The following is a 288358-nucleotide window of genomic DNA, read 5'->3' as shown; positions in this document are numbered from 1 at the left end:
GATTTCCTACGTAATGTTCTACCGATGTTACTACAAGATGTTTCACTGCATGACAAAATGGCGATGTACTTCCAGCATGATGGATGTCCGGCACATAGCTCGCGTGCGGTTGAAGCGGTATTGAATAGCATATTTCATGACAGGTGGATTGGTTGTCGAAGCACCATACCATGGCCCGCACGTTCAACGGATCTGACGTCCCCGGATTTCTTTCTGTGGGAAAAGTTGAAGGATATTTGCTATCGTGGTCCACCGACAACGCCTGACAACATGCATCAGCGCATTGTCAAAGCATGTACGAACATTACGGAAGGCGAACTACTCGCTGTTGAGAGGAATGTCATTACACTTATTGCCAAATGCATTGAGATTGACAGACATCATTTTGAGCATTTATTGCATTAATGTGGTATTTACAGGTAATCACGCTGTAACAGCATCCGTTCTCAGAAATGATAAGTTCACAAAGGTACATGTATCACATTGGAACAACCGAAATAAAATGTTCAAACGTACCTTCGTTCTGTATTTTAATTTAAAAAACCTACCTGTTACCAACTGTTCGTCTAAAATTGTGAGCCATATGTTTGTGACTATTACAGCGCCACCGATCACAAAGCGAAAAAAGTGTTAAAACATTCATATTTCTTTACGTACTACACGAATATGTAAACAAAATGGGGGTTCCTATTTTAAAAATTGCAGTTGATATCCGTTTGACCTATGCCAGCGCCATCTAGCGGGCCAACCATAGCACCTTCTGGTTTCCCCCTTCAAGCTAGACAAGTTTCGTTCTTTGTAGTTTTTTCGTTTGACACTTATTTCGTGAGATATTTGGCCCGGTCACGATCAATGGACCACCCTGTATATTGGGGTGTATATGTGCCACAGTGACGCCAATCCATGGCAACCTACACTGCTCACTTTGTCGTTCTGGCAGGATACTTGGATGACAAAATGGCACATGAGGAATGGTGCAGCGCGATGAGTTCACGTTTTCCTGCTCCTGTACAACGTGCACTCGTCAGGGCATTGTCGAGAGAATAGCTCCTCGGTATTTTAAGGTCCTTGGATGAGATCGAAGAGTAGGAGAATCAAAGGACAGCAAATGGACACGCAATTAGGACAGAAAATGGGACACCGCAAGGGTTTGTGCACTGCAACGACAGACAGAATTGGCACAATAACGGACGAAGGAGAGAAGACGGGAATATGCGAAAGCGAGATAGCCGTCATGGTCCACACCATGGAGAACAAGGCAGGAAAAAAGTGCCCAACCAACTGCGTGTAAGCGTCTCATTATGGGAGAGACAGTGAGAATAATGCAGGTTCACAACCTCTGACCCCACCTCAGGCAGAGGAGCGTGAGATCACGCAAATGACTGATAAGAGAAAATGAGATATTGCAGGGGACGCCACAGTAGAGAAAGGCCATCACATATGCAATGTGAGGTACTGGCAATAACAAATGCAAGACGACGTTGACCAGTACTGTGATGACCCAGAGCTGCCGGAAAAAGCGGACAATCGGTGTCCCCTCATTGAAATAACCGTGAAAGGAATTAAGACGAGAGCATGTCTGGATCCTGGGTCGGAAGTGACAGCACTTTCAACGTCTTTTTACTCAACGCTGGTAGAAAGTGGTAGTAAATTAGCAGAGATAGCCGTAAAAGGAATCTCACTAATTCCCGCTTTTGGGGCGAAAAGAAAGAAGGTAGAGAAACAGGTCTTGGTGTCGTTAAGCGAAGGAAGAATTACCTTCCAGGTGAATGCAGTTGTGACCTGTGGGTTGTCCCTCGATTTTATAATCAGGAATGGCATACTCCCGAGTAGAGCGGTGGTCATGGTTTGGACCACAAAAACCATGGTCAGTTTGTTCGAAGACCAAATCGCATAGGGTTCAGAGGGCACAAAAGGCACAGTTAATTTATATATAAAAAAAGTGAGGAAAACGAAGAAATTTTCATAGATAGGCCACGGTAGCTAAAAGGCGATTTATTAGAGGGAACAGGGGTTCCAGATGAAGTCAGTTTGCCATCCGCAAGTCGTGATGAGAATTACACGCACACAGCCGACGAAAGTGAATCTGACGGACATGATGCGACTGGTCGTGGGTTGGAGACCCTCGCACGTGTTTTATTAGGGCTTAGAGGGCCAGAGGCCGTAAACGAGTACGCTCCCGTGATACCGCAAGCTGCCCATGCGGTTACTGGCGACACGCTAAAAAAGGAACATGATAATATGCAGAGCGAAACCACAGTCAAATGCCGTGGCGACAAGCGCGCCGAGACAATGAAAAACGTTGAAGGTGAAGCCCCCACAGCAACAGAAAAGCTCATGTGGAGTATAAAATGCGAAAGAGAAGCATTGTGAAGTGCACCACAGAAGAATAAACGCCCACTCGCCAGAAGTAGAAGACACTCTTGTTCCCTCGACGGTCGCAATACGAGGTGCATTCAAGTTCTAAGGCCTCCGATTTTTTTTTCTCCAGACTGGAAAGAGATAGAAACATGCGCATTGTTTTAAAATGAGGCCGCGTTCATTGTCAATACGTCCCAGAGATGGCAGCACCTTACGGCAGATGGAATTTTACCGCCAGCGGCGAGAATGAGAACTGTTTTAAATACTTAAAATGGCGACGTTTTCCTTACTTGAACAGCGTGCAATCATTCGTTTTCTGAATCTGCGTGGTGTGAAACCAATTGAAATTCATCGACAGTTCAAGGAGACATGTGATGATGGAGTTATGGATGTGTCAAAAGTGCGTTCGTGGGTGCGACAGCTTAATGAAGGCAGAACATCGTGTGACAACAAGCCGAAACAACCTCGGGCTCGCACAAGCCGGTCTGACGACACGATCGAGAAAGTGGAGAGAATTGTTTTGGGGGCTCGCCGAATGACTGTTGAACAGATCGCCTCCAGAGTTGGCATTTCTGTGGGTTCTGTGCACACAATCCTGCATGACGACCTGAAAATGCGAAAAGTGTCATCCAGGTGGGTGCCACGAATGCTGACGGACGACCACACGGCTGCCCGTGTGGCATGTTGCCAAGCGATGTTGACGCGCAACGACAGCACGAATGGGACTTTCTTTTCGTCGGTTGTGACAATGGATGAGATGTGGATGCCATTTTTCAATCCAGAAACAAAGCGCCAGTCAGCTCAATGGAAGCACACAGATTCACCGCTACCAAAAAAATTTCGGGTAACCGCCAGTGCTGAAAAAATGATGGTGTCCATGTTCTGGGACAGCGAGGCCGTAATCCTTACCCATTGCGTTCCAAAGGGCACTACGGTAACAGGTGCATCCTACGAAAATGTTTTGAAGAACAAATTCCTTCCTGCACTGCAACAAAAACGTCCGGGAAGGGCTGCGCGTGTGCTGTTTCACTGAGACAACGCACCCGCACATCGAGCTAACGTTACGCAACAGTTTCTTCGTGATAACAACTTTGAAGTGATTCCTCATGCTCCCTACTCACCTGACCTGGCTCCTAGTGACTTTTGGCTTTTTCCAACAATGAAAGACACTCTCCGTGGCCGCACATTCACCAGCCGTGCTGCTATTGCCTCAGCGATTTTCCAGTGGTCAAAACAGACTCCTAAAGAAGTCTTCGCCGCTGCCATGGAATCATGGCGTCAGCGTTGTGAAAAATGTGTACGTCTTCAGGTCGATTACGTCGAGAAGTAACGCCAGTTTCATCGATTTCGGGTGAGTAGTTAATTAGAAAAAAAAATCGGAGGCCTTAGAACTTGAATGCACCTCGTATGTGCAAGTCAGAGGGTTTTCGGAGGACTGCAGCTGTTTTCATGCATCCATGTGGCGAGAAAAACTGACGTCTCGCTCGGAAGCAATGGAGGCTGCAGAAAACAACAATTTCTGATGTTATTTATGACGTTTGAGAGCGCAGCCTGAGAGCATACTCGTATGTTGGCACTGCCGAATAATATTGTTGATGACTGTTAATAACACGGCGTATTTTGTGAATAGACTTTCTGTTGTAATAATTAATACGTAGTTTCTGTGCTTAGATTGTCATTCTTTAGTGTGTTTGGACAGTGAGCCACTTGGTGTGAATGTCGAGAGATGATATGACGGTTGCATGTGTGTGTGCATGGGTTCCGTGCGCTGTCGCGACGTGCAGCGCAAGGCTGAGAGGAGCAGCTCGCAATCGACAGAATGGTGCTTCCCATAGGGCGGGATTATCATGCAGCTCAAGCAATCGCATTGCCATTTCCATGTCTTTCAATTTTTGTTTGTTGTGTATATTTAATTGTAATGCAGTGCAATGGATCCATGTTTTATTGTATTACCATGCGAGGTGTTCAGGGTAATGACTAGTGTGAAAGGTGAAAACCGGACACGCACAAATATTTGATGAGATTTCTGTTGCAGCCTACAGAGGCATAACAAAGCTACCCTGCAGTTGGCGCAGAAGACATTTTACCTTTGCAAAGTAGTGCATGAAAGGGTGATTGCAGCATGTTAGGATTAATCTGCATGTTAGAGTTTAAGGATTGGGAAAAATATCGAGAGTGTACAAAGTAAAGTACTCAAAACATTTGTTTTTGGATTATAGACAATCTAGGCGTCAGCACGGTTCGCACAGCTCACTCTATTGAACTTAACACTACTGGCCATTAAAATTGCTACACCACGAAGATGACGTGCTACAGACGCGAAATTTAACCCACAGGAAGAAGATGCTGTGATATGCAAATGATTAGCTTTTCAGAGCATTCACATAAGGCTGCCGCCGGTGGCGACACCTACAACGTGCTGTCATGAGGAAAGTTTCCAAGCAATTTCTCATACACAAACAGCAGTTGACCGGCGTTGCCTGGTGAAACGTTGTTGTGATGTCTCGTGTAAGGAGGAGAAATGCGTACCATCACGTTTCCGACTTTGATAAAGGTCGGCTTGTAGCCTATCGCGATTGCGATTTATCGTATCGCGGCATTGCTGCTCGCGTTGGTCGAGGTCCAATGACTGTTAGCAGAATATGGAACGGTGGGTTCAGTTGGGTAATACGGAACACCGTGCTGGAATCCAACGGCCTCGTATCACTGGCAGTCGAGATGACAGGCATCTTACCCGCATGGCTGTAACGGATCGTGCAGCCTCGTCTTGATCCCTGAGTCAACGGATGGGGACGTTTGCAAGACAACAACCATCTGCACGAACAGTTCGACGATGTTTGCAGCAGCATGGACTCTCAGCTTGGAGACCATGGCTGCGGTTACCCTTGACGCTGCACCACAGACAGGAGCGCCTGCGATGGTGTACTCAACGACGAACCTGGGTGCACGAATGGGAAAACGTCAGTTTTTCGGATGGATCCATGTTCTGTTTACAGCATCATGATGGTCGCATCCGTGTTTGGCGACATCGCGGTGAACGCACATTGGAAGCGTGTATTCGTCATCGCAATACTGGCGTATCACGCGGTGTGATGGTATGGGGTGCCATTGGTTACACGTCTCGGTCACCTCTTGTTCGCATTGACGGCACTTTGAACAGTGGACGTGGCTCTACCCTTCATTCGATCCCTGTGAAACCCTACATTTCAGCAGGATAATGCACGACCGCATGTTGCAGGTCCTGTACCGGCCTTTCTGGATACAGAAAATGTTCGACTGCTGCCCTGGCCAGCACATTCTCCAGATCTTTCACCAATTGAAAACATCTGGTCAATGATGGCCGAGCAAGTGGCTCGTCACAATACGCCAGTCACTACTGTTGATGGCCGGCCGAAGTGGCCGCGCGGTTCTGGCGCTGCAGTCTGGAACCGCGAGACCGCTACGGTCGCAGGTTCGAATCCTGCCTCGGGCGTGGATGTGTGTGTTGTCCTTAGGTTAGTTAGGTTTCACTAGTTCTAAGTTCTAGGGGACTAATGACCTCAGAAGTTGAGTCCCATAGTGCTCAGAGCCATTTGAACCATTTTTTTTTTTTGAACTACTGTTGATGAACTGTGGTATTGTGTTGAAGCTGCATGGGCAGCTGTACCTGTACACGCCATCCAAGCTTTGTTTGACTCAGTGCCCAGGTGTATGAAGGCCGTTATTACGGCCAGAGGTGGTTGTTCTGGGTATTGATTTCTCAGGATCTATGCACCCAAATTGCGTGAAAATGTAATCAGATGTCAGTTCTAGTATAATATATTTGTCCAATGAATACCAGTTTATCATCTGCATTTCTTCTTGGTGTAGCAATTTTAATGGCCAGTAGTGTAGTTAAGAAAATTGCATGCTTAAGTTAAGGAACTAGAAAGTTAAGTACATGAGCAATTTCTTTTTCTTGACATTTGAGTCAGTCCACGCGGCTGGCCTTGCTTGACACCATGCAACTTAGTAAATGAGAAGGAGACCTCCCAAAGATCAGTGAGGAGTACTTTATACATATTGATTGTGGGTTCTGTTGAAGAAGAAAAGTTACAAATCTGTACAAATTTGTACGTCCTGCAAGGTAGAAAAACATGTGCACAGTTGAAGAAAATGTGAAGGTGCTACCCGTCCCATCCTATCTATCATATCCTCATCAGTTCAACAAAGTGTGTCATCGGAAAATTTATTGTTTTGTGTCACCAGATGTTTGAACTGACATCTATTCTTTATCGATGTTATAGAGCTCTTCGATGAACAATGCCACTTAAGGCCAACTCTTATGTCACTTGCCTTAATTCTGTCTTGTGTAATTTCCATGTTGATGGCATTACTGACAAATAAGTCTGTTATAAACATTATTACTGTGTAAAGTGCACATTTGTTTCACGTGTCTTTAGACTATGTGTAGTCTAGATCACATCTTTGATGTGATAAACAGGATTATTGTGAGTAGTTTATTTTTGATTTACACTCGTCTTGAATATATGTTTATTTTGTATACATCTTGTGTACGTCTATGACGTTATCATCGCGTTCATTGTGTTCAATGTTATTTGTGTTACAAATTGTTTACTTGTTTTGATCTTCATATACTTGTGCCTGTCTTGTCTAATGTACATATATGACATTATCACATTCACTGTTTTCAATGTTATTTGCGTTCCTCATGTAATATTTACATATTTTGATCTTCATTTATTTGTGCATGTCTTGCGACGTTATCATCACGTTCAATGTAACGGTGTTCTTCATGAACATAAAGTTTATTAATGTGTACATGTCTTGTACGTCTTTACTAATGGCAGCCATATACGTAAATGGTCGACTGGGGGTAACACGCTAGGGCACAACTGAAAACGTAATAACCCCACGATACCCACATCAGTGACTGAAGTGCTACTGTAACTGTTAGGGAGTGAAGACTTCTGTTTTTCTTTGAAGTGTGTGTGCGATAGGCCAAGTGAACATAGATGTGCCACTTTGCCATGAATTTCAACCATCCGTATCAGAAGCTTAATAGTCATGACAAGGAGCTGTGTAATACATCGGACCACGGCAACTTTCGCCAACTCGCCGCGAGCGGCCGAGGAGAAGGGAGTCGGACACCCTGGGGTTAGACCCGAGGAGAGAACACTGCGGTCATTCTTGCAAGGACACAGCGGGAGACCGAGTGGATGCCCTCGCCTCGCTCATGGAGGGACACATTTCACATCCGACGGCAGAGAGAAGAATTCACAGTTCACTACATTTTGGCGCCCTGCATGCGGCGACCTGATTGGTAGTTTTCATGGTATCTGATGTCACAAAATACATTCTCGAATTCACTACAATAGGTTTTCGTTAAATTGGGACCCAAGTAAATGTAATGGACTATTAGATTGCTTAGGAAAGTCAATAGTTGCTGGCAAATCAAGACTGCGTCCAAATACTAGAACTCAAACTCTGGGAATTTTAAGCCAAACGTATCAGTCCAACTCAAAGTTTCAATATACCTGTGTCTCCTCTCCTACTTTCCAACTTCAAAGAGGCCCTCCTGAATTGTGGACATGAAAGGTGTTTGTAGTCACCAAAAGTATTGCATAATTCGTGAGCACTTAATCTGTTTAGTAATTACCTCTTGCAAAGACATTAAATAATTTTAACCATTAACGTTGCTGTAATAGTATTTTATTCAGCTGTTCTTATGGTTATGAGATCATTTCGACACCATGGTCATTTTGCAGCTATGTGCAAAACATATAAGATGTTGGTACATGATTTATTACATTTTCATTAGATATAAATTAAGATATAATTTTTATGCTACAATTAGGAAGTGCTTAAATCTTAGCACATCGCTATCTCTGCTGCTGTAGAAATTTGTTATAGGTCAATAAGTTGATGGAGTTTTAATAATCTGCATTTGCTGAGCACTCCTTTTAAAATGTTTGATTCGTTTTTAGGTTTGTCAGCTTTTCTCGACAGCTTGGTAACGCTGTACTATTAGCCCAGTCAAAGAAGGAAAATTAAGGGAAAAAATTCCTGTAGTCGCAAATTTTTGTGCAATGGTAGGTCGAAGTGTCATGATCAACATACTAAAAATGCTGACCTCTACGGTGTGAGCGTTGGGTGGGGGGCCTTTAAAGGGCGCTTTTTCACGTTTTCCTTGAATAACTAGAAAACCATGGCCTCAAGCGAAACTGTTTCCCAGTACAAAATTAAAGTACGTTGAATTTCCTATAAACAAAGTCCTATTAATTTTTTCTCTAGGACTAATAGTTTCCGCGTTACAAGGAGTGTAAATGCCACAATTGGTTTTTTTTAATTTTAATGTCATAAAATTAATGTTTAATGCCCGATGAACTTGTAAATAACAGAAAATATACATCGTTTATTATAAAGCAACATCTTATCTTAAATTTGTGCCTTTCAAGAATCAACAGCTGTATCATCATCATCGTCATCATCTTCCAGATCATACAACGGTGCACCATTTGTACACATACCATGGCACTTTCCGCAAACCATTGAACATATTATTCCTGCTTTTCGGCACCCACATCGTCCCCCACACCCAGTAGAACACCGGCAAAAGATGTCGTTCAGTATAGCTTCAGGTGCTATGCGACTTTGGTAGTCAGTAAATGGAGCGATCCGTCCTCCCTTCGCTTCCATCCCCATTCAGTCGGCAGTAGGGGGCTACTGAGCCACTGTTGTATCTTTAAGTAACCAAACATCAGTAAGTAACAAGAAATGGTATCGTAAAAATTATTATATAAAAACAGACAATTAACAAAATTAACTTACCTGTAAATAGACTATAAAAGAGTGCTGGTGTGCAGCTCCTATAGTTGGCAGTAGTGAGGCAAGGTCCGGTTTTGGCTTCGTTGACGCCTTTAAGAATGCTTCATATCGGGGCTTATTTAAATCTTGCTGATATTCATTTGCTTGATACATTTCAAGAAAAATCTTCTCACCAGCCTCTGTTGCAATATTTAATAATCAATAACGCGTTTCGTGCTCTTACCACACCATCACATAAACTGCAACAGGTGATGACGTAATTATTCCATGAACCTTTCGATTCGTGAACCTATCTAAACCATTAAATGGCAGAATAAATAAATGAGTGAGGCACAAACATACCTTATAAAGGTAGAGGGAACCACTCAACTCGCTCAACACTGAAGTTGTTTTGCCTACTTACATAACAGAACGGGACAGAAAATGCCGTGTGTAAATTGAAGAGCGAGCCGTTCTCATGGTGGAGGAAGAGCCCTTTCCCAGAAAAAAGCCACAAGAAACGTACAGTGTCTCCAGCAATCAGTTTCCAGCCTACCGGTGCAAGGTGGTGTGCAGAGATGTACGTAGAATCTGTTCGTATGTGTAGTTCTGTTAATAATTAATATCTGTATTCCCTTTGCGGTTAATACATTTGTGGAAAATAAAAAATTCTAACAAGTCCTCGTACAACGCATTTAGTGAAATATCAAAAATCTCCAGGTGTGTCTGCGCACTGCGTCGCCAGTGATTCACGAGATGCACTGTGGGAGGGTCGGTCTAGCTTGGTAAAACATCCTGTAGTTGCTTCTTGCAACGTAATGGGTTGGTGGAGTGAGGACTCACTAATTCGCTCATCGTTTTGCAGATGCAAAAATACAGGAAGTGCTCGACATCGTTCCACGTCATGCCTTCAATCATCTTCTACCCTCTAACGGCCCCCCCCCCTGCCACAAACCCCACCCTCCCCCGCTGCCACCTGTCGCATCCCCAGAAGAAAATTTATCCCTCAGTACTGTTCAACTGTACATAAATGAGTTATAGCCATTTAATATTTGGTCTTAGTGAACTTCATTTAACAATAAATATTAATTTTATAACATTAAAACATTGTTTTCATAAATTTGCTATTTTTCACTCCTTGTAACGTGAAAACTATTGGTTCTAGAGAAAGAATGAATAGGACCTCTTTTGTAGGAAATTCAGGGTACTTTAATTTTGTACTGGAAAACATTTTCTCTAGAAGCAACGTTTTCGAGTTATTCAAGAATAACGTAAAAAAGTGACCTTCAAAGGCTCCCCCACCCCAACGCTCACACCCTACAGGTCAGGATTTTTAGTGTGCTGTTCATGACACTCTCCGCTAACACTGTACAAAAATTTGCTACTACACGAATTTTTTTTCTAATCGCCATTTTTTGTCTTCGTTGACTGGGCACTGTAGTTCCATCTCTGGTTTATTAATCTGTGGATTTTTGTCTGATATTATTATCTTTCTATTGCTTGCTGATGGTATTATCTCACAGAGTAATTTATGGAGTGAACATTCATATGCACAGAACAAGAATTCGTCCATATCATCTCCTGCAGCTCAAGTCACGTGATTTTGGGATGGCGAATTTTAGCCCACATGGTGCTTAGCGTATTTTGAATGTTATTACTTCGCTGCTACAGACAGATCACCTTCAGAAATACCTTGAAATTTTGTATAAGCGTTTTACAGCCATCTTTACAATATGATACCAGGAACAGAAGTTGGCTGAAAGATGTGAAGAGTAATAGTATCGTGCTTTTTCGCCACAGAATTATAGATCAGATTCCACTACATTTACGTTTTTTTCAGTAAGGGGTAAGAAATGACAGCCTACAGTGTATCTTTAATTTTTCTATTGCACTTCTTCGTATTGTGTAATTTCCGTTCTAATTAATTACTTTACAATGACACTGTAGATGGAGCCAAAGTGTCACGAAAAAACAATGCGTTTGGAACCATGAAACTGTTACAGTAAATACAGTAAACGATTTCCACCACCTGCTTGTCCATTATAATTTAAAATTTTTCTTTGTTTCCTTTTCTGATTTTTATGGACAGTTAAAATATCTATAACATCTTTCCACCATCTCATCAGAAACGTAAAACCATATACTCTGCACAAAAACAGATCAATGTTCGAATCTTAGAGTAATAAAAGAAGAGACTGCCAACAATATTTTTTTAGGTTCTCTGTTTTTTGATTGTCTACACTGACTGACAGTTTACTGAAGCACACTTGCAAATTTGTCTAGCACTTGTCTCGTAAACACATGGCCACAACATCCAGATATTTGAAGCATAACTTGAAGAATGTCAGCTCTCTTTATGTATGAATTACTTTAAAGTATTTTTCTTGTGTGAATGTGCGCTCTTTTATTTAAGAAATATACCAAATTGTCTATGACAAATATAATAAAACTTGTGTGAATTGTAAATGCAGATTAATGATATCAGCCAGTGGCTGAAACGAATCGGAGGAATTGTATTTTCATATGCTTTAGAAAAGGAGAGGAGTGAAGCTTCTCTCAATAAACTGAATCTCCCCTCTTGTCTCCATCAAACTGAGCAGACGTATTTTGTAAAAGTATATAGGTAGTAGATATACATTGACACGCCAAAGAAACTGGTATAGGCGAGCATTTTCAAATACAGAGATATGCAAACAGGTAGAAGACGGCGCTGAGGTCTGCAGTAGTGGAAAAAATCGATTGTCACCCCACTCTCCATTGTTGCCAGGAGTAACCAAGATGGCGGCTGTGAACTCTTTAAGGTGGCGGAATTTGGCGGGAAGATAGGTCAACTGGGCTACCGCCGCTAACCTAACCCCCCTCCCCTCCCCTCCTCCAGAAAAATGGAGGGAAGTTCAAATTCAAAGAGGATAATGCGTCACACCTCTACTAAACTAAGAAAATCGCAGGAAGATAGATCACTTTGGTTAACCCCACTAAACTAAGTCATCCGACCGCCACCTCTTCCTAGGAACTGGCGCCAAGTTTAATTATTGGCGGTAAGAAAACTCAATTCGCATAGCTCTACTAAGCGAAGAAACCGTCACGAAAGAAACGACACTTGGACTAACATGAGTCACTCGACCGCCACCTCCTACAAGGAATTCGTGGGAAAAGGACACAGCCTGCACTAGACTGCTGATGAGAGGAAGGAGTGTACTTTAGTTACTTTTGGACAATTTATTTAGGGATGGAGTATATTTATAACAGTGATATAGAACATATGCTCTGACATGCCACACAGCATACAGACCTCCAAACTAATCCTAAAAAACTCATGTATAATGCTCTGTCAAAATAACACATTGTACAGTGTACAGACATGCAAACCACTCATAAATAATGCAATACATTTCCGTTAAGAGAGTCAAACAACTCGTAAATTGTCAAAATAATAATCCATCTAAAAGACTCTGCACACATTCTTGCTAATAATCAACTGTCAAAATCATGCACCAGTCTTTATATAAGCAAGTTGAGCCACTACCAGCATCCAGTGTGCCCACCACGAGGTCCAGAGCCCATCTGCCCTAGTACACAATACCACCACCAGAGGGCACTGTTGTCCATTCCATGACGTAATACAAGATGGCAGCCACGACGTCAGCTGATGATGCAACTACCATTATCTAAGATGGTGACAAATAGTGTGTTCACCACAAGGACCAGAGACAGCTGTCGTCTGTTCAGTGACGTAATCCAAGATGACGGGGGAAAATGGTGGGAAACAGTGACTTCACCAAGAGCTCTAGAGTCTAACTGACCTAGTACACAGTACTGCAACCAGAAGGCACTGTCGTCTGTTCCGTGACATACCCTAAGAGGGCGGTCTGGGGTTGGGGACAATGGTGGGAAAAGGAACCTGCCTGTGCTGGACATGAGTCTTTATTTTGCAAGCAGTGTCTCCACCACAAGATCTAGAGTATAACTGATCTAGTACACAGAACTGCCATTAGAGGGTGCTGCCATGCCTCCTGTGACATAATCCAAGATGGTGGCTCTGGAGGGAAGAAATGGCACGAAAATGACTTGGCCTGCACTGCACTGCTGGGAAGAGTAAGGAAGGAGTGTACTCTATGTATTTTGGAAAATTTTTTTTAGCAATGGAGTAAATTTATCAAGCTGATACAAAACACATGCTCTGACATTCTTGGGGTCACACCACAGAGCCCACAGATCTGTAAACTACTTCTAAATAATGCTCTGCAGACACGCAAATAATTCCTAATTTACCAAAATAATTTCAGTACAGACATGCAGACGTCTCCTAAACAATACAGTATACTGATGCGCAAACACAACATCGTAAACTGTCCAAATAGTTCATAGCGTAGCCTACAGACCTGCTCGCAAAATAATGTGACAGGCAGTCAATGTGTGCAAGCACCCTCTGCCACCCCCTGTCCACTGGACTGCACACAAGGCTTCAGGCAGCCCCAGTGAAGTGATGCAGCCGTCAGCTGTCATACCGTGCACAGCTGCCCCCCAAGCATGAGGCAGTGACATCCCTTTTATACTTGATACCTGAGAAATTCCTCTCGAAATACGTGTTCACCTAGTCACCATTGTTGACGTGAGCAGACGGGAGTGAAGACCTATTTCCAAAGTGCAGACGCTCCAAGGTGGGCCGCATATCCATGTGTTCACCACTGCTGGTGTGAACCTTCCCTCTACTTGCGGTCCGGCGAAGAACTAATTGCCAAGCGACGCTGCAGAAATCCATTCCAGAATAGCACAAGCTGCTTTCCCCCTAACAATTCTAAAGGACCATGCATGATGTGTGCCTGACACATCGCTGCACATAGCTATATAGCAGCGCAAGTGCATCTAACAATGTTCTAAATGTCATACTGATATCTCACGGCTATGTAAAATAAGAGCCAAGTCGAACTCTCAAAAATTGTATAGTGTCCCAGAAATAGTGAACGGTCGCTTTTGTAAGAGCTTTTCTGATGTCTCGTCTTGTATAGCTGCAAATTATTATTCAAACAAAACCTGTTTACAAAAATAGCACATAATAACCCAGTCCATCACGTGTTACCCTTCCTGCTCTCAACATACGCAAACGTTCACACCACTATGAAGAGCCTCCTATATGCCAGCACAAAGAATGTCTTGTGAATGAATCGATCATTATGATCCATCCACTTTTTCTTTCTTTCTGCAGACGGGACTTTCAGTGGTAAAATTATTTTGCCCAGATTGCTGAAGTGCATTGGCACTTAATCCCCCCAAGTTGTCTACAGAGCATCAAATACATACAAGACTCACAAGAAAATGGGAAGCCAGGAACATATTTGCCAGTGTAACTACAATTAAATATTACGATTGCTGCTACAGTCTGAAACCAATCGATGTACATGTAATGTCTCCTCTTGACGACTGTGCTTCTCGAACAAAACTCACTATCTATAGTGCACATAATTTTCCTCATAAAAAATCTCTTTCATACCCTCACAGTTATTGATGTGCTGAATCTATACATCCCTCTCGATAGGACACACAATCATCCTCTCTTGTCATGCCACAATACAAACCACAGTAACTTTACAATACAATGTATACACATTTTACACAACGTAAGCCACAGTAACTTCAAAAAATACAATATATACACATTTTACACAAACACAGTAGTCATCTTTTATATCTGTACAGGACCTGAAGTAATTATGTATGCATACACTCACACCATCTACATGTCACGATGCTCCTCAGTCCTAGGGTAGCACTGTTAGCCTTTTCTTCCTTCCTACAGACGTGACAGTCAGCGGCAATAAACTATTTTACACTGATCACCATATTGCACGGACAACTAAACCTCGCAAAGTGCCATACATATCATCAAATACAGAAAGACTCTTACTCAATTACACTGCTCTCCCAGTGAGGACAGGAGCTTGAATATTAGAGTGTGAAACCGATCTCCAACCCAGCAATATATCACTGCATACCATGTGGATGTAGTAAACATACAATTCGTGTCATCTGCCATACAAAATCATCCCTTTTACATCGGAAAGCCATCAATTGATCGAGCTCACTCTCAGAACTGTTGTGCAAAGACTGGCTCATTCTCGTCCACCCACTCCCCCTCCCCTTGTTCGGTACAAACGCATTACTGCTTCTGGTACGGACCTGCCAGCATACCCGCATTTCTACACCCATCTCCAGACTCTGGGATTACAAGAATATATCTAATTTTGTATGGTTCCCACACAGCAGTATCCTACCGATCGCTTACGCAACATAATTCCAAAGATATACTCGTAGACTGGGAATTATTTCTATGCAACCGAAAACTTGAGCTAGGTGGAGCATTCTCTAGACCACAGAGTAACTAGAAACAAACAGACGAAAAATGATATTTCCACACACGAATGCCGATCTCGGTGATGTAACAGATTCTAAATCATCCCTATAATTTACAAGGTCAACTAAGATGTTTATCATGCCCAGAGAACTGGCAAATGTGTATTCCACATGCTAAATGCACACTCCACAATCGATCTTCTCTCAACTAAATAAAGGTGCGAAATGTGCAGAAGCAGTCAACTGAACAATTTACATGGGAGGGAATAATAGTCCAGCACAAATGCACCACCACATTCATTCTCAAATTTCCACGTGATCACGAAAGCTATCCAACACATACTAAGTATTAGTTCGCTATTCTGTAGTCTAGAGGACAATACCTTAATTCATCTACATTCCTACACTCCAACGCCGGCTCGTGTGGCCAAGTGGTTCTAGGCACTACAGTCTGGAACCGCACGACAACTACCGTTGCAGGTTTGAACCCTGCCACGGGCATGGATGTGTGTGATGTCCTTAGGATAGTTAGGTTCAAGTAGTTCTAAGTTCTAGGGGACTGATGACCTCATAAGTTAAGTCCCATAGTGCGCAGAGCCATTTGAAGAGCCTACATTCCAACAGGCCTCTCCATTCTGAGAGCTCCTACCGTTAAAGGGAAACGTGAATCACCCCCTCACAGGTCACTGACACTGCAGGCCAAGCATGCTCAGGTAGAGTGAATCATCCTAAGAAATCGCTCAAATATATATTTCATCCCTGCACTTACAACTAAATGTTTTGATCGCAAGCTCAGCTGAACGACATTCGACAATGAGGGACGTATCAGAAATATACCCTGTTGATGGCTATGGCTCTGGAAATAGAAACATCAGTACCATTCTTACAACCTGACATACTCTTCCCTTTGTTGTCACAAGCGGTCTTGGTTCTACAGATGCATACAAGTATCAATGTTAAAAGCTATACCTGCTTTCCAAATCGAGGTACGACATTACCTCTGAATGGGGTGGTTTTTCCAGAAAAATACCGAGACGCTGATTGTAGGATTGTGTATTATCAGTCCAGCACTCCGGTTACAAGTAGCCCATGATGCAACCTCGTGATAAAATCACTGAATTTTGAAAGTGATTCAGCTAAGGAACGTGATATGTAAGCGGTATTTCCGACTACCTCATGCCACCCCAGCTTGATATTTCTATAGTACTTTTAACGTATTCTGACTCCATATCATGTCAGAGGTTCTGTGATATATCCACTGTGTTATAGGTACCTTCCAGGTATCGATCCTAGACTGCAGAACAATACTTTCGATTTGATATCATGGTTGATTTACATAAAAATGCGTCGAACTCCATTCGTCTGGAGCTCCATCGTGCATAAAAATCATTCCTTTATTGATCTTATTAACCATCTGCTATTTCATCGTGACACTTTGAAATCTGTTAATATACATCGATAAGGAGTGCTAAGCTTCTCGATATGGGCACACCTTGAGAAATCTCATGCACTTGGATGGGTGAGGACTCAGAAGGCTCCATTCATTCACGAGACGTGGAGCATAACGTTATACTTCTGTGGTGCTAGGTGCCTACGTGAACACGTATTTTGAGAGGAATTTCTCAGGTATCAAGTATGAAAGGGATGTTGCCACCTCACACTTGGGGGGCAGTTGTGCGTGGTTTGACAGCTGACGGCTGCGCCACTTCGCTGGGGTGCCTGAAACCTCATGTGGACAGGGCGTGGCAGAGGGTGCTTGTGCACGTTGATTGCCTGTCTGTTGCATTATTTTGCAAGCAGGTCTGTAGGCTATGCTATCCATTATTTGAACAGTTTACTATTTAGCGTTTGCAGATCAGTGTACTGCATTATTTAGAAGAAGTCTGCATACCTGTACTGAAATTATTTTGGTAAATTAGGAATTATTTAATTATCAGCAGAGCATTACTTGGAAGTAGTTTACAGATCTGTGGGCTGTGTGGCATAACCCCAAGCATGTCAGAGCATGTGTTTTGTATCACAGTGATAAATATACTCCATTGCTAAAAAATAATCCAAATTACATAGAGTACACTCCTTCCTTACTCTTCCCAGCAGCACAGTGCAGGCCAAGTCATTTTCACGCCATTTTTCCCCTCCAGACCACCATCTTAGATTATGTCACAGGAGGGATGACAGCACGCTCTGATGGCAGTTCTGTGTGATAGATTAGTTATACTCTAGATCTCGTGATGGAGACACTGCTTGCAAAATAAAGACTCATGTCCAGCACAGGCAGGTTCCTTTTCCCACCACTGTCCCCCACCCTAGACCGCCATCTTGTGGTATGTCACAGAACAGACGACAGTGCCTTCTGGTGGCACTACTGTGTACTAGGTCAGATGGACTCTAGATCTCTTGGTGAAGATACTGTTTCCCACCATTTTCCCCCATCATCTTAGATTACATCAGAGAACAGACGACAGCTGTCTCTGGTAGTTGTACATGGCTGCCATCTTGTATTATGTCACAGAATGGACAACAGCGCCCTCTGGTGGTGGTATTGTGTACTAGGTCAGTTGGGCTCTGGACCTCGTGGCAAGCACACTGGATGGTGGTTGTAGTTCAAATTGTTTAAATAAAGAATGGTGCATGATTTTGACAATTAGCGATTATCATGCATGTTTGCAGAGTTTTTTAGATGGATTTTTATTTTGATAATTTACGAGTTTTATGGCTCTCTGGATGTAAATGTATTGCATTATTAATGAGTGGTTTGCATGTCCGTATGCTGTGCAATACATTATTTTGACAGTTTAAAATTAGCAAGCGTGTGTGTAGAACATTATACATTAGTTCTTTAGCCATAGTTTGCAGGTCTGTATGCTGTGTGGCATGTCAGAGCATGTGTTCTGTATCACTGTGATAAATATACTCCATCCCTAAATAAATTGTGCCAAAGTAAATAAAGTACACTCCTTCCTCTCTCCAGCAGTCTAGTGCAGGCTGTGTCCTATTCCCACGAGTCCCTAGGAGGTGGTGGTGGTCGGGTGACTTATGTTAGTCCAAGTGTACTTTCTTTCACTGCATTATCTTAGATCAGTAGAGATACGCAAATTGACCTTTTTGAAATTCAAACTTGGCGCCAGTTCCTAGGAAGAGGTGGTGGTCAGATGACTCACGTTAGTTGAGGTGGCCCAAAGTAGTGGGACAACCTTCACATTAAGACACGCTGCATTGTTGCTAAATTTATTCAAGATGGCGGCATGTAGACTTGGCAACAGCGCATGATGTCATCTAAGATGGCAGCTTTTGGCGGGAAAATAGGCCAATTATGCTATGTCCTCTAACCTAACCTCCAGAAAAAATGGCGGGAATATTAAATTTTGGCGGTAAAATAGACCTGTTGGGCTACTTCCACTAACCTAACCCTCCAGAAGGAAAAATGGCGGGAAGTTTGAATTCCAACAGGATAATGCATGCAAAAACCGTACTTATCTTTATTATTATTATTATTATTGATTATCATTCATTATCATTTATTATTATTTATTATCATTTATTATTATTTATTATTATTGACCTGCCTCCACTAGAAAAATCCCTCCAAAATCAAATTCCAACACGATAATGGCTGCAAAACCTTACTTTTGTTTATTATTATTCATAATTATCCATTATCATTTATTAACATTCATTATCATTCATTGCCATTTATTTCCTTATCATTAATTAGCAATCATTATCATTTATTATTATTATTATTATTTATTATTATAGGCTAGTTCAAATCCTCGCCAACCCCTGGCTGGCACCCAGAGACACTGCCTACGCCTGCCACGTGAGGTGGCCGGCCACTAGCGCGGGGGGGGGAGGGGGGGGGGAAGCCCAGCGATCGCTCCCACGTTGTAAACATGTTTTTGCTGGACACGCTGGAAATTGCTGACTTTGACGTCACAGCGGCCCCTTGTCCACTCACCATGTGTATTCGTCGCCTCTGCACATTTTCCACCAAAATTGTCTGCCTCGGAGGTGAATCACACAATGGTCGACCGTTCGCTGCCAAAGTTTGTTTTCCTCGGCACGTTCAAACCTGTCGATGCCAACCGCTCACCGTCCACCACGTGTCCCTGTGTGAGTGAGGACGCAGTGCTACACTTTTGGCGGCAAAAGTTTGCTCGACAGTGTAATCCGCCATGACTATATAACAGCACGTTTGGACCGAACTTACGTCACACACCCTACATACAAGCAACGGACATAGCCTTCTGTTAATACCTGGAAAATGACTCTTTATTTCAGACATTACAGTCATGCAGGTGTGTCCCAACTGACTTCTCCATGCCCACACAGCGAAACTCCAGAGCGCAGCTGACGTACGCGCAGCCGGCTGAGCCCGCTCCATCGGCAGCTCCCTGGCCAGATGACATCAAGCGACCAGCAGTGCCCGCACACCCCCACGGCCAGCGCGCCAGGTAGGCGGCGAGCAGCGCCTCAGGGTCCACCCACAAACGATCAGCCGCGCTCGCCTCAGAGTCCGACTACGTAAACATATTTCCTCGCCCGTGAGCACTTAACGCTGGACAGGATGGAACCTGACGACTGCATGCCGGACAAAGGATACGTTTGGCGCCAGAGTTTGACCGACAGTGGAATCCACCGTGATCGTATAACAGCGCATTTGCTCGTCGCTAGAACGCTTGCTAATTCACTCTCACCACCCCGCTATATTAAATAATTGAATTTACAATTTCATGTACGTATGAAAACGTGTTCAACTCCCTAATTTCAACTACTTTTCGAGGACCAGACCGCCACCTCCACCTCCTAGGAACCAGCGCCAAGTTTGAAATCTGCCAGTGAACAAAGCTCACTTGCGCTTCCGCCACCAACCTAAGAAAATTGTTTCAAACTAAGGCACCAGCACTCAACCTCTTCCAACACGTTTCTGGTAAATGGACTCACCCTGCACTAGGTCCATGGATGGGGGAACGACTTTACTTAGCCGGCCGGTGTGGCCGTGCGGTTCTAGACGCTACAGTCTGGAACTGAGCGACCGCTGCGGTTGCAGGTTCGAATCCTGCCTCGGGCATGGATGTGTGTGATGTCCTTAGGTTAGACAGGTTTAATTAGTTCTAAGTTCTAGGCGACTGATGACCTCAGACGTTAAGTCGCATAGCCATTTCGAATTTACTTTATTTAGGAATGGCGTATGTGTATCACACCGACATGTCCCACATCATACAGACCTGCAAAACACTCCTACATAACTCATTTATAATGTTCTAGACACACGCTTGCTAACTGTAAACAGTTAAAAATAACTCATAGCACAGCCTACAGACATGCGAACCGCTCGAAAATAATGCAAAACATTTACGTCCAAATAGCCAAACAACAGCTAATTTTCCGCAATAATTTCAGTGCATAGGCTGATGGAAGTAGGAACGAGTGTACTTTATTTATTTGCGACATATCTTTATGAAACTTTCGCTTCTCATAGAATTCGATATGTAAGGCTGACATAATGCAGCTTCTGAACTTCAGTAGTGCACTACATGTGGCAACACAACCACAGCCACCAAGCTATTCATTCCAATCCAGACCTCTAACTCCTCTACAGATAAATTTGTCCATTTATTTGTTGACTCACTCACAGTCTGACCAGATTGCAGTTTTTGCGCAAAAACCACTCAGACAGCGCTGTGCTGCTCGTGGAAGTAAGGAAGGGCTGCACTCTATTTATCTGGAGCCCTTTTATTTAATCGTGGAGTATATTTGTCACAAAACACTCACACTGATCTGACTGTGGTCATCTGACACAGGCCGCAAACACGTAAACAACTCCTAATTTCACCACACAATAGCAAACAGCTCTTAAATAATGCAGTACACAATATCAGCAGACGAGCTCTGTACTCTTAAGTTCTCTTAATAATGCACCGCACAGTGCAAAGACATGCTCGCAAAATAGTGCAAAAGACGCGCCCAAACACCCGCAGCTGCCAAACCGACCGAAAGTCTCTGCTCAGCCTCCCCCAGACATGACCTCAACACAGTCGCATTTGCACCTAACACTGGAGAAATTGATATCGCCTATGCACCTTAGATTACGCTCCAAGGCAGATCTCGCACGCGTGCGGTCGGTGGGGAAGGGGGTTCCAGAGTCTCCAGCCAAGTTCAGCTTCCGAGCACTCGTGACAGCCGACACATGTGAAAGCTCAATTATTCTTGTCATGTATACCGCAGGCGTCTCAGGTCTGGACCTGCCTTCACGTCTATTGTCAGAATAGCTGATAGCTCGATGACACACACGATTAACGCGGCTGGGAAAATCACTTACTACTCGCATGCAACCGAGATGGTGACGGGAAACCAATCACTCTGATCTGCGCTGCAGACGCGTGTAATCATTGAGAACACTCAATTTATTTCGAACAACTTATTTAACCATACAGTGTATCTATCATGCTATCACAAAACACCAATCCCAGATGTGCCCTGGACCATGTTGCACAGCCCACAGACACGCACCCAATCATAATTTCAGTACACACTATAGCAAACTGCTACTAAATAATACATCACACAGATGTGTAGATACGCTCAGTACTCGTAAACTATCCTAAAACGCATAGCAGAGCCTGCAGATCCGCTCGCAAAATAACTCAGCAGACGTGCGCAGGTACCCTCACTCCGCACCCTGCCCAAAGGATCGTGAAGTCACCCATCCGTCTGATTTCAGACCTCGCACAGCCCCTGTTCGGCTTCCGCAAGCGTGAGTTGGCGCGGTCAACGCGCTCGTCAGCAGTCAAAGCACACACATACGTCCGTCCAGGACCGTGATCCCGAGCCGTGACCACCGAACGCTGGTGAAAGTCAACTTTATATCAACGTAGCATAATTATCAAAACACAGCCCCCATACGCTAGACACATCATAGCAGCAAATTTCTTGACCTCCTATGACACTGTAGCACACTGCGCATTGCTCCTCACACGACATTACACGGCCCTTTAACTAAACATAACTACACATCCCTGCTCCCGCCTCGTCGCGAGACCAGCCATCTAAAACCTCCTCAATATTTTTCTTACTTTACAACATTTAAAAAAAAAAATAAGATCTAATTTACACCTCCCACCGCACCTAACCTCACACCCGTCCCACCATCAACATACGCAAACGTCCTCAACCCTATCATAACACTCATATATCACCCCACAAACCATGCCCATCAATCAATTTACCATTCTCATCCCCTCTTTTCGAATTACAAACGTAGCCTCTATCTAAACACCAATCAACTCATCTTTCTCGCACTTTCAACAGTAAAATTAATTTTACACACACCCAGAAATATCAAACGCAATTAAAGAGTCAAACTTTTATACAGAGCATCAAGCACATACGACACTCACACCAATATTCAAAGCCGGGTCCATATTTACCACCTCCACCTTCAATTAAATATTATTACCATTGCCGCACAATCTGCCAGCGCTCGATTTGTACCAATTTTTCCGCTCTTAACTGTTGTCACTAGCGGTTGAATATCACTATCTATAGACTGCATAAATTTCCACATCAAAAAAATCTCGCCCCGCCGTTTAGAGACTCCTATATCCAAACACATAGCATCATTCAACTATCACTTGCTCTTATCTAATAACTCATCCATCAGGTCTGGGGGCAAGGTCATCTCTTTCTTTCTTTCTTTCTTTCTTTGTTCCAGCAGCAGACAGCTATTTTTTTTTTTTTTTTACAGTGGTAGCTAAACTGCGTCATCAACTTAACATCACCATTCGCGAAACATATCTTCAAATACATAAACACACTTACTCAATTACACAGTGGTCCCGCTGAGGACATGACCTTCAATATTACAGTTCTTAATCCAATAACCACCGAAACAAGTACTAAATGCTCAAACTAATCCCATAGCGCCTTACAAAGCGAATGTCCGAGCGCCGCCGCCGGCATGTCAAAGCCACATAGCTGACCATCTAAACAGCCGTCCACTCAGCCCCAGGACCAGAATGCTGAAGTGGGCTCTCCCTATACCTGCTCTCCAGCTATCGTCTAACGACATACAGTGCACAAATGGATTCCTGAATAGCTCAGATCTCTATCTCCCCCTTGCATCTCCAACAGGACATATAAACAGTGTTTCCCCTAGCCAGCGAACCCGACGTCATTCACCCTTCGCTCACAATTTCCACTCGCATATATAAAACCATATTCACTCCTGCCAAAACTCACTTAATAATATAAAAGCATTGTCCCTTTCTAAGCATAGATGAGTATGCATTTATCTTCACCCATCTCATGTCTAGAGTTTAAGTCAGAGAAAGACATATCTATTACCTTCTGCAACCTGTCTATAAACAAAACGATCCCAGTTACTACAACAGGACCTTGTTTTGACCATTCGCCAGAAATGCGCGCAATGTTGTACGCCTCAAACTAGGTACAAGTACAACAGATCCTCAACACCCTATCATCTTTATCCTCTACCATCAAACACTGAAAAAGTCATGAAGGCACCAATGCAATCCACCTCCAGAGCGGGCAAGCGGAATTCACAATACTCCCCCCCCCCCCCCCCCCGCCCCAAATAACTCAGAGTGCAACCATCCAAGAATTCCTAACAGCTCGCCAAATCCAACACCTCAAACTACAGATGCCTATATGAACAAGATCATATTAAATATACACACACACTGCGGAGACCCCTTTAAAGTTTGATCACCCATACTCTAAGCGAATGAGAAGCTGCCTCTGGCCCTTGTTCAAGTAGTGTTTTCTAACACGCATTTGCACACTGCCGAGCATTTCGTCTTTCTGCCGAGACTTCGAAGTCATTGTCTGATTCTAAACAGACATTAACACGGACTAATGCACGGCCTTTCACAGGAAACTATACCTTGCACCTTGTAAATCATATTCTTACAGTCGATAGCATAACACTGAATCATTTTAAATAAAGGACAGCCACAACACAAGGAAAATAGAAGATCCTGCTGGCGTGGTAGCGACTTCCCTCGAAAGCGATTGACCACCTCTACATTTAAACTCATATGTCACAGTGACCGAATAGTTTATAACTCTGCATTCCATTTCTAGTGATTGGACATTTTTGCACATCACCGTTTTCGGTGCTAGCAACCCCGGAAGTTGTGGTCCATCAACCAAAATTTGTCCCCCAACTCAAGCAAGCATTGTCAGTCAATCATTATGTCGTGCCCAATGCACAGATGCGATGGATAAGACACCACCGATCTACTGTAATATTATCCATCACAGCTGGTATCGAGAAAAATTTTACAGTAAGTCCAACACTGGTCAATCATGTGACAGCTTGTTTTCTTAATTTCAGTATCATAGCTAAACCATACATCCTCTACTTTGCAAGTATCATTGCGACCATTCATAGATGACTGTTCAGTACGTCCATTCGCACTTAATTCTCGAACACATAAAGACGATCAAATTATACCAGACAACGCTATACATATTTCCAAGACCTCGCACACAGTACTCGATCAATCCCTCTGCGTATGGCGCTCACAGAGCTATCTAGTCCTCTTACGTTAAAAGACCATCCTCACCTCGGCATTAACCTACCTACCCCGCAACATCACTACCCAACTATTCCTCAACTGAGCAGACGAATACAGCTACACTCCACCTCTCTTGACTGAATAGAGCTTTCCTAGTCCTAACCCATCCAAGTGCACCACATTTCTCGAAATGTAACCAAGTCTTGGAGCTTAGCACACCATATCGATCTATAGTAACAGATCTCAAAGTGCCTTAATTTAATAGCATACAGTTAAGAAGAAGAACAAGAACGGAGCGATATTTATGCACAACGTAGTTCGATAAATTTTTAAGCAAATCATCCAATCTATCATGTGTAAAGTATTGTTCTAGAGTCCACGATCGGTGCATCGAAGGTTCCGGTAGGAGAAAGAGAGAGAGAGAGGGAGAGAGAGAGAGAGAGAACATAAACACACACACACTCCTAAAACTAGAACGTTCAGCACTTAAAAACGGGCAATAACCTTAGATCGCTTACTTTTCCGTGCTGTCAGACATACATCCTTCTCCCTGGTCACCCTATGCTGAGCTATCTCTGCCCCAATGGTAAAACTATTCCTTTCTATGATACGAGTCCAATATAGCCCTGCGGACACGTCTAGTGCCCAGTGATCACACCAGATCACGAGTCGCAAATAATACTAGTACTCCATCAGGTCTATATAAAAAATGATAGTTATTAGCAGCCGGTACATCCTACAAGCAAACAGGGACGTATAACAGCAGCGACCAACATGTGAAAATTACAAGTAATCCCGTCAACAACACTGTAAACACCCGTCTGTCGTGTAAGTGTGTACACAATGATTACAGCCCCTCACAAATACCCACAGCTAACTTAGTTATGACGCTGAAGTCTCGATTTTGCACCAAGCATGCGACAGGGTGTGGATCTCGTAAATCAAAGTGCGTTTAGAGGAATGTGTCAACATTCATCACACATTAGATGGAAGTCCTCTGATGACCGATGGGTTCACCGTTAACGATCGCAAGTAGACAGCGCTTTAAACCACATACTGAATACGTAGCCGCATACGACTGGCTATATTACGTGACTAAAGCATCCAAATAGAATACTGGAAAAAAATCTACCTTCAGCAACTTGTCCTTCTCTAGAATAAATGAGTCAACGTTTGAATCGTACCTAGTTTGCAGCTCTGTCTCAATCGACCATCCCGTACACCCTATGTTATCATTTAACACAGATGTGAGTAAGGTTAGACGTGAATGTTTCTCTGTCCATCTTGAAAATCATTAAATACAGTGAAACTTCCTGGCAGATTAAAACTGTGTGCCCGACCGAGACTCGAACTCGGGACCTTTGCCTTTCGCGGGCAAGTGCTCTACCAACTGAGCTACCGAAGCACGACTCACGTCCGGTACTCACAGCTTTACTTCTGCCAGTACCTCGTCTCCTAATGGAAACCCATTAAATACAGTATTCAACTCGCGTGTATCACTACTACCTCAGTAGACATACACTATAATACGAACACAACGAGAAAAGATTGACTGCCTTCCTTTATGCCGCTCGTTTCCACGTCATCGTTTTCCTGCATTCCTCTTGTTGCCGCATACTTGACTCCATGTACAAATTTCCCCATGTGAACCAGAAGATAGGCAAGTACATTCTGATTTTCACCGCATTTCAGTGTATATTAGGTTAGTTTATAACTATGCGCTAATCAGAGATCAAATGGGTGAAGATAAATGCATACTCATCTATGCTTAGAAAGGGACAATCAGACATCTTGAATAAATAATAAATGATAATAATAAATAGAAGTACAGTTTTCAAGACATTATCGTGTTGGAATTTGAATTTGGCGCAATTTTCTAGCGGAGGTAGGCCTATAATAATAAATAATAATAATAATAAATGATAATGAATTATAATAAATGATAACAAATGATAATAAATGATAATGAATGATAATGAATGTTAATAACTGGTAATGAATAATAATGAATAATAAAAAACAGTAGTAAGGTTTTGGAGCCATTATCGTGTTGGAATTTGATTTTGGAGGGAATTTTCTAGTATAGGCAGGTCAATAATAATAAATAATAATAAATGATAATAAATGATAATGAATGTTAATGAATGATAGTCAGTAATAATAATAATAATAAAGATAAGTACGGTTTTTGCATGCATTATCCTGTTGGAATTCAAACAACCCGCCATTTTTCCTTCTGGAGGGCTAGGTTAGTGGATGTAGCCCAACTGGTCTATTTTCCCGCCAAAATTTTATATTCCCGCCATTTTTTCTGGAGGTTAGGTTAGTAGACATAGCACAATTGGCCTATTTTCCCGCCAAAAGCTGCCATCTTGGATGACGTCAGGTGCTGTTGCCACGTCTACATGCCGCCATCTTGAATAAATTTGGCAACAATGCAGCGTGTCTTGATGCGAAGGTTGTCCCACTACTTTGGGCTACCTCCACTAACGTGAGTCATCTGACCGCCACCTCTTCCTAGGAACTGGCGCCAAGTTTGAATTTCAAAGAGGTCAATTTGCGTATTTCTACTGAGCTAAGATAATGCAGTGAAAGAAAGTACACTTGGACTAACCTAAGTCACCTGACCACCACCTCCTCCTAGGGACTCGTGGGAATAGGACACAGCCTGCACTAGACTGCTGGAGAGAGGAAGGAGTGTACTTTATTTACTTTGGCACAATTTATTTAGGGATGGAGTATATTTATCACAGTGATATAGAACACACGCTCTGACATGCCACACAGCATACAGACCTGCAAACTATGGCTAAAGAACTAATGTATAATGTTCTACACACACGCTTGCTAATTTAAAACTGTCAAAATAATGTACTGCACATCATACGGACATACAAACCACTCATTAATAATGCAATACATTTTCGTCCAGAGAGTCAAACAACTCGTAAATTGTCAGAATAATAATCTGTCTGAAAAACTCTGCAAACATGCATGATAATCACTAATTGTCAAAATCATGCACCAGTCTTTATTTAAACAATTTGAACCATTACCACCATCAAGTGTGCTCGCCACGAAGTCCACGAGGTCCAGAGCCCAACTGACCTAGTACACAGTAGTGCCACCAGAAGGCACTGTCGTGTGTTCTGTGACATACCCCAAGATGGCGGTCTGGGGTGGGGGACAATGGTGGGAAAAGGAACCTGCCTGCGCTGGACATGAGTCTTTATTTTGCAAGCAGTGTCTCCATCACGAGATCTAGAGTATAACTAATCTATTACACAGAACTGCCATCTGAGGGTGCTGTCATCCCTCCTGTGACATAATCTAAGATGGTGGTCTAGAGGAGGAAAATGGCGTGAAAATGACTTGGCCTGCACTGTGCTGCTGGGAAGAGGAAGGAAGGAGTGTACTCTATGTAATTTGGAATTTTTTTTTAGCAATGGAGTATATTTATCACTCTGACATGCTTGGGGTCATGCCACACAGCCCACAGATCTGTAAACTACTTCTAAGTAATGCTCTGCAGATACGCAAATAATTCCTAATTTACCAAAATAATTTCAGTACAGACATGCAGACTTCTTCTAAATAATGCAGTACACTGATCGCTAAATCGTAAACTGTTCAAATAATGGATAGCATAGCCTACAGACCTGCTCACAATATAATGCAACAGACAGGCAATCAACGTCCACAAGCACCCTCCGCCAACCCCTGTCCACATGAGGCATTAGGCACCCCAGCGAAGTGGCGCAGCTGTCAGTTGTCAAACCACGCACAACTGCCCCCCACGTGTGAGGCGGCAACATCCCTTTCATACTTGATACCTGAGAAATTCCTCTCAAAATACGTGTTCACCTAGGCGCCTAGCACCACAGAAATGTAACGTTATGCTCCACGTCTCGTGAATGAATGGAGCCTTCCGAGTCCTCACCCATCCAAGTGCATGACATTTCTCGATATGTGCCCATATCGAGGAGCTTAGCACTCCTTATCGATGTATAGTAACAGATTTCAAAGTGTCATGATGAAATAGGAGATGGTTAATAAGATCAATAAAGGAATGATTTTTATGCGTGATGGAGCTCCAGACGAATGGAGTTCGACGCATTTTTACGTAAATCAACCATGATATCAAATCGAAAGTATTGCTCTGCAGTCTAGGATCGATATCTGGAAGGTACCTATAACACAGTGGATATATCACAGAACCTCTGACATGATATGGAGTCAGAATACGTTAAAAGTACTATAGAAATATCAAGCTGGGGCGGCATGAGGGAGTCGCAAATACCGCTTACATATCATGTTCCTTATCGGAATCACTTTCAAAATTCAGTGATTTTATCACGAGGTTGCACCATGGGCTACGTGTAATCGGAGTGCTGATCTGATAATACACATTCCTACAATCAGCGTCTCGGTATTTGTCTGGAAAAACCACCTCATTCAGAGGTAATGTCTGACCCCGATTTGGAAAGCAGGTATAGCTTTTAACATTGATACTTGTATGCATCTGTAGAACCAAGACCGCTTGTGACAACAAAGGGAAGAGTATCTCAAGTCGTAAGAATGGTACTGATGTTTCTATTTCAAGAGCCATAGCCATCAACAGGGTGTATTTCTGATACTTCGCTCATTGTCAAATGTCGTTCAGCTGAGCTTGCGATCAAAACATTTAGTTGTAAGTGCAGAGATGAAATATATATTTGACCGATTTCTTAGGATGATTGATTCTACCTGTGCATGCTCGGCCTGCAGTGTCAGTGACCTGTGAGGGGGTGATTCACGTTTCCCTTTAACGGTAGGAGCTCTCAGAATGGAGAGGCCTGTTGGAGTCTAGGCTCTTCAAATGGCTCTGCGCGCTATGGGACTTACCTTATGAGGTCATCAGTCCCCTAGAACTTAGAACTACTTGAACCTAACTATCCTAAGGACATCACACACATCCATGCCTGAGGCAGGGTTCGAACCTGCAACGGTAGTTGTCGTGCGGTTCCAGACTGTAGTGCCTAGAACCACTTGGCCACACCAGCCGCCGTTGGAGTGTAGGAATGTAGATGAATTAAGGTATTGTCCTCTAGACTACCGAATAGCGAACAAATGCTTAGTATGTGTTGCATAGCTTTCGTGATCACGTGGAAATTTTAGAATTAATGTGGTGGTGCATTTGTGCTGGACTATTATTCCCTCCCATGTAAATTGTTCAGTTGACTGCTTCTGCACATTTCGCACCTTTATTTAGTTGAGAGAAGATCGATTGTGGAGTGTGCATCTAGCATGTGGAATACACGTTTGCTGGTTCTCTGGGCATGATAAACATCTTAGTTGACCTTGCAAATTATAGGGATGATTTAGAATCTGTCACATGTCCGATATCGGCATTCATGGGTGGAAATATCATTTTTCCTCTATTTGTTTCTAGTTACTCTGTGGTCTAGAGCATGCTCCACCTAGCTCAAGTTTTGGGTTGTATAGAAATAATTCCCAGTCTACGAGTATATCTTTGGAATTATGTTGCGTGAGCGATTGGTGGGATACTGCTGTGTGTGAACCATACAAAATTAGATATATTCTTGTAATCCCAGAGTCTGGAGATGGGTGTAGAAACGCGGGCATGCTGGCAGGTCCGTACCAGAAACAGTAATGCGTTTGTACCGAACAAGGGAGGGGGGGGGCGGAAGTGGGTGGACGAGAATGAGCCAGTCTTTGCACAACAGTTCTGAGAGTGAGTTCGATCCATTGATGGCTTTCTGATGTAAAAGGGATGATTTTGCATGGCAGATGATACGAATTGTATGTTTACTACATCGACATGGTATGCAGTGATATATTGCTGGGTTGGAGATCTGTTTCACACTCTAATATTCAAGCTCCTGTCCTCACTGGGAGAGCAGTGTAATTGAGTAAGAGTCTTTCTGTATTTGATGATATGTATGGCACTTTGCGAGGTTTAGTTGTCCGTGCAATATGGTGATCAGTGTAAAATAGTTTATTGCCACTGACTGTCACGTCTGTAGGAAGGAAGAAAAGGCTAACAGTGCTACCCTAGGACTGAGGAGCATCGTGACATATAGATGGTGTGAGTGTAGGCATACCATAATTTTTTCAGGTGCTGTACAGATATAAAAGATGACTGCTGTGTTTGTGTAAAATGTGTATATATTCTATAGGAAAGTTACCGTGGCTTACATTGTGTAAAATGTGTATACATTGCATTGTAAAGTTACTGTGGTTTGTATTGTGGCATGACAAGAGAGGATGATTGTGTGTCCTATCGAGAGGGATGTATAGATTCAGCACATCAATAACTGTGAGGGTATGAAAGAGATTTTTTATGAGGAAAATTATGTGCGCTATAGATAGTCAGTTTCGTTCGAGAAGCACAGTCGTCAAGAGGAGACATTACATGTACATCGATTGGTTTCAGACTGTAGCAGCAATCGTAATATTTAATTGTAATTACACTGGCAAATATGTTCCTGGCTTCCCATATTCTTGTGAGTCTCGTATGTATTTGATGCTCTGTAGACAACTCGGGGGGATTAAGTGCCAATGTACTTTAGCAATCTGGGCAAAATAATTTTACCACTGAAAGTCCCGTCTGCAGAAAGAAAGAAAAAGTGGATGGATCATAATGCTCGATTCATTCACAAGACATTCTTTGTGCTGGCATATAGGAGTCTCTTCATAGTGGTGTGAACGTTTGCGTATGTTGAGAGCAGGAAGGGTAACACGTGATGGACTGGGTTATTATGTGCTATTTTTGTAAACAGGTTTTGTTAGAATAATAATTTGCAGCTATACAAGACGAGACATCAGAAAAGCTCTTACAAAAGGGACCGTTCACTATTTCTGGGACACTATACAATTTTCGAGAGTTCGACTTGGCTCTTATTTTACATAGCCGTGTGATATCAGTATGACATTTAGAACATTGTTAGATGCACTTGCGCTGCTATATAGCTATGTGCAGCGATGCGTCAGACACACATCATGCATGGTCCTTTAGAATTGTTAGGGGGAAAGCAGCTTGTGCTATTCTGGAACGGATTTCTGCAGCGTTGCTTGGCAATTAGTTCTTCGCCGGACCGCAAATAGAGGGAAGGTTCACACCAGCAGCGGCGAACACATGGACATGACCCACCTTCGTCTGCTCACGTCAACAATGGTGACTAGGTGAACACGTATTTCGAGAGGAATTTCTCAGGTATCAAGTATAAAAGGGATGTCGCTGCCTCATACTTGGGGGGCAGCTGTGCGCGGTATGACAGCTGACGGCTGCATCACTTCACTGGGGCTGCCTGAAGCCTCATGTGCGGTCTAGTGGACAGGGGGTGGCAGAGGGTGCTTGCACACGTTAATTGCCTGTCTGTTGCATTATTTTGCAAGCAGGCCTGTAGGCTATGCTATGAACTATCTGGACAGTTTACGATTTTGTGTTTGCGCATCAGTATACTGTATTGTTTAGGAGAAGTCTGCATGTCTGTACTGAAATTATTTTGGTAAATTAGGAATTATTTGCATGTCTGCAAAGCATTATTTAGAAGTAGTTTACAGATCTGTGGGCTGTGTGGTGTGACCCCAAGAATGTCAGAGCATGTGTTTTGTATCAGCTTGATAAATATACTCCATTGCTAAGAAAAAATTTCCAAAATATATAGAGTACACTCCTTCCTTACTCTTCCCAGCAGCACAGTGCAGGCCAAGTCATTTTTGTGCCATTTTCCCCTCCAGAGCCACCATCTTGGATTATGTCACAGGAGGGATGGCAGCACCCTCTAATGGCAGTTCTGTGTACTAGATCAGTTATACTCTAGATCTCGTGGTGGAGAGACTGCTTGCAAAATAAAGACTCATGTCCAGCACAGGCAGGTTCCTTTTCCCACCATTGTCCCCCACCCCAGACCGCCCGCCCTCTTAGAGTATGTCACAGAACAGACGACAGTGCCTTCTGGTGGCAGTACTGTGTACTAGGTCAGTTAGACTCTAGATCTCTTTGTGAAGACACTGTTTCCCGCCATTTTCCCCTATCGTCTTGGCTTACGTCACTGAACAGACGACAGTTGTCTCTGGTAGTCGTACTGTGTACTAGGTCTAGACCTTGTGGTGAACACACTATTTGTCACCATCTTAGATAATGGTAGTTGCATCATCAGCTGACATCATGGCTGCAATCTAGTATTACGTCACGGAATGGACAACAGCGCCCTCTGTTGGTGGTATTGTGTACTAGGGCAGTTGGGCTCTGGACCTTGTGGTGGGCACACTGGATGGTGGTAGTGGATCAAATTGTTTATATAAAGACTGGTGCATGATTCTGACTGTTGATGATTAGCAAGAATGTGTGCAGAGTCTTTGAGATGGATTATTATTTTGACAATTTACGAGTTGTTTGACTCTCTGGAGGGAAATGTATTGCATTATTTTATGAGTGGTTTGCATGTCTGTACACTGTGCAATGTGTTATTTTGACAGAGCATTATACATGAGTTTTTAGGAGTAGTTTGGAAGTCTGTATGCTGTGTGGCATGTCAGAGTGTATGTTCTGTATCACTGTGATAAATATACTCCATCCCTAAATAAATTGTCCAAAAGTAAATAAAGTACACTCCTTCCTCTCTCCAGCAGTCTAGTGTAGGCTGTGTCGTTTTTCCACGAATCCCTAGTAGCAGATGGCGGTCGAGTGACTTATGTTAGTCCAAGTGTCGTTTCTTTCGCGACGGTTTCTTAGCTTAGTAGATCTATGCGAATTGACTTTTCTTACTGCCAAAATTTAAATTTGGCGCCAGTTCCTGGGAAGAGGTGGCGGTCGGATGACTTAGGTTAGTGGTGGTAGCCCAAGTGACCTATCTTCCCGATATTTTCTTAGGTTAGTAGAGGTGTGATTCATTATCCTGTTGAAATTTGAACTTCACGCCATTTTTCTGGGGTATAGGAGGGGAGGGGGGTAAGGGTAGTAGAGGTAGCCCAATTGACCTATCTTCCCTCCAAAATCTGCTATCTTGGATGACGTTACAGCTGCCATCGTGGATTATGTCATGCACTGTTGCCAAGTCTATTTGCCGCCATCTTGGATGACGTCATCGCCACCATCTTGCATACATCTCTCAACAGTAGAGAGTGCAGTCATGACCGCTTTGTTTCACTACTGTCGGCAACAACTATATGAGACAAAAAGTGTCTGGCGCAGTTGTCGGATTGGTTACTGCTGCTACAGTGGCAGGTTTTTCAAGATATAAATGAGTTTTCATGTCGTGTTATAGTCGGCACACTAGTGATGGGACGCAGCATCACTTAGGTAGGATGAAGTGGAGAATTTCCCATACGACCAATTCATGAGTGTGCCATGAATATCAGGACACGGTAAAACGTCAAATCCTCATCATCGCTGCAGCTGGAGAAAGATCGTGCAAGAACGGACCATCGACGACTGAAGAGAATCATTCCACGTGGCAGAATTGCAATCCTTCAGCAAATTGCTGCTGATTTCAATGCTGGGTCATCAACAAGTGTCAGGGGAACCATTCGACAGAGCCTCATTGATATGGGTTTTCAGAGCCGAAATATGTTGCCTGGTCAGAAGAGTCTCGTTTCATATTGTATTGAGCAAATGGACGTGTACGGGTATGGAAACATCCTCATGAATTCATGTCTGCAGGGGACTGTTCAAGCTGGTGGCGGCTCTATAATGGTATGGGGCGTGTGCAGTTTGAGTGATATGGGACCCCTGATACATGTAGATATGATTCTGACAGGTGACATGCATATTAGCATCCTGTCTGATCAACTGAATCAGTTCATGTCCACTGTGCATTCCGACGGAGTTTGGGCAATTCCAGCAGGACAAGCGACACCCCACACATCCAGAATTGCTACAGAGTGACTCCAGGACACTCTTATGAGTTTAAACACATCTGCCACCAAACACCTCAAACATCAAAATTATTGAGCATATCTGGGATGCCTTGCAACGTGGTGTTCAGAATGATCTCCACCGCCTCGTACTCTTGCGGATTTATGGACAGCCCTGCAGGATTCATGGTGTCAGTTCTCTCCAGCACTACTTCAGAAAATAATCGAGTCCACGCCACGTCGTGTTGCGGCACTTCTGCGTGCTCGAGAAGGCCTTACACAATATTAGGCAGGTGTACCTGTTTCTTTGGCTCTTCAGAGAATATTTCATTGATAATTAAATATGTTAAAAACGGTTCAAATTCTTGTTATCATTTATAACTAAAAGCTATCCTCGCAATTATGAAGTTGTACACGAATTCCGATTCTGTAATAATTGTTTCGGTAAGGCTAGGTGGAACCACGAGCTCAGCATATCATGTCAAATAGATACAATGTACCGAATGCAATCCGCTCTCAGCCACTGATTTCATATGCAAAGCGTGTCCCTGAGATCATTTGTAGATAATTTAACAAAGACTTGCAATTATTTTGAGCTAGTGCAAATTATATATGGCCCGGCCACTGTCTTCCAACTGTGAATCTGCTGCTGATGGTGGTGTTAAATTACTATGGCTCGTAAATGGTAAAATTTCAGGAGCTAATTTTATTCTGAAATCATTGCGTTATTTTTAGATCCGTATGAGAGGCAATAAGAAGAATGGGTGCCACCAGCAATAATGACAGTTGCTCCTTTGCTTAATGACAAAAGAACTAACTCCGTTAAAGACCATTATTCTGGCGACCAACGTGGGACACGATACCAAAATTAGTATGTCTAATATACGTTGTATTTTCATTCTCGTGTATCCAAACTGTGGAAAGAAAAGTCAGATGTGAAGCTATTGTTGTCCAGATAAGAATCTTGATGTCAGATGGACACATAACTGAAAGGAAAATCTATTATTAGCCTGACAATAAACTGTAAAGAAAAGGTAAAGCACACTAGCACAGATAGCCCAACTTAGCGTGTTCGACAACTTCTCAAAATTCGCGTTATTAAGTACGGCTCAGTCTTTTAAAGTTTATGAACATCTATTTCTTATCTTTAAATAGTAACTTATACAACCCATCGTTAAAACTGCAGCTGTCCAACATGTGTTGAGAATGAAAACGTGATCGACTCTCTAATTTCGACCTTTGATCATTTTCAAGCACATATCTTTAATATTGGTGTCGGCTAATAGACGTAACCATGTGCAGTAGTATATTGTTTTTGTGCTACACATGGCAAATTATATGGACAGTAATAATAAAGAACAAAATAATAGAGCCTGCATGGATCATGTTTTCACTCTCAAAGCACGTTGAGGCCGTGAACTCGCACAACAGTGAAATTTTAAATTGTCCAACATGGCCGTATGAAGCAATACACCGATAAGATATACTGCTAGTCATTCTTCTAACTTTCAAATGAGGGTCTATTAAGTCATACTAGATTATGTAACAGTGTTGCGATGCATATGCATTTCAGTGTTCCATGGAGTCACTGATTAGCCTTTTTTTTAATTCGCAAAACAGTACTGAAATTCAGTGATCCATTTTTAATAATATGACGAAGCTCGGAAAACCGGTGAAAATGGAATTGAATCCAGACACACAAAAGCGAATTCCAGTCGGTGGTGACAGTACAGTCGAGCCGACTAAAGAAATGACAGATTCCGGTACTGAAGTGTCAGAATCTGGCGTCGTGAATGTAAGCGATTTGTTTGAAGAAGCGGGCATACAACCGCAAATTTGCGCGGAAGTTATGCCATCGACACAACCATTAACACCACTCGATGAGTTATTAGGCGAATAACTGCGAATTTTACTCGTATTCTAAAAGAACAGTCTGAGAAAATGGAAGACAGGTTAAGAGAACGATCAGATAAAATGAAAGAAAATTTTCCTCAAATTTACAAGCAGCAGTAAGATAAAATGAAAGAAAATTTGTTACGTCAGTTATCCAAGGTACAATTGGTAAGAACGGCTAACAAATTAAATACCATGGTAAAAGACATTAAAACACAGGAACTATGACATTAAATGAGGTCACAACAAAAATTTCCAATTTAACCGATACATATCGTAAAATAACAGGTATTGTTGGTTACGGAATGATGTGAAAAAGTTAAAAACCATACAAAATGAAATAGAATCTAACATATCAAATCTTACCCATCAAGTCAAAATATTGTCAGTCGAGCAAACTAAGAACTATCTCAGAGCCTGACAGCTTGAGGTGAAAAATTTGGTGAGACTTTTGACGAGTGGATTTCTAAGAAAAACACAGACAGTAAGAAAAGGGCGGAAAAAGAGATACATGCAGCGGTCCAGGCCGTTATTGCTGAACTAGTATCAGAACCAAGAACCAGAGGCGGAAATGTTCTCACAGAATTTGGTCAAATAAGACAGCTTTCATCAGGTGAATTACCAGAGTGGCGCATAGAGGTTGCCAACTAGGTAACAGACCTAAACCAACAGCTAAAACAAGTAAGTAACACACCGTGTAAAACAACATACACCCACACACACAAGACACAAACGTACGAAAATGTTCCACCGTACAATCAGTGCATTTCGATCGATTTAGGACCTAGGAGCCCATGTGCAAGATGTAGCTATGATTCTGCGGCAGCGACACCCACATTGGCAGCTGTACTTCTAAAACACAGTATTCTGAATCATCAGGAATTCTGTGTGTATATACCTGAAAAGAAATTTTCAATCTAGTTATTTTCATTCGCAGTTTTAAAAGGAATACTGGCTAAAAAGACCAATGATTCAATTAGCAGTCTCGTACATGCAAGACAAATCTGCGTCGTGTACAGTGGCTGCACCATAATCCTGTTCAACATTTGCATAATTTGAACAGGCACTCTTAAACAAGTGCGTTTGAGGAAAGAAGAGGCTAATAATGCAAAACAAAGGATTCTCAGGAAGTACTTTAAAATATATTTAGGAAAAACACGCAGCCTCATACATGCAAGGCAATTCCGCGTTTTGGGCAGTGGCTGCATCAGAATCCTGTTCAACATTTGAACAATTTGAACAGGCATTCTTAAACAAATACACTCCTGGAAATTGAAATAAGAACACCGTGAATTCATTGTCCCAGGAAGGGCAAACTTTATTGACACATTCCTGGGGTCAGATACATCACATGATCACACTGACAGAACCACAGGCACATAGACACAGGCAACAGAGCATGCACAATGTCGGCACTAGTACAGTGTATATCCACCTTTCGCAGCAATGCAGGCTGCTATTCTCCCATGGAGACGATCGTAGAGATGCTGGATGTAGTCCTGTGGAACGGCTTGCCATGCCAGTTCCACCTGGCGCCTCAGTTGGACCACCGTTCGTGCTGGACGTGCAGACCGCGTGAGACGACGCTTCATCCAGTCCCAAACATGCTCAATGGGGGACAGATCCCGAGATCTTGCTGGCCAGGGTAGTTGACTTACACCTTCTAGAGCACGTTGGGTGGCACGGGATACATGCGGACGTGCATTGTCCTGTTGGAACAGCAAGTTCCCTTGCCGGTCTAGGAATGGTAGAACGATGGGTTCGATGACAGTTTGGATGTACCGTGCACTATTCAGTGTCCCCTCGACGATCACCAGTGGTGTACGGCCAGTGTAGGAGATCGCTCCCCACACCATGATGCCGGGTGTTGGCCCTGTGTGCCTCGGTCGTATGCAGTCCTGATTGTGGCGCTCACCTGCACGGCGCCAAACACGCATACGACCATCATTGGCACCAAGGCAGAAGCGACTCTCATCGCTGAAGACGACACGTCTCCATTCGTCCCTCCATTCACGCCTGTCGCGACACCACTGCAGGCGGGCTGCACGATGTTGGGGCGTGAGCGGAAGACGGCCTAACGGTGTGCGGGACCGTAGCCCAGCTTCATGGAGACGGTTGCGAATGGTCCTCGCCGATACCCCAGGAGCAACAGTGTCCCTAATTTGCTGGGAAGTGGCGGTGCGGTCCCCTACGGCACTGCGTAGGATCCTACGGTCTTGGCGTGCATCCGTGCGTCGCTGCGGTCCGGTCCCAGGTCGACGGGCACGTGCACCTTCCGCCGACCACTGGCGACAACATCGATGTACTGTGGAGACCTTACGTCCCACGTGTTGAGCAATTCGGCGGTACGTCCACCCGGCCTCCCGCATGCCCACTATACGCCCTCGCTCAAAGTCCGTCAACTGCACATACGATTCCCGTCCACGCTGTCGCGGCATGCTACCAGTGTTAAAGACTGCAATGGAGCTCCGTCTGCCACGGCAAACTGGCTGACACTGACGGCGGCGGTGCACAAATGCTGCGCAGCTAGCGCCATTCGACGGCCAACACCGCGGTTCCTGGTGTGTCCACTGTGCCGTGCGTGTGATCATTGCTTGTACGGCCCCCTCGCAGTGTCCGGAGCAAGTATGGTGGGTCTGACACACCGGTGTCAATGTGTTCTTTTTTCCATTTCCAGGAGTGTATTTGTCGTCTCATATTCAAGTGCGTTTGAGGAGAGAAGTGTATAATCCTGGGGCGTATACTGCAATTTAGGGGAGTATCAGGATGTACTTCGAAATTTTTTTAGGAAATACACGCTATTGTGATAATCCAATAGTTCATAAGGATGTAATTGGAATACTAAAAAGCAAATTGCCTATTAGTATTCGAGAAAATCTCACCCACGCAACTCAAGAAACTGTGAAAGATTTTCTACCAGTTGTAGACTCTCTTGATTTAATTCAAGAAGACGCAAAACATTTGAATGGCAATGGTGGCGCGAACACATAGCATTCCACAAGTCAACAAAATAATGAACGGAATCATACTGGTAGCATACTGCAGATTACAGAACTGACAACGAGCAAAATCACCATCATAAGATTTCTGGTTGCAAAAATAATCATAACCGGAATCAGCTTGGGTATCAGAATAATAGACATACCTATAATCAACGATACTGAAGGCAACGACATAGGATACGGGATTCAGTCGCAACCAAATTTTTGGGGGCTACAATCGACAGACTATTTTCAACCACCTCTCGACTGGCAAAACCAGCAACAACATCACACTGAACCAGTACGTTTGATTGAGACAACGGAAGAGCGACCTCAACCCACGAATCAGGCCCTAAACTAGAGGTGGTCCTATCCCGCTGCGGAATGGAATGGAGGCGAAACAAATAATGCAGTGACCAACATGATTCGCTGCAAAAAAAAAAAAAAAAAAAAAAAAAAAAAAAAAAAAAAAAAAAAAGAGGAAGGGATGGACATAAGAGACGAATTATGTAACTACTCTTATGTCAACTGCAGAGTGTTATGAAGACAAGTGCAGGCATCAGTAAACGCTGTAGTGGGAGATATACTAACCATCATTGTTACTGACACAGTGGCTAAATTAAATGTTCTTGCCTCACATTTTTCAGTAAAGTATGTGAAGAAGGTTCCGACTTTGCATTGCAAAATTCTGTTGTCTCAGGAGCCACTTCTTTACAAACACACAAAGGGTTGAAAAGCAGGCACAAATTGACGTGTCGTTTGAAAGCGGAGGGATAGAATGAACATTTTTCATATTTAAGGATTCACCTGTGTCCTACATACTCGATATGCAGTTTCTACGAAGGAGCGCTGCATAAGTTGACCTCCAGAGTGGAACATGCCATTTGAATGTTCGGGGGAAAGAAATAATTTTGAATTTTATACGCACTAAGGCACAGCAAGGCAAATTTTGACTGAATGTAAAACTAAAGATAAACGCCAGCAAGGGGCTGTAGGCAGTCTGGTCTTGTTGAGTATGGAAATGGCGAATGCATGTCAACTGATGTAAATTCACGTTTATCTGATACACATGAAATTCTCACTAAGACACAAGAATTTCACTAAACTGCCTGAATTATTATTATTATTATTATTATTATTATTATTATTATTATTTGTAAACGTATTTTCCCATAGACTGGGAGTCATCAGAAGTTATGTATACAAAATGAATGTCATTCCCCATGAGACTTTTAGTTGACAAGCCTATTCCAGTCTGTGGGTGAAGGAGGAGGTATTGAAACAGGCAATACGCAATATGCTAGCTTGTAACATCATAGAAACTTTGATGTCATCGTACAGCAGTCCATTGTTAGCACTCACTAAATCTGGAGGACGTGTGTGTTTAGTTTTGGATGCTTGCAACATAAATAATACCATGATACCAGTTACTACCAGGCCAGGAGTGCTCAAAGAATAACTTCAGGGATTCCAAGGAGTAAAATACTTATGCACAATCGATCTGCGATTGTCATTTTTGCAGGTTGCATTATCGGAAGAATCATGAAAGAATGTTGCATTCATTTTTTCTGGACTTTTTATCGGTTCAAAGTACTACCTTTTGGATTAAATATTAGTCTTGGGGTGTTTATTGCAGCCCTTGACACCATTTTGGAGCATGATTTGTTACACAAATTCCCAGTGTAACTTGATGATTTACTGATCACTGTGCCTACATAGGAAGAGCATATTTTATTGTTCAAAGGAGAACTTATAAAACTTTCACAATCAGATGTCACTGCCAACCTTGACAAATCTAAATTTGCCACAGAAGAAATAAAATTCTTAGGCCATGCAATATCTTCTTCTGGTATCACACTTGATCCAGAAAGAATATGTGTGATAAAAACTTTCCTCCTACTACTACAAAAAAGACAATTAAAGGGATTTTATAGCCTCACATCATTATTCAGGAAATTTGTTCCTGATTAGCTGCTGAACAATCAGGAACTAATAAATTTGTTGAAGAAAAATGTTCCCTGGGAATGGTCAGAAAAATGCCAGCAAACTTTTGATAGCATCAAGAAGGTATTTTCCAAAATATTTCACCATCCAGACATGAGTAAGAACTTTTGTACTGTGTCAGATGCTTCCAGCTCAGAACTTGGCTCATGCCTCTTTCTAATAATAGAGAATGGATGGAAGACTGAGATACATATCACTTGCTTTGTGAACTGAGTGTTGTATGAGTGTGGAAGAGCTTACTCAGAAACAGAATTAGAGGCACTTGCTGCTGTGTGGTCATTTCATAAATTCAATTATTACATCAATGGTTATCACATAAAAGTTTTCTGTGATCACAAAGCATTGAGTTTTTTGCTAACATGTAATTTGGTTCATCAAAGCTTAAGTAGAGTGTGTCTCTTCTTCCAGGAATATGATTTTGAAATTGTTTATATTCAAGGTAGTGAAAATATCATAGCTGATGCACTTTCCAGGTTGCTCCAAGAGCTATCTGCATTTGCTGAACTAGTAGAAGACATAAATGATTGGAAAATGCACTTGATAAAAGCCACAGAACACCACAAGTAGTATTGTAAGATGTGCAAAAACATGAGTGCTTTCCAGAATGCGGACCCCAGATGGAAAAAGGTAATTCATCATTCAATATCAGCTCAACCACAAGAAGCAGAAACTTTATAGGTTATACAAGAATGTTTTGTTCCATCATATTAATGCCAAATCTGAATTTTGGCATGTTTGTATACCACAGGACATGAAGAACACCCCATTTGATACACGCTCTTGGTGTGGGGGGCATGTGCAAGTATAGAACAGTAAATAAAAAATTGCATTGTATTAATATCACTCAAATATACACAGACGTGTACACCAATTGTTGAGGCCCTGCTACATCTGTGAAAGAGCTAAGTCAATAAACACATCTACCAAGATACTGCTGCACCCCATTCTGACAACTAAACCTGGGGAAATAATGGCTATTGACACTGCTCGATCATACCCTCAATGTAGAGGACATATTAAGTATCTGATGGCGGTACACGATTTGCTCACGAAACATTTATGCTTATACACTACAAAACAAACAAAAGCAACACCTATTGTCAAAAGGTTGAAAGAAGACTGTTTCCAACGATTTCATGCGCCCAAGGCTGTTCTGTTTGACAATGCCTCAAATTTTACTGCTAAAACGTGACGAACTTTCCTAAACGAAAATGAAATTAAACAGATTTTAAATATCCGTCTTTTATTCAGAAACAAACCCGACTGAAAGGATTTTACAAAAATTTAACCAGTTTATACATACATATACACCTAATTGAGAAACCCAAAGGGTAGAATTTGTCACTCTCTTTGAACAGATCATGAATGGTTTGCCACACCCTTCCACAGACAAGCTTGTGTTGTGCAAAGAACAACGAAATGAATGGGTAGATGCGCTTCCTCAAATACAACCAATATCTTCTCAAGACAAGATACATCAAACAATAATTTCCTTAAACGCATGTGTGCGAAAAGGAAAAATGCTTATAACATATGGTTAGCCTGCATTGAAAAATACTGTGCAAGAGATTTGTTCTACTTGAAAGTCATCCCAAACTATACATGGATAAACTTAATAAGAAGAAATGGCAGTTACTGTACAACGATCCATTCAAGCTTGTTAAAATTCTTGTTAGCATATCCCAACTCTAACAAGATCAAAGACTTGTACCATCACTGAGATCTAAAAAGATATATCGAGTAAAGTGGTATCTTCCTAAAATAAAGAAACCTGTCAATGACAATTTATTTTGTAAATCTTACATATGTATGCAGGGTGAACATTAACAATACCGACGAACTGCATTTCGTGACTAGAAATGTAGGAGAAAAAGGTCAGATGAACATGTGTATCATTGCCACGACAGATGGTGCTGACGAATGAAAGTTCCTCTGACTGCGTGGCATATCTTCCTTGTATGTCGCAGGCTATGTGACTGATGCAGCATACTGTAAGCAGCAAAATGGCCCAGTATTCATGTCAGGAACAGCCAAGATGGTGTTTGTGCATGGCTAAGCAGATGGACCCAGTCGAGAGATAGTATGGCTATACCAAAACAAGTACCCTCACAGACACTAACGATTACACAACATTTCAAGCTCTTTGTGGGCGTTTGTTTGATCATGTGCGGAAGGCAAAGGTCCCGATTTCGAGTCTCGGTCCAGCACACAGTTTTAATCTGCCATGAAGTTTGATATCTGCGCACACTCCGCTGCAGAGTGAAAATTTCATTCTGGAAACATCTCCCAGGCTGTGGCAAAGCCATATCTCCGCAATATCCTTTCTTCCACGAGTGCTTGTTCTGCAAGGTTTGCAGAAGAGCTTATGTGAAGTTTGGAAGGCAGGAGACGAGGTACTGGTGGAATTGAAGCTGTGAGGACGGGTCGTGAGTAGTGCTTGGAGAGCTCAGATGGTAGAGCACTTGCCCGCAGAAGGCAAAGGTCCCAAGTTTGAGTCTCGGTCCGGCACACAGTTTTAATCTGCCAGGAAGTTTCATCTGTTCAGGTTGATCGTTCATTCCTTTACTCAGCTTTTATATTACAGTGGACATACAGCCCTCTGACCAAACATGCCGAGGTAACATGCCAGCACACTCTGAGCCACTGAAGTCAATGAAGAAGCGTTATGTGGTTCATGTACTTCAACATACTTTCTCATGTTCTATTTATTAACGAACGTGGAATTGTCATAGCAGCTTAAGGACGTGTTCGGTAGTTAAAAATTTAATGCGAATTGCATACTTACTGCTTCTTAAACCGAAATAGAACATATACAAGCTATGTTGAATCGTTATTGGCTGCTTTCGAAATTCCCATACTTAACTGTTCACTGCAAATATTTCGAATTTTCCTTTCTTACTCTGCTGCTGAGTGTCTATAAAATGCCTTTGAACTCATCACGCCACGTGGGGTAGCCGCGCGGTCTGAGGCGTCTTGTCACGGTCCAGGCGACTACCCTGTTGGAGTTTCAAGTCCTCCCTCGGTCATGGGTGTGTATGTTGTTCTTAGCGTAATTTAGTCTAAGTTAGATTAAGTAGTGCATAAGCTTAGGGACCGATGACCTTAGTAGTTTGGTCCCATAAGACCTTACCACAAATGTTTTTGAACTAATCACATAAATTACGAGTTGCCTCCCAAAAGCTGTTATGAGATTGAGCATTAAGTACACACATTAGCCAGTAATCTCCTTAACCTAACCTCCAGACCGAAAAAAAGTATTTTGAGCATCAACGGCGTGGGAATGCAGTAGTCAGATATTTACTTGCCATTTTTTGTGTTCATGACAACGTTTTTATTATTTCAGCTGGTATGTGCTGGAAACAAAAGCGATGAATCGTACTGCTGCTACACTATAAACTGACAAATCAGACGTGAACCTGACACTGCACTGAGGATTTTCATCAAATATGATGAAATGAAATGTAGTGTGGGAAGGACCTCTCGTCGGGTAGACCGGTCATCTGGTGCAAGTCTTTTTAGTTGACGCAACATTGGCGACTTATGTGTTGATGTGGATGCGATGATGATATAGAATAAAGTTTATACAAAGCAGATTTCCAGGTTGAGATTGAACTAAGGTCATTTTCTCTCTTAACCTAAGGTTAAATGCTTTATGCAATCGGCCCTAAGATTGTCAATTTTCATTAAACTATGTTAGATACAACATATGACTTGAGCCTTTTTCTACGATTTCATTGCATTTATTTGTGTATGTATGTGTATCCATGGTGTCATAGGCAAATGTAAGCCATGTGACATTCGGTTTTGCTGACATTCTGGCATTTAGATTTTTCTGTTTCATACTGATAGGAGCTTTGTATGACACTATTGGCTGGTCTACAGAACCTGTGTCCTAACCTTTTCCATGGAAATAAATCTGGCATGTAGAGAATTAGGCCAAGACAAAAGTATCTGACCGAAATGTTCCACACCTGAAGAACTATAAATATGTGAACATTCAGATTCAAGGAAACAAACTGTATCCTATCGTTGTAGTAGATACAAAAACCTCTACAGTGAATTGTATCCTGTAAATAATTATTACAATCTGGTCTAATAACAAAAACGGTACTAGTTCCTCACAAAAATCAAAGTGGAGTGTGTAAATGCACAGACAGTGTAAATAGGAAAAGCAATTAGCCTACAGAAAAAAAATGCACAGCCAAGATATTTTAATATGACAACCTCTGTTACCGAAGTGAAACAAGTCAGGCTAGCGAAATTAAAAAACGTCAACATGTATTGAAAAAGTTACACACCTCTCTTCAGATGTAATGAATAGAAACGAATGACGAACTCGAAATCACAGTACCCTGTGAATCGGTAATATGCGGCAACTGCAGACATAAATTCTACAACATTTGCACTAATGTATATGTAGTAAAACTGTGAGAGATCGCTGGTGTAACTTGCCACCGCCAATACTGCTTTGTGCTACAGGAACTGGTAGTTAGAGTGCGGTGTTAAGTGTCTTTTTGAATTTAAACCACTTATCTGTACTCCAGTGACAATATATACAGGGAAATACACTCATTTACATGCAGAAATTAGTTTATTTTGAAGTGAAAACACTAAATAATCAACTGCTGAAGCAACAAAAAGAACTGATTTAGTTTGAAAGATGTATTTTATGAATCCACTGGCACGAGCCAATACCAACTTTGAATGTGTGCAGAACACTAGTCCCCACACCTACAGATCATGATCACATCATTATTTTACCTCATAAACAGTTTGACATTGATATTTGTGTTTGCAGATTAGCGCTTTACAACCATTGTCATAAAACTGACACTACTGTTTCTTCTTTTAATAATCAAACTCAGATGTCGATGGAGGGATTGGTAACACTAGTGTAGTATGCTTGTGTATCATTGATTTTCAGATGTGAATTCAAACTATGGCGCATTCCCAATGCCAACTGCCCGACTAGAGGGTGTGCGGCACCTCGAACGTCAAAACAATAACAAACCCGCATGAAACCAAAATGTATCACCAATTAACTGTAAAACCATCTATCATCTGAATTCATGGGGTCTTCATAGCGTTGCATAAGCGAAAGACCATTCAAAACTCTATACATTTCCATAAACGAAGCAAAATTGAGAGAACTATTCACCATTTGTTATAAAGTCAAATGAAAGAACTCTTAACAAAAAAAGAAACGATTGTTTACTTGCCAATAATTCAGTATGTATCAACTTATTCAATCAAGCAATATGTATGTTTATGTAAATTACTGTTTTCCTTTGCCACATGTATAAACGTAATTGTCACTGATTTGAGTACAAAAGTAATACCAAATATTTAAAAGTAAGCATACCCCACACAACCAATAATCAAACATTGCAATGAAAAGACAAATTTTTAACTCAACTCAAATTAATGAACATTTTCCATAAGTTTTGTTGAAGCCTTCAAGATAGGTATAAAATAGCTTCAAGTTCTTAATAGGGTACTGAAGCATTACATCGAGAACATCATCTCTTTTCATGTATGACCCCCTTTATTTGAATTGTCGAATTTTTGTTCTAATTAATTATGTTACAGTGACACTGTAGATGGAGTCAAAGTGTCATGAGAAACACTGCATTTGGAACCATGAAACTGTTACAGTAAATACAGTAAACTATTTCCACCACCTGCTTGCCCATTATAATTTTAAATTTTTCTTTGCTTACTTCTCTGATTTTTATGTACAATTAAAATATCTATAACATCTTTATGCCATCTCATCAGAAAAGTTAAACCATATAATATGAACAAAAAATAAAAAATAAAAGATCAAAAATGTTCAAATGTGTATGAAATCTTATGGGACTTAACTGCTAAGGTCATCAGTCTCTAAGCGTACGCACTACATAACCTAAATTATCCTAAGGACAAACACACATATCCATGCCAATGGGAGGACTTGAACCTCCACCGAGATCAGCTGCACAGTCCATGACTGCAGCGCCTTAGACCACTCAGCTAATCCCGCGCAGCAATAAAAGATCAATGCTGGAATCTTAGAATAATATAAGAAGTGACTGCCAACAATATTCTCTTACATTTTCTGTTTTACTGATTCATATTGTCGAATTAGTTCAAATTAATAACAATGACACGATAGGAAACTGTCCCATGCAGAAATATTTATACGCACATAAGTGTTTGAAAACTTGTATAAACTAGTGGAAATTAATCAGACTTTCATGTATAAATTTTATTTGCATTTGAACATAGCACCAATATGTCTACACTGACTGACAGTTTACTGAAGCACACTTGAAAACTTGTCTAGCACTTCATCTCATATACATATGGCCATAAGATCCAGAAATTTGAAGCATAACTCGAAGCATGTCATCTCTTTTATGTATGGATTACTTCAAAGTATTTTCCTGTGTGAATGTGCTCTTTTATCAAAAACTATTTTACATTGCCTACAAAAAATATAATTAAAGTGTATGAACTGTAAATTCATATCAATGATATTAGGAGAAATCAGCCTATGGCTGAAAGGAATCAGAGGAATTGTATTTTCATATGCTTTAGGAAAATCGAGGAATGAAACTCGTCTCAACAAACTGAACATCCTCACTTTTCTCCCTCAAACTGAGCTGACTTATTTTGTGTGTCTCCATAGTGGATATAGATTTCATTTATAATTAAATATGCTAAAAACTGTTATATTCTTCTTGCAATTTATAATTAAAAGTTCTCCCTGCAAATGTAATTCCCTTCAGCCATTGATTTCTTTCTGGTATATGCAAATCCTGTCCCTCAGATTATTTGCAGATCATTTAACAGTGACTTGCGATTACAGGGTTATTACAAATGATTGAAGCGATTTCACAGCTCTACAATAACTTTATTATTTGAGATATTTTCACAATGCTGTGCACAAACATAAAAAAACTCAAAAAGTTTTTTTAGGCATTCACAAATGTTCGGTATATGCCCCTTTAGTGATTCGGCAGACATCAAGCCGATAATCAAGTTCCTCCCACACTCGGCTCAGCATGTCCCCATCAATGAGTTCGAAACGGCAAGGCTTCTGCTTTAGCCTTTTCCGGAAGATTTTCCAAACCGTCGGCTGTGGTACGTTTAGCTCCCTGCTTGCTTTATTCGTCGACTTCCGCAGGCTACGCCGAACAAAACTTTATGAGTTTTTCTACGTATCTGTAGTGTGTCGTGACCATATGTCAATGAATGGAGTTACAGTGAATTTATGAAATCGCTTCAATCATTTGTAATAGCCCTGTATAGTGCCACAGAAAGCAACAATATCTAAAAAATTGCGCCAGATTTGTCTTTATTTAGTTTCCTAAGGACCCTAGGAGATACGAAACGGTGAATTACAGAACAGGTTATTTAAGATACTTGTGTAACATACAGACATTCACTGAATAACGTCGTTTTCCTTTAATAACAAAAAATTGCTAGTAGACACGAGAAGACCTGACCTTTTACAGAAAGGCGTCATACATTTATCCAACAAAGCAGAGTTTTGCTCACTACACTTTCAGCCACATCAGTGAATTTGTAACCTCGGAAACATACGTGGAATATAATACCTACACTATTCAATGAATCGAATAAGCCACCACAGCTGTAGCTTAAGGGAAAACCACACAGAAATGATAATAAATCCTCAAAAGCATAAGGCTGTTACTCAACATAGGGGAAACAAATTCCACAGTTATTGCTAAATCTAGATTTTCTGAAACAAATATTACAAAATCATAATTCAGCATGAATCATTAACACATTCACTTTTCGAGCAAAAGTAATTACATATTCAAAAATTTTCATGTATTAGAAAGTCGAGTGAAGTGTAAGAAAGGGCGAATCATTGGACTCGGTGAAAAAATTTTAATTGTCAAGAAAAGTGGCTATGATAAAATAAACACACAACAACACAAATACATGCTTCTCTTGCTTTCGGCGGAATAAACTACAAATATGGACAAATTCGAAAGTATTTCTTCATTAATGAGTTATAGTTTATGAAATTGAATCAGTGGTATTTGGCTGTTTTTGATATATTTCATAATTCAAGCCTCTCAGTAACTTACAAACGCTTGAAACGCACAAATATAACAACTCTTCCGTTAATTGAGTAGAAAGTAGTTAAAAACAAACGTTATCCTCGCGACTCTGTGACTGTCTGTTTCAGCACTGCTTGGAGCGCTAGTGTCGTTCCAGCTGTCCTTGATCTTGAAGCTATCAAACAGTAACAGCTTTCGCTCTAGAGAGTGTCGTGACTGTATTTATTAGACTTTGGTATGTCCAGAGTCTAACATAACAGTCGCAACACTCACTGCTGTAAAAGTTGTTCCTGTTTGACTGTTGGAGCGAAACTAGCGCTCCAAACAGCGAGAAAGGGGAACGTCAGACGCGTTGTAAACATGATGTTTGTTTTGTATCCCTTTCCTACGTGATTTACGAAATATTTGAATTATTTTATTGCCTCCAAGAGTTTGTGAAATATCAGAAGACATAGATGTTTCTAAAAATGATTCTAAATTAAGCACAAGTTGGGATAAAAGATCATGAATCCAGTGGCAAGCTTCAACACATTCATGGAGAAACACTTTTGACGTTGGATAATGAAAGCTGAAATACAATAAATTTAGAGCAAACAGCTTATTTTCGTCTTTCCATCTTGCAGCACGTTTTTCCTTCAGTGACATCCTAATCTGGCTTAACAACAAGTCAAAGGCATCTGTTTATAAATATCGGGATCCTATAGTCTTCAAAATTTGTTTATCCTTCACCTGATACAGTTTCTGTTGCTGTCTGTACTTATATTGATGGGCGCTTTGCTTGCCACGTAATAGTTTTGCACGAAGTCTAGCGATCTCCACATCCTGACACTTCACATGCTTTTGCGAGACAAAAATATCTGCTCTTAATCTAACTACTTCATCGTCAAAGCAGATCTTTGTTGACGATTCAGATGAATCTGGCACTGACATATGGAGAGTTTAAATGGCTGCTCCTGCGCCATAGACTATTTTACAGCTTTAGATGAATAGTCGAACCTTTGTGGAAGTATCCTCCTTGTCATCAGCTGATGTGGCTTATTTGGGATGTCAAACAGTGGGGGTTCCGCATTCCACACCAGTCAATTATTGGCTGCATTCATGAACAGGAGTTATTCGAAGTGTAGCGAAAAAAACTTAGCATTACAGGAAAAGGTAAATAGGGTCGTTTTTCTTAATATCTTCTCGTCTGCTATTCACTAGCCATTTTCTGCTCCTACAACTAAACATTAATCATTAACACACACGTAGTTTGCAAGCGAATCCTGACGACATAGTTTAGTGCAAAATGGTTCAAATGGCTCTGAGCACTATGGGACTCAACTGCTGTGGTCATAAGTCCCCTAGAACTTAGAACTACTTAAACCTAACTAACCTAAGGACAGCACACAACACCCAGCCATCATGAGGCAGAGAAAATCCCTGACCCCGCCGGGAATCGAACCCGGGAACCCAGGCATGGGAAGCGAGAACGCTACCGCACGACCACGAGATGCGGGCATAGTTTAGTAACATGGTGGTATTTACCTCTCAGGGTCCTTAGAAAACCCACAAAAAGACAGATGAGGTATCTCCTTATTCTTATTACTGAAGTTTATAGCGCTGCAGACGCTCCCGATTGCAAAAGCAAACCTAAATAAAAACTTACTATTCGCTTTCACTGTCGCGCCGAACTCAACAGGTTTACTTACTGGCCGCTTGGCGCGCTGCTGGCGTAGTAGGCAACGGTACTGATGCGAAGTGTCGCCACAGTCTAACATAACAGTCGCGACACTCACTGCTGTAAAAGTTGTTGCCGTTTGACAGACGGAGCGACACTAGCGCTCCAAGCGGCAGGTAAGGTGAACGTCAGACGCGTCGTAAGCATAATGTTTGTTTGCATCCATTTCCTACGTAATTTCCGAATTATTCGAGTTATTTTCTTGCCTCCAAGAGTTTGTGTAGTATCAGAAGGCATATACGTTTCTAAAAATGATTCTAAAATATGCGTAAGTGTGAACAAAAACCATGAATAGAGTGGCAAGCTACAACACATTCGTGAAGAAACACTTGTGACATTGGACAGAATTTCAGCTTACCACGTTGATATCAAAAGAATATAAACACATAGATTCACATGTAAGAAGCACAGACATGTACCTCTACATGCAAAAGCGATCGACAGCTCGTTTATCGTTCTGTAGGCTTACTGTGTTTGTCATTGTCGACTGTTGCCACAAGGACGACCTTCATTTTTATATTATTCTAAGTGGGACAAGCAACTGCCAAATAGTGGGAGACATATGCTGAAAACATTATAATGAGCTGATTACATTACATTTCACGAAAAACCAAATGTTTGAATAATTTTCAAACAGTCTGTCTGTAGGCACTTTCCTTGTCCCGTAATAGTTTCGCTTCTGCACATTCTGACACTTCACACGCTTTTGTAAGACACAAACAGCTACACTTAATTTAACCACTTCATCGTCAAAGCAGATCTGTGTTGATGATTCACACAAATCTGGCACTGATACATGGAGAGTGGAACTGGCTGCTTTTATGTCATAGGACTGTTTTACAGCTTTAGATTGACTGTCGAATCTTTGTGGCAGTTTCTTCTTCATCGTCAGTTGAGGGGGCTTATTTGGAATGTCAAACAGTGTGTGTACTGCATTCCAAACGAGTTTGTTATTGTCTGCGTTCAAAAAAATGGCTCAAATGGCTCTGAGCACTATGGGACTTAACATCTGTGGTCATCAGTCCCCTAGAACTTAGAACTACTTAAACCTAACTAACCTAAGGACATCACACACATCCACGCCCGAGGCAGGATTCGAACCTGCGACCGTAGCAGTCGCGCGGTTCTGGACTGAGCGCCTAGAACCGCTAGACCACCGCGGCCGGCTGTCTGCGTTCATGAACTGGTTTTGTTCGAAATGTAGCGAAGAAAACCTAGTATTATTATACAGGTAAAGTGGGTCTTTCTTCATAAGGTCTTCTCGTCTGCTATTAACTAGCCATTTTCTGTTCCTAAAACGAAACATTCATCATTTATACAAATACAGTTTGCAAGTGAATCCTGACGATACAGTTTAGTAACATGATGGTATACACCTCCCAGGATCCTAAGGAAACCTAAAAAAGACAGCTGTGGTGTCTTCTTCCTGTTGTTGCTGCAATTTATTGCGCTACAAACGCTCCCGATGATAAAAACCATTGTATAAATCAAAATAAACAATCACTATTCGCTTTCACGATCGTGCCGAACTCACAGTTCAACCTACCGGCCGCTTGGGGCGCTGCTGGCGCTGTAGGCAACAAAATAGAGGCGACTGGCGAAGTGTCGCGACTGTTGTTATGCCCGGTCCACACGCAACGATCTGTCTGCGCAGACATTGGCGCAGATGTCTGTACATGCAAAAGATCGCTGCAAATGTTGTGTGTTCACACGACACAAACCCCAATCTACTACTCGCCCGCCATCTGTCGGTGTAGAAAAGAAATATCAGTGGCAAGCGACTACGCTCCCCGTAAACGTCAAAAACTTAATTCAGTTATTTTGAAATATAGAAATGGAGAAAGTTCTGTTGTGGTCTGTGTTCGCAACTTGTGTTGCAAAAAACATTCAGACCAACCGCAGGAACCAGAGAAGGCGGTCAAAATGGTGTAGACAGTGGCTGCTAAAGCGAAAGCAGTTTTCTCACGTACATTTACTGTGAGAGTTGCAGGGCGAACCTGTTTTGTTTTACATTACCTCGTGTTCCATTTCCTGGCACATTGACACTCCAATTTCATTTTCAATTGTACTCCTGCTTGGTCTTGGCGTTTCTTGATCACTAAGAAAGCCAAGCACATCAAAATACCATTACGTGGGCTGGTATACTTGATCTACTCTTACACCAGATCTTCTAGATTTCTGAACTTTGGATAACTCTTTTCGGTAATCAGTTCGCTGACAGACTTAATTTACTTGACTTGCCTTCATGCACTCATCCTTCAGGACAGCGTAAATAGCTTCACATGTGTTGGGTATTATTTTACTCAACGCTTGTTTCGATATTGCAGTTGAAAATTCCAAATCCTTGTAGCTCCTTCCTGTTGCTAGGAATCTTAATGTTACGCCAGCCGTTTATGAGAAGAAATTTCCCTTCTCATACAAGTATTTTTTTCTCATAATATGAGGGGTTACAAGCTTTAACAGATAATTATAAGTTTCGACATCCATCTGCAAATAATTTCGCCAGTTCGTAACGAATTTTTTTTTTATTACCGTTTCTCTGTTTGCCGAGGCGTCAACTGCCCGCAATTTTTCAATTACAGCATTGAATGGTGCTGTCTTTTTGTCTCGGTCACTATATTCTTTACTTTTAATCTTCCACAAACATGGGTGGTTTCTATATATTTCAATGAATTCACTTACAAACTCTCGAGAACACTGACGAATATCAGTCATTTTAATGCCCTGTGCGCACAAATACAAACACTAGACTGAGCAAACAGCTGTTTCGTGCCAGATTTGCGGCGATCTCCTGTCCACATGCTCCAACTTGTCTGCGCAGATGTGGTTTGAACCCACAGATTTGAGAGGTTTAGCTCAAACCTCCAACTCCAACCTCCAGGTTTGCACAAACCTCAGGTTGGTGCAAATCTTCTGTCCACACGCAACGATCTGTCTGCGCAGATGTGATGTGCGCAGACATTTGCGCAGACAGATCGTTGCGTGTGGACGGGCCCTTAGACTGTGGTGTCGCACCTGTTGTTCTGTATTAAAGATTTACTATGGTTACATCTCTGGTTTGTTATTGTATTGATTCACAGCCGACAGACGTCCTGGTTGTGTATTGATCTGTGTGTACAAACATTGTTTTGTCTACTGACAAGCAGTCGGTGTATTTACTGGTGGTACTGGTAGATTGGTAGATTGTGTGTACCTGCGTTGTTTTCCGTGATCGTTTTCTGTAATTACGGTAAAGTTGTCGATGTAATTTTTATGTTTTAATTCCTTTTGTTCATTTAAGATTTTGTTCGGGTATGTGCGCATATGAATGTAAATTTATATTTTTTCCAAAAAATTTAGATGTTCCTTTGATATCTCTGTTGAAGCTCCTGCCGGTTTGGTATATGGAGAACTTTTCACAGTAGTTACAATTGACTTTATATATACCGGCGTATGTTAGGACTGGTGGTTTTGTTTTTCTGTATCGGATTTTGTGTTTTGATGTTGTGTGCGGTGCAAAACACAAACTGTACAGTGGTTTTCTTAAATATAGTGTTCAGCTTGTCAGGCATGACTTCTATATATGTTTGTGGTTTGTAGGTGAATTTTTGCTTGTTGTTTGTTTCTCTTGCCAGTTTTATGTCGTCATGTATTATGTTGTGTGCTGGCTTTGTGTATTTTTCATATAGGTGGTCGATTATAGTGGGGTTAAAGTTTACTTGTGTATCCTATGTATTTGAGAGTTGCTAGTTCTTTTTTTATTGCGAAATTTTACAATGGAAACTGTGTTAATCTGTTCATGATGGTGTGGAATATGCATTTTTGTGTATTGTGGGAAGGCAAGAGTGTGAATCTATGATATTGTCTGTTGTAGTGCGTTTCCTATAAATTTCGAATACATACTCGTTGTGTAGGCCTGTATTTTTTTATTAAGTCTGGGAATTTAATTGCTTTGTTATTTTCTAGTTGTAGGGTGAATTTCATGTTTGTGTGTAGATTTTTAGTATACCATGGATGTGTTGTATGTCTGTGTAGCAGTGTATCATCTACATAACAAAATTATTTTCTTAATAACCATGTTTGTGGGGCTGAATAATTTTTGTTCAGAGGTATTGAGTAAAGTGTTGGCAAAGTTACCTGCAGTACTACGCCCCACTGCGACTCCATCTTTCTGATTGTATAATTTGTTGTTAAATTCTAAACAGTTCTGGTTGAGTACCAGTTTTAGTAGTTCTGTTATTTCTTGTATTCCTGAGATTGGCAATTTTCAATATTGTAGTAGGTTGTTTTCTATGATATCAATTGCTTCATTTATTGGTATGTTGATATATTCATACTTACATACATAAACACATATCCAGCAATCACAGGGCCCGCAGACCACATGCTCCTTCCACAAACTGCCTGCATTCTTTTCTGTTTTGTGCACAGTTCCTCCGGGTGTCTTCAGCACTGCCAGGTCACCCATCCAGCATTTCCTTGGTCTTCCTGTGGGGCATCTGGTGTTTCGTTTTCACTCAGATGCTTTCTTTGCCTTTCTTTCTTCTGCCATATGGGATACATGGCCAGCCCACTGTATTGTTTTGCTCTTCTGCTTCTGCAATATTGTTGGTTGTGGCATTGAGTGGTAGACTTCCTCATTCATGCTCCTTCACCATTTCCCTTTATCTACAATTGGTCCCCATATTTTCCTCATTGCTCTTCTTTCAAATGTTAATAGTTTTTCCTTTTTGCATGTTGTCATGTTCCAGGTTTCTGAACCGTACATGCCTGCAGGGCCTATTGCTGTGTTATAGATTCTCATCTTAGTGTTCACTGGTACTGATTTTGTGTCGAGTGTTTCCCTGAATGATTACATGTGTTTCATTCCAACAGCTGTTCTCTCCTTGATATCCATTTCTATACTTTTTTTGCTGGTAAACTAAGATTTGGTGTATTTGAACTGGTAAACTCCCTTGAACCTTCTTTCTAATTGCATTAGCTCCATTTTGTCTTGATCCACCTTTAGCCCAATCTTCTGTGCACTGTTGTCACTTTTTGGTACATTTATTACAATTCATGGATTGACTCACTTAGCAGTACTATATTATCTGCATATTGGAGGCAGTTGAAGTTACCACCCATCTGTACTCTAGCCTGTTCTTGTTGCCTGCAATTCCCTTATTACTTTTTTTAAGATGACATTGAACAGAACATATGAGAGAATATCCCCTTGTCTGAAACCTTTCTCTATCTTGAACCTTTCTGGCATGACTCTTAGAAACACAGTGCTGCCCTTGATCCAACCATACAAGATTACACAGTTCTCAGTAGCTTCTCAAGGATTCTGTAATCATGCAGTAGGCCTAAATTGTTAGGATATTCCTATAGATACTATTGTACACATGTTGAAAATCGACGAATAGGCTATGGATATATTTATCATTTTCTCAAGTGTTTTTCAGACAGTTGTCTTAGGGTGGAAATGTGATATATTTTTGATTGTTTTGGTTGAATGCCAGCTTGGTATTTCTGTATGTTGTTCTTTATGAATGGTTGTAATTTTCCAAAGTTAATGACAGACACTACCTAGTAGGTTACATTAAGCATACTGACATCTCTATAATTTCCACAGTCCATTTTCTTTCCCCTCATGTATAATAGGCATATTATGACCAAATTCCATTCTTCTGGCAGTGTCTCATTCTTTCATTTCAACTGGACCAGTTGATATATTTCTAAGTGCAAGCTCTGACCTCCCACTTTGATTAATTCTCCAATTATCTGCCCCCACCCCTGAGGCCATGTTTTTTCTGACTGTTTTGATTGTGGTCTTCACACCTTCAGTCACTTCCCACTCTTCTTCACCTTTCCTTTCTTCTGTGGTGTCTGCAGGTAGCATCTCATCTGGGTCTGGACAATTCAAGAGTTCTGAGAAGTATTAGTGCCATCTGTCTACAATTCTTTCCTTGTCATTTATCAAGTTGCTGTTCTTAACTCTAATGGGACAGGTTGGACTCTTGAAGTCCATGTTTGTGATTTTTTTATGTGTTGGAAAAATTGTCTTGAATTCTTTTGTGGCTTTCTGTCACAACTTGTGCTAATATACTGCTTAGCTGTATTCTCATCTGTGTTCTCAGGATTCACTTTGTCTGCCATCTGGATCATGAAAATGTTTCCTTTTCTGCTGATTCTCCCTGTCAGCAGTCCCACATCTTCCTTCTGACATGTCTCATAGAACCATCCTCTCTTCTTCATTCTCATCTTTCTTCCCAAAGTATTCTCGACTACTTTTAGTACTCTGGCCTTTATTTCTTCCACTTTTCCTGTACATTTTCTCTTGCTTCTAGATTTTCTAGGGCCTCAAAATGGTTTTTCATTTATATGGCATATTGAGCTTTAATTGTACTTTCTCACAGTTTCCCAACATTCAGAGCAGGTTCTATTGTCCCTTTCTTCTTCTTCCTATACATACAGATGTACATCAGTTTAAGTCTTCATACACCAAGGAAAAGGCCTGATGCACAGTCGGCCTCTCTATATGACCTGATGATGAATCTGTGACTGCAGCTTTGGTCCATCAAAGTGTAATGTATTTGATTGGTCTTTGTCTCTTGCATGGTAAATACTTATGTTATGCAAATATTTTATTCTTTGGACTCCTGTTATAATTTTATATAGACAAGAGCCTTTGTCAGTGGGCAAATATAGTTGTGGATTTATTCTGACGTATGATGAGTGTAATCTGGCTGCTATCTTAAGAGCCATGGCATGTGATGTTTCTGGTTTTTATATAAATTTTATATATGACAAGAGTCACTTGGCTTCAGCTAATCTAATTTACCACCATTTGATGTAACAAGGCCCACTTCTTCTGAAGAAGATATTTTTTATAAATTTCGAAGCCTAGGTCAAGGGCTAAATAAACCTTTGGTTTGAAACTGGTTGGCTGATTGTTTTCAATGTCTTCAAATTTATACAGTTGCTGAATTGCAGCCATGTTTAAGATTTTACTGTCAGGTTCTTTGAGACAGCTAAGTTAATCATCCACCGATCATTCTTGTCATGCAGTCTGCACCTTTCTATAGTTCTTTTCGTGCTTTTGTGTTAAAATCTCCCAGATTATTTTGGTATTTCTAGTCTGTGTGTTCTCAGTTATGTTTTCCAGTTGGTCGTCGAACTCTTCTTCATCTGTTTTATCTTCTGTCAGGGTTTGAACAAAGATAAGCGTGATTCTGACACTTGGTTTCCAAGTACTGTATAGGATATTCTTGTGGTAACAGCGTTAAATTATTGAACCAAATTTTCTACTTTGTCATTAATCACAAAACCAGTGCTGAATTCATGTTTATCTACACACTCTCCATTAAATAGTACATAGGCAGCTGACTCTGGGTGGATTGTTGTTATGTAGGTGCATAGCACATAAGAATACAAATTCACTGTTTACGGGTACTTTTATATCTTTGATATCGTTGGAATTTTTATTGTACAATATTTTTGGTAAGTGTAGTATTTATTTAACATATTGTTCAATTTTCTGATGATAAGGTATGTTGGACTATCTACACAATTGACTGTAGGACATATAGAAATTTGAGGTTTGTGGATCTTAGGTTATCCGTTTAATGGGGGGTGTTCTTGGGTTCATGGAGATGTATTTCGTTTTCTTAAAGTCGGTGAGGATTGTGTTCCAGGTCTTTATTACATTTTTGTTTTTGGCAGCATGTTTGTTAGTTGAGTTTTTGTTTATTTATGTGATATTGTCACATGAAAAAACTTCTGTATTTTATTTATGTAATCATTATGTTTCATGTGACAAGGCTGTTTGCTGTATCTACTTTAATTTCTGTTGCTTGATGTGTGATTAATAAAACTCCATCAACTTATTAACATATAATAAATTTTGACAGCACCAGCCATAGAAATGTGCTAGGTTATAACTACATCCAAAATGTAATGTAAAAATTGTAACACAATGTATACCTAATGAAAACATACAAAAGTTATGCACCAACAGCTTATATGTTTTGCAGATACCTTGAAAATGCCCATAGTAATAAGAACAGCTGAATAAAATACTATCACAGCAGTGTTAGTGGTTAAAAGTCTTTGCAACATTGCTGCAGATCCATGAGAAATAAAAATATTGTTACTTGAGAAAAATAATAGTAGTAAGATGGACTTTCCACCATATCTCCAGAGTTGTCATTGACTGTCCACTCTGTACCTCTCAGTATGAGAGAGAACTAGAAGGGATGAACTACTGGCATTACGTTATGCAGCCTTTTTATTAAATAAATAACATTTTAATTATTAAATAATTTAGGCCACATGCCCTTGATTTTCATTTTATTCAATTTTTGTAAATGAAACCACTCAGATTAGAAAGGTATTGTAATCATTACATGTGTGATGTGAAATGAATCTTAGCACATAATGTCTACCCTCAATTTGACCTACCTACGTGAAATTCTCAGCTGCAGAATACTTTGTTCTAATTTTTTGCAACTGTTTGGTGCTGAACTATAGCATTTTGATTTATTGGATGTTTTCACAAGAGAACTTGAATGTGTGTTTCTTCATAGCTAATAAAATATTTTTCACACATTTTTATTCTAGATGCCGAAAGTAAAGGAGAGAAAGTTATGTAATAAACAGGATACACCGCTGTTGACAACAGACAAAACGAAAAATGGAAAAAAGGAAATGGAAAGGCAAATTGAAAATAAAAAAAATAAATTACATTCACTTGGTAAGTAAAATCCATATTCTTCTCACAAGCGGTTGTAGTGAGACTAATGAAAGTGGATATTAACTGTATTAACTGTACAATGAAAAGGGAAATTGTATTCATACTGCTTATTTCAACTAGTGCTGAAGTACGTTGTCCAATCACATTAATGTGCGTGAATAACCAGTTTTTGCAGCACGGATGTGCAATAAGAGTCGATGAGGTTCTGGAAAGTACCTGCATGGATATGGAGTCAGACGACTCCAGTGCCTTATCCAGCTGTACTAGATTTCTTTGTTGAGGATCTGTGGCATGAACAGCCCGATCGAGATGGTCCCACAGAATTCTTAATTGGGTTTAAATCCTGAGAGTTTGATGGCAGGGGAGTAAGTGAAACTAATCCTTGCTCTCTTTGAACCATGCACGTCCACTGGCAGCTGTGTGACACACTGTATTCACATGCTGGTAGATGCCCTGGTGCCAAGGAGAAAACAAACTGTATGTTGGGATGGACGTGGTCTCCAAGGATAGATGTATACTTTTGTTAATGCAATGGGCCTTCCAGGGTGGCGGAGATCACCCAGGGAATGCTGTAAAAACATTCCCCACACCATAATGCTACCCCTTGTATCCTCCGACGATTGTTGGAGGACTGTAAACACCAACAGCCATAGTGTGAAATGGAGCACAAAATGTGATTAATCTGAAAAGGCCACCTGTACCCATCCATAGGACGTACAGTAGCGATATTGGCATCTAGATTCGAGCCTCTGTAGTGAATGAGCAGCATTCAGTGTGGCTCCTATTGCAGAGATCCACACACCGCATGAATGGACATTGAGGAGAGGCTGTTGGTAGTCCCGTGGTTCATTTGGGGGGGGGGGGGTCAGTTGCATGTCTATTCACCTGTACACATCTCTGCGGCAGTCATTCAGTCATTCACCCATGTTATCTGTGGTCCATTGTGCACCACTGTTGTCTCAGCACCAGTTTTGGATATGCCAGTTTGCAATGCAAGGTATACTTTAACCACAGTGGTACATGAACAGTTCGCAAACTTAACCATTTTGGAAATGCTTCCCGCCTTGGTCCAAAAGCCAATGTTCATGCTCTTTTGGATGATAGATAATGTGCTCCGTTTCTGCATTATGACAACGACTGCACTGTTTTCCAAGTCCCCCAGACACACTTTATGTGGCCTCAACTGCTAGTGCTACCACCTGCTGTCAATGAGTGGTTATTGCTTGTTGCCATCAAACATTGGTCGTGGTCACATTAATGTGACTGGACCATGTATGATGATATGTAAATGACACATAGATTATGTACATTAATGTCTTTCACATTCAGTCAGGAACACACAAACTGTGGGTCTCTCTGAGTGAGCTGCCACTCCTTCCTAACCTATACCTCTAACAGTTCCAAAGCTATAATTAATGTTTTTAACATTTTTGCTCTTATTGATAGTACTGGAATTTCGCCTGCTGAAGGGTTAGTACTGTCCAACCATCCTGTCTGCCTGTTATTTTTGTTACTGTGTCATTCTTTTAATATGTAGTGCCATAGTTAAGCTGCTACAGATAGATTTTTGTTTTGTTTTCTTCATTATTATATTGCATACAAGGTGAATTCGTTTCATTTATTCATTTCATTGTCTTAACACACATAGGCCTACTGAATTGTGATTACAAAATTTTGATGAAAGAATTGACAAAAACAGAAAGTCTGTTTATTTGAAAATAACTTATAGATATAGAAAAAAAACTTTTATCCAAGAACACAATGAGACTAAAAGTAGAAGTATGGAAAGGCAAATAGAAAGATAGTAGAAGAACCCTTCATGAACTGAACCATATGTTCCCCTACTTTGAAAAGTTGGTGCTGGACATGGAATCTTACACTGATGTCTTGATTCTTAACCTTTCTTAATATATGGCTAAAACAGTACAAGCACCCATTGCAGGCTGCCTCTCTAATGGCTTCCAGGAGAAACAAAAAGTTTTAGTTTCAATATTTCTTATAATTATTGTCCGAACTTATAAATTTCGAATGCTGACATAAGATACCCATTAAGAGGCATAATATTGCATTAAAATTTTAACGCTAGAAGGCAAGTATTGAAGTTATAAAAAGTGTATATTGTCTTCAGGCAATTACTGAGATTACATTCATCCAGTATTTGTGAATGAGAGCACTTAGCCAGTTCACATCCAACAAACTTTACACCAGAAACTTTTTCTCACTGTCATTCCCCACCCATCCACACGCAGAGAAAAGGATGAAAGGAGAAACAAATGTATCACTTAAATTTTCACAGTTTATGCAGTAAAACGTCTGTATCAGAAGTGACATTTTAATTTTTCTTTAGTATGGAGTATTCGCAACACTTTTTACAGACAGTATATCCACTTATACCACTGAACGTACCGGCATATGGCATCTCAAACATTGACATGCATGAAAAACTATATTTTCTTAAAATGGAGTACAAACTGCCCAGACAATATTCACACAGTTTTGATTTTAACTTTTTTTTATTAGTCTTTGGATAAATAATGTGAAACTAATACCCACGCAGGATTAGCCGAGCAATCTAAGGCGCTGCAGTCATGGACTGTGTGGCTGGTCCCGGCGGAGGTTCAAGTCCTCCCTTGAGCATGGGTGTGTGTGTTTGTCCTTAGGATAATTTAGGATAAGTAGTGTGTAAGCTTAGGGACTGATGACCTTAGCAGTTAAGTCCCATAAGATTTCACACACATTTGAACATTCTTTGAAATAACTAATAAAATTACCACAGTTAGGATTTTGTATCTTCATCAATAAAAGTTTTACATGATTGACGTCAAATATTTAACACATCAACTCATTTGTAAAGTAATCGTACATTTGACGCTGTTTTACATGTGGAGTTTGATTCTTTATAGAGTGGTATATTGCTAAACAACTCTGCATTTCTATTACCATAACATTTCAAGAATTAAATCTTGACTTGTTTTACAGTCAGTTCAAATATACAAGGCAATAAATGCTTATAGTAATATTAAGCTTGACTTTACAGATTGTAGGGGTTTAATGCTATGTAGTGTCTTCATGTTGCCTTCTTTGTGTGCCCATTTGTCATAGCAGTGGTGTCAGTGTCATTGCATGGCACCACTCACCTGCTTTGATGTCCATGGTGATCAGTGAATGTGACAATAGGGTTTTTGCTGTCCTGTTACTAGGACTTTCTGTATACTGCCTTTTAGACGTTCCAAATTACTTGAATGCATGGGCAGAATGGCCCATTTTACCTTTTAGGGATACATTCTGCATGTTGCCAGTCCAGTATTTTCCACATAAAACTGTCTAATATACTTAAAAATAAATGGTCATGAAGTTTTTTGTATGTTTTTATGCCGATTAGTGCATGGAACAATAAATTAGACACCTTTTGATTGTGAGATACCATTAAATGATGCATTCAATATAGCTATTTTTACCATTATTATAATTGAATATTTATAAGTAGTTATACATTGGATAAGCGTTACTTGAAACTAAACTAAACACTGAATAAGACTGCTGAGCATACATCATTATTATTGCAGTTGGTATAGTGTGAAATGTATTGTCATTCTGAATTAATGTAAATGTTGTGGAATAGATAAATAATTATAGTGTTACATACATAAATTTTGACACTCCCAGGCAAGAAGTTCTGAAACATCAAGTGCTCCACTTCAGACTGTAAGATTCATTCATGCTGGCCAGTACATAGTAACTGGCAAGATGAAGTTGTAACCTGGCCATAGCAGGAATGAAATTGTTCGTGTGATGAAATACATTCACAATCCAATTGAAAGTATCATGTGTTGTTACCTATCATATAATCAATTGTGCTAGATCAAATTTTGAAGCCTGCGTCATTGAATTTGTGAATGTTGCTTATATTTTGGAGAGAAGACTGATTGGGCCAGTTTCTTATCTCGTGCCTGTCTCCATTCTTGGGAAGTATAATAGATTCTTCAAGTGTATGTGTGTGTGTGTGGGGGGGGGAGTCCTTTGTCTTGATGTACAGGCATTCTGTAAATAACTTTGTAGGTTCATACTGTAGTATTTTTCCTCCAGCTTCAATCACCTCTATTGAAACACCATCTCCTGGTGACTTCCTCAAATAGCTTTATACAACTTATATGGTGTAACATCCAGGAAATCTTTATTTTCATTATTATCTACCCGAATTTGATTTCACTGAATATAATCTTTTGTCTCATTTTCTTTATTATTAACAATATCAGGAAAAGGATATATTGCCATTAAAAGTGAAGATGACATCATGAGTTGCAGACAAGCATAACAAAAAGACACATTATAGTTTAGTTCTTGGCCAAAGCCTTCTTCAGCAGAGGACACACACACACACACACACACACACACACACACACACACAAGCAAGCAAGCACAATTCATGCAAACGTGACCACTACTACCACCAGCTCCAACCATAATGGGACTGTCATGTGAACAGCAATCTGGAGTCAGTGGGATGGCAGGGTATTGGGGGGGGGGGGGGGGGGGGTTCTGTCTGGTGGGGCATGCAGAGCAATGAAGGGGAAAGGACAGGAAAGTACATTCACAGAGGGTGGCAAACAAAGAGGATGAGGTAATATGAAAAAGAAGGAGGTGATAGGATGAGGGGGTGAAATCTGTTGGGTGGGGCATGTGGGACAGTAAGTTACTGTAGGCTGAGGCCTGGTTTGCTATCGTACTGTTTGACCCCTTAACAATTATGTAGAACCACTTGTTAGCTTTAGTTTTCCCATTCTTGTCTTCCCAAAAATTGTTAACCCAGTCTATCATTCTATGCACTTTTAGTTTTACTTCCTTCTATTAGTTCGATGGATGTAAACTTATGAATATTAGTCTTCTGTGTTTATGCCATTTTTGTAGTTGCCAATGGTCAACAGCAACTTCTATGTCCTTTTGGGTGTCAACTAGCCATCATAGTTTTTTTTTTTTCATCCAATTTTCTTTGTACTGCTGTTGCTTCCAGTTGTTTGTTACCAAATTCTTTAGTAAAAGATTTTCCACGTCAGTTTTTTCAGTATTTTTTCTATTTTAAGTTAGTCTTTCCCTCACTGTGATAGCTGCCTGATTCCATTTTTTTTCTTTCTTTCATTGTACTTGCATCATGTTTTGCTGTTTACATTAGCAGGAATCTTAGGTAAATAAGTTGGTGATGGAGGAAGCAACTTTCTGAAACTTCATACATTCTAACAATTTTATTTAATTATTAGATGTTGTTGAAAGTACAGTTGAAGAACTAAATGCATTTTCCTCCATTTGAGCTATCTTTATTTTCATACTGTAGCTATTCTGTCCATCCAGTAGGCTGTAAGGTATCTGATCATTCTTCCATTTCATAGTAAACTTTTTAGTTGTCCTGGTGGTCTTATCTCCATCTCTATTTCCTTCTCTGCACCTATTTCCAAGCTTCATGATGGCTTCATTGCCGTCATTTGACCCTGTGATATGATAATCAGGAATCAAAACATTCGTATTAAATGTATCCTGTGCCATCTGTATGATTTTTTAGGCTCATTGTTGTAAATTATCAATGTTAGAGATGATGACAGTAACCATTTGTTTAGTTGTTATTTAAGTCCTATCATGAAGCAGTGTCTTCGGGGTCTGAAACGAGTCGTGTTATTTATTAACAAGTAGAATAATCCACTGTGGGCTACTACTGTAAAGTGTACTAACAACAGATTGTGACTTGTGTTAGTGTCCTCACATTAGTGTCCTCTACATTTCATGTAGAGGCCTATGCAAACCTCTTATCTGTAACCACATCTGTAACTCTTTGATAGACATCAATGGATATTAATGTTTCATGTAGCACTTCAGTGCATTCAGAACAATTTTCATATATTGAAGTCCGAATTGGCGGCTATGAAGCTTCGTTGCGAATTTATGGGTGGATGTGCTTCAGTTTCAGCAAAATCAAATATAAATTGATTAATTTCTGCATGAAATAGTGGCATAAAACATTTTTGTTCCTTGTTGACGTTAAACGACTGTTGCTGAGAAAAAATTTCATACACAGTTTTTGTAACATTTTACATATGTATGCCATAATTTAAGGCTATCTGCGATGGGCCCATCAGTATCCATCCACACAAGCTTTTATATGCAACATCATTGGTCCCATAATCCAAGATGGCAGAGACTAAGGGAGCAACAACACTGACAGCACAGTCCAGTCAATGGGAAAGTAAAACAAGCAAACACAGAAGCAGAAGGAACATCAGTGTGGCAGGAAGAGTACGGAACAGGAAGGCAGAGGGGCGAGAACAGGGGGCACCCCAGAGGCGTGAGGTGGCTCCAGCTCCACCGTTGACCCATCCTTATCCCCACACCATACAATGGTCATGACACAAGGTGGACACCACCAGGGAAAGAAGACACAAGAAAAGACGAAACAAAATGGGACAAAATACCAGACCAAACATAGGGAAAAAGGAAAGGGGAAAGCTGGCCGGCATAGAGGAATGGCTGAAGGCCAACCGAGGAACTTCAATTCTGGAAGGAAATTCAGGTATGTAAATATGGGAAGACAAATTGATTGATCAACCTGGTATGGCCAATACAAAAACAAGAAAGGATGGAGGATCACTGCAGGCAGGAGTACCCTTAGTCACACAAAGTTTATTAGATGGCGTGGGCCCCGCTCAAGCGTTTGCCCATGACAGAATGAAAAGGAATTTGATGTAAAGCCAGAAATCTGCCTCCGAGGATACCCACATAGCTAGGAACCCAAAGAAGATTAACTGAGCAAGCAGCATGGTCAAGATTGACTAGAAGGTCGTAAATGGCACAGACCAAAGGGGTGACAGGGAAAACAATGGCCCATAGCCTGATGGCCATTTGAGTCAAACACAACAAAACTCAGCTGAGGGAGGACAGTTTAATAAAGCAGAGGTCCAGGGAACAGCCATCAGTTCCACAGTAAATACCCCACACATGGCAGGCAAGAGACGTTCTGTGCCAAAAGAAGATGTAAAGGTACATCCCACATGACTGGCAGATTTAGAGCCATTGGTGTAAAAGACAACAGCATGCCAAAACTCCCAGAAGAGTGGGCGGAACAAACAACAGAATATCATTTGAGTGATTGAGGAATTCGGACGCCAGAAGAGATCTATCAGAATCTAGTGCCAAGAAACTAACAGAGGGGGGAGAATGTTCAGGAGAGATTGTGAGGATCATGACAAAGGGGGAAGATGGACATTGCAGCAAAAAGAAGTGAGGCAGAACCCAACCAGTAAACCCACCTGAGGGCAGGCAGTGAGCAGGTCATGTACCAAAGCCACAAAAAGAATACAATGGGAGAGTTGAGCAGGAAAAGAGTGGATAGTAATGACACAGGAAACCTGGAGCTGGGACCATCAAACCAAAAGGGGGCAGGATCCCAGCATCAACTGGAAGCCTACTGACAGGGCTATTGCAAAAGGCATGGAGGGCCAAACAGATACCACAATGGTGGATCTGTCTAAGAGGAGTACTGTGGAAGGGGCAGCTGAGCCATGAACTTGACAACCAACATCCAGATGGGACAGAACTAAGGCCTGATAAAGGCAGAGAAATGTCAAACAATCTGCACCGCAAGAGATGTGGGCCAGGAAGTGAAGGACACAGAGTTTACAGAAACAGCCATTCTTGAAAAGGTGGATATGGGGCAACCAAGTAAGTTGATTGTCTAAAAGAAGACCCAAGGTACAGAAGTGGTGAACCACAGCCAGCTGCCACGTTAGAGCTCCAGATCAGGATTGACGGTAGTACGGCAAGAGAAATGCACCACTTGCAATTTAAGGGGACATAACTGAAATCTTGTGAGAGAGTCCACAGATGGCACACTGGAGTTGTCACTCCACAGCTGAATGGGAACTAGCCTAGATACAAAAATTATCCGCAGACAGAATTATGACAAACCGAAGTTCACTTACTATGGATTCTTTTCGAATGTCATTCTCCTGGATTAGTGGAGAGCTGATAACAGTGCCAACCCAAACTGCTAACAACTGGTGGGACAGGAACTGCCAAATAAAGATTGGGATAGGGCCCTGCAGGCCCATTCATGGAGTGTAACTAAGATGTGATTGCACCAAGCAATGTCATACGCCTTATGGAGATTGAAGAAAATTGCAACAAGATGGTGGAGCAGAGAAAAAGCTCTGCCGAACTGTGATTTTCAATTGAAGCAGATGATCGATCTGAAACCATCCATCCTGACAGCCATACTGGTGAGGAGACAAACGGTCTTGCTTGCTCTGTTTAATTAAGTAATTGGCACAGTGCAAATATGTTTAAAGGTTGTAAGTCCAGCAGAGGACAGGTGCTACTTCAGGCATTGCATGGCTCAGTGGCAATCATGGATAGTGATGGTTGTGCTCCACCACCGGAATCAGCCAGCGGAAAAAGGAGCCAATCGAAATGGGGACGGCAACGCCAGTGGTGCAAATACTCATATTGGACGTGTCACTGATGACTTCATCAATACAAATTGACAAAGAGGGGGTAAAAAAGACCTGGAGGTATAACGAGGCCAATCAGCTTGATGGAAAGCCCAGTGGGATAAGCTTGCCATCGGGAGGCGGGAAGGGCATGACAGAGTCAATAGCAAGTGGTCACTACCACAAAGGTCATCGTGTGGCAATAAGTGTAGTGAAAGGAGAAGGGGTGGGGAAGTGAGCAAAAGATTAATGGCTGATAAAGTGCCATAAGCAGCATTAATGATACACAGATTGGGGTCCACAAAAACTGATCTATGAGGAGACCCTGGCTGATGAAAAGGTAGACCCCCAGTTATTTGTAGTATTTTTAGGTTACTTCATATATTTATTTGAGGAGAAAAAAGGGTGCAGTGAAAAATCCACTGTTCCCTAATTTGGATGCCGATTTTTCTATTATTTCATTCTAGAGATGTATATCACTTTATTGTTGTCAGAGACCAGTATACCTGAAAAATTAAAAGCCTGTTTAATATGAACATTAGTGTTCACCAAAATTTATATCCAACAGTCCAGATATTCTTATAAATTGTAGGAGTGGTGACTAATGAAGATTTATTGTACTTTGTAATTTCCTGTTCTGCTGCCAACTGGCAACCTGTTATAGATGCTTGCACCACGTAATAATACTCCAGTGTAGTCTTAAAAAGTGACCACCTTTCCAATGTGTTTAAATGAGTTACCACCATTTCCTTTTCAGCCAACCTAAGCAAGACCCACATTATCTAGTTTCGCTGAAGTTGTAAAGACCCAGTAGAATGTACAGTGACCTTCAGTAACAAGCAGGCTGTACAGAGAATAAATAGTGCCTTCACTTAGACTGAAAACCTCACATACTTCAGTGTCAAGAGATGCTTTTGCTTTAAGAATACTTTCTTGTATTAGTTATGAAAGGTCACGAGGGGAGCATATTTTAGCTAATACACACTCTGTTATGTACACTGATCAGCCAGAACATTATGACCACTGTTGTTCTATCATATAAACCTGTCCAGGCAATAGCAGCATCAGCTTGTGAGGAATGACTGCTAGTCCGACACACAGTGCATGTAATATCAGTGAGTGTGCTGTCCCTTTGTAGAACGGGGAAGACGTGCAATGTGTCTGGGTTTGACTGAGGAAGGATTGTGATGGCCTGGAAGCTCAGCATGAACATTGTGGAAACTGCATGACTTGTCAGGTGTTCGAGGAGTGCTGTGGTGAGTGTCTTCAATACATGGCAAAACCAAGGTGAAACCACATCCAGGCGTCGTGGGGTTGGGCAGCCACCCTTCGTTACAGATGTCAGGTACCATTGGTTGGGCAGACTGATAAAACAGGACAGGCAGCAAACTGTGACACAACGGACATCAGACTTAAATGCTGGGCAGAGTACAAGTGTGTCTGAACATACACTGCACTGGGCCTCCACAGGCAGTGAGCCATGCATGTGCCAATGTTAACACCACAACATTGGCAACTATGACTGAAAAGGACGCATGACTATTGGCACTGGACATTGGCGCAGTGGAAGAGTATTGCATGGTCTGACGAATCCTGATACCTTTTTCTTCATGCTGATGGAAGGGTATGAATCCATTGACTTCCAGGGGAACAGACAAGCTGGTGGCAGCTCAGTTATGGTCTGGGGAACATTCACGTGGGCATCCATGGGCCCAGTGAAGCTCATGCAAGGCACCATGACAGCCAAGGAGTATTGTGCACTGGTTATGGACCACATACACCCCTTCGTAATGATCATGTTTCCCAGAGCAATGGCATTTTTCAACAAGATAATGCGCCATGTCACAAGGCCTAGTGTGTGATGGAGTGGTTCAAGGAACACAGTGGTGAGTTTCAGTTGATGTTCTGCCCCCCCCCCCCCCCCCCCAACTCGTCAGATATGAACCCACCAAACACACCTGCAATTTGATTGAACTTGGCATCAGTGGTCATCGCTCTCCTCTCAGAAATTTACAGGAATTAGGCGACTTGTTTGTGCAGATGTGGTACCAACTCCCTTTCGCAACCTACCAAAGTCTTCCATGCCATGACACATCACTGCTGTTATCTGTGCCAAAGGTGGACATACTGGCTATTAGGTAGGTGATCATAATGTTGTGGCTGATCAGTGTATCATGCAACTTTTATTTTTTTGAGTGAGTCATTACTATTTTCATTAAAAACACTGCCCAGAAGTGAGTGATTACAATAATGTGTAGAGTAAGTTGGAAACACGTATCAGTACCTCTCAATATGTCCTTTCTTTCACATGCTTCATTTTATAGAATTTACTGTCTGACAACAATTTAAAGGTCTACATGCACAACACCAAACACAAGAACGATATCCACCATGAATTAAAACAAATGTAATTAAAGCAAATAAGTATTAAGCTGATGCCAAAATTTCCCCCAGGGGGCTCACAAGTTTGTGCGGCACATGTGGTTCCCCGAGCTATTGCAACCCTATCTTCCTTCCCAGGCTGCATTCTCTTCCCCATGCCCCTCTCTCCCTTTCCTCACTTCTTTCCCTCTCTCAGTGTCCTTGCTTACATTGGCACTGCTGCCCCTTGCAGCATTTTTGGTCTTACAGCCCCTTACAGCATTTTGTCTCCATAGTGAGCCAACTGGGCAAGGATACCTAATGTAGTGTCTTTGATGTGTAGACTTACCACATTATCCCTCTTTGCCTCAACACTGTTGTCCCTTAACACTATGTGGCCAGCACATTAGCTAGTTTGTGTGGTGACCTTGTAATGTATCCTTTTGGTTGAGCCACCTGGAAACAGAGAGCTCACATTTCTGATACCTGAACTGTTACCTCCCCGCATATTCTTAGGAGTGGTTGCTCGTCATTTTTGAGCAGGGGAACTCATGGCAGTGTCCACTGTGCCAGACGGCCCTTGCTGTGGCTGGGTGTCACCCATGGGTAGAGCTCCTGATTGGAGTGGGTGGTATAAGGGTGGGCACTTTGTATATGAAGCAGAATGGATCCTTTAATGCTGCTTCTTATGACCCTGCTGCCTTCTTTTCCCTGACTACCCCTCTGGGAGGAGTGCCAGGCTCACCAGCTTGGTGTGAAACCCTTTCCCCACTACATGGTCTGCAGCAGGCCTGACAGGGATACCTTCATCGACACCAAGCTGTTATTTTTCATGGAAACTATCAATGACAAATTCGGCGAAGTGGACGCTCTGAGTAAGATGTGGTCAGGTTTGCCATTAATCAAAACTACTTCTGCCACACAGTCTGCAGCCCTTCATGCCTGTGACCATCTTGATGGCATTTTGGTGTCCATTACTCATCACCATTCTTTGAATATGGTTCAGGGTGTCATTTGTCATAGGGTCCTCATCCTTTAAACTGATGAATCTCAGGGCCATTCTGGAATAGCAGGTTATTCATTTTGCTCAGCATGTTCAGAAAAGCCATAAGGTCAATGCCATTGATGCCAGTACCTTTATTGTGCCATTTGAGGGGGATACCTTCATGGAGAAGGTGGAGGTTGTGATTTATAGGTGTGATGTGAAGCCGTACATTCCTCCCTCGCAACCAGAGCTTGACCTCTTGTTTATGGATGTCACCCCGTGCTTGTTGATGATGGACGGTGACCTGGCAGCATGACCAACTTAGGTCAATTCATTTGACACTTTGATCCCAATTTCACACTTATTCCATGGAATTGTGATGGATACCACTGTCACCCTCCAGAGTTTCAGTCCCTTATTTCCTTTTACTCCACAGTGTGTGTCATTCTTCAGGAATCTCATTTTACAGATGCTCACTCAACGACTCTTCGTGAGTTCTGTGCTTTCTTTTGGAACTGGATTGATCCTTTGAAGGCTTCCGGTGGTGTTTGCATGTTGATCTGTATGGACGTTTTTGGTACATGGATCTTGCAGGCCACCTACGCCTGCTGCCCCGACTGCCCTCCTTCAGCAACTCACACCTCCTTTCCTCCTTGGTGGGGATTTTAATGCCAATCAGGCCTTGTGGGCTTTTATATACAACGAACTTAATTTAGAGGAGGCGATGAGTTGCAGAAAGGCATAATTAAAATTAATGCTAGAAACATTCAGCTTTGGGTGTAAGGCCTTCAACAGAAGTAGAAAACACACACATGACCACTGTTGTCTCAGGGTGTATTTTTACATGATTTTACATTTTAATGAGTTTTTTATTCTCTGCTGTCAATCCTTGCTCCTTCCATCTGTGCAAATAGTTAAGTTGTCCTATCCCTAGCCAGAACACAGTCCAACATACTTTTCTTGCATTGTTGCCTACTTCATGGAATCCCCCCAAATGGCCCGATGATCAAATTACCAATATCTGGCTGCAACCCATCTTCCAAAATGACCTTTATTTCTTCAGATTTCGTCAGACCATAGTCCTCACCAAGGTAGTCCTGCAAAACCATATACGAGGGCAGTTCAATAAGTAATGCAACACATTTTTTTTCTGAAACAGGGGTTGTTTTATTCAGCATTGAAATACACCAGGTTATTCCCCAATCTTTTAGCTACACAACACTATTTTTCAACGTAATCTCCATTCAATGCTACGGCCTTACGCCACCTTGAAATGAGGGCCTGTATGCCTGCACGGTACCATTCCACTGGTCGATGTCGGAGCCAACGTCGTATTGCATCAATAACTTCTTCATCATCCGCGTAGTGCCTCCCATGGATTGCGTCCTTCATTGGGTCAAACATATGGAAATCCGACGGTGCGAGATCGGGGCTGTAGGGTGCATGAGGAAGAACAGTCCACTGAAGTTTTGTGAGCTCCTCTCGGGTGCGAAGACTTGTGTGAGGTCTTGCGTTGTCATGAAGAAGGAGAAGTTCGTTCAGATTTTTGTGCCTACGAACACGCTGAAGTCGTTTCTTCAATTTCTGAAGAGTAGCACAATACACTTCAGAGTTGATCGTTTGACCATGGGGAAGGACATCGAACAGAATAACCCCTTCAGCGTCCCAGAAGACTGTAACCATGACTTTACCGGCTGAGGGTATGGCTTTAAACTTTTTCTTGGTAGGGGAGTGGGTGTGGTGCCACTCCATTGATTGCCGTTTTGTTTCAGGTTCAAAGTGATGAACCCATGTTTCATCGCCTGTAACAATCTTTGACAAGAAATTGTCACCCTCAGCCACATGACGAGCAAGCAATTCCGCACAGATGGTTCTCCTTTGCTCTTTATGGTGTTCGGTTAGACAACGAGGGACCCAGCGGGAACAAACCTTTGAATATCCCAACTGGTGAACAATTGTGACAGCGCTACCAACAGAAATGTCAAGTTGAGCACTGAGTTGTTTGATGGTGATCCGTCGATCATCTCGAACGAGTGTGTTCGCACGCTCCGCCATTGCAGGAGTCAGGAGTGCACGGCCGGCCCGCACGCGGGAGATCAGACAGTCTTGCTTGACCTTGCGGCGATGATGACACACGCTTTGCCCAATGACTCACCGTGCTTTTGTCCACTGCCAGATCACCGTAGACATTCTGCAAGCGCCTATGAATATCTGAGATGCCCTGGTTTTCCGCCAAAAGAAACTCGATCACTGCCCGTTGTTTGCAACGCACATCCGTTACAGACGCCATTTTAACAGCTCCGTACAGCGCTGCCACCTGTCGGAAGTCAATGAAACTATACGAGACGAAGCGGGAATGTTTGAAAATATTCCACAAGAAATTTCCGGTTTTTTCAACCAAAATTGGCCGAGAAAAAAAATGTGTTGCATTACTTATTGAACTGCCCTCGTAAATCAGACACAAACCACCTTGCACTACCCATTACCCATCCATAAAATTCTGCTCTACAATCCCAAATTCCCACATTCCAGCTCCCATATTAAAACCCTTGCCCTCCAGGAATTAGTGCAGCAGTTATGACACCACCATAAAAGTGTCCAATTCATTCATTTCAAACTCCCGCCTTGGAGTATCACTAGCCACCACCTCTACAAGATCCCCCATCAAACCTCCCCCACATCCTCTCTTAACCCCCAAACCCTGCTTGCAGGTTAACTCCCAAATCCTGATCGCAGGTGTATTACATTTACCAGACCCTCAGAAACTCCCTTCCCACACTACCGAACCCAGAGCCTAAACAGACCTGCAACACAGGCAGGCACCTGTCCTCCAAAAGCCTCAGGCCCACTGCAGTTTCAGCCCTTTCCAAAGGTCTTACCTTTTTACCCATTCCCAAATTCATTTATGCTGAGCTTGTAGAAGTCCTTCTGGTGCCCACAGTGCCACTAACCCCATAATTCAGTCTCAATCCAAAACCAATACTGAATCCTTCTTGACTCCATTTAGTCCTCCATCTAACAATGATCCCACCCCCATTGCCCCCAACTTGCCGACATTGCCCATGTTAATTTCCCAGAATTTTCTAACCTTGAACTTTGTCTCACCATCATTCCCCAAATCTCTCAACATGAAAACCAATCTCACATCCACAGAAAGAACCATGATCCACCATCTAAATACTGATCCAGACCTTATAATCCTCCCTAATAACAAAGGCACCATCACTGTGGTTTTGAACCATAGGGGTTATCTGGTGGAGGGACCCTGCCAGCTATCAGATACATCCACCTGGAAACCCTGCCACCATGACTATTCCTCTATTCCAGAAATCCAGTAGGATCTCCAGCCTCTCTTTAAATCTTTAGGTCCATCCCAGATCTCTCCCCCGAGTCTCCCTGCCCCCCCCCCCTCTCTCCCCCACCTTGCCTGTAACCTACCCTCCTATGTAAAAGACATAAACCATTTTCCCTACGAACTCTCCACAGTTATTGTTTTTTGACCACCTGGCACCTACTTGTCACTGCCAATGCCACCTCCCTCTACTCTACAGTATAACAGCTCCCCCCCCCCCTCCCCACACTCAAGCACACACACCAAATGATGAAAGGAAAAAGTCTATCACTTACTAAACTCTCACCATTCATGAAGTAGACCATGAGACATGACGTTTTAATTTATCAGTTCTTTACTACTGACTCTGTTGTATGACACAATTCAGGAGATAATATGTCATAAACATTGTGATGTGTGAAGAACTAGCTTTCGCCTCAAGTGGAGCACAAGTTTCCAGGTACCATATTAATCCAGTTAATCCATTGTTTCATAATGAAAGTACATAGTGACTTCCAACTAAATTTATGCATAATTTCAAACTTTTGCTAAACCTTTTCTGACTTACATGCTTAAAGGCGAATATCTAATACATTAACTCATTTGTCAAGTAATCAGACATTTAAAGCTGTTCTATATATGGGAGTCTAAGAGTTCAATTCTTTAAAGAATAAGGGGTTTACTGGTCCTTTCTAACCATCCAGAATTCCAAACCCCTCACCGTACTGAGATTCATTGATGGCATCTTCATTGTCTGAAATTAAGGTAAGGACAGCTTATCCAAATTCCACCAGAATCTCAATAGCTTCTCCCTCATTTGCTTCATCTGTTCATCCTAATCCCAACAAGCCACTTTCCTCAATGTCAGCTCCATTTCAAGGATGGCTACATCAATACCTCCATCCACATCAAACATACCAACAACCAACAGTACCTCCACTTCGGCAGCTGTCACCCATTTCACACCAAGAAGGCCCTTCCATACAGGATAGCTACCTGTAGGCGTCATATCTGTTGTGACAAGCTGCCCGTCTCAAAATATATCAAGAGTCTCACTGAGGTGAGGCCCTCATAAACCAAAATTACCATCCTGATCTTGTCCAGAAACCGATCTCCCGTGCCTTGTTTCCCCAGTCACCTACCATCTGCCACATACCCATTGTCATGCCACCACAAAGGAGCACCTCTCTTGTGACTTGGTATCACCTGGAAATCTAGAACCTGAATAATATTCTCTGCCAAGGTTTAGAGTACCTCTCATTTTACCCTGAAATGAGAAATATCTTTCCCACTATTTGCCCCACTCCTCCCACCATAATATTCTGCCACTTGTCCAACCTACCCAGTATCCTTGTCCGTGTGTACTCCACTCCTGCTTCCAGCCCTTGTCTCATGGCTCATACACCTGCAATAGACCTAGATGCAAGATCTATCCCCTTCATTCTCCTACTACCACTTTCTACAGTCCTGTTACAGGAAGCTCCTACCTCATCAAAGGCAGAGCCTTCTGTGAAAATAGCCGTGTGATCTACCAATTCAGCTGCACCCACTATGCCACATTCTATACGGGCACAACTAACAAGCTTTGTCTGCACAATCTGCTTCAGTTCAACGTCTGCTTCACAGCTTGTACAATCTGGATTCTTCCCAAGAGCACCAGCTTATCTGAATTGCACAGAAGGGAAATCTCCCTGCAACATACCAATAATTCCTGTAACCTCCCTGGCCTCAACATATGTTAGTGCCTGTCCCCCACTTGTCTATCCCTTTCCATGCTCTCACTCCAGTACTACACACTTTACATCCCTCCCCACAGCCAGCACAGCCTTCCAACACTGACATTGTAAACCTAGCAACTCTGTCCTGTTCCCCACCGTGCCCTTGGACAGTCCCATCACAGTCAGCATTAGCATATTCCCCACCTCTTTCCTGCCACCCATGCCCCATGCCTCTTCTTTACCTTCACCACCCATTCCAGCCTACATTGCTACTCACCTCTGATGCAGTAACAGTCATGCCTCAGCACCTGGAGATTACTGTGTGTGTGTGTGTGTGTGTGTGTGTGTGTGTGTCTGAAATCTGGGTATTTCTAGTGCTCTTTTCCATTGTGCCTATCTGTGACCCAAGACCACCTCTGTGTCGTAAATAGCAGTCTATCCTGTACACATTGTTGTTATTCCCTCCTGGACTTTCATTATTTAGTAACTTAATTTGTTTCTTTTCAGAGGAGCCTAATAATAAGAGAGGATCAGAGATTCAGAGACCAGAGGGACTAGGCAGCATACAGGAAATGACTGTGGAACTGAAAGAGAGAACAAAAGAAGATGAGTTGATGCGTTCGTCACGGAAGGAAACCTCATCCACAAAAATTAGAAAAACATCAAAGCTTAAAAAAGAGGTTTGTTTGACAGGTATTTTAATAAATTTGTGTGTGCCATGCAGCTGATTGAATGTGTGAGTATTGTTTGTTGAGGCAGATGCAGATGTGAGAAAATGCTTTAATCCATTGTGATAGGATTCACAATCCTTACACGGTTTTGTGTGTTGCAGTGGAAATTCTAATGTATTGTAGTGCATAAACCATGTTCGGTCGTAAAAGTGCAAAGTTAGAAAGAGGACTGCAGCAGTGTCAGTCACAGGCAAGCATGGGTGTTGTTCTTCATGAAATAAAATGTAGTCATTGCAGTGTCGTGAGGGGCCTGTCTGGCACTGTGTTAAATAGTTATTGCTGCAGTACTCAAGTAGCAAGGTGTCACAAGCCTTTATACACTGGTGGCTTAAAGTATGTGCCAAAAGGTGTAGCACAGGCCAAACATGTGCAGCACAGAAAAGTATGTATACACAAACCATTTGTACTAACTTCTGTCAGTACCACAGTTCTCACACCATGGGGCTGTATCGCATGGCCACTGTAAAGGATGCTGATTGAGGACCACAATTTGCATATACGCTGGATGAGCCCTCCCTGGAGCTGTTCAGTCCTGGAGCCAATGCATTTGCAGAGTAGCAGCTGCGACCACCAGCAGGTGGGCAGTGGGCCACTGCCCACTACATCACGTCAGCCATGTTCAGACACTGTTTGGAGATGAGGCAAGGAACACACCACTGCCACTCAAGGGACCTTGCAGGGGCTACTGAGCATGAACTATTACCACTGGCAGAGGAGATTTTGTCGTGATGCCATACTCCATCAGCAATCCTGGGCTTCAATAAGACCAAAGGTAGCAGAATTCATCATCCAAGTCTCCGCCGACCTGTACTGGGGTGCAGCAAGATGCGTCCATTCCACCATATCCAGCTGCCATCACCTGTATATGTGGTGTCAGAGCACTGCGTTGTCTTTTCAGCATGACGTCCAAACCTACAGCCTATGTTGTGAGTCAAGAGATTTGATTGTGTATTGTGGAGAGTGTATTTGTCATGGAGAGAGCTTGACTACCATGCTACGTTGGGAGTTAGTTTGGTTAGAAGTGAGGTATTTGTGGATGTACCACGCTTTAGAGGTAATGGTGAACAGGATTTGTTAGTACCTGTCAAATGTAAGCAGTGCAGTTTCCTGCTGTATTATTCAGCACTATGTACAGTCAGTAGCAGTGTTACATTTCATATGCAAACGTTACGGGCACATGGCTAGATAAAGACAGAAATGAAAATGGTTAATGATTAAATGTAAGAATTAAGTTGTTATGCTTTGTTCTGTTGTATTTATAATTGATTGGTTTTACAAAATGAGTAAAGATACAGGTATTGATATGGCACCATCAGGGACGCAAGGAGTCTCACTGACAAAGCCAGTGCATACGTTGTTGGAAAAGTTAGCACAATTAACAGCAGTTAATATAGAGAGGTATGGTCTGTTGGAAGCTCAATCAGCACAGTGAGGTGTAGATCTGTCAGTTGCATGTCTAGTTGTGCCTTTCTCTGCTAAATCGACCAAGCATGAGCAAGCATTTGTTGGTGTTCTTAAGAATTTGGCAGAGATGGAGAAAGGTTGGACTGATGTGGTGCTTTTAATCGTAATTTTGTGCCAGTGGTGTGTTGGAGCAAAATACAATTGGCATCCCTGCACATACCTGTGTGTTATGTGTAACTGCCAGAAGTTTCATTGTTGTAGGTGTGTTAGTTATTGTTCCATGTTTGATTGAGTAGAATGTCATGTCGCACAGTTTGTGAGTTTTAACATGGCAGACTTAGAGGAGCAATGTGTCTGCATTAAATTTTGTTAGAAACTCAAGAAAAGCTTTACAAAAAGACACCAAATGATGCAAGAAGCCTACAATGATGAGTGCTTAAGCCGTACTTAATGTTACGAATGGTGCACATGGTTTAAAAATGGCAGGACAGAAGTAAAAGGTGACCCCATTCAGGACGCTTTTCAGTGTCCACCAATGATGCTCATGTCAAGGATATGAACAAAAAGGTGGCTACCGATCAAAGACTGACTGTCCAAGAGATTGCAGAAGAAGGTAATATTAACATTTCAGTTGGATCATGTCATGAAATCCTGACACAGCACCTCTGACTGCATTGCATTGCTGCCAAGTTCATCCCACAGGTCACAAGGAGAGAGCCCGTCACCTCACAATCTGTGAAGAGCTTTTGCGGTGCACAAATGAGAGCAAGGTGTACCTTAGGAGAATCATAACCGGTGATGAGACGTGGGCCTAATGTTATGATGTTGAAGCCAAGATTCAATGTTCACAGTGGATCGAGAAAGGTTCTTCAAGATCCAAAACAGCTCACCAGGTCAGATCAAATGTCAAAGACATGCTGATAGTTGGGACAAACTGTTAATCAGTGGTACTATTGGGACGTGTTACGATGCCTACAAGAAAACGCAAGAAGAAAACAGCCTGAAATGTGACAAGACAATTCATGGCTCTTTCATCACAATAATGCACCCTCACATTCATCCCTGTAGGTGCATGACTATTTCACAGAAAATGAAGTCACTGTGCTGCCTCAACCTCCATACTCTCCAGACCTGGCTGGCCCCTGTGGATTTCTTTTTATTTCCAAAACTGAAAACCCCATTGAAATGATGAAGATTTGCAATGATAGATGAGATAAAAGAAAATTTGCAGACAGTGCTTTGCTCGATCCAGCAAGTGACGTACCAAGTTCCAGAATTTTTTGAACAGACCTTGTACGTAAGAGTTGAGGAGGATGGAGTAGTGGTTGGAGTAATATTACAGGAGGCTGAGCAAAGGGTGCTTGGTGCATTTTTAAGGGGTTTACCTTCAGAGTTGTCAAAAACAGTGCAAACAGGAATTCTGGTTTATTTGCGTGTAGCCGTTGGATTAGCAGTAGAATGCAAGGAAACTGATTGTTGACCAGATTAGAAGGCAGGTGTGGAGTATTTTTAGCTAATATAAGGGCGTACAGGATGTGTGGAGGCAATGTCACCAGCTACAAAACAACGGAAGTAAAGGCAGGTGTCAATATAACAATAGCAGTAGTTTCAGTGGTAGTGGATCAGGGAAAAAACAGATGTTAAATGCTACATGGAACCCAAAGTCCATATATGGGTGTTCACAGTAAAATTAAATGCTGTGAAGGCATATACAGAGATGGAGTGTGCAATGGAAGGGTTAGTGGGGGAGAAGAATTGCAGGATTTTGTGAGACACAGGGCACATTTGCAACACCGACTCAAAGGAAGGCCTCGGCGCTTGTTCATGACGTCACGTCAGCTAGGCACAGTGAACGCCAGGTCTATTGCAGGCATACTCATAATGGTGGTGTCTCCCTCTCTGACACAGGAAAATGTGAAACTATTGGCGGTAGTTGACCAACACACATTGTTCTGAGAGATTTCTGCAATCAATTAATTGTGCAATTCATTACACTTCTTAAAAAATAGTGTACTCTGTTTTAAGGATTGACATACAACAACAACTTCATGGTCCAGCAGCAAATGAATTCGTGCTTCTTTACCTTATTTGTAAATCTGAGGAAGTTACGTTTGTACTGGGTTGCTTTTACAAAAAACTGTGAACATATTGGTGCTCTTCTTTAGGTATCTTGGTTGACCATGGGGTGAAGAGCACTGAATGTTAATTAAATATCTTGCGATTGTACACGTTTGGGGATGGTGTGGGGGACAGAGGAAGAGGCAAAAGAGAGATACTTGTTTTATCAAATAAAATTTTTTATCTTATAAAGCTTCTCCTTTCAGTTGCAAAAGGGGAATATTTATCTTCTCTAATGTGCATGTTTAAAAAAGTTTAAGCTCAGCAGTATTTTCGATATATGAAGCTATTTTGCTTCCTTTTTAGAATTCATTTCGTTGAAAACGAATGTAATCTAATGACTGGCAACAGTTGGACATTTACACATGTAAGTTAGTTCACATTTCCAGTGACGATGTCAAACAAAAATAAATAAATAAATAAATAAAAGAAACGAGTTCATTGTAACGGGGTTGGGGTAAGTTTCGATAACAAAATGGATCAAGTAAAAATAGTTAGTTGAATGTAAAATTTCCGAAGCTTGCAATGGGGCAAAGCATCTGCTCATATTGATCTACGTTTGTTTCGACAGGATTCAGTAATACAGAACTATGATCTTCATTTGTAGCTTTACGATAGTAAGAAAATCTTTCATCTAAATAAAACTGCAGAATCCAAAACAATAGCAAACATTTTGTCCAAAAATAAGAGATTTATAGTGATAAGCACGCCCAGGTGTTTCTGCCTGCAACAGACCTGGCGTTCGCCATGCCTAGCTGACGTGACGTCACCAACAAGCGCCGAGGCCTTCCTTTGAGTCGGTGTTGACATTTGTCATTGCCAGTAGAGATGCGGTGAAACAGCAACAGTGGAACCCACCACACTATAGAGTATGTGGATTGGGGATGTCGACCATTGCAGTCAGTAGAAATATGTTTCTAGAAGTGGTTCTGGAAGACTGGCCCAAGACAGCATTTTCTTCACTATGGGGACATCATCAGTTCAGGAGGAAGCATTTTGGATTAAAAAACACACCTGTCATGCTTCAGAGATTGTTGGATGGGGTCCTAAGAGATATAAAAGAGTGTCAGTGTGTGTTGTAGCAGGATGAAATTTGTGAGTGACATAGAGCAACACAGACAGTGCTTAAGGGAGGCATTCTTGAGATTTAGGGCCACTAATTTGACATTGAAATGCGATTTTGTGTTAGAAGAGGTGGTGTATCTTGGTCACATAATTAGTAAAGATGGGGTAAGATAGACCCGAGGTTAGTGAAGGCCGTGCATGAATTTCCTATGCCTGAATTGGTGAAGGAACTGCAATCATTTCTTGGAGTTGCAAATTTTGGTGTTTCCTAATTTCAAGGAGTTTATTCTGTCATGTGATGTGTCCAACGGTGCACTTGGTTGTGTGTTGACTCAAGAAGTTGAGTGTGTGGAACATACAGTAGCCTACGCATTGATACATATGAATACAGTGGAAAAGAATTACTCCAGAACAGAAAAAGAAATATTTAATCTTATTCATGGAATCCCTTACTTTGTGTTATATCTGTGGGAGGAAGTATAGAGTCATAACAGATCATCTAGTGTTGAAATGGTTGCTGCGTTTGAAGCATCCATCTAGTAGACTGATGCAATGGCTATACAGTTGAGTGAGATATATTATGATACAGATCCGGGGAAAATTGTGGAAATGAGGATGAATAAAGTAAAAAAGTGATGGTGTCACAGAAAGAAGGTAACGAACTTATGGAGTGGCAAGCAGTACAGAGGATGGATGACAGTTATAAACAGTTTTGTAAGAAATTGTAGTTTTGTGTGCAAGAGTGCTGCAGTGGGCCATGTTGGCCTCCTTTTACTCTGAAAGGAATGATGAAAAAATTCATTATGGGGTATGAGGTTGTAGAAATTGTGTCACCAGTAAACATCGAGATCCAATGATCTATAAGGATGATGATTTTACATATGGCATGACTGAAACGTTTTCAGGGGAGTCCAAAGCTTATTTCAGTTTGTAACTGGGAAAAAGAAGGAAGGAAAAGGAAGATGTGGAAGACGAGCGGGTAGATGCGAATGAGCAGAGGCGAGGGGCTCTTGTGTGTTAAGACTTAGAGGATAAGAGAAGGTGTACGGTTGCTTTTGTATAAGTGTAATATATTGTTGTAGTCCAAGCAAAATGGATTGCAGCAGTGTTTTGAGGGGGAGGAAAGGGTAATAGAAATCCCTTTGCTCTTGTTTGATGTGTATCCAATCAAATGGGGACTGCTGAAGAAGTTTGTCCATGTAAAGATGCAGCAGTTGTCGTTAATTTCGGAGAATAAAAGCAGGTATGCAGAAATAAAAGAAGCAGAGTTGCAGATGTGCTATGGGGGAAGATCACAGTGTGTCCAAACAGCATTGTGAGGGAAGGCCAGAACGTGTGTGCAATGAAATTATTGTTGGGACAGAAAAAGAGGGAAAGATTGTATGAAAGAAGTACCCAGGAGTGAGTTGCACTGCCAGTGGGTTGAGACATACTAGTTATACTGCATTTATGATAAAATAATAGCAATAGCCAGTTCCTTGAGTAGTGCAGCAGAAAGGATAGAGAGGAACAGGAGTTGATTAGTGATAAATGGGATCTCATGTGAAGTTGTGGAACCTACACTCTGACTACTTACCACAATCTCAGGAATGACACAAAACTGAGCATTTCTCAGCCTCAGCTGTATTGCCAGAGGAGCCTGTAGAAGTGCTATCAGACATGAATTTGACTATCCTAAATCAGACTTAGTGACCAGAGTTAATTCATTCCATACATAAACTTATTAACAAGCACTTAGGATGAATCTTTGTGGAGATGCTTATGGAGCCTGTAGAGTCATACAATGACATGACTAGTACCAAAAGGGGACCACGTTCATTATTGTCATACCAAGTGCCAGAGTGACACTTACAGTGTAATGCGTAGTCTTTATTTTCATGTACAAGAAGTGAAATGATGGACAGAACCAACTACTGTTTAAATGCCGATGGACTGGATTCCTAGATCATAGGAGGCAACAGAGGAAATTGTAAATGCAGGTTAAGCTGAGTGAGGATGGGCCTGAGGAGGCCAAGAAGAAACTGTTGGAGATTAGGATAAGTAGCACATAAGAAAATAATAGTGGTTAGACTAAAACTGAGCTGAAAGCAAAATAGATCCATATAGGCCAGCTACCAGAGAACTTGTTGCTTTAGAGCGTACAAATGGAAGATTGTTTTCAGGAGATCCCAGGGGCTGGATCTTGCTGTGGGAGAGGGTAATGAAGTGTGCCAGTCGTATTTGGTCATAAATGAACTAATTTAGAAAGAGAGAAGAGGATGACAGAAGCACCAGCCACAGGCGAACACAGATGTTGTGCTTTATGAAATATAATGTAACCATTGAAGTGTTGTGAGATGGCCCTGCGTGATACTCTGTGGAAATAGTACAGCAGTAGTCAAGCAGTAAGGTGTGAGAAGCTTTACCATACTGGCAGCTGCTGTAAGTGTTTAATGGATGTGCCAAAAGGCGTAGCACAGGCCAAACATGCAGAGTACAGATGAGTATATATACTCAAGCTATTTGTACTAAAATCACTTCTGTCAGTACCACAGTTCTACTACCATGGGCTGTGTCACCTGACCACCATATGGAATGCTGATCTAGGACCGCAGTTCACATGTACGTCTGGGCAACCTGCCCTAAGCTGTTTGATCATGGCATTGCTGCTGCAGCGGACCAACGCTGGCCCAGGGCAGCAGCTACAACCACCAGCACTGGTGTCGGGGGTCACTGCCAACTAAGTCACTGGTCAGTCACCTCCTGACACAGTGGGGAGGTGAGGAACATGCTGCCACAACACGAGGGCCCTTGCTGAGGCTGCTGACAACAAAGTAGCACCGCTGGCGGAGGAGGTTGTGTCACGAAGGCAGCTGTCACCTGATGCTACACTCCATCAGTAATCCTAGGAATAAACAACACCTGAGACAGCAGAATTCCTTGGCCAAGTTGTGGCATTCTGTACTGGGCAGTGGCAGGATACACTAATAAAGAGTATTAAATGTTTGTAGACTGTTTTTCTGGCACTGCCTACCATCTATCCAAACATAGCCAGCTACCAACACTATTACTGTATTTATTGTTCTATTTTTATTTGAAAATCATCCAAAGGCCCCTGCAATTTTTATGTTATGTTGAGGATCCTAATCTGGAACTCGAAACGTTTCAGTTTGAGAACAGTGATGTACCTGGAGTTACTCATGTTGAGATAGAATGTTGTTATAGTCTTGAGAAAGAAACAAAATGTGAAGTGCATAATCTTAAAAAACAGCTTTGTTAAAAACGCTCCATCTAGGAGAATGCTCTGTAGAATTTAAGAGAAAGAAAGTTCTGTGGTATTGTGCCTCTATTTTTTATATGTCTCAGATACTAATTTAAGTCATTCATCAAACATAGATAATGAAACACCCTCCCTCCCCCCCCCCCCATGCGCGCGCGCGCACACACACACACACACACACACACACACACACACACACACACACACACCATTATGAGACAGTCTCATGGCCAATGTTACATGTGGTTACAAATAGCATTGTCTACACAGCAGTGGTGCTAGTTCTGCTGTCTCCATCGCAGCAGGGTTCTTGACGTTGCTATCAATCAGTGTAGCTATTTCACTGCAAATTCTTAGTTCTGAACATACACTGGTTTTGGATTCCATTGTTTCAAAAGGAGTAATTCACATATTGGTATGGAGAAAAACAACTGTGGACAACATCTTACACATCCAGGTACCCTGTGTGGTTTCACAATTCCATCATTGTTCCTCTCTTCTTCCACCATCTAGAAGGGGCTTTCAGTAAGTAACGCAACACTTTTTTTCAAAATATTCTCTGTTTTGAAATATTGGTTTATTCAATTACCAGTTTCAGCCACAGTGACCATCTTCAGATTGATCTAAAGAAGAGAATGTGCATGTTTATGAAAAAGTACGTAATAATAGGTTGTAAACATTAAAAGTTGTATCGTGATTCACATAGTCTGGGAATCTAACAAAAGTCTGGGAATCTAACAAACATACCAGTCTTCAAGAAGCTAACAGAGTAAGCAATTAAAATATATGACCATAATTGGCATCATCATGTAGATTATAAACTTGATAAAATGCTCAACACTCAGGACCCATAATGTTGTGTTGTCAGCACAGTGTGCTTATTACTGCAGTACAAACAATTGAGGGATCTTGGCCACTAGGTGATTTTGACTGAAAGCAGTTTACAGTGACATAATATGGAGTTAGGAATATGATCTTAAAAATTCTGCATAAAACAAAGTAGGATACATTAAAATGCTATTATTTAAAGAGCTAGATTTTAAACATGGATCCACAGTAAAACATTAGTTCACATTATAAAAACTAGCTCTAACCAGGTGTCTGCAAAGTATACAGTACACAGTGAAGTGAAATGAAAGCAGCATATCAAAACACAATAAAAGCTGTAGGCACAGCAGGCTTATCAAATCAGAGCCAAGACAATGTGGGTGCCACAGGGCCAGGTTACAAAGCGTATTGGCAGATAAAGAGCATCATGATGTGCAAGACTTGCAATAGCTGCTCATGCAATGAAAAGGGGGTGTTGGATGTAAATTCATTTTGTTAATTCAGAAGTTTAGTAGGGTAGCGTTTCCTGTTTCCATAAATGGCTAATTCTTCCATAAGGTTTAGTAGACAGCACTTCAGCGCAGTGTGTATGACTTATATGTTGTAGTATGTATGGCTAGACTATACTTGTGTGCAGTCAGGTGTTGTCCAAATGCAGTTTCATGTTGTGGATTGTGTGTTGCCTAAACCTAATATTAAAATTCCTGCCTGTCTGCCCAACATAAAACATCTCACAATCATCACAACCTTTTTTTAAATAGATTCTCTAATTTTAAAATTTAACACATATGTCGCCCATCTTGTGTCTAAACTGCAGCTTCATAGTATTATTTAGTTGAAAACTGTTTTTGATGGTTCTGTTCTTTAATTGCTTCTATAGCTCTTGAGAAATTTTTCCATAATATGTCATCCTGACAAAATTCTTGTTTAGAAAAGGAAACGTCCAGACTAGCTGCAATAAGTTTAATATTCTTTATTATGACAGCTGTTTTGGTTTTATTTCCATCCTGAAGTAACCTGCGAATACAACATTGGTGAAATGATCTGTAGATATGGTGATTGCCCATGCATATTACATTGGAATAGTACTTTGGTATTTACATCTATAAGTTTAATAAGTCACAGCTGCAAAATACTAACATGAATTCTTTACAGACGAATGGAAAAACTGGTAGAGGCTGACCTCGGGGAAGATCAGTTTGGATTCCGTAGAAATGTTGGAACACGTGAGGCAATACTGACCCTACAACTTATTTTAGAAGCTAGATTAAGTAAAGGCAAACCTATGTTTCTAGCATTTGTAGACTTAGAGAAAGCTTTTGACAATGTTGACTGGAATACTCTTTCAAATTTTGAAGGTGGCAGGGGTAAAATACAGGGAGCGAAAGGCTATTTACTATTTGTACAGAAACCAGATGGCAGTTATAAGAGTCGAGGGACATGAAAGGGAAGCAGTGGTTGGGAAGGGAGTGAGACAGGGTTGTAGCCTCTCCCCGATGTTATTCAATCTGTATATTGAGCAAGCAGGAAAGGAAACAATAGAAAAGTTCGGATTAGGTATTAAAATCCATGGAAAAGAGCCCGCATCTCGTGGTCGTGCGGTAGCGTTCTCGCTTCCCACGCCCGGGTTCCCGGGTTCGATTCCCGGCGGGGTCAGGGATTTTCTCTGCCTCGTGATGGCTGGGTGTTGTGTGCCGTCCTTAGGTTAGTTAGGTTTAAGTAGTTCTAAGTTCTAGGGGACTGATGACCATAGCTGTTAAGTCCCATAGTGCTCAGAGCCATTTTGAACCATGGAAAAGAAATAAAAACTTTGAGGTTCGCCGATGACATTGTAATTCTGTCAGAGACAGCAAAGGACTTGGAAGAGCAGTTGAATGGAATGGACAGTGTCTTGAAAGGAGGATATAAGATGAACGTCAACAAAATTAAAACGAGGATAATGAAATATAGTCGAATTAAATCGGGTGATGCTGAGGGAATTAAATTAGGAAATGAGACACTTAAAGTAGTAAAGGAGTTTTGCTATTTGGGGAGCAAAATAACTGATGATGGTCGAAGTAGAGAGGATATAAAATGTAGACTGGCAATGGCAAGGAAAGCGTTTCTGAAGAAGAGAAATTTGTTAACATCGAGTATAGATTTAAGTGTCAGGAAGTCGTTTCTGAAAGTATTTGTATGGAGTGTAGCCATGTATGGAAGTGAAACATGGACGATAAATAGTTTGGACAAGAAGAGAATAGAAGCTTTCGAAATGTGGTGCTACAGAAGAATGCTGAAGGTTAGATGGGTAGATCACATAACTAATGAGGAGGTATTGAACAGAATTGGGGAGAAGAGGAGTTTGTGGCACAACTTGACAAGAAGAAGGGACCGGTTGGTAGAACATGTTCTGAGGCATCAAGGGATCTTAAGTTTAGCATTGGAGGGCAGCGTGGAGGGTAAAAATCGTAGAGGGAGACCAAGAGATGAATACACTAAGCAGATTCAGAAGGATGTAGGTTGCAGTAAGTACTGGGAGATGAAGCAGCTTGCACTGGATAGAGTAGCATGGAGAGCTGCATCAAACCAGTCTCAGGACTGAAGAACACAACAACAACATTTACATCTAGTTTGATTTGACATCCATACTGCAGAAATAGTAAACTGTCATTATCTAGTTCATAGAGATTAGGTGACATGTAGTAATTACAAATGCGTGGAATACATTTTGTCACCTACTTAAAAGTTCGTTTGCTATAAAGTACAATTTGACATTTAACTGACAGCTACTCTGATGCTATATGTTCACAAAGTATAGTTAGCTAACCAACTAGTCTGGACCTGTCCTTTTCAAAACAGTAATTTTGCCCAGATGACTTATTATGTAAAAATTTCTCAACGGCTAGAAAAGCAATTACAGAACACAACCATCAGGTGTTGTTTTCAAATAAGTGATACTCTGAAACTGCAGCTCAGACACAGGATAGTTGACATAAGTAATCAAGTTTTAAATTTGGGCATCTGTAAAATACATTCCGATGTCTGTGAGAAGTTTTACGTTGGACTGACAGGCAGGAATTTTAACATAGGGATAGAGAACACACTCATGCACAAAACAAAACTGCATTTGGACAACATCTTACTGCGCACAAGCATACTGTAACCAACATACACTACAATATTTCAGTCATACACACTGTGCCATCTACTGAACCTTGTGGAAGAAATATGCATTTACAGGAATAGGAATTGCCACTCTACTTAACTTTTGAATGAACAAAATGAATTTACACACAAAGCCTGTTTTTCATTGTTTAACAGGCTGTTATAGGTCTCTCATATTGTAATGTTGCTACCAAGTCTCGTAGCAAAAGTAATAAATAATCTTTTAGCAAAAGTAATAAATAATCTTTTAGCAAAAGTAATGTCTTTTAGCAAAAGCAATGAATCTTTTAGCCGAAGTAACAATAGTAGTTGGAAAGCCGCCATGAAGTATCGCATTAGCAGCCACAGGCAGTTAGCCACAATGTGGTGACGTGGGTCAGAATAACATACACATAAGAGGATTGCAAGACAAGGCTAGCCGTACTCAATGGAAAACTGCACTGCACAGCAGTAATGACCATAGCGGGTGGACTGATGTTGCAACACCAGTGCAAGTATATTTTTACGGGCAAAGTGACTAGGTGCTAGGTTTTAGTGAATCATATGAATTTTGGAGTAATGTAAATGTCTGAATTTTGAGGCAGGGACACTTTTCATCACCGTTGTCTGGCAGCACCACCACGATGCCAGGACTATGCAAGACAATGATACGACTGGGCATCACCAGCATGGGTATGACACCGGGTTGCACATGTCTCAGCCAGCACTAAGTTCCTCATGGGATTTCATGCCAACCTGCTGTCGAGATTTGTGGCCGCCAGCACTGAGTTCCCTCCCCAGGACTTACTACCACAGCGCCAGACTTCTGACAGAGAGCAGCAGGTCGAATCCTGATGCCGGCAGTCTTCCCTTGCCATTGCAAAAGACTCCACTCATCATTATGCTCTGTATCTGCTTATTTGGTTTCTGCCCTGATCCGTTGCTGCCCACATTTTATTCGCTCTGATTCGATGAACCCGCTGTGTGCACAGCTGTTTTCTTTGATATGCTGCTTTCAGTTCACTTCGTTGTGTACTGTATACTTTGCAGACATTTATTTGGAGCTAGCTTTTATAATCTGAATTAATATTTTACTGTGGATCCATGTTTAAAATCTGACTGACCAACTGCATTTTAATGTATCCTATTTTTTTATGCAGAATGTATAAGATCACATTAATGACTTTGTATTACACAATTGTAAACTGTTTTCTGTCAGCGAGACCTAGTGCTCAAGCCTCCTCAGCGGTTTGTACTGTAGCGATAAGCACATCGTGCTAACCATGCCATGACATTAGGGGTCATGAGTGTTTACTATTTTATCGTGTTCTTAATCTAAGGGACGATGCCTGTTATGTGACACTATATTTTATTTGCATTCTCTGTTAACTTCATGAAGACAAGTATGTTTGTTAGCTTTCCAGACTGTGTGAACTGCAATACTCCTTGTAATGTTTATAGCTTGTTATGCGCTCTCATAAACATACTCACTCTTCTTTAGATCAATCTGAAGATGATCTTTATGAGTGACGAGGGGTAATTGAATAAACAAACATTTGCGATGAGAGACTGTTGTGGTTCCTATGTAATTTTGTAACTTCGGACTGCTGTCACCTTCAGAGTGACCATTTCATCCCTCAACTTTATTTTATCTGATTTTAGTTAAACTTTTAAAAATTTTGTTTACAGCATCCTTAAACATCCCATATTGTCTCATGTATTTTCAGTAACTCCTGATAGATGGCAGTGTGTGAACAAGTCTTCAAGATAGCACCTGCACCAGAGGTGCATTCCAAGCAAAGAACAGTTCTTGAATTTCTTTTTGCAGCAAACCAGATGATCACAAACTTTCACAGACATTTACAGAATGTATACAGGTAGTGGGATGTGTGGATAAAAGCATGGTAAGTGGCTCTGTGAAGTTTCTGTCATCAACAGAACAAGGAGGAAATCTATCGGATCTCCCATGTGCAGGCTGGCCCCACCAACTGGAAGGCATGCAGTGTGCAGACCCTGTTACTCGAGTATGTAATAAAATGGAACACCTGCAGCCATTGTTTTGATGTTATTTATTATATAGCTACCAGTTTCAGTGATTCAGTACACTTGATGTCATTAGCAAATAACAATTGTGCAACTCAGGGCTTGACATGACATCCATGTTGTTGGTGCTGACACACTTGTCCACCAGTTAGTGTATTGCAAGGTTTGTGCCCACTAGGTTCTTCGAAGCCTTACTGAGGAGCATAAAGAGGAAAGAAGGAACATATGTATTGAGTTGCTTGCTCATTATGACACTAATGGTGACAATTTCTCATCAGACATTGTCACAGGCAGTGAAACATGGCTTCACCACATTGAACCTTCTCGCTTCCCGAGCACGGGGTCCCGGGTTCGATTCCCGGCGGGGTCAGGGATTTTCACCTACCTCGAGATGACTGGGTGTTTGTGTTGTCCTCATCATTTCATCATCATCCAGGAAAGTGGCGAAATTGGACTGAGCAAAGATTGGATAATTGTACGGGCGCTGATAACCACGCAGTTGAGCGCCCCACAAACCAAAAACATCATCATCACCACCACATTGAACCTGAAACAAAACTGCAATCAATGGAGTGGTGCCACACATTGTCTCCTTCAAAAAAGTAGTTGGGAACAGTACCGTCAGCTGACAGTCATGGCTACAGTCTTGTCGGATGTTGTAGGAATTATTCTGTCCAATCTCCTCTCTTGTGGTCAAATGATCAACTCCAGCGTCTACTGAGACTCGTAAGGAACTGAAGAAATGATTGCAGCATGTTTGTGGCCACTAAAATGTGAATGCAGTTCTCGTTCTCCGTGATAACGCAAGGCCACATGCAAGTCTGAGCATCATCATCCATCCAACTACTTGGATTTTGCATCTTCTAACTTCCATCTCTTTGGCCCACTGAAGGACTGACTCCACAGCAAGCAGTAAAGAAATGATGGGGAAGTTATTGATGCATCAAGAACATAGTTGAGATGCAGACCAGTAGAGCAAACCATAGTGGCAAACAGGCTTCCACATGAAGGTAGTGTAAGGCCGTAGAATTCGAAGGAGATTAACTTGAAAAATAGGGTTTATAGCCAAACAATTGGGGAATAATGTGGTGTATTTAAATTGTGAATAAAACAATCCTGCCCTGAGAAAAAATTGAGTCCGATCACATACTGAAGCACCTTCATACTTTGTTAGAGCTTTGCCCATTGTGCCACAAACTGTCAATCAGTATCAGAAATGATTTCAAGTTTCAGCTCAGACTGACACCATTTGCGCATGTACTTTTTCTGGCAAAAGGGAAAAGTCTGTGAGCATCCCTTATATGCATTTTGAAGATGAAAGAGGCCCAGAATGCTTTCAAAGTAGTTGGAACTCAAGAATTTTGAAAGGAGGGTATATACATAAGACATTCAGATAGAGGTTTCGAAACTAGATTTTAAACTGCCAGACAGGACAGGTAAAGGTTCTAACCATAATTAATTGGTTATGGACTACTAATTGAAACTAAATAAATACAGAAAGGTGGGACATTGAGCAGGTGATGTATGGATATATTGAAAGAACCACTAGTTAGGACTTTGGAGGATCAGGCCACGGGTGACTGAAATGTGGAAAGGAAAACAATATCAGACAGCTTAGACAGATGAAACAGTGAGGGCAGCTGATGATCAAATGCGCAATAAGACCAGACCCAGTGGAAATCCTGATGATAGATTAGATTCAGTTGACAAACACAAAAATGCAGCAAATGATGTAGGCAAAAGGGGATTTAAAAAATCATCAGTGTGTGCAAAATGACAAAGGAGGAATGATGAGATGCAAAAAGCTGCAAAAGCATGCATGATGGGAAAGATAGATGCTGCCCGTACAAAAATCAAAGAAATTGTATGGTGAAAGAGAAGCAATTGTATAAATATAAAGAGCTTGAATGGCAATCCAGTATTAAGCAAAGAAGGGAATGCTGAAAGGTGAAAAGAAGATAGGAGACTAGACAAAGGAAACAGATTCAAAGAAAGTATAATGGAAATAGAAAAGGAAGTAAATAAAGATGAGATATGATAATGTGAGAAAAAATTGGGGATAGATGACAATCTCTCTCAGTTATTGAGATCTTCTTGGGGTCATCAGCATCATTTCCCAGCTCCAGTTTCCCAGGTGTGGTGTAAAAGCGCTCACCATCTCCACTTGTTTTAATTGATCTTCTGTTTCTGAAGGTGTTCCCTCTTCCACATCTGATTTCACTTGATTTATTCCTGGCTGGTCTTTCCTCACCCATTCTCACAATATTCCTGCAACACTGCAGTCTGCATTTCTTTATTACATAGCAGTCTGGAATTTGATGTTGGCTACATTCCTGTTGACCTCATTTTTGGTCTTGTCTTTTCTAGTTATTTAGCAGTTTTCTCCCCACCAGGAAGCAGCAACTTGCATAATTAGTATTATCTATGTGCTTTTATAGTTTAATTCTTAAATTAGTAATAGTTGGATGAATGAATGTGGGCATGCTGTGTACAGATTGAAGCTGGCTGCAGTTTGCGAACAGCTGAAGACTTCTTTGGCTCATGGTCAACCATAGGCTGGCTGCCACCTAAAGTTTAGTGGCAGTGGATAATCTGGCACATCGCGTGGGACACGTCAGATGTCACTTGGTTTACCCATGCGCTATGCTACCTGGCATCTTGTAGTGTACCCAATACAGGAGATCTGCACTCACCACCAAGTGAGTGGAAAGTTGTACCACATAGCATTGCTAGAGGTGCAGAGTCAATATGGGGATTGAATATCTGGTTTTGCCCCTTCACCCTGTGAGTGGACAAGTGGCCACTCCTTCAGCAGAGTTCAAGCAGGTACATGGGGAGAGCATTGCTAGTTATCAGGAGCTCCAATGTTAGACATGTTATGGAGCCCCTTAGAAAATAGTGTCCAGTGCTGGAAGTAAGTGGGGCCTCATCTGAAATGTGCAGGCAGCCCTTCATGTATCTGTCGAGGGTACAAGGTGCAGTCATCTGCAAGTTCTGGATCATGTCGGCACTGGTGATGCCTGTTGCTAGAGTTCTGAGGCCATCTTCAGTCGATACTGGCAGCTGATGGAAGTTGTGAAGGCTCTAGCCTTGTTTGTGGGGTGCAAGCAGAGATTATGATTTACATTATCGTACCCAAACTGATAGGTGTCCTTCGGTTTGGAGGCAAGTGAAGGGTCTGAAACATAGGCTCCATTGATTCTGTGACAATCTGGGCATGTGTTATGGATTGGAGAATTGTAAGACTCCCCTTCATACAGCAGGGATGCACTACACAAAGGAAGCAGCAAAGCTAGCAGAGTACTTGCAGAGTGCATGTGGTTTTTTCCTTATGCTAGGCCATAGTTTGAAGTCCTCTGAATGCTTACCAATTAGATTAGATAAGAATCACTTGTTGTTCCATAGACCCAAAAATTGAGATGATTTTCGTGGGTGTGGAACATGTCAATAGTATAACATAAAACATTTGAATATAATACTTACTACCCTGATCATTTTTCAGGAGATAGTCAAAATAGGTTTATACACTGCAGTAAAATGGAACAGCTAATATTTACAGAAATAACACGCTGTCAGAATGAAACATTGTTATGCACTATTAATAAATTTATCGTACACAAAATACCTAATCTTGACTGTTGTGACCAACTGTTGTCAAAACTGAAATCTAACCAATATTTTTACTCAAGCTGGCATAACAGTCTCTGTTAAGATATTCATATTCATCCATGGATAATCAATTCACAGATAGTGAAATCAGATCACATATAAAGTAAATACACTTTGCCTATCAAAATTTTAACAGTAAATTGCCAAATCACTCGTAACAAATTTCCTGAACTCAGTATTGTCCAGGAAATTGTCACACACAGATTTTCTCGGAACCAAGATGTAGATGAAACCATAGTAGAGAGCTCCAAAGTGGTGCGTGGAACGTATATCAAAAAGACAGATTAGATGCCATAGGAAGGGGACTGTTTATTGCAATTGGCAAAAAATATTGTGTACTGAGGTCAAAATTGAGTCCGACTGTGAAGTTATCTGGATGTGAGTAACCATCTACGAAGTTACACTATGTGATTAAAAGTATCTGGACACCTGGCTGAAAATGACTTACAAGTTCGTGGCAGCCTGCATCGGTAATGCTGGAATTCAGTATGGTGTTGGCCCACCCTTAGCCTTGATGACAGCTTCCTCTCTTATAGGCATATGTTCAATCTGGTTGGAAGGTTTTGTGGGGAATGGCAGCCCATTCTTCACAGAGTGCTGCACTGAGGAGAGGTATTGACAGTGGTCGGTGAAGCCTGGCACAGAGTTGCCATTCCAAAACATCCAAAGGTGTTCTATAGGATTCAGGTCAGGACTCTGTGCAGGCCAGACCATTACAGGGATGTTATTGTCATGTAACCACTCTGCCACAGGCCGTGCATTATGAACAGGTGCTCGATCGTGTTGAAAGATGCAATCACTATTCCCGAATTGCTCTTCAGCAGTGGGAAGCAAGAAGGTGCTTAAAACATCAATGTAGGCCTGTGCTGTGATAGTGCCATGCAAAATAGCAAGGGTTGCAAGCCCCCTCCATGAAAAATATGATCACGCCACAACACCACTGCCTCTGAATTTCACTGTTGGCACTACACAAGCTGGCGGAAGACGGTCACCAGGCATTCGCCATAACCACAACCTGCCATCAGATCGCCACATTGTGTATCATGATTCGTCACTCCACATAATGTTTTTCCACTGTTCAATCATCCAATGTTTATGCTCCTTACACGACGTGAGGCGTCATTTGGCATTTACTGGTGTGATGTGTGGCGTATGAGCAACCGCTCGACCAGGAAATCAAAATTTTCTCACCTCCCTCATAACTGTCATAGTACTTGCAGTGGATCCTGATGCAGTTTGGAATTCCTGTGTGATGGTCTGGATAGATGTCTGCCTATTACACATTAGGACCCTCTTCAACTGTCAGTGGTCTCTGTCAGTCAACAGACAAGGTTTGCCTGTTCGTTTTTGTGCTGTATGTGCCCCTTCACGTTTCCACTTCACTATCACATTGGAAACAGTGGACCTAGGGATGTTTAGGAGTGTGGAAATCTCACGTAAAGAAGTATGACTGAAGTGACACCCAATTACCTGACTACTTTGAAAGTCCGTGAGCTCTTCAGAGTGCCCCATTCTGCTCTCTCATGGTGTCTAATGACTACTGAGATCATTGATATGGAGTACTGGCAGTAGGTGGCAGCACAAGGCACCTAATATGAAAAACATATGTTTTTGGGGGTGTCTAGATACTTCTGATCACATAGTGTACCTGGACACAACTAACTGGCTTAGGTGAACTCAAGTTAATCCGTGGAAGTTCTTACCAGCTACTCAATTTCACTGTAAGTCATAGAATAATTCAAGGAAAGTCCATATCCAGTTCTGCAGAAGTACCCAGTTCAGTCGATGTTAGCTGTAGGAGACTTAAACCTCTAGAATATAGACTGGGACACTTGGATTCATTGCCGGTGGTGTGGACAGGTAAAACCTCCAGAGTATAGATTGGGCACTTGGATTCATTGCAAGTGGTATGTACACATTTTCTCAAAATTATTGAGCAGCTAGTTAGACAACCCACACACAATTGAAATATTTTATACCTTGTACAAACAGACCTGACTTTATCAGCAGTGTCAATATAGAAACAGAGATTAGTGTTCATGGTGTCAGAGTGACATTGCTTACTAATGTTTATAAATCTAGGACAGTTGTTCGCTGGAAAGAGCAGATATGCAGTTGTTAACATCCTATTTATACAATGAATGGACATTAGTTAGTTCCAATATGGTGAATGTAGTGGAATTACGGGCAAAGTTTAAACTGACTGTAAATCCCACTCTAGAAAAGTATGTGCATGAGTAAGTGAATGAAAAAGACCCATTGTGGTTCTATAACAAAACTGTGGAAGCAGAAATTATTGCAGTCTCCATTCGAAAAAGCATGTGGAAATGTTAATAGAAATTCATATATCTGTAAAAATATTGATGCCCAAAGCATGCATAATCTTGCACCATCATACCTTAGCAAAAGATCTATCTGAAAACTTGAGAAAATTGTGACCATATGTAAAATCACTAAGCAGGTCGAAAGCCTCTATAGAGTTAGGCACCTACCAGTCTGGTGTGGCAACAGAAAACAGCAAAAGGAAAACAAGTTTTAAATTTTGCATGTACGAATTCATTCATGCAGGAGGATTGTGTGGATACCCTTGGACAGACTCCCATATGGAGGACATAGTTGTAGGCATCTCTGATGTAAAGAAACAACTGAAAGAGTTGAAAGCAAATAATTTGCCAGGCCCAGATGGAATCCCAGTTCAGTTTTACGGATCCAAATGGAATCCCAGTTTGGCTTTACAGAGAACTATATGGCATTGGCCCCTTACTTGGCTTGCATTTAATGTAAATGTCTTGTTCTGTTCAAAGTTCCAAGTGACTGAAAGAAGTGCAGATGACTCCTGTATGGTGAAAGAACAGACCCTGAAAATTAAAGGCTAATATTCTTAACATTGTGTTGCAACAGAATTATTAAACATATTCTATGTTTGAATATCATAAATGCCCATGAGGTAGAAAAGTTTCCATCTGCAAATTGGCCCAAATTTAGAAAGCTTGACTCATTTGAAACTGGGTGTGCCTTTTTCTCACGTTACTGTGAAATGACCTTTACATTGTTACCCATGGAGAGTGAAATGAGATGTCAGAACAACAGTTGATTTGTTCAGTTAATTTGTTTATTCTGGGTCTCAGCCATAGTACATCAGGAACAGCTTGGTGGAGATGTGCAGTTGCCTCTCACGCAAAACAATAGATGTCCAGCATTGCTGACAGTGCAAAGAGTGGGGCCATACTCGAATGCTGCTGTCGGCGATGTGTTCAGCTGCAACCGTGATGACAGCGTGGCAGCACAGCATCTTGGCTGACTATGACCATGAACTTCCTCCAGTGAGTGGGCAGCTCCCTCATGACTCAGGGCGGGCTGTCCTATCTTTTGGTTGAAGAGCGGACCCCGTTGAGCATTCCAGGATGTCGCTCTGAGTGTTATAGGCTCGTGATGTGGACTGTGATACTGAGATGAGAATCATTTAGTACACAAATGGCTGAGTAGATATACACTCCTGACTATGTTCGTTGAGGGCTTAAGGCACATACTCTAAACACTTCCATGGAGGCAAGTGAGGAAAGGCTTCCATCCTTCCACTAGCATATTGCAGCGTCGGCTGCTGCTGTACTGCACCCAGCTTGCTCCACTTTACAATGCCAGTTGGCTGTATTTTGCTTTGCAATGCATAACACTGTCACCCACATGTGGCAGGATCTGTTGCAACTCACTTCACGCTGATGTATTTTTTGTCCGAACACAGTTGATACGCTACAATACCCTACAGACCATAGATGAATGGCAACAGGTAGATACAATAGTATGAGATTTCCAGAAAGAGTTTGATGCAAACTATTAATGAAGGTCTGAGCATACAGAATATGTTCCTTGATATATGTGAGGGGATTGAAAACTTAGTAAGTAATGGAACCCAGTATGTTGTCCTGGATGATTAGTGTTCATAAGAGATGAGGGTATCATCAATAGTGCCCCAGGGAAGTGTGATACAACTGATTGTGGTATCTATGTATGTAAATGATGTGATGGGTAGGGTGAACAATTATTTGCAGTGATTTAGTGTATGGGAAAGGATCATTGCTTAGTGACTCTAGGGATGTAGAGAATGACTTGGACAGAATTTCCAGCAAATATTAGCTTGCTCTAAATGTATAAAATTCAAAATGCAGATGAACAGAAAAACAGTTCCTTAATGTTAGAATACAGCATTAGTGGTGTGCTACTAGACTGTCAGTTGATTAAATATCTAAGCCTAATGTGGCAAAGTGATATGAAATGGAACTAGCGTGAAAGGTTGTTGTAAGAAAGGTGTTTGGCTTCAGTGTATTGAGAGAATTTTAAGAAAGTGTAACTCATTTATAAAGGAGACCACATATGGAACATTGGTGCAACACATTCTTCGGTACTGCCTGAGTGCTTGGTAATACCACCAGATCAGATTAAGAAAAGACATCATAACAGTTATTACTAGTATGTTCGATCAACACAGATGTGTTACAGGGATGCTTCATGAACTCAAATTGGAATGTCTGGAGAGAAGATGGCATTGTTTCATGAAATGCTATTCGGAAAATTTAGATAACTGGCATTTGCAGCTGACTGCGGAATGATTCTACTGCTGCAAACATAAATTTCATGTAGGGACTGCAAAGACAAAAGAAGATAATTTAGGGCTTGTACAGTGGCACATAGGCCATAGGTTTCCCCTTGATCCATTCATGAGAGGAACAGGAAAGGAAATGACTCAGTGGTACAAGATACTATCCACAACGTTTTTGACAGTACATTCATTTTATGTTGATCCCATCTTCAGAGATTTACATTGATTTATGCATCATGAACACTGTCTCTATACTTTCGACATTTTGCAATGGCTGTCTTAAAGACTTCCATTACAAAGTTTTTCTACGTCGTTAGTAAAGAAACAATAGTTGACGACACACAAATAAGTGTAAACATCTGAAGATAGGTTTCCAGGCATCTTAATCGTTATCATGTAAAAATTAACGCCTATAACAGCAATTGTTTGCGGGTAATTCATTATAAATTACCTTCAGTTTCAAGAGTTTCTGTGTTGTAATACATCCGCAGTGGACATGAATTATTTACTAATGTTAATATAAGAAAGAATTTTAAAAAACAAAAACAGAAAGGCAATAGGCAATCCCAGTTAACAAACAGTTAGGAGTAATTTGCGAATTTCATCCATGGGCCAGATTCAAACCAATGGAGAGACTTGTAGGAGCTGACCATGTGGAAGACCAGTTTGGGTTCTGGAAGAATGTAGGAACACAGAAGGTAATAATGATGTTGTGACTTATCTTAGAAGATAGGCTGAAGAAAGGCAAATTTACGTTTATAGCATTTGTAGAATTAGATGATTCTTTTGACAATGCTGATGAGAAAATACTTATTGAAATTCTGCAGATAATAGGGATAAAATGCAGGGAGCAAAAGATTGTAGGTTTTAAAACAATGAGGCAGCTGTTATGAGTTGAAGGATTTGCAAGGGAAGCAGTAATTGCAAAGGGATGAGACACTGTTGTAGCCTATACCCAATGATATGTGATCTGTGTCTTGGAAAGAGTTGCTAAGGGGAACATCAACAAATGTAAAACAAGAGTGCAGGAATGTAGTCATATTAAAACATCCAGTTCTATGGGAAATAGAGGAGGAATTAAAATTCTTAAAGTGGTGCATCAGTTTTGCTATTTGAGCAGCAAAATAACTGATGGCCAAAGTATACGTAAATACCACTTATGGATTAGGCCTTAAGTGTGTCCAACTGACCATTTGCTGCTTACATTGTCATGGGATGTGTGATTGGTGGTTATTGCCAGTAGATGAATCCCGATATTTCTTTAGTCGAGCAACTCTCCATATGGCCTCATGAGGCTGAGTGGGCCCTGTTCCTGCCTCTGAAAAAAAGTCTGAGGTGATACCAGGATTAGAACTGGGATCCTTCTGCACCAAGGACAGCAACAATAGCCAATCAGCTACAGAGGCTGTTGATGGGCAAAGTAGAGTAAATGGCATTAACAAGAAAAGCATTTCTGAACAAGGTAAATTTCATAACATTAGTCTTAGGAAGCCTTTCCTAAAGGTATATGTCTGAAGTCCAACTTGGTAGAAAAGTGAAACTTGTTTGATAAAGTTCACACAAAAAGAGGAGTTTTTTAAATGTGATGCTACAGGAAAATGCTGAATATTAGATGGCTGCATCAGATAGGAGTCTCTGAAGTGAGTTGAGCAGAAAATAAATTTAATCCTTCGGTGGTACGGCTTTCATACTTCCATGAGTGGGTGCGTTGCAGCTTTTGCACCGCAATTACTTTTACATTTTTAACCTAAGGAAAAATAATCATCCCAACAGTAATAAATAGGTAAAATGCATCAATTTCTTTTCCTGTAATTTCAGCACTTGCTTTTGGACCTGGCAAACCTTTTAGAATGTTCTTGCCACTGGTTTTAGAAGGAGGAAGCGGTTCACTTATCCAAATAGTTTCTTTATCTTTTATTACATAAAATCGGTAATCCTCTGTGTGTTATCTCCCCTCTCCAACCAGGTGGTCATGTGTTTCCTCTGTTGATTTTCGGAGTCACTGCTGTGGTTTTCTTCTTCAATAAGTTTCTATTCTGACTCAGATTCGCATGAATCTGACAATAATTGTAATTCGTCTTCTGACAATTCACGCAGTACTTTCTCATATACATCAGGACATGCAAGTAGACGGTGCCTTTCAAATGCCTTCATTTTCTCCATCTCCACGCTTTTATGAGACCTAATGAAACACATGTTTTTGTGAAAGTAATATATTGTAGCAAATCATTATCCAAGAGTGTAAAAATTAATGAAAATGGCATATGGGAACTTTGATTTGATTCGAATATTCATTATATACTAATATAAAAGAAAGATTGCCTTGAGGCAAAAGAAAAACACAAGTATAGAAAATACATCACAAGGCACGTAGCGGCAAACACACTGCAAACGCAACACTCGCGTTTCAAACGACAATAGCGACCAAACTGCTGAAAGCATGAATAGCGCAAATATAGTAAGTGATGACATCCGTTGAGAACAACAAATACGTATCTGGACGTGGACGCAACTATAACACTATCTGTGATACTAACAGAAAACTAAATCTTGCGGCTATCTGCCGCAGGCTGACTAAAAGAAGATACTGGTTGATACGGAACATCCTGAGGTGTCAAGAAATTGCCAGTTTGATGGGGGGAGGTGGAGATGTTAATATTGTAGAGGGAGTACAAGATTTGACTACATTTAGCAAATTGGAATGGATGTAGGTTGCAGTAGTTACGCAAGATGAACGAGGTACACAGTCGATAGACTGAAGACCACAACAGAACCATGACAAGGCAGTCTGCTTCTTTGATATACACATTAGTCTCACTATGTCATAAATTTGTTGTGATTTATCAATGAAATGTGCCCATCTTGTGAAGTCTAAAACTTTGTTATTCACGTACAAAATAGGTGAAACTCAAATTTGTTTGTGTGTAATATAGGACATCCCTGTTGCACAAATGTTGCAAGTTTACCATTTACCTTCCTTAACCCTTTGGCTGCTGGAGCCGTGCATCCATGTAGCAGGCTGATACCTGTGCTAGTGGCTTTCCCCACAGACCGTTGCCTGCGGCTGAGCTCGCCTCTTGGCCAAGCACGCCCTGTGCTGAATATTTCTCCAGCGAGGGCGTCCGCAGCTGTCTCGCCTTCAGAGTGTGATCGCGACACACGATGTATTCGATACTTTTTCCGTGACTGTGAATCTGCAGATGAATTAGTGGACACACATGATGTGCATTGAAACTGCTTATGTTGCTAAGAATCACTATAATAAACTATATGTAGAATTAATTATTGTTAGCTTTGCCATCTTAAGCTTACTGAAATTAATAAAAAGTAATTTCATACGAGACACGTTTCACTTTTATTTTTAGTATCTTCTGTGTTTACTGGTTTTCCTGCTTCATGTTTACATCTTTTGCGCACCATTGCTTTCCCTATCTTCATTAGCGGAGGTTGACATGAAGCAGGAAAACCAGTGAACACAGCAGATGCTTTGTAAATAAAAGCGAAACGTGTCTAGTTTGAAATTCTTCTTCATTAATTGCAGTAAGATTAAGACGGCAAAGCTAACAATAATTAATTGTTAAAGCTGCTGCGGAAGACGACCATGCAAACAACAGTGTTGTTTGTTTAAATCAACAATGTAGCACTGCTTGTTTTAATTTTATGCTTAACGTATGTCATAGATTTAATGGCATCTGAGAAATGCAGTTCGTGTTTTTGAGAGTGCATTAACAATTCTGTAAAATGGCTTCAAAATCAGAAATTAGAACTGTTGGAGTATCTTTTACTGCTTCTGAATATATTTTCCATCCTTCTTTTCGATCCAGGCTTTGGACGGGCACTGGCGAAGTTAAAAATATATTTTTTTTGTTTTTCTTTTATTTTGTATACAATTTTTGTATTTTTTATATTTATTTCCTTTTTGTTGTCCTTTACTTTTAGAAAGTTATTAATGACGCTTCTTCTCTTCTGAGTGATTATACACGGTTAATATTTTTGTTTAGTGTGATAGGCCTCAAAACATGGCACTACACATAGTGGTATGTTGCATGCTCTACATTTGTATCTCTCGGCGCACTTTCTGCTTCGAGCATACTGTGCATCGACGCATTGGCGTAAGTTTCTTCGAGTTTTCCATCTCAGTGAACTTTGGAAAATGCCTCCCAGTAAATCTTAGAGGATTCTCGTCTTCAGAGCGCCTTCCTCTGCCAGCTTTCCTCCGTTCGTTTGCAAAAGTTTCAACAAGCTCTCTTACCAGACACAAATGAAGGTCCGCTAGTTGCATTTTTCGCCCTGTTACTACTCTGTGGAGAGCATGGGCATTTAAAATACACAGATCCAGTACGTGGGAAAAGAACTTTTTGTTCCACTTGATAGTTTTTCGTATTGATTGAACTGAACTCAGCGGCATGTCACAGGGGTCAACAGCGCCCATACTCTTGTTGTAATCTGCAACACATTGTGGTTTCCTTAATCCTTCACCTATCTTTGTGTTTGTCTTTTCCATCTCAACCATTTCTGCACTGTTACAGGTGGTCAGCATCCACACTTCTCTTTTGTCACACCATTTCATGGCAAGGATTGTATAGTGGACATAAATTGTATTTCTGCTCGTTTTAGTTTGTTTTCTAATTTTGGCATGTTGCGTCAGTTTGTGCGAACAGTACCACATGCGTTTGTTCCATGGTTATGAAGCCAAAGGAACAAGTCTGGGCTTCAATACCAATTATCGACGTAGATCGTATGTCCCGTTCCTAAAAATGGTTTCATCAATGTTGCTACTATATCACCACTTTTCCCCAGATTGTGGAAGTCAATTGCATTATTTGTGCCCGTGGAAACAATGAAATCCAGGATATAACCCGTCCGGCAGTCGCATAGCACAGATGTTTTTATTCCAAACCTACTTCTTTTGGAGGGAATGTACTGTTTGAACGATAATCGCCCTTTGAACAGCAAGAGGCTTTCGTCAATGCAGAGCTTTTGATATGGATAAAATGTGCTGCGAAATTTTGCGCGAATTTTATCAACAATATACCTCAGTTTAAATAACCTGTCTCCTTCACTGCTGACAGACTTTAAAATTAACAGAAAACGGTCCCGGGGCGTAATTTCGCCGAAAACAGGAGTGTTCAAGAATATGTCTGTGGACCAATAGTAACTGATTTTCAGCTTTTCGCACGAGCCATTAGCATACAAACAGCGACGAAGGAATACAGTTTCTCGAAACCCGTTTCTTTCCATCTGGACAAACGAGAATGCTCTTATTTTGGCGTATTTTCTGTCGTATACAAAAAAATCTTTTGGTTTCATCTGCTACAATTTTCATCAATTCTTCCTTTAAAAATACTAGGAAATATGATAAAACACTTGGATCTGGCCCTAAACCACTGTTGTGTCCAAAAGCTGAAGCATCGAACGCATGCATAAATGGACGAAAATCACTTTTCTTTCAGTCAATTGTGTCGCTAAGGCGAGGTCTTTTCAATGGCACTTCACTATCACTCTCAGACTCATCAGATTCTGAATGATATCCCTCCCTTGTTGACAGATGCGTTTTTCCTGCTGAAGTACACGGCACAGGACTGTTACTTCGAGATTCAGTCAAAGAATAATCACTACCATCGCTGTCGAAAATTTCATTCTCACTGTCTCTTCTAGCGAGAATTTCGATGATTTCTTCGGCTGTACAACCATGACAGCGTGCCATTTTCTTCTCAGAACGGTAACGGTGTCAACAGTCAGTAAATGCGCAGACGAAAACTGCAACACAAAAACACAGCAGCAAACGCTCACCGAGACTTCAACCGTGCCGGCAGCACGCTGAAGAGCTACTAGGCGCTCGGCACGAATCTACGGCTGGGCGCGTTAACGCGGCCAGAGGCCACGGCGGAAGAAGCGGCAGCCCATCTCAGCACGTCAGGAGCACACAGGTGCCACTAAAGCTGTCGGCACATGGACCGTGCTGTCGAACGTTAACGTTGAACGTCCCCAGGTCAACGTGCTGCTGAACGCTCAGGAACGATGCGACTTGTGCATACGGTACGTGGGCCCCAACGTGGTATACGCGATCGCAACGCACTCCAGCGGCAGTTGAGGGATGTTTCTAGTTCGTAAATCACACTGATTACTCAACGGGTGCGCGTAAAATTCCGACGTTGGCTCTATTAAAACGCACATTTCCTCCATCGTCCACGAAAAGGAAAGTAACATGCCCAATCAATAAGGACACATGTTTATAAAAGTTCCATTACAAACAGTGCAGTAGATTTGGAATACTTCTCCACATAAGATAAACATTATTTCATCATTCTCACATTTTAGTAAACTAACCTCCAAGGTCAGTCTTAGTTGATCACTCTTCCTAACCAGTAGCAGAATCTTTGCATCATATGAATTACGAAGCATAAAAGAAAAAGGAGCAAAATATCTTTATACAAGTAGCGCAAGCTGTCCTGCAGATTAAGCCAATCGAACAAAGTCACCTCTCAAAAGCAGGTGAACTTTTATTTACATAACATAAAATATTATAGCATGTACTTATATTAAACTAATAATAAAGTATCAGAACCTCATAAAAACGCGAATGTTAGGAGAAAAAATTGGGAGTTTTAAGACGCGATCCACCACCCCAACAAAAAATCATTACTGGATAGACACGCTATTCATTATTCTAAACAAACAAAACGCTCATATTGTATTACTATTGCTAAAAACGTTAATCGTAGATAATTATGTTACTAATTGAAATTTAATTATAACAAATTGTACCAAGAACAATGCGTTTTGGGTGGATCTTCGATGTGTCGCTGCCTTCAAATAGCCTACTCTCATAATACGCAAGTTACAATAATTCTTTTGCCACGAATATGATGTTTCTAGTTATTTTATTGGAACGAATCACACAACTAACGGCGGGTTTTCCAGTGATTCTCAATTTGCTGGTGCTGAGAAACGGCATATATATATATATATATATATATATATATATATATATATATATATATATATGCTTGAAATGAATGCCAATATGGCGCCTCACAACTCTGTACTGCTTTGTGCATGTGACGTAGGTGGCGTTGTGCTATCTCATTAGTCAACGCTCAGACGCACGCTCAGAATATCTGACATGCCAGATATTGCTCTGCATGTTCGGATAGACTCCAGAACGTGCTATTCCACGCTATGACGTCAAAAACTCGTCACGCTCAACGTTCGAATGCACGGTCCGTGTGCCGACAACTTAAGGCGGCGCTCGTAAACACGTTCAGAGTACCAGTTAGAAGGACTGATGGCGGGCGTAAATACGTTCAGAGCCCACAGGGACAGGTAGAAAGGCGCGCGTTAACGCATCCAGAGTAGTTAAAGGATTAATTGAATGTTTGTAGGTGGGTGTCAGTGGTTAGTAGGTCCCCTTATAACTGGCTGGGTCAGTTATTTCAAAGGCAATGGGAAGGCAAGGACATAGCACCTTGAGCAGAACCATGCCTACTAAACCACTGACTATTACTTTACTTGATTGGTGACTACTTTACTTTACTTATAGGGGGTAAGTGGATATTTTTTGTGAACTCTCCTGTGTCTCTGTGGGTAATTCCCAAATGGTGGTTGGCGCAGTTTTGTCACATACCTTGCACACCTGTTAAATCATTTGTTTCTTGATTTTTATTAATGGACAAAAATAAAGTGGAATATAATGTACTAAAGACTAGATGAAAATTTGATTTCCACATAATTACGAATTGTTTTCTGTGTGAAATATTATAAAACATTGCACTGGGCAGAAGGCACTTCACATTCTGCACATCAGCTGGATGTCTCACTTCAAAGAGAGAGAATGTGAAGAGCTGCACATCCTGTGATGATGCATTTAAAGGAAGTAAGAAGCAAGATTGGCTTTGTGCAAAAACCAAGTGTTGTCATGGATCACAACAAGACCCAGAAAACCCCCAATTCCTTAAAAAATCTAACTCCCTGGCGCAGAACAGCTTCAAACATCTGATTACTTTTACGAATGAGTTAATGTGTTAAATTTTTCCTATTAACATGCAAGTGAGGAAAAGTTTGAAATTATGCTTAAAGTTAGTTGGAAATTGCTAAGTAGTCTCATTATAAAACACTGGATGAATATGGTCTTGGAAATTTGCACTCCATTTTAAGCAAAAGCTAGTTTCTCATCCATCAAAATGCACATGGAGTCATATCTCTCGAACTATGCGTTATACAATGATGAAATTAGACATGTACATTCAGTGATGTATTTGGACACTGTCTGCAAACTGTGTTTGGAACAGTTGGTAGTAATGAAATAATAAATTACAACACATGCTAAAGTTTCACAATGTGAACGGTGGAAATGTAGTAAGTGATAAACTGTTCTTCTTCCCATCATTTTGTGGAGGGTGTTGCGAGAAAAGTTTCAAAAGGTTTAAATTGTACGTTAAGTTTTTTGGAAGTCTCAAAGTGCTTTCATTCCCCAAGAGTGGATGAATATGGTCCAGGTGTGTTGTCCACGCCATCAGTTACGGTGCCTCAGAAAAAAACCACACACACACAGACTCTTAGTTTCCAACTGTAATACTTGTCTTATTGTGTTAAATTTTTAATTTATGATTATACATCTTAATTAGTAGATTATGGCAGCATTTTAAATTTGATCAATATCTGAGCCAAGTATTAAAACTCAAATTTTGTAGCTCCTGGAAGCCATTAGATAGGCAACCTGCTGCCGGTTGTGGGTTCTGGAATAGTGGTTTAATGACATATGAGTAGATATGGGGGTGGAATGGGGAGGGGTCAGTAGGAGTGACTCTCGGTTGCAAAGCTACCGAATTACCACAAGCAGACTGTAAAAATGTTATCAAATAATTTTTCTTCGTTTATTGGATTTTGTATGCTTCAGTGCCTGTGTTCTGTATGTAGAAAAAAGAAATAGAATTTGTGATTCATCGTGTGGCAGAGTTGGTTGCATCCTCTCTACAACAAGGGTTATCAGGTGGATGTCCATCTCTGACACCAAAATTCGTCTTCCTATAGCCAGGCAATTTCGAGAATTTTTGTCAAACACAAACAGGAAAGGACCAACAAGAAAACATGTCCAGTTTCGTCTACATCTGCTTGCTTCTGTACGCAGATACCTACACTATGTGATCAAAAGTATCCAGACACCCCCAAAAACGTACATTTTTCATGTACTAGGTGCATTGTGCTGGCACCTACTGCCAGGTAATCCATATCAGCGATCTCAGCAGTCATTAGACATCGTGAGAGAGCAGATTGGGGAACTATGCGGAACTCATGGACGCCGAACATGGTCAGGTAATTGGATGTCACTTGTGTCATACATATATATGTTATATTTCCACACTCCTAAACATCCCTAGGTCCACTGTTTCCAACGTGATAGTGAAATGGAAACATGAAGGAATATGTACTGCACAAAAGCGTACAGGCCGACCTCGTCTGTTGACTGACAGAGACCACCGACAGTTGAAGAGGGTTGTAATGTCTAATAGGCAGACATCTATCCAGACCATCACCCAAGAATTCCAAACTGCATCAGGATTCACTGCAAGTACTGTGACAGTTAGGTGGGAGGTGAGAAAATTTGGAATTCATGATCCGAGCGGATGCTCATAAGTCACACATCACGCCAGTAAATGCCAAACGACCCCTTGCGTGGTGTAAGGAGCGTAAACATTAGAGGATTGAACAGTCGAAAAACATTGTGTGGAATGACGAATCACGGTACACGATGTGGCGATCCAATGGCAGGGTGTTGGTAGGGCGAATACCCAGTGAACGTCCTCTGCGAGCGTTTGTAATGCAAAGAGTAAAATTCGGAGGTGTTGGTTGTATGGTGTGGTCATTTTTGCACTATTTGTTGTTTCATGTGGCAGTATAACAGCGCAGGCCTACATTGATGTTTCAAGCACCTTCTTGTTTCCCACTACTGAAGAGCGATTTGGGGATGGCATTGGATCTTTCAGCACAGTTGAGTACCTGTTTATAATGCACAGCCTGTGGTGGAGTGGTTACAAGACAATAACACCCCTGTAATGGACTGGCCTGCACAGAGTCCTGACCTGAATCCTATAGAACACCTTTGGATGTTTTGGAATTCTGACTTCGTGCCAGGTCTCACCGACCGCCGTTGATACCTCTCCTCAGTGCAGCACTCCTTGAAGGATGGGCTGCCAGTCCCCAAGAAACCTTCCAGCATCTGACTGAGCGTATGCCTGCGAGATTGGAAGCTGTCATCAAGGCTAAGGGGTGGACCAACACCATACTGAATGCCAGCATTAACTATGGAGGGTGCCACGAACTTGTAAGTCATTTTCAGCCAGGTGTCCAGATACAGATCACATAGTGTATGTATTGTCAATGGTCCAACTAGTATTTATTACCGTTTTAGCCTTATCACTTTTACTGTTCTGAATTTCCTGACTACAAGACATTCTTTGCTCGTAACTGTCTTTGCCCTTCATCAGGTTCGTAGGCATGAGATGCATGTGGGGTTTCCATTGCTATAATGAGCCCTTGGTGATCCCTCACGTACGCTGACCTACATACATTCCTGACCTGTATCTACGTCTACATAATACTCCACATGCCACCACACTTTCATGACAGAGGATATCCTGCACTGTTCCACTCACAAATAGAACAAGGGAAAAACAATTGTGTATATGCTTCCGTATGAGCCCTAATTTCTTGTATCTTAACTTTGTGGTCCCTACACAGAATGTATGTTCGTGGCAGTAGAATCGTTCTGCTGTCGCCGGCCGGTGTGGCCAAGCGGTTAAAGGCGCTACAGTCTGGAACCGCGTGACCGCTACGGTCGCAGGTTCGAATCCTGCCTCGGGCATGGATGTATGTGATGTCCTTAGGTTAGCTAGGTTTAAGTAGTTCTAAGTTCTAGGGGACTGATGACCTTAGAACTTAAGTCCCATAGTGCTCAGAGCCATTTGAACCATTTGAACGTTCTGCTGTCTGCTTTAAATGCCAATTCTCTAAATTTTCTCAATGCCATTCCTTGAAAAGAACATCGCCTTTCCTCCACGGATTTCTATTTGAGTTCCGAAAGCATCTCTGTAACACTTGCCAGTTGTTTGCACCTACTGGTAACAAATCTAGCTGCCCATCTCTGAATTGCTTCGGTGTCTTCATTTTATCTGACCTGGTGATCCCAAACACTTGAGCAGTACTCGAGAATAGGTCACACTTGCGTCCTCTATGTGGTCTTCTTTACAGATGGACCACACTTCCCTAAAATTCTTCCAATAAACCGAAGTCGACCATTCACCTCTGCTACCACAATCCTCACATGGTCATTCCATTTCATATCACTTTTCAACTTTATGCCCAGATACTTAAACAGCATGACTGTGTCAAGCAGAACACTACTAATGCTGTATCCAAACATTGCAGGTTTATTTTTCCCTACTCATCCACTTTAAATTAACATTTTTCTACAGTTTGAGCTAGCTGCCATTCATCACATCGACTAGAAATTTTGTCTAAGTCTTCTTTTGTATCCTCCTACCGTCACTCAACTTTGACACTTTCCCACACACCAAAGTACCATCAGCAAACAACCACAGATTGCTGTTCACCCTGTCCACCAGATCGTTTATGTATACAGAAAATAAAAGTTGTCCTGTCACAGTTCCTTGTGGCAGTCCTAACGATACCTTTGTCTCTCATGAACACTGGCCATCAAGGACAAGGTACTGGGTTCTGTTACTTAAGAAGTTTTCAAACTACTCACGTATCTGGTAACGTATTCCTTATGCTCTTACCCTCATTAACAGTCTGCAGTTGCTCACAGTGTCAAATGCGTTCCGGAAATCTAGAAATATAGAATCTGCTTGTTGCCATTCATCCATAGTTCGCAGTGTATCATGTGAGGAAAGGATAAGCTGAGTTTTGCACAAGTAATGCTTTCTAAAACCATGCTGATCTGTGGCCATAAGCTTCATGGCTTCAAGGAATTTTGTTATATTCTTACCAAAAATATGTTCAAGGACTCTACAGCAAATCGGTGTTAAGGATACTGGTCAGTAATTTTGCAGGTCTGTTCTTTTATCCTTCTTGTTTGCAAGAGTCACCTGCATTTTTTCCCAATCCCCCGCGGCTTCACACTGGATGAAAGATTCATGATAAATGCAATCTAAGTAAGGGGGCATTGCTGTAGAGCACTCATAATAAATCTGAATTGGGATTCCATCCAGACCTGGAAACTGATTTATTTTCAATTCTTTCAGTCATTTCTCTATGTCATATATGCTTATTAGTATGTCATCCATGTGGTCAAACGATTGTATATTTGTACGACTCTCCTGGGTGAATGATTTCGTAAATGTGAAATTGAAAACTTCGCCTATCTTCAGCTGCCACACCAGGCTGATCAACAAGTGAAACCCCACACTTCCTTAGCGATTGTACATGGTACCAGAATTTTCCAGGCGTCTCAACCAGATATTTTACTAAGATATGAGGGTGGTAGTTGTTGTATGCTTCACACACAGTTTTTTTCACAGATATGCAGATCTGTATATACACTACTGGCCATTAAAATTGCTACACTACAAAGATGAGATGCTACAGACGCTAAATGTAACGGACAGCAAGAATATGCTGTGATATGCAAATGATTAGCTTTTCAGAGCATTCAGATTGGCGCCGGTGGCGACACCTACAACTTGCTGACATGATGAAAGTTTTCAACCGATTTCTCATACACAAACAGCAGTTGACTGTCGTTGCCTGGTGAAACGTTGTTGTGATGCCTCGTGTAAGGGCCGGCCGGAGTAGCCGTGCGGTTCTAGGCGCTTCAGTCTGGAGCCGATCGACCGCTACGGTCGCAGGTTCGAATCCTGCCTCGGTCATGGATGTGTGTGATGTCCTTATATTAGTTAGGTTTAATTAGTTCTAAGTTCTAGGTGACTGATGACCTCAGAAGTTAAGTCGCATAGTGCTCAGAGCCATTTGAACCTCGTGTAAGGAGGACAAATGTGTACCATCATGTTTCCGACTTTGACAAAGGTCCGATTGTAGCCTATCGCGATTGCGGTTTATCGTATCGCGACATTGCTGCTCACGTTGGTCGAGATCCAATTACTGTTAACAGAATATGGAATCGGTGGGTTCAGGGGGGTAATACAGAATGCCGTGCTGGATCCCAACAGCCATGTATCACTAGTAGTCGAGATGACAGGCATCTTATCTGCATGGCTGTAATGGATCGTGCAGCCACGTCTCGATCCCTGAGTCAACAGATGGGGACGTTTGCAACACAACAACAATCTGCACGAACAGTTTGATGACGTTTGCAGCAGCATGGGCTATCATTTCGAAGGCCATGGCTGTGGTTACCCTTGAAGCTGCATCACAGACAGGAACGCCTGTGATGGTGTTCTTAACGACGAACCTGGGTGAACGAATGGAAAAACGTAATTTTTTCGGATGAATCCAGGTTCTGTTTACAGAATCATGATGGTCACATTCGTGTTTGGCGACATCGCGGTGAACGCACATTTGAAGCGTGTATTCGTCATCGCCATACTGCTGTATCACCCAGCGTGATGGTATGGGGTGCCATTCATTACACGTCTCGGTCACCTCTTGTTCGCATTGACGGCACTTTGAACAGTGGACGTTACATTTTAGATGTGTTATGACCCGTGACTCTACCCTTCATTTGATCCCTGCGAAACCCTACATTTCAGCAGGATAATGCACGACCGCATGTTGCAGGTCCTGTAAAGGACTTTCTGGATACAGAAAATGTTCGACTGCTACCCTGGCCAGCACATTCTCCAGATCTCTCACCAATTGAAAACGTCTGCTCAGTGGTGGCCGAGCAACTGGCTCATCATAATACGCCAGTCACTACACTTGATGAACTGTGGTAACGTGTTGAAGCTGCATGGGCAGCTGTACCTGTACACGCCATCCAAGCTCTATTTGACTCAATGCCCAGGCGTATCATGGCTGTTATTAAGGCCAGAGCTGGTTGTTGTGAGTACTCATTTCTCAGGATCTATGCACCCATATTGCGTGAAAATGTAATCGCATGTCAGTTCTAGTATAATATATTTGTCCATTGAATACCCGTTTATCATCTGCATTTCTTCTTGGTGTAGCAATTTTAATGGCCAGTAGTGTACTTCTCCATACATTGTTTCTCGGCTCTGGCATCGGTATTGCCACCAATAGCTCGATTTTAATGCACTAATTTACTTTCACCATCAGAAAACTTTCCTGATGGATGTCACTAACTCCAGATGAACTACCCGTGGACCAAGGGTTTTATGACCTCACTGTTTAATCCATTAACTCCAAACAACCATCAGAACGCTTACCTCTGGTCAGGAGCATGCAGAGCCGCAGTGACGCAAGTTTAGAAGAATAGTTGACCATGGACTGGATAGATATGTACCTCTTAGAACAGTTCATGGTATACGGTCACTATAAAGAAACTACTACATAAATATTGATTGGTGCGTAGCAGCTGTAATAAAAGCTACAGGGCTTGTAACTTTCCTATCCCCCCTTTTTTCTTCGTTCTTCATTTCAAATTATTATTTGTGGCTGTCACATTTGAGTGACAGAAAGAATCTACTTCGTTTTGAAGAAGTCTAACTGTGTTACCTTAAACGAAATGACCCTCTTTGCCTACTAATGAATTTAAAGATCCTCCAATTAAGGTTGAAAAATGTTGATTTGAAACTTACATCATTTTACTTTGATTATGCAAATAACACACTTGCTAACAATGCCTAGACCCAACCATGCCTACATTAACAATTAAATTTCCACCTCCACACTGAAGTTTGCCCATTTCTGTATGACTTTCCAAAAAAAATTCTATTACTGTGACAGTCCATGGGGGTATTCGTAACTGTTCAACTAATAATGTACTGACAGTGAATGCTACTAGCTGAGAACGTCAGTACTGCTTGATTCACTGATTTTGTGTGTAGTTACTGACATCCTCCACAAATAAACAGGATAATTACTCATTGTTGCCGTACCAATTGATGCAAAACATCTAGGCTCATATTTCATCACATCAGGAAACTGCTTAAATAATTTGTCTGCAACCCTAACAATGACTCCTTGCATGACAGTGCATGACTTTTAATGATTAGGGTATTTGAACGTAAAACGACGAGACAATGCTCATGTTGGGGAAAAAAACAAATACTTGTCACAGAAAGTTTGAGAGAACCAGTGATGCGTGAGGGGTACAATTTCCTATGTCATGCCACTGTCGATAGTAGTACTATTTACCAGCTGTAGATTGAGAGATGCTGAATGAAATGCATTTGGCAGTCAAGGGGGCGATGTGTGCAGCATTCAGTAACCAACATAGCACAATCTCATTGAAAGATTTCCTAAACCCAAAGAAATTCTGGTTGGGTATAAAGGCTGTCGGTGGCATGAAAGTTTGTGTCCAGACACTCATGGATGACCCAGGAACTGAAGCTGACAGCAGCAAAGCAAAAACAGAAATGATGAATTTCATCTTCAAATGTTCCATTGGCATAAATGAGTGATATAGGCTGAAGAACCAAAACATTATTACCACCTTCTTAATAGCATGTTTGTTCACCTTTGGTATGCAATACAGTAGTGAGTCTTTGTGGCATGGATTCAAGTCCTTCATAGGTTTCGAGGGTGTGTGGCACAAAACGTATATGCATAGACCACACAATTCCCATAAATCTTGACTATCCATTGTAGAGGATAGTGGTAATGCAGCCGTATAGGGTTAGTAATTATAAATAACAATATTATGAAAAGGATACGTTGCTACTCACCACATGAATGTGGTGATGAGTTACAGACAGAGACAATGGGAAGATTGCTAATCATGAAAGTGTTTGGCCAAAAGACTTCCTTTGGAAATAAAAAAAAGTCACACACACACAGATGACTACCCTTGAAAGCAGCCATCTGATTTACAAAGGAGATGTGCTGCACTTCAGTGACTGCTTCACGGCCTGTGCCATCTGGATACTTCGTACCAACACCAGTTTTTCTGAATTGCACTGGTGGGAACTCTCCTTACAACGTATCCTTTGTTCATGCAACCCACCTCGCCAGTTTCACCCTTCACAGTTGTGCCCTCCTTGACGTATCTGTCCCCTTCCGTGCTCCCTCTCCAGCTCTACACACATCTTCTATTCTGGCAATGCACCTGCAAGTCTTTTCCCCTTTCTTCTGTCTCCTCTCCCCTCTCCCTTTCCACTCCCGCCGCCCACAGAGGCTTAGCATTTGTTTGCTGAGTATGGGCTTGGCGACCCTATGGTTCCTGAGCCAGGGACTGGTAAGCGCCACCAGTCTTCTGTCACCATAAGCTCTTGGCATGCTTCAGCAACCACTGTGTGGTGTGGCGGTGGAACGTTGTGTGTCTCAGGATACAGGGCTCTTGGCTTGACTGCCCATGTCGCGAGGACGGAATAAACCTCTATAAAAAGCCCTCAATCTCAAGGTGTGAGTCTAACAAGAGGGCTCATGCAGGCGGTCCTCTTGATTCAGTCAGTAGTAACAGAATGCAAGCCGCTTCAGAGAAAGTGTTTCTTATAGTTAAAGGAAAAGAGGGGAGTTTTGAAAAAGTTTCGCCATTTTACATACAAAAACCTTAGAAGGCGTTACTGGCACCTTAAAATCTGTCAAGCGGTTGCGAAATGGGACCCTGTTTGTTGAAACATCTAGCTCCCAACAGGTCAGGGAGTATGCGATAGAAACTGAATTGCACAACACCTTGACTGAGCGAGGTGGCGCAGTGGTTAGCACACTGGACTCGCATTCGGGAGGACGACGGTTCAATCCCGTCTCCGGCCATCCTGATTTAGGTTTTCCGTGATTTTCCTAAATCGCTTCAGGCAAATGCCGGGATGGTTCCTTTGAAACGGCACGGCCGATTTCCTTCCCCATCCTTCCGTCACCCGAGCTTGCGCTCCGTCTCTAATGACCTCGTTGTCGACGGGACGTTAAACACTAATCTCCTCCTCCTCCTCCTCCTCCTCATCATCATCCTCCTCCTCCCACAACACCTTGAACTACAGCAAAAGTTTTGTGACTTGCAAGTAACTAGTTGACATTCCCGGAGAAGACCTGAAGCGAAATGGTCCCAAGAATGGATTGTCGATATGAAACAGATTGCGAAATGGATGGATGGCAATCTCGTAAAATCAGACTCGTTTATCCTCACATATAACAGCACCAAACTACCAGAGCATGTGAAGGCAGGTTTCCTACACCTCATTGTACGACCTTGTTACTCAAATCCAACGTGGTGTTTTAAATGCCAGCATGTTGGGCACACTACTCTCAGCTGTGAAGGAGAAGCCACTTGTGGGAAAATTGGTAAAGTCGCCCAGGAGGGAGTTGGTTGCTCCTCTCCTCAAAAGTGTGTTGACTGCTTTGGGAATCACCCTGCGTGGAGCAGGGACGGCAGAGTTTTCCTTGAGTAGTGGAAGATCCAGGAGATCAAAACGACAAATTTCAACCCGTATGGTGAAGCCAAGAACCCACATTCGCTGCCTCCTTATCTTCCGTTCTAAACAGCCAATCCTAAAAACTGATGCTGCTACACAAACAGAGGTTGCTAATGCCAGCGCTAGCACCTGCAGTTGCCAGAGCACATATGCTGCTGCAGTTCCTTTGAAACCTGCCTCTCCCCCTCTAACTTCAGAAAAGGTTGTGGTTGCTGACATCATGAATCTTCCTGCCCCTCCACAGGTCAAGTCTTGTGCACTGCCCAGCACTGCTACACGCCCTATCACTCTTGAGGTTGTGGCTCCGAAGCCGCCTCAGACCAAAAAATCGAAATCAAAGACCTCACCTGCTGAAGGAGACAGGAGGTACACAGTCTGATGATGTCAATGTCATTCTATCTGACGTCTCTCTCGAATCTTCTTCAGAGACAATCACAAGTGCCAACTCCAGGGGATCTGAGAGGGTCCGGGGCCCCTCAAAAATTCGTTTGGTGGGGCATAGCCTCCCAATAATTTAAGAAAATTATTAGTTATATTATGCTTTGTAAAATCACAAAATTATGTTGGAATTTTTTATTTTCCTTGTTTGACGATAGTTACCTTTTAAAATACATTCAGCAATGAGTTACAGCAAATAATTATTACTGTAGTAACCAGGTTAACTGAAAACGAGTAATGTGAATGACGGTGTTACAGTGCTGCGGGCACACTTAGAATTTGTCCCAATGCGCGAACCTTCAGGTAAAGTTTGGCGCCAGTGGGCCATCGCTGTGGCCGCAGCGACATCAGAAGTTCTGGAGCAGAAGTGCCTGGAACCCTCCGCCTCGCATCGCCTTGATGCTTTGAGACTTTTTATTCATTTACTGTAGTCTCGTAGTGTATTGTGAATTAAGTTTGTAATGGATAAATTTGCTACCAAAAAGGCGCGCTTGGAAGTTGAAGTCAGCCTCCAACAATTATTGTGTCATCAATTGCTTCATCATCTTCAGGCGAGAACCATTCACAGCCAAAACCTGGACAATCCGGTAAGGGGGATTATTTCAGAAGTCTTGGTTGATCAAATTACGTGGCTAGAATATGAAGCATATACCGAAAAAGTCTTTTGCAAAACCTGCAAAAAGGCAGATGCTAAAAATCTATTTCAATTTTCTTCACAGAAAGACGTTGCATGTACTTCCGAAGTATTTTCTAAGTGGAAAAAGGCTTTGCAAAAATTCCGTCTTCATGGAAATACGTTTACGCGTAAAGAAGGTGTTCTGAAACTAAATTCTGTCACTAACTGAAGTGTGGCCTCCCAATTGAATGAACTGTTAGATAGTGATATGAAGAAAGGTCTGTTAGCTCTTGAGACAATTTTTACTACCGTGCAGTTTCTATGCCGACAAGGACTAGCAATTAGGAGGCACAAAGATGTAAACTAAAATATTTTTCAATTGTTGGAACTTCGAAAGAATGACATAGCTGAGTTTAAAGATTGGTTACGGCGTTCAGGGTATAAGTGGATGTTCCACGATATTCAAAACGATATCATTGATCTACTAGGAAAGTCTGTGTTGAGAAAGGTATTGGCTTCAATCAAGAAGACTGAACATTTTTCTATCATGGTTGACGAAACAAGTGATTCTTCGATTCATGAACAAGTTTCATTTTGTATTCATACTGTTGATTAATTAATCATCAAAAAAGGCTTTATTGGCTTATATGGGACCCCCAACACTGAATCACAAACTCTATTTAGTATTTTAAAAGACATTTTTCTTCGTCTTAATTTGTCAATGGATCACTTAAGAGGACAGTGCTATGATGGTGCCTCGAATATGAGAGGTAAGTTCAAAGGAATAAAAAAAGTTAGTTTGGGATACAGAACCAAAAGCACGTTATGTGCGCTGCACTGCTCACAGTTTAGACTTGGCAGTTGCAGACAGTCTCTGCCATCTTACGTCTATGGGGAATATTATGGCTTTAGCCAAGGACTTTGAAGAACTTTTAGAGTTTTTTGAAACATTTTTTTCAGAGGACATAACAGAGGCAGGTTACAAATGGATTGTGTTGGGTTGGGTTGTTTGGGGAAGGAGACCATACAGCTAGGTCATTGGTCTCATCGGATTAGGGAAGGACGGGGAAGGAAGTCGACCATGCCCTTTGAAAGGAACCATCCCAGCATTTGCCTGGAGTGAATTTGGGAAATCACGGAAAACGTAAATCGGGATCGCCGGACGCGGGATTGAACGGTCGTCCTCCCGAATGCGAGTCTAGTGTCTAACCACTGCGCCACCTCGCTCGGTGGTTACAAATGTGCAAGCTTCCTTGAGTCAATGTTGCAATTCAAGACTTATTTCGTTTTACGTCTTTATTGCCATGCATTGAACCCAGTAGAGGATGACAATGAAAAATTTCAGTGCCCTCGTTTAAGTGTTGCTGATCTGGAAAAAGTATTCGAGGGCTTGAGTTGTACATTGAATGAAGGTGTGATAGTTTTGAACACTTTTGGGAATTGTGTTTAAAAGAAAAACCTTCGCAAGTTGATGATCTTTTGCTTCCTTGAAATTGACATACACCAAAGAAGTATGAAAACAATAAAGTTAGCTCATCACACACTTTCACAACCCCAAAGGAATACTACAAAGTTATTTACATTGAAGTTTGTGAAATGGTGCAATCTTGCATTACTGAGCGGTTTGCTTCAACTGGACACTAGAAATGGTGCAATATTGCATTACTGAGCGGTTTGCTTCAACTGGACACTCACATCATTTCATTTGAACGCTTGCTTTTAGTAAACAGATGTGAAACAAATTTGGAAAAATCATCTGAGTTTCTCAAAAATGACCTAAACATTGAGATACTGCCCTTACACGTGAATATGTTAGCTAATATCGCTAATAAAAACGACTGGTCTTAAAAACATGCTTGATGTAAGAAAGTACATTACACAAGAGCCTGCATTTCGAGAAATGTTCTGTGAAGTAGTGAAGTGCATTAAGCTTCTCCAAGTCGTTCGAATCATGACAGCAACGGCAGAGTGGTCATTTAGCGCCCTTAGACGTCTGAAGTCATATCTCCAATCAACAATGGGACAGAAGCGATTGAACAACTTGGCTGTTCTTAATGCCCACCGAGATGTTTATGATGATTTTGATATCTGACCAGTCATCAACGACTTCATATTCAGTATTCCAGTCTGGCGGTCGACATTTGCACCTTTCTAAAGACACTCTAGCCCTAATAATGGCATTTAGAGCAATATTAAAAATCTTCAGAAAATAGAGAATTAAATACAACATAATGTTAAATTTTCAGTTACGAAATATTGATACTAGTTTAATACTGTATAGTTATTTTCAAATACTTAAATATTTTAGCGTGTAAGACCCAATTAAAACCCGCTATTTACATACTTTTCGACTGAAGGTACTGGGCATACTGTATTAACTTTATTAAAGCATTAAGTTTGAGATATTGTTTTTATTTAATGAACCCTAAGCCTTATGCAAAAGTAAGCTTAAATTAGCTATTTCACTTATTAATCAAAGTGCTATTACTATGTGATATGTGACAGCAATATTTTATGTTTTATCCTTTTAATGATAGTTTAGGATTTATTTAAATATAATTTCAGTCTTTTCAGAGCTATATATTCACTGTCTGTAATAGTTTATAAGAATGATTATTACTGTAAATTAAATTAGCTTTTTACGAAAATACTGTGCGTGTTTATGTTTTGTTTCTTTTTTGGAAGCCAAAAAATGTGTTAGGTTTGTCGAGTTTCCTGGAGTGTTGAGTTATCGAGAGTCCAGTTTTCGGGGTTCTAATGTTGAACATATGACTCTAAAATGCTTAAAACAACTTTAAAACTCACTATTTTTTATCTAAAACATAGAAAATTTCCCAGGGCAGGACCCCCAGTATACCCCATCCCCTCCCGAATATTTTTTATAATTCGGCTCCCCTGCAGGTGATGGAGGTTGATGTCGCACTGGGGCAATCATCTCGGCCTAAAACTGCGTCTCCGCCCATTGTGGGCTCCCCTCCCTGGCAGAAAATCAAGATGAGGGTACTACCACCACAGCAACGGCCCCTGTGCTTGTGTTTACTGGAAACACATTTAAAAGTATCTGATGCTCCTATACTGTGGGGCTACATACTATATCGCTTGGAAGACATGACTGGGTAAAGGGCCATAGGAGGTGTCGCCATTTTTGTCTATAATGGGCACCACTCCTCTACTCTCCCCTGGATACTGACCCCCAAGCAGTTCCAGTTGAAATTCATGCACGTCAGAGCCTTACAGTTTGCCCTCTTTATTTAACTTCACTGGATGCAGTAGACTCTGATGCTCTCAGAGATTGTATGGAACAACTCCCTTGACGAGTTCTCCTCCTTGTAGACCTCAATGCCCATCGTGTCCTGTGGGGCTCAACCTCTACTTGCCCTCGGGGTCAAGTTTTACAGAGCCTTCTGACATCTCAAGAGCTATGCATCCTAAACACTAGTACACAGACTCATTTCTGTGACGCTCCTGGGTCAGTCTCGGCCATCGACCTATCTCTCTGCTCTCCAGCCCTCACCAACTCTATTCAATGGGATGCCATTGACGACCTTCGTCCCAGCAACCACTTCTCCATCTGCATTCACATACTGAATGGTGTGTTGTTGGAACAGCAGCCATCAACATGGATGACTGGCAGGGATAACTGGATGCTGTTCAGCCACTTGGCTGTGTTTGAACACCATGACAGTGTCCAGGAATGTGATCCATCATGCTGCTGACCTATCCATACAAAAGTCTTTCATCCCTCTTAAGAGGCGACCTGTACCTTGATGGACAGACGAGTGCCATTCAGCCATCTGGGACAGCCGTGCAGCTCTATGACGGATTAAATGCCACCCAAAAGCGGACAATGTCACCACCTTTCGAACTGCGAGAGCCAAGGCTCACTGTGTCATTAAAGAGAGCAAAAGAAACGGTTATGGCAAGAGTTCCTGGACTCTTTGAACCATTCCACTTGCTCCACAAAAGCATGGGAAGCCATCTGGAGGATTTATGGTAAACACAGCTGATTACTGATAGCATCAGTGCTGAAACTGGAGTGCCTCAAGACAACACCAGAGACATTGTTTAGATGCTGGCTGAGCATTTTGCACAAACTACTGCCCATGCAAGCCAGGATCCGGTGTTTCATAGCTACCGTACGACTGTAGAGAGGGAAAAATTGGACTTTAGGTCCAACAGTTCTGAGGGCTACCTCTCCCCTTCCTCCATGTGGGAACTCGAATCGGCACTGACTGAAATTTATGACACTGTATCCGGTCACAACCACATCCGGTACTGCCTGCTTTGACATTTGCCAGCGGCGTCAAAGGAAATCCTCCTCGAATGTTTTAATCTAATATGGCAGACAGGCAACTTCCCCAACTCATGAAGTGAGTCAATTCTGATACCTCTCCTCAAACCAGGAAAGGACTGCTCACGTCCCAGTAGTTATCGGAACATCGCCGGAACAAGCTGTGTAGGAAAGACAGTGGAGTGAAAGGTTAACTGTCATCTGGTCTGGTTGTTAGAGACCATTCAACTTTTAGCTGCTCTCAGTGTGGGTTCTGAAGACTTTGGTCCACTGCTGACAGTCTGACCCTCCTAGAGGCGACTATTCAGCAGGCTTTCCTCTGGAAGCATCACTGTATTGGCATTTTCTTCAATATAAGTAACGCATACAATACTACTTGGAGACACTGTATTCTCATACAGCTGCATCAGTGGGGCTTCATGGCCACCTCCCAATCTTCATAAGGTCTTTCCTGTCTCAGCAGTTTTTTAGGACCGAGTTGGTGACACGCTGTCTGATTGATTTGAGCAGAAGAATGGTGTCCCACAGCACAGTGTTTTAAGTGTTACCCTCTGTGCCATAGCTATCAACAGTATCATGTCTACGGTAAGGAGTCCCGTACAGTGCTCCTTATCTGTGTAAGATTTTGCTGTTTTCTGTTCCCCCTCCAGTGTTGCAATGGCGAACCGTCAGTTGCAACTTCCAGTGTGGAGGTTAAAGGAGTGGGCTGCTAGGACGGGTTTTCGGTTTTCTGCAGATAAGTGTTTGTGTGTTCATTTTAATCATTCTCATTGTCTTCTTTATTTGCCTGCCTTGAATATGGGGGACAGCATCCTACATTTTAGTCATATAGTGCGGCTTCGAGGCCTCATTTTTGACTCCAGATTCTCAAGGTTGTCACACCTGTGAGGCCTGAAGGCACTGAACATCATCAAGTGCGTTAGCCACAGGTCTTGGGGAGCGGACAGGGTGAATTTCCTCCAGTTTTATTGGGCTTTTGTGTGTTCATGGCTGGACTACGTGAACGGTGTATGGGTCAGTGAGGCCCTCTAATTTACAAAATGGCTCTGAGCACTATGGGACTTAACTTCTGAGGTCATCAGTCCCCTAGAACTCAGAACTACTTAAACCTAACTAACCTAAGGACATCACACACATCCATGCCCTTGGCAGGATTCGAACCTGCAACCGTAGCGGTCGCGCAGCTCCAGACTGAAGCGCCTAGAACCACTCGGCCACCCCGGCCAGCTCTTATTTACAGGTCATTGATGCTGTCCACCATGAAGGAATTCAGCTGGCCATGGGCGCTTATTGGATCAGTCCTGTACTCAGCCTCTGTGCTGAGGTGGGGGAACTGCCACTTGCCCTCCAACACCAGTTCCTCATGGCGAGTCAGGCGTGTAAGTTCCTCACAGTTCCAACTTCATTCGCACACCATACTGTTGGCTGCCTGCTCTGGAGTGCCTTTTTCCAACCGTCCATGAGCCACAATGCCATTTGGGCAAGAATATCCAGGATGCCCTCCTCCAACTATGACTGGGGAAGGAGGTGTCTTTCTGCTGGGTACCAGGGCACATGGGAATTGTGGGGCAAGGGTGGATCGAACAGCCAAGGAGGTGTGTCATGATCCTCAGTTATTTCAGTGTGCTATCCCTCTACATGCTCTCACCTTGCTATTGAGGTATAAAGTCCTGTGGCGATGGGAAGACGAGTGGCTGGAAGTGACTGAGAACAACCTCTGTGTAATAAATCCCACAACTCGGCAGTGGAGTACTTTCTCCCAGCCACAGGACGAGATCCTTCTTACTCGTCTTCACACAGGCCACAGCCCCATGATGCATGGGTTCTTACTTCAGCAAGAACACCCTCCAATGTGTGGTGCCTGTGGCGTGCATATCACGATGCGCCACATTTTGTTGGACTGAATTTTATGTGCTGACTAATGGACTGCAGCAGATTTGCCAGCGGATCTGTAGTCTATTTTATGTAGTGATCAAATGAATGTGGATCGAGTTTTAAAGTTTTGTGAATTGTCCAACAATTTTAACAAGATTCTAGGGAGATGTTTTCAATATGTCATCAAGGTGTTTGGCTGACTCAAGGTTTTTGTAAGTGGTCAGCCAGTCACATCTCCCTGTGCTTTTCTCTTAGCTCGTCTGTGTTTGGTTTTAATTTCTTGATTAGCTATCTTCCCTCCTAACTGGTTTTAGTGCATGTGAGAGTGCATGTGAGATAGCGTGACTGTGTGGTCATTTCGAGTGCATGCATGTACAACAATTTTAGTTCATCACCACATTTGTTAGTTTTAATAAGGGAGCTGATGACCTAGCCATTGGGCACCCATACTATCCAAACACACACACACACCACTACTAGAACAGGCTCCTAACTCTGCATCTAGTGGCCCTATCCTGTCTCTAACTCATCCATGTCCCTGCACACTCTCAAAGGCAGCACACCACCTTCCCTCACCCCTACCCTGTTCTCTCTCCCCCTCCTACTCTATGCCTTCTCCTTACCTCCACCACCCACCCAGCATTGCTGTTCAAATCAGATGTAGCTGCAGTCCGCAGTCAGGTCACAACTGTTGGGGATAGTTGCTGTATGTGTGTGTGTGTGTGTGTGTGTGTGTGTGTGTGTGTGTGTGTGTGTGGGCAGCACCAGCAGTGGAAAATGTATGAAGCATGGCAGGGTGTCGAAAAAAAACGTGCAGTCATTGTCAGAATGAGGAAACAGAGTGATTTATCAGATGTCCAAAAGTGTATGATCATTGGCTTTTGGGCCAAGGGTGGTACCATTTCTAAAATGGATAATTTTGTAAACTGTTCACATGCCACCATACTTAAAGTATATCAAGCATGTCTAGATTCAAAGACAACTGTGGTGCACAACAGACCATAGATGATGGCTGAACAATGGCTATGGAGATGTGTACAGGTGAATAGACATGCAGCTGTTGAGCAACTGATTAGATTAGATTAGATTTACTTTTATTCCAATTGATCCGTAGTGAGGAGGTCCTCCAGGACGTGGAACATGTCAGAAAAACAACAATACATGAGAAATATTTACAACTAAAACAGATAAGCTACTGTACCATTCCGCAGGTCCCAAGTGGAATGATCGTCATTTTTTAATGAACACTAAGAGTTATTTTACAAATATTAATGCACTGAATTTAAAATAAAAAAGTTTTTTATTTATTTATAAGGTAATAAACATGTAATACAACTACTGTAATACTTATTTACAATGAACACATTACTGCACTGAAATGGTGCAGAAGTTAGATTACACACACACACACACGCACGCACGCACGCACACACACACACACACACACACACACACACACATACACACACAAATTTTCAATGAACACATTACTGCACTGAAATTGTGCAGAAGTTATGTTGTACTTATATACAAATCAGTTGGTTTTACTAAGAAATTCATCAATGGAGTAGAAGGAGTTGGCCACCAATAAATCCTTTAGGCTTCTCTTAAACTGAATTTCATTGGTTGTTAAGCTTTTTATGGCTGCTGACAAGTTATTGAAAATGTGTGTTCCTGAATAATGCACACCTTTTTGTACAAGACTAAGTGACTTTAAATCCTTGTGAAGATTATTCTTATTTCTAGTATTGATTCCATGAATTGAGCTCTTGGTTTGAAAAAGTGATATATTTTTAATGACAAATTTCATTAAGGAATAAATATATTGGGAAGCAGTAGTTAGTATCCCTAGTTCCCTAAACAGGCTTCTGCAGGATGTTCTTGAGTTCACACCACATATAACTCTTACTGCACGTTTTTGTGCCTGGAAAACTTTAGCTTGGCTTGATGAATTACCCCAAAAAATAATCCCATATGACATTATGGAATGAAAGTAAGCATAGTATGCCAGCTTTTTCATTTTTATATCCCCTATGTCTGACAAAATTCGCATTGCAAACAGAGATTTGTTAAGACGCTTCAGCAGTTCTGTGGTGTGCTCCTCCCAGTTGAATTTATTATCAAGCTGTAATCCCAAGAATTTAACACTGTCCACTTCTTCTTGTCATCATATGTTAGATGTATACTCTTGGGACACCCCTTACAAGTTCTGAACTGCATGTAGTGTGTTTTTTCAAAGTTTAGTGACAAAGAATTGGCTAGGAACCAGTGATTAATGTCCACAAATATTTTATTGGCTGATCTTTCTAAGACTACACTTGATTTGCTATTTATTGCAATGTTTGTATCATCAGCAAACAAAACAAACTTGGCATCTGGTAATGTTACTGATGAAAGGTCATTGATATACACAAGAAAAAGTAAGGGCCCCAAAATGGAACCTTGTGGGACCCCACACGTAATTACACTCCTGGAAATTGAAATAAGAACACCGTGAATTCATTGTCCCAGGAAGGGGAAACTTTCTGGGGTCAGATACATCACATGATCACACTGACAGAACCACAGGCACATAGACACAGGCAACAGAGCATGCACAATGTCGGCACTAGTACAGTGTATATCCACCTTTCGCAGCAATGCAGGCTGCTATTCTCCCATGGAGACGATCGTAGAGATGCTGGATGTAGTCCTGTGGAACGGCTTGCCATGCCATTTCCACCTGGCGCCTCAGTTGGACCAGCGTTCGTGCTGGACGTGCAGACCGCGTGAGACGACGCTTCATCCAGTCCCAAACATGCTCAATGGGGGACAGATCCGGAGATCTTGCTGGCCAGGGTAGTTGACTTACACCTTCTAGAGCACGTTGGGTGGTACGGGATACATGCGGACGTGCATTGTCCTGTTGGAACAGCAAGTTCCCTTGCCGGTCTAGGAATGGTAGAACGATGGGTTCAATGACGGTTTGGATGTACCGTGCACTATTCAGTGTCCCCTCGACGATCACCAGTGGTGTACGGCCAGTGTAGGAGATCGCTCCCCACACCATGATGCCGGGTGTTGGCCCTGTGTGCCTCGGTCGTATGCAGTCCTGATTGTGGCGCTCACCTGCACGGCGCCAAACACGCATACGACCATCATTGGCACCAAGGCAGAAGCGACTCTCATCGCTGAAGACGACACGTCTCCATTCGTCCCTCCATTCATGCCTGTCACAACACCACTGGAGGCGGGCTGCACGATGTTGGGGCGTGAGCGGAAGACGGCCTAACGGTGTGCGGGACCGTAGCCCAGCCTCATGGAGACGGTTGCGAATGGTCCTCGCCGATACCCCAGGAGCAACAGTGTCCCTAATTTGCTGGGAAGTGGCGGTGCGGTCCCCTACGGCACTGCGTAGGATCCTACGGTCTTGGCGTGCATCCGTGCGTCGCTGCGGTCCGGTCCCAGGTCGACAGGCACATGCACCTTCCGCCGACCACTGGCGACAACATCGATGTACTGTGGAGACCTCACGCCCCACGTGTTGAGCAATTCGGCGGTACATCCACCCGGCCTCCCGCATGCCCACTATACGCCCTCGCTCAAAGTCCGTCAACTGCACATACGGTTCACGTCCACGCTGTCGCGGCATGCTACCAGTGTTAAAGACTGCGATGGAGCTCCGTATGCCACGGCAAACTGGCTGACACTGACGGCGGCGGTGCACAAATGCTGCGCAGCTAGCGCCATTCGACGGCCAACACCGCGGTTCCTGGTGTGTCCGCTGTGCCGTGTGTGTGATCATTGCTTGTACAGCCCTCTCGCAGTGTCCGAAGCAAGTATGGTGGGTCTGACACACCTGTGTCAGTGTGTTCTTTTTTCCATTTCCAGGAGTGTAGTTCCCAGTTGGATGATGCCTGATACCTTGATACATGTCTCTTTCCTAATAACACCCTTTGTTTCCTACCAGAGATATAAGATTTGAACCATTTTGCAGCATTTCCCGTTACACTATAATATTCTAGTTTACTTAAAAGGATATTGTGATTTACACAGTCAAATGCCTTTGACAGATCACAAAATATACCAGTTGCCTGCAATTTTTTGTCTAATGAATTAAGCACATTTTCATTGTAAGTGTAGATAGCCTTCTCAATATCAGAACCTTTTAGAAATCCAAACTGTGACTTTCACAGTATTTTATTTGAAATAAGATGGTTATAAAGACGGCTGTACACTACTTTTTCGAAAATTTTTGAAAATGCTGGCAACAGTGAAATTGGACGGAAATTTGATGCTATTTCTTTATCTCCCTTTTTAAACAGTGGCTTAACTTCAGCATATTTCAGCCACTCAGGAAATATTCCACTGATAAACGACTGGTTACACAGATAGCTTAATATGTTACTTAGCTCAGAATCACATTCTTTAATTAACTTTGTTGATATTTCATCATACCCACTAGATGTTTTTGATTTTAAAGATTTTATGATGGACATTATTTCTGGTGGGGTAGTGAGGGTCAAATTCATATTATGGAAGTTACTTCGTTTGTCTGGTCTAAGGTAATCCATAGCAGCATCTACCGAACCTGACAACCCCATCTAACAGTTATAAAATGTTTGTTAAAAAGTTCTGCAACACTATACACATCTGTCACCAATATATCATTTACTCTTAGTGCTATTTGTTACTCTTCATGTCTGGTTCTACCGGTCTCATCCTTCACTATATCCCATATTGTCTTTATTTTGTTATCTGATATGACTATCTTTTCCTTGTAATATATTTGCTTTGACATCGGTATTACAGTCTGTAATATTTTGCAGTATTTCTTATAATGTGCTATAGCATCAACATTGGAAATGTTTCGGATTGACAGATACAGTTTTCTTTTTCTTTTACAAGATACCCCTATTCCTCGAGTAATCCATGGCTTCTTTGTAGACTTTGCTCTAACCTTGGTAAGTTTTGGGGGAAAGCAGTGATTGAATAAGGTAAGCACTTTATTAGCAAAAATGTTATATTTTTCATTCATGCCATGAGCGCTGTAAACATCAGTCCAGTCAATGTCTCTGAGGAGTGTCCTAAAATAATCAATTTTTGGCTTACTGATTACCCCCTTGAGCTCAGATTTAACACATTTTATATCCTGTTCAGTATTAACATTTAACAGAAGGAACTGCATGTCATGGTCTGAGAGGCCATTGACTATTGGTTTTGTAATATAATTTTGTTCATTGGACTTTTCTATAAAGATATTATCAATGGCTGTTTGTGAGCAAGTGGCTATCTTAGTGGGGAACTTTACAGTGGGAATTAAGTTGAATGATAGTGTTACTAACTCAAATAAGTTCTTATTCGGAGAGTCTTTAAGGAAATCTACATCGAAATCACCAGCAACCACTATTTCTTTGTTTTTGGTTGTTAAATGGGCCAGTACAGCTTCAAGGTGGTTTACAAACAGATTAAAGTTACCTGCAGGTGCTCGATATACACATAATATTATGAAGGATTTTTTGTGAAATTCTAATTCTGTTGCACATGCTGTTCTAGGCAAAATTTATGAATGTCTATGTTCTTAAATTTATGATAGTTCCTGATGAATGTGGCAACTCCTCCTTTCTCCATTTCTGATCTACAAAAGTGAGATGCTAACCTAAACCCTGTAACACTTAAAAGTTCTATACCAGTGGTCACATGATGTTCAAAGAGGCAGATTATGTCAGCTGGGTTTGAAGACTCTAATTCATATATGCAGATAGTTAATTCATTAATTTTATTTCTCAGTCCTCGAATATTTTGATGCAATAAAGATATCTGACATTTCACATTGACTGAGTTAAAATTGGGTGGAGTTAAAATATCTGCTGACAGTTGAAAATTCTTAACCAATGGCTGTTTATGCTGATGTAATAAGCTGGAATTATGTTTTTTGATTTCTTTCTCAAACTGAAGGTTTGTCTCAGTTCTAACCTCTCTTAAAATTTGCTTTCTTTCTGTCCTCACTACCCTAAAAAAGGGTCTTTTCTGAATCCTATAACCACTGGTATTTTACCACTCATGACAGTGCCTCCCCCCTTTAACTTTCCTGCTATTTCCCCAGCCAATTTACCCTTCCCCTTCCTGTTGAGGTGAAGGCCATGCCTAGTATAATCCCACCTACTGAGAGAATGAACATGAACCACACCAATGTGTGACTCCGCACCCGACATGAGCAGCCGTTCCAGCTCCAAATTAACTCTCTTGACAGAAGAGTTCAAATGAGGTCGGTCATGATGCCCAAGAACAGATACAAACTCAACACTTGTATGCTTCGATGCTGATGCAATCTTCGCCAGGTCACACTCTATACTGTACCCAGGATCTCTGTTAATACTGTTACCTGCCCCACCCACTATAACCACGGTGTCTTCCTTAGTGAAATCTTAGCAAAGTGATCCTAAATCCTCTGTCACCTGCTCCTGACCAGCACTAGGTTTAAAAAAATTGGTGACCTGGTATTCTGATCCTAGTTCATCCTGCAAAAGTTGGCCAACACCTCTTCCATGGGAACTACCTAACAACAACACTTTCTTTCTCTTTACTGATTTCCCTACATTCTTACTTTTCAATTTGCTGCTGAAAGTTTGTTGTGCCCTGTCTACACCTGCAACTGCTTGAGGCTCACCAGATTCTAACTGAAGCAACAGGTCAAATCTATTTTCCACATTCACCATAAAGCTGTCAGACAAAGTTCTAGGACTGTTCCTCCTGTTGCCTGTTCCCACTTCCCACCTCTCTTTACCCTTCTCCCTCCTTAACCTGTCAAGATCTCCCCTGGCCTTGTCTAACTCAGCCTGAAGGGCGGCAATTTTCCCCTCCTGTTCTAGTATCTTCCTATCTCTACTACAAATCCTACAAAACCACTGATGAGTCTCATTTAGTTTCCCTATTCCCATGCCACTACAGTCACCCACATGTAAAAAACTACAGCACCCATCACACCAAAGCCCCGACCTAACAATTCTATGGCAAGTCAAGCACATTTCACTCATGATAAACGTAATACTTTATTAAGAATAAGTCTGTTAAATTACAGATAAACACGAAAATATGGTTACACAAATTTGGCCTATACGCAACTGTGTGGAAACAAAAACAAAAGTGCAAAGTTTCTGAAACAACAAGTTAAACTTTACGCTACTTTCCGGCAATGCTAGTTAAATAATGAAGAGGTACGCTAAGTTAAGTTGCTGGAGAGAGCAAGGAACAACTAAACGAAATTCTATAGATTTGCTGCAGCAGAACGTAAACAGAAAATACGACTTTACGGTCTTTTCGCGTTTTCTGCTATATTACGTAAATAAAAATGAAACCTTTAATGGTACACTTAAACGGCACACCAATACACCTATTTACCACGTAATCAGTACTAATCTATATGTTTTATAATCTAAAATGACTTATCTTTACGATAACACCAAAACTCGCGCTAGTCGCCTGGCTGACCGGCAGATGAACCTAGATAAACCAAGGGGCTACCAATAGTTACTTCTTAATGACCATTCAGCAAACCTTGCTGCATATAGGCCTCCACAGCAGGTGTGTGGCTCATTCATGCTTGATAATGACTGGTCATCGGCGACGAAGGCCGGAATTTGCATGCCAGTACCTCAACTAGAAGTCCACTGAATGGTGACAGGTGGCCTTTTCAGATGAATCACGTTTTATGCTCCATAGGCTAGATGGCTGTTAGAATGTACAACATGAAATGTCTGAATGCAAACACCCTGCAAGAATCGTCAGAATAGGAAAATTTTCTTGGCATTCTCAGAGTGACCATGTCAACCCCTAAATTCAGTTTGCTTTTCCTTGGCACGATGGCAACACCAGCAGGACAGAGCGATGTGTCGCACAGCTTGCAGTGTATACACGTCATTCAAAGAACATCAGAATCTCTCTCTTCCCTTATCCCAACACGTGCATATTCCCATACCTCAACTGTTCCATACTTTTTTCCCAGGTTTTTTTACGTAGTTGTTTGCGCGTGTTTTTACATATTTGCACCTATTTGTGCGTATTCTTGCGTATTTTGCACATCTTTACGTATTTGTGTATGACTGTGTGTATTTTCACACGCCTTTTTCTGTTATCCAGCCTCCCTCACAACCACCTAATCCCTTCAGTTTCCCATTTCCTACGTCATTACCCCGTTTCTTCAACGTCATCCCTTCCACAATGAACAGCAGATCGATCTTTCTGTATCGTTTCAGAAAAATTCCCTTTCCCTGGTTAAAACCCAGTCCCAAACCCTGTTCCTTAAACGATGCCTAAACCATATTATCCTCCCCCCTCCCCATCAAACGGCCTAACCATACAAATTCCTTTCTCTTGATGCCAGCTCTTCTTTCATAATGACATTTACATTTTCAGAGTCCACCAGTTCTTGTCCTTCACAAACCTGGTGCTACAGAAACATATCTCCATGGCACAGGCATCCCAGAACCACCTCTACTACCTCCACAAGATAGTGGTACTGTGCAGTCCCTACTATGTACACCATATCTCTGAAACTGAATCCCTTTCTCTATAGCACCTGGAAGAGCATTCCAGACACCAACTACATAAGTTATCCAACCTGCTGACATCCTGCTGCCGCTTTGAGCACCACTATCCAACTCATGTCCTACCCACAGTGTTCCTCATCATCAACCCCTCATAGCATCCAGAAACTGACTAGCTGACCTCTTCAGCTTCCCACGTCCCCCAAATCTCCCTACCAACACTCCACTAAATCTGGAGCCAGAAAAATTCTGGAAAGCTGTTGATAACCTTACCATCAAAATCTGAAGCCCCATGGAAGTTTCAGTCCTATCCAGAGGCCTCACTTTCAGCCTACATCCAAATTTAACCACATAGAACTTGTGAAAGACATACTGTCATTCTCCTAATCCTTGCAATGGAAACACTCCCTCCAGCGAAACCAAGCCTAATCCCAATATTGGATCTTGTCTGTCTTAGCTCAAGCCACCATCCAATCATGATCCTCCCTCCACCCTTCCACCTAATCACCCCCTGGTCATTTTCCACAAATTCCTTACATCCAATCTGGTCTCACCATCCTTCCCCAATACCTTCCTAAGAACACTAGCCTTTCAGTTAAAGAAATGACAGCTCTACACATCCTCAAAACAGATCCTCACCTAATCATCCTATCTGCAGACACAGGTTCCGCCACTGTCACTATTAATCACAGTGACTACCTGGCAGAAGATCTCTGCCAATCGTATGACTCCTACACGTTTAAACTCTGCCATGTTGATTCCATCCCAGAAATTCAAAAATGGCTCTGAGCACTATGGGACTTAACTGCTGAGGTCATCAGTCCCCTAGAACTTAGAACTACTTAAACCTAACTAACCTAAGGACATCACACACATCCATGCCCAAGGCAGGATTTGAACCTGCGACCGTAGTGGTCGCCCGGTTCCAGACTTTAGCGCCTAGAACCACTAGGCCACTCCGGCTGGCCCCATCCCAGAAATTCAACATAACCTGCAACCCATACTTAAAGCCTTAGATGCTCAACAGAACCTCTCCCATGAATCCATTTTCCTTTTCACCTCTATGATAGCCCACACACTCGCTTTCTACAAGCTACCTAAAACCAACCAAACTAACATTCCTGGACACCGCAACAATAGGTGGTTACTGTGCTCCCACTGAAAGAATTTTGGTCTTCATTTATCAGCACCTCCAACCAAGTGCCAAAAATCTAGCCCCCCAAGGGCAAAGATACCAACCAAATCTTTCACTGACTCTCCACCATCCCCACTCTTTTATTTCATGGACACTTACTCATCACTGTTGACACCACTTACCTATACACAAATATCCCTCATGCCCATGATCTTACCACTATTGGACATTACCTCCCCCAACATCTTTCAGATCCCAAACCCACTACCTCATTCGTGATACACCTTAGTAACTTTATACTAACATACAATTACATTTCCTTTGAAGGAAAGGTATACAAACAAATCTGTGGCACAGCCATGGGCACCCACATGGCACCATCCTATGTGAACCTGTTTATGGGCCATCTAGAGGAAATCTTCCTAGCCTCCCAAAACCCCAAAACTCTAGTGTGGTTCAGGTTCATTGATGATATCTTCATGATCTGGACTCAAGGTCAAGACACCATATCCTCATTCCTTCACAAACTTAATCCCTTCTCTCCCAGCTTCTTCACCAGTCCTCCTAAACCCTGTGTGCCACATTCCTGGATGTTGCCCTCCGCATCTCTGATAGCCCCATCCACACCCCTGTGCACATTAAACCCACCAGCCTCCAACAGTACTTGCACTTCGACCACTGCTGTCCGTTTCACACAAAAACCTCCCTCCCATACAGCCTGGCCACCTGGGGGCAGCATATCTGCAATAACAAGAACACCCTTGCCCAGTACGCTGTAGGTCTCACAAAGGCTTTCACAGACAGGCAATCTACCCCAGACCTAGTTTTCAAACAGATTTCCCCTTTCCATATCCCCAAGCACCTTCATTCTTCCCCCACCCCAAAGAACCAGCTACAAAGGAGTGCTTCCTTTCTCAATCAGTACCACTCCAGACTGGAACATCTAAACCACATTTTTTGTCAGGGCTTTGATTGTGTATGTGCCCTGAAATGAGAGACATCCTACCCAAGATTCTTCCCACCACTCCCAAAGTGATGTTCCATGGCTCACCAACTCTATGACACCCTAGTCGATCCCTATGCCACTCCCAATCCCAGCCCCTTGCCACAGGGATTATATCCTTGTGGAAGACCCAGGTGAAAGACTTACCCAATCACCCACTAAGCACTTCCTGTTCCAGTCTTGTCACAGGCTTGTCCTCCACCATCAAGGGCTGAGCCACCCAAAAGCAGCCACACCCTATACCAGCTCAGCTGCAATCGTTGCACACCTTTTTGTATTGCTATGATTACAAACCAGCTGTCCACCAGAATTAATGGCCACTGCCAGACTGTGTCCAAGAGCAGAGTGGACCACCCTATGGCCAAGATGCAGCTGAAAATAACACGCTTGATTTCAATGGCTGCTCCACAAACTGGGCCATCTGTATCCTCCTGTCCACCACCTGCTTTCCTGAACTGCACAGATGATAGTTACCCTTAAAACACATTCTTTGCTTCTGAGATTAGCCTGGCCTCAACCTACAATAACTTAAGGGCCAACACCCTCCACCCAATAGTTTCTGCCCCCTCTGTCCTATCACCTACTCTCAGTTTACTTCCTCTCACCCTTACTGTGCATCACTCTCTGCCAACACACCCAGCAGTCTTTTTCCCTCTCTGCTCCTTTTCTTTTCCATTCCCCCCCCCCCCCCCCCCCAAAGAATTCTAATCTCTTCTTGCTCCACCAGACAGCACTCTTCTCTCCCACCATTCATACTCTGCTATCCCTCCCCTTCATGGCTTCACTCCAGATTCCTGCTTTCATTCAATACAACAGTTGCAATGTGGCCAGAGCAGTTAGAGATAGTGGTCTTGTGTGCTTGAGGTATGCCTGCTTGTGCAAATATGTGGGTGTGTGTGTTTTCTTTTTTTTCTGAGAAAGGCTTTGACTGAAACCTCAGTGTGTAACAGTTCTTTCAGTATGCCTGTCTGCAACTCAATGTGTCATCTTTATGGTGAGGAGCACTCTATATGTACTTTTCATAATACAGTTTTTATCCCATCCTGGAGTTTCTATTGTTTGTAATTATAAATAAAATAATCTCTGGCTGCAGCAATGATTTTAAAAAGTTATTAGGTGATCGATTTTGGAACAGCCAATCCCTTCTTGAGATGTATCCTAGGTATACATTTAATCAGTGTTAGGTATTATTTTCCAGATCACAGCTGGATGTCAGCCACATAGAAAGTGTGAAAGCTCCACTTCCACCTCCATACCACCACACAACATTATACCTCATAGACTGGCAAGAGACTCGCCGTGTACACTTCTAAGCTGCTATTATCTAACACTTCAAAGGAAGCATTTTAACTTTACATAGACCACTATTATTTGTCTATACAGGGTGAACATCCATAAAACTGACAAACTCCAGGAACAGATTCCTGAGTGGAAATGGTGGAAAAAGTTCTTATGAACATGCATCCAGAAATGAGACAGTGTGTGTGCAACAAGAACTAATCATCCTGGAACATGGTACAGTGCATCCACCTCACAACAGATGTTCAAAGTGGCTTTCGTGGGATGCAATGCACACATTCACCTGTTGCATCATACTTTGGCATTCACCATGCTTGTGGGCCACTTGCCTCGAGCTTGTACTAGGGTTCGTTTGTCTCAATACCCTGCACAACACGGTCCTCCAAATATGGTGTATGCATGATCCACAGCCTCCCTGCGTGTTTGATCTGTCTGAAAGTGCCCGTGGTCACATAAATGCCCAAACAGGGCTTGAAGTGTTGAGTGCTATTGACAAGGGATTTCAAACTGATTCTGTATTTCTAGATTTCCAGAAGGCTTTTGACATTCTACAACACAAGTGTCTTGTAGTGAAATTGCATGCTAATGGAATATTGTCTCAGTTATGTAACTGGATTCACGATTTCCTGTCTGAGAGGTCACAGTTCGTAGTAATTAATGCCAAGTCAAAGAGTAAAACAGAAATGACTTCTGGTGTTCCCCAAGGTAGTGTTATAGGCTCTTTGCTGTTCCTTATCTATATAAATGATTTAGGAGAGAATCTGAGCAGCTGTCTTAGGTTGTTTGCAGATGACGTTGCAATTTATCGACTAGTAAATCCATCAGAAGGTCAACACAAATTGCAAAACGATTTAGAAAAGATATCTGTTTGGTGCAAAAATTGTAAATTGACCCTAAATAATGAAAAGTGTGAGGTCATCGACATGAGTGCTAAAAAGAATCCATTAAACTTTGGTTACATAATAAATCGGTCAAATTTAAAGCTCATAAATTCAACTAAATACCTAGGAATTACAATTACGGTTAACTTAAATTGTAAGGAACACACAGAAAATGTTGTAGGAAAGGCTAAACAAAGGCTGTGTGGTATTAGCAAGACACTTAGATAATGTAACAGAGCTACTAAAGAGACTGCCTACACTACACTTGTCTGTCCTCTTTAAGAATACTGCTGCACAATTTGGGATCCTTACCAGATAGGATCGACAGAGTACATTGAAAAACTTCAAGGAAAATAAGCATGTTTTGTATTATCACGAAATAGGGAGACAGTGTCACTGAAATGATACGGGATTTGGGGTGGACATCATTAAAACAAATGCATTTTTCATTGCAGTGGAATCTTCTCATGACATTTCAATCACAAACTTTCTCCTCTGAATGCAAAAATGTTTTGTGGATACAAACCTACATAGGGAGAAATGATCATCATAATAAAATAAGGAAAATCAGAGCTCGCATGGAAAGATATAGGCGTTTTTTTCTGCATGCTGTACGAGTTTGGAATAGTAGAGAATTATTGTGAAATTGGTTTGATGAACCCTCTGCCAGGCACTTAAATGTGATTTATCTGGTGTCTGTGAGGGTACTTGTTTTACTTCAGGGTACTGCTTCTTGACAGTTTCCATCTGCTTGACCATACTGAAACACCATCTTGGCTTCTCTACATGAATAATTGACCGTTCTGCTCCTTACAGTATGTGGTGTAAATCACACAACCTGCAACACACAAGGAACACGTCATGTGGCCAGAGGAACTCCCATTCATCCACACCATCTACCGTGCCAACAATGTATTTCTGCACACATGTTAATAGCACCTGTTTTCCTCCATTTAGTCATGAATCCATCCCTGTTTGTCAGCTTTATTAAGGTTCACCCTGTATACTGTCAATGTTAGAAGCTATCTGATACATATATCGTTGGAGATAGTAAGACTGAATATTTCTTTACTCGCGTAAGTTGTAGGAGTGGCTAATGAGGTATTCTTTTACTTTGTGTTTAAATATTTGTGGGTTTTAAATTTCCTGCCTGATACCCTCCTGGAGACTTTTGCCCCAGTGTATAATACTCCATTTTGAATCCTAGAGAGATACATCTAGTCCTTATAAAAATTATTTCTACTTCAGGTATTGCAGTTGTAAACAGCTGTGTTCATTCTAAGTTCACTCTTGTTATTAACCACAAACACGATAAGGGAGTGTATGTATTGTCATGTAAGTGGAAGAATCCATCGGTCCCTGAAGAGGCTTCTACAAGGTGTCCAGTTACCAACATTACATTGTATTCTTACTATGTGCCTCTGTAGAGTAAATAGTATTTTTTTCACCTTAGCTGCAATGTCCCTCAAGATTATAGCATGTGACAGTACTGAAAATGTGCTAACAATTGTGTTTGCAGGTCAACACATTGGGAGAGATTTCAGAGTGCAAAGCAGGCCGAACTGAGCTTCTTCATTTAACTTATCCACATATTGTTTCCACCACGGTTTATTATCCATGTGGGTACCGATGAACTTCACTCTTGAAGTCTCTCCCAGTGTGTGTCCACTGATCTTTGCTTCTGGTATCTGTGTTTGCTGTGTACTCAGACGTATTTCAACCTCATACAAATACACTTGTCCAGAATTAAAACAATCAACATCTTTCTTATGTGCTGCAAGAACTTTGCATATATACTTCATTTTTTTAGCTCTACTCTTGTACTTGTGTCAAAATTTGGTACTGTGTGATATTTAGTGCTGTAAATCACATTGATAAATATTTGTGCCTGAATGGCAGTTTATTTTAAATCCCTTATTCAATCTTATTCAATATTTTGATTCTATTGTAATTCATGAAGTTTTCTCAAGGAAAGACATATACTGTCTGTTTTCAGGCATGCAGCCAATAATTATTATTCCCCCCTTCTGCTATCTGGGCTGAAACCATTCCAGCCAATGCCAAGACAAGTCATTAATTGATTTGTCAATTATACTATCATAGAAAGAAATAATGACGTGTCAACTCTGTGCCCAAAAGCTGGCTATTCCTTTGGTCTATGAGGACATGCTGAAAAGTAATGCCTCTGAACTTTTCATGTGAAAATACATTAAGGTTTTTAAGTAAATCAATTGCTATTAACCCCCTACATCTTTAGTCTTCATATCTACATATTTATTTCTCAACAGTCATTCTTGCAACAAACATATTTCTCCCACTGAGAGACCAGTTTGTTGGTACCGTCACTATAGAATGTTTCACTTTGTTGGTAGAGCCACAACCTCACCTTTGCTTGCACTGCTTCCATCATCATCAAAGTGAAGTCATTGAAGGTGTTCTTTAAGTTTTGGAAAATTGGATAGAGCAGTCAAGTTAAGACCATATAGAGGACGATCGATAACAGTGAACCCAAGGTCTTGGACTGTTGTAGATGTCGCATTGCTTGTGTGTGTTCTGGCACTTTCATGCTGAAGGAGAGAGTGCTCCATGTGTGGATGAACTAGTCGAAACTCAATTACAGCTCGCTGTTTCCCATGTAGCAACAGTTAACGTTCCACACTGCTGTCTTACACATTACAATTTGGAGCCCTTCTAGTCGTAGAAGGCTGCAAATATGTAGAAATGCTGAATAAAGATGTAGAGTGTTAACAACAATCATTTTATTTAAGAAAGCTTTTAGAGTTTCAGATAAAAAATTCAGAGTCATTTCTTTTCTGTACATTTATTTTTCTTGCATTTATTGCCTGCATTTTCTTCTTCTGTTCTTCAAAAGAAAGTGATGTAAACACCTTTTTATCCCATTTGTGGCATGTTTTTGCTGATTTTTCAGTAAAAAATTTAATGTTCAGTACTTATCATAAGCAATCTTTTTCATTTGCAGTTTTGTTAATTATAACTTTTCTTCCAGGTTGATGAACTTATAGAAAAAGAAATACAAAAATGCTGTCTTACGGGAATTTCAATAATCGAGCAAAGTCTGGTAGAACTAAATGATGCTATTGCCAAAATGGGAGATTACAAAAAACAGTAAGTTATATACCTATACTGAAATCAAAGATATTGGTTCATTTGTGTTCTTACTTCTATATTATTTACCTATGTTAACTGAATTTGTGCCAGAATAGAATTCAATTACAGATATGTTTACTGTGAGCTGTTGCTTTAACCAATGAAATGGCCTGGGCACACCTCCATTTCAGTGTATCTGATGTTTCCCTCTTACAACTTCAAAACCCAGACGTTTATTCACTACCTGTGTGGGAATAGCGCCATTAACAAAACGGGTTTGTTGGTGCAGCTGTACTGTACTGCAGACCGAGGGGTGTAAATATTAATGGAAACATAAATATATTTGTTTGAAGGATTTGTTCCTCTACTCCTACAGTCCATTAGCTATGACTATTTAATAATGTTATTGGTGAAATTAAACACCATACATGTTTCAAGGTTAATAGCTTTAGAAATTTCATTGAGGATGGACTGTATGTAGAAGTAATCCTTCATTTGAGGTACACCACATCTTATGCAGCTCTTGCGTAGTATGTTCAGTCCATGCTAGTGACTAGATGTTTACATGCAACCATAACAAAACAGTGTACTTATGTTGCAAAAACATGTAATTTTAAATTATTAGTATGTGTCTGTTGGATTATTCATTAACTGATCACATTTCCTTGACCAAGGCATACAGTAACAATGTGAACCAGCTGTTACAATCTAAAAAAAGTAATAACTGTTGTTAAATTGCAATAAATGGTGTGATTAAGTGCCAGATGATGAATCCAAAACTCTGGAGTTTGATTCTTAGCCAGTCCTAAGATTTTAACCCATCATCCATCACTTCTTTCACCTCCAGCAATGTTTGTTGAAGTGGAAAATAAGTTGCACTCTAGTTTAGAATCCAAAATCAACTGTAGGTCCCCCTATAACAGATCAGGTAAGTCAGGTCAGAGGAAGGCATTGGCATACCACCCCCAATAAGACCATACCTAGTAAATTACACTGAAACCTCTAACCACACTATCTCTGTTTTCATTTTTATGCTTTTTATTTCAAGTGATATCCCTCTTGAAATTCTAACTTTCAAAGTGCAAGGATGCCTGAGTCACAGGTTAACTCAAAGCCCACTGATCAGTAATGCTTATGCTCGTGCAGGGAAGTCATGATAGGAACCAATGGCGAGGTGAAACATGTAAATATAGAGGCTAAACAATGTGTTAGACTGGATTCCACCATAGCAGATACGTGTGAACCAATTGGTGATTCTGAATTGGTAACATGATTCAGGACTTGTTTGCCACAAAAAATGAGCACATGGAAAGGCCTTGGTTTCGTTTGCTCATTTCGTTCTCAATTGTCACTCCTAGCGGCCACAGCTCAGCCCACTGCTGTTGTTGTGTGGCTGAGCATCCTATGAAACACCCACGTCAACATAAGTCATTTTATCAGAGCTGCCACCGCAGATATTTATTGGCAGTGTAGGATCCTATTCCAAAATACCTCCCCAGCTGCTCCCAGACCAGAGAACTTCCACAGTTCTCTCCAGTCTGGCTCCACTGTAACTACAATTTTCATTCGTAAATGAGTTGAATCTAAACTGTTTCCCAAGTTGTTTCGACAAACTGGTTCCATTTCTGCCCTGAAGAGATAAATGCCTGTAATTTAGCCTCTACAGTTTATGGGTGGTTAACTATAATGTTGTAATAGCTTGTAGCAATGAACCTACCTGCTAATGTTCAGACTACTAGAATGTACCATTCTTATCTTACCAACAGAGCTTCACCACCTAAAAGAATCCTGAGATTTATTTAACATCTACTGTGGCTGAAAGAGATTATTGTATGCTATTAGTTGCATTGTAAGAGACTACTGCAAACGTGTGCCACTTATCATGAACTGAAAATATGTGGGGCATGTAGGAATTCAGCTTCCTCTTGTTAGGACTCATCCACTCCTGCCTCTACCAATCTGTGGTTTATAAAAGCACTCTTTTGTTTCACCAACTGCGACATGGTCGCGTATACAAACATTGATCCAATACTGTCAAATGTTTTTTATTCCAGTCTTTGATCACAATATGAATTCTTTAGACGATGACCAGTTTCAGTCTGTAATGACCATCCTGAGATCTTTTTTACATCATGTCCTAAAGTGATAAGGCCATAATGGCATCATCAAAACACATAAATATAATCATCATAGCATCATCATATAGATCTAAAATAAGGTGTAGAATAGGCCGCATCATCCACACAGTCATTATTGCAACTCGCAACTCACTTTAGGACATGGTGTAAAAAAGATCTGAGGATGGTCATTACAGACTGAAACCGGTCATTGTCTAAAGAATTCATATTGTGATCAAAGACTGGAATAAAAAACATTTGCACTCTTTTGTTCAAACCAGCCTCCAGTTTGATGACTGATTTACATTTACTTGTGAATATCTAAGCTTAAATTATCACAAATACCACTACTTCAGAGAAAAAAAGTATGTGCTTTCTCCATTATGTCAAACATTAAGTGGCTAATGTCTTCCCTGCTGCTAGCTAACTTCTACCTGGCAACTCCAATATTTGTCAGTTTGTGTCACAACTGTTTACAGTTGTTTGTTTGTGTCGAGACGGCCTCGACTGACATCTCTGCCCAAACTCTTTGCCTCTGAATGTGTCTGCTTGTGTCTGTATATGTGTGGATGGATATGTGGGTGTGTGCGAGTGTATACCAGTCCTTTTTTCCCCTTACCCTCTCCCTTAAAACCCACATCCTTTCGTCTTTCCCTCTCCTTCCCTCTTTCCTGACGAAGCAACCGTTGGTTGCGAAAGCTAGAATTTTGTGTGTATGTTTGTGTTTGTTTGTGTGTCTATCGACGTGCCAGCGCTTTCGTTTGGTAAGTCACATCATCTTTGTTTTTAGATATATTTTTCCCACGTGGAATGATTCCCTCTATATATATATATATATATATATATATATATATATATATATATATATATTTTTTTTTTTTTTTTTTTCAGACAAATCCATTTTGGAGGTGGGAAAAGAAACAGTATATATATATATATATATATAATCACGTTGAAGTGTTGGTTAAGTTGATCCTGTGGTGAACTTGGGTTGGTAGACGGCAACACAACTATATATATATATATATATATATATATATATATATATATATATATATATATATATAATAGAAGGAAACATTCCACGTAGGAAAAATATACCCAAAAACAAAGATGATGTGACTTACCAAATGAAAGTGCTGGCAGGTCGACAGACACACAAATGAACACAAACATACACACAAAATTAAAGCTTTCACAACAAACTGTTGCCTCATCAGGAAAGAGGGAAGGAGAGGGAAAGACGAAAGGATGTGGGTTTTAAGGAAGAGGGTAAGGAGTCATTCCAGTCCCGGGAGCGGAAAGACTTACCTTAGGGGGAAAAAAGGACGGATATACACTCGCGCACACACACACACACATATCCATCCACACATATACAGACACAAGCAGACATATTTGGTCTTTAAATATATATGCTTAAAACCCACATCCTTTCGTCTTTCCCTCTCCTTCCCTCTTTCCTGATGAGGCAACAGTTTGTTGCGAAAGCTTTAATTTTGTGTGTATGTTTGTGTTCGTTTGTGTGTCTGTCGACCTGCCAGCACTTTCATTTGGTAAGTCACATCATCTTTGTTTTTGGGTGTATATATATATATATATATAGAGAGAGAGAGAGAGAGAGAGAGAGAGAGAGAGAGAGAGAATATAGTACCATTGTATGCAAAGTAGGAGTGAAAAACTGTTATGAAGAATCTGATGTCAGTTACATTTGTGTCAGTTACATTTGTGAAAGCTTCTTGAGCTCTCAAATCTGTTCAGGCTCAAAAATCCAGCCTCAGGTAATTCTATGGGTCATGAAAGACTTCTTGTTTGACTACTGTAAGACGTACTTTAAACGAGGATAGGCCATGTGTAGCTAAACTTTGTCATGTGGCCCTCTCCTGTATTGAGTATTTTTATAAATTGTTTCTAGAATTGTGTGAAATAGCAATTTTTGAACATAGGGTATTGTATTGACTTTCAACAAAATAGGAAACACACATGACTGATTTTCAAGAGAGACGTTGAACTCATTTTGGAAGAAATGCCCTTGCATCTTTTTTTTTTTTACCCTGTTTTTACTTATTTACCCACAAAAATGTGAGATTGCTTTATAAATACAGTCACTTCTTTCCATCTTTTCATGCATGCATCTAAACTCTCTTAACTATTAATTTTGTGTAGTTTTTTTTTCTTTTTTTGCAACATCTCTCAATATAAATCAGTATGGATGGAATGACTACAAGGAAAAAATCCAGCTAGAGGTGCTCCTCTATCCAAAAAGTTAAATATACTCAGTTTTGCATAATTACTTTGAGTTTTGTAATTTCTTTATTGTTGTGTGTCATCCCACTGGTTGTCTCACACTCCCAGTTGGTATCAAGACCTACACAGGTTTCACTATCGATCATTGTAGCCCCAGTGTTCTATCACAGTACACACTAGGTACAGATGGGATTTGGAATCAATGTGACCATTTTCAACTTGCATTTAAGTGTAGCAGTAGTGCATGCAAGGTCTGGTGAATTGTACCTTATCTTGCAGACAATAGAGGAAATGGCAGAGCTGCGTGTTATAAAAAAAAATAATTTCCCTTCCATTTTTGGTTATATTTGTCTTTATCCTTGAGTTAAACCACATGCATCAATGTAAATTTACTAAGTAGGTTGCACTGCAGACAAAATATTTATATACATGCATAAATGAAATCACCAGTTACTGCTTTTTACTACACTGTAATTATATACTATATCTCAGATACCTGTGCAAAACATTGGTGTATTTTTCATTTCTCATTTTGCTATGTACCACCTGGCTTGCATTTATGAATTAGATTTTTGTCTTACCTTCAGGAGACCCTGTGTTTAAAACTTTCCCACTTCCTTTTACAAGAGGAAATCTATTTCTATAAATTTGTGAGAGTTTCACATTATTATTATTATTTCTTCTTTCTTTGCTAAATGAGAAGCTGAATGTAGGAATAGCTATATAAGGTGAAATGAAATATAGTATACCCATGATGATCCAGGTAACAGACAACCCAAGACCGCAGAGATAACAGAAAAATATAGGTTATCATAAAATATACATTTTTACCAAAAATTGCTGTTTACTGCATTCACAAAGCATGCTACACATCACATGAAAAGCCCTTTGCATTACTTATATGTTACTTGCTTGTTACAAAACTAGATGTGTTGCACAATATTTCGTGTCATTCACCTTCAGCTTACTTTTGAGAGCTACACATCCAGTTTTTTCTTTTTCTACTTTTTTGATCACCTCATGTTTGCTGTCTTTCTCTATTGAACACACTTGTTCACTATATCCACATCACTCATCTTAGAGTTGCCATAATCCAAGGACGAAAATCAAGAACAAAATTCGGTGATTATAAAGATGTGGTTAAAACACGGATATCATAACACTACATACCAGTATCATTACTGCTACAAAAGGGGCTCAGTATGGTGCCCATCTGTGTCCACAAGAGCCTGTAAGTGCAGGATTGCATTCTGCACAGCAGAACAAAGCATGTCCGTAGGTATGCGAGCTACCTCTCTTGATATGCTGTGCTCCAGATCAGCACATGTGAATGTTCCCCTGGTAAACCCTGTGCTTCAAATAGCCCCAAAACCAGAAATCACAGGGAGTGAGATCAGGTGTTTGTGCCGGCCAAGCATTTGGAAACTATCAGCTAATAATGCAATTGTTTCCAAATATTTTTCGGAGAAGCAAGTGAACTTCATGAGCAATGTGCGGTGGACCGCCATCTTGCGCAAAAGCGGTAGAATTCAATGCATCTCTCTCCTGTAGGGTGGTTATGACATGCTGCTGAAGGATATCGCAGTAATGCTGGCCAGCCACACTGCATATCTTTGGTCCTTGACTGTGAAAAACAGAATGGGCCCATGATGAATGTAGCTGTGAACCCACACCATACAGTGACATATTTGCCATAGAGAGGAACTTCATACATAGTGACCGGAGGTGAAGATCCCCACACTCAGCAATTGTGTGAGTTCACCTCACCCATCAGAGAAAAATGAGCTTCGTCTGTCCATAGGATGGTCCAGGGCCAGCCCTCATAAACTCCAATCCTTGTGGGAAATTGAAGAGTGAAGTCAACACGTCGTTGTGCATCCTGTGGTGCAAGCTGCTGTATGATATGGGTCTTGTACGAACAGCATTTGAGAATGGTTCAAAGAACCTTCCGTACAGTGGGCCACGGGATGTTCAACTGTCGTGACACAGCACTCCACAGCTTGATGATTGGGAATTGCATGCAGCTGTAGTAGCCACCAGAAAGATCGCGGGAGGCGCACATTGGCACGGCGCGTCATGGACAGTAGTTGCCGCAAGTAGAGTCCCGTCCACCAGAGGGCACGCGAGAATTCGGACGCGCCCTCTGCCGGCGTAACAACAACAACAACTCCGGCAGGACAGGCAGAGCGCAGTCAGTCAACATCGGGCATGCCTAGGACACAGTCCCGGTCTACGCTAAGTGAAGTGCGACGTAACGTGAACAGTGTTACTACACAATTGGCGACGAGTAGGGTCGTTCTTTCGCGTGTTGCGTCGTTGTTCCGGTTTCGCAGTTTCTCCACGGCATGGAGGATTTGGTGCGGGTTTTGGTTGCGCAGCAGACGGAGCTCATGGCCACCATGAAACAAGTGCTTCCGGCGTTGCTCTCACCGCCGTCTGCTCCGGCGCCGTTCCCTCCTCCCTTTCCCCCGTATGACGAGACGGCGGAGGATTGGGACGCATATGAACATCGCCTTCGGCAGCATTTCCAGGCGTTTCATGTTGCCGATGCGGAGGTATGTCGTGCTCTCTTCTTGTCTTGGATATCTCCCTCGCTGTATCAAGTTTTGCGGCAGCTGGCGCCGTTGCAGGAACCCTCGTCCTTGTCTTTTGACGCATTGTGTTCATTGCTGTCTTCATATTATCGCCGCCGCACGCATGTTGTGGCGGCTAGGGTCGAGTTCTATCAATGCAAGAAACAGCCCCATCAGTCTTACCGGGCGTGGGCCGCAACCCTGCACGGTCTTAGTCGCAAGTGTCATTTTGTCACGGAGCAGTCGCGGGAGTCGTATGCCCATGTTATGGTACGCGACGTCATTGTTCGTTCGGCCCCTGATAGGGAGGTCCGGCAACGGGCCCTGCAGTTAGAAGACCCTTCCCTCGAAGAAGTCCTGTCCATTGCTCAATCGTATGAAGTCTCTCACGCAGCAGGTCAACAGCTGGAAGCGTGGTGCGACGTCGCGGAGGTTCAGGTCGGCGCGGCCGCGTCCACTGTGTCCGGGGTGGACGACGTGCGAGCGGTACAATCCGGCCGTTATGGCCGCTCCCGCGCGGCGCGTAAACAGAATTCCGGCCGCCGGCCCCTGTTGCCGTCCTGTGCGTCGTGCTATATACATCACGATCGGTCAAAGTGCCCCCAGCGTTGGGCCGTTTGTCGCAAATGTCATAAAAACGGTCACATTGCTAAAGTTTGCCGCTCAGCCTCAAAGGAATCGAAGGAAGCAAGTACAGAGGACATGGACGTTGACATTCAGGAAGTTTCATCGGGCCAGGCTCCCGACGCATCGGCACGCAAACTCTTTATCGAGGTGTCAGTTCGGTCGCGCCGGTTACACCTGCAAGTAGATACGGGCGCGGCAGTTTCGTTGTTGAATGCACAAACGTATTCCGACCTTGGATCGCCCCCGTTGGCGCCAGTTTACCGGCGTCTACGCGTTATGGTAAACAGTTCATTCCCCTACTGGGTCAATTCACTACCGACGTGACTTACAAATCAGTCACTCGGCCTATTACTTTTATTGTTGTCAGTGATGCGAGCTCCGCTAACCTTTTTGGCCTGGATGCCTTTCAAGCTTTCGGTTTTTCTATCGCTGACACCATACAGTTGGTCTCCGAAGACGTTCCCTATCACTCATTAGAATCTTTGATCTCAGACTTTCCAGACATTTTTGAGGAGGGCCTGGGGCGTGTTTCAGATTTTGAAGCTCACTTAACGTTGAAGGCGTCGGCTCGCCCGCGTTTTCTACGCGCGAGGCAGATCCCCTTGGCTCTCCGCCCTCAGGTAAAGGAAGAGCTAGACCGGCTGACAGCCCTAGGGGTCGTTCTTCCCATTTCTTCCAGTGAGTGGGCTTCGCCCCTCGTTATTGTCAAGAAGCCCTCTGGAAAATTACGTCTTTGTGGCGATTTTAAGGCCACCATTAATTCCCAATTGGTGGTGGACACATATCCTTTGCCTCGTGCTGATGAATTGTTCTCCGCCGTGGCGGGAGGCCACTATTTTTCGAAAATCGATCTGTCAGAGGCTTATCATCAGATACCACTTGATGAGGACTCCAAACGGCTGGCAGTCGTCAACACCCCGTTTGGCCTTTACCAATACCAGCGGTTGGCTTTTGGAATATCCAGTGCCCCGGCGATATTCCAGCGTTATCTTGAGCATGTCACGTCGACAATCCCTCATTGTATTAATTACCTGGATGACATAATTGTCACGGGCCGCAGCACGACGGACCACTTGCACAACCTTCGCACCCTCTTTCTCAGATTCAGGTCTGTGGGCTTGCGTTGCAACCTGCAGAAGTCAACCTTCTTCCAACCGTCCATTGAGTATGTGGGCTACACCATCTCTCGGCATGGCATCCAGCCACTAGGAAGTTTGGTCCAAGGTATCGTCAACCTTCCTCGGCCCACATCGCTGAAGGAGTTACAAGCTTTTTTAGGCAAGATAGCCTATTACCACCGGTTCATTCCCAGGGCTTCCACTATAGCCCACCCCCTGTACTGCCTTCTGCACAAGGGTGTTCCTTTTGATTGGTCGCCGGCATGCGAGCGAGCGTTCACCTCGTTGAAGGGCCTCCTCACGTCAGCCCCTTGTTTGGCTACTTTTGATCCCCATAAGCCGTTAGTCCTGGCTACGGATGCTTCACAGTATGGGGTGGGGGCGGTCCTGGCCCATCGCAACGCAGATGGTTCCGAGCAAACACTGGCGTTTGCGTCGAAAACGCTTAGTCCCGCGCAGGCCCATTACTCCCAGGTGGAAAAAGAGGCTTTGGCCATTGTCTACGCTGTTACCAAGTTTCACCCTTTCTTGTATGGCACGAAGTTTCAGTTAATCACTGACCATAAGCCGTTAATATCGTTATTTGGCCCCGCCTCTCAGATTCCGGATAGGGCGGCCCACAGACTACAGCGCTGGGCCCTGTTCCTCTCTAAGTACCATTATGACATTCGTTTTCGCCCTACAGGCCAGCATGCCAACGCCGACGCTCTTTCCCGTCTTCCGGTGGGCCCGGACCCTACATTTGATCGAGAGGAGATTATGTGTTTTCATTTGGATGTGGCGTCCCAACAGGCGGTTGATGGCTTCCCGATCACTAGTTCTCGAGTCGCCAGGGAAACAGTGGCTGATCCGGTTCTCCGGCAAGTAGTTCGCCTCATTCAGCAGGGGTGGTCGTCCCGCCCTCCGGGCCGGGCCTCGGACCCTCTTCGTAATTATTTTCTTCTACGAGACCGTCTCTCGGTCTTGGAAGGAGTTCTCCTTCTGGCTACCGATGATACAGCTCCTCGCGTGGTTGTTCCTGCAAGTTTACGACGGGAGGTCCTCAAGTTATTACATGCAGGGCACTGGGGTGTTTCCCGTACTAAAACCTTGGCTCGCAGACATGTGTACTGGCCCGGTATTGACAGAGAAATTGAGCACTTGGTGGCCGCCTGTTCCCAGTGTGCGAGCCAACACGCATCTCCCAGGGCAGCGTTCTCTTCATGGCCGCCGGCGACCCAGGCGTGGGAACGTGTTCACATCGATTTTGCGGGCCCGTTTCTCAATGGCTTTTGGCTCATTGTCATTGATGCTTATTCCCGATTCCCATATGTGGTTCGCTGCTCCTCAACCACTTCAGACGTTGCAATCCAGGCACTAGCAAAAATCTTTTCTGTGGAAGGTCTGCCAATCACCCTGGTCTCGGACAATGGACCGCAGTTTCTTTCGCAGACCTTCCAGGATTTTTGTAGGCGCTTCGGTATTCGGCACGTTTGCTCTCCCCCCTTTCATCCACAATCGAATGGGGAAGCTGAGCGCATGGTGCGCACCTTTAAGACGCAGATGAAAAAGTATGTGCACGAATTTCCTGCAGAGGAAGCATTGACGTTTTTCTTGACGGCATACCGGACCACACCAATGGGAGACCGCAGCCCCGCAGAGCTCCTCCATGGGCGTCAACCTAGGACTCTGCTGCACCTCCTCCAGCCTGGTCCTCGCCAGTCTTCCCAAAACGGAGTACCTGGCTTTCCACTGGGTATGTCAGTCTGGGCCCGTGGGTTTGGTCGCAATCCACGTTGGATACCGGCGGTGGTCCTGCACCGACATGGCCGCCGGCTCTATACCTTGCAGGTGGGGGACCGGGTGGTACGTCGTCACCAAAATCAGCTACGTCCACGTTCGGGCACCCACCCTCCGCCCTCTCGGACACCGGCTTCCCCATTGCCGGCACCTGTATTGGTTTCACAGGGGACGTTACCTCCTCTCCCCGCTGTGACTCTGCCGCACTGTGATGGTTCTCAGCCTTGGCAGCCTCCAGTGGCTCCAGCACCGGCATCGCCGTCATTCGAGCTGCCCCAGCGAGAGCTGGCCCCCCTAGCCGGCCCGGTTTCGCAGGGGGCTAGTTCCCCTGTGGTCGTCCCTTCCCCTTCGTCCCCGCCACTAGTTCTTGCCCCTCCTGAGGTGGAACAGGATCCGGAGTTCGACAGCTTGTCGCCCGTTCTGTCCCGGGCTCCGGTTGTGGGACGACGGGGGCCTCTTCGTGTGGGTCATTTCCAGCCGTATTCGAAGGTTCCGGCTCGAGGGTTGGCAGATTCCCTCGACTCCGGCCATCCCATGGATGTGGAGGTCATCGCTCCTGCCCGACGCTCCACCTTTCGACGCAGTGGATCACAGTGGCTTCACCCCCCGAAGGAGGAGGAGTGTAGTAGCCACCAGAAAGATCGCGGGAGGCGCACATTGGCACGGCGCGTCATGGACAGTAGTTGCCGCAAGTAGAGTCCCGTCCACCAGAGGGCACGCGAGAATTCGGATGCGCCCTCTGCCGGCGTAACAACAACAACAACAACTCCGGCAGGACAGGCAGAGCGCAGTCAGTCAACATCGGGCATGCCTAGGACACAGTCCCGGTCTACGCTAAGTGAAGTGCGACGTAACGTGAACAGTGTTACTACAGCAGCATTGTCTGTCATAGAAATAGCGAATTCATCAACCACCTGTGGTGCCACCAGTCATCACCGTCCTTTCAGAGCGACACCCAATTCTCCAGCTGATTTGAACTTCTTCATCATACTCCACACAGCAGGTGGTGAAAGAAGACCCTTCTGTAATCCTTTCAGCCAGTGATATTGTCAAAATGGAGCTGCAGCATTACTGCTGTTTTGATAGTAGAGCTTCACCAATAATACGCTGCTCCTTTTGTCCAAGCTCATGTTGACATGTCAAAAAGTGCACTGTGACTGGTCAGGTGTGTGAGACTGTGAATCACGATGACCGATCATGGCACCTGGTGGCCATAATTGGAACTGGGCAGTGGCGCTGTGACGGATGGAAATCACGCACCTCATACTCTTGATATTAATGCTGCTAAGCTTGGTACTCATACAGTAAATAGTTTCCATGCTATAATGTGTTAGATAGGGAAAGTTTAATTACGACGACCCGCTATTGTGAATTGCATCTAGCACATTCAGGAGTTACTGGAAACAGATGATATCTGAGCCTTCTTGCACTAGCTGTTTCATGAAATTTGATAGATAATGTTGTTTTGCAGCAGCTATCTTATTTTTGTCCATTGACTATACTAATGATGTAATGTAAGGTACCTCACAAAAGTTATTGTTATCTTCTTCAGTATGACAAGGTGCATTGTCCAGTTAATCAGCAACTCTCTTAGGTAAATAAATATAGTATTTCTACACTCAGGATAATATTTATTTTGACTTCTCCTTTGTTTCACAAGTGTTTTTGCCTGTTTAAGCCATTACCATGATTAACTATGTAGAAACACACGTTATATTAGCAGTTCGAAATGGAAACATAATGATGTGAAAATAAATTAACAGGACTTTCCTAGAGAAGTTGCCATACGCTTAAAAATGACAGGGTATTCACATTTTGTTTTTCCATTTGATTTGGTTTACAAATTTAGCTGTTTGTGTTTTGACAGTTAATTGGTGCACATACGACAGGAAAAGTGCAAAGATAAAACATTGACCAGAGAATAAAAACGAGGGGTGTTGAGATGCCTTGTATTTTGTAACTGGTGTTACTGAAGTGTATGTGTTTGATTTTCATATGAATAAAAATTCTGGTTTCTTCTGGAATTTTACTATGGATGTTTGGAAAGTAAGGTCAGATCAGTTGCAGAAGGGAAACCACAGTGAAAATCAAAAAGTTCTTATTTGGGAGAGTTAGCCATACCCTCCAGCTACCTCTCTAAATAGTTGCCGCTTGACTTAGACATTTGTTGTAGTGTTGTAAAAACTTCCCAGTATCCTCATCACAGAAATCAGCCACCTGCACTTTCCACCAGTTCTCTACGCTAGTCTGCCTTTTGTTGTTTGTGCCAACATGTTGTCTTCATAGGCAGTGGTTCATGTGAGCAGAGATGAACATCAGAGTGAGCTAAATAGGGGCTGTATTGCGGGTGATCAAACATTTCCCATCGAAAATGCTGCAGGAGCTTCATTGCCCCTGCAGAATGCGGCTGAGAAATGTCTTGAAGAAAGAAATGCATGACATTTGTTTTGTGGGCTGCATAGCGTCAGGCAAAATCTCTCACCAGATCCACATACTTGGCGACTGACTCTGTTGTTTCAGGAATTTCTGTGATCATTTTGCACTCTGAACTAAAAAGAGCAATGTGAAGCGATTGACAGGCACACTAAAGACACTGTCCAACACATCTGTGCAAAGATGTATATGTTTCCGTGCGAGCTCTGACTTCCCTTATTCTGTTACGATGATAGTTTCTCCCTATGTAAGTCAGCGTCAACAAAATATTTCCTCATTCAGTGGAGAAAGTTGGTGTTTGAAATTTCGTGTGATGATTCAACCTCAACGAAAAATGCCTCTGTTTTCATGTCCACCCGAAATCCTGTATCATATCAGTGACACACGCTCCCTTATTTTGTGATAATACAAAATGTGCTGCTCATCTTTGAACTTTCTCGATGTACTCCGTCAATCCCATATGGTAAGGATCCCACATGGTGCAGCAGTATTTTAAAAGAGGATGGGTAAGCATAGTGTAGGCAGTCTCTTTAGTAGCTCTGTTACATTCTCTAAGCGTTCTGCCAATAAAATGCATTCTTTGTTTTGCCCTACCCGCAACATTTTCTGTGTTCCTTCCAATTTAAGTTGTTTGTAATTGTAATTCCTAGGTGTTTAGTTGAATTTACCGACTTTATATTTGACTGGAGTGTGCGCTGATATGAAACTTCCTGGCAGATTAAAACTGTGTGCCGGACTGAGACTCGAACTCGGGACCTTTGCCTTTCGCGGGCAAGTGCTCTACCAACTGAGCTCCCCAAGTATGACTCATGCCCCGTCCTCACAGCTTTACTTCTTCCAGTACCTCATCTTCTACCTTTTATACTTCACAGAAGCCCTCCTGCGAACCTTGCAGAACTAGCACTCCTAAAAGAAAGGATATTGCGAAGACATGGCTTAGCCAGATTCCTTTTAGCACTCATGTGGATGGCCTCACACTTTTCATAATTTAGGATCAACTGCCGATTTTTGCACCATATCTTTTCTAAATCGTTTTGCAATTTGTTTTGATCTTCTGATGGCTTTACCAACATCATCTGTAAACCTGTGCAACTTTCAGTCTTTGGGTAGGGATCTTTCATCAAGCGAGCACTTGTATATGATTGTTAAGTATGGGACTATTGCATCAGCATAGCCTGAAAGGAACCTAATTGGTAAACTGGAAGATATGAATTTATTAAGTTGCAAGTTGCTCCACAACTCCAAGGATATCTACTTCTAAGTTACTCATGTTGGCGTACCTTCCAACCTTTCTCTGCAAGATCAATTTTGCAATTAATCTGCTCCATTTACACATGTAATTTCCATGCAGTCGCCAAGGCTGCTGACAAATTATGCTTCTCAGAAATCTTACCTGTGTGCGAGAGACTTTTTGCTTTCACTTTTGGCATTTTATTTCTTGTGTGACGAAACTATAGAGTGATACAAAATGACCAACACATTGACATGAAAAATTTCTTGTAGCTACTTACTCTGACAAGTGGCGAACTTTCACACAATAACACATTTGATGCAAAGTGCATTTCTCTTTAAACCTAAGGAGAAGATTTTTGTACACATCATTAGGTAACAAAACTGCTAAACCATTGCTTTGTTGCAAATTTCAGCTCCTAACAGGGTAAAATCTGTACTAAACAGGTTATGTTACCAATTCACAGGCAAGAGTTTTGGGAAAGGACAGAAGTGGTCAAACTGGCAGCATATGAACATCAAATTTCAATTTTTCTTTATTGTTTTGCTTCATTCAATATATATTCACATGTCAAACTCAAACACTGACAGATGTAATTAGCTTCCCCGACCTCTGCTTCCTGCCGGAATAGTTACCCTGTGCAGCAGCTGTTGCTTTTTTGTGTGTGCCTTTATTCTAATCTGAAGGTACACATCAGCAATACGTCGTATTAACTGTGACTCATGCATGTCTTCACAGTCAGTGGCAGAGACTGGCGTATGGACATTGCCAAATCACTGGCTTGTTTACTAAAGAAACAACAAACAGATTTAATAAACCTGTCAAAAAGGGTTCGAATTTTAAGCAAATCGCCCTAGAGTGAAATGAAAGCAATTTCTGTGTGCTTTACTACTTTAAACAGTGCTACAGATGTGTGAAGCAAACTACCTTTCTCAAACTTCATAGTAAAGGCAGCTGGTTTTGCCACGGGAGTCTTGCAGTAAGTGTGATCATTTGGGTACATGTAGGGAACATTAATAAGTTCCTTCCACTCAGCTTATCTTAACATTTGCGTAATCTCTCTCACAGCATATCTTGCTACATAATATTCTCCTGGCCTTGACAGTGTGTGTTGAATCACGAGCCTCAGAGTAACTAGGTGGCAACAAAAACATGTCAGCTAGTGTTGATATACATAGTGTTCATGCGAAAAAAAATTAATTATACCGATAAAAACAGCGTGTGCACGAATTGTAATGACGAAATCAGAATGTTAAATGCTCGTAAGTAGTCTGCAACTAACCATTAATATTCTGATGAGCGAACTGAAAAAACTTATATCCGGAAAGTGTGAACCGACAGCAAACTTGCCTCACAATAACCTCGAAATTCTGGGCAAAATGAAAAACAAAGTGCCACATTCTCAACGAAGCTTATTATATGAATCTAATATCGTGTTTACAAGCAGTTTCAGTGTGCAATCAGCTGTGCAAGATCAGAAACATTGTGCATGTGATAAAACTAATTTCCGAGCTGAATATGAAACTACAAATACGCGGAGTGATACACCCAAAAGATTACCTAACGACTCAATTACTGTTATGAAAGAAAATGAACCTGAAAGACATGAACACTTGCGTGTTTGTCCAGCGCTGATACTAAATTTTTTGACTATAACGTCGGTGGCCCTTCTAAATGTGCAAAGAAACCTAAACAAAGAAAAGCAGTTGTGATTGCAGACAGTCATGGTCGTGGATTTGCTCGCCTTCTGAGCGGTCAGTCCAGTGGACAAACAATCGCTTACATAAAGCCGGGTGCTTCTATGTCGGAAGTTTGCAAGGATGTACGATCTACAGACGTTGCTGACTTATCCTCTGAAGATTTTGTTGTGAAATTTGGTGGGTCAAATGACGTGTAGCAAAACAAGAACTAAAAAGGTGCTTAGGACAGTTGACATACACAAATGGTTTAGTGCCGAACATCCCACATCGGCATGACTTACTACCATCTTGGTCATGCATGAATAAAGAAATAATCAATGCCAACCAACAAATTTCATTACTTTGCAAACATTTCAAAAATGTAGAACTCGTAAATGTTAACAATATTGTGCGCAGAATCCACACGTTATATGGATTGCACGTTAACAACATGGGAAAAAAACTGCTTGTCGGAAAAATCAAAGAGATTATCAACTAGAGGCATCAAACACTCAAAAGCAAAATCATCCTGGATTGCCGCCCCCCCCATTTTCGAAGGAAACAACGCCAGCAACACCTCACTTACCAACATCAACAACAAAAACAAAAACAAAAGAAGAAACAAGGTGCCTCCAATATTTAGGCACAACAACAACAATGAATGCAGTAACAGCTCCACCAATTGCAGACCCAGCTCTAACACCAGCAGCAATATTATCAACAGTAGGATCAGCAGCAGAATCAACAGCTGCAACAGGGGAGCCAGACACAGAAGAAAATTCTGCTGCAGATGATAATAGAAGAATAAGTGCAGTTAGGAAAGGAAAAGCAGTACTTCCAGCACACCTGAATGATTTTTTATTGACAAGATAAAGGTAAGTGATCAATTAAATATGCCAAAGTCTAACAAATCTTTTAATTTCATACTGATTCATCAAAATGTCCAATCATTGCTAAACAAATTAAGTGAACTTGAAATTTTATGTACTGATGAGCTAAAAAACGCTTCTGTAATGTAACTGAACACTTGCTGCCTAAAGATGAAATGCCAGTCACAAAAGTTGCAGACTTCAATCTTTCATCATCATTCTCTAGAATTACATCCAGTCATGGAGGGTCATGTATATGTGTTAAAACTGGTATTTATTATTGTAACATAAAACCAATTGAACTGTTAGCTGAAGAGAAAGTTTTTGAAGTATCTGCAATTGAACACTCTGCATTAAAATAAATAATCATATGTGTATATAGGAGCCCTGATGAGAACTTAAATGATTTCTGTCATCAACTAGAAGCAGCTTTAAATACTATAAAAAAAAGTTCAACAAAACAGTGATCATTTGTGGAGATTTTAATTTTGATTTTTACGAAATCTCAAAAGACCTGCAAAGCTTAATGCCCATACTGGAAAAATATAACACAAAAGCCACCATAGATTCTCCTGCAAGGGTTACACCAACAATTAGCTCAACAATTGATCAGATATTAATAAACACAAATGTAAACCACACTTTCTGTCCTGGAAATCTTAATACTGGCTTCAGTGATCACTATGCGCAGTTTATTGCTTTACACACCCCAAGCGAAACAAATGAGAAAGAGGAACTTGTAAAAGAAACAAGAAAATTCACTAACAAACAAATAAACGTTTTTATACAGAGACTAAGTGAAGACATCTGGTATGAAGTGTATACTTGTGAAAATACCAACAAAAAGTTTGAAAAATTCATGGAAACCTTCATGTCATACTTTGAAGCTGCATTTCCATTAAAAAAAAAGTCAACCTAACTTCAAAAAGAACAAATGGATTACATCAGGTATTAGAATCTCTTGTGCAGAGAAAAGAAGATTACACCATATAGCATAGACACAGAACATGCCTCATGAATTTCATTTGTACTTGAAAAATTACAAGAGGATCCTCAAAAATGTTGTAAGGAAAGCTAAAACGATGGCAAATGACAAATACATTGAAAATTCAAAAAACAAATCTAAAGCTGTATGGGAAGTTAAAAAAAATCAAACAACTGAAACTAAACTATATAAAAACAAACTTATATTATGAAGGAAAAATGATTTCTTTCCCAACAAAAATTGCAGGGACCTTCAACAAATATTTTACAAATGTAAGTGAACAGTTGGTGAGTGGACTGGAAGAACACAACAAAATATCACCTCCATCATCCAATAGTGTGAGAAATGTGTGTACTTCATTGCTCCTTTCACCCACAAATACTGAAGAAATTTTATCAGTTATAAAAACTGTGAAAACAGGGTACTCATGTGGGATTGATGGAATACCAGATACAATTATTAAAAAACGTCTTCTTGCCTTAGATGAACCCTTAACACACTTGTGCAACAGCTCACTGGCATCAGGAATCTTCCCTTCATGCTTAAAAACGGCAAGACTGAAACCACTGCTCGAAAAAGGAAATCCATGATGTGTTTCAAATAATAGACCAATAGCCCTACTGCCTGTATTTTCAAGCATTTTATAAATTTTTTTTATAAGAGATTGTCTGATTTCCTAATTAAAAATAAAATTCTCTCTCCCTCACAGTATGGTTTCAGGAAAGGCTATTCAACTGAAAGTGCAATATTTGAATTTATTAATGAAATCTATACTAAACTGGATGTAAGTGAGTTTGTGATGGGCATATGTCTTGATTTATCCAAAGCTTTTGACGTCATTGACCATAATGGCCTACTACAGAAGCTTGACCTATTAGGAATTAGAGGTATATCCAATGAGTGGCTCAGGACATACCTATGTGGTCGCAACCAAGTGGTTGAAGTTCAATATACTGACCATAACAAAATCAGCAACTACTATTCAGGATGTGAAAATGTAAAATATGGCGTCCCTCAAGGATCAGTATTAGGACCCATTCTGTTTCTCCTCTATGCCATTGATCTTACATACAACAAGTATTGCCAAACTACCCTCCAATTTGCAAACAATACAAGCTTCCTTATTAGTGATAAAACAGAAGAAAAACTAAAAGACTCCGCTATCCAAACAATGAACAGTGTAGAACAGTGGTTCAGCTATAACAAGCTAATTATAAACAAAGAAAAGACAGTAGCACTGAACTATAATCTAAAAGGATGACACCACCCAAACATAGAAATAGAACTAAGAGACAGAGTTCTTGAAAGTGTTGACAGCACAAAATTTCTGAGAGTCTGGCTCCAGAACAACACAAAATGGGAGGTATACATTGAATATTTGCAAAGAAAACTAACCAAAACCTGCTACATGGTAGGGAACTTAAAAACTTGTTGCAGCAAAGCCAGCCTGTTAAATGTATACTACTCCTATGTGCATTCTGTAATTAAATATGGCATAATCTTCTGGGGCAATGCAACAACAAATATTAAACTTTTCAGGATGCAAAAGAGAATATTAAGAATTACTGAAGGGGTAAACAATACGAAATCATGCAGACCCATATTCAAAAAACTGTCAGGTCTTGATCTTTCTTGCATTTTTATCTATTAAACATCAGTTTATCATCAAACAATACATTGATAGGCACCCAGATATCTTATTACAAAATGAAGATATACATGCATACAATACCAGGTAAAACTCTGACCTTCATATGAAACAGGTGAGAACATCACTGTGTCAAAAATACACTCTACATACTGGGATAAAAATTTACAATAATCTGCTTAACCATATTAAATAAGTAAGTAAGCTCAGTAGTTTTAAGGCTGAACTAAAGGCATATTTAATTGATCATTGCTTTTACAGTCTGACAGAGTGCCTAGAAACCATACAACAAATAGAACTAAGAGACAGAGTTCTTGAAAGTGTTGACAGCACAAAATTTCTGTGAGTCTGGCTCCAGAACAACACAAAATGGGAGGTACACATTATGAATATTCTACTTTGTATGTTGCCTCTAATGTTTGTTGTATATATGATTATTTGCCAAATTACTTCAATGTCTTCTCCTTAGGAATGCAATACAAACTGTATTTTATCTTGTAAAGACCAAACCATGTCCAATATCCTTGTATATATTCTATACATGTAGGATTTGGAGGACTAAATAAATAAATAAATAGTATTTTCACCATCATGAGGGAACTTATCACTACACTTCTTATGGCACATGAATTCATGAACACATCATCTATATTTCTTGTCACTTATAGTAACATTGTTCTTGGGCTACATTTTTCTCAGAGCAGATTGGAACTGTAATACAGTGGGTTTATTGTACCAACTAAATCTAGATCTGATGCAAGGGACAAAAGTTCTAGAAGGTCTTGTGACAGTTTGTATGTTAAAAAATACTTTAGAGTTTCAGTATCCCGAGATAGGGGCTTCTAACACCATTTTTAAACTTCGAAAATCCCAGCACAAATGTTTTTGTGGATGTACTAATGCACACACACCATTATTCCTTAATGTTTGAAGGAAGTTTTCTGCATGACAAAGAAATTCAATCCAATAATTTACATTTTCAGTTCTCAATGGTTGTTAAATGAACATTCCTAGAGTAGCACCCATCAAAGAGTTTATCAATAATTCTGATGAATTCTATAGTGGCACAGGGATCCTGAAAATCTGGGTGCTAGGAACACTAATTCAATGGTATCAGCAACACTGGAGCTCATTGCCTGGGCTGCTAAAGAGAAGTTAATTTTCTTATTATAGAAATTCATATGTGAACCAGAGAATGAATTGGCAAATCTTAAAGATTCACATTCTTGCAGATACTGTAACTTCAAAATAAAGTCACACTTCACATCTCCAGCTTCACAGTTAGTAATTTCCTTTTCAGCTAAAGTATTACGAATTAATTTGCTTAAGGTATGGATCAAGAATTGCATGAACATTACTGTCATTGGCAGGATGCTTGAGGTGAGGGGAAAAGTTTTCCACATTCAGTGAGCACCCAAGATTGTTCAGTGTCTGAATGTTGACAGCAGCACCATCACATGTCACTGACCTTACAAGAACACCTACAGAAAATAGCTTCAGTATACAAACTCCTACGATTTCAGTCATTACATCTGGTGACAGTTTTCACAAAGAAATATGCAATTGGGCACTTAAACATTTCTGTATATGACACTGTCTGAAAAACTAAAGCTTCAGTAGCCAGTTTTTCTGCATCTAAATTCATAGTGTTGTCCAAATCAACATAGCCTGCATACACTTTTATGTTGTTCCACACAAGCTGCTTCCTAATTGACATACTATCAAAAATAAGTGCACACACTTTAAGATATAGTTTGTCAATGATAATATGTTTTATTTAGTTGAAAACGTCTTTTAGATAGCTACGTTCACAATTTACTGATACCACCCAACCATGAAGAATACTGTTGTGGGGCAAAAGAAACACAGGGCATAAAAATCTGTATCCAGTGCGCAGTGAGGGTAAATTGTTTGGTCAGTTCACTGTATCGCCTGGATTGCTTCTTCGCCCCACTGTTTTTCAGTTGCGTGACAAAGTCTAAGGAAAAGCCACCAAAATGTTCCTGAAACACACTTTCCAAGTTGTCATTTACACAGTTCCTTTTTTTCAGCACTGTTATCAATTCTGCCATTGTTTCCATCTTTTCTTCACTTCGCTTCAGTTTAATCAGCAATAGTCTCCCTTTTCCTAAGGGTCACAGTTCTCTGACACACTGCAGTCTGAATACTGGCAACACAGTTCTCATGGTTGTCATCGGACTCACACACCGTAACTGTCGTTTGGATCTCATTTATTTCCTGAAACAAAATTAAAAGAACCCATCAGCAACAATTACAAGCTACTACTAGAAATTCAAGAAGATACATTAAGAGCATTATGTATTCTTGTTGCTAGTTAAATACATGGTTTTACCACAGGGTAACGTTGTGTTGGACTGTGGTTTTACTTCAGAAACTGATGGTTTATTCCGGACAAGTTGCCGTCCCCGAATGATTTTCACTTGCGAATAGCCTGTAAAACTGAATAAACTGGGTATAGCGTCATCATTCAGCAGCTATGTATCAGCTCCTAGTCGAAACTTGCAGATGTCTTTTGTAAAATAGGAGCTACAAATGACGTTACGTTTCGATGGAGTCCAGTATTCCCTTCGTACTGCTGGCACCTATTTCATTAAAAGTTCTAGACGCGAGAGAGGAAAACTGAAAAGATTTTAGATATCTTTTTACATTTATTGAATTTCTCGAACACTATTTCCTTTCCCATGTATTAATGCTTATGTAACTTACAGGTGGAATTGAATACCACTTCCTGTTGTCCGTCGGTTACTGCATCCTTATGCAACACAACTCCGGATCATGTTTGTTAAAAAAAAGAAACAATGACTTTAAAGTCACAAGCAGAAGAACGACAAGAATTACTACCGTTCCCTTGCAACATGGGGCTCCATCAAACAGCTTCACGGTTTTCTAGGCAAAAACGCCTTAGTATTGACCTCTGTCGTCGATAGTATTTCCATTGCTATCGCGCAGAGAAGGCATTGATTGTGTCTTGCTGCTACAATAGTTTATAAACGACCAGAATCTCTTTGGATTTCCTGCCATGTTTCGAGGCAAAGTTTTGTTGTGCAAACTATTATCAACATCTCGCATTGAAGTCCGCACTAAATTTCGAAATTCGAGCTTCTGTACCAGACCGCCAATCTTGGAAATTCTACTTTCGTTTGAATTTGGCTCTTTTTTCCGCAGTGTTCTGACCCATTTTGTGTACCAAGGGGGATCAGCTCCGTCGTTTGTTAATTTATTTCATATAAATATCTCAGTTGCTGTCGACACTATTTCTTTGAATTCAAACTACATTTGGTCTACACTTACATTGTTAATTTCGAAGGAGTGGAGATTCTCTCAGGAAGGCGTCAAGTGAATTTTTATCTGCTTTTTTGAAAATGTGTATTTTCCGTTTATTTTTGGAGCATATGAGGGTTACAATATTCAGTCTCGCTACGACAACCCTGTGATCACTAATCCCTGTAACCGTTTTAATGCTCGTTGTTAGTTCAGGATTATTTGTTGCTAAGAGGTCAAATGTGTTTTCACAACCGTTGACTATTCGCGCGGGCTCATGAACTAACTGCTCGAAATAATTTTTAGAGTTTGCATTTAGCACAATTACGGATGATGTTTTATGCTTACCTGCGGAATTAACATCTATTTTCGCCAACATATCAACGGTAAATTAAAATTCATCACCAACTGTAATTGCGTGAGTCTTCCTGCTAATGCATGTAATAAACAGAGGCATCCACAATGAGGGGCAAGAGAAGGCACCTACAGATTTAATATTGGTGAGCACTACGGGAAATATGAGGACTATTCAAAAAATTCCGGAACTTTGTCTACTAAGTTTTTCTATGCTTACCTTTTACTTATCGTGCATGGCTCCGTCGAAATATTCTCCTCCACAATTGATACACCATCCCAGCGCCGACCCACTTCCGGAAGCAGTTGTTGTGGTACGCCTCTTGCAGGATCGCGTGAAGCGCCCTCTGCGAATTTTCTTTTATCTCGTCTGTCGTTGCGAATCTTCGTTCTTTCGACGGGGTTTTCAACTTTGAAAATGAAAAAAAAAGGCCGCAGGCGCCAGGTCTGGAGAGTACAGAGGATGAGGTAGCACAGTGAACTTTTCCCGACCCATTGTGAAGACTGAACTTTGGTCTCAACATCGTAACTGTAGACCCACGTCTCATCACCAGTTATGATTCTCTTAAGGAACATCTAGTTCTCACTTGCGCGATCCAAAAGCTCTTCACGGATTGCGAGGCGGATGTCTTTCTGGTCTTGACGTGTGAGCTGTGGGATGAACTATTCGTAACACCGTGTACGGCTTAAGCACTCATCACCATAGCCTTCCTGCATCATTTGGTGAGTCACAGTAAAGGTTTTATTGAGTTTCACCCAAAATTTAATGCAAACGCGTTGCTCCTCTAACTCTGCCACCTCAAAATTCACAAACTGTGTGAGACAACGTTCTACTCAATAACTAACAGGAATACAACAATGAAACTTCCGCAGTTACACATTAAACACAGGCATGTGTAGGGATTCCAACTGCAATTCGCTCCAACACACCACTGGCGTGAAATTACGAATTTTTCGGAATTTTTTGAACAGATCTCGTACAGTTAATTTAGCAGTCACTTCTTGTTTGGGCATTTTTGGTTGTCGCGTTGTCTATGGGAAATTTTACCAGTTGCTTGGTGCGATGGCAGTTTCAGCGCTCTCTACAGTCAATCTTTACGGAACAGTGTTGAGATAGTGTCCTCAGTCTTTTCTCTGTCACACAACACTTACTGACATGCGGAAAGGGACTAGTCTGGCACCATGGCGTGAAGGTTTCTAGCACGATGTACCAAGGAGATAACTATCAATCATTTGAGGTACAATATGTTTTATGTACTTCTCAGATTTAATCCGTGAGGGCGACACAGTTTCAGACCAACCGAAACAGTTACATCAGGAGTGTAAATTTTAAAATTTTGCCCCTCTTGTGAAATTTTCTGCAGACGCTCATGTTTTCTAAAGATATAAGTTTGTTATTCCTTTGAGGCATGTGGTCTTTTGGGTTTTCCAATACTGAGTGATTTCAGTTTGTGACCATCTGTTCAGTTTGCGCAGAAAAAACTAGTTAGGCTTTCTTTACTAGCTTTATGTCCAGTAGCAGGCTCTTCAGCCAGAGAGGCAAACGTTTGTGTGAGCATTTCCTCCTATTTCAGTTTTGTTAGCATTGTAAATCTTCTCTGAGAGAAAGTTGTTCTGCTCAGTTAAACTGATGAATTTATCACAAAAATCTTCAGCTGTGCCTTTGTCAGCGGTAACAATATTTGGGATGTTTGAATAGTCAGCCATCCTGAAAACACATGAAATTTCTAGTCAGTCTTCATAGTTTCATGAAACCCTCCTGCTTTATCTATTTCCATCGTATCTGCTATGGGAACTCCTCCTGCTCTCTTCTTCTGGAACCACAATTGCAGTGTTACATCAAGTTCTGTGTAAGTTTCAGATAGTTAAGCTTAGACAGTCCGGCTTTACTGTCAGCTTTGGTTGCAAAATTTAAGAGCTTTTATTTAGTTGTCTTTAAGTATCTAACTGTTAGTATGCCTATCCCATAATCCTGAGAAAGTATTTCTGCATTGTTTCCCATTTGTAACTTATCAGTAACTTAATCAGAAAAAATGGTTCAAATGGCTCTGAGCACTATGGGACATAACTGCAGAGGTTATCAGTCCCCTAGAACTTAGAACTCCTTAAACCTAACTAACCTAAGGACATCACACTCATCCATGCCCGAGACAGGATTCGAACCTGCGACCGTAGCGGTCACGCGGTTCCGGACTGTAGCGCCTAGAACCGCTCGGCCACAACGGTCGGCACTTAATCTGATTGGAATCCACATGATCCCATTGTGTGCAGCGATAGCCAAATATAGACAGTGGAGAAAAGAACAGCAATCAATCGCGAAATCCGTTATTTTATTGCAGCAGATCTAGATTTCAACTATTACATAGTCATCTTCAGTGCCAAAAACTACAAAACTGGAGAATCAGTAACAAATATGAGCTAGTTGACAAAAGCACTCCGTCTTCAGGCCACGAGTGACCTACCAGCACCATCCGACCGCCGTGTCATCCTCAGTGGTGGATGCGGATAGGAGGGGCGTGGGGTCAGCACACCACTCTCCCGGTCGTTATGATGGTATTCTTGACCGAAGCCTCTACTAATCGGTCGAATAGCTCCTCAATTGGCTTCACGAGGCTGAGTGCACCCCGGAAAATGGCAACAGCACATGGCGGCGTGGATGGTCAACCATCCAAGTGCCGACTACGCCCGACAACACTTAACGTCGGTGATCTCACGGGAACTGGTGTATCCACTGCGGCAAGGCCGTTGCCATAAGCTAGTTGATGACACAGTTAAATACCATATAACGACAGGTGACATAAGTCCAAAGTGTCACGTAGTGAGCAATATTGGTTGATGTGATTCCATAGATTTTCCTGGCGTCTTATATGATTACGCTCTTCACGGGTATGCTGCCAGATATGATCGTCTTCAGTACACGATATGTCGGCGATCCATCTGGCCGCCAGCTTCAGGTGCGATCGCTGAGACACCATCACGCCGGTACTGAGTGAACATTAGAAGCGGCGGCTCCTTTATACCCCGGGTCTACGCCACTGTGCCTGCACGAGAAGCCGAAGAGCTGCCCCCTGCGAAGCGAAGAATTGCAGCGCCAAAGGCGGTAGACACTGGCGAAAGTGATAAATCGCAAATTAAAATGTAGCGGATCGAAAACCAGACCGTTGTCGTTTTATATCAGATAAAATAGGGTTCCACACCTTCTTAAAGGAAAACTTCTGTCACTATTAAAAATGTCATCGGATAATCGTATTTCGATGACTTCCTTGAGTACATAGTCCCAGTAACGAGAAGCCGGAGCAACGGTTCGCGTCTCTTTAAACGACCAATGTGTGGAACATCAGCGTCGCATGCGTATGCTCCATCCTGAAAAATCTGCCGTCATCGAACATTGTCTCAACGAAGGGCATAACATGTCGTTTAAAGAGACGCAAATTGTTGCTCTGCCTTCTCGTTACTGGGATTGTGTACTCAAGGAATCCATCGAAATACGATTATCCGATGACATTATTAATAGAGACAGAAGTTTTCCTTTAAGCAAGATACGTAACCCTATTTTATCTGATATAAAACAACAACGGGCTGGTTTTCGACCCGCTACGTTTTAATTTGCGATTTATCACTTTTGCCAGTGTCTACCGCCATCGGCGCTACAATTCTTCGATTCGCAGGGGGCCTCTTCTGCTTCACGTGCAGGCACAGTGGCCTGGACCGGGGTATAAACGAGCCGCCGTTTCTGATGTTCATTCAGTGCCGGCGTGATGGTGTCTCAGCAGTCGCACCTGAAGATGTCGGCCAGATGGATCGCCGAAATATCGTGTACTGAAGACGAACATATCTGGCAGCATACCCGTGAAGAGCACAATCAATTTTGATGTAGAGCAGAGGTGGTCAACTGGTCGATTGCAACTACCTATTCGATCGCGGCTGTTAGTCCAACCGACGGTGGAAAGGCAAAAAGAAGTAAGTTTAATATACCTAATGATAATAGTTACATGTAAAAAGTACATAGAGCATACTGCACAATGTAATCACCAACTGCTGTGCAAATAATCTTGTGTATCATTTTTCAGTACCCGTTCCGTCACGTTATTTATCCTCTCTTCCACGCAGTAGCTCTCCTTTGCTTACGGCACACATTAGAAGTAGGCGGGAAGCATTTGGGATGGTGGGGCTGGTTTCAATCCGTCAGTTGACGACAGGGACTAGTGGAGCTATGACATCAGCGACTTCCCGTGTAAATCAGGATCAGACTCTTCATCATGCCACATACGCTATGGGTAAGTGGTTGAAGAGAACCACTGAAGAACTTCAAATGAAGAAAGAAATACTTTTCATCAGATAAAGTAAGACAATATTTTCAGTATTATTTTACTCGATGGATTAGGTGAATTACCTACCTACTAAGTCAAATGGGGTGATTTCAGACAATTTTGAGATTATTTTCGCCTTAACTTTCACAGGTTTTGTTGGATTACCTATGTTTGTTACAGAAGTAGTGGTGTATATGTATAACGAAATAACCCTTCACAGTCCACCATCTTGTAGAAACCTCTGTTATTTTATAACTTTACACCAAAATCTTGACAAACTTCTACAGCAATTGTCACTTTACCCTAGGCCACCGATGTAGTTGACAACTCCAGCTACAATACTTTTTCACTGGCCACAACAATAGAAAGTTTCCATTTCATTATACTGTGTGAACTTTCAACAGTCAGACTGTTCATCAGATAATTAGTAGGTTAACAATCGTGCCAACATACAAGTCGTGGAACGCGGGAAATGCAGTCTCGTGCTTAAAATAAGCAGTGCATGAAGGTAACAGCAACAATTTGGTGCTATGCAGTGGGAGTGAGAAGATAAACCATACTGTCCGAAATCCCCCCTGTGTTCTAAATCGTCCTTTTTGACCAAAAATGCAAAGAAATAAAAACTTAGAAATAATTATCACTCGCTAAGTTTTTGCCATCATTACTAAAATAAATTTAATGCACAGTTAGTGGTAGTATATCTCTACTTTTATTATTATACAAATTATCTTACTGACATTTTATTTTTGTAGATCCTCGAAAAATGTGCTCCAAAGAAATCAAAAACTTATCACTCTCACCAAGGACGGGAACTGGATTATTTCTTTACCATGGTGAATGAAGACTGTTGCTGCTTAATATGCAATACATCTGTGGCCATACTAAAAAAAGGAAATTTAGAGCAATGTTTGAATACAATTCATAGTAAATATCAGACAGACTCTTCACACCTGCCAGGTTAGCCGAGAGTGCTAATGCACTTCTTCCTGGACACGGGTAGGTGTGCCTTCCCCATTTAGATTGACGAGCAGGGCCAGTGTGCCAGCCAGCCTGGATGTGGTTTTTAGGCAGTTTTCCACATCACACTAGGTGAATACTGGGCTGGTACCCATGTTCTGCCTCAGTTACATGACTCGCAGACATTTGAAAATTTCATGGCTTACACTAGACGCAGACAGCTGGGGTACACTACTTCCATCCAGGGAGTATGTGGTGGCGACAGGAAGGGCATCTGGCCATCCTCTGACGCTAACATTGCCAGATCCATAGTAACAGGGCCCATCCCGCATTGAAGTGGGACAAAGGCCAAGAAAACGATGGTAATGATCAGACAGACTCTTCACATAGCAGCAAAATAAAGAAGAGTGAATTGCAAGCATTGGAATCGCCATTATCAGTCGAAGAAAATATGTTTTTTAGGCATATTGAGCAATGTAAGTCTGCAACTGAAGCTTCTTTCCAAGTTAGTAACAGAATTGCACTGAAGTACAAACTTTTTTCTGGTGGAGAATACATCAAGGAGATTTTTTGAAGAAGTGTCAGCTTCGCTGTTTGTTAATTTCAGAAATAAAAATTAAATTAAAAAACTGTTCATGGTTTACAACTGTCTTGAAATACTGTGATGTGCCATATCGAAACGATGAGTGAATTCATAAACAAACAACTACGAAGAGATATCGTCCACTGCATTGTTTTTTCGCTGCAACTTGATGATCCAACAGATACCACTGCTACCGCACCATTATTTATATTTAATCGGATGGTCCTTGAAGATTTGTCAATGATAGAACAAGTACTAAAAATGATTTCCTTCAACGGAAAAACTCTTAGCCTTGATATATTCACGGAATTCAAAGCATATATTAGCAAGATTAAGCTACGTTTGTAGAAACTCCTAAAATGACAGGTATTCATAGTGGTTTTATTGCTCTTTGTCAGAGAGAGGAAGACTTTTCAGACTTCATTAGCTGCAACTGCATAACTCAACAAGTACAGGCTAGTAATAGACCAAACAAATGCATGTAATGGATATTTGTTTCAGGATTGTAAATTCTATAAAAGGAAAATCTCTCCAAATGCGGCTCTTTAAACAGCAATTAGATGTGAAGGATCCAGATTTGGCATTGCACACTGACATTAGGTAGCTGAGTCAAAACAAGTTTTTGCAAAGGTTTCGAGATCTATTGGACAAAATAATAAAATTTCGTGAAGAGAGAAGTGATTATTATCAGCAACTACGAAATTTAGACTGCCGTGATTTAGCATTTCCAGCAGATTTTACCAAAAAACTGAGCACATTAAATCTGGAATCACAAGGCAAGAATAAAACAGTAGCAGAAATTATGAGGTCTACTGCGGCGTTCCAAAGTCAAACAGCGCCTATGATAGTTGACATCAAGAAAAAAATCTTTCAGCAATTTGTAAACATCAAAGATCATATGGAAAAACATCCTACCTACAGTTTCATTCCTAACAAGTACATGGCAGAAATTAAGGCAACGGTATCAGACTTTGAAATTTGCTTCAGAGAAAAGAAAAAAAAATTGAGAAGTTGGTGGAATTCATCAGTTATCCGTTTAATAATTCCATTTATCATAGTGACATCTATAAAATGGCTAAAAAATTGGCAGTTATCTTTCAAATTGACCACATGATACTGCAAAGGAAATTATTACTCTGCACTGCGATATATTTCTAAAAACATTTCCGTCCTTTGCTCTAGATTTCTGGGCATTGGTTTCCAATGAGGAATATCCACATTTGAAGAAATGTATTGAACAACTGATGTTCCTGTTTCGGTTCAACATATTTAAGTGAATCAGCATTTCCCTGTGTAAAACAAACAAAAAGTAAACACTGTTATTACTTCACAGATGCTCATACTTTGGATTCTTTAAGGTTGGCAATATCCAGCTACAAACGTGATTTCACAATCTAGCGGAAGATGCTCAGATACAGTGCTCACGCTACTATTAACAAGAAGTCAGTAAGAACAATTTTCAGTTTTATGTTATCTCTCTTAATAAAATAAAAAAATACTACATAACTATACACTGAGCTATACTGTTTCATTTAAAATTTCAAAAAATATGTAAGTGGTAGATGGAACTACGTTTTTTCAGTAAACAGCAGCTCATGGGTATAATCAAGTTGGCCACCCCTGGTGTAGAGCTTACAGGAATCTAAGGTGAACTGAAGCCATTGCTAACATTGTTGACAAGAGAGAAAATGTGATGTCAAAACAGTGGCATGCCCTCTATCAAGGTGCCTGTGAATAGTTAAATAATAGTAAAGCAACATAATTCTAAAAAAAATTGACTTGTGCTGAACAGTAAAACCATGGAAAACAAACCACATGCATGGAGCCATAAGCAGTGATGTACCTATAGCTTTCAAAAGGGGGGGGGGAGGTGTCCATCACTGGGCTTTAGGAAGGTAAAGTATATTTTGTCCATAACTTCGTTCACACTGTAAACAGATGCTGTTGTTTACCCCCAATAAAATCAGTCAACTGGAAATTAAAAAAAAAAGTCCCATAAGCACATCAGAATCCACATCACATGCAAGTGAAAGTGCTGGTAAGAATCAAGAATTTTATTCACCATAGATCATTTTACAATGATATTGGCTTCATCATGCAGGATGTAGTAGTACATACAGAATAATAAAATAAACTAGTGTCAGTACATTGTAGAATACGTTTTAAGAATGACAGTGTACAAAATTACACCAGGAAAGCTTCTAAAATTTAATGCAATAAGCTATACTATAATATAATATAGTATTGTATTGTTTTTGTGTACACTATGAAATTACACACGATTAACCACAGCACACAATAATATGTTTAACTACAGACAACTTTTAAATGCTAATATCGTCCTCAGGCATCTCAAAGAATTCTTTAATGTCACAGAATGGATGATCTGACAGACAGCTGTACCACTTAATTAAAAAAAAATTATATCCATAGACTGAACATGAATTAGCACTTTATTGAACATTTTGAGTGGGTTTACTTTGTGGGAATGTCCTGTTCTTGCTAATCCTTGGCACGGTGTGTCTAAATTACCCTTAGCCCTGATGTTGTGTTCATGTATTTCCCTTCTGGCAATAAATTCTGAAATATTATTTTTAATATAGAGTACAGACACATAGATGTATAAATTTATAATTGTGAGTATTGTGAGTCTGGAAAAAAGAGGACAACAGTGCTCCCTATAACCTCTTCTACATATTATGTGTAAGACTTTTTTTTGTAATTTCAAGATGTTCTTGATGTGAGGGGAGTACCCCCATGAGTACCATATGAAATATTTGGCTGGAATAGCCCAAAGTATGTCACCCTAAGGTGCTCCAAGCTGACTATCTCCCTTAGTTTCAAGATGAGGTATGCCACCCAAGATATTTTTTTCACATATGTGATTGACATGTTCCTCGCAATAGAGTTTTGAGTCAATGTGAATACCTAAGAGTTTTACCGACTTGTTGCCTACTTAATTTGATATTCCTATTTAAAGTTGTTGGGTTTTATCAGGATTGCACAGGAGCTTGTTGGCTGCAAACCAGTCCATGGCCTTATCAAGTCTTTCTTTTGAAAGGCTATTCAGATCTGAAATATTCTGATGTGGGGTAAGTAGCATAACACTCGATGGGGTGGGCTATGTTTTTAGGTAATTCATTATTAGCTACAATGAAGGAGAAGGGTCCAAGGATAGACCCTTGTGGTTCACCTGTGCTTATTTCCATTATGGAAGAATTTACATTTCTCACTGAAGTGAATTGTTTTCGGCTACTTAAATAAGAATTTATCACTGCTAAAGTGCTCCCTCTCACCCCATAAAACTCTAGTTTCCCCAGTAGTACGTCAACAGGAATGCAATCGAAAGCTTTGCTTAGAGCACATAATACCAGTTAGACCATGCTACTGTTTTCAAAAGCTGCTAAGGTTTTGTCAACGATTTCCAAGATTGCCCCTGTTGTGTGTTTCTCCTTGCAATAACCAAACTGATTGTTACACAGGATATTGTGTTTTTCAAAGAAGCTGCTTATTTGTGTGTGTATCAGTGCCTCAAATATCTTTGAGGATATTGGGACAATGGAGACTGGTCTTTAGCTTTGGGGAAGATGTTTGTCCCCTTTTTTAAAGTCTGGGACAACTTTTGACACATTAAGTGCATCAGGAAAAACTCCAGATTCTACACGTTTATTAAAAATAAAAGCTAATTGTTGGGCAATTGAGTGTATTGTCTTTTTAATCATGTTATTTCATAACAAATAACAGTCCATACTTTGAGAACCTGAAAATTTGTATACAGCTTTTATAACATCAGGTGAGCCAGATCTCCATTGAAATACCGGGTTAACAGGCTGTGGTGTTCCGGCAAGGTCCATTGCAGATGAATTTGTTGCTTTAATACTGTTACTTATTTCTTTAACTGAGTTTAAAAAGCACTGATTTAATGCCTCAGGTTCAAGCAGAGCTGTTTCTGTACATTTTGGTGTATTCTCTTTTTTTACTATTTGTCATGCTGCCTTGCATTTACCGAGAGCCCTTTCTACATTGTTTTCCACTGCTTGCTTTTTTGCCCAAAGAAGTTTTGCTTTGTAGACTTTTTTTGCATTTCAGATATGACCTATGAATGTTCACTCTCTGTTCTGCTCCTTGGTTAGCGGTTTGCTTTTGCATCTGGTACAGCATATATGTGTTTCCTCTAATTTCTGCTAGCTCTTCTGTAAAACAATTCAGACTTTTCTTTTTCATATCATTTGGATATCTAATTTTTTTACTGGTGAGCAAGAATACCATAAATCTGTGTACTTTTTAAAGAAGTTATCAAAGATAATTTCAGCTTCCATTTTTCCAGATTGACAATTATATATACAGTCCCAATCTGCACTTCCTAATCTATCAACAAACGTACATATATATTCTCCCTTTTGCCATCATAGCATTACTACTTTAGGTTCTTCAATTTTAAGCCTCTTACGGAGTGTAAGCAGTAGTGGTTCATGCTCTGCAAGTCCACTTCCTGCAAGTCTGACTGTAAAATCTTCCCTATGGAAATTCGCAACAATATTGTCTATGCAGGCATTCTTACATGTGTCACGGTTATTTGTACAATAGAGATCTAATGACCTTAGCATATTCAAAAATGTCCTAGCAACTGGCCTGTATGTGTTTGCCATTACTTTGTTGAAATCACCACAGATAGCAATTCTTGTCTTACACTAACTGCCACTAAAAAGCACTAATTGATCTAGGCACCTTCAGATAAAAAATATGTATGTAATAAGATACTTATGGATGACAAAAGAAACAAATCTGAAGTTGTAAGTATTTACATGTTGTTAAATTATATAATTGTATTATATAAGAAAATATTACGATATTATTACAGTACGATTTGTTTATATTTAAGTTTGTGACATGTCATCATTTGGGTATAACTGTAGGTCATAAGTTAATGTAATTTAATAAATAACAAAAATGGTTTCACTTTAAAGCATTTAACCTTTTACATCTTATTGCCAACTTATTTATAATTTGTTTGGAACCAAGTTGCACTGCCAGATCGAAATGAACATGCATTAGAGCAAGAGCAGTAAGGCTGTCATCTTCCATTTTCTTTCTGATTTAAGTTTTTAGCCGCAGGTCGCAGTAGTCAGTGGGATGTGAGTTAAATGATGAGAAGCTTTTTTATCAACGAGAAAAATGTTCATTGCACTAATCAATAGTTTCTATTGCAGTGGCAGGTTTTTGGTCTAAAGTTTTCCAGTGATATCTGATACTCACACAGAATTACTGTGCTTTCATTTTCACACAGAAATATTCGTGCCATCTTTTTAAAAATTCCTTTGGTCTGGAGTCATACTAGTTTTCTCAGGGAAAAGAAAGTGAATCTCTTCGATCGTTTCTTCATGTGGTTTAAAACGAGTATTGAGTTCTGTAATCACATGTTCAATAAAAGGCTAGAGAACGATTCGGCGGTAATACATTTTGGCAGTTTGTCCTGGGTTTGTCTGCCGGCCGGAGTGGCCGAGCGGTTCTAGGCGCTACAGTCTGGAACCGCGCGACCGATATGGTTGCAGGTTCGAATCCTGCCTCGGGCATGGATGTGTGTGATGTCCTTAGGTTAGTTAGGTTTAAGTAGTTCTAAGTTCTAGGGGACTGATGACCACAGCAGTTCAGTCCCATAGTGCTCAGAGCCATTTGAACCTTTTTTTTTTTTTTTGGACCTGGGTTTGTCTTCCAGTCAATCTTGGAGCAACTTTCAGTTGGACCTTTCTGTTTTGCCTGTTCGCAAATGATTGAGAAATGACTTTCATTCCGACTGTTTTGCAAAGTAGTTTTTATTGTTTTCGCTTAGCTTCAAGTGTTGGTGAAGTCCACAGTGACCTCATGCATTGCTCTGTGAGAAAACCTTTCTTAATATAGCTAACGACACAGTAAACTGGCTGTTTTATAAGGCGTTCTGCAGTTGGTCTGCTTGAGTGGCGACATCTGTACTAGCAGCGTCTTGAAGTGTCTCAAGTATTGCGTGTATTATTGGAAGCATTTCTGCAAACCCTTCAACAGCCAAATGATTTTCAGTCCACTGCATCTCAAAAAGGGAGGTAAGCGTCGAATGAGAAGAGTTAATTGTTCTGCAGTTTTCTTGAAAATGTTGTCTCTAAGTGGATGAATTACGCTTTTGGGTATCATTCTGCAAGTATTGTTGTCACACTTATAACAAGCCGCTCATCACTGCAGCGCCATCAAAGCCGTGCCCAATAAATTTATTCATATACAAGTTATAAGATATTAGGTACGTTGTAATCGTTGTTGCCAGTGATTGAGCTGAAACATCTATGTAGATAAATTCAAGAAAATCCCCCTGTTGATCGATTTTCCAGATGAGGAATCTACATATCATAAGCGAAACACTAGTTCCTCTCATCGTGCCATGTCTCCTATTTCATCAGCCAGTACAGTAAAAAAACTGCTTCTTTGCCCGTTTTAAGGACTTCTGATTGAATAGCATTACCACAAATTTCAATAATTTCATTTTGAATTCCTGAAGAGGTATCCTGAGTATTGGGACAATCTGTGGGTCGCCCCACTCTGCATGTTGCCAGATTTATTCAAAATGGTGGATCCAAGATGACACCTAAAGATGTGGCAATGTCGCAGTGATGTCATGGAGCGAATTTCAAATTTTGGCGGGAAAAGAGGTTATTTGAGCTCCCTCCACTAACCTAACTCAACCCCCTCCCCTCTCCTGCCTCCTCCCCTCCTCTCCATTCTCCATCAGGAAATTGGTGGGAAAAGGACTCAGTCTGTGCTGTGCTGTCGGATACAATAGACATAAGTATTTTTTATGCATTGTTTATTTAAACAATTTTAGTTGTCATTGGCAGTAGCTCCTCCAGTGTGTTAACCTTGAGGTCTGGAGTCCAACTGACTTAGCTCACAACACCATCACCAGAGGGAGCTGTTGGCCATCCCTCCCTCCCTCCCCTCCCTTCCTTTCCTGTAACATAGTCCATGTGTCTAGCTGCTGGAGTGGGAGGACACATATAATTGCTTACTGTATACTATGTGTTCAATGGATGAGATGTCTGTGCTGGAGAAGGATGAGTTCGATGGGTATGTTTGCTGTAGTCATGCAGCTGAGTGTGTCTAGCCACCTACACAATGTTTGGAAAGGAATTATATTTGATGAATGTATGAAGGAGATGAATACCCTTCATCAAATATTGAAGATGTAGTAGGATAGGGCTAAGTTACAGTTCATAACTCATGCTGATAAATGAGTGTTCTGTAACTGCAGATCATTCGATAAAAATCCAGTCAGTCTTCCGAAGTGCAAGAGGCAAGACATTCACCCTGGAGTCTCCACATCTACTGATAGAGGCCATGTACTGGAACGTGGTAACTGCAGGGTGGCTGCACTAAGTGCTCCCTGTTCCATTGGAAATACCTGCAGCCTTCCTCTTCTCACCCCTGGTTCACGGATACCTCTAGTCATTGAACACAAACTGTTTCAGGAATTAGTACATTTGATGTTTAAGCAATGTGCAGAATATTCTCACATACTGTACGTAACTGGAAGATGCCAAAGGAACTAAATATACCACTGCACAAAGAGAGAGAGAGAGAGAGCTGTGCAGATGACACAAGAATATTTAAACAATTTGTGATGTAATTACGCGTATTATTCCGAGGAATACCACTACTACCGCACTTGAATACGGACTGTAAAAAAAAAAGATCGCAGCACACTTGTGAAGCCATCCCTGAGACACTTTGTGCCCTTTTGTGGGAAATGCCACAGCAGCATCTGCTTCAGAAGTTACTAAACCCAATTGAATATGTCTATAAATACATTTTCAAAAAGATCGCTGCACAGTAGTTCGCTTCAGTTTTGCGATGTAAACAGCCACACTTGAACACAGACTCTAAAAAGATAGCTGCACACTTGTGAAACCTGCCTGAGACATCTCACATGCTTTTGTGGGAATTATATCCAAAAACCGATATCAACTGAAATATACTATTTTACACATCAAAGCGACGATATTGGGAAGTCGAAATAAATATCTCTATGTAACTCTAAAAACTGGACACTCGCCACTTTTCGAGTTTTCGCTGCTTGTTGGAAGGCACTGCCAGAGAGAGAAATTTCTGAGTCCTACAGCTACTGTGGTTTTCATGACTTTTCTGAAATGTTGAGTGGTCTTAGCTTATGTTTTCTGCTGGAGTCAGGGACGTTATTTTCCTTTTTCCTTACTTCTCGAAGCACACACTGGTGTTTAAGTACAGATGGGAAAACCAGAACAAAATGGCTCTGAGCACTATGGGACTCAAATTCTGAGGTCGTTAGTCCCATAGAACTTAGAACTACTTAAACCTAACTAACCTAAGGACATCACACACATCCATGCCCGAGGCAGGATTCGAACCTGCGACCGTAGCGGTCTCGCGGTTCCAGACTGCAGCGCCTATAACCGCACGGCCACTGCGGCCGGCAAAACCAGAACAGTTACCAGTTCATATTTCGAATCCCACAACAGATCATGGAAAAAACACGAACAGAATTCGAAGCAGTGTCTTAAAGACGAGAAAAGTGGCTGATATTTTCGGTGAATTTTCGATGTCCTACAGTTCTGGTCTAGAGATACTCTAAAGCCACCACAGTGGGGGAAGGGACAGCATCCCGCCTGTCCAGACCAAAGGAGGATGGTCTGCTTGGACTTATCTCTGAACACTCAAACAAACAAAGAAGACTCTCTGAGGTCATGAAACTTTCCATAGATACCTAGCCCCTCTTTTGTTCAAACCAATCTGTAGAGGCTCCTGTGCCCTGCACAAAGGATGTCTTGTGACTCTTACATCGTGGGACTTCCCGTGAATTGAGCATTCTGATTGGTTCCTGCTGAATTCACCAGCCAAACTGCTGCCGCTGCCGGTGTGGGAGCACTGTCTGCCATTTTCTGTAGAGGGACAAATAACGAGACTTTGAGCAGCAAAACTGTTTTGTACAGATCGAGAAAACATACAGCAATCATATTGCACTGACAGTTAAACCCTGAAAAAGTGGTCTAGAGATCTTGGAATATGCAAACTATAGCCAAAAACACTTCCTCAATTACACTGCTCTGCTCCTGTTGAGGAAACCTTGAATTCTTCGGAGTGAAACCGCTCTCTAACCGGGCTATATCACCACAAACGATTGTATCACCATACAGTATCGATGTAGTAAACACAATTCGTATCCTGCACCATAAAAAATTGTCACTTCTGCAGCCTGCATGCAGCTATCGACCACCAAACACTCATACATATACCGCGAATACAGACAGATCCCAAAAACATAAGCATATTCATCGTATATGTAGTTGCAGCACTAGTTATTTCCCACAAGGTTGTTCGGCCATCCACCGCGGTCAACTGTCACAAGATAACTGCCTGCCGCACATGCTGGTCTCATGCGCAATCAGAGCTCCCTCCACAGATAGTGGTCACTCTCTGAACTAGTTGGGCTAGTTCCTCTGGTCAAAGGCATTATTGTTTCCAGCCCTGACTTGCTTACTTGCTTGCTGCCATGCTTTCTACAGTCGTCTGCGGACTATGGGATTAGAAGAACATATGTAGTTTCCCATGGTTTGCCAGAATATCATACAATTTTTGCGATAGTTCTCGATATTAGCCACATAGCAATATGCTACCGATCGCTTGCACAGTGTAATTACGAAGATAAAGAGTGGAAATTATATCTCTGGAAACCCAAAACTTCAGCGAGGTGGTACATGCTGCAAACATCTACATCTACATCTACATCCATACTCCGCAAGCCACCTGACGGTGTGTGGCGAAGGGTACCTTCAGTACCTCTATCGGTTCTCCCTTCTATTCCAGTCTCGTATTGTTCGTGGAAAGAAGGATTGTCGGTATGCCTCTGTGTGGGCTCTAATCTCTCTGATTTTATCCTCATGGTCTCTTCGCGAGATATACGTAGGAGGGAGCAATATACTGCTTGACTCTTCGGCGAAGGTATGTTCTCGAAACTTTGACAAAAGCCCGTACCGAGTTACTGAGCGTCTCTCCTGCAGAGTCTTCCACTGGAGTTTATCTATCATCTCCGTAACGCTTTCGCGATTACTAAATGATCCTGTAACGAAGCGCGCTGCTCTCCGTTGGATCTTCTCTATGTCTTGTATCAACCCTATCTGGTACGGATCCCACACTGCTGAGCAGTATTCAAGCAGTGGGCGAACAAGCGTACTGTAACCTACTTCCTTTGTTTTCGGATTGCATTTCCTTAGGATTCTTCCAATGAATCTCAGTCTGGCATCTGCTTTACCGACAATCAACATTATATGATCATTCCATTTTAAATCACTCCTAATGCGTACTCCCAGATAATTTATGGTATTAACTGCTTCCAGTTGCTGACCTGCTATTTTGTAGCTAAATGATAAAGGATCTATCTTTCTGTGTATTCGCAGCACATTACACTTGTCTACATTGAGATTCAGTTGCCATTCCCTGCACCATGCGTCAATTCGCTGCAGATCCTCCTGCATTTCAGTACAATTTTCCATTGTTACAACCTCTCGATACACCACAGCATCATCTGCAAAAAGCCTCAGTGAACTTCCGATGTCATCCACCAGGTCATTTATGTATATTGTGAATAGCAACGGTCCTATGACACTCCCCTGCGGCACACCTGAAATTACTCTTACTTCGGAAGACTTCTCTCCATTGAGAATAACATGCTGCGTCCTGTTATCTAGGAACTCCTCAATCCAATCACACAATTGGTCTGATAGTCCATATGCTCTTACTTTGTTCAATAAACGACTGTGGGGAACTGTATCGAACGCCTTGCGGAAGTCAAGAAACACGGCATCTACCTGGGAACCCGTGTCTATGGCCCTCTGAGTCGTGGACGAATAGCGCGAGCTGGGTATCACATGACCGTCTTTTTCGAAACCCATGCTGATTCCTACAGAGTAGATTTCTAGTCTCCAGAAAAGTCATTATACTCGAACACAATACGTGTTCCAAAATTCTACAACTGATCGACGTTAGAGATATAGGTCTATAGTTCTGCACATCTGTTCGACGTCCCTTCTTGAAAACGGGGATGACCTGTGCCCTTTTCCAATCCTTTGGAACGCTACGCTCTTCTAGAGACCTACGGTACACCGCTGCAAGAAGGGGGGCAAGTTCCTTCGCGTACTCTGTGTAAAATTGAACTGGTATCCCATCAGGTCCAGAGGCCTTTCCTCTTTTGAGCGATTTTAATTGTTTCTCTATCCCTCTGTCGTCTATTTCGATATCTACCATTTTGTCATCTGTGCGACAATCTAGAGAAGGAACTACAGCGCAATCTTCCTCTGTGAAACAACTTTGGAAAAAGACATTTAGTATTTCGGCCTTTAGTCTGTCATCCTCTGTTTCAGTACCATTTTGGTCACAGAGTGTCTGGACATTTTGTTTTGATCCACCTACCGCTTTGACATAAGACCAAAATTTCTTAGGATTTTCTGCCAAGTCAGTACATAGAACTTTACTTTCGAATTCATTGAACGCCTCTTCATAGCTCTCTTCACACTACATTTCGCTTCGCGTAATTTTTGTTTGTCTGCAAGGCTTTGGCTATGTTTATGTTTGCTGTGAAGTTCCCTTTGCTTCCGCAGCAGTTTTCTAACTCGGTTGTTGAACCACGGTGGCTCTTTTCCATCTCTTACGATCTTGCTTGGCACATACTCATCTAACGCATATTGTACGATGGTTTTGAACTTTGTCCACTGATCCTCAACACTATCAGTACTTGAGACAAAACTTTTGTGTTGAGCCAACAGGTACTCTGAAATCTGCTTTTTGTCACTTTTTCTAAACAGAAAAATCTTCCTACCCTTTTTAATATTCCTATTTACGGCTGAAATCATCGATGCCGTAACCGCTTTATGATCACTGATTCCCTGTTCTGCGTTAACTTTTTCAAATAGTTCGGGTCTGTTTGTCACCAGAAGGTCTAATATGTTATCGCCACGAGTCGGTTCTCTGTTTAACTGCTCAAGGTAGTTTTCAGATAAAGCACTTAAAAAAATTTCACTGGATTCTTTGTCCCTGCCACTCGTTATGAACGTTTGAGTCTCCCAGTCTATGTCCGGCAAATTAAAATCTCCACCCAGAACTATAACATGGTGGGGAAATCTACTCGAAATATTTTCCAAATTATCCTTCAGGTGCTCAGCCACAACAGCTGCTGAGCCAGGGGGCCTATAGAGACATCCAATTACCATGTCTGAGCCTGCTTTAACCGCGACCTTCACCCAAATCATTTCACATTTCGGATGTCCGTCAATTTCCTTCGATACTATTGCACTTCTTACCGCTATAAACACGCCTCCCCCTTCACTGTTCAGCCTGTCTCTGCGGTATACATTCCAATCTGAGTTCAGGATTTCGTTACTGTTTACGTCTGGTTTCAGCCAACTTTCTGTCCCTAGTACTATATGGGCGTTGTGATCGTTTATTAATGAGAGCAGTTCTGGGACCTTTCTATAGACGCTCCTGCAGTTTACTATTAGCACATTAATATTGTTATTCCCTGTTGCATTTTGCCTACTCCTATCTTGCCGCGTCTCAGGAGGCGTCTTGTCGGGCCTAGGGAGGGGATTCTCTAACCTAAAAAACCCCCATGTGCACTCCACACGTACTCCGCTACCCTTGTAGCCGCTTCCGGCGTGTAGTGCACGCCTGACCTATTCAGGGGGACCCTACATTTCTCCACCCGATAGCGGAGGTCGAGAAATTTGCACCCCAGATCTCCGCAGAATCGTCTGAGCCTCTGGTTTAAGCCTTCCACTCGGCTCCAAACCAGAGGACCGCGATCGGTTCTGGGAACGATACTACAAATAGTTAGCTCTGATTCCACCCCGCGAGCGAGGCTTTCCGCCTTCACCAATTCCGCCAACCGCCTGTACGAACTGAGGATGACCTCTGAACCCAGACGGCAGGAGTCATTGGTGCCGACATGAGCAACAATTTGCAGTCGGGTGCACCCAGTGCTCTCTATCGCCGCCGGTAGGGCCTCCTCCACATCTCGGATGAGACCCCCCGGCAAGCAGACAGAGTGAACACTGGCCTTCTTCCCCGACCTTCTCGCTATTTCCCTAAGGGGCTCCATCACCCGCCTAACGTTGGAGCTCCCAATAACTAATAAACCCCTCCCCCCGTGTGCCTGCTCGGACCTTGCTGAAGGAGCAGCCACATGTCCCCTCACAGGCAGAGCGGGCGATGCCACACGGCCAGCCTCCACATTGACCTTCCGCCTCGTGCGCCGCGAACGCCGCTGAACCCGCCACTCCCCTTGGGGAGAGGGTGGCCCAACCGCGCCCGGTACCCGCGAAGATGTCTCGACAGCAGGGACAGTGGGTGAAGCATGTAACACCTGGGGTGTACCTTGCGACGCACCAGACTCCCCACTGCCGCTACACTCCGAGGCAGCAGCCTGAAGACAGCTGACCGCGGCCATCAACACGCTCAGCTGTTCGCGAACATTGGCCAGCTCCTTTTGCGTCCGTACACAGCAGTCACACATCCTATCCATCCTAAGGAAACAATTTACTGAAGAGAGTTAATCAACCTTTAACTAGACTGCTAATTCACTAAAGGCGGCTGCTTATTCACTAAACTGTGGTTGCTAGCCACTTGTAGAAAACAATGAAAATGGCACTACCTGTCTCTGGACTGTATTGAAAACAAACTCTAGCACTACTGGCACTATGGTTGACTACAGGGACTCTCTCTTACTGTATTCAAAACAAACACGAAATCTATGGAACACTATTAAGAGCACTCGAAAATTAAAGCTTCCTAAAAGCAAATACACACGGAAGAAGAAGTGACAAGTAAGAAAAATACAGTTAATACTTAAATTAAGGTAGCTCGCTGCACAGCAGACGTGAAGCAGGCGGCAGTTACGACGACACTGACACTACTGGCACTATGGCTGACTAAAGGGACTCTCTCTGACTGTATTCAAAACAAACACGAAATCTATGGAACACTATTAAGAGCACTCGAAAATTAAAGCTTCCTAAAAGCAAATACACACGGAAGAAGAAGTGACAAGCAAGAAAAATACAGTTAATACTTAAATTAAGGTAGCTCGCTGCACAGCAGACGTGAAGCAGGCGGCAGTTACGACGACACTGACACTACTGGCACTATGGCTGACTAAAGGGACTCTCTCTGACTGTATTCAAAACAAACACGAAATCTATGGAACACTATTAAGAGCACTCGAAAATTAAAGCTTCCTAAAAGCAAATACACACGGAAGAAGAAGTGACAAGTAAGAAAAATACAGTTAATACTTAAATTAAGGTAGCTCGCTGCACAGCAGACGTGAAGCAGGCGGCAGTTACGACGACACTAAGTAACTAGAAACTTAGCTCGTCTGTGAAGCTCCTTACGTGGAAACTCTAAAAAAATAGATGAGACTGGTAATTCCACTTGTATTTTTTAACGAATACCCATGTCAATGATATAACAGATTTCAAATCATCCTTGTACTTTACAAAATCAACTAACTCGCTTCTCATGTCTGGAGAAGCAGCATATGTTTCTTCCACCTGTTTGTCACGCTGTAGAGGCACACAGCACGCACCACAACTGATGTTCTCTCAACCAAATAAAGAAGCATTCAACATGGGAAGGAATAATTGTCCAGTGCAAATACATGTCCATATTGGATCTTCTCAGATTTCCGTGGGGAACATATGTGATCATGAAGGCTGCCCAACACATACCGAGTATTGGTTTACTATTCACCTGCCTAGAGGGCGACACAGGTCAGGTGCATTCTTGTACTCCAACCTCTCCAGTTTGGGAAGCTCCCACCACAAGCCAAAAATGTCAATAAATCTGGCCACAGGCTAACTTGGCCACAGGCCCCCAGCACCCAGTCATACTCGTCCTAGGAAACCAGCCACATATTAATTACTGTACTTACAATTAAATATTAACGACTGCAGCCTCAATCTGAAGACATTCAACAATGAGCAAAGTATCGAAAATACTGCTTCATGACGACAGTGGCTGTGTAAATACAAATATCCATATTCTTCCTATGACTGGACATAATTTTCAGCGTAAAAGAATGTTTCATTCCCCTACAGCTATCGATGTGTTGAAATCACTTTTTTCCATATCAAATCCATACCATCCTTACGACATAGTCAATTTCTTTGCACATGTCGGAACACTGACCACAGTCCACATACTTTATAAGCATGCTGATCACAGTGAATCTCTCACACACACCCTACTAAGTATAATACTTCGCCAGTAACTGAATGCTGGTGACACCAAACAATACTGAGCGAAAATCCGTGATGAATGGACATGTCTCATTTGTTTTTCTTGCGAGTGCTACGTGTGTGTCTTACGAAGAGAGATGTAATCGTTGTATAAGCGACCAGCTGTTAAAATCACGATTGTAATGGTTATGTTACTGCCACCCTTCATAAAAAGTGGTCTTGGTTCTACCAGCATATACAAGCATCACTAACGATATCCGTGTTAAAAACTATACAAGCTTTATAAATCGAGATATGGCAGTGCCTCTGAATGAAGTGGTTTGCCACACAAATACCGTGACATGGAATACAGACAGTGATTGCTGGGGTGTTTATTAACAGACCAAAGGTGCGGGTGCATGTCGTCAGCGGTGTAAGCTTGTAATAAAATCACCGAATTCAGAACGTAATTCGGCTAAAGAATGTTGTATAAAGCAGGTATTTGCAACTCCCTCATGCCGCCACTACATATTTCTCACGCTAAAAAACAGTATTTGTAACACAGTCTGTCCCGATGCCTTATCAGAGGTTCTGCGATATACCCACTGCACATTATAGGCGAGGGAAGATGATGGTTGATTGAGAATGACCACATACAGTAGATGGTGTGCTATCACTTTAAAAATGCAACAGTGGATTGAGGTCATAAAAAATGTACAAAATCCTATGACCAATACACAGACCTATAGTGTTACGCTTTCTGGTAGAAATGCTGTCTGTGATGTGGAATCCTGTCTTTCCGTTCAACCACATACCTGCATTTGTTTGTATGGAGATATCTTTTAATGGTTACGGTCACTAGTGCATCATATTGGTGGCACTCTCATATCTCAAAACGAGACACCTTTTTTTGAAACTATCTGTTTTAGTAAAACTCTGACATAGTTTTTTAGACAGTCCCTTTGTATCTTGTAACTGTTCCTCAGTCTCTGTCCCCCATCCCCCCCCCACCTCCCTTGTCCCTGCAGCTTTTTCCATGTGATCGTACCAATTTAAGTTGGAACGAGCAGAAGTTGGTGAGCACTATATCTACCATCTTCTGCAACCCATATAGAAACAGGGTGAACTGAGTTAATGCGACAGTACCATGTTTTGACCACTCGGTGGACATGGGAACATGTCATAGCTCTGCTAACTGTTTGCAATGTGTAAGGCCATTGCCAAACAAAGCTTTCTCCTGCAACACGAGGTAGCAGTGGAAAAAGACAGTACAAGCAGTTATAGGAACTGGGAAAAGGATGAGGATTTTGCCACTGCATTGCAATGTGTGTCCAACCTACACAGAGGTACAACAGTCTGAAGGAGATATGTGTGTCTCACAGTGCACTCATGTCTATCACCCAAACATTCTCTCTATCGTCGTTATTTTGTACCATCCAACCGAAAAGAAAATCATGAAGTATAAAAACTCCACTATCATCTGGTAGAGAACTCGATAAGGTATTACCACATCCCATATATATCGAAAACAAAAACCATCAGTGTGCTGGCATTGAGCATATGCGGCAGTCCTATTAAATATTCAGGTATTGATCCCCTGAATGAGAACCATACCTCACAGACTATCAGCTGCAAGAGATGGTCCTTGTTTTGTTATTTGATACATTTTTTTTTTTTTTTTTTTTTTTTTGCTGCTGTAAAAAATCCAAGCAGTGTATGACTACGGATTTGCACACCACCATGCATTTTGTTTTTTTCCGCCATGACTTTGAGGTCTGTGTCAGGTTCTGAACTGAAATTAACACGATTTCATTCACTGGCTCTGACTGATAGCTGGATATTTCATGGTGTGAATTATGCTGCTGCTCCCATATCACACACATAGGATGATAAAAATAAAAGACAGTGGAAACGTATGGAAGCTGGAAGAGTTTTGCAGCATTGTGGAGCATTTCCAAACAGCTGTCCAAAGATGGCTGACAACTACATTTAAACTCATCTTTCACAGTGATGGGATAGCTGATATCTCGGTGTACTGTCTCAATTGATTCCTCATACTGCAGTAACTGTTTCAGTGGTAGTCATCCACCAAGACTCTTTCTCTGTCTCAAACAATCGCTGTCAGTCAATCATTTTGTGGTAATCAACAGCATACCGGGGGACAGATTGGATGGAAAAGACACCATTGATGTACTGTAATATGCATCACACTTGATAATGCGATCAGCTTTGGCAATTTTACTAGTTTTTAAGTAATTTCAATGCCGACCAGTGACACAGCTGCATGCTTCCCTATTTCTACTCCTCTACTACCTTGTGAGTACCATATATTAGATTGCGAATGTAGATAGATGGCTGTGAAGTATGTCCTTCATTGTTAATTCTCGAACATATACACCAGAGTATACCGGACAGTGTCCTATACCAATCTATATACTTGTACCACTTTGATCATAAAGCATAATTTATTATTACGATTGCCCATCTCTCCCTATATGGATGGCAGCCACAGAGCATTCTCACACCCTTAGGACAAACTTACAGATTAAAAGACCATCTCGCATTGTCTTTCACCAACCCTCATTACAACACTGCCAACAATTTAATTTGCAGCTGACCAAAAGTAGACTGCTACATTCTATGTCTTGTGAAGGAACAGAGTGAGCCAAGTCCTTAACTGCTGTTCAGCAAAGACTGTTCTGCACCCATCCAAGTGCACAAAATCTCTCCAGGTGTGTGGATGTTAAGGAAATTAGCACCCCTTATCAGTGTGTAGTAGATATGAAAACATTGTGATGATATAACAAACAGTTAAGAAGAAGAAAACGTGTGGTTTTATGCATGATGAAGCTTCAGACAGATGGAGTTTGAAGCATATTACATATATCAACTGCTTTCAATTCTAAAGTATAGTTCTAGTGTGTGAGTTCACTACCAAGAAGGTATTGTTAAGAGACAGAAATGAGCGAAGGACATAAACACATGCACTCTAATGCAGGACATAAATGTCCAGCATCTGACATACGTTCACCCCACAAATCTTCTATCTCACTCACTATGGTGACCAACTGTAAGAAGATAAAACTACTTCCTTCTATACTAAAGAAAAAATACATACAGTCTTTGTCATACAAGCACAGTATAACTTTCCAGGGGTGTATAGCGTTCACTGTTTACATCCGATCACAGTTGAGAAATTATACTATGATTGCATCAGTCCTGTATGAAATGATCGTCATTAATGGAGAATGCCTCTTACAAGGAAACAGATAAATGCATAGCAGCAGCACTGGCATGTGCAATTGCTCACCATGCTACCACCAACTCCATAAACAGGACATCTCTCAGGCAGATCTATACACAAGGATTGCAGTACCTCACAAACACCTGCCACTAACTTAGAATCACCATAGTTATGAAACTGAAGCCTTGATTTTATAACCCAAGATGTGGCAGGGAAGTGGAGTACGTCACATAGGTCTTCGGTTATCTAGAGGAGGGTGCCGAAACAGAATGGACATATTTTATCATAATCCCACCTGATTTTGAAGTCCTCTGATGATTGATAGGTTTGCTGTTAAGGAACACAGGTAGGTAGTGTTCTAAGTCAGCCATACACAGAACACGCAATTGTATAGGAGTCGAATGCATGTTATGCCACAAAACTGATACACCCCGATAAAACAACGTAAAAACGGTTAAATTGACCTGTTTCAACGTCTCCCTCTCTCTCTAGAATACTTCATCGGTCTACCGCGTTACAAGCACCTCTCAACCGATCACTCCATCACTTTCTATCATCCTTTAAGGTAGATGCATGTCAGTTTAGAGGCAGAGGACTCTCTCTCTTCCAGGAATACATCAAAGAGCAGTCAACTCACATGTGTCACTATTACCTCAATAGACATACAGTAAAATGTTGCCATACAATAACTGTTTGTTAGCTGACACTGCAAGGTTGTGATTGGCGGAGAGTACGGTGACGCTCATTGTAAATACTGTTTGTTATGGTTTAAAACATCTAATCATTCCTGCAGAGGATCAAACATGCTATTCATTCTACAGTTTTATATTGCAGTCCCACAGCGCGTAATGCAACGCTCTTTAGCTAAGGATAACTAAGAACATTTTATAAAAATCTGTGAGGTGGTTGCCGATAACTTTGGGGTCACATTTGGGCTTGTGATCCGGCATATTACTCTACATTTGGTGGTGAATCACGTTAAATATTCTATTCCAGCCGTCGTATCGCTGTCGAAGGAAAAACAAACTTTTTCCCTAGTTCTTGGTGTTTCCATGTAAACTTTTTCTCGTATTCTTCTTGTTGCTTTCACGTACAAGAACTGTCCTGCACCGAGAAAAAGATATGCAAGTACTCTAGCATTTCGGAGTATTTGCCCTCAATTAATACGTACTTTCCTGTCAATTTTTTCGCAATTTTATGTCACTTACGGCCATGCGATCATGTCATCACTTATCGCCACGTATTCTAAAGCTGCTTGTAAGTGTACGTAGTAGAGCACTCAACATCTATCGAAAATACACTATTTTTCTGGTGGACAGAATAGTATAGCACTGTACTCAAATACATTCAATCACGTATTCTACAGATGCAGTGCATTTGCTCTCCTTTCTGTGTGACTGTGCGTGTGTCATGGATGGCCCATGGAGAAAGGCAGTGTGGCTTCAGGTCTGCTGTTGACTTCACGTGGCGTGGTTCATGTGCCACAGAGAGGGAATGTCTGAGGTATTGCGTGCACAACATGAAGTGTGCTTAGGATTAATGCATGCCCAAGCCTGCCACTACTTCTCAGGCTCTGCCGGTGTTATGTGACGTGGCAGCCAATGCGTGTTACCACCCAGCAAACGACTGGCTGCTATGTGTCCTTAGCTAAAGAGTGTTGTATTACCTGCTGTGGGACAGCAATATACAATTACAGATGTATTGCATCTTTGACCCTGTGCAGGACTGAGCCATAACAAGCAGTATTTACAATATGCTTTTCTGTATTTTCCGCCCATCACAAACCTGCAGTGTCAGCTAACAAATAGTCGCTGTTTGAAAACATTGTACAGTATTTCTATTGAGGTAATAGTCATACTTGCGAGTTGACTGCTGTCTTTGATGCTTCCCTGGATAAAAGAGAACCATCTGCCTGTAAATTGATTTGTATCTGCGTTAAAGGGTGACAGAAAGTTGATGGAATGGTCTGTTGAGATAGGCTCGTAATGAGGTATGATTGAATGGTAGACTGTGATGCATTCTAGAAAGAGGGAGATGTTGCTGCAGGTCCTTTAACCATTTTTCTCTTTGTTCTGTCTGGGTGTATCAACTGTGTGGCATAACCTGCATTGAACTCGAATACAACTCTGTGTTCTGTGTGTGGGTGACTTAGAGAATTATCTACCTGCGATCGGTAACAGCAAACCTCTCAGTCACCAGAGGACTTACAACTCATGTGTGATGATGATGAAACATATCTGTCCTGTTTCTGCGCCTTCCTCTGGACAAACAAAGATTTATGTGACATACCCCATTCCCCTGCCACGTCTTGGGTCATAAAATCGAGGCTTCAGTTACATAACTATAATGATTCTAAGTTAGTGGCAGGCGTTTGTGAGGTACTGCAATTCTTGTGTAAACATCTACTTGACAGATGTCCTGTTTACGGAATTAGTGATAGTATGGCATGCAATTGCACATGTGAAACACTGCTGTTATGCGTTTGTCTGTTTCCTTGTAAGAGCCATTCTGCATTGCTGACGACCATTCTATAGTACTGATGCGAGCATACTATAATTTCTTAACCATGATCGGGTGTGAACAGTGGACGCTGGAAAGCTATATTGTGCTTTTATGACCAACAGTCTATGTGTTTTTTCTCTGCCATACAAGGAAGTAGTTTTATCTTCTTAAAGTCTGTCACCATAGTGAGTGGGATAAAAAACTTGTGGTGTGGGTGTACGTCATAGAACAGATAGTGCAGCTGATTTGTGTAAAATGTTTCAAACTGTGCCCATCTTGAGCTTCATCATACATAAAACCACGTGTTGTGTTCTTCCTAAGCGTCTGTTATATCATCACAACATATTCATGTCTACTATACACTGATAAGGGGTGCTAACCTCCTCAACATTCACGCATCTGGAGAGATTTTGTGCACTTTGATTGGTGCAGAACAGTCTTTGCTGAACAGCAGTTGAGGACTCGGCTCACTCTGTTCCTTCATAAGATGTGGAATGTAGCAGTCTATTTCTGGCCAGTTGCAAATTAAATTGGTGACTGTTGCAGTGAGGGTTGGTCAAAGACAATGCGAGGTGATCTTTTAATCTCTAACGTTATCCTAAAGATGCGAGAATGCTCTGTGACTCCCATATGTATAGGGACACTAAGTGTTTTTTTTGTGGAGAATGAAGTAGTTTTATCTTTTTGAAGTTTGTCTCCATAATGAACAATCATAAACGTAAATTACGCCCTATGATCGAAGTGCTAGAAATGTATAGATCGGCATAATATGCTGTCTGGAATACTTTGGTGTATATGTTCTAAAATTAACAATGAATGGACGTACTGCACAGTCAACTGTCTACATTCGCAATCTAGTGTATGGTATTTGCAAAGTAGTGGAGGGGTGGTTGAGTCATGAAACAGAAACTGGGAAGCTCACTGTCATGTCAAAAAAGTTCTAGTTTAACAACAAGGGATATCCATGCACCAGGGATGAGAAGAGGAAGTGTGTGGGTATTTCCAACATAACAGGGAGCACTTAGCGCATCTACCCTGCAGCTACCGCACTCCGGCACATTGCTTCTACCAGCACACGTAGAGACCCTTGCATTTCGGAAGACCGACTGGACTTGTATCAAATAATTTGCAGTTACAGAACATACATTTATCAGCACGAGTTGTGAAGTGTGACTTTGCCCCATCCTGCTGCATCTTCATTATCTGATGAAGCGTTTTTGTCTTCTTCATAAATTCACCAAATATAATTCCTTTCCAAACATTGTCCAGGTGGTAACAGACACAGTACAGCTCATGCATGATTTCAGCTTATATACCCATCCAACTCCTCTGTCTTCAGCACAGACATCTCATCCATTGAACACATATTACACACAGTAAACAATTATGTCTGCCCTCCCAGTTCAGCAGCTCGACACAGACTGAGAGATTTTCCCACTAATTTTTCCCCAGACCACCATCTTGGATTATGTTACGAGAAGTGAGGGGAGGGGAAAGGGCCAACAGTGCCCTCTGGTGGTGGTTTTTGAACTAAGTCAGTTCGACTCTGGACCTCAAGGTGAACACATTGGAGGAGCTACTGTCTATGACAACTCAAATTGTTTAAATAAACAACACATAAAAAGTAAAGACTTATGTCCATCCTATCTGGCAACCCAGCACAGACTGTGTCCTTTTCCCAACAATTTCCAGTGGGGGGAATGGAGGGAAGGGGAGGAGGCAGAGGAGGGGAGGGTGTGGGGTTGGGTTTGTGGAGGTAAGCCAATTGACCTATTTTCCCGCCAAAATTTGAAATTCGCGCCATGACGTCACTGCGATGTTGCCACATCTATGGCTACTATCTTGGATCCATCATCTTGAATAAACTTGGCAACAATGATGAGTGAGGTGACACACTGCTACTGTGGATATTTTATGCAAAGGGGTGATTCTTAAATGCTTCATCACTGGATCGAGCACAAACGCTAAGTAATGCTCTAAAATTACCATCATTATGTGCGGGTTCATTTATTCCAACATCTCCAGAATCATGGGATCCTCCCAGGGCAATTTCCTGTCTTCCACTATAGCTTTTAATCTTTTTCTGTTCCTTCAGCTATTTTACTATTTTCCACACTGATGGACTCAGTAACATTAAGTGCTTTGCCGTTTGCAACGTTTACAAAACTTGCTCCCTGCTTGGCACTAATTTATAATTTTTCGTATCTGCATGGTGATAAAACTTCTTTAAGGCTTTCTTCCATTTAGTAAACGGCTTTCTATCAAATTTCTGAGTCCCTGGTGGACACGACCACCTTGCATTTTACCAAGCAAAACACATATTTAACTGGCCGGAATGGCCGTGCGGTTCTAGGCGCTACAGTCTGGAGCCGAGCGACCGCTACGGTCGCAGGTTCGAATCCTGCCTCGGGCATGGATGTGTGTGATGTCCTTAGGTTAGTTAGGTTTAAGTAGTTCTAAGTTCTAGGCGACTGATGACCTCAGAAGTTAAGTCGCATAGTGCTCGGAGCCATTTAAACCATTTTTGAACACATACTTAGAAAAATGCTCCCTGCATGACAGCTGAATACACAAGTCATGAGTGCCTAGTATTCCGATGACGTTGAGAAAAAAGCTTGTCCTTGCCAGAGATTTGAAATGTGAAGGTATCTGATGGGGACCAAGGCTCTTTTAGTGCTCTCAGTTTTTCCTCATTATTGACTGGAGGATGGCCAACATACGTCCCAGTATTATAAACCATGGACACAGAAACGGATAAATCCACCCTGGCAGTAAAAGAAAGTTAAGAATTAATATTAAACACTAGAATAACATGCATCCATTTTTGCAACTTCATCCTACTAATGCTGTAAATTCCTAGACCTCAAAACAGGCATTTTAGAGAGAACGTACTTTGAGAACTAACACGAAATCAATACTCTACAAGCAACATTGCTGACATATTGTGTGATCCATTTTTACTCACTCCTTTAGCTGAAGGGTGGGATGAGCGCCACACTACTTTTTACCCTAGTCACAGCATCCACTGTTTACTCGAAAGGTTTTACTGGCAAGCATCAAGCACACATAAATAAATTCAGGCAATATTGCAAATAAAAATAAATAATCGATAAAACCCTTGTAACAAATTTGAAAAAAATAGATGGACAGATGTACTCTAGTACAGTATAGAAATTGATTAAAACTGAGATACTGTATTGTCTAAAAACAAACTAACTCAAATCTGATAATGGCCTTAACGTAAGATTATTACAAGCATGTCTGTTCCTCAAGCTAAATGTTCGAAAGTGCAGTGAGTGCTGTAAAGTCGTGTAAGATGTCGAACTATGTGGCAGAGTCCGCCATACATTCCAATTCCACTAACCCAGTTATAATCTCAAAGTCCAAATTTCAACGAAATGGGACCGGAAACCTCCCTCAGTTATCTGCATTACTATTCGTAAACGCTCATTACGATATACAACCCAACATATGAAAGCAGTGTGATAACGACACCCTCCAACGTTGGAAGAGCACGGCTGAACTGCTCAGGAAAACCAAATCATAGTCGCGTCAAAACGTTATGCAAACTGCGAGTCAGCATTGTACATCTCCAGTGTATGCTGACAATCCAAAAGACCCATAGGTGCTCCAGGGTTGCCTATTTCAAAGCTCGGAATCCAGACCACATCTGTCATTTTTACGACTTGTTTCTGAACTGTTAAAATTATCATCATCAACAATTACGTGGATTTCATTTCCCGTAAAGCATATCACCATGAGCGTCTTCTCACGCTGATTACTCTCACCTTGCAAATCAATCTAACATGAATATCATAAAAGTTATCAATAAAAACATCGTTGATGATGATTGCTTGTGGCAATGGCCATTTGAGTGGTGCCATCATACACTAGTCTAGAATGAATAGCAATGAAGAAATATATGCATATAAATGACCGTGCCACATCAAAAAGGAAGACACTCTGCTATTCGATATTGTGACACACATAGTTCATAGGTAACATACATCATATTTGGATTATGGCCGATTTACATAAAGCACTGTTTCACTCCACCATCATCATACATAATTTGACATATAATTGCCATTTAAAATTAATATTAATTATATTTAGAAAATGGTTAAAGGTTGTGCTACAGCTCCGGCCAAACAACGCTCCACGTTTTAGAGTGCTCTGGCCATGCTCTTGCCCAGCGCTCCTAGTGCAGGAGCGAGTAGGACTGACGGGAGAGGAGAAAGATGAAAATAAAGGTTGCAGTTGGAAGCTACCAGAGAGAAACAGTCGGTTTTTCACACGCGACGCAATTTGCTGACCATACTACTCTCGTTAAAAAATATTTACGTTTTCCATTAGGAATACTATTGCGTATACGCACTTGTCGACAAATATGATAAGATGCTCTTGTTTTCTGATGAACGACAGTGAATGATGGCTGAACTGAAGACATAGAAGACATTAGAGAAAAATCTCAGTTATCTGTTAGCAGAATGTAACAAAATCTTCTGTTGTCAACATCACCAATTATTTGAAGTCGATAAAAATCTCTATGCAAGAGGATAATCATCCGGTAACAGATATGGCAGACCAGATTGATGCTATCAAACAAAAGGAGTTCTAAGCAGCTTTACATTCATGACGTGGAACATTTCCCTTAACTTATGGCAGTCAGTTGTGGGATAGACATGTAATACGATTTTCCCATGTCTCTGTTGTAGACTTCACAAATCTGAAATGTGCGATATGCGATATGCGATGACGTCACGACTGTTACATAATTCGAGTCCTGGTACTTTTTCTAGTTTAGGACAACGTACTAGAGCAACGGTCACCCAGCCATTCTCAAAGAACATCTAGAACAATACACGACTGAACACAGTTTTCGATTTATTTGCCAGCCTGCTCTCGTGTCCGGTTGTCCAGTTGCTAATGTACCTCATTACTTCCAGTTTCTGTGAATTATTTTGAGCTCTGATTCATTTTAATCGTATTAATTAACATCATCTTTACTCTCATATCATTTGAGTTTCATGTAAACCAAGTTACTATGCATTCAGAGTATCTAAGTGCTAGAATTTGGCTCGTCAGGGAAGGGTGGAGTTGTATTCATTTATCAGTAGTTTAGCTTAATATATTTGTCAAGTGGCAGTTATAAAAAGCTGTGTTACTCATGAACTAGAAGTCATACAGCTGTGCAGTGCTGTACTGAACGCGTGAATTCAAGATACACAGCTTCTTACGTGTTATGAATGATTCGGTGCGGGTATTGGCTCCAGTTATAATAGTTCCTCTTTGTACACAACTGTATAATTTTTTAGCTATGCAAATCAACACTGTGGCTGCGGTAGTCAACCATCACACGGTTCCTATTTCTTGGAAGGCACCGGATCTTTGCCGCTGAAGCGGGACTGACTGCTGTGCCTATTCTGGCTGTCTCCACCGACCGGCCCCCTCTCAAGCTGGGTTGGCTGTTGTCCATGCTGTGGCTTTCCCCACCAACTTGGCCAGCCGTTCTGGCCTCCCATGCTGACCAGCCATCCTGACGTCTTACAGTGAATATCGTTGCAATCCACTGTCAAGAAACATTGTTGCGTCTGCTCATCATTCCAATCACAGCAGATGGTCAGAACGTATCACCAGCTTCAGGACTGAAGAAGATCTTTCCCCACCCACACAACATTCACAATTCTAAAGGTTCTTAACTCTTCCATCTCTGCATAGCGCACATCTCAAGTGTCATCTCTCAAGAGAAGTTTGACTGATTATCGTCTAACTTGCCTGTAACTTTTTCACTGATAGTTTTCAGCCACCAGACACTCAGCATTCTTATGCAGAGCCCCTGACGCAGAAAGCATGGAGCTGCTTCAGCACGGTCCAGTGTTCACACAACGACTCTTCAATATTACTCTTTATAAAATCTGTATCACACTGTACAGTCTCATTGGTTGTAGTTTCAAGATTACCAATAAAAAGAGCTTCAAAGCAAACCCATACTTTCTGTTATACGTTTGTATTGGGCTGAGAAAAGGTTACTTTAGAAAAATTATAAAACCTTTTTCTAATGATTGAAAAATTCTGTAAGCTGAGATTTATTCTAGCAATACATGTGCCTATAAACTATTAAAATTCATTAACACCAGACTAATGTATCAGGAATTTCGAAGTGAGCAGCCACATTCATAGACACCAAAACCCACACTGCCCTTGCTACACTCATACGCTAAAATATTTACTGAACATAAAAACCAAATTGTCTCACGTAGTCAAACGCAGAAATACATAAGAAAAATATTTCTCTAACTCATTCGCTTGTAATTAAAGACTAAACTCCAATGTCCACGTCCATAATATAACAATCCATCTTCTTGCCACAACCAAATTACAATCACAAAACAAACTACTCTGCACAATACTCGAAAAACTAATCGTTACAACTTGAAATACCTATAAACAACAGATCATATGAAAAGGTAATGGAGAAATAAGCTTTTTTCTTGCAGAATTAGGGTTCAAAATAAAATAAACGTTCAGTGGTAAATAAGAGATTCACTTTTGTTTGCTTCATAGTCAGGTTTTCTGGATGGGCCCGCTGCCACTAATTCTTCATGGTGGGATTCCGCATCACGTGGAACCACGCCACTTTCTTTTGAAACAAGTTCATGAGAATTCGGTCTCTGTTTTTAGGATAAAAGACCAAGAGAGATTTTTGATTTGTCCATTTCATAGTTTTTTCAAGCGTGAGTAGTCAAACACACGCACGCGAAGATTAAGCTCGGCTGATTCACGACGCCCGAAACTTTCGCCGTTAATTGTTGATTGCCCAAAGGAAGTTACACATCCGACTGCCTTCAGTCCGTGGTGCACATAGTGATGGGGTGGGAGGGTGTGCGGGAGGGGTGTGGTGGTGGGGAGGGGGGGGGGGAAGAGAAACCCCAGTTCAGGGCACAGCTACCGTTTGTTGCATCACAACTCTATGGTTTGTTTCTATCTCAACCAACTGTGGTGCATGACTACTAACTTGGGACATGGGGTTTCACAAAGTGAATATTCGGGTAACATTCGCATTTTCTGCTCAAGATAAGGGGGTGGCTGGAGAGGGTGTTCAGACCACCTGAACCCCTCCTACCTTATATATGTCCATGACCATAAGTATATCTCATTCAATGACATTATGTACAGGACAGTCTGTCATATGTTTTTGCATTTCAGACCAATGGAATAAGATCCATTTACAGTTCCATGTAACACGAAAAGTGCAATGTTAAATTAATGTAGCAAATTATTTACAATTTAAAGCAATGCCAGTAGTACAATAAAACATGGTGTGTCTCCTCTGGGTGTAAACAAAGGCATCCATAAAATCCATGTTGCTAGAGCCTATCTGATGTAATCACCTCCCACCATGACTACCCCGTTGTAAACCTTCCTAGGAGACATGTTTCCAAACAGCTTAGCAAGGAAACGATAAATTTCCGGACATGGGTTCCTGTTCAAAATATTATTTACTCACTCCCCTCTCTGAGCCCTAGAAGTTTATAATGGGAAGCCCCCAAAAAATAGTGACAAAGCTTAGGGGCAGGTTCCTTACACCAAAAAAAGAATAAAAAGTCGTAAATAAGGGCTCTAACGTAAATAAGGGCTCTAAAGCACATACCTTAAGAGATATTAGAAACTTTTTCATCTGGGTAATTTGAAACACAGCTCTTTAATTTTCATATTTTGGGGAGAGATCGTACGGACCAAAACAATGAAAAAGTCCAGTACAGTAATTGTTGGGACTAAAATGCATACCTTAAGAGCTATGAGCACTTGTTCAGTAGATGTGTTTCACACTAACAAAAGTGAACAAGTGTTCATAGCTATTAAAACATGTATTTTGAAACCCATTCTTGCTAGATTCTTTTTACGTATTTCTCTGTAAGGGACCTGTTCATAAAGTTTGCTGCTGTTATTTTTTGGATACCATGAATATTAAAAAACATTTAGCCAGTGTCTGTCCAAATTTTTTACTAGTGTGTCAAGTGAAAATACTAATCAAGATCACACACACACACACACACACACACACACACACACACACACACACACACTCACTCACACACACACACACACACACACACACACACACACACACATATATATATATATATATATATATATATATATATATATATATATATATATATCAAGATTCGTACTTTTACTTGATACACTATATATATATATATATATATATATATATATATATATATATGTGTGTGTGTGTGTGTGTGTGTGTGTGTGTATGCGCACCTGTCCATCATGCAGTTATTAGCATATTTTGTAACTATTTGAAGTACATAAGGCACGAACTTTTTGAGTGTTTACCTAACAAAATTTGCCTTTATAGATTCTATACATATTTTATCATTTAAAAATATGAAGTAAATTGGTCAAGAACTTCTCAAGATATTTGATAACAACATACTCCCATGTGGCCTTTATCCATAGAACGTTTCAAGATCTTTCCTAATAACGTTTACCACTAAATATATGTAGCCAATTTCTGTCCGAACATTTATTAGAAATCTGAAGTAAATTGGTGAAAACTTTTTTAGATTTTTGCTAGCAATATGTCTCTTTTTTACATAAACATACACACCAAACACACTGCTGGCCACCCAAAATGCAACACACAGACGAAAGCATCCAAATCAGCTGAAATTTGCAGCATGCATTTGTGGTAGTGAGGGATGCACAGGATTAGCATTTCAGTGCAGGCACACATTATGGCTGCCAGTGGTACCGCCTGCAAGCGCTATACAAAGGGGGAGAAGACAACTGTATGGACGTGCTGGAATTGTTCTTTAGTGTTGTTATTTTGCGTAAGCAGCTTCAGTATACTTTGCAGAAGACGGCAAGTGTCTTTCGAGCACATTTTGGAGTTCTGCCAAGGAAGAATAGTTCAGAGCAGTCAGTGATCGTGTCGGTCGTAACCAAGCAACTGTGATGCAGATCTGTAATTGCTGGATACAGGAGGAATCACAAACCGATGGGACTGATTGCATCCACCTCATTGCACCCCTAGACATGTTGATAGGCATATTGTCCGCAAGACATTGATGTATCACTCTGCCACATCATAATCATATCACAACAAATTCAGTATGTTGCACAACAAACAGTCTCCACGTGTACCATTCAATGTTGTTTGCAGCAGAGGAGGCTGTCCACAAGGCATCCATTGCTGCATTTACCACTGAGTAATTGTGCCTGCAATGATGTGATGAACGACAGACATGGACAACTGAATGGAATAACTTTGTTTTTTTGGCAAATCCCAATTCTCCCCGAATTAGAGCCTGGAGACACTGTGAGACATTGTCGAACTGTTGCCTTCTGCATTGCCATACTGGTCCTGTGCCCGATATTAAGGTTTGGGGTAGTACTGAATTCCACTCCCACCACGCCCTAGTATGCATTGCCACTACACTAACCAGCTAGCGTTACATCTCTGAAATGTGGAAGCCTGTTGTCCTCTGATACCTTCAGAGCTTGCTGACAGCTACATTGCAACAGGATAATGGGTGACCACATGTGGCATGCAATGTTCAGGACTTCTTCATTGCCCACTAGATTGCACTGCTACCTCAGCCTCCCTGTTCTCCTGATCTCTCGCCCATCGAAAACGTTTTTTGATTATTTGGAGCGACTGGCCTGGGATACATCATCCACTGCTACACTAGATCAGCTTTGGAAATATGTGGAAGCAGCATGGACTGCTATACCCCAACACATTCAGAGCCTGTTTTTCGTTCAATGCCAAGGCATGTAGCGGCAGTTATAAACAGAAATGGTGGTAACACACAGTGCTGATTTCATCATCTTTATCACTTCACATTGGGCTGTATTTTCAATCATGTGATCTTTCTACAATGTGTTACCTCCCAAATCAGTTTGCCTGTGATGCCTCCAGCCCTTCTTGTTGTTGCACTTTGGATGGCCAGCAGTGTGTTTGGTGTGTGTGTGTGTGTGTGTGTGTGTGTGTGTGTGTGTAACTGTGTAGTGCTGATGTTTGCTTTTATGATACATTGTCAACTATCTTATATTTGTTCCTTAGTATCCTGTTTTGCAATGCAATTTTTAATACTGAATATGACGATGTTATAGTTGAAATATCGATCTGCTGTAATAAAATGACAGGTTTTGTGATCGATTGCTGTTCTTGCCATTTTCTTTGCCAGTAAATCCTTTTTTTAAAAGTCACACATTTGCGTTATCTCCCAGTACATGTGAACCATATGTAACTTCAGCAACAAATTCACTGTCTGCCAGTTATCCATTGTAGCTAATTCTGAGATCAGTCAGTTGCAGTGCATTCTTTTTGGTGGTATTTAACAGGTTTTTTTCAGTTTTATACAGGCTAAGAAAACGAGTTCTCCAAGGAAAACGTAGATAATTTTCTTTAAGTAAAGACTTCAAGTCATTTGTAAAATATTGACATTTAGCTGCAAAGGAAAAGGCTAGGTCAAAGAGGTCAGTACGAAAAATAGCAGATATTATTACAATCTTGTGACAGAGAAGTCTAACAGTTCGATTATTGCTGACTGACTTCTATGTGTTTCACCGCCCATTAGGTGATGTGCAACCCCATTGTAGAATTCCGTCTTCTGGATCTCTTTCCTTTTTATTCACCTTTACTCTTCCCTTTTGTATTGTCCTCAGACACTTTTTTCCGTTCTGCTGTCCTCTTAATCAGTTGGCATTGGCAGATCAGTCACACTGTTTTACTTATGTTTCACCTCCCTGCAAATTATTCATTTTAAAACGAGTTGGAACGCCCTATCCTAACAATGTTAAATTTAGTATCTTGGCTACCCTGTATTTAGGAGTCATTGACATGAAACTTTTACAGGACATTAAACTGTATGTTCTGAGTCTACTGAACTACAATAATTGCATTTCAGCCATTGATTTCGGAAATACCATTTTATTAAATACTAAGTTAAAATTTTTGGTGCTTTTTTGTACGTTATCATAAATAATTTTAATTATACATAACATTATGTTCTTTTAGTTCAGTAGACTCAGGATATGTATGTTACTACTCCATGAAAATCTGAATACTCTACTCGAGGTGGTTTCAGAGATTTAGGGAAAAATGCAACAGAAAATGTAAATTTTCGGGAATAGCTTCTAAAGTTTCAAAAGACTGTAGCTCAATATTTACTTAATTTTTTAATTTTAGTCTCTCAGAATCACCCTGCACCGTACTGTATATTATCCTCTTGATCTTTTTGCAAGTTTTTTCTTCTTTTTCGACTCCTTAGTGGCCAACTGTGCTGCACATTCTGCTTTATCAATGCGGATCTTGTCCATGCATTCAAGTTCTCTGATGCAGTTTGCTCCAGGATTAATTCCCATACGCTGTAGCATTTTCACCCTACCAATGTTGTCATCATTAAAAGCAATAACAGCTTCACTGACCCCCAGTTTAGTGTCTTCATTCCAACAAAAACATTTTTTGTATGCGAGTCCATATAAGATTACTGGGCGACTCATTGAGATTTTGAGTCTGAACATGCAGATACTTCTTCAATAATTCAGGAATTATCAGGTCTCAGAAAATAGGTATTTTGAACCCATGACTGCTGCTGGGATGGAATGTTTATGGCTGTATGAACTGTCTGAGTACTGGTCATTGCGGTAATTGCACCATTGATCAGGTCCAGGAGGGTAAATGTGGTGTACTGGTTTTTCATCAATTGACAGTTTTTGGAAGAAGGTAGTCCATACTGCCTGCTTCATATTCAATAAATCCTCAGCAGTATTTCTGATGTCCATCCATCAATCATTTTGTCTGTCAGCCTGCCTCTTATGGTTTTACCATCAGAAAGTTTCCTGTCTATCAGACTTCGTTTCAACTTCCTCAACATGGTGCCCATTAGTTTCTGGACAACACCAACACATTCCAGTTTTATGATAATCTTCTCAACATAAGACTGAGTGGCAACTACACTGTTATATGCTTTTGAGTCTCTCCTAAGAACTTAGTGTAACAAACTCCACTTTCGTTCACAGATCGACTAAAAATTTCAATAACTGCAGAGGCCTCTGTAACACCACTTGTTCCTACAAAATTTCTGTCACAGATATGCCCTTCTTCATCCCCTGAGCTACACTTATAACAGTGTTTGGTTAAAATCTGGACCTCTATTACCTTTCCAGTATCCACGCTAGTCACTGTAGCAACAGAATTCTTAGAACTATAGCGTCACTTCTGCCAAGTACCATCAAAAGCTATTGGTATGTCAGTCATCCCATCATTTCTTTCAACAGCTTCGTTTGCAGCACCCTTCATTGACTCACATGAAACAGATTCCACAGCAGCTCCAATAAATCCTGCAAACTGGTAGAATTTACAAGGTGGGCATGGTGTATTCATCATAGCACACATTCTTTCTGCTGTGTTCTTTGCCAGTAGCTCGCAATCCTCGCAACCCATAAAACCACCTAACATTTGCTTCAAAATATCTATCTTACACTTACAATAAATCCAAAATGAATGCATATATTTACAACTGGCACAATTAATGATAAGTTTCCTGGCTAGTCCATTTGATACCTCACTGGCTTCATGTAAAGTAACTGACCCTCGACATATTTTACAACACACACATCACCTAACACCCTTTTAGGTTGTGTAAACCTATCAGAATAGAGCGTAACCTACTATTTACATTACTTTCGTTTTGAGAAAACTGTGTCTCACAACGTTTTATTTTAATCTTCAAAAAGCTAATACTCACGAGTTTGCCTGTATTTCATTGTCTGTAATTTCACACACCACATGTTGAACACGGTGTTTCCCTTTATTCGAACTCTATTACCAGGAAACCCATGTTTCTTAAAAATACTTCGTTTTGGTGTCATACTTTACTTTTTGAGAGATTTATCAATCTATTCGTCACTTTTCCTCAGAAAAACGTTATCACTTCGACATACAACATGTGTTTATACTATGAAACTATGCAATACTGTTTTTGACAGTGCTACCAGTACAAACACGTAATTTAATCTTTATAACACAAAAATCCAGAGCCTTCTATATAAAAAAATTACCAATCTTATTAGATATTGAAGTAATGCACATAAAAATTTTATCATTTTCAATTTGTGTGTATTATATTTAAAATATAAAATAAAATATTTCCCATGTGAGTTTATAAGTGATATATATATATATATATATATATATATATATATATATATATATATATATATATATATATATATATATATATATATATATATATATATATATATGTATGTATGTATGTATATAAAATAATAAAATATAAATATAACTTTATAAAATCCGAAAATGTGGAATTTTTTTAATGTTCTAACTCCCATTAACTTCCTTTAAAATGTTATCCATTTCTCAAACAGTACACAATTGAGATTTCAATTTTGTATTATATTCAACACTGAATACGAGTACTTTAGAGAAACAGTACTATGAAAAGGATAAATTGCTATGCACTGTATACAGAAGACACTGAGTCGCATATAGCCACAATGAACAGACTGCTATACATCTTAGCTTTTGACCAAAAGACCTTCTTCTGACATAGAAAACAGTTGCACATTGGTACAAGCACAACTTGCACATTGGCACAAGCACAACTTGCACATAGACGGCAGTAACCCATGTCAGTTATGTGTTCCTTTTTTATAGGAACCATTTCTGGAAGTAAACAAGACATTTAGTTACTACAAGTTTTCTGTGTAAAGTCGGTATCTTGATTTTAAATGCATATTTTTGTTACAGATCTCCTGAAGATGAAAATAAATAAAATAAGAGGAGGAGGATTTGAAGTGAAATACACAACTTGTTATAATTTAAGAGAGCCCTCAGAGTAAGCATACAACAAAAGTCATTGATAGTTATAGTGACAATATTATTTTCCTACATTGCATTTTTTGTGTGTAAGAACTGGTACCAAATTATTATTTCGTTTTCTCTTACAGGATACCTGTAGTGTCACGTAGTCAACTTCATCCCCTTCGCCAAAAGTATGGGTTTACTGATATAAATCTAAATTCCACTGTCATCACAGATCAAAAAGCTCAGCCATCTGAAGTGTTTCACAGTAGTAAAAAGTTTGTGTTATCTGCTATTAATATTCATAAACTATTGATGTTTTAATGCTTTTTAAAAATATCAGTTCTGAAATAACAATATGCCAGATGTCAGACTCATCAGGTACCTTTAAGCTGCAGCCATACTTCATGCTTTATTGACTTAAATGTTTTTTATAATTCACTAGTGAAACTGAATCTAGCAGATACTTTCTTTTGGAAGTGAAAGACATCATAAATCTTATCAGATGTTCCTTTTTCAAAAGATTTAAATTAATTCCAGTCTTCATAAAAATGAGTGTAACAACACACATTTGGTTCAAAATTATAACATTATCCATAACAGTATTCTATTGGCAACAGCCACACTCTCTGTCACAACTGCAAATTTTACAATTTTTACATGTTTAGTTAGCGAAAACGGTGCTATATTCGAAGATGTTTTATTATCCTGTTACTTTTTCGTGCTATAATCATATTTTGGCTCTATGGCCATTATCGAGCTCTTTCCATAGTAAACTGTCAACACTGTCACTGTCTGGGACCTGCTGCTGCTGTGTATCATGGATGTCGTGCAGACAAACAGACATGTACATCACCTTTCCAGTTCCACACAAGAACCGTATGTAACGGATATCAACTTCACAACTGATGAACAAAAATTACAACCAAAACTGAACATGAAAAAAAGATGTAACACTGTTGACTTAGCTATCAACTGAAGCTGTCAAACAAAAAATATTAAACAGTCTTAACGAATAATGGTCAGCAACGAATTCCACAGCAGTGACATTACACATTTAAAATTTTGTCTGTGCTACATCTACAAAATGCAGCAGTAGAAGGTGCAAGAACCCACCACTCGTACTGAATCTTGCATGAAATCATACATCTTCAGTTATGCTATAGTTATTCATTTATTTATCAGTATCAACGTTTCCTGGAATTGAAAACTACTGAAAGCTAGTATTTATGACCTATGGACTCCTCCTAATATCTGAGTAGCAAAAGACGATTTCTGTTAGCAAATAATTGGTTATAATTATTACTCGATTTGCACCACAATAAATGTACTTTCCCTATGTATCTCTTTGCTGATGTCATGAGCAATTTCTACATTACATTAACACTTGTTCCATAGGCCATGAATATGACGTTTTGAAATGATGAGAGTCCATTTCCAGAGAACCACATAATAATTTTTTGAAAGACATTATTTACAATTTCCTCAGCTCATTCTTGTTTGTTGTGTATGATTATTGTACTCGTATCATCAGCAAAAACAACTAGCTTTGCATCTTCATGAATATAGAGTGGCAAACCATTAATATATATTAAGAACAATAAGGGACCCAAGACTGAACCCCATGCAACACCATTCTTGACACCTCCCCAGTTAGAGGTCTCTGCTGATTTTTGCAGACTATTTGTACTGTTAATTTCAACCTTCTGCATTTTTCTACTTAAATATGAATTAAAACATTTGTGCACTGCCCCACTCAGTTGCCCTGGTTCCCTCTTAACAAAATTCCAAATTGTTTTAATTTTATTATCAGAAGTGCTTATCTCAGACATAATGTACGCACTTCTGAACTTTTAAGTAACTTTTCTTAATACAGTTCAGTAGTTTTTATAATGCTTCACTGTTTCTGGATTATTACCCCTTCTAGCTGTAAGATACACTTCCCTTTTGTTTTTAGTAGACATTTTTATCCCTTTAGTAAGCCATCGATTTTTTGACAGTTTCTTATAATTATATTTCACTGTTTACTTAGGGTTCACAAAAGTATCATATATTCACAAAAGTATCATGAAATAGGTTAAATTTTAAAGTAGCCTCAGGTTCCCTGTACACCTCAGCCCAATCCAACTGATGCAAGCTTTCCCTAAAATTTGCAATTCTTAAATCGTTAATTGAACACACTATTTTGGAGGAATGTATTGAATTACTCTTTGAGTTATGTCATATACTGTAACTAGCTGTGCATCACGATCAGACAGACCATTCTTAATGGAAAATTTGTCTTGGTCTTAAAAACATTATCTATCAGTGTGCTGCTTTCCTGTACCACCCAAGTAGGAAAATCAATTACTGATGTCAAAGTGAAAGAACCAAGTAATATTTCAAGGTCAAGCTTTCTAATGGACGTTTTTAGTAAATCTGTATTGATATCACCACAAACTATAATTTGCTCCTCTCTGTCTGACAGATAGCACAACGAAAAAATCCAATTATTTTTGAATGCATTACGGGAACAGCAGTGATCAATGTCTTGTAAATAATTACTATTAAAAACAGTCTTGATCACGATTTATTTAACAAGGTGACCGGTTTCGACCACTACTGTGGTCATCTTCAGACCATTGAGTAGGAACCCCTTTCTGTTGTGATTCTCCAACAGAAAGGGGTTCCTACTCAATGGTCTGAAGATGACCACAGTAGTGGTCGAAACCGGTCACCTTGTTAAATAAATCGTGATCAAGACTGTTTTTAATAGTAATTATTTTAAAAAATCCAAGTTTTTCAAAAATAACTCAATATTTCCCAATGGGGAATTATACACAGCTACAATTATATAGGTACCATTATTTAGTTTAAGCTCACACATACATGCTTCTATATGTTGCTCCACACAAAATTTTTTAGTTTCTAAATTTTTCACACTATGATAAATCTTAACATTGGCATCTCATCCCATTGGCTCTGAAAGTGCCAGATGGCCAACCACTTCTGCTAACCAGCATGGGAACCTACCACTCACTCCTTACTCTATACATACTGCAGCGCTAATACATTTACTTCACACATGTGAAATAGCAAAACTGCAAATAAAATAAAATGCTCTCTTATCCGAAAATAGGGTACCTTACAAAGGTATCAGACAGTTACTGCATTAACAATGTGCTATGAAAATAGCCTGATAATGAGCATGGAACCAAAATAAATCTGTAGCACGAAAAAATAACATTGTAATAAAAAGTCTTTAAATATAGCAGCGTTTTGGCTCATTATGTGTTTCTGAAAATATTACTGGGATACCAAAAACTGTATGCTTTAACTTTCTGTAAATATTTTATTGTTTTTGTTATTATTTTATTTTTATTATTTTCAGTGTAATCATTTGTTGAGTTATTAATACTTTCATGTTGATATGCAATGAGAGTTAAATGTATTATGAATTAATTTGCAATAAACCTATATAAGACAGCAACAATATTATTAATTTCGCCTCCCACAAAATAATATCACATGAAACATAAATGAGTGAAATGATCTAAACTACGTTAATGTACTGACTCCTCTATCACCAAAGTTGGCAATTAATCTTATGGCAACTGTCACAAAACCTAAATATTTTAACAGATCTAGTAAATGTTTTTTTCAATTTAAGTTTAATCTACATACACACCTAAGAACTTACAATTTTCTACCCTTTTTATTACTTCTTGGTATACTAAGTTAATATGAGATGGAATATTTTTGACAGTACAATACTGGCTCTGGACGTACAGCATTTTTTAAAGTTCAATGCTAACCCATTTGTGCAAAACTGTTCCGTAAGAAAACGCCATTTACTATTTCCTCTCTTAATGTGTCTTTGCTCAGCTCTACAACAACGATTGTATCATCTGCAGACAGGACTAATTTTACCTCCTGATTCAAATAAAATGGCAGATCATTAATGTAAAGCAAAAACAGCAGTGGGCCAATGATCGAACCTTCTGGGAGCCCATTGTAATTTCTCCTCAAGATGATGACATGGCATCCCTCTTCATGTTTTTTGCACAGCCAAGGACAACTTTCTGCATTCTGTTTTTTAAATAAGACCTAAACCAGGCACATGTGAATTATGTATTCCATAAAAACTTAACTTCTCTAATAGAATATTGTGACTGATACAATCAAATACCTTTGATAAGTCGCAGAAGATACCAGTTGGTGATGCCTTTCATTTAAGATTTTATCATGTGTCCAGTGAATATATAATTAGCTGACTCAGTAGAATAACTGTAATGAAATAATAGAGAGGGCGGCAGCTTCATGTTGTACTGGCAAAGCAGTGCAGTAGGCGGTGGTGTCTTTGGGCAGAGTCTGTTGATCAAATTATAGGCAGGTTTAACTGGTACATTTGTCGATTCTATATAAACATCAGTAAGTGCAATTCCACACAGTTGACTTCCATAAGCAGCTCTATATGAATGTAGAGATGGTGGCACAGATAGGCTGCAACAACTCCAGGAAAAAAATGCTATATTTATGTACTGCATTCTGCCCCCGTAGTAATGTTGTTACATTTTAAGGAAAACATTTTTACCAATGTAAAATAGAAGTGAATACAATGGTGACTGATGTTGAAGTGGTAAAAACTCGTTACAGTCAAAGCAGAAGTAATGTAAACCACTTTGTGTAGCCTGATATTGATATTTACACAAATGCTGTTCATATTGTATCAAAGAAGTACATTATGTATAAATGTATCTAGAAATACTGCACATCCAGTTCTAAAACAAACATAAGATCCAAACAGATTTTGATTTAACGTAAATTATTTCCAGTTTAATAAATAATGGAACAAAATGCTATTAAAGCTAATTAGTGAGCATAATGATAGCTAGTTGCTGAGCTAAGCAAGTGCTTACATGAGATAAGATGTCCTCCCATCCAAACTAATATAGGGGTGCAGGCCATTGTGGTACTAATTGATGTTATAAATAGGAAACTATTAGATAAACTACTTAAATGCATAAAAATTCAATTCTGGAAGCTCACAGAACACATAATCATAAATAGTATTTCAGGTGAATAGCTGTATATATTAAAATTCAGTAAAAACAGTCTTGGTTGCAACATATGTTTATTTTGATTGGCATCCAGTTTTGGTGTATAATTTAGACCATCGTCAGGCTGTAAGCACTCTGATGGTGGCTGTTGGCAGTGGACATTGAAAGATCCATAATAACACAGATGTGAACTGATTTTTAGATCTTTGAGCTTTACATATGACATTCATGCCATATCCATTCATCTTCAGTGCTCACCTTTTTTGGTCAACTGCCACAGATCTTAAAGTGGTTCCCAAAAATGGGAAGCTCTCATGGTTACCTGCCCATTGTGTAGTGTCCCATATAGAGATGCTTGATGGTAAAAAGTCTCAACACCTTTCAACAAATCCATATGTGTAACCTCTTACATGTATGGAACATCCTCATGTGTGAGAACTTCATAAGCACACCATGGGTACTTGAAATCAGATAGGCAGCGAAATTTGACCTATCAGTCGCACGACTCTGCTCCAGAGCAACATTCCTGCCAAATATAACCTCTAATCATCTGCCAGTCTCTCCCACAGTCTGCACATTCAGTCTTGTATGCACCAGATCCCTGGCAGGCCAGATTAAGCCCAGATTATCTGTGGGTGAAAATACCGCGTTTTTATTCTATTTTTTTAACTGGAACAATTCAGCCACTAATTTTTCCATAACAGGCTAGACAAATTTATTGTCAGCCCTAGAAACACTTAACTTTACTTCTCTTAACTGTGTTATTGTAGATGTTACTGATGTAATTGTGTGGGTAATTGTCTTTCTCAATATATTTTATTATGTTAAACTCGGATTTTTATTCTGTATTAGAAAGTGGGGCTCCAATTAACAACTGAAATCTAGAATGGAAAAAGACCTACTTATGTTGGCTTGGGTGGTTTGAGGTGTAGTTGATAATTTTATCAGTACATCTGTTTTTTTACTATAGCTACAAAGGTATGGTTATCATGGTTACCACCACAAATACTGATGGTTAAGTCTAGAAAATTATGGATCTGTTTGAATTCATTTCACAAGTAAACCCAATTTTCATATGTAAGTCATAAACCTGTTGACAATCATTTTGGTGTCATTGTCATCACTTTTTACAATGAGCAATGTATCATTTTCATACATAAGGTAAAATATAAGTCTGTTTGCCGCTTCTGGACTATCTTGAAACAATTTGTTTTCCAATAAATTGACAAAAATACCTTCTATGAAACCTGATAGTAGGCTACCCATACTTAAACCATCTTCTTGTAAGAATAGTTCTCCTTTGAATTTACAGTAGTTGTAATCTAAATTAGTGTAAGCACCTCAATAAATTCTCTTACTTCATCATTAGACTGTATATTTTGCATTAGAAAGTGTTATTTAATAATCTTTGTAGTTTCATTTACTGAAATATTAGTGTATAAATTGGTAACGTCTAACGAGATCAATTTCGTGTCGTTAGGCACTGTCACATCTTATTTTTTTGTGTCAACTCTCAGCCATTTTCCATTGAATATTGTTGGGGGAATAAAAAGTGCTTTTTATAAAAAAACAAAGCATTTACTAGATACCTTATGAAAGGGTCTACCTCTACTCTTCACTATTGGGCAAATTGCATATGTTCCTGATAGACCTTTGCCTGGGCTGTAAGTATGTGAGTGCGTGGCTTCGTTGCCTGTAGGTGATAAGTTCCTTTTGGCGAGAAAAATTTTGTTGCAGTTTTTCAGTTTTCCAGTAATTTTTTGTGTTTCTACAGTTACATCTTTATTTATGTCAGTAATGTTATTCCCATCGAACAGCTCTTTTTATTTATATATTCAGTTTCATCTATTACGGGTCCTTTGGTTAGGAGCCGAGTGGATGGTGTCAATCAAAGGCTTCGTCGACTCTGTGACGGTCTTGGCTGCAGATTTATAGACCTGCGTTATCATGCGGCTATGTGTAGGACACCTCTTGACAGGCCAGGTGTGCACTACACAAAGGAAGCAGGTTCTTGGGTAGCAGAGTACTTGTGGAGTGCACATGAGGGGCTTTTAGGCTAGACAGTAGTTTCAGGTTCTCTGATGAACACTCGCTAATCGATATGCAACAGGGGAAGCGTTCAGAATAAAAACACTTCAACTGACATAATTTTGTCAGTAAACTGTCGAAGAATTTGTAACACAGTTGCCGAATTTACTGTCCTCCAGGAAAATTCTCGCCCTCAAATTGGGACCGAGAGCTAGCTGAATCCCGAAGTGGAAAGCTCTGAGCTATTTAGCGAGTCGTAGAACGTATATAAGAAAGACAGGTTTGAGACCGTAGGAAAGGGAGTCTTCATTGCAATTGACAAAAACATTATATCTAATGAGGTCAAAGTTGAATGTCAAATGGCTCTGAGCACTATGGGACTCAACATATGAGGTCATGAGTCCCCTAGAACTTACAACTACTGAAACCTACCTAACCTAAGGACATCACACACATCCATGCCCGAGGCAGGATTCGAACCTGCGACCGTAATGGCGGGCGGTTCCAGACTAAAGCGCCTAGAACCGCTCGGTCACAACGGCCGTCAAAGTTGAATGTGACACTGAAGTTATCTAGTTGCGTATATCAGTTGTAGGTGGATCGAAGTTAACTGTTGGATGTTTTTACCGGCCACTTGATTCTGCTGTGACAGTTATAGAGTCATTCAAAGAAACTCTAGGGTCAATATCGCGTAAATCCCAGATCATGCAGTCCTAGTTGGAGACGACTTTAGCCTATCGAGTTATAGACAGGGATGTCTATGAATTCATTGTGGGGCCTACAGACAGTCATGTGAAATACTTTCGAACGCATTTTATGAGAACTGTCTTGCGCAGCTGGCTCGACAGCCCACACACAATAGAAATATCTTAGACCTTGTAGCTACAATTACGCCGCACCTTATCGTGTAGAAACGGGGATTAGCAATCACGGTGTCATTACGAGGCGTGTTTTTTTAAGTAAGTACCATTTTGAAATTAAAAATAGACGTCCTAAGATATCTCAATAATTTTATTTTTACATAGAAGACGGTACCTTAAACTACTTTTGTACATAATTTCCGTCAATATTAAGGCACTTGTCATAACGTTGTACCAGTTTTTCAATACCCTTCTCCTAGAAGTCTGCCGCCTGACTTGTTAACCACAGCTTCACCACTGTTTTGACTTCGTCATCGTCTTGAAGACGCTGACCGTCCAGGTGTTTCTTTAAGTGCAGGAACAGATGGTAGTCAGTGGGCGCAACATCGGGACTGTACGGAGGATGATCTAGACTTTCCCATCGAAAAGATGTGATGAGATATTTGGTCTGATTCGCCACATGCGGACGGGCATTGTCTTGCAGCAAAACGATGCCCTTGCTCAACTTCCATGGACTGTTGCTTTGATTCTGGTGTGACGTAGGCCACCCATGTTTCATCGCCCGTAACAATTTGGCTTAAGAAATCGTCACTGTCGTTATGGCACCACTCAAGGAAAGTCAATGCACTGTCTAAACGTTTGATTTTGTGCACATCCGTCAACATTTTCGGTACCCACGTGCGCACAATTTTCGGTAATTCAAGTGCTCTTTCACAATGCCATACAGAACAGTACGAAAACATGGGGAAAGTCATCCCGCAAGGAGGAAACCGTTAAGCGTCTGTTTTCTCTCACCTTATTGTCCACTTCCTGCACCAAACTTTCATTAACGACCGAAGGATGCCCACTTCGTTGTTCATCATGCACATTTGTGCGGCCATCTTTAAATGCTCTCGCCCAGTTTCTTACCAATCCATCACTCATTATGTTTTCTCCGTAAACTGCAAAGATCTCACGATGAATATCGATCGCATTTAGCCCTTTAGCACGAAGAAATCTTATAACAGCCCGTACTTCACAGTAGGCGGGAATCGCGATTATCGGAGGCATCTTAAACACTCAGTACACAACGCAAACAGGGAAGAATCAAACTGTAATGGCGTCAGTGCGTAGATTTCATACTTAAATAATTCAATGAAGGATGCAGAGACTCTTAGCACTGAAACCTTAGAGTATAGGTTAAACAAATTGACGCAAATCCAAGCGGAATTTGAATCGCCCTAGTGCCAACTCGAAATGGAGGATGATTTAACTGATCAAAGTGTTGGCAGGACGGATTTTGAGAAGTCATGTAAAATCATTGAATGTACAATGGGACGTTTAATGAAGAGGCACGCTCAGGAGTCTGAGCCTGCTCACTCGAATCCGTCAGGCAGCGTTAGCAGTCTGAAATTACCCTCCATCAATTTGCCAATCTCTGAAGGGGATTACCTCCAATGGACTTCCTACAGAGATACGTTCTCAAGTCTAATAATGAATTATGACCCGCTTGACAATGTTCAGAAATTTCATTACTTAAATTCGACTTTGCGAGGTGAAGCAAGGGACCTTTTAAAACATATACTGGTCATGTCAGAAAATTAGTCAGTAGCTTGGGGACTTATCACACAAAGGTAGAATAATCCTAAGATAGTCGCAGCCAAACATGCTAAGGCTTTGTCAAACTTACCTACCATCAGGCACGGTACGTCAACCGATTATCGACAGTTGATCAACTTTGTATGTAGCCAATTGAAAGCTTTAGAAGCTCTCAAACCCGATGTGCCACTTCATGAGGTTATCCTTTCGGAACAAATCTTGACTGGTATGCATCCCACAGATCGTCAGGAGTGGGAGGTAAAAATGTCTGGGTGGACGTTCACCACATTGAAGCAGCTCGTAGATTTCTTAGAGACAAAATGTCAAGCCTTATAATTGATCAAATTTAGGGACACTACACCTAAGGAGTCGAGGAGTGACCTGAGCAGTGCTAATCAAGTAAAACATGTAAGTAGAGCTCATCTAGCCAATACTGATACTGAAGTTCAAGTGGTTCAAATGGCTCTGAGCACCATGGGATTTAACATCTGAGGTCATCAGTCCCCTGATACTGAAGTGACTTGTAATTATTGTAATAAGCATCACACACTCACTGACTGCAAACGATTTATTGAATTAAGAGTCTAGGAGAGAGGCGATCACGTAACTATGATTAAGCTTTGTTTCTTGTGCTGCATTAGTGGTCATTATGCGCGCAATTGCAAGCTTCCCGTTTGCAAGTTCTGCAAGGGAAGGCACAATGTCCTGCTCCACCAAGCCGCTGATCCTGAACACGGTAAAAACGGTGAAGCTACAATTAAGTATGTAGCCCAGCAAACTATAAATGCAAACACAAACACCCACTGCAATGCGTTGTTGGCAACAGCTATCGTCATCAAGGCAGGCAGCACTCTTGCAGGGTTTTGCTCGACAGTGCAAGTCTGCTATCATTCATATTAAGTGTTTGGCAGATAATTTAAAACTAAAGCGTAACAAACAGTCATTTCCCGTAAATGGCATAAACAATGCCTTTGCGGCTTCAGTGTCACATACTTGTAATGTTGAATTGTCATCTAGGTGTAGCGATTTTCATGTTAAAACTAATTGTGTCGTTGTAGATAATGTTACTAACAACCTACCAGCGAGCTATATAAACAAAGCTGTCTGGAATATTCAGTGTCAGCTTCGATTTGCTGATCTGGAATTCAACAGACCTGCCCCCAAAGACTTAATGCTTGAAGCAGAAGTCTTCTTTTACGTGTTATCTAATGAAACGTTGGTGCAGCCAAATCATCCATCACTCTTTGAGACAAAGTTTGGTTGGATTTTGTCTAGATGAATACCGGCTACTCCACACAACATGTCTTCTTCCACTATGACACCTTGCTTTGTGAGAGGTGATGATCTAGATACCAAATTGCAAAGGTTTTGGGAATTAGAAGGCATGGAGTAAACAGGACAAGTTGTGTGAGGCTCACTTCCAGTGCCACACAACACGTAATGAAGAAGGGAGATCTGTAGTACGACTGCTAGTGAAACCTGATTGCAAACCATTGGGTGAATCACGACAGCAGGCCTCTCGTAGGTTGGAGCATCTAAAGAGGCGATTTGAGCGGCAGCCGAATTTGAAAGGGGAATATTCTGTGTTCATGCGTGAATGTGCTGAACTAGGGCATATGGAGATTTGTAACTCTCTAGATGTGGTTGGTCCAATGTTCTATCTTCCACATCACACTGTTTTCAAAGAATGCAGCTCCACTACAAGGTTGAAAGTAGTGTTTGATGGCTCTGCCGCCACTTCCACGGGAGTTTCTATCAACGACATGTTGATGGTTGGTCCCACCGTCCAGCCAGACTTACTTTCCATTGTTTTAAGGTTTCGCTCCTTCAATGTGGCCTTGTCAGCTGACATAGGCAAAATGTACAGACAGGTGTCTCTACATCCTGAGGAGAGAGATTTCCAAAGAACTTTGCGGCGTAAATCTCCGTCGGATTTGATTCAGGAATACAGACTGTGCACAGTCACGTATGGAACCACTCCTGCTGCCTTCCTCGCTACAAGGTGACTTCAGCAGCTAGCTCTGGGAAACCAGGACAAGTTTCCAATAGCAGGTCGAGCATTGATGTCCAGTTTCTACGTATACTACTTCTTAGGGGGGGGGGGGGGTCTGATACGGAAGCTGAAACTCATCTACTGCAAACTCACTTAACAGAGTTACTCGCGTCGTGAGGATTTCCACTGAGGAAGTGGTGTTCGAACAGTCAACGGGTTATGGAAACCATTCCAGCGCAGGACAAAGAAACGTCCTTGCCCTGTCGCCTTGTTGTTGTTGTGGTCTTCAGTCGTGCCACCTTACTGGGGAACAAACAAAAAAAAAAACCTTGGGTATATACTGGCATCCTGATTCTGATACCTTCCAGTGTGAGGTGCAACTGAAGAGTCGTCAGTTGACTAACATTACAAAGCGTAATGTCTTCTCTGTAATAGCAGCAATCTGCGACCCACTGGGACTGCTAGGCCCAGCAGTAGTGAAATGTAAATTGTATATGCAGCGTTTGTGGCAATCAAACCTTGACTGGGATGAAGCTCTTGCATCAAGTTTGATTGAGGAATGGAATGATATTGCTGAGCAGTGGCCCTCTCTAAATGACATTGTAATTAGCCGTAAGATTATTCCTAGCCCACATTTTGTCAAATTAGAAATTCATGAATTCTGTGATGCCTCAAAGTTGGCATTTGGTGCATGTGTATACACAAGGTGTGTCTTCGCCAATGAAGATGTGTAATTCTCTATGGTAACAGCATAATCCAGGACTGCTCCCATAAAACAGCAGACACTGCTACGACTAGAATTATGTGGTTGTCAACTTCTAGCATGATTCATTCAGAGGGTAGCTAGTGCGTTGGGTATCATCAATGCTTGTGACATCCATTTGCGGACGGACTCGACGACTGTCCTCTGTTGGTTGCACCGTGATCCTGGCCACTGGAAAACCTTTGTGGCCAACAGAGTCGCGAGATACAAGAACTGACTTCAGTTGCTAACTGGAGACACATTAGGTCTGAGGACGACACTGCTGACCACTTGTCATGTGGCATATATCTAAGTGCTTTAAGCTTGCTTGCCCAATGGTGGTCTGGTCCGTCATGGCTACCTAGTATTGACCTTGACTACACATTTCATGCCCCAGAAATCAGAAAAATTGCCAAATAGGAGGTGTACGCAAGTAGCCTTGGCGTCAATGATTGCACTTGATCATGAACTTTTTTGCAGGTATTTCTCATTTAAAAGGACATTAAGGATATTAGCTTATGTTCTGAGATTTGCCAGTAATGCTAGGCGTTTGCTAGTTAAAAGAATTCCTCGAGAATGCCAAAGGGCTATTAATAAGGCTTTTGGCATTGCGCAACTCGGTGCTTATGGTAACGATATCTCTCTGTTGAAGGCTGCCTCACCTCTGCCACACAACAACAAACTGAAGAACTTACATCACATCATTGGTGCCGTCGGGAGGGAGACTGATGAATGCCAACATACCTTATGACGAGCGCCACCCAATCATTGTACCGCCTAAGCATCACCTGGCTAGGCTTCTCATAAACTACGAGCCTGAGCATCTGTCACATGCTGGATCACAACTCGTATTGACTATGTTACGTAAGAGATTTTGGATCCCAAGTGGATGAAACATTGTCAACGGAATCATCAGAAATGCCTAAGGTGTTTTAGATTTAAGGCCAAGAGAGCAGTTCAGTTAATGGGTCAGCTACCTGCTGCTAGAGTCAATCAGTCACGCACCTTCCAACATTGTTGATTGGATTATGCAGGTCCCATAACTGTGAAGCATGGTGGTTGACGAAGTAAGGTCACCACCAAGGCTTGTATTGCATTATTCGTCTGTATGGCAACCAAGGCAATCCACTTAGAAGTACTAAGTGATTTGGAAACCAACTCGTTCTTAAGCGGCTTTGAGAAGGTTCATTGCCAGGCGAGGCAAGCCCTCTCACCTATACAGCGACAATGGCACTACATTTGTGCGAGCGCACTATGAGCTCAAACGGTTTTTCTCCAATAAAAGCACTATTGAGGGTGTGGTGAATTTCTCGACTTCAGAAAGGATTAGTTGGGAGTTAATTCCACCTTGCGCTCCTCACTTTGGCGGATTGTAGGAGGCAGGAGTCAAATCAATGCAGTCACACTTGAAACATGTCATTGGCAATGCGTCCTTAACGTTTGAAGAAATAACCACCGTACTGAGTCAGATAGAAGCATGCTTGAACTCTGTGCCATTATGTTCTCTCTCTGACAATCCTGATTCTCCTGCTGCATTCACTCCTTTTCACTTCCTAATTGGTCAACCACTTTGTATTTGCCATGAACCTTCCGTCCTGAAAATACCTGCCAACCGGTTGCTCAGGTGGCAGCTCACACAGCAATTGTACCAATCATTCTGGAGGAGGTGGTCAACAGAATACATACACAACCTGCAACAGGACACTAAATGGACTTTGGAGGAAGCCTGACAACCACATATCGGCAATCATGTGCTAATCGAGGAAGACAACTTGAGACCCCTGATGTGAAAGCTGGGTGTCATCATCGAGCTATTTCCTGGTCCTGACAAGTGTGTACATGTGGTGTTAGTGAAGATGGTGAAGGGGTAAGTTTGAAAGGCCCATAGCCAAGTTGTGTCCCCGCCCCAAACAGTGATTTCTTCATCGTGTCAATCTGTGTATGCATGTGTTTCTCATTATGTTTAGATTTAAACTTTGGTTGTCCTGATTGAACTTGGTCCAGGCATGTCTATAGCTATTTAATTCATTGTTTGATCATGTGCCATTTCTTGTATGTTTTGCTTGAATTTTGTATGTCAGTTCTTGTGATTTGGAAAATGAGTATCCTCATTTTGAGTGGTCTCAAAAATTAGTAATGGAAGGGAAAGGTGCTTTGTGAACATAACGCCCATTTCAGTAACTGCCTTGAAAGTTTTGTAGTAGAAAAATTTTACATAGTGTGATTTGACATTAGTATAAACTTTATACTTTTCATAACACAATACCACATTTTATAAATCAGAAGAATGAATAGGGAAAAACCAGAATCATATATATGAGAGATAAGTGTGAAATTACTTGGATAAATGTTTGAAGAACAAGTTAAGTCATGTCATTATATAGTTACTTGTACATTTTTATTTTTCGTGAAATACATTAAGCTTCCTCCTTCTTTCGTTTCCTCCTTTTTTGACAGCATACTATCATTCTGATCTCTATCATTGTTTTGAAGAAGAGACAAGAATGCATAAAGTTTGTCATGCACACCTTGATTCCTGAACAAAAACAATTTTCAGGCATCTGCAGCAGAAGTATTGAAATGAAAGTTGTGGACAATTTTTTTCTGGAAAGAAATCATCACAGGTGTTGAGACTTGTTGTTATCAATACAAACCTACCACAAACAATAATGTGCAGGATGGATCTCTTATGGTTTGCTAAGATCAAAGAAGTTGCGACTGTGATGCCTGAATTGAACAGCATTCCAAAGAAAGACTTTTCTGGCAGTTTCACATGGTTGTATGCAAGTTCTAAGTTTTTTACTAGAACACCATCATCTTAACTTGTCTGTACTTATTGTTAATCCAGTCTTGAAACTTTTTGGACTGACAGGTTATGCCTATTGTGGGTGGTATATGTGTCAGGATGTGAGCAAACAACAGCATCTCTCCAGCACTTAGGTACTGTCATTAGAGTGTTGGAATAGAATCATAGTTACTACCAGGATTACAGGTGCGATTCATACACAGATTATTGTACAGAATTAAAATTACTGCTTAATATGTTCATTAGTAACAAAGGAATGAAAAATTCATCAGTGTTAGGCATTAAATTGGTCGATATTAATTCTTAGTGTATACATTTATTCTCAGAATTACTTCCTCATCAATCATTTCATAGAAAAGGCAGTTCTTCACAAAATTAATGAGCAATAGCTCTTTCATTGACTTACTGAGAGAGCTATAGAAGTCCTAAGTGCATCATATGTACATCTATCTTACTAAACGACTAACCCATTCACGATACAAGCTACCATTATCCTGCAGGTTCCAGGGACAACAAAAATGTGATCTTTTGTATTTCATGTAGTTACTGACCGGATTTAAAATGCTGTGATAATCCACTCTTTAAGAGATATAATCTTACATTAAAATTTAACACAGTAAGACAAGTATTACAGTTGGTAACTATTTTTGTCTTGAGGTTATGTAACTGATGGTGCACTAATACGCAGGTTTTACTTCATATAGTATTTGAGAATGAGAGAATCTGAGGACATCCAATAAGGATTACACATAATTTCAAAACTTTCCTTAACTTCATAATTTAACTTATTAACACATTTGTAAACTAATCAGGTGTTTGAAGCTGTTTCACACATGGGAATACGATTATTTAAAGAATTGGGGGATTTACTGGTATGGCCACTAATTGAAGAAGCCTTAAGCAAGACTAATCCCACAAATGCCAATTAACTGCAAATATATACTAAATATGAAAGCAAGTTGTAGCCAAATCATCAACAATGACCTCAAGAAATGCCATAAAAAGTTGTTGCTTAGCAAAATTGTATAATAAGGTCATCTAAATGAATCCATGATAATAAGGGATTTCTTTTTCATAACACTCCACTGACCCATCAGTCACTATCTTAATTGCAGTTAACTTTTTGTCTGTCAGAACTTGTTTATACCTTACTTTAATATGGTACTCTATCATATACAGTAACATCATCATTAATAATTATAGAGTAATTATTAATTACTCCAGTTAATCACCATTATTCATTATACCACATTCTTGCTATCATTATTAAGTTAACAGTTTAAGCAATGTAACTACTCACTATCACCAAAATCAACACATCCACAGATATTACATTAAACTCCACCTTCTCACTAATCGTACCTTTAATTAATCTCACAAGTTAATTGCACTTCTCTGTAAATAAAATTCATATGACTTAATGAATACACTCCACTACATTTCACAGAAGTTAACCCCCACTACCAACTTCATTATATTTCTCACAACACTTCTCATAATCATCATCATTTCTTGGCTGGAGTTGAGGGGCAGTCGCAAGGTGAATGCCGGGGCACAAACAGGGGCTAGGCAACGAATAAGGACATGGCTCCCATTCACTTATCGCTTGCTGCATCCACAATCCACACCTGCTGCCACCACCAACCCTCGTCATAGCAGCAAGCTACATTACATGACAGTGAGGAGGTCTGGGGGAGGAGTGTTGTGTCCCTTGCCAATGGACGCAACCAGAGTTGGATGGCTGAGACAGTTTTCGATTGGCGCCACGAAAGCCGCTTTTGAAGTTCACCACCAACCAACCTCCGTGTTGTCGCCAGTGAGACAGGACTTCCACGTCGTGACAAGCGGCGGCAACAGGTGGCAAGGGTGTTCATACTCAGCGTCGACATGCGACAATTCTAGTACAGAGCTACAGGATTGCAGTTTAAAGTTACAGTTCGTAGTGGAGGTCAGCCTGCGAGACCTTGTCTACAAGTGGGGTCACCTATAGTCTTCGCATAGCTACAAGTGTTTACAGCAGTGGCTGACGAAGTGGCGGCCTGGATGTTCATAGTCTTGTTGACATTGTATCCAGTAATGCATGCCTTCTTGACAGGCCACTGCTTAGTTGTATCTATCCGCAAGTAGATCCAACGAGTTGCTGTACAACTTTAGTTAAGTATTATAGCGCAATAAAATGTACATTTATGTGTCACTAATTTGTTTGCATTGTCACAGTTCCTCTGTCCACCTCAGAGCACCTAAACCTAATATGACGTGTGCCAGCTGTTCTACCCAGACGACTCATACATTTCAAAATGTTCCTTGTAGAAGTCTGAAATTTTAGGACTTACGTAAAACGCTAGGAGTAAATGGAAGAAGCTAAATCTGAGACTAGGAGGATAGCTATAAAACAGCCTCACAAGAACTAAGATCATCCATCATATTCGCTGTAATGGAAGTTAGTTTGTGAAAAAAATGTACAAAATCGAAATGCGTCCTAACAGCTCAAATTAGAGATTAAGGAGCAGACATTTACAACCAATTATTCTCAAAACTTTCCTGTTGGCTTGCAAACTGAACCATTGACTTCCAGAAGAAAAGAGGTGCATCGAATAAGGGCTACCGTTTAATAACTAAACTGCGCGATGACTATGATGTAATAACCGAGCGAGTTGGCGCAGTGTGTAGCACACTGGACTCGTATTCGGGAGGACGACGGTTCAATCCCGAGTCCGCCCATCCTGATTTAGGTTTTCCGTGATTTCCCTAAATCTCTCCAGGCAAATGCCGGGACAGTTCCTTTGAAAGGGCACGGCCGACTTCCTTCTCCATCCTTCCGTAATCCGATGAGACCGATAACCTTGTTGTCTTGTCTCCTCCCCCAAAAACAACAACTATGATGTAACTGAATTCTGTACTGAATCTTGTAACGACACTCCATTTCACCGTATTTGAGAAAGCACAGGAATATTTACCAAATACAAGCTATTGCATTTCGCTTTGTGCGTGATTCATACTATCACAAAGCAGGTAAAGTGTAAATAAATGAGCTAAAGAAGATGAAATCTGGTCTAAGACATTAAAACATCAGTATCTTTGAGAATGATAGATGCAGACACTCATCCATGGAGAAACAAATTACATGAAGACTTTAAAGTCATATAACACAGTTATGGAGAGAGTAAAATGAGAACTACAGCGATAGAAACTTTATATTTAATAAAAGCGCAACTGAAAATATTATGGTGCTGAAATTAAAGACACATACGTATATGCCATATTAGCGACTGAATTCAACACTTATCACGAACCTATTGCTTCAGAAACTGAACCCATTGCTTCAGAAACTGAATTCTGTACTGAATCTTGTAACGACTCTCCATTTCACCGTATTTGAGAAAGCACAGGAATATTTACCACATACATGTTACTGCATTTCGCTTTGTGCGTGATTCATACTTTCATAAAGCAGGTAAAGTCTAAATAAATGAGCTAAAGAAGATGAAACCTGGTCTAAGACATTAAGACATCAGTATCTTTGAAAATGGTTGATGCAAACACTCATCCATGGAGAAAGAAATTACTTGAAGACTTTAAAGCCATATAACAAAGTTATGGAGAGGGTAAAATGAGAACTACAGCGATAGAAACTTCATATTTAATAGAACCACAACTGTAAAATATTATGGTGCTGAACTGAAAGAAACATACCTATATGCCATAGTGGCGACTAAATTCATTACTTCTCATGAACCTATTGCTTCAGAAAATATTTTTTATCTCCAGTTAGGTACCTCAATGCTTCAAGTATTGACGCTAACGCTTGTTTCTTATACTGCCTGAAAGGGATCGGTAACCGTTTTAAAACATTTGTCAGTTTCTGAAGAAATAGAACACCTAAAAGAGCAAGAATAACGATTTTTTAAATATTCTACAAGTTGAAGCAGCATCGCAAGGCTCTCGTTCACTTTATGGCACCAAAGTGTACCTTCAGTACTAGTTTTTGTTTCTGGGACCTAAGCCACCGTAGTTGCCTGCTATAAGCCTCTACAATGAGTTTTATGGTCTCAACGTACACAAGATATATAAAAATCTTAATTTCTTATACACAGAAGAAAATCCGGTAAAAATACTATCAAGTAGAAATCTGCAGAAAAGCGTTATTCACGGCTGTGTTGAGAAAGATATATGAACTTTAACGTTAATGTGTTACATGCGATAGCATGAAGCAAGACGAGTGTCTAGCTCGAGAAATAATTTTGCACTTGAGATAAATTTCTGATAAACCACATTAATGTCCTTTGACGATAATTTGTAAATTTTAAAAATAATGATAAGGAATAAATTTTCCAGAACAGAGCTTGTGAAACGAGGAGATTATCCAAAAATTCAGCTTCCTTCAGTTTTGTATCATTTTCGTGATGAATACAAGTCGTAAGCAGCAAAAACGTTTCCTGTCTACTCAGCTGTCCATCTTACTTGTTTTCGATTGTTCTGCAGGTCGTCTAAAGTTTTGAGATGCTATATTAACATTTCCTAGTGGTTTAAAATGATGACTGAAGTCGATGACGTTAGGATCCAAGATTGTTTTGCCTTGCTTTGGTACAACGCATGTAATTTCTATCGTATGTCTAAGGTTGACAAATAACTATTGCGATTCTTTTCTTGAACGTTTTTGTGTTTTGTGGTTAATTACTTTTTTCCTTAACGAAATTATACTTTTTTACATCGAACAAAATCTTGTCCTTTTATGATAAAAGTTTTGCAACGTCAGTCACGGGAAAAGTTTATGGAACAAACATACATCTTCCTATCTTTTATACCTTCTCCAGTTGAAGCTATACGCCTTGTTATCTTTTAGCTTAGAGTTTCTCTCTTCACTGCAACTGTTTCGTTGATATTTTACTTTTATTAAAACAGTCATTTGAAATTTTTATGACAAAATTACATAACTGTTCATTGAAAATCCTATTTCTATTTCAACTTTTCAAAAAAATCATACTGGATGTATAAATTCATCTGTACCTGCATGGAATTAAAATGAGGTATTGTAACAACTATGCTGTACTCTTACCATTACACATACTGTTCATCACCATTTACTAGACTATTTGCTGCAACAGGAAATAACCTTGTATGAAACAGCTGTTCTGTATTATCCTCACATTGTGAGTCAACTGACTCACCGAAAAGTATTTGGTTTCTTTGAGTTCCCTTTAATTTTTTTACTTCATTACTTTACGAGGCACGACAGCAGTGTTTTGAAGAAATAATACTTGCTTCTTATCCTTTAAGGTTTTCAATAACTCAGTTCTTGTTATTGCTTTTCTTTTTAACTTCTGTGCTTGTCATACCATCAACTGAATGACTTGATTCCTCTCGTACCATGTTCTAACTTTTACTTTCAATTTACTCCACACTCCCATTTCATTAATCGTGTTTTACTGCAGACTTTCTATCCAGAACTAAATTTGCCTTGGATTTATTATTTATTTATTATGCCCGAAAACCATTGCACCATTATTCAAGAAAATGAGTGTTATTCGGCACTATGTTACGCTTGGTTTTGCGGTGCGGTCGCAAAACACAGACACTAAACTTATTACAGTGAACAGAGACGTCAATGAATGAACGGACAGATGGTAACTTTGCGAAAATAAAGAAAGTAAAACTTTCACTCGAGGGAAGACTCGAACCAAGGACTCGAACTTTTGTCCGACAAACGTTTCAGCTACTGTCATACTTTCGGACTTATTCTAGGTGGCAACAGTTAGTCACTCACCCTGTCTATCCCATCACAAAGTTGCTAACAATGCTTTTTGATTCGCCGAGGCTGCTTGTTTTACAGAGCCACGAACCAGCACGTCCCAACTCAAACTTTGAAATACTTCGCTTGGGATTCTTAAAATTAGTGTAATTTCATGATCACTGTCAATTTATAACAATTTTATTAAGTAAATTAAGATGCAGCTCCCCAGAAGAATTTCAGTTTTTCTCTAGATGATCCATGTGTATACACAAACAAGATTTTAACGCTTTTGGTATGAGTATTAGTTATCCTTAGTGAGATTGAAGCAAGGACACCTTTTCATTTACAGGAAGACCACGCAGCAATTAGGTTTTTGTAATTTTTTTATATTTATAGTACGTGAAGTTCGGAACTGAAATAGCAATCACCCTAAGTTTTCGATGAAACTCGGTGGGGGATCTGTTCTAGAATGCTCTCGATTGCTATGTCGGTGGCTGGTGGCTGAAGTTCGATTTCCAGCTGATACCAATTATTAAACAAAGATGCATATTTTATGAGCATTTCCATGAAGCGTGAAACACAAAGACAAAAAAAATTATTAAATGATTTTTTAATTCGCACATTTTATAACATGTCAGTATTTAAGTATTTACAATGTGCCCATAATGAAAGTTACAGTTTGAAAACGCTGTAGAAACAGAACCATTGCTAAGAATGACGTCCAATTTGACCAACATATTATTGATGCAGTGGGAAACATCATGGACGAAAAAGATTTGACCAATAGCTGGCACTGTGACGTCAGAATATGCAATCCAACAGACGTGCGGCACACGGCTGTTAAGAGTTTGCGTCCGAGACGCCCAACATTAGTGTCTCCACGAAGGATCACGTGCTGCTCGTAATGCGCTTTTATAAGAACAGTGACTGTGCCAGTAGCCCTCCAGAAATTCTTGACAGTCAAGGGTATGAAAAAAGGCGTTGTCCCGATGTCTGCTAAGGGTGTGGAGAAAATGTTTACAAAATTTGAAATTACAGGATCTGAGCTGCAATATGGCAGAGGGAGGGAAGCAGTTGATTCGACGTCTGTCGAAGGTGTGGCCACAGCAATGCAGGAGGGGTCAAGCGGTGATGTGCAAACATGCACTGCACGCGGATTGCCTGAACGTTGGAAATTCTGCGAATACGGTGCCTGATATCCCACGAAACATCCTGCGCTGCTATCCATACTAAATCCTTCATGTTCAGTGGCTGCTTCATGCTGACCTGCCAACAAGACAAACTTTCGTTCTGGAATTTCTCGCTTGCATGGAAGTGGACAATGAATGGTCATCGAACACACTGCGGACAGGCTTCAGTTTGCAAAAGTGACTATAGTGCGGGTTGACGGCATCGTTTCTCCTAGGGCCGTAGTTTTTCGAGTACCGTCACTGCTAAACTACAACGTGGAGACGTGGTAGGATCATTTTTATGCAAGATGATGCTCCTCCACACATGAAACAGTGAGTGAAGAGGCTGCTGCAAAGGCATTTCGGCGATACTAGGATTATCAGCCGTCATTTCCCTACAGCCTGGCCGTCCAGATCACCTGATCTTACTCCGAGTTACCTCTGGAAGATGTGCTCAGTGCTTCGATTTAAAACTTAGTTGAACTGAAGAGAGACACTGTGCAACGCATTCTGAACGTGAATCATGAGACACTCCAGCCTGTTGTGGAATATACTGTTTCTGCGTTTCAACTTCCGGCAGAAAACGGTGGACAGCATACTGAACAGGTCTTGTATCAGTCTCAAGACAATTACAAACCGATGTCCTTTTTTGCTTTTTGTGCGGTTTTTGGCCTCAGGACAATCAAACACCGATTGCTCCTATTCGATGTGGTACGACCTTGCTGTTATGGATGGGCTTTGCTAACAGTGCCACAACTGTTAATTGCCGAACGTGTGCAGTCATGCGCAGTGAACATTAGGGATGGTGTAATGTGCAACTCAAACCACAGCTGTCGTATCGCGATTCGTTTGTTATTCGTAGCCGACACCATTTACCTTAAGAAGCTTACGCCACTATCAACTGGTAAAATTTTCGTTAAATTTTTTGATTCATGACGTTTCCCCCAGTGTCAATAATATGCTGTACAAATCTAATGTCGTTCTGAGTACTGGTTCTATGTCTACAGGGTTTTCATACTGTAACTTTAAACATCCTGTATGTTTACAATGAAAACTTGAATTATTAGTGCAATAAGAAATAAGGCGTTTTTCGTGTAACTGATAATAGACGTGTGTTAATTAGCGTAAATCTGATGAATTTTATGTTTAAGTGACGTGTGTATTCGAACTGATAGCAAAAAATTCGAAAAAATAATGACGGAAAGAACGCCCCAACAAGCGGTTCTCATCTCGAACAGATGAATTTCTTATTTTCATCTCAATGTATTTTACGCTTCATGGAAATGCTTGTAGAACCAGCACCTGTGTTTAAAAATGTGCATCGGCTGAAAATCGAACCTGTCCACCGTGAAGAAGAGAATTTTACCACAGCAGCACGTGGCCCATTAAAATTGACCTAGCTTTAGCGAATTCAAGATGCTCGGAAAGCTCCAAAGTCAATAATTCCCAGAATTTTTGGGAGTTGTATTGACTTTCTTTGGCTGATTCATATTTCAGTTCTGAACTTCACGGACCATAATATAAAGAAATTACTAAAGTCCTTTGGTCGTGTTGGCTCCATGTTAGTAACTTTACTGGATGCCAGGAAGCCCAAAATCACTGATGTAACGTACACATTTCTTCAGTCGGAAGCTCCGTGCCAGATGAGATGCGCTAGTTTGGTGTACTCACAAATTTCAGTTTTTTACCTTGCAAATAACCTTCAGTATGCAGCACATATTAAAATCGTGTGCTAATTAATGTCTTAAACCTCCAATTAAACGTTTCCGCTTATTTAATGCTGGAGTAATCGTGAAACCGTGTTATGTTGCCTGTTATGCCAAACTGACACCGAACCTAAATGTCATTTATTAATTCATTGATTCACTCACTCATTCCACGTAGGAGGCCCCGTAAAGTCATATTACGAGTAGTGGAGTTGCGTATGTACGCAAGTACGAGTTATTACAATGATTCCACATCTGTTTAGTTTCTCTAAAAAAATGGCTCTGAGCACTATGCGACTTAACTTCTGAGGTCATCAGTCGCCTAGAACTTAGAACTAATTAAACGTAACTAACCTAAGGACATGACACACATCCATGCCCGAGGCAGGATTCGAACCTGTGACCGTAGCGGTCGCTCGGTTCTAGACTGTAGAGCCTAGAACCGCACGGTCACTTCGGCCGTCTTAGTTTCTCTCCTCCTATACAGAAGTCCTTTCTTTCTGCCAGCAAGTTAGGCGAGCTACCGTGGGACATTTCCAAGCAAGAGGCACCATACGCTATCATAAATGTGTTTCGTTCTGGAAACTCAGAAGAGGCAGTCGTTACAATTGGGGCGAGGGAGACTTCCTATAACGAGAAGTCGCAACAAGAAGCGGCACCCTGGCGAAATGAGGAGACTGTCAAACTTAAGAGCCGCCCTGAGTCTTAGGAACGCTTTTACATAGATACAGATCTTCAGTGGGAGGGAAAAACACGACACGCCTTGGAAGCCAAAAAACGTTGTAGTAGCGAGAAAGGAGGAAGGCAGATGTTCTTAAACTTGTAAAACAAATTCCGAATGCTTCAAGAAAATTGTTTCAGTAGTCGGAGGAAGGACTAACATGTGTAATATGTACGTGTCTCCCCTGTCATTGGGCAAGGTAGAAAATCAAGCTCTGGGCGAGAGAGAAACCAGAACTCCTGCCCTCAATTTCAGAAACGGTTAACATCGTTGGTTAATTAAGTAAAACTACATAATGGAAGTGATTTTTGTAACATATTTCTGAATTTGTCGTTGGACGGAGCTCGCACTCTTCACCGTAATTTGCTGGGGCTTTCCCAGCTCTGGAATAGGCAGCCTAATTTCTATAACAGTGAACAGCGAACTCTACCTGTTGGGCAGGCAGAGAAACAATTCATCTGAGGCGGACACTGAGAACACCGACTTAACGAAGGTTAGGAGCCGCCTTTACCTCCGTCTTTTCGCAAAATGGATGCAGATGCCATGACCAGACGTTACGTGGGTACTTTTAATAATTTTACTTTAAATGCTACTTCCACCCACTCACACCAAGGTCTTAAAGGGGGTAGTCCTCTTCGAACATATCAAAACACCGATTTTTTTGGCTTAAAGTGTTCTCTGAGATGTCTCCTTTTATTGTAGTATTCATCCAAAGTTCGCCAGAACCTTCGTTATTGAGTTACAAGACAGTTAGTGCAAAAATGTCTCCGAAAACTATCAGCAACGGGATCAAAAAGGTCAACATGTAATTCCAGCGATGGTCTGACAGACACTATGGAAATTATAAACGTGCTTGAATTTGTGATTGGACGAGCCTGTTACAAATGCTGCTCAAAAGCGGACTGAGAACGTATCGAGTGAGCAGAACAGTGGAAGACAGAAACTGCCGAAGAGACCTGCAGGACCTCCTTTTGGATTTCGAAGGATTGATACATGGTTCAAGGAACACTGACAAGAGGTATGTTTAAGTTTAGCACAAATTTTAACCTAAAACTTTACACGCTTTTCTGGAAACAGTTTTCTTTCAAATTAGCAGAAAACATAACTTGAGAACGGTACACACGAGTTTGATCGGAATTTGATGGCAGCACTCTAAACTGAATTTTCTATCAGCGTGCATAGCCGTTTCGCGATATATTCGAAAGTCTATTTTCGATGGACGCTTTCGTCTCAAATTTATGGGCAACATATGTGTTACAACACATCATCATTTTGTTGGATCTTAATTTTGAATTATCCTCGTGTGCTGATAGAAAACATACTGAAAATGACATACAAAACTATTCTGTACAAGTCCAAAAGGAGGGATTCGAGAAGTACCGCCTATAACTTGTGTTCCGGCTGCAAGGGGTCTTTCCACCTGGTACAGCGGCTAAATGGAGCGTCCGACGTGGACACAAAACTGATTTCTTAAAGACTAAAATGAAAGGAATGAAACTATATAATCAGATTTAGTGTTACTTTTTCATTTAGTTGAAAGAAAATCACTAAAATCACATTTTAATTAGTTCGAAGTTAATATATCCTTTTGTGAATCTGTTTGAATCACTGTGCCTTCTATGCCGACCATAAATACAATCCGTGTTTGTTAACGTACTTCTGCATTTATATGATACACTGAATTTTGTGTGTGCTTTAGTTTCGTTCGGTACCTTTAATGTTTCTATACGAGCTATGGACCCATGTTATGTTTGTGAGGGCCACACCTATTTTCACTCCAAACTGCAGTAGTTACCGTTTCTCGATAGCTTGTTAATTTCACATGATTTCATGCTTGGGGTGAACTGTTTGCTGATTATGTCACCAGTTACAAGGGCTACTAGTATCATAGGGGGGTCTCTGGAGCACCCAAACGTAGTCTCAAGCTGTTTTGCATTGTTTTTTTTTTAAGGTTTCTGGACTATCAGTTTTATTCGGTTCTTCTTTGCAGCATAATTATTTAAATCATGCCACTTGATTATTTTGTTCGTATTTTCGAAAGGTAGTGTAAGTTTTGATTTAATAGTCAGCTGATTTGCACAGATAGTCTGCTTAATATAGCGGTTCACAGGCCAGAGTTCATGTGAAAGTTTCTCCTTCCCCAATAGTTTACTTATTCTTGGCAAATCATTCTTTATGAGAGAGGAGTGTCAGCTTGTAGCAGAATTCTTGGATCTGGGAAGTAGGGGGACAAGGCAGGCGTCACCCCCAAGTACCGTTATCCAAGATGGCGTCGATGACATCATCCAAGATGGCGGCCTGTAGACTTCGCCACAGCGCATGACATCATCTATTATGGCGGCCGTGACTTAGACTGATGAGGCGAATACCGTTATCCAAGTTGGCGGTTTTTGGCGGGGAAGTGCCATACGCTCTGCCACGCCTCCTGGCGGTAAATTCAAATTCCATCAGGACAATGCAACACGCCGTGGCCACCTCCACTAACTTAAAGAAATGGCGAGAAAGTAGGTCATTTGTGCTACCTCCACCAACCTAAGTTACCTCTTCCTAGGACCTGGTGGGGAAAGGACTCATCCTGTGCTGGATGTATGTCTTTATTTAAACAATTTGAGGGAGTACCTCCATGAACCATGGACCTTGCCGTTGGTGGGGAGGCTTGCGTGCCTCAGCAATACAGATGGCCGTACCATAGGTACAACCACAATGGAGGGGTATCTGTTGAGAGGCCAGACAAACTGTGGTTCCTGAAGAGGGGCAGCAGCCTTTACAGTAGTTGGAGGGGCAACAGTCTGGATGATTGACTGATCTGGCATTGTAACAATAATCAAAATGGCTTTGCTGTGCTGGTACTGCGAACGGCTGAAAGCAAGGGGAAACTACAGCCGTAATTTTTCCCGAGGGCATGCAGCTTTACTGTATGGTTAAATGATGATGGCGTCCTCTTGGGTACAATATTCCGGAGGTAAAATAGTCCCCCATTCGGATCTCTGGGTGGGGACTACTCAAGAGGACGTTGTTATCAGGAGAAAGAAAACTGCCGTTCTACAGATCGGAGCGTGGAAAGTCAGATCCCTTAATCGAGCAGGTAGGTTAGAAAATTTAAAAAGGGAAATGGATAGGGTAAAGATAGATATAGTGGGAATTAGTGAAGTTCGGTGGCAGCAGGAAGAAGACTTTTGGTCAGGTGAATACAGGGTTATAAATACAAAATCAAATAGAGGTAATGCAGGAGTAGGTTTAATAATGAATAAAAAAATAGGCGTGCAAGTAAGCTACTACAAACAGCATAGTGAACGCATTATTGTGGCCAAGATAGACACGAAGCCCATGGCTACTACAGTAGTACAAGTTTATATGCCTACTAGCTCTGCAGATGACGAAGAAATTGATGAAATGTATGATGAGATAAAAGAAATTATTCAGATAGTGAAGGCAGACGAAAATTTAATAGTCATGGGTGACTGGAATTCGAGTGTAGGAAAAGGGAGAGAAGGAAACATAGTAGGTGGATATGGATTGGGGGGAAGAAATGAAAGAGGAAGCGATCTGGTAGAATTTTGCACAGAGCATAACTTAATCATAGCTAACACTTGGTTCAAGAATCATAAAAGAAGGTTGTATACATGGAAGAATCCCAGAGATACTAAAAGGTATCAGATAGATTATATAATGGTAGGACAGAGATTTAGGAACCAGGTTTTAAGCTGTAAGACATTTCCAGGGGCAGATGTGGACTCTGACCACAATCTATTGGTTATGAACTGCAGATTAAAATTGAAGAAACTGCAAAAAGGTGGGAATTTAAGGAGATGGGACCTGGATAAACTGACTAAACCAGAGGTTGTACAGAGTTTCAGGGAGAGCATAAGGTAACAATTGGCAGCAGTGAGGGAAAGAAGTACAGTAGAAAAAGAGTGGGTAGCTCTGAGGGATGAAGTAGTGAACGCAGCAGAGGATCAGGTAGGTAAAAAGACGAGGGCTAGTAGAAATCCTTGGGTAACAGAAGAAATATTGAATTTAATTTATGAAAGGAGAAAATATAAAAATGCGGTAAATGAAGCAGGCAAAAAGGAATACATACGTCTCAAAAATGATATCGACAGGAAGTGCAAAATGGCTAAGCAGGGAAGGCTAGAGGACAAATGTAAGGATGTAGAGGCTTATCTCACTCGGGGTAAGATAGATACTGCCTACAGGAAAATTAAAGAGACCCTTGGAGAAAAGAGAACCACTTGCATGAATATCAATATCTCAGATGGAAACCCAGTTATAACCAAAGAAGGGAAAGCAGAGAGATGGAAGGAGTATATAGAGGGTCTATACAAGGGCGATGTACTTGAGGACAATATTATAGAAATGGAAGAGAATGTAGATGAAGATGAAATGGGAGATATGATACTGCGTGAAGAATTTGACACAGCATTGGCAGCCCTAAGTCGAAACAAGGCCCCGGGAGTAGACAACATTCCATTATAACTACTGACAGCCTTGGGAGAGCCAGTCCTGACAAAACTCTACTATCTGGTGAGGAAGATGTATGAGATAGGCGAAGTACCCTCAGACTTCAAGAAGAATATAATAATTCCAATCCCAACGAAAGCAGGTGTTGAGAGATGTCAAAATTACAGAACTATCAGTTTAATAAGCCACAGCTGCAAAATACTAACACGAATCCTTTACAGACGAATGGAAAAACTGGTAGAAGCCGACATCGGGGAAGATCAGTTTGGATTCCGTAGAAATATTGGAACATGTGAGGCAATACTGACCTTACGACTTATCTTAGAAGAAAGATTAAGAAAAGGCAAACCTACGTTTCTAGCATTTGTAGACTTAGAGAAAGCTTTTGACAATGTTGACTGGAATACTCTCTTCCAAATTCTGAAGGTGGCAGGGGTAAAAACAGGGAGCGAAAGGCTATTTACAATTTGTACAGAAACCAGATGGCAGTTATAAGAGTCGAGGGGCATGAAAGGGAAGCAGTGGTTGGGAAGGGAGTGAGACAGGGTTGTAGCCTCTCCCCAATGTTATTCAATCTGTATATTGAGCAAACAGTAAAGGAAACAAAAGAAAAATTCGGAGCAGGTATTAAAATCCGTGGAGAAGAAATAAAAACATTGAGGTTCGCCGATGACATTGTAGTTCTGTCAGAGGCAGCAAAGGACTTGGAAGGGCATTTGAATGGAATGGACACTGTCTTGAAAGGAGGATATAAGATGAACATCAACAAAAACAAAACGAGGATAATGGAATGTAGTCGAATTAAATCGGGTGATGCTGAGGGAATTAGATTAGGAAATGAGACACTTAAAGTAGTAAAGGAGTTTTGCTGTTTGGGGAGCAAAATAGCTGATGATGGTCGAAGTAGAGAAGATATAAAATGTAGACTGGCAATCGCAAGGAAAGCGTTTCTGAAGAAGAGAAATTTGTTAACATCGAGTATAGATTTAAGTGTCAGGAAATCGGTTCTGAAAGTATTTGTATGGAGTGTAGCCATGTATGGAAGTGAAACATGGACGATAAATAGTTTGGACAAGAAGAGAATAGAAGCTTTCGAAATGTTTTGCTACAGAAGAATGCTGAAGATTAGATGGGTAGATCACATAACTAATGAGGAAGTATTGAATAGAATGGGGGTGACGAGGAATTTGTGGCACAACTTGACGAGAAGAAGGGACTGGTTGGTAGGAAATGTTCTGAGGCATCGATGGATCACAAATTTAGCATTGGAGGGCAGCGTGGAGGGTAAAAATCGTAGAGGGAGACCAAGAGATGAATACACTAAGCAGATTCAGAAGGATGTAGGTTGTAGTAGGTACTGGGAGATGAAGAAACTTGCACAGGATAGGGTAGCATGGAGAGCTGCATCAAACCAGTCTCAGGACTGAAGACCACAACAACAACACCTCCATGCAGTGTGTTCATCACGAGGTCTGGAGTCCATCTGACCTAGTACATAGTACTGCAACCAGAAGGCACCACAGCCCCTCCTGTGACGTAATTCAAGATGGCGATGGGGGGGTGGAATATGGTGGGGGAAAGGACTGATCCTGTTCTGGACTGCTGGAGAGAGGAAGAAGTGTACTTATTTTTGGAACAATGTATTTAGTGATGGATTTGACATAGTATATTTATTTGACTGATACAAAACACTCGCCCTGCAATGCTCGGAGTCACAATACACAGTCTGTAGACCTGCAAACTACTCGTAAATAATGCAATATACTGATGTGTAGACACGCAAACAACTCCTGAATAATCAAATTAACGCATGTACAGCGCTCTGAAGACACGCTCCCTACTAGTAAACTGTCCAAATAATGCATAGGATAGCCTACAGACCTGCTTGCAATGTAATGCAACAGACACACAAAAACTCATAAAAAAAGGCTCCAACGCACGCACTTACCACCCGCCCCCCGTCTACTGGACCACGCTGGACACTACCACACACGTTCCCAGTATTTGTGATGCACTGGCAGCCCACACAAAGTGACGACGCGGCCGTCAGCTGCCAAGCCATGCACAAGTGCCCATTTGGGTCCCGCAAGCATTAGGCAGTGACATACCTTTCATACTTGACACGTGAGAAATTTCTGCTGAAATACCTATTTACCTAGGCACTGTTCCTGACGCGATGATGCATAGTTGCAGTGCAGGTTCAGCACCGAGGGAGATGTTTGCATAGCAGCTAAACGGTTTGCAATACTATACTGACGTCACAGGTCACGCTATAGAAATATGTTCGACAGTGATCCTAATGGCATAGTCCATTCATCACTGAAGTTACCCATCACACTGCTGCGAGTGTGGGAGCACAGTTTACCATTGTTTTCTGCAGACGAAACTTTCAGTGGCAGAAAACTATTTTTTTACTGACCGCCATATTGTACAGACAGTTAAATCCTGAAAAAGAGCCCTACATATCGTCAAATATGGAAAGAATCTTACTCTATCACAATGCTCAGTCACTGAGGATGGGAGCAAAGACCTAATTGCAGAGGGACTCTCCATCGCAAATGCTGCAGAAAACCATCCCATTGCTTCCCAGAATAGTATGGGCTACTTTCTCTTCCTCGCGATCCTAATGGGACATTCTAGCTATGTCCTGCTGTGCACGCGTGCTTACCTGCCCAGCGTGGCTCACGCATAGCCGCGAAATGCGTGCGCGTACCTGCACACCATCGCAAGTGCATCTAGAAAGGTTCTCAATCTTATACTGATGTCTCATGGCTATGTAAAATATGAACCAAGTCCACCTCTTGGAAATTTTATAGTGTCCCATAAATATTTAACGCTCTCTTTTGAAGGAGCTTTCATGATCTCTCAGCATGTCTGCATGGATATTCTTGCCTCAACAGAACCTGTTTACGAAAATAGAGCAGAATAACGTCGAATGCATTCTCCCTCACGGTCCTAACGTTGCACCCATTCCATCACGTCTTACTCTTCCTGCTTTTAACATATGCAAACATTCTCACCACTACGTAGAGACTCCTATATCCCAGTACAAATGATGTCATGTGAATAGAGCAATTACTGATGCCGCCCATGTGGAAGCACTGTCCACCTTTCCTTTCTTTCTGCAGACAAGACTTACAGTGGCAAAAAACATTTTACACTGATAGCCATATTGCACCAACAATTAAACACTTCAAAGTGCCCTTACATATAATCAAATACGGAAAGGCTCTTACTCAATTAAACTGCTCTTCCACTGAGGGCAGGAGCTTGAATATTTGAGTGTGAAACCGATCTCCAACCCAGCAATGTATCACCGAGTACCATGTTTTTTACATCATTCCTTCATATATCACGAAGACAGACAGCATAAGCATATGCACTGTAGGTATACTCACGGCACTTGATATTTCCCGCGACGTCGGGTAGTCATCCACTCCCAATGCATGGATGGAGTGCCCTCAGTGGATCGAAGTCATTATCAGAACAGATTCCAAATCATCTCTATAATTTACAAAGTCAACTAACGTGTTTCCCATGTTTAGAGATGCAGCAAATGTCTGCCACTTGTCTCTCACCTGCTAGATGCACACACCACACTCTATGTTCTCTCAGCTAAATAAAGACACGAAATGTGAAGAAGCAGCCAACCGAAAAATTTACATGGGAGGGAATAATGACCCAGTGCAAACACACATCCATATTGAATTTTGTCAGATTTCCACTTGATCATGAAAGCTGTCCAACACATACTAAGTATTAGTTCGCTATTCAGCCATCTAGAGGACTACACGGTTAGGTCAACAACATTCCCACATTGGAACAGGCCTCTCCATTCGGATGGTCCCTGCCTTTAGTGGGAAACGTGTATCATTCCCAGTACAGGCCACGCATAGACAGAATCATCCTACGAAATCGGTCACATATATATTTGACCATTATACTTACAATTAAAAGTTAGGCTTGCTGTTTCAGTTGAATGACATTCGACAATGAGCGAAGTATCGGAAATACACCCTACTGACGGCTATGTCTTTGGAAATAGAAATATCTGTGCCATCCTTATGACTTGTCATACATCTTCCGTCGCCATCACAGTATTCCATGGCAAATCCATACCTTCCTTACGACTGGACGTAGTCATTTCCTTTGGACATGTCTGAACACAAACACATACTTTATAAGTCTGATGCTCAAGGCGAACCTATGACACATTCCCTACTACTAAATATAATATTTCTTCAATAACTGATTACCGGCGACACGAAATAATACTGACCGAAAATCAACGATGAGTGAAGATGTCTAATAAGTTTTCTTGCAAGTGGTACCTCTGTGTCCTAGAAAGAGAGGCGTAATCGCCTTACAAACAGCGAGATGTTAAAAAACACAACCATATTACCATGACAAGCGGTCTTGGTTCTACAGGTGCATACAAGTATCCATGTTGAAAGTTATCCCCATTTTACAAATCGAGGTACGACATTACTTCTGAATGAGGTGGTTCTTTTGTCCAGACTGTAACACTGAATATAAACGGTGATCGCTGCAGTATATAGTAACAGACGAACAGTGCACTTACACGTCGCCGACGGTGCAACCTCGTAATAAAATTACCCAATTTAGAAAATGATTTGGCTAAGGAACGTGGTATGGAACCGGTATTTGCAACTCCCTCACGCCACAGCCACTAGATGTTTCTCCAGCATTTGTAACGCATTCTGTCTCGATGCCATGTCAGAGGTTCAGTGATATATCAACTGGGCTATACGCGACGCTTGATTGAGAAGGATCACAAACAGTGGATGCCGTGCTGATTGAGGTCGTAAGAAATGTACACTAGCTTTTCATAGTTCTAGTGCTACGCTATCCCCTAGAAATATTTTCTGGGATTTGGAATCAAGTCCTCCCTTTCAAACACATACCTGTGTTGGATCCTATGGAGAAGTCCTTAATTGATTAAAGCCACTAGTGAAGCATATTTCTGGCACTCTCATGTCTTGAAACGAGTCACCTATCTCGAACCTATCTGCTGCAGTAAAATTCCAACCTCATTTTAGGTAGCTCCCATGCATCTTGCAGCTGCTGCCATTTCCCCAGCTTTACACATGTGATCGTTACAATTTAAGTCGAAACTGAATAGGAGTCAGAGGAAAATATATCTACTACCTTCTGCAACCCATGTAGAAACAGGCTAAGCTGCGTTACTGCGACAGGACTGTGTTTTGACCATTCGATGGTAATGGGAACTGGTAGGAGGACAAGGATTTTTGCTATTGCACTGTGGTGCGTCCCCAGACTACATCCAAATACTACAGACCCACGTCCATTCACGTCTATCTTTCCAACATGCTACCTTCGTTATTCTGTACCATCCAACAGAGAAACATTACCAAATATGAAAGCTCCACTAACTTCATCTAATAGAGAACTCTAAGATTTTTATCGCATCTCTGTCCTCCCATATATCGAAAACAAATACCGCATGTGTGCAGGCATCGAGCACATGTGACGATCCTATTAAACATACTGGTATTGCTCAACTGCTCAGACCAGTTTAAAGCTTTGTCACCTGTACTGTAGGAGGAGGATCGTATCCCACGGACTATACTGTAAGGGACTGATGACCTTAGCAGTTAAGTCCCATAAGATTTCACACACACACACTATACTGTACATCGCAAGATACACGCCCCATGACCCTGTCTTGATGTTTGAAACATTGTTTCTTTTTCTGCTCTAACACGCTTTGTACACTGACATACATTTTGTTTTTCCGCCACGACTTCAAGGTCTGTGTCATTTTCTAAACTGACATTAACATGTTCTGATCTGCAGCCTCTAGCAGAAAACTAGACGTCGTACAGTGAAAATCATGTTGTTACTGCTGTTACCATAACACACCACACACACTGGATGATTGTAAATAAAAGTCAATTACAACATAAGGAAATTGGAAGAGTTTTATGGCGTTGTGGGGAGGTTTCCAAACTATAGTCCGAATGTGATTCACGAGCTCTACATTTAAACTCATCTGTCACAGTGACAGAATAGCTTATGGGTCTGTGTTTCGTTTCGAATGATTCCTCATATTGCAGTCATCTTCGCGATCACTGTTTCAGTGCTAGCCATCCCCAGAAGGTGTCATCCCTCCATAAAACTCTTTCTCCAATTCAAACAAGCATTGTCAGTCAATCATTATGTGATAACCAACAGCATGCCAGTGGACGGATGGGATGTAAAAGACACCGCCTATGTACTGAAATAGTATGCATTACAGTTGATGGTGTGAACAATTTTAGCAATTTTACAGTAATTTCGACATTGACCAATGATGTGACAGCATGTTTCCCAATTTCAGTATCATAGCTAAATCACCCCTTCTCATCTTTGCAAGTATCATTGCAAATGTAGATATATGACTGTGCAGGAAGTCCATTCATTGTTAATTCTCGAACACATACATCATCGAAGTATATCCGACAGTGCTTTACATATTTCTAACACTTTGAGCATAGTGCTTCATTTACAGTCTATCGCTATGCTGATAGCTATGCTCCGAGAATGCTCTGTGACTCCCAAGTCACAGAGCATTCTCGGAGTCTTAGGGTGAAATGAAAGACTGAAAGACCCCCTGACATGGTCACTCATCTAACTGCCCTGAAGCACTGTTAACGATTTAATCTGCAGCCAACCAGAAGTAGACTGTTACATTCCACATCTCGTGAATGAATGGAGCTTGCCGAGTCCTTACCCATTCAAGTGCACAAGATTTCTCGAGATGCGCCCATATCGACGGGTTCAGCACTCCTTATCGGTGTATAGTGACAGATTTGAAAGTGTTCTGATGTAATAGCAGACGGGTAAGAAGAACAAGAAACGGGTAATTTTTATGTGCGATGGAGCTCCAGATGGATGGAGTTCGAATCATTTTTACCTAAATCAACCAAGCTATCAGTTTTAAGGCATTATTCCAGCGTCCAGAATCAGTACCTTGAAGGTATTGGTAAGAGAGAGAACATAAACACATGCACTCCTAAGGTTACAACGTTCCACACTTAAAAAGTGCTACAATGATAGATCGCTTGCGTTTCCGACCTTTCAATTGTATGGAAAGTAGCGCTCTTAATATTCCAATGTAAGAAATATATTTCAAGTGCATGACATACTTCCTTCCTCAGGTCCTGACACTGTTAGACCCAACTTCAAACATAGAACACATCCTCGGACTGAATGTGTGGTTGGTCCACATGCAACCCCATCCCAGATGTGACATGTGGTGGATCCACCTCTGAACATCAGTCTGGATATATAGTGCATGGCAGATCCTCACTCTAACGCTAACCTGCATGTGGTATATTGTGGATCTGCATCCCAACATCGCTCCGTAAATTCTATGTGGCGGATCCACCTTCAAACCCTGTCCCGGCTGTGGCACAGCCCAACATTGCTCTGGATATAACACATGGCGGATCCACCCTCTAACACTAACTCGGGTCTACTCGAGTCTACTGCATGTCCTGGGAGCTACCTGTGACACATAAACAGACATACAGAAAACAGAGGCAACTGGATGCAGTCGAGTACAGTGCTGAACTATGCCTCCCGATCAGTGCATTTGCGCTAGGTGTTGGCAGCTGTACTACATTTACAAGCAATTTTAGAACACACAACCAGAGGTTGTCATGATAGCATGGGTAGAACTGACAAAAATAAAACTCTATAGACTTGGGAAAAAACATAAATTGAAGAAATATACACCGAAATGTGGGGAAATTAAGTACTTGCGTGTCTTTCTTCATGGGAACAAGTATGCTACACCAAGAGGACTCCGAGAAAACGTCGACATGGAAGCGAAGGGAACCAGGGAAACGGCCACTTTTTTCCATCGAGGCAGAATAATACTGTACCTCTATTGAGGTAACAGTTTGTTGATTGTTTATTGTGTTTTAGGGCGCAAACAACAACTGGGGTCATATGCACCCAAGTCAAAAAGCCGCGTCGTCACTTTGTGGGGGCTGCTGGTGCATCCCGAATACTGGGAACATGTGCAGTAGCGTCCAGCGCGGTCCAGTAGACAGGGGGCGACGAGTGGTGAGTGCACATACTGGAGCCTTTTTTTATGAGTTTTTGTCTGTTGCATTACTTTGCGAGCAGGTCTGTAGGCTATCGTATGGGTTATTTGGACAGTTTACTAGTAGGGAGCATGCCTGCAGAGCGTTTCACATGCGTTGTTTTGAATATTTAGCAGTTGTTTGAGTGTCTGCACATCAGTGTACTGCATTATTTACGAGTAGTCTGCAGGTCTACAGACTGTGTATTGTGACTCCGAACATGGCAGGGCGAGTGTTTTGTATCAGTCAAATAAATATACTATGTCAAATCCATCCCTAAATACAATGTTCCAAAAATAAATACACTTCTTCCTCTCTCCAGCAGCCCAGAACAGGATGAGTCCTTTCCCCCACCATATTCCCCCCCCCCCCAGAACGCCATCTAGGATTACGTCATGGAAGGGGCGACAGTGCCTTCTGGTGGCAGTACTGTGTACTAGGTCAGGTGGACTCCAGACGTCGTGATGAACAGACTGCATGGAGGTACTATGATGGCTCTGAGCACTATGGGACTTAACATCTGTGGTCATCAGTCCCCTAGAACATACACTCCTGGAAATGGAAAAAAGAACACATTGACACCGGTGTGTCAGACCCACCATACTTGCTCCGGACACTGCGAGAGGGCTGTACAAGCAATGATCACACGCACGGCACAGCGGACACACCAGGAACCACGGTGTTGGCCGTCGAATGGCGCTAGCTGCGCAGCATTTGTGCACCGCCGCCGTCAGTGTCAGCCAGTTTGCCGTGGCATACGGAGCTCCATCGCAGTCTTTAACACTGGTAGCATGCCGCGACAGCGTGGACGTGAACCGTATGTGCAGTTGACGGATTTTGAGCGAGGGCGTATAGTGGGCATGCGGGAGGCCGGGTGGACGTACCGCCGAATTGCTCAACACGTGGGGCGTGAGGTCTCCACAGTACATCGATGTTGTCGCCAGTGGTCGGCGGAAGGTGCACGTGCCCGTCGACCTGGGACCGGACCGCAGCGACGCACGGATGCACGCCAAGACCGTAGGATCCTACGCAGTGCCGTAGGGGACCGCACCGCCACTTCCCGGCAAATTAGGGACACTGTTGCTCCTGGGGTATCGGCGAGGACCATTCGCAACCGTCTCCATGAAGCTGGGCTACGGTCCCGCACACCGTTAGGCCGTCTTCCGCTCACGCCCCAACATCGTGCAGCCCGCCTCCAGTGGTGTCGCGACAGGCGTGAATGGAGGGACGAATGGAGACGTGTCGTCTTCAGCGATGAGAGTCGCTTCTGCCTTGGTGCCAATGATGGTCGTATGCGTGTTTGGCGCCGTGCAGGTGAGCGCCACAATCAGGACTGCATACGACCGAGGCACACAAGGCCAACACCCGGCATCATGGTGTGGGGAGCGATCTCCTACACTGGCCGTACACCACTGGTGATCGTCGAGGGGACACTGAATAGTGCACGGTACATCCAAACCGTCATCGAACCCATCGTTCTACCATTCCTAGACCGGCAAGGGAACTTGCTGTTCCAACAGGACAATGCACGTCCGCATGTATCCCGTGCCACCCAACGTGCTCTAGAAGGTGTAAGTCAACTACCCTGGCCAGCAAGATCTCCAGATCTGTCCCCCATTGAGCATGTTTGGGACTGGATGAAGCGTCGTCTCACGCGGTCTGCACGTCCAGCACGAACGCTGGTCCAACTGAGGCGCCAGGTGGAAATGGCATGGCAAGCCATTCCACAGGACTACATCCAGCATCTCTACGATCGTCTCCATGGGAGAATAGAAGCCTGCATTGCTGCGAAAGGTGGATATACACTGTACTAGTGCCGACATTGTGCATGCTCTGTTGCCTGTGTCTATGTGCCTGTGGTTCTGTCAGTGTGATCATGTGATGTATCTGACCCCAGGAATGTGTCAATAAAGTTTCCCCTTCCTGGGACAATGAATTCATGCTGTTCTTATTTCAATTTCCAGGAGTGTAGAACTACTTAAACCTAACTAACCTAAGGACATTACACACATCCATGGAGGTACTCCCTCAAATTGTTTAAATAAAGACACACATCCAGCACAGGCTGAGTCCTTTCCCCACCGGTTCCTAGGAAGAGGTGACTTAGGTTAGTGGAATTAGCACAAGTGACCTTGTTTCCCGCCATTTTTTTAAGTTAGTGAGGTAGCCATGTTGTGTTGCATTGGCCTGATGGAATTTGAACATACCAACAGGGGGTGTGGCAGAGGGCATGGCACTTCCTCTGGCCCTCCTCACTCATAAAGAATGATTTGGCAAGAATAGGTAAACTACTGGGAAAGAAGAAACTTGCACATGGACTCTGGCCCGTGAACAGCTATATTAAGCAGACTACCTGTGCAAATCAGCTGACTATTAAATCAAAACTTACACTAACTTTCGAAAATACGAACAAAATAATCAAGTGGCATGATTTAAATAATTATGCTGCAAAGAAAAAACGACTAAAACTGATAGTCAAAAAACCTTAAAAAGAAACAAAGCAAAACAGCTTGAGGCCACGTCTGCGCGATCCGAAGACCCCCCTATGATACTAGTAGCCCTTGTAGCTGGTGAAATAATCACCAAACAGTTCACCTCAAGCATGAAATCATGTGAAATTAACAAGATTCGAGAAACGGTAACTACTGCAATTTGGAGTGCAAAAAGTTGTGGCTCTCACAAATATAACATGGGTCTATAGCTCGCATAGAAACATTAAAGCTACTGAACGAAACTAAACCTCACACAAAATTCAGTCTATCATATAAATGCAGAAGTACATTAACAAACAAGGATTGTATTTACGATCGGCATAGAAGGCACAGGGATTCAAACAGATTCACAAAAGGACATATTACCTTCGAACTAATTAAAATGTGATTTTAGTGATTTTCTTTCAACTAAATGAAAAAGTAACACTAAATCTGATTATAGAGTTTCATTCCTTTCATTTTAGTCATTAAGAAATCAATTTTTTTGTCCATGGTGAGTGCTCCATGTAGCCGCTGTAGTATGTGGAAAGACCCCTTGCAGCCGGAACACTGGTCATCGGCGGTACTTCTCGAATCCCTCCTTTTGGACTTGTAGAAAATAGTTTTGTAAGTCATTTTCAGTATGTTTTCTATCAGCATACGAGGATAATTCAAAATTAAGATCAAACAAATTGGAGACGTTTTGTAACAAACGTCTTTTTCTTGCCCATATAGTTGAGACGAAAGCGTGCATCGAAAATAGACTTTCGAATATATTGCGGAACGGCTATGCACGCTGATAGAAAATTCAGTTTAGAGTGCTGCCGTCAAATTCCGATCAAACTCGTGTGTACCGTTCTCAAGTTAAGTTTTCTGCTAATTTGAAAAAAAAATTCCAGAAAAAGCGTGTAAAGTCTTTGGTTAAAATTTGGGCTAAACTTAAACATACCTCTTGTCAGCGATCCTTGAACCGAGTCCCAATCCTTCGAAATCCAAAAGGAGGTCCTGCGGGCCTCTTCGGCAGCTTCTGTCTTCCACTGTTCCGCTCACTCGATATGTTCTCAGTCCGCAGCATTTATAACAGGCTAGTACAATCACAAATTCAAGCATGTTTATAATTTCCATAGTGTCTGTCAGGTCATCGCAGGAAATACATGTTGACCTTTTTGTTCCCGTTCCGGATAGTTTTCGGAGACATTTTTGCACTAACCGTCGTGTAACTCAATAACGAAATTTCGGGCGAACTTTGGATGAATTCTACAATAAAAGGAAACATCTCAGAGAACATTTTAAGCAAAAAATCGGTGTTTTGATATGTTCGAAGAGGGCTGCCCCCTTTAAGACCTTGGTGTGAGTGGGTGGAAAAACATTTAAAGTATGGTCATGACATCTGCATCCATTTTGCGACAGAGTCCAAACTCTTAAAGATGGAGGTAAAGGTGGCTGCTGACCTTCGTAAGTTGGTGTTCTCAGTGCCCGCCCCAGATGAATTGTTTCTCTGTCTGCCCAACAGCTAGAGTTCTCTGTTCACTGTTATAGAAATTAGGCTGGCTATTCGAGAGCTGGAAACGCCCCAGCAAATTACGGTGGGGACTGCGGGCTCCGCCCAACGAAAAATCAAAAATATGTTACAAAAATCCCTTCCCTTATTTATTTTTACGTAATTAACCTATGATGTTAACCATTTCTAAAATTGGGGGCTGGAGTTCTGGTTTCTCTCTCATCTACATCTACATTTATACTCCGCAAGCCACCCAAAGGTGTGTGGCGGAGGGCACTTTACGTGCCACTGTCATTACCTCCCTTTCCTGTTCCAGTCGCGTATGGTTTGCGGGAAGAACGACTGTCTGAAAGCCTCTGTGCGCGCTCTAATCTCTCTAATTTTACATTCGTGATCTCCTCGGGAGGTATAAGTAGGGGGAAGCAATATATTCGATACCTCATCCAGAAACACACCCTCTCGAAACCTGGCGAGCAAGCTACACCGCGATGTAGAGCGCCTCTCTTGCAGAGTCTGCCACTTGAGTTTGTTAAACATCTCCGTAACGCTATCACGGTTACCAAACAACCGTGTGACGAGACGCGCCGCTCTTCTTTGGATCTTCTCTATCTCCTCCGTCAACCCGATCTGGTACGGATCCCACACTGAAGAGCAATACTCAAGTATAGGTCGAACGAGTGTTTTGTAAGCCACCTCCTTTGTTGATGGACTACATTTTCTAAGGACTCTCCCAATGAATCTCAACCTGGTACCCGCCTTACCAACAGTTAATTTTATATGATCATTCCACTTCAAATCGTTCCGCACGCATACTCCCAGATATTTTACAGAAGTAACTGCTACCAGTGTTTGTTCCGCTATCATATAATCATACAATAAAGGATCCTTCTTTCTATGTATTCACAATACATTACATTTGTCTATGTTAAGGGTCAGTTGCCACTCCCTGCACCAAGTGCCTATCCGCTGCAGATCTTCCTGCATTTCGCTACAATTTTCTAATGCTGCAACTTCTCTGTATACTACAGCATCATCCGCGAAAAGCCGCATGGAACTTCCGACACTATCTACTAGGTCATTTATATATATTGTGAAAAGCAATGGTCCCATAACACTCCCCTGTGGCACGCCAGAGGTTACTTTAACGTCTGTAGACGTCTCTCCGTTGATAACAACATGCTGTGTTCTGTTTGCTAAAAACTCTTCAATCCAGCCACACAGCTGGTCTGATATTCCGTAGGCTCTTACTTTGTTTATCAGGCGACAGTGCGGAACTGTATCGAACGCCTTCCGGAAGTCAAGAAAAATAGTATCTACCTGGGAGCCTGTATCTAATATTTTCTGGGTCTCATGAACAAATAAAGCGAGTTGGGTCTCACACGATCGCTGTTTCCGGAATCCATGTTGATTCCTACGTAGCAGATTCTGAGTTTCCAAAAACGACATGATACTCGAGCAAAAAACGTGTTCTAAAATTCTACCACAGATCGACGTCAGAAATATAGGTCTATAGTTTTGCGCATCTGCTCGACGACCCTTCTTGAAGACTGGGACTACCTGTGCTCTTTTCCAATCATTTGGAACCTTCCGTTCCTCTAGAGACTTGCGGTACAGGGCTGTTAGAAGGGGGGCAAGTTCTTTCGCGTACTCTGTGTAGAATCGAATTGGTATCCCGTCAGGTCCAGTGGACTTTCCTCTGTTGAGTGATTCCAGTTGCTTTTCTGTTCCTTGGACACTTATTTCGATGTCAGCCATTTTTTCGTTTGTGCGAGGATTTAGAGAAGGAACTGCAGTGCCGTCTTCCTCTGTGAAACAGCTTTGGAGAAAGGTGTTTAGTATTTCAGCTTTACGCTTGTCACCCTCTGTTTCAATGCCATCATCATCCCAGAGTGTCTGGACATGCTGTTTCGAGCCACTTACTGATTTAACGTAAGACCAGAACTTCCTAGGATTTTCTGTCAAGTCGGTACCTAGTATTTTACTTTCGAATTCACTGAACGCTTCACGCATAGCCCTCCTTACGCTAACTTTGACATCGTTTAGCCTCTGTTTGACTGAGAGGTTTTGGCTGCGTTTAAACTTGGAGTGAAGCTCTCTTTGCTTTCGCAGTAGTTTCCTAACTTTGTTGTTGTACCACGGTGGATTTTTCCCGTCCCTCACAGTTTTACTCGGCACGTACCTGTCTAAAACGCATTTTACAATTGCCTTGAACTTTTTCCATAAACACTCAACATTGTCAGTGTCGGAACAGAAATTTTCGTTTTGATCTGTTAGGTAGTCTGAAATCTGCCTTCTATTACTCTTGCTAAACAGATAAACCTTCCTCCCTTTTTTTATATTCCTATTAACTTCCATATTCAGGGATGCTGCAACGGCCTTATGATCACTGATTCCCTGTTCTGCACTTACAGAGTCGAAAAGTTCGGGTCTGTTTGTTATCAGTAGGTCCAAGATGTCGGTTTTCTGTTTAATTGCTCAAGGCAATTTTCGGATAGTGCACTCAGTATAATGTCACTCGATGCTCTGTCCCTACCACCAGTCCTAAACATCTGAGTGTCCCAGTCTATATCTGGTAAATTGAAATCTCCACCTAAGACTATAACAGGCTGAGAAAATTTATGTGAAATGTATTCCAAATTTTCTCTCAGTTGTTCTGCCACTAATGCTGCTGAGTCGGGGGGTCGGTAAAAGGAGCCAATTATTAACCTAGCTCGGTTGTTGAGTGTAACCTCCACCCATAATAATTCATAGGAACTATCCACTTCTACTTCACTACAGAATAAACTTCTACTAACAGCGACGAACACTCCACCACTGGTTGCATGCAATCTATCATTTCTAAACACCGTCTGTACCTTTGTAAAAATTTCGGCAGAATTTATTTTACCTATAACGATTTCAGCTTCGGTGCTTTCTATCAGCGCTTGAAGTTCCAGTACTTTACCAACGCAGCTTCGACAGTTTACAATTACAATACCGATTGCTGCTTGGTCCCCACATGTCCTGACTTTGCCCCGCACCCGTTGAGGCCGTTGCCCTTTCTGTACTTGCCTGAGGCCATCTAACCTAAAAAACCGCCCAGCCCTCGCCTAGCGCGTGAATGACAGGGGAGCCACGTACATATTATACGTGAGAGTCCTTCCTCCGACTACCAAAACAATTTTCTTGAAACATTCGGAATTTGTTTTACAAGTTTAAGAACTTCTACCTTCCTCCTTTCTCGCTACTACAACGTTTCTGGCTTCCAAGGAGTGTGGTGTTTTTCCCCACACTGAAGATCTGTATCTGTGTAAAAAGCGTTCCTAAGACTCAGGGCGGCTCTGAAATTAGCAGTCTCCTCGTTTCGCCAGGGCGCTGCCTCTTGTTGCGATCTCTGGATATAGGCAGTCTCCCACGGACAAAATTGCAACGACTGCCTCTTCTGAGTTTCCAGGAAGAAACACATTTATGATAGCATATGGCGCCTTTTGCTTGGAAATGTCCCACGGCAGCTCGTCTATGTTGCTAGGAGAAGGAAACTACTTCTGTGTAAAATAAGAGAAACTAAAAGGATTTTGAATCATTGTAATAACTTGTACTTGCATACATACTCAATTCCACTACTCGTAATATGACTTTACGGGACCTCCTACATGGAATGAGTGAATGACTGAAAGAAAGAATGACATTTAGGTTCAGTGTCAGTTTGGCATAACAGGCAACATAACACGTTAAGTAGTTAGATTTTGTAGGTTCTGGACCACTAGACCAATCTTAGAAAAAATAAAAAATTACTCGTTAACACTCGCAATTTTTTATTTTCTGTAAGATTGATCTAATGATCCAGAACCTACAAAATCTAACTACTTTCCTTTTTACCTAATAATAATATATTGTAATAATAACTATAATAAAAAATCATTAATCTTGCATACATTTCCCATAGATGTACATAATGTAAATAAATAAATTATGTAAATAACTATTATTTTTATGAAAGGATTTTTATACCGTTTTCTTAGCCCCAAAAAATGTCGTATTTTCGACTTTTGTGAAAAACGTGTTTTTTAAAATTATTTTTAAAACAATTTTTTAAAAAAGCATTTTTTATATCTTTTCTGAGCCCCAAAACATGTTCAATTTTGACTTCTGTGAAAAACATGTTTCTTAAAAATTATATTAAAGAATAAGTATGTATAATTATGAGCTGTTGTTTGTAAATGTTTTTTGAATGAAGACTTATTTCCAGTTCTACCACATTTACAAGTAACTTTAATTTTCTGACGTTCATTCCAGCATTCTTTACATACATAAGAATGTCCACCAGTTCGATATATATCTTTATAAAATTCTTCAATATTTTTTTTAATCATACATTTACTACACTGTCTTAATTGTGGCTTGGTGCAGCCTAAAGTCTTTTTTAGCTGATGCTTAGTGTAGTTCATTTAAGGAATATAAAATTTTTTTCACTATCTGAAAATTTCAAAACATCCAACACAATGTCCTACACATTTTCTGTTTTTCGGACTTCTCTGACCCTATGTACATAGCGCTGAATTAACAGAACTGCTTCTTTTATTTAGGCTGTTTTTAAGTGCATAGGCGAGTGTGTTGGATATTTTAGCCAAATGGCTAGCACTTTCCACACAATTACGTTATAATGACCTTAGATATGCGCACTCTCATTGGTCAACGATTGTGTGAAGTTTGGCTGAAGTAAAGGAGCGTGAAGAATGCATATATAGTTGGAGTTATACTAACAAAGTATCTTCTAAAAATCAACTTCTTCATCAATTTATTTATGGCTCAAATTAATTATTTTCTTAACATTATTCCATTTTAAAATTGGAGAACAAGCCTGAACAATCGATTAATGTGATTTGAACAACAAAATTTGAAACAAAAAATACAGAAAATTATATCTAAAGTGAAGTATGTTCTCAAGTTATTTTCATTTGAACATACACCAGTGCCATCTGTTGACAGAAGTTAGAATCTAGTTAGTTTAAACTACTTTTCACAGATGTCTCTACAGGTGTCAAAGTACTGCTCAAAACATATAAAATGCAACAAATGGACAGATTTAAACATATAAAATGCAACAAACCCAATTTTTTGTTTTAAAATGCAACAAACTGATTTTTTTCTTCAAATACGTTCATCCCATAGTCACAGTAGGCCATATACCGAATTTCATCAAAATAACTTAATAAACAGAAAAGTTGATTTTCATGCCTCAGCACTTTTTGACTTTACATTAAGCGACGATTTCTCAGTCAAATATTAACCGATTTTAAAAATTCAAAGTGCTAACATAATCTACATAAAAAGAGCTATCTAGGAAAAATTGAATTAAATAAATCGGAAATCATTTAATAAGTAAGATACTAAAATTTTAATTTTTTATTTTTCGTATCTTTCTTAAAATGTTTCAGAAATGTGTATAAGCAAGAAGTTAACACTTTTATAAATTTTTTATGTTTCTGATCCATTTATATAGAAGCAAATGTTAATAATTAAAAATTTTCAGTTAGTAATCTATGTTGTGCATCGTATGTAAGATTCTTTAAGCCATACGTAATAACATAAGCAAGTGTATCATTTAGAATTTTATCATTAAAAGTTGCACGAAGTTTCATAGTAGTTTTCTGTGTAGCTACAACATTCTTTCTGCATGTCATATTGATTAAATAAATTGGATAATTATTTATAAAACTAAATGGACTAATATCAATATCTGATTTTAGTAAAGTAATTCTTTTAAAATCAAGAAATGCATCATATGCTTTCAGAAAATTATTTGGCGGATTAAGATCCCACATTTCTTGAGGAAAAACTTCATTTCTACCATTTTTTAAAGAAATATTCTGTAGTTTAACATGATCAAATAATGACGAATCAACTAATTGATTATTTATACGATTTGTCTGAAATGCAACAAATATGAAGTATGGCATATGAAATTCTGTAGAGTTATAGTAATTTGTAATATCTAGTTCAAAACTGTTTTAACCAGAAAACCAACAACCTCTTGTGTTTGAAGTTCATAAAAAAATTCGGAATTTTCAGATTTTTAAGAATAATTACACGTTGGTCGGTTCATATTTAACAACTGGTACACGAATTTCCATAGATTCTATAATAATTTTACCTTCTTTAGGAAGAGTATCTTTTATTTCAATTCCAGCATCATTTTTATCAGACCAACGAAGAATTATGTGTAAAAATTACACTTAAATCTCCTTCGCACATAATTTCTTTATAATCTTTAAAAAATCTATCAAGTAATGATAGTGGATAAAGTACTTCATTTCTTTTACTATTCATATTTCCAGTATTAATTATATGTCCTTCTAAACTAATTTTGTCAGTAACAGATGAAGTTAGATGAAGTAAAACAGATGTAGAAATAAAAGGATGTTCAATTCCAGATAAAAGTTTTGCTACATAGTTATCAATTAAATTTGTGTTTGATTTTCCATCATAAGTTGGATAATCTGTGCCATCATTTTCAATACTAAACTTAATGTATAATTGTGCATGATTTGAATGAATCCAACCATCAGCAATATTTATTTCAATTTCTGAATCTTTGTTAGGAACATTTAAATTATTTTTAGTTTTCTGATTCACAGGGAATGAATAGAACTGGTAACTTCCAATTTTATTCGTGACACAGTCTAGGATTGTTTTAGCAGTTACTTATTTATTAAGGAAAAAATTTATTAAAATATTTCTAATACAACTGTTACAGTAGCACCATTAAAGTCAATTAAATTATAATTTTCATCAGTTATAGTAACTTATAAATCTTGAATTGTATCAAAAATAGGAACATTTACAGGATATTTTGGTTCATAAATTATTGATCCACCAAATTCTGCATTATGTTTAAATGAAGCAATAATATTAGTTTCTTTATGAATCTGATCATTATGTTTTACATACATTCCATCATTAAGATTAAAATTTATATTTATTAATTGAAAAGGAACATCTTTAGCTACAGCTTTTTTTATTACATAAAATAATTTGATTACTAAAACCAAGTAAACTTCCAATACTATCTTCTATATCCATATATAATTTTACATCACTTTCAATAACAATTCTGCTTAAAATTTCATCTGCTTTAATATGTATATTAGGTTTTTTCGAACAAATAAATTTTTCTAGATTTTTAAAACATTATTGACCTATACGAATTTCTATCGGTTCTCCACCACAATAAAGTTTATTATTTTTTGTTGTAATATTTTTGTTAAGAAATTTGAATAAAAACCAACTATAACTATCACATACTGGAACAGTTAATCTTTTTCTAAGTATTGAAGATTTATCACTAAGTTGAAATAAGTGACAGCCAAAGCTGTCTTTAGACTGCGTCAATATACTCATTTACTACTGAAAAATTATTAAATAAATGAATAAAACAGATTGGGAACCTAAAGTAAGAATTCCAGAAAAGATGTCGGAAAACAAACATGGTAAACTGTTACCAAATTCTATAAGATGTGCGATAATTGGACCAAGTGGTTGTGGAAAAACAACATTAATGACTGACAATTATATTTTAGCTCCAGGATGGTTGTATTGGAATAAAATTAATCATTTATATGTTTATTCAAAAAGCTTAGATCAGCCAAAGTATCAAGAATTTATAAAACAATGTAAAAAATTGAAGAAAAAATTGATGAAAATATTATTAGTTTTATTGAAAATAACGAAGAAATTATTCCTTTAGATGAATGTGAAGATAATCAGTTGTGGTATTTGATGATTTCATTTTAGAAAATCAAGATATTGTAAGAGAATATTTTACTAGAGGCAGACACGAAGGTATAGATTGCTTTTATTTAGCTCAAACTTAATCGAAAATACCTAAATAGTTACTTAGAGACAATCTAAATTTTTTAAATATCTTTAGACAATTTAAATCGTATTTATCATGAATTTGTTGCTGGAGATTTAAAGTTTGATAATTTTAAAGAAATGTGTAGTAAATGTTGGAATGAAGAGATTGGATTTTTCACAATAGATATGTCTATAAAACCAAATTAAGGTAAGTTTAGAAATAAAATACAACATTTTCTAAATCTTTAATTATTTTTATCTACAATAAATTACATATCTATTAGATCATGATGACGGAGCTTTACAAGAACATATAAATGAATTTAAAGAAGCTCTTGATTATGTAAAAAATTTGAAAAGTCACAAAAAGTAAAATCAATTTATGGTCAAAATTATTCAAATTGTTCATGGTTGAAAAGCAAATGATTCCATATCGTCATCATACAGAAGATTTTGCAGATGTATAACCAATTAAACCATAAAAGATACGTCTGATGATAATATTTCTGGAAAATATGATTATACATTAAGTGAATCAGAAGTTAAAGATATATTTAATAAATATGAACAAGAGAAAAAATTAAGGAAAACAACAGAAGTGAAACAATCTGATAATGCTGCAAAAATTAAAGAGGTACAGTATGCTAATGATAATGTTGGTGAAGAACAAACAAATGTTGTTAAAAATGTTAATAGATGTAAGTGAAAGAATGTTAAAGTATATTAAACATAGTGAAGATCCAACTTTAGGATTAAAACCTGTTGGAGCATTTAAATTTGTTGGTAAATTATCTGTAAGATTTAATGGTGATAGATTACAAGTTGGTGCGAAATAATATGAAGGTACCTATGGATTAATGAATCTTTTAACTAAAAAACAAATTACTATAGATGATATGAATGACAAGTTTAATTCTGTTGTTTTATCAAATTATGCAGATATACAGGGTGATTCTAAAAGAATACCACAACTTTAGGAATTTAAAACTCTGCAACAACAAAAGGCAGAGCTAAGCACTATCTGTCGGCGAATTAAGGGAGCTATAAAGTTTCATTTAGTTGTACATTTGTTCGCTTGAGGCCCTGTTGACTAGGCATCAGCGTCAGTTGATGCTAAGATGGCGACCGCTAAACAGAAAGCTTTTTGTGTTATTGAGTACGGCAGAAGTGAATCGATGACAGTTGTTCAGCGTGCATTTCGAATGACGTATGGTGTTAAACCTGCTGATAGGTGGTGTATTAAAAGTTGGTATAAACAGTCAACTACCCGAGGCGATGGATCGGCAGCCAGGCAGCCCGTGACAGAGCACTTCATCACTGGCCTCCAAGAAGCCCTGATCTTACCCCCTGCCATTTCTTCTTATGGGGGTATGTTAAGGATATGGTGTTTCGGCCACCTCTCCCAGCCACCATTGATGATTTGAAACGAGAAATAACAGCAGCTATCCAAACTGTTACGCCTGATATGCTACAGAGAGTGTGGAACGAGTTGGAGTATCGGGTTGATATTGCTCGAGTGTCTGGAGGGGGCCATATTGAACATCTCTGAACTTGTTTTTGAGTGAAAAAAAAACCTTTTTAAATACTCTTTGTAATTATGTATAACAGAAGGTTATATTATGTTTCTTTCATTAAATACACATTTTTAAAGTTGTGGTATTCTTTTTGAATCACCCTGTATTGTATCTTTCAGGAGCAGTATATTCTGAAAGTAATCCAAATATAATCAAATCAAGTAGAGGTAAAAAATATAATAAACTGATAAAAGAAATCGTTCATGTATATTTTCCGAAAGGATATCAACTGCCATCAGATTCTTCATCATCATCAAGTAAAGCTATTGGATATGGTTTAGTTAAAAAATATACAGATAAATCAATTGAATATGTTTGGATGAATGATGTCAGACAACTAATTGATAGATTAGCAGTTATTCATGGTGAAGAACTAGCTGGAAATCATAATGAAAAAGTTAGTACTCCACAAACGTTATCAAATAAATTTAGTGATTTTATAATCGATAATTCAAAAGGAATTCCATATATAATTAGATTTTTAAATAATCTTCTGCATACATTTTGAAAAAGTGATTAGGATTAGTAAATATTTTAATTAACAAATTCCAATTAGAAATCCATCTTCCTCGTTGTAATTATTGTGGTCCAAGTACAAAATTAGAAGAAAGATTAGCTAAAGGTAATAAAGGTATAAATCCGTTAGATGAAGCTTGTAAAAATCATGATATTGCTTATAGAGATAATAAATACTTAGAAAAAGACATATAGCTGATAAAGAACTTCAGTTACTGCAAGAGAAAGAACGTATGCAAATGATGCTCATTCGGTGACAACGTTGCAGCGACAGCAGTTAGAAGAATACTGTATGGAAAACGAAAGTTAGGTATGGGAATTAATGTTGAAGAAAATGATTGGGGATTATAAATTTTTAAACTGTATAAGAAATCTTTATTAAAATTTTTAACTATATAAATGAATAACCTTACAACTGATTATACTTTGCTACCTAGTGGCAAAACAAAACCAAAGTCAATTAAATTATCAGTTAAATAATGAACAATTAAATGCAATTGAACCATTTTTCACAGAGTTTCAAAGAAGGGAAAAAGAAAAGAAAGTTGGTGGAAATTGACTTATTACATTAGGTATTCCTGTTGTTAAAAAAATTATTGAATATTTAACAAAAAACAAAGATGGTAAAGGACTAACTCAACATGAAGGCGTATTTTTACCATTATTACTAGCTGCATTACCATATTTGGCAACAATTGGTTCTTTAGCTGGTGGATCTGCAGCAATTGCAAATGCAGTTATAAACAAAAAGAAATCTGATAAAGAATTAAAAGAACAAAAAAGACATAACTTAGAAATGGAGAAAAAGGATGGTAATAAAATAAAGAACACCAAAAAAATTTCGAAAATGTAATTAATAAATATCCTAATGCATTATGTAATTTTGATATAGAAAAACTTACTAAACATTTAAAAATTAAACACTTTCGAGGTGTAAATATGATTGATGAATTACCAAGAAAGCCATTTAAAATTGAATGTGGTATAGTTAATTTAGATACATCAGATAATCCTGGTACGCACTGGATTTGTTATTATAAAAATGAAAATAAGAAATTTGTTTTTGATTATTTGGTAGTAATATACCAAAACAATTAGTTAACTATTTAGGAAAAAGTGAACTATATTACAATACAGAAAGAATACAAAATTTTGATGAAGTAATATGTGGTCGTTTCTGTCATTTTGTTTTAAAATTGCTTTGTGAAAATTATAATTTTTAATGAAATTTTAGATTTAATAAATGGACATTTTTGAAAATAAGATACATTTATTTAAACAAACTGAACATGTAGTTAATACAGCTACATTCGATCTAGAAAAAATTGTAAATATGATTAAACTATTTGATCCAAAGATAACTAGTGCAATTAAACAATTTCAAAAAGAATTTAATGCTATTTTTAAAGTAACTAAAGGATATATTGGTTTTAAAAATAGAAGACTTGCTAATGTAAATGATCCTATTGATGCAAAAGATGTAGTTAACAAACAATACTTGGAAAAAGAATATGTTACAAAACCAGAACACACAAGCATTCTAACACAATTTATTAACTATGTTACCAATAAACAGTTTAATGAAAAAATTAATCAGATTCATCAAGATAACAACAACACTTTCAAGAATTTCTTTACAAAAAAGGAAGTAGAAAAAGCTTTATCAGATAATTACACAAAATAGATTTAACTCCATACTTAGAACACTTAAGTAATCTCAAAGAAGAAGTATGTGATAAACAAATAATTGAATTTACTTTTATAACAGGTGGTGAACAAAAAATGTACAATTTCGAATATGGTTTCATACTTAAGTAATTATTATTGTTGGTAAAAATATAAATACAGATTTAAACTTCGGTGATTTTGATATAACAGTCAGTGTAGCTGATAAGCTATATAAAATAAATAATAATATTCAATGAATAATGGTACATAAATCAAATTTCATAAATGTAATATTGAACGATTCTGTTAAAACTGTTCCTGTCTCTGTAAATATAATTGTATTTGGTGAAATAATTTACAAATTTAAACTTTAATAAATTTTTTATTTATATAAATGGAAAATCATACTGTGCATAAAAATCATTTTTATTGTTTAAAGTGTAAAAAGTTTACTGATACACATAAGCCGCTTAAAACAACAACTAAAAATGAAAGACAAAGAATTTAAGGTCTTTGTACAATTTGTAAATCTAAAAAGAGTAAATTTGTAAAAAAAAATTTGTAGATGAACAAGGCAACTGCCTAAGCTCTTTTCAGACTGCATCAGGTTCTAAGACTGCTGAAGCAGTCGATGGTGATGGTTTAAGTAATAATAATAATCATGAAGAAATAATTAATGAATTACATAAACCAATGAGAAAGAATTTTAAAAATATAGATGATTTATGGCAAGCTGATTTAGTTGAAATGGATTCAGGTAATTTAAAAGGTATTTCTAAAATAAATAAAGGATATTAATATTTATTGACAATAATAGATGTTTTTTTCTAAATATGCATTTCCTGTTCCTATTAAAGATAAAACAGCTAAAATTATAGTTGATGCTATTCAAAAAAATTTTATAGATAGTCGACCAAATAATTTATAGAGAGATAATGGTAAAGAATTCTATAACAAAGAACTTAAAGAATTAATGAAAAAATATAACGTTAACCATTATTGTACTTTTTCAGAATTGAAAGCATCTGTTGTTGAACACTTAAAGAAATGATGTTTAAGAAATTTTCTTTACAAGAAAATTATAAATGGATAAATTTAGTTAAAGATCTAATTGATGAACATAATAACGCAGAACATTCTACAATAAAAATGAAGCCAATAGAAGTAACAGAAATAAATTTAAAAATAGGTAACATTGTGTCTAATGAGCAAGTTAAATTTAAAAAAGGTGATAAAGTTAGAATTAGTAAACTTAAAGGTATTTTTGTTAAAGGTTATACAGCTAATTGGTCAACAAAAGTATTTGAAATTGAAGATGTTATTCATAATAATCGAATTACATATAAATTAAAAGATATAAAAGGACATTTTTGTGAACAAGAACTGCAGAAAACGAAATATCCAGATGTATACTTAGTTGAAAAAGTTTTAAGAAAGAAAGATAATAAAGATTATGTTGAATGGTTAGGCTTTGATAATTCGCATAGCAGTTGGGTAAATAAAGATATTCTATAGTAGTTCAGTTTGATTAAGACTAATTATATCATGAATGAATTGTTCTTGTGTATAGTTATTCGAAATATTGAAACAGTTCATAAGACAGTCAATCCTTAAATTTTCTTACATTCTTTGATTCAGATTTATTGAATTAGAATTATAATTCAATCTTAACATTACTTCACAATGTGAATGTCTATCTTCGATTTTATATAGGTGTTTCTGTAAATGTTTTCGTTGTGTTCTAATGACATAATAATCATATTTACATTCACCATCAAATAATTTTTAAAGAGTAAAAATTGGTCTTAAGTTTTCATTAATTTTTTTAGGAACTACATGTGGCTATAAATTATTTATTTCTTCATTTCTTTTACCTATTATTTCCGATGCAATATTAACTGTTTCTCTCAAATTCTGAATATGGCCATCATTCATTTTAATTCTATCGTCTTTTAATTCAATTATTTCTGTGTTCAATTTATTCAATCCTTGTAGTTGTTGTATACAATTATCTTTGTGTTTTATTTGATATTTATAAGCATCAATCATCTCTTTTCTAATCTTATATTCACCATATTTTCTAATTGATGATAAAACTTCATGAGTAATCCATGTTTTAAATTGTTTTGCGTTTTCTTTCTTGGATAATAAGATTAGTGAATATAGTCGTGCTTCATTAATAAATATCATTATAGCATAGGGGTCTAACAATTTTTTTTCAAATTTTGCTTTATCATCTGAATCAACATTTTCTCTGATAGTTTGATCAGTAATTTCATATTCTAGAATTTCAGCAACTTCTTTTACTTTTTACCATGGATTACTTTCTTCGCCAATAATCATAAAAACTTGTTTATTGTTGTATGTAAGCTTGTTCTTAAACAGATCTACAATTGATTCCATTTAAAAAAAATATTTATTATCAAACATTTATTTTTTTCAAGTTTTATTTATTCATCTTCACTCTTTTTAAAATATTTTTATGTATTGCATTGATGACATCATAAATATTAAAATTTTCTCCATCAGGATTAAATCGAATAAATTTACACTTTAATTGCTCTTCTATGAATTCGTGTCTTTCAGTTTCTTCTTTTGTACTTTGGTTATTATGACCATTTTCATCCCATTCAACTGCAATTATATATTCTGAGATTTATAAATCAATTCTGTATAATCCAATAGGGATTGTGTTTCAAATTTTTCATTCTTGAAACAATTGATGATAATGCTAATGAATTCTTGTTCTTTTGTTCATGAAACTAAATTTAGTTTCTAATCAAACTCCTTCACAAGTTTTTCTATTTCATTTTTTGAAGTAATTGTCCTATGTTTTTGAACTAATGAAGTTACACCTTTTTTATTAATGAACAATGTACGATTTTGTATGTGTTTGTTTGTATCTGAAAATTTTTTTAATTTACCGAATGTTTTCTTATTATCTTCATTAATATTCTTAAAAGCTATATGTGTTTGACTATATTCCAAAAGTATAGTAACATCTTTGGCTTTAAAACATGGATTATTTTCTTCATCAATAATCAGAAAAACCTGTTTATTGTCATATGTAAGCTTGTTGTTAGACAGATCTACAATCGACACCATTTAAGAGAAATATTTTTCATTACTTTTGCAAAAAATAAACATTATGTGAAATTTGTAGTTTGTATTTAAGATTAAATTAAATTAGAAAATTTAACTTTTTTATAAATCTAATAAAAATTATTTCTTATAAATAGGAAACCAAAAAGAAAAGCAAGCTAAAGAAAAAGATACTTCTGAAATAATTGAGGTATGTGAAAAAGATATTGATTTGTTAAAGTGATGAAAACAATAATCAATTTGTCAAAACAAGCTGCATATTTTTCATAAAGAATGCGTTGATGAATGGTTAAAGGAAAAAGAAAATTGTCCACTTTGTAGAACTATTATTAAAAATAAAGTACCAACATTGAAAGATGACTGTTTAACAGTAACTAAAAGCTCTTTTGATCCTTTATTTGATAGAAATCGATCATTTAGAAATCAGCACAATGAATCTGATGATGATTATGATAATGATAATTGGTAATGTTTAGTTTTAAAATAATTTATATGAATAATTTAAAATATAAGAAAATTCCTTTTTTACAATTCTAATAAATTTTCTTCTATATAAGTGGAGCACATTCAAATACAACAAAGTTGTTCCCTAAAAACTAAATTTTGTAAATATTGTAATACAGAGAAATCAATCGACAATTTCACTTTACAAAAGTATACAAGAGATGGTTATGGAACTACATGTAGGCCATATTTAAATAAATATCATGTAGAAAATTACAATAAAATTCGAATTCCTTGTGTATGTGGAAAAAGTGTTGCTAAATATTCTTTTAAAGAACATATAAGACGAAATCCAAGTGAAGAACATACAAAAATGGAAAATGAAGAAAAATCGAAATCTACGATGAATAATGAAGAAGTTATAAGCGAAGAAAAAAAGAAATGTGAAATATGTCAAGGATTTAAGATTTAAATTTTTTTATATAAATCTGTCACATAAGGATAAACATAATAATAAATGTAAGAAACGTGCTTTAGAATATATTAAGAATAAGTAAGCATAACTTTAAATAATAATCTTTTATGATTAAATATCTAACCATCTATTAAATAATGATCATTTTATTTAATGAAAGTTATTTTTTCAAATATAATGAATTTTTTTGTATTAAATAGAAGAGCAAACTATTTGATTCTTAAATTAAATAATAAAGTAGTTGTTCAATAACTAGTTGATTGTTAAACTAAAAATAAACAAATTGTTTAAATATTAATTGATTGTTAAACTACATAATAAGCTAATTCTCTCTTTTGATTAATTATTTATTAAATAATAAAATCTTATCTATCTATTAAATAATTTTCATTGTATTAATAAAAATAATTTTTACAAACCTATTCAAATTTTTTCTAATAAATAGAAGAGCAAAATGGAAAGTAACATTGCTCCTCAACAAGACCAACTTGCTAATCAACTACAACAATTTCCTGTTGTAAGACTTCGTGAATTTAGTAGTTAAATAATTTACGAGGATATCAAATTTTATATAAAGCTGATTTAATTAGATTTATTATTGGTAATCATTCAATTATTATTAGTAGTCATCCCAATATTGTTAGAAGTTATAGACCTGTAGTAAGGGAAAATAATACAAATATCGTTAAAAATAATCCGTCTAAAATAAGTGAAAATCATAAAAATTATTAGCTGAAGTAAGCAAAAGTATAAAAATATCGTTAATATTTATATACGTGTACACAGTTCTAAGACTCTGACAGCTGACACTGAAGAAGTGATAATCAAACAAGTATTGTTAAAAATAATAAAGGTGAACCTAGTGAAAAAGTTACCATTTTATGATATTTATGATGTTTTGTCACTAAAGAAGATAAACTATTAAAATGAATATTTCCATTTTTTAAAAATATATTTTTAAAACCAAAAGATAGAAAAACAATTAAAGATTACTTTATTGAAAAGGCATTTGGATACTGATTACAAACTAAAAATTTAGAAAATAATATAGATGTACTTGACCCTAATCACTTCTTAAATGCTGTAAAAATAAAAATTTTTTAAATTGTTGAAGACTATTCGGAAGTACTTCAAGGTGTAAAGATAAATTTTAATTTATATTGTGAATATAATCTACAAATAGATGAAACAAATGAAAAAGTTCAAGAATTTGGACAACAAACACCAAACTACACAATTTCAACAGAAAAGGATTTATAATAAAAAATTCAAATATTGTAAAAGACATATTTTAGAAAAAATATCTAATTTTCAAGCACAGGGATCTGGATGGTCATTAAATAGTATAATTAGTTTAGAATTAGCAATTAACAAATTTGTTCCACTAATAGAATCATCTTACATTGATTTACTAGATAATATTAAAAATAAAAAAGCGTGTATTAATATGAAAAAAATGATCAAATACGTTTTCTGTGGTCTATAAAATCAGCTTTAATTCCTGCAGATGATCAGTCTGACAGAATAACAAAATATAAAAATGTTGGTCTTGATCTTGATAAAAAACTTGAAAATATTGAATTTCCTGTGCTAGTTGATCATATTCCAAAACTAGAAAAAATAATTAATGTATCTATTAATGTTTGTCCATTTGGTGATGAAGATGAAAATTATCAAGTGTATCCATTAAAAATAACAAAATCTAAAAATGAAAAACATGTAAATCTACTTTATTTTAAGAAAGATAATAATTCACATTTTTGATATACACTCCTGGAAATTGAAATAAGAACACCGTGAATTCATTGTCCCAGGAAGGGGAAACTGTATTGACACATTCCTGGGGTCAGATACATCACATGATCACACTGACAGAACCACAGGCACATAGACACAGGCAACAGAGCATGCACAATGTCGGCACTAGTACAGTGTATATCCACCTTTCGCAGCAATGCAGGCTGCTATTCTCCCATGGAGACGATCGTAGAGATGCTGGATGTAGTCCTGTGGAACGGCTTGCCATGCCATTTCCACCTGGCGCCTCAGTTGGACCAGCGTTCGTGCTGGACGTGCAGACCGCGTGAGACGACGCTTCATCCAGTCCCAAACATGCTCAATGGGGGACAGATCCGGAGATCTTGCTGGCCAGGGTAGTTGACTCACGCCTTCTAGAGCACGTTGGGTGGCACGGGATACATGCGGACGTGCATTGTCCTGTTGGAACAGCAAGTTCCCTTGCCGGTCTAGGAATGGTAGAACGATGGGTTCGATGACGGTTTGGATGTACCGTGCACTATTCAGTGCCCCTCGACGATCACCAGTGGTGTACGGCCAGTGTAGGAGATCGCTCCCCACACCATGATGCCGGGTGTTGGCCCTATGTGCCTCGGTCGTATGCAGTCCTGATTGTGGCGCTCACCTGCACGGCGCCAAACACGCATACGACCATCATTGGTACCAAGGCAGAAGCGACTCTCATCGCTGAAGACGACATGTCTCCATTCGTCCCTCCATTCACGCCTGTCGCGACACCACTGGAGGCGGGCTGCACAATATTGGGGCGTGAGCGGAAGACGGCCTAACAGTGTGCGGGACCGTAGCCCAGCTTCATGGAGACGGTTGCGAATGGTCCTCGCCGATACCCCAGGAGCAACAGTGTCCCTAATTTGCTGGGAAGTGGCGGTGCGGTCCCCTACGGCACTGCGTAGGATCCTACGGTCTTGGCGTGCATCCGTGCGTCGCTGCGGTCCGGTCCCAGGTCGACGGGCACGTGCACCTTCCGCCGACCACTGGCGACAACATCGATGTACTGTGGAGACCTCACGCCCCACGTGTTGAGCAATTCGGCGGTACGTCCACCCGGCCTCCCGCATGCCCACTGTACGCCCTCACTCAAAGTCCGTCAACTGCACATACGGTTCACGTCCACGCTGTCGCGGCATGCTACCAGTGTTAAAGACTGCGATGGAGCTCCGTATGCCACGGCAAACTGGCTGACACTGACGGCGGCGGTGCACAAATGCTGCGCAGCTAGCGCCATTCGACGGCCAACACCGCGGTTCCTGGTGTGTCCACTGTGCCGTGCGTGTGATCATTGCTTGTACAGCCCTCTCGCAGTGTCCGGAGCAAGTATGGTGGGTCTGACACAATGGTGTCAATGTGTTCTTTTTTCCATTTCCAGGAGTGTATAAAAAATTTATCTATACTTGTATCAAGTCAAATTACCAAACATGAACAGTAAAATTTATTTGTGATTTATGTTTACTACATTTTAATAGTAAAGAGAAATTAGATGAACATACAAAAAATTGTTTAACTAATAAACCATTAACAGTTGAAATTACATGTGAAGGAGAATCTGTAAATTTCAAAAATTATCGATTTACACAAAAATTTCCATTTGTAATTTATGCTGATTTTAAAGTTTACTTTTAAAAAAGGATATTTGTGAACCAACTTCAGAAACACCATATACAATGAAATATCAAAAACCTGAACCAAGTGGATTTTGTTATTATATTAAATATATATACAGGAATTAGAAAGATCCTGTTGTTTCTAGAAGACCTAATTGTCATTAAAAATTTATACAATGTATAAGAAAAGAAGTTGAAGAAATTGGAAGAATTTATTCTGTAATTGAAGAAATGAAACCACTTGCACTTGATAAATACACAATGTTTCATAAATGTACAGTTTGTACACTATGTAAATGTCCTTATAGAAAAAAAAGTATGGCATCATGATCATTTAACAGGAAAAAATATTGCTCCATTATGTAATATGTGTAATTTAACTCTATGACAACCTGATTTTGTACCTATTTATTTACATAATTTATCAGGTTATGATTCACATCTTTTCGTAAAGGAACTTGGTTATGATAATAAAGAAATAGAATTAATACTGAATAATTAAAATAAATATATTACTTTTAGTAAACATAAAAAAACTTTAAAAATGAGATTTGTTGATACATTTAGATTTATGGTTTCTTCACGTGATAAACTTTCAACAAATTTAAAGAAAAATCAGTTAAAAATATTAAAAAGTATTTTTCTCCAGAATTATTTAACTTTGTAATTAGAAAAGGTTTTTATCCATATTATTACATGGATTCTTGGAATAAATTTGAAGAAATACATTTACCAACAGAAGATAAATTTTATAGTGAAATAAATGATTGTGACATAAGTGATGGAGATTATGAATATGTAAAATTAGATTGGGAAAAATTCAATATTACAAATCTTGGCGAATATCATGATTTTTATCTTAAAACTGATGTATTGTTGTTAAGTGATGTTTTTGAAAATGTTAGAAAAACGTGTATAAATACATATAATTTAGTTCCATCTTGGTAGTTTACAGCACCAGGTTTATCTTGGGATGCAATGTTAAAAATTACTAATGAAAAACTTGAATAATTATATGACTATCATATGCTCCTAATAGTTGAAAAACGAATAAGAGGTTGAATTTCACAGTGTTGTAAAAGATATGTAAAAGCAAATAATAAATAATTACAAGATTATAATAATAAAGAAATATCATATTATACAACGTATCTAGATGCAAATAATTTATATACTTATGTTATTAACCAATATTTACTATATGGTGGATATAAATGGGATGAACCGAATAATTTTAATTCTACAAAAATAAGTGAAATGTCAAACAATAGTCAAGATGGATATATATTTGAAGTAGCTCTAGAATATCCAAAAGAATTACAAGATTTACATAAAGATTTACCGCTAGCTCCTGAATATAACCGTGATCCAGATACAAATGAAACTAAATTAATAACTACTTTAGATGAAAAACATGATTATGTAGTACATTATAGAAATTTTAAACAATATTTATCTTTAGGAATGAAACTTACAAAAATTCATAAAGTTTTAAAATTTAAACAATCTAATTGGTTAAAGAAGTATATAGATCTAAACACACTGTTATGAACAAAAGCCACAAATGATTTTGAAAAAGTTTTCTATAAATTAATGAGTAATTCTGTATTTGATAAAACTGTGGAAAATATAAGAAATAGACAAGATTATAAATTAGTTTCAGATAGTAAAGTATGTGATAAACTTGTAGCTAAGCCAAACTTTAAACATAGAACTATATTTACTGAAAATCTAGCTGCTATTCATATAAATAAAACTAAATAATATTTAATAAACCTATTTATGTCGGATTAAGTATACTTGATTTATCTAATGAATTAATCTATTATTTTTACTACAAAGTTATGAAACCTAAATGTGGAGAAAACATTGAATTATGTTATCAAGATACAGATAGTTATAGTTACCATATTGAAACTGATTTCTAGGAAGATATGAAATCAATGATTAATTATTTTGATAGAAGTGATTATCCAACAGATAATATATATAATATTCCACTAGTAAACAAGAAAGTTGTTAAGGAATGTAATGGAAATATAATGGAAGAATTTTGCAGTGTAACAGCAAAGATGTACACTTATACAGTTGGTGACAAAATAGAAAAGAAATATAAAGGAATTAAAAAATGTGTTGTTAAAGTCAAAATAAGTTTAGAAGATTATAACGATTGCTTGTTTAACAACATAGAACAATATAGAAAATTTAATTAAATTAAAAGTGAAAAACATGAAATGTATACAATTCAAGTAAACAAAAGGCACTAAGTCCGCATGATAATAAAAGATTTGTTTTAGAAAATAGAATAGATACATTACCATATGGTCATTACTCATTATTGAAAATCTAATAAATAATTATTATGTATAAATCTAATAAAAAATTTTCTATATAAATGGAGACTATAATCAATAAATTCAATGGTGTTAGTGTCTCAAATGAGATTAGAAAAATAACTGAACTAGAGATTAATGTTTTATATAATGTTACTGCCTGTGAATATTGAAATTCTAGATATGGAGAAAAAATATGTATGGAACTTAATAATGATTTTAAAGTTATTTTACCAGATAGATATTACACATAAATTGATCCTTGGGAACTTGAAATATTTAAAAAAGGACAAATAAAAGTGAAATATAAAGGAATTAAGAAACTTAAAAATAGAAATAATAAATTTTATGATATAGAATTAATGATGTGAAATTTTAAAAAAATTATTTTTTCTCATTTTTATTTTATTTAAATTTTATTTAAATGAACAGCACTAAGCGACAACTAAAGCAGACTTTATGCTGTGCCAAGCCACAGTGAAGTGAATGTATAATTTAAAAAAGTATTGAAGAATTTTATAAAGATAAATATCGAACTGGTGGACATTCTTACGTATGTAAAGAATGCTGGAATGAACGACAGAAAATTAAAGTTACTTGTAAATGTGGCAGAACTGTAAATAAATCTTCCTTCAAAAAACACTTACAAACAGTTCATAATAACCTTATGGCTGCTAAACCAGAAAGTAAATAAATATATATACTTATTGTTTAATATAATTTTTAAATACACGTTTTTCACAGAAGTCAAAAATAGAACATTTTTTGGGCTAAGAAAATGATACAAAAATTCTTTTTTAAAAATTTGTTTTAAATATAATTTTAAAAAACACGTTTTTCAGAAAAGTCGAAAATGGACATTTTTGGGGCTAAGAAAATGTTATAAAAATGTTTTTTTAAAAAATAATAGTTAATTAGCTGATTTATTTATTTACATTACATTCACCTGTGGGAAAAGTGTACAAGATAAATGATTTTTTTATAGTAAATAATTATTTGATTATATTATATTATATTATTATTAGGTAAAAGGGATAGTAGTTAGATTTTGTAGGTTCTGGATCATTAGATCAATCTTATGGAAAACAAAAAATTGCGAGTGTTAACAAGTAATATTTTATTTTTTATAAGATTGGTCTAGGGATCCAGAACCTACAAAATCTAACTACTCGATTACTCCAGCAATAAATAAGCGGAAACGTTTAATAGGAGGTTTAAGACATTAATGAGCAGACGATTTTAATACGTGCTGCATACTGAACTAAGTGTATTTACTAGGTAAAAACTTAAACTTGTGAGTACACAAAACTAGCGCATCTCACCTGGCGCAGAGATGAAGAAATGTGTATGTTACGTAAGTGAGTTTGGGCATCCTGGCATCCAGTAAAATTACTAACATGGGGCCAACACGACAAAAGCACTTTCGTTATTTCTTTATATTATGGTCCGTGAAGTTCAGAATTGAAATATGGATGCCAGCCAGGGTGGACGAGCGGTTTTAGGAGCTACAGTCTGGAACCGCGCAACCGCTATGGTCGCAGCTTCGAATCCTCCCTTGGGCATGGATGTGTGTGATGTCCTTACATTAGTTATGTTTAAGTAGTTCTAAGTTCTAGGGGACTGATGACTTTAGAAGTTAAGTCCCATAGTGCTCAGAGCCATTTGGACCATTTTAAATATGAATCAGCCAAAGAAACTCAATACAACTCCCAAAAATTCTGGGAATTATTGACTTTTGAGCTTTCCAAGCATCTTGAATTCGCTAAAGCTAGGTCAATTTTTGATGGGCCAAGTGCCGCTGTGGTAAAATTCTCTTCTTCATAGTGGACAGCCCAGGTTCGATTTTCAGCCGATGCACATTTTTATACATGGGTGCAGGCTTTACGAGCATTTCCATGATGCATAAAATACATGGAGATGAAAAAAAGAAATTAATATGTTCGAGATCGGAACAGCTTGTTGGGGTGTTCTTTCGGTCATTATTTTTTCGAATTTTTTGCTATCAGTTCTAATACAAATGTCACTTAAATATAAAATACGTCATATTTGCGATAATTAACACATGTTTAATTATCAATTACATGAAAAGCGCCTTATTTCTAATTATATATTGCACTAACAATTCAAGTTTTCATTGCAAAAATACAGGGTGTTTAAAGTTCCTGTTTCAAAACCCTGTAGACATGGAACCACTACTCAGAATGACATCATATTTGTGCAGCATATTATAGGCACTGGGGGAAACGTCATGAAACAAAAAATTTATCGAAAATTTTACCAGTTGTTAGTGGTGTAAGCTTCTTCAGGTAAATGGTGTCGGCTACAAATAACAACCGAATCGCGATACGACGGTTGTGGTTTGAGTTACACATCCGTGATGTTCACTGTGCATGACTGCACACGTTCGGCAATCAACAGTTGTGGAACTGTTAGGTAAGCCCATCCATAAGCAAGGTTGTACCACATCGAATGGGAGCAATCGGTTACTGATTGTCCTGAGGCCAAAAACCACACAAAAAGCAAAAGGACATCGGTTTGTAATTGTCTTGAGACTGATACAAGACCTGTTCAGTATGCTGTCCACCGTTATCTGCCGCAAATTGAAACACAGAAACAGTATATTCCACAACAGCATGACCGAGCGGGGTGGTGCAGTGGTTAGACACTGGACTCGCATTCGGGAGGACGACGGTTCAATCCCGCGTCCGGCCATCCTGATTTAGGTTTTCCGTGATTTCCCTAAATCACTTCAGGCACATGCTGGGATGGTTCCTCTGAAAGGGCACGGCCGACTTCCTTCCCAATCCTTCCCTAATTCGATGAGACCGATGACCACGCTGTCTGATCTCCTTCCCCAAAACCAACCAACCAACAACAGCATGGATTGTCTCACGATTCACGTTCATAATGGGTTGCACAGTGTCTCTCTGCAGTTCAACTAAGTTTGTAATCGCAGCACTGAGCACATCTTCCAGAGGTCACTCGAGTAAGATCAGGTGATCTGGACGACCAGGCAGTAGGGAAATGACGGCTAATAATCCTAGTATTGCCGAAATGCCTTTGCAGCAGCCTCTTCACTCGCTGTTTCATGTATGGAAGAGCACCACCTTGCATAAAAATGATCCTTCCACGCCTCCACGTTGTAATTTATCAGTAATAGTACAGGTAACAGGACCTGGAGGACCCATCTACTCGAAAAACTACGGCTCTATGAGAAACGGCGTCGTCACCAGCACTACAGTCACTTTTTCAGAATGAAGCCTGTCCGCAGTGTGTTCCATGACCGGTCGTTGTCCACTTCCATTCGAGCGAGAAATTCCAGAGCGAAAGTTTGTCTTGTTGGCAGGTCAGCAGGAAGCAGCTACTGAACATGAAGGATTTTGTATGGATAGCAGCACAGGATGTTTCGTGGGATTTCATGCACCGTATTCACAGTCATTTCCTACGTTCGGTCAATCTGCGTGCAGTGCTTGTCTGCACACCACCCCTCAACCTCTCCTGCATTGCTGTGGCCACACCTTCGACAGACGTCAGATCAACCGTTTTCCTCCCTCTGCCACACTGCTGCTGAAAACATCCTGTAATTTCAAATTTTGTTAACATTTTCTCCACACCCTTAGCAGACATCGGGACAATGTCTTTATTCGTACCACCACTCTTACTCATCCCCATAAATGAGCTAGTGACTTCTGCCCAGCCCCTGACCACTCCTGGGCCGTTTTTCAAAGACTGCACTTGTTACAGCCTGCACTCAGTACCCTAGACTGAACGCCGGCTCCAAGACACCAACCGCAAGGGCCTCTGCTTGGACCCTTTCTTTCTTTCCAGGTCCCTCCTACAAAACCTCGGATCTTGCAGTTCTGCCATCATATCACACGCAACTCTGCTTGGGTACCTAGAACTTCGACATTGTTCCACAGACCACTTGTTGGTATCCTTTTTGATAAAATGTTGACTTAGCTGCCCCATATTCGTCCACTAAGGACAAATTGCATGTGCAAGCTTATCGTTCTCTGTTACACTGCTCGCAATTACTGGGGTGTGCATCATGCCATTCTTCTCTTTACCGGTCTCTGGTCTCGTCCTGACAGGATTATGATTGTCAGGTGTATGGCTCGGTGACACCTTCAACTCTGAAATTGTTAGACCCAGTCCATCATCACTCTCGATACCTACCTACTGGTGTATTCTGGACTGACAACTTCTCTCTTCAGTTCCAATGATACTACCTGTTGGTCTGTTGCTGTTTGGTCCCCTCCCTCGAACCAAACAACCTCTTGGTTTCCTATACAGTAGGCATTAGACAGAATTCCTGGTCATCCAGTGTATACCATTCTTTTTGCATATGAGAGCCATCAGCCCCTGCTATCTGCCCTAGATTGGGATTACTGGTTGAACTGCACTTTACAGCCATCGGCCAGGACCACCGCCTCTCCTCCTTCACTCCCTGTGTTTTCTCGGGCATTCCTATTTGATTGGTATCAAAGCCACGAATTAAGACCGATCTATTTCAAGCTCCTAAAGTTCCAGTCCCCCCCCCTCCCCCATGACATTTTGGCATGTGTTGCGCTCAGTTCAGGATTTTGAGTGCTAGCATCTTGTATACAGTCCACTTCAAAACTGTGGACAAGATGGGATTTTTTTTTATATTTCCCGCCAGTCAGAAACAACATTCGTTGTCAGGAACATGTACTCTCTATGGCCGATTTTACAATCGTTAACAGTGCTGTTCATATTATTAAACGGAATTTCCTTGACCGCATTTTATTACATAATGACTCAATGAGCCATATCTTATCCATGTACTGATGTTACTCTTGTTACCCTTTGACCTGTGCTGTTCATGACCATCTTTCTGAACTTTCACGTGTGCCTGCTCGGTTGCATTTCTGTGAGTCCTGCATCCTGGGTATCTCAGGGGATGTACTGGCCGACCGTTTGGCTAGATAAGCAATTACCGGATTTCTGGGTTCAGTAAGACCTCTGCTCTGTCAGAGAGGTATCATCATCTCATGGGCTACTATAAACTCCACACTGTCAGAGAGACAACCGCTGCACAGCGATCTTCATTCTGTTCCTCCCAGAGGGTATCCATCATCCTATGTCGCCTTCACATCTGTCATAGCAGCCTAAGCCGTATTTATATCTTGTGCAAGGATCCACCCGCACATTATGGCTTTGGAGCCTTATACACAGTAGCTCATATCCTGGTGGAATGCCGGCCTTATCTACCCCTCCATGCTAAGGATGGTCTTCCAAATTCTTTGCCTCTAATATTCACAGATGATTCATGGACGTTTTAACTGGTTCTCCACGTTCTCCCTGAAAGCGGTTTTCATTATCTGATAGAACGTTTTTAGCTAATTTTGGGGCAAGGGCAGGGTGACTGCAGTTGGGGCGTGTCTTGCTTTATGCTGGGTCTGGGGTACCCTGACCCTACTTTGTTGACCACCTCACTCTTCCATCCTTCTACTTTCTTTTGTTTTTAGCTGTAGTTGGTCTCACTTTCTCCCCCACCTGGTGCCTCACCTATTTCTCTCATCTCGTTTTCATCATTTGTGGTCATACCGTTGCCAGTTACGTTTGAAGCCTTCTCATTTCCACTGTTCTGAATCTCCCCAGTAGAAGGCATTCTTTCCTGCAACTGCCTTCGCCTTTCATCAGGTTAGCAGTGCTCAGAATCGGGTTGGTGTTCCTCTCGCCATGGTGGAGACCTGTGCAGATTCCTCATCTGCTCCGACCTATGTCTCAGCTTGACCCACGTACTTCTGTTTATTTCCCATCTTTGGCATCAGTGCCGCCTTCAGTGCCTATATTTTACCACCAGAGGTGGTGATGACATTGGACACTGTTTTCTGGAACGAGGTCAACGTTCTAACCCATCTCAGAATAGTGCCACTGGTTTCAGATGGGGTTTTGGTGAGGCTAATATTTCGGGGATCTTATTGTCTACAAAACAATTCTCTCTCAGATGCTGCTTTATAAATGGGTGTGTTCACATCCTCATAGTCAGTCGTCGTCTAGTAACTGTTCCTCTACTGTATGCAGTATGCAATACTGTAAAATATGTTGATGTTGGTCGCCATTTAGCATTTTCTTAATCCCGGAGGGGGATCACACCCTAACCATAAAATACACATCCCTATCCTAAAACACTTCTTTCGTACTTCACTATTGTCACTACACGTGATGGCAGGTAACGTTCTCCAGACATTCGTCAAACCCAAACCCTTTCTGCGGATTGACACAGGGTACAGTGTGATTTTTCATTCCAAATCAGTTGTTTTCAATTAAACACTGCCCATTGGCGTCCCCCTTTACACCACCGCAACCATCGTTTAGTACTGAATACTGAAAGTAGTGGCTCACGAGGAGTGGCTCCACCCTTCTACTTCATTCTTTTTAACTCCAAATGCATAGTCACTGCACTAGCTGGTCTTCTGATAGCACGATGGAATGCACGAATGTCGCCCCCTCCTAGTTGGTGATGGTTGGTGACCCATCGGCATGACTGGCTTTAGCCTGTTCACCCCCTGTTTGAATCATCGTTCTGACCCCTTTTTGTCTGGGGGTTAGAATAGGCCCGAGGTATTCCTGCCTGTCGTACGAGGTGCCTAAGAGGAGTTTCACACGTTTCGGCCCTTATGTGGTGGTCCCCTGTAGGGTTTGACTTCCATTCTTCAAAATTTTCCCAAAGTGCGAGCCAGTTGGGGAAGGACGCCTTACAAGGTGCATCGTGTCCATTGTGCATTGAGATCTTTAGCCCACTTTCTCGTCGTCACATTGCAGTCCTGCCCATTCTCCATCTCTTGGGTCAGGACACCTTCCTGGGTGCGTTTTCCACCATGCACTATTCAGTGTCGATTTCTGCATCGAACATGACCATGGACTTCTTTGCACCTGATATCCAGCACAGTAGCCAGTCTGTTGTGGTGGGGCCGCCATGTACCCTATTGGTTGTAGCCCCCTGACCATACAGGGATCGCTCTGCCGATGCCTGCGCCATTAACTCCCCACATATGCCAAGGGGTAGAGGCCCATCCCCCTAGGGCATCAGGACTCCTGGCAATGGCCATCCTGCCAGTTGGCCTTATAGCTGCGGCTGGGTGGCTCCCATGGGGAGAGCTCCTCGTCAGAGTGGGTGGCATCAGGGCGGATGATACACGATGAAGCATAGTCCTTCAAAGTACTCACCCCAGTACCTTATATGTTCAAGAGCTCGTGGGGAATCTTCCATGACAATGAAGCTTCAGTTTTTTGTTGAGCATTTAGAGGACATTTTCCAAAATGCGCTCTGGGTCAGTCTTGATCAAAACCGCTTCCTCTGCCCAGTTATGGACGTTACTCGCTTGTGACAATCTGGGGAATATTTCTGTAACCATCATGCCCAATAAAATCTTAAATATAGTCCACAGTATCATATTTCACAGGGACCTTCTTTTGGAGTCTGACGATAGGCTGTGCACCAATTTAGAGTGGCGAAGTGTACATTTTGTCCGGCATGTCCACCGGGGTCCGAGGGATAATCAGGTTGCTACTGGTGCCTTCATCTTATCCTTCGAGGCTGATACATTGCCAGAGAAGGTCAAGGTGGTGTAAAGCCCTATATCACTTCTCCGATGCGGTGCATTAAGTGCCGGAAGTTCGACCATATGTCGTCCCACTGTACCTTCCAGCGCCACTTTTGGACGCCCATTACATCCCAATACTCCATGTGCCCCATCTCCCATCTGTGTCAACTGCAGAGGGCATCATTCGCTTTGCTCGCCTGACTGCAGGAATCTCCAGAAAGAAAGGAAAATCATGGAGTAAAAGACCCTGGACCGACTGACCTATACTGAGGCTAAGAGAAAATTTGAATGCCTGCATCCTGTGCATATGATATCGTCTTACGCTGTCGCTATTACAGTTCTGGCACCATCAGCTCCGCCAACTCAGGTAACCGCTCAGAGCTGGAAGACTACCCCTGCCCCCTTGATGGTGGGGGGGGGGGGGCACATCCCTCCCTGTTGCTCCTGCATCACCTACTTCAGGAGCAACACCTCCTCCAACCATCGGGGACGTCCGTCCCCACTTCTAAGCCAGAGAAGCGTAGCTCTTCTTTGGCTTCTCTCGACAGGAAGGGGTCCCTTGGCTCACTCCCTTCCCAGGTTTCTTCTAGTGGGAAAGACGACACCCATCAGTGGCTGAAGAGCCCAAAAGCAGCTGGTCGTAGGGCTCCATGCTCATCCTCAGTGCCAAAGACTGAGCCAGTGAAGTCCTCCCAGCCAGGGAAACTCAAGGAGCAGCGAGAGAAATCCAAAAAGAAAACCCCTAAGACCAAGGAAATTGCCGTGGCACCCACACCACTGCTAGCTACAAGCTCTGCAGCTGAGGATGGGGTGGAGATTTTGGCGTCCACTGACGACCTAGATCTCACCAGACCCTCAGACACAATGGATATAGACTGCTCAGGCAATAAATCGGTGGCAGCAGGTGACTCTGAGGCATAAACTGCCTCATTGAATGTTCCATGCCTTCTCAGTCTCACGACGTCATCCTCCTGTGGAATTGCGGCGGTTTTTTCCACCGCCTGGCTGAGCTACGGCAACTGTTAAGCTTTACACCTGCTATCTGCATTACCCTCCAGGAAACCTGGTTCCCAGCAATGCAGACCCCTGCCCTCTGTGGCTATAAGGGATATTACAGGAACCGAAGTGACTATAATCATGTGTCAGGTGGAGTTTGCGTTTATGTCCTAAACTCAGTCTGTAGTGAACATGTGCCCCTTCAAACCTCCCTTGAAGCTGTGGCTGTCAGAATAAGGTCGACGCACTAAATAACTGTCTGCAATGTATATCTTCCTCCAGATGGTACATTACCCTTGAATGTATTAGCTGCACTGATTGATCAACTCCCTAAACCTTTCCTACTTCTGTTAGATTTTAATGCCCATAACCCCTTGTGGGGTGGCACCATGCTTACTGGCCGAGGCAGAGATGTCGAAACTTTACTGACGGAATTCGACCTCTGTCCCTTAAATACTGGGGCCACCACACTTTTCAGTGTGGCTCATGGTAGTTACTTGGCCATTGCTTTATCAATTTCCAGCCCAGGACTTCTCCCATCTGTCCACTGGAGAGCACATAACGACCAGTGTGATAGTGACCACTTCCCCATCTTCCTGTCACCAGCATCAGGCACACCAACGCCTGCCCAGATGGGCTTTGAACAAGGCGGGCTGGGGGACTTTCACCTCTGCTGTCACCGCTGAGTCTCCCCCACACGGTAACATCGATGTGATGGTTGAGCAGGTGACTAGCACAATTGTTTCTGCAGCAGAAAACGCGATCCCTTGCTCTTTAGGGTGCCCGAGGCGTAAGGCAGTCCCTTGGTGGTCGCCATAAGTCTCTGAAGCAATTAAGGAGCTTCGATGAGCTCTACAGCGGCATAAGCGGCAACTTTCCCTTGAGCACCTCATAGCCTTTAAACGGCTCTGTGCGCATGTTCACTACCTTATCAAACAACGGAAGAAGGACTCTTGGGAGAGATATGTCTCCCTGATTGGGTGTCACACATCACCTTCCCAAGTCTGGGCAAAGATCAACGTCTTTTTGGGTATCAGGCTCCAACAGCTGTCCCCGATGTTACCATAAATGGCTAGTAATGTACTGACGCAAATGCGATTGCCTAGCACTTTGCTGAGCACTTTGCTCGAGCCTCTGCGTCGGAGAATTACCCCCCAGCCTTTCACACACGGCAGCTAGAAGGGAACGTCCTCTCATTCACTACATGCTGCAGTGAAGCCTATAACGGCCCATTTACAGAGTGGGAACTGCTCAGTGCCCTTGCACATTGCCCTGACACAGGTCATGGGCCTGATCGCATCCACTGCCAGATGATTAAACATCTCTCATCTGACTGCAAGCGACATCTTCTCATCATCTTCAACCGGCTCTGGTGCGATGGCGTCTTTCCATCGCAATGGCAGGAGAGCACCATCATTTCGGTGCTCAAAACCAGTAAAAACCCGCTTGATGTGGATAGCTATCGACCCATCAACCTGACCAACGTTCTTTGTAATCTGCTGGAATGTATGGTATGTCGACGGTTGGGTTGGGTCCTGGAGTCACGTGGCTTGCTGGCTCCATGTCAGGGTGGGATCCGCCGGGGTCGCTCTACCACTGATAATCTTGTGTTCAACAAGTCTGCAATCTGAACAGCCTTTTCTTGGTGACTCCCATAGTTTCATCCATATCCAGGAGAATGGAGTCCCGCAGGGCTCTGTATTGAGTGTCTCTCTATTTTTAGTGGCCAGTAACGGTCTAGCAGGCGCTGTCAGGCCCTCTGTCTCACCTTCTCTGTATGCAGACGACTTCTGCATTTCCTACTGCTGCTCCAGTGCTGTTGTTGCTGAGCGGCACCTCCAGGGAGCCACAGTCATGGATTCCAGTTCTCAGCCGCAAAGTAGTGTGTCATACGCTTCTGTCGGTGTCATACCGTTCATCTAGAACCCACACTTTACCTTAATGACGATACACCCACTGTAGCGGAGACACATCAGTTACTAGTACCGGTTTTCGATGCTCGATTAACTTAGCTCCCTCATCTTCGTCAGCTTAAGCAGAAATGCTGGCAGCACCTCAATGCTCACTGTTGCCTAAGCAACATCAATTTGGGTGCAGATCGCTGTACGCTGCTGCAGCTCTACAGAGCCCTTGTCCAATCCCAAATTGACTATGGGAGTGTGGTTTATGGTTCGGCAGCGCCTTCAGCATAGCATTTACTCGACACTGTACACCACTGTGGAGTTCGATTAGCGACAGGAGCTTTTAGGACGATTTCGGTGACCATCACACTCGTGGAGGCTGGTGTCCGTCCACTGCAGATCAGACGTGCGCAACTGCTCGCCAGTTACGCAGCACACATTCATAGTTCCCCTGAGCACCCGAATAGCCGTCTCCTTTTCCCGTCCGCGGCAGTCCATCTCCCACATTGGTGCCCCAGATTGGGGCTAACAATTGCGGTTTGCGTGCAGTCCCTTCTCTCCGAACTGGAGTCCTTCCCTTTACCACCTGTACTTCCGGTCTGTTCACGCACGCCTCCATGGTGTCGCCTTGGCTGCAGCTTCGTCTGGACCTTTTGTATGGCCCTACGGACTCCGTTAACCCTGCCGCTCTCCACTGTCACTTCTCTCGATTCTTGACGTGTTCCGGGGCTCTGTAGCGGCTTAAACCGACGGCTCAATGGCTGATGGTCCCATAGGCTTCGCATATGTTCATGGAGGACATATTTAGCAGCACTCCTTGCCAGTTGGCTGCAGTGTTTTCACTGCAGAGCTGGCGACCATATCTCGTGCTCTTGAGTACATCCGCTCATGCCCTGGCGAGTCATCTCTCCCGTGTACTCACTCATTGAGCAGCCTACAAGCTATCGACCATTGCTACCCTTGCCACCCTCTGGTAGCGTCCATTCAGGGGTCCATCTATGCCCTGGAACAGTCCCGCCGTTCCATGGTGTTTGTGTGGACCCCAGGACACGTCGGAATCCCCGCAACGAACTTGCCGACAGGCTGGCCAAACAGGCGAAGCGGAAACCGCTTCTGGAGATAGGTATCTCTGAAGCTGACCTGTGTTCTGTCTTACACCGCAGGGTTTCCCAGCTTTGGGAGATGGAATGGCATAACAGCATGCACAACAAACTGCGTGTCATTAAGGAGACTATGAATTTGTGGAAGTCTTCCGTGCAAGCCTCTTGCGGGGTATCAGTTGTCCTCTGCTGGCTCTGCATTGGCCATGTGTGGCTAATGCATGGTTACCTACTCCGTCGCGAGGACCCACCTCAGTGTTGCTGTGGCTCCCAAATGACAGTCGTCCAGCTCTTGATGGACTGCCCATTTTTAGCCGCTCTGCAGCATACTTTTTACTTTCCCAGCACCCTGCCTTCGGTGTTGAGCGACAATGCCTCCGCAGCAGCTTTAGTTTTACGTTTTATCAATGAGAGTGGGTTTTACACTTCTATGTAGGTTTTAGCGCATATCCTTTGTCCCTCTGTGTCCTCCATCCAAGTGCTTACAGGATGGAGGTTTTATTGTGTAGCAGAGTGGCTGGATTTCACTTTTTATTCTCGTAGTTGGCCAGCCACCTGTAATCTGCTTTCATGTTTTACTCTCTTTTGTTTCTAGCGTCTCTCTGTTGTTTTCTTGTCCTCTCTTGTTCCTTTTAGTGTTCTTTGCCTTCCCTTCGTTCATGTGACTTTTCCTTTCTTTCCATTTTGTGTTATATGTTTCGTCTGTTTTATTCTCACGCTTTTAGCATTGTTTTATTAGGAACAAGGGACCAATGACCTCGTAGTTTGGTCCCTACTCCCGCCTTTAAACCAACCAACCATCATTCTGTGGTTATCCAATGGAGTCGCAATGGATATTACCATCACCTTCCGGAGTTGAAATCCCTCATTTCGTTTTACTCTGCAGCTTGTGTGGTTCTACATGAATATCATTTTACTGATGATCACTCACTGACCTTCCATGGGTTCTATGCTTTCTGTCGAAATCAGGCTGGCCTCCTGTGGGCCTCTGGTGGCGTTTGCACGTTGGTCCGTACAGACATTGCTAGCACGTGGATTCCTCTTCAAACCACATTGGAAGCAGTTGCTGTTAGGGTCGACCTGGACTCTGGGGGTCACAGTTTGCTTATCTGCCTCCTGACAGGACTCTGCCTTAACTGCCCTTCTTCAGCAACTTCCTCCTCCCTTCCTCCTTCCCAGGGATTTTAATGCTCATCATCCCTTGTGGGGCAGTGCATTTCCATCTGGTTGATATCTTCTCATAGACCAGTTTCTTGCAGACCACGACTTGTGCCACCTTAATGATGGCTCTGCTACCCATTTCAGTGCCAGTCATGGTACCTTTTCTACCACTGATCTTCTGCTTTCTTCTGTCTCCCTCCTCCCTTCATTACACTGGTCGCCACACCCGACGACCTTTGTGATAGTGACCAATTCCCGTTGATTTTCTAGCTCCCTTCCCGCTTCCCGATGGACAGGTTACCTCGTTGTTCTTTCCAACGCGCCAATTGGCCTCTATATACTGCACAGGTCGTTTTTTCTCCCTCTATGTAGGGTTGTATTGATGACTAAGTCCCATAGTACTCAGAGCCATTTTGTATTGATGACGTCCTATGTGACGTGTCTGATGAGATTGTTCGCGCTGCTAGGCTTGCTACCCCACACTCATCTGGACGTTTTCGCCGCCATCAAGTCCCATGGTGAAGTACGGCCATTGCCATTGCCATCCGTGATCGCCGTCGAGCTTTGCAACACCTTAAGAGGCATCCATCCACTGCCAGTCTTATTACCTTTAAACGCCTTCGCCCCAAAGCCCGTTACTTAATCAAATGGAGCAAACTGGTGTGTTGGGAACGCTTTGTTTCTTCCCTCGGTTCTGCTGTCCCTATGTTACAGGTATGGGCTTCACTTCACTCTCTTCAAGGTTGACATTGGCAGTCTACCCTCCTCGGCCTTGCCCTCACAGATGGCCTTTGCACGGACCCGTTGATTCTTGCAGAACATCTTGCGACCTATTTTGCAACAGCATCAGCATCAACCTCCTATCCGGCAGCTTTCCTTCACCAGAAAGAGCGGGCTGAAGCTTCTGCCTTATGTTGTATCCCTTGTCAGTCAGAATCTTACAACGAACCTTTTACTGGATGGGAACTTCTTTCCGCACTTTCTTCTTCTCATGATACGGCCTCTGGCCCAGACTCCACAACCTCCATAACCGATTGCTTCAACATCTCAGTACTCCACAACGACGAATCTTCCCCGAGTGCTTAACCGTATGTGGCTCCTGGCTGACTTAACTTCTCAATGGAGGGATAGCATCGTGGTTCCCGTCCTTAATCCTGGTAAGAAAGCCCTGTTTGTCGAAAGCTATCGGCTCATTAGTCTGACAAACGTTGTTTGCAAATTACTTGAATGGATGGTGGCCTGACCACTCAATTGGGTCCTCGAATCCCAGGATCTATTGTCCCCTTACCAGTGTGGCTGCCGAGAGGAATGGTCTCTGATCGATGATTTACTTCGGTTGGAATCCGCAGTTTGGCAGGCTTTTTCTCAGACCCACCATTTGGTTGCAGTATTTTTCGACCTTCACAAGGCCTATGACATGGCTTGGCGCCATCTTATCTTACTTACACTTCATGGGTGGGGTCTTCGGGGTCCACTCCCGATTTTTATCCGCCAGTTCCTGTTTCATCGGTCATTCAGGGTTCAAGTTGGTACTGTTTTTAGTTCACCATGGACCCAGGAGAATGGCATCCCACAAGGTTCCATATTGAGTGTACTTCTTTTCCTCATTGCTATAGATGGACTTGTGGCCTCCATCGGTCCTTTGGACACCCCTACACTGTATGCGGATGATTTCTGCATTTGGGCTATGGTTCAAATGGCTCTGAGCACTATGGGACTTAACTTCTAAGGTCATCAGTCCCCTAGGACTTAGAACTACTTAAATCTAACTTACCTAAGGACATCACACACATCCATGCCCAAGGCAGGATTCGAACCTGTGACCGTAGCGGTTGCGCGGTACCAGACTGTAGCGCCTAGAACCGCTCGGCCACACCGGCCGGCGCATTTGGGTTAGTTCCTCTTCGATGGTCTCTGCAGAGTGGCAGCTCCAGGGCATGCCTCTGTATGGACCCTCTCACACGGGTTTCAATTCTCTCCTTTAATATCACAGGTGTACCACTTCTGTTGCTGTAGTACGGTCAATCCCAATCTGGAGATCTACCTCGATGCACAACAATTACCTGTGGTCCCACTGTTTCGTTTCCTGGGTCTTCTTTTCGACAACAAGCTCACTTGGCTGCCTCATACCCGACTTCTGAAGATAGGATGTTTCTGTAAACTCAGTGTTCTTTGCTTCCTTGCCCATATCCCTTGGGGTGCGGATAGTTCCACTCTTCTCCACCTTTATCGGTCTTTAGTGCTGTCTCACTTGGACTATGGTTGTCCAGTTTATGGTTCAGCTGTTCCTTCCACACTGCACCTCCTGGATCCGGTCCACCATCGTGGTCTCCATTTGGCCACCGGTGCCTTCCCTACTAGCCCCGTTGATAGTCTCCTGGTTGAAGCTGGGATCCCAGCTTCTGGTTTCTTATGCAGTCGCTGTCCATTCCTCTCCCACTCATCCTTCCTATTCTATCTTGTTCCCAGACCAAGGACGTAGACCACCTGATTCCTGCCCTCAGGCAGGTTTACTGGTTGGGCCCTGCCTTGCGTCTGTTCGCCATGATTTGCAGCTTCCTTCTTTGTCCTGTCTCCCATGTGCCCTCCCCAACACCCCCCTCCCCTTCGTTAGTTCCTCAGCCCCAGAATCAGATGGATCTCCACCGAAGTCCAAAAGATTCTGTTCCCCTGATGGTGTTCCGATGTTTTTCCGCCAAATTTTGTGGGAGTTTTGGGATGCTGTTGTTTTTTACATCAATGGCTCTAAACCTGTTGATCATGTGGGAAATGCCTTAACGTCCTCTGTTTGCATGGAAAATCATCTCCTGCCAACTGTATGTGGGGTATTTACTGTGGAATTGATGCCAATTTCCCAAGCCCTTACCATTATTAAACAGTCCCATCTCAAATGCGTTTTGTTATGTATGGACTCAATCAGTGGCCTTCAGGTTATTGCCCTGTGTTTCTCCCGCCATCCCTTGGTTTTGGCCGACCATGACCGTCTCGTTGATCTTCGCTGTGCTGCTTGTTCCTTTGAGTTCCTTTGGGTCCCTGGCCATGTGGGTATCCCAGGTAATGAACCTGCTTAACGTTTGGCTGGGGGAGCAGTCACTTACCCCCACCCCTTCTCTGTCACCCCTCCTGCGGCGGATTTACGGCTTCATATCAAATTCCACTTCGCACAATGATGGGTCAGCTCTTGGGAGGCTACCTCCCTGTCTAATAAACTTCATGCAATTAAGGGGACACCTGCTACGTGGCATTCTTCCTTCCACCTCTCCCGAAAGGACTTGACCACCCTGTGTCACCTCTGCATCAGCCATACCAGGCTGACCCATGATATTTTTGCGTAATGATCCACCCCCACTTTGTGGTTGTGGAGCCTTCCAGTCAGTAGCCCACATTTCGGTGGAATGCCCCCTTCTTTTGGCTCTGTGTACTAGGTACAGACTTCCCCAAACTTTACCTTTAATACTGGCAGACGATTTCCAGATTGTTGAACTGGTTCTCAGTTTTCTCCGTGAAAGTGGTTTTTATTTTCAGTTCTGAGGTTTTTAATCTCCCTCTGGATTGGGGCAGGGCGGTGACGGTTGGAGTGTCTCGCACTGTAAGCTGTGTTTGGAGATTCCTGACTCCCTCCCTGGCCAAGATCCTCTTTTCTCTCCATTTTACTCTGTTTTTATCGTTTATTAGATTTGATTATTTTCCTTTTACAATACGCACTTTTACATTCTATTGGTTGAACCCTTTCGAACAGTGGGTGGTCTTGCCTGTACTGCATCAGAGGTGGTATATTTCCTGTCCCTAGCATATCCTTGGGGTTGCCCACCTGCTGACTTCTCTACTTTTGTTTTCCCCATTGACAATGCGACTGCAGTTTTACGTTTTTTAGCCTTTTACCTTTTATTGTTATGACTCTTCTGAGATGTAAATCAGTCCAAATGGACCACCTTTGAAACAAGGGACTGATGACCTTGCTCGTTAGTGTCTTCAACCCCAATCAACCAGCCAACCAACAATGTTCATTTCTGTATTACACAAGGGTATCCAGATGCCTCTGATCAGATAGCGCAGTCTCTTACCATTTTGACGATGCAGCTCATTCCGATTGACTCTCGGCCACTTTTCATGCTGCAAACTAATGAAGTGTGGTGGCTTATGACAGTACTGCAGATTACTACCACTAAGAGATGGTAAAATCTGGAGGCCATCCTGGTGCATTCACTGTAATTAAAACTACGAACATCTCTTCACTAACTGGCTGTCAGTAAACATGACTAGATCGAAAATGGAAAACGATTATGCTTATAGCAGACATTGAGGTCTCAGCTAAATTATATCTAAGAATAGACTGATGTACTCACCACATTACTGAACGAACATACGTGGCTCAGTGTGGCTCCTTCACTGTCTTTGTTTAGCGACACTTGAAGTTTACTGTATTTTAATAATGCCACAATTGGGCCTAACACTGAGATACTTAGCTAGACATTTCCTCTGTCAGAAACGAATTCCTCTTATAAATATTAGTAATTAAAATTGTCGTCCAGTCTATTGATTATCCAGAATCTGTTTTTCTGTATTCAGGCTGATATCTCGTATAGCTATCCTCCTCCTATCACCTGTGGGATAAGCTTCTCATTAAATTTCTGTATTCTACAAGCCACTATTGAGAAAATACTTAAATTTCGAAATCTAGGAAATATCTAGGGTATATAACAAAAAATATACAATATGCCTGATTAAAACAAGGTTATTCAGTAAGTGATCGCCTGTAAACATTTAAAAACGAGTTTTCCATGAACTGTGCAATTACTTTAATGTGTGTGTGTGCGAAGACTGAAATATACCTGTAAATTTATTATATGAGCGTGAAGGGTATTGAATACTTCACAGCAATCATAAGAGTGTACTTGTTCCTTAACGGGTTGTAATACAGTAATACACTCCTGGAAATTGAAATAAGAACACCGTGAATTCATTGTCCCAGGAAGCGGAAACTTTATTGACACATTCCTGGGGTCAGATACATCACATGATCACACTGACAGAACCACAGGCACATAGACACAGGCAACAGAGCATGCACAATGTCGGCACTAGTACAGTGTATATCCACCTTTCGCAGCAATGCAGGCTGCTATTCTCCCATGGAGACGATCGTAGAGATGCTGGATGTAGTCCTGTGGAACGGCTTGCCATGCCATTTCCACCTGGCGCCTCAGTTGGACCAGCGTTCGTGCTGGACGTGCAGACCGCGTGACACGACGCTTCATCCAGTCCCAAACATGCTCAATGGGGGACAGATCCGGACATCTTGCTGGCCAGGGTAGTTGACTTACACCTTCTAGAGCACGTTGGGTGGCACAGGATACATGCGGACGTGCATTGTCCTGTCGGAACAGCAAGTTCCCTTGCCGGTCTAGGAATGGTAGAACGATGGGTTCGATGACGGTTTGGATGTACCGTGCACTATTCAGTGTCCCCTCGACGATCACCAGTGGTGTACGGCCAGTGTAGGAGATCGCTCCCCACACCATGATGCCGGGTGTTGGCCCTGTGTGCCTCGGTCGTATGCAGTCCAGATTGTGGCGCTCACCTGCACGGCGCCAAACACGCATACGACCATCATTGGCACCAAGGCAGAAGCGACTCTCATCGCTGAAGACGACACGTCTCCATTCGTCCCTCCATTCACGCCTGTCGCGACACCACTGGAGGCGAGCTGCACGATGTTGGGGCGTGAGCGGAAGACGGCCTAACGGTGTGCGGGACCGTAGCCCAGCTTCATGGAGACGGTTGCGAATGGTCCTCGCCGATACCCCAGGAGCAACAGTGTCCCTAATTTGCTGGGAAGTGGCGGTGCGGTCCCCTACGGCACTGCGTAGGATCCTACGGTCTTGGCGTGCATCCGTGCGTCGCTGCGGTGCGGTCCCAGGTCGACGGGCACGTGCACCTTCCGCCGACCACTGGCGACAACATCGATGTACTGTGGAGACCTCACGCCCCACGTGTTGAGCAATTCGGCGGTACGTCCACCCGGCCTCCCGCATGCCCACTATACGCCCTCGCTCAAAGTCCGTCAACTGCACATACGGTTCACGTCCACACTGTCGCGGCATGCTACCAGTGTTAAAGACTGCGATGGAGCTCCGTACGCCACGGCAAACTGGCTGACACTGACGGCGGCGGTGCACAAATGCTGCGCAGCTAGCGCCATTCGACGACCAACACCGCGGTTCCTGGTGTGTCCGCTGTGCCGTGCGTGTGATCATTGCTTGTACAGCCCTCTCGCAGTGTCCGGAGCAAGTATGGTGGGTCTGACACACCGGTGTCAATGTGTTCTTTTTTCCATTTCCAGGAGTGTATATATGCAGACGATTGTGCTGTTGAACATAAAGAACATAATTTGACACTAATGTACACCATGTCTACAGTTCCGATAACACTACCATCGCAGCAACTGCAGGTGACGCCACTGCTCTTACAGTATCTGGACATGTTCGTCTTGAGCGGTCGAGCTGTGATCACACCCTTTCTTGCAATGGGGAACATCGACTATCGCCATTAAACATTCTTCAACATTCTTGCTCATGTTCTATTTATTAACGGATGTGGAATTGTCATAGCAGCGTAAGGACGTGTTCACTAGTTAAAAATTCAATGCGAATTGCATCGGTATTGCTCCTTCAAAGGGAACACATACAAGTTATGTTAAATCGTTATTGGCTGCTTTCAAAATTCCCATACTTAACCGTTCACTGCAAATATTTCGAATTTTCCTTTCTTGCTCTGCTGCTGAGTGTCTATAAAATGCCTCTGAACTAAACATGCCACACTGTCTGAGGCGTCTTGTCACGATCTGGGAGGCTACTCCGTTGGATGTTTGAGTCCTCCCTCAGTCATGGGTGTGTGTGTTGTTCTTAGTGTAATTTACTCTAAGTTACATTAAGTAGTGCTTAATCTTAGGGACTGATGACCTTATTAGTTTGGTCCCATAATACCTTACCACAAATGTTTTTGAACCAATCATGTAAATTACGAGTTGTCTCCCAAGGGCTGTTATGAGATTGATCATTAAGTACACACATTAGCCAGTAATCTCCTTAACCTAATCTTCCAGATCGAAAAAAAGTATTTTGAGCATCGGCGGCGGGGGAATGCCGTAGTCAGATATTTACTTGCCACATTTTTTTAATCACAACTTTTTTATTACTTCAGCTGGTATCAGCTGGAAACAAAAGCGATGAACTGTATTGCTACTACACTATAAGCTGACAAATCAGAGGTGAACCTGACATTGAACTGAGCATTTTCATCAAATATGGTGAAATGAAATGTAGTGTGGGTAGGACCTCTCGTCGGGCAGACCAGTCACCTGGTGCAAGTCTTTTTAGTTGACGCAACATTGGCGACTTGTGTGTTGATGGGGATGAGGTGATGATGTAGAATTAAGGTTTATACAAAGCAGATTTCCAGGTTGAGATTGAACTAAGGTCATTTTCTCTCTTAACCTAAGGTTAAATGCTTTATACAATAGGCCCTAATATTGTCAATTTTCATTAAACTATGTTAGATACAAGATATGACTTGATCCTTTTTCTACAATTTCATTTCATTTATTTGTGTATGTATGTGTATCCATGGTATCATAGGCAAAGGTAAGCCATGTGACATTTGGTTTTGCTGACATTCTGATTTTTCTGTTTCATACTGATAGGAGCTTTGTATGACACTATTGGCTGGTCTGCAGAATCTGTGTCCTAACCTTTTCCATGTAAATAAATCTAGCATGTAGAGAATTAGGCCAAGACAAAAGTATCTGACCGAAATGTTTCATACCTGAAGAACTATAAATATGTGAATATTCAGATTCAAGAAAACAAACTGTATCCTATCTTTGTAGTAGATACAAAAACCTCTACAGTGAATTGTATCCTGTAAATAATTGTTACAATCTGGTCTAATAACAAAAACGGTACTAGTTCCTCACAAAAAATCAAAGTTTAGTGTGTAAATGCACAGACAGTGTAAATAGGAAATGTACTTACAGAAAAAATTTTAATATGACAACCTGTGTTACCGAAGTGAAACAAGTCAGGCTAGTGAAATTAAAAAAACGTGAACATCTATTGTAAAAGTTACACACCTCTGCTCAGATGTGATGAATAGAAACGACAGATGAAGTCGACATCACAGTAGCCTGTGAATCGCTAAGATGCTGCAACTGCAGACACAAATTCTACAACACTTGCACCAATGCATATATAGTAAAACTGTGAGAGATCTCTGGTGTAAATTGCCACCGCCAATACTGCTCTCTGCTACAGGAACTTGTTGTTAGAGTGTGGTGTTAAGTGTCTTTTTGAATTTAAACCACTTATCTGTATTCAGGTGACAAAGTATATAGGACAAAACACTCATGTACACGTAGAAATTAGTTTATTTTGAAGTGAAAACATTAAATAATCAACTGCTGAAGCAACAAAACTAACCGATTTTGTTTGAAAAATGTATTTTATGAATCCACTGGCACAAGCCAATACCAACTTTGAATCTGTGTAGAACACTAGTCCCCACACCTACACATTATGATCACATCATTATCTTACCTCATAAACAGTTTAATAATGGTATCTGTGTTGGCAGATTAGCGGTTTACAACCATTGTCATACAACTGATACTGCTGTTTCATCTTTTCATAATGAAATTCAAATGCCAATGGAGGGATTGGTAACATTAGTGTAGCATGCCTGTGTATCACTGATTGTCATATGTCAATGCAACCTATGGCACCTGATCCACTCACGTACTGGCGCATTCCCAATGCCAACTGCCCGGCTACAGGTTGTGTGGCACCTGGAATGTCAAAACAATAACAAACCCACAGGAAACCAAAATGTCTCACCAATTAACTGTAAACCCATCTACCATCTGGATTCATGGGGTCTGCATAGCATTGCATAAGCAAAAGACCATTCAAAACTCTATACATTTCCATAAACGAAACAAAATTGAGTGAACTA

General features: G+C 40.9%; 1 protein-coding gene across 3 annotated transcripts; it reads left to right on the top strand.

The window, feature by feature from the left end:
- The first annotated feature begins 54630 nt into the window (after nucleotides 1-54630).
- LOC126183292 (uncharacterized) lies at nucleotides 54631-206359 on the top strand. Of its 3 annotated transcripts, XM_049925131.1 has the most exons (6): nucleotides 54631-54800; nucleotides 60152-60284; nucleotides 77658-77830; nucleotides 140565-140683; nucleotides 204280-204367; nucleotides 204480-206359. In XM_049925131.1, the coding sequence occupies exons 2-5, from the start codon at nucleotides 60152-60154 to the stop codon at nucleotides 204302-204304; spliced, it is 450 nt and encodes a 149-aa protein (XP_049781088.1). In that variant the 5' UTR covers nucleotides 54631-54800; the 3' UTR covers nucleotides 204305-204367; nucleotides 204480-206359. The 3 variants fall into 3 exon arrangements, with proteins under 3 accessions (XP_049781088.1, XP_049781086.1, XP_049781087.1); XM_049925129.1 differs by lacking the exons at nucleotides 204280-204367; nucleotides 204480-206359 and adding an exon at nucleotides 168670-168992; XM_049925130.1 differs by lacking the exons at nucleotides 204280-204367; nucleotides 204480-206359 and adding an exon at nucleotides 140795-141418.
- Nucleotides 206360-288358: the final 81999 nt, after the last annotated feature.

This window comes from Schistocerca cancellata, chromosome 4 (assembly GCF_023864275.1).
Source record: "Schistocerca cancellata isolate TAMUIC-IGC-003103 chromosome 4, iqSchCanc2.1, whole genome shotgun sequence".
Classification (NCBI taxonomy): Eukaryota; Metazoa; Arthropoda; class Insecta; order Orthoptera; family Acrididae; genus Schistocerca; species Schistocerca cancellata.
This window is presented reverse-complemented; position numbering and strand designations above follow the sequence as displayed.

Excerpts from the sequence above, each read along its gene's own strand:
- LOC126183292 (XM_049925129.1), top strand. The coding sequence starts at position 60,152 with ATGCCGAAAGTAAAGGAGAGAAAGTTATGTAATAAACAGGATACACCG. Across the intron at positions 60,285-77,657 it reads AAATAAATTACATTCACTTG|AGGAGCCTAATAATAAGAGA; the intron begins GTAAGTAAAATC and ends GTTTCTTTTCAG. Across the intron at positions 140,684-168,669 it reads ATGGGAGATTACAAAAAACA|ATCCTCGAAAAATGTGCTCC; the intron begins GTAAGTTATATA and ends TTATTTTTGTAG.